The following is a 231,269-nucleotide window of genomic DNA, read 5'->3' as shown; positions in this document are numbered from 1 at the left end:
AGACATACAGACTTGATAACGAGACAGAGGTAACAACATGGACCGAAACAGGGAAGAACGAATGAGAACGACTTGCAGAGACAGACAAACTAGATAACAGAACCGACTTGACATGACACAAAGAACGAAACTATAGCAGAGACAGACTAGACAGGGGAACGAAACGGTGAAAGGAAACGAAACAACTGGATTTGAAACAACCAAGGTGAAATGTCCAACCAACAAGAGAGACACAAGGGAACTTAAATACAAGACACAGACGAGATACACCTGGACAGCTAACGAGGGGGCAGATTAACAAATGACACAGACGAGGAGGCGGGACAAAGGTGGGACTAGAACAACAACAGACATAGCCATGTGCTAAAAGAGCACATAGCCTGGGAAACAGACATGACGAGTGCGTGACAGTCAGTTATAAGGGTTTATTTTCTTTCTGGTCACATAAATTTAATCTGGACCATTTCCCAAGAACTCTCCTTTCAAATGTTTAAAAAGTAAAATCAGGCAAATCATGCTGTTTTCACATTAATATAATAATATTAGATTGATTGTTTATTCACACATAAAATAAGATAACATTTGGGCATGAAGCTCATTGCAGTAAGAACAGATTCAGAGTGTCTCATTATCTAAATAGTGTAACTGTACATAGAAGTAAATTACTGTAGTTGGTGTCTTTCAGTGTTTCAGTGTACTGTAACTGTACATAGGAGTAAATGGCTGAATCTGCTGTCTGCCAGTGTTTCAGTGCACTGTAACTGTACGTAGGAGTAAATGGCTGAATCTGGTGTCTGTCAGTGTTTCAGTGCACTGTAACTGTACGTAGGAGTAAATGGCTGAATCTGGTGTCTGTCAGTGTTTCAGTGCACTGTAACTGTACATAGGAGTAAATGGCTCTAGCTGGTGTCCATCGGTGTTTCAGTGCACTGTGTAGTGGAAATAGTATGCACACGTTGCGTTGGCATAAGCACTACATAGCGGAGTCAATGATAATTAATTATTATTTTACTAATAATTAATTATTTAATTCATTCTGCTAATCTCCAAGTTTGGGAGCCATTAAATAATATGTAGTGTCCTCATCTGTCTTAAATTTAGCTTAGACAAGAAGGCCATCTTCACATATTATACAGTATAATTAGGTAGAATTAACTATTATTAATGAATTATGCTCATTGACCCGCCGTGGGTTCTTGACTCTGAAATGGAATCTGAACTGGAAGTTATAATTCCATACAAGAAAGGTGTACACACAAACAAATAACCAAGGATAGGTTTTATCACATAACTGGTTTATTAATTGTAATATCAAATAATGAATATTGATTAGACATTCATATAATAAAATGGATTACAGCGATATATGAGGGAACAGGGAGATTAATATATGAGGGAATTTCTCTATGATAATTATTACCCTAAGTTCTAAGAAAGGCTATTGTTTATCCTAGCAAGCATTTCAGTACCAACCCAAGAGACATGAGACAATGTGACCTTATGTATCCATTAAACTATAGCTTTTCTTAATCTGTAGTTTCTATCTGGACCACACTTAAGGTCCAAGACTGTTTAAGAAAGCCATGAGTCTGGCGCCTGCAGAGTCATTTCAAAAACTCAGGTCATTTTACTCTTTAGCCTTGAAAAAGGCTAAAAGAGATAACGGCCCAAGGGTCTGGAGCCTTGAAGTGAAGAGTCGAACAGCAGAGAAAAGAGGAAGAAGCCTAAAAAGCACTTGTCATTTGGCGCTACAGGTTTTTAACCAGAGTTTAGAAAACCTGCCCTGAATACCTGATTCATCCTCAATGAGGGAGAATTGGAGCTTTTATTGCTCCTGATTGGCTGTTTCCTGTACCTTGGGAGTGGCATCACATAGAATTTATGACACTTGACAAGACAAAGACTTGACCATCCCTGGTGAGTGAATATCCCAGGATTCTGAATCATACTTTGCAATATAAAAGATTATATGTTAACACAAAGTAATATCATTAAGAAAAAGACAACCATGTTCTATATAGTTATTAACCAACTAAACACATAGTATGTGGCTACCTTGGTTCTACATAAATTTATATAAAACAAAAATGATTTTAAACACATGTAAATTAGTTCCACCTATTTTGATTGTCAAAACGGGATTAATTTCAAACAGTTGTGCACATATGTAGCTTCAAATTGTTTTAAACCAATGAGAATTAAGGTTTGTGATTGTTTTGTTTAACAATCTTTCAAAATGTGTGAGAGAACAGTTTTAATCAAGTTTGAGTCTGTGTCTCTCTCTGCATTTTGCAGAGATTCTCCTCTTGACCCTGGGACCTTGGGTCTTAAACGTCCTGGAGTGAGGTTTTACGAGCCTGCTCTGGATGCTAATCTCACATTCCGATCTTGGTTAGAGATGTCTCTGAAAACTAGCGAAAGCTTGGGTATTTAAAATCACATCTTCAGAAAGTCAAAATTTCTCATAAGAAATTAATATACATTCATCATATCCACTACATATCCCCCCTTTCAGATCATGTTTTCTTTCTAGAAGCATTGAGCTGATAATGCAGAGATGAATGTGAACAGCAAGGTCAGTGGAATCATTCATTCACTCAGGGTTGATAACTTTCTGGGATCATTTAATATGGGAATAACCTTTATTGGACTTGATCCAATATGCTGGTATGAGTGTTCTCCTTACTTTAAAAGTGTCTGTTAACTAGGAAGTATTGTTATCAAAGGAAATTTTCAAGGGTAGTTATTCATGCAAATACGTAAAAACAAATCTTTTCCTTAGTGATAATTTCTTGATAAGCAGGGTGTTCCTCTATAGTTAAGCTAACTACTAAGAACTCTGATTTAACATGACTAGTGGGCATAGGCCTGTTAGGCATTGAATGTGAGCGTTATCACCTTAGATTCCTGAAGATACAAAGAAAAATAAGTTTTCCAGAGGAATTTTTTTTTTTAAAACAGTACTGTGTGCTGACTGCGTCACCCCCCTTTTGAATCGTTCGTTGTGGCTTAATGAATCAGCTGTGCATGGCGACGGACAGCGATACACAAGTTAGAATGGAATACAATGCTTGAAGTAGAAATTAGAATTTTTATTTCTAGATTGATATACCACGGATCACTTTATCAGGCGGACACAACGTAAGTACAGATGAAAGTTTGTTTGTTTTTTTTGGTTTTTTTATATATTCGGTTGTGGAAGCTGACGATTAATACCATTAAAGGTCTTCTGAGTGTCTGCTGCTCTTTTATGACTTAACAAGGGGGTTGTTGTTCCCTACAAATCTCAGGGTGATTTGGTGAGGTTCCAACTGGTTGTGAGGAACCCATTTGAAATCAGCACTTTGCTGATCTTTATTCACATTCCTGAACAGAGGATGACTGGTGGGGGAAAGTTTTAGGACCCTGTGTGGGTCTGACTCATGTGGCAGGAGCTTATGAGCCTGTTTCTCACCTTTCATGAAGTTTTGGGTCAGTTTAATTGAGTTGTACTGTTGCAACTTGTCCCCCCTTTTCACCCTTTTCACTGAACACATTTTGGTCATAACCATTTTTGCATCCCCTTTTTGCTCTTTTCCAGTCTCTGCTGGTTGATTGCAAATGTGGTTCTGAGGAGTTTTGCAAGCTGTCCCTATCCTGTTGTGTGCTGTATGTATTGTGCTGGACTATATAATGTTTCAATTTGGTCCCTTTTTGTCCTGCACTTGGGAATTGAATGGAATCAAAATCACATGGGATGTTTTTGTGGTTACCCTGGTCTTTTAAATGATCTCTTTCTGGAGGCCATTTGGGATCCAAATGGGTGTTAGCAAAAGGGACTGTTATTGTGTGGACAGTCATTTGTTCATCATGAGCTGAGATTCTCTGGCTCATGGCATCCTTTGTCATTGTTGGAGTGTGAAAGGTGTTAGTAGTCTCTGTGGATGTGGTGTTTAGGTGACAGGACTGAGCTTCAAAGTGATGTGAGTGTGAGATGGGCAGGGGTTTGTGAACCTGGGCCCAGATCTTCAAACACTTGACGTCAATCAGTGCCTCAAGCCTGTTGAGCAGGTCCTTGCCAATAAGGAAGGGAATGTTTTCAATAGGAGACACATATACAGGGTGAACCAGACTTATGGGTCCTATTGTTATGAGCACTCTTGCTACAGACCTTATGCTGATACCAGTGTATGAATTAGGCACAATTTGGAGGGAACAGTTTTGTAACTGTAATCTCCGTGGGGCATGGTCTGCTGCAGCCCACACTTCATCAAAGAGTGTGGATGACATCAGTGTGATGTCTGATGCAGTGTCCAAGAGAGCTTCTTGTACAAGCTTCTTTTCCAGGACTGTGGTCAGGTTTAATCTACGAGCACCCCCCTTTTCTGTTAAATGGCCCAGGAACTGTGGTGCAGGTGGATCACCTTGAACAACCGTGACATTAAGAGGAGTCTGATTTTCACCCCCCTTATTAAATTGGTCAGACGTGCAAGTCTGAATTGCAGGGGTCCTTGGGACATGCCCAGTTTCATCTGAGGTGTCTGAGAAGAGGTCAGCTGTCTGATGCTCCTCTTTACACAGGTGCGAAAACACCTGTTCAGTGGTTACTGGAATTTCTGTGCTAATTCCAGATACTTCAGACTCTTTCACTCTTTCCTCAGAGCTTTCACACTGGTGCCAGTTCTCATCCCTGTTCTCGTTAGTCGAGTCAGGACAGGGGCTTTTGTCTAGGGTTTGGTCGTGTGTGTGAGAGTTTTGGGGCCATCCATGGTCCAACATATTTTCCTTGGGTGCTGGATGCTCATGCCTACTGGCGGGGAATTTATTCTGAGGGTGCCCTGACATTAACTGATTAACACAGGGGTTTGAGTGATGTTGAGTTTCACCTGACCAGTGAGTACTGGAGTGAGGAGAACTCCTATTGGATTGTAAAGGGTTATTATTCTCCTGATTTTCTGTAAGCCTGTGAGATGGCGCGGGTCTTGGATACCATGATTCAGCCCTAGGGGCTTTGTCAAGATCCATGGGGGAAGGCTGAATGTAACAGCTAAAATTTTGTGGCATTTCTGGCCATTGATTTAAAGTTTGTTGGTCTTTTAAAAAGCCTTTGAGTGCTAGGTCATGCAGCTGTTTGCTAGACAAGGTGCGTGGACATGCTGCAACCCCTAGATCCCCCATACTCAAATAGCGGCCTCCGGGCCTTTTTAGGCCCGTTGGGCATCTGTTTCTGGCCCGCGAGCTGTTTTGAAAAGTTTTTTTTTTTTTAATTATAATTTTTTTTCAATCGCGCACCGCGATCTCAAGACAAGGCTGGGGATTGCCTCCACGGCAACAATAAACAGATAGCAGTAAAGCCCTCGGAAACGAGACAGTCACTCTCTCGCTCAGCAGCAGCAAAACGTTTACCGACCGGAGCAATAATGAAATGCCCGAATGGACAGAAAGATTTGCGTTCTTTCTACCACCGTCCAGTACTCACCCTATGTGCTTAATATGTCAAGAAACTGTCACGGCAATAAAAATGTGCAATGTGAACATTAAGCTGAGAAATGTGAAATAGTTCTTGACACAGCGATGCATAGTTTGTTAAACAAAGCACAAGAAATGGGCTGCCTGAAGGCTATTTGCTTTGGATCTTGAACTAAGTTGTGCACATATGTAACTTCAAATTGTTTTAAACCAATGGGAATTAAGGTTTGTGATTGTTTTGTTTAACAATCTTTCAAAATGTGTGAGAGAACAGTTTTAATCAAGTTTGAGTCTGTGTGTCTTCATTTTGCAGAGATTCTCCTCTTGACCCTGGGACCTTGGGTCATAAACGTCCTGGAGTGAGGTTTTACGAGCCTGCTCTGGATGCTAATCTCACATTACGATCTTGGTTAGAGATGTCTCTGAAAACTAGCGAAAGCTTGGGTATTTAAAATCACATTTTTCACTTTAGAAAGTAAAAATTTCTTATTAGAAATTAATACACATTCATCATATCCACTACAACTGTAACTGTATGTAGGAGTAAATGGCTGTAGCTGGTGTCGTCAGTATTTCAGTGTACTGTAACTGTACATAAGAGTAAATGGCTGAATCTGGTGTCTGTCAGTGTTTGAGTGCACTGTAACTGTTATAAAGGCTGAGGATTCCGTATCGGTTTCTACTCAGACCGAATTAGTTGCTGGACCGCAGCGCGCAGAGAGAGAGAAAGAGCACGAGGCAAAGAGAGAGCACGAAGGCAAGAGAGAACGAGCACGTTGGAGGAAAAGAGCACGGCAGCGCTAACATCTGACTGAACTTTGTTATTATCAGTGATATGCGTGCCTGACATTATGTGAGTTAGTTGTTATGTTGTTATGTTGTAATCATTAACTTGTGAAAGGAATAATACGTTGTTAAGTCGAGTGAAGTAAGGTTCACCAGGAACAAGTTATGTTTAGCCTGCAGTATATTTTCATGTTAGACATGATTGTTCAAGAGTTCATGAAATGTATTTTGTTAGCATGGGATTTAGTTAATTAATTGTGTGTATTAATTAGGTAGTTATGAACAATCTCTTTTTTCTTTATTTGTTTCTGTAGACCATATCAGAATATCCTCAAAACTTAACACTGACTCTGGTGTCTTCCTGGGCTCTAATAGGCCATCCCAGTCTGATGTCTATCTATGATTAAGTGAAACCAGTTTTTGGAGTGGGATTGAGATAATCACATTGAAACCTTCACCACAGTAACTGTACGTAGGAGTAAATGGCTGTAGCTGGTGTCTGTCAGTGTTTCAGTGTACTGTAACCGTACGTAGGAGTAAATGGCTGAATCTGGTGTCTGTCAGTGTTTTAGTGCACTGTAACTGTATGTAGGAGTAAATGGCTGTAGCTGGTGTCGTCAGTATTTCAGTGTACTGTTACTGTACGTAAGAGTAAATGGCTGAATCTGGTGTCTGTCAGTGTTTCAGTGCACTGTAACCGTGCGTAGGAGTAAATGGCTGTAGCTGGTGTCTGTCAGTGTTTCAGTGCACTGTAACTGTATATAGGAGTAAATGGCTGTAGCTGGTGTCTTTCAGTGTTTCAGTGCACTGTAACCGTATATAGGAGTAAATGGCTGTAGCTGGTGTTGTCAGTATTTCAGTGTACTGTTACTGTACGTAAGAGTAAATGTCTGAATCTGGTGTCTGTCAGTGTTTCAGTGCACTGTAACCGTGCGTAGGAGTAAATGGCTGTAGCTGGTGTCTGTCAGTGTTTCAGTGCACTGTAACTGTACGTAGGAGTAAATGGCTGTAGCTGGTGTCTTTCAGTGTTTCTGTGCACTGTAACTGTACATAGGAGTAAATAGCTGTAGCTGGTGTCTGTCAGTGTTTCAGTGGGCTTTAATGCAGAAATGTGTAGTGTGATATGATAAATGTGTATTAATTTCTAATAAGAAATTTTACTTTCCTACTCAGACTTTCAGCTGGTTTTCAAAGACATCTCTTCTCATCATGCAAGCAGATGGAATGTGAGACATCCAGAGCAAGCTCGTAAACCACTCTCCAGGGACCTTTTTTATGACTAAAGGCCACACAGGATCAAGAGAGGACACACTCCCAAGGATCAGTTTATGCTTTGTGTAAAACTGCTTAATTAAGAACTTCTCAAACTATGGAATTAAATCTTAATTCCCATTGGTTTAAAACAGTTTGAAGTTACATATCTGTACCACTGTGTGAAATTAATTCCATTGAGACAAATCAAAACGGGTGGAATTAATTTACATATGTTTTAAATCACCTTTTTATATGAACTTATGTAGAACCAAGGTAGCCACATACTCTGTGTGTTATTTGGTTATGAATTATGTAAAACATGGTTTCTGTTAATGATATTACTCTGTGTTAACATCTAATCTTTTATATTGCAAAAGTATGATTCAAAACAGGAATTGTTTTTGTCTTGTAAAGGGTCATACATTTTATGTGATGTCACTACCAAGATACAGGAAACAGCCAATCAGGAGCAAGAAATGCTCCAATCCACAGCCCCTGAGGACTAATCAGGTATTCAAGGCGGGTTTTCTAAACTCTGGTTAAAAACCCAGTGATGCGAAATCTCTAGAGGGAGAGAGAGAAAGAAGAATCACTTAACTTCGCTTCACTTCACACTTCACACCCTCTTTTGGAAATGACTCAGGCTGGAGAGAGAAATGACTGTGTCAGTGACATGCTCCCAGTTATCTCCAGTCCATCTCCAAGCATACGTAAGGTCACATGGTTTCATTTCTTTCATAGCTCAGGAGTGGTGCTGAATGCTTGCTGGGATAAACAATAGCCCTTCTAGGATTTAGGTAATTAGGTAATTATCATAGAGAAATTCCCTGACATATTAATCTGCCTGTTCCATCATGTATCGCTGTAATCCATTTCATTATATGAATGTATAATCAATATTCATTATTTGATATTACAATTAATAAGCCAGTTGTGTGATAAAACCAATCCTTTGTCATTTGTGTGTGCACTTTTCTTGTATAGAATTATTACTTCTAGTTCAGATTCAATTTCGGAGCCAAGAAAGACATTCTGCTGAAGTTGAATATATCACTCTAAAACATGAAACTATATGCACTGACTTTAAACAAGAACTTACTGAATTTAGGGTCATAAATGGGATGAATAAGAGGTTTATGATAAATCTTGTTTATTTTTTTTACCATTTGACACTTTAATATATGATTGTATTGTTTAATGTTTATGTTGTTTTACTAATAATGATCTGATTATAAAATTGTGATGTAAATTCATTATTTGATGAAAGTTGTAGTCATTGATGATATTGCAATGTCTTAGACTTGACTTGTTTATTTTATTACTTTTTCAACATCATAATTGGGTACATACAGTTTTATAAATGTTAGAAAGTTTTAATGGTACATTGTTTTGTTGTATGTTTAAGACAAAAGCTAAATACAAAATATATATGAATGCTGATGTGGTGTTGTTGATGGTTAAATACATTTCACACAGACACACACAGACACACACACACACACACACACACACACAGACACACACAACACACAAACCTGTGGACACTTGATCCTCTAACACTGAACAGGACGTTTGTCTATTTCCTACAGTAGCAGCCTGTATTTATCCAGGAATGGTCTATGATTGATATTGGGACATTTCTGTGATGATTTGATGGTATGCCGCCACAGTGTTGTCAGTTACTGGTTTTGAACAATTAGTTCTGCATCAGAAACCAGAAAAGCATCCCACCTTTCGCAGCTCAACATTGGAGGGATTTATGCCTCTCTAGTCTACACTTGGCATTGGGCATAGTGACATTTGGCTTGCGCAGCTCTGTAGAGATTTTACAGAGATTAGAAAGATTATGAATGAGCCAATAGTAATATTCCAGAAATGAATGCAAATGAATTAAATGGAGCTCCACTGTGGGGTTGGCTTCACCATCCTATAAAAATTAGTTGAGGTGTTATCAAAAAAAAACCCATAAATACAAGACATTTCTATCATATCTAAAGACCATATACATGCAGTGGGTGGTGTGCGGTGATTCAGTGGGTGGTCTCTCTGCTGCGGCAGACTGTATTAAAAGGGAAAGGTGAGCGGACAATCCCCATAATACCATCCAGGTTTGTTGGTGGAGCTCCTGGAGGCCAGGAGAACTGTAATCTCTGAAGCAGAGACGTGAAGAAGATGAAGAGCTCTGTTTTTGCAAGAGTCTCGCCCAGACAAGACCTCGGACCTGCAGCACCACAAACACACACACACACACACACACACACACACACACACACACACACACACACACACAAACAAAAATGATACACTTCATTTATTGATGCTTTTCCACTGCATGGTCTCTACACTACTTGACTATATTCGCCTTTGGTACCTGATACCTGGCTCACTTTCAAACACCATCACTAAGAGGAACAGCAGGCTTTGGAAACCAAAATAATGGCAGTGGTTACATTAAGTACTATTTACTCATCACGTACTCACATAATGTTGTTTTGGGGATATAATACAGCTTAGCTGTGCATCAGTTCAGAGAGATCGGTAGTGCTTTTTAGTCCTTCTTTCACCGTCCAGCTCTCGTGGAAACCAATTTAAACAAATATATAAAAAAATATGTTCCCAAGACTAGGTTCAACATTATTTAATATTTCTGCCCATTAAACACAACAGTTGAAAAAATATTTCTAGCATCACTTTCAGAAGGCTGGTCAGAACTGGTAAAACACAATGTCTGTTAGCCATTATGTTTTTATTTATTTTGCTCTTCTAGCTAACCTCACTACTAGGGAAAAAAATCGATTTTATTGCTGTGTATCACAGACAGAAAAAAAAGTGGAACTTAGTCTCAGGACCATATTTTCACTTTCTCGGGGCCATGAGTGAGCAGCTAAAAGTACCAGGTTCTTGATATCACATTTTCCTAATGGAAAAGCAAAATAGTGCAAAAAAATAGTGCAAAATAAAAAAAAAATAGGGCAAAATGGTGTCGAGTAGTGTAGGTACCATGCAGTGGAAAAGTGGCATAAAGTACCCCCTAAAGCCTGAGTAGATTGATAAATCAATGTGATCAGTTATTGATCTCTGATCAGACTTACCCATAGAAAATGCCACAAAGGCGTCATTTTTGCAGAACTGTCCTTTCTCGTCCAGAAAGTTCTCTGGGTTGAACGTGTCTGGATACTTCCAGTGCTCTCGGTCAGTCATGATGGCCATAAAGTTGGCCATGACCTGAGTTCCCTACCATGGGAAAAAAAGGATACTGATGTAGAAACATTTTAACCTCAGAGTAGGGGTAAGGTCTGAAGGCATTCCATAATATTTCATTCCTGAATTCAGCCCAAATCAACTATTCATTCTTTCATATGTCTCTATTTTACATCAGTTCATTTCTTTTCATGTTTTATTCGTCCTTTTATCCAAGCATTTTCATCCATTCATACACTCCTTCCTTCAGCTTCCCATCTGCTCAACAGTTATTATTTCTATTCAATAATGTTGTCCTCTTTTTATACATGCATCCATTCAGCCTTTCAAATGCTAAACCACTCACTCCTCCACCCCTCTGTGGTTACCTTGGGCAGGTGGTATCCATGCAGCTCGGCTGGCTGTGTGGTTTCATGGACCATGCCCAAAGGGCCGAGATTAGCCCAGCGCTGGATCTCATGGATGGTGGCATGAGTGAAGGGCAGTCGTGTGCGGTCGTCCATGCAAGGAGAGCGGTCAAACCCCAACACACTCACTATCTCCTCATGACAACGCTCTGGAATGTGGTCCACCCATCATAATAAAATGTTAACATTAAAATTCTGCACCTTTCATATTGTTTCATATTATTTTTTGTCCTTTATTCTTTGCGTCCCTGAGATATTTCTCTATGCCCTCTTCCATACCTTGTATTTCAGGGTGGTTCATCATGTAAATGAGACCCCATCTGATTGTAGCGGCGGTCGTGTCCGTCCCAGCCAGGAACAGGTCAGCTGTGGACATGACCAGGTTCTGTTCATGAAATGTTGAGTCTTCATTTGGCTCTTGCTGCTCATAACAAGAGAGAAACAATGGCAAACAATGGTAAAGTAGTCCTCTTCACTGTACTTTTCAAAAATAAGGGACTTAACTATCACTGTGGAGGTCAGCACAAGTACATCTTAGATATCTTTACTTAAGGAACTTGTAGCACACTTTTTGGGAACAAAATGGACAATTTTCACCTTATTCCACTATGTTACTTTCGAACAGTTTGTTTCTTTTGGCTTTTCTGAATTTCTGGTATCAATGTGATATGTTTTGTGATTTATACAAAATAAAGTGCATAATAACAGCAGCATTAACAGTTTAAATCTGTCGTTTGTGTGTTATACTGTAAGTGATTAGTGATTCTGTAGCTTTGCATAGTCACCTTTTTAAGGTGGACCTGGCCAAAAAGGTCAAAATCGGTTCATTTCTTTTCATCTGTTTTATTTGTCCTTTTATCCAAGCATTTTCATCCATTCATACACTCCTTTGTTTAGCTTCCTCAGAAACTAGGTGGAAATAAACATTTAAATATGAAAACTAAGATTGAAAAGCAAGTGTCTGCCTACTAAAATGATATTTAAGGTGGAAGGGGAAAAACGTTAAGTGATTGACTTTACTGTAAAAGTTGTGTTGGTTTTGGTGCGGGAGGGAAATTTGCGCAGGGCTCGGAATGAACAGGGGTCAAAACAGAGGCTCTCTGTGATTTCAGGGGCCTTTTCATAAAATTGGTTCTGAAATCTCATATTATACCAGAGCAAACAAATCTTACAACAGCACATCCCACAGAAACTGTGATTTATAAAGACATTAAAAATTGCGTATGTTTAAGCAAGGTTTGACCCACAAAGACCAAGAAAACATTGTGGACAGAGCGTAAATTGAGATGGATGATGTCGTGTAGTAAAATACAGAATTGCATGTAAAAGCACAGTCCGTCCTCACACATAGGAGTTAAACTCTTCATGAAGGTAGATCTCCAGGAGTATTGGCTCAACGCTGCCAAATCTTGCTCACCCTTGTCATCTCCACCAGGTAAGCATCGATGAAGTCACGAAGATTTTCTGGGTCCAGAGTCTTCCTGTGCTCCTCCACAACTTCATGCAAGAACCCTATCATGGCATTACCGTTCTGCTTCACCTTCTGGTGAAACCCTGGAAAATGTTTAATGAAAGGAGCCAGGTTGACAATCTGCAGGAGAAAAAAAAAGTAAAGACTATGTTTGCAGCAACTACAGAAGTTGTTTCAGACTGGAACACATTTATCTTGCCATGGAATCTTTAAGGAGAGGTCTGAACAGCTTTTACAAAATGAGGCTCTCACCCTTCCCCTTTCACCACTTACTGCTTACTAGCAAATTACTGCAGTCACATTTTTTTTCACACAAATGGTGTCCTAATTAATCTTAGCTTAAAGATGTACATTTCTTTTGTTTCACTGTTTTATCCCTGGTTACTATACCTCTTTATTTGTATTTATTTATTTTTTTTAACATGTTCTTGCTTCTGGGCGGCACGGTGCCCCAGCAGGTAGTGTCGCAGTCACACAGCTCCAGGGGGCTGGAGGTTGTGGGTTCGATTCCCGCTCCGGGTGACTGTCTGTGAGGAGTTGGTGTGTTCTCCCCGTGTCCGCGTGGGTTTCCTCCGGGTGCTCCGGTTTCCTCCCACAGTCCAAAAACACACGTTGCAGGTGGATTGGCGGATTGGTGAGGAGTGTGGTGTGTTCTCCCTGTGTCTGTGTGGGTTTCCTCCGGGTGACTGTCTGTGAGGAGTGTGGTGTGTTCTGCCTGTGTCTGCGTGGGTTTCCTCCGGGTGCTCCGGTTTCCTCCCACAGTCCAAAAACACACGTTGGTAGGTGGATTGGCGATTCTAAAGTGTCCGTAGGTGTGAGTGTGTGAGTGAATGTGTGTGTGTCTGTGTTGCCCTGTGAAGGACTGGTGTCCCCTCCAGGGTGTATTCCCACCTTGCGCCCGATGATTCCAGGTAGGCTCTGGACCCCCCGCGACCCTAAATTGGATAAGCGGTTACAGATAATGGATGGATGGATGGATGGATGTTCTTGCTTCCTTTATCTTAGTTGATGGGTACAGGTGTGAAGTGCCGAACACTGGTGGGTGGTGCCAAACGCTGCCGGGCACGGATGGGTGGTGCAGAACACTGATGAGTATGGGTGGGTGGTGCAGAACACTGGTGGGTACGGTTTGGTGGTGCAGAACTTTCGTGGGTACTGGTGGGTGGTGCCGAACACTGGTGGGTACTGGTGGGTGGTGCAGAACACTGGTGGGTATGGGTGGGTGGTGCCGAACACTGGTGGGTATGGGTGGGTGGTGCCGAACACTCGTGGGTATGGGTGGGTAGTGCCAAACACTGGTGGGTATGGGTGGGTGGTGCAGAACAATGGTGGGTACAGGCGGGTGGTGCAGAACACTGGTGGGTGCAACTGGTGGGTGCAACCATTGCATAATGTATTTGCATGTTGTTTTTGGGACTGAACCAGTCTCTGGGCTCCAAATCTGTGGAGATTTACATTCCATGTTGCTCAGTGTAGGCTCTCACAGGAGTTTTCGCTTACTACCGATCCAAGGAGTATTTTAACCTCGTCCAAAAACACAGCATAATTTACGAGCTGCCATTGTGTATCCATTAAAAATAAATGTAATTCTACTGAAGCGTGGATATTTTAAGAGTTGCTAGTTTGTGCTGGGTTTCTGCATTTCATTGTGCAGACAGATCTCTCTGGGCTGTCAGTGTTAGGCATATTTTACAAGTAATATTTAGTCCCTACTCAGCTTGCTAGGAACCAAGAGTGAGTAGGAACTAAAAAAGCAACTGATTCCATGTACCAGGTACCAGATTTTCATTCATTCATTCATTCATTATCTGTAGCCGCTTATCCAATTCAGGGTTGCGGTGGGTCCAGAGCCTACCTGGAATCATTGGGCGCAAGGTGGGAATACACCCTAGAGGGGGCGCCAGTCCTTCACAGGGCTGGTACCAGATTTGGCTAATGCAAAAGAAACAGAACTAAGTAGACCTTATTTGAGTTTAGTAGAAACCATATGGTAGAAAGGTACCAGTAGAGAAAGCATTTGACCTCTGGCTGTGTAGCATGACAGCCCCTATCCCTCTGGTTCCGTCCTATTGGTAGCACAGGCATCTTTCATCTGATGTAAAGAGTCTGCTTCTCCTCTGGCATATTAAACTGTTCAGTGGTGTTGCATAAGTTGCATGACTTCGGAGGGAACTCTCCTCTCTGTATAGTTTCTTCCAAAGACCTTATACTGTATTTTTTTAAATTCCTCTAGTGTTTTGCAAACCATCTCATGCCTTTTAGCAAACAATTTTTCTGGACATTACCTGAGCTGGGAGTGATCCAGCGAGCCGAATGTTTTCATTTATCATTCGGAGAAGTTCAGCAAAGCGCTTATCGTCGTACTCAAAGCGGTCTCCGAAGATGATGGAACAGATGATGTTGGACATTGCATTCATTACAGGGTGGATGGGGTAAAAAGGTTTTCCTTTAAAAAAAAATCACAGGAGAATGGACATGATAAGGAAGGATATGACAAATTCCAGCATTCACTTCAGTTAAACCCAAGTGAAATGTAGTTCAACACAAAGTATAAAGAGAGTTGTTTAGAGGTGTATATGTACAAAACTGTGCAACAAATGGACCAAGCTCAGAACTGCAAAATTAGCTTTCAATGTTATTAAACAAAGAATAAGCTTCAGAAGGTCTTGTCTTAGAAAAATTACTTTCAAAAGAGAAGTGAACCAATAAAAGACCAAAGAAGAAGGCTCAATTTCTGAGTCCAGATATACACTAGATGATCACAGGATTAGGAACAACTACCTTGTATCTACACTGACTTTTCATTTGATCATATCCACTATACATACAGAAGCACTTAGTAGTTTTACAATACAATACTGTAATTGAATACTTTCATATCCTGATTTCACCCTGATGTTCAACTGACAGCACCCTCACAGGCCCACCACAGAGCAGGTATGATTTGGGTGGTGGATCCTTCTCAATTCCTCAGTGACAGTGATAGTGGTGTGTTGTCCTGCTGCACATAAATGAAACAATACTGATCTGATCTGCTCAGAAAATCAGGGATAATAAAATAAATTCATTTTCTGGTCAGCTACCTTCCTCTTTGAGCATCTCTCTGATGAGATAATGTGCCTCTTCAGCCACTCGTTCCTCCACGGTTTTCTTTCCCAGGCCAAAGTTACGTAGTGTGTGAAGGGCAAAACATCGCTGCTGTTTCCAGGCATTACCATATGTCACCATTATGATACCTGTGAGAGGAGAAGAAGAGTAGAGGGAGAAAAACTGTAGTTTCCCAGCTTTAGAGACAGTCTGGTACATTTTCTCCTGAACCATATAAATAGTCATCTTTTTCGCTAATTATAACCCCTAATTATAGAAATTATTTATTATATGATTATTATGTAGTACAATGAACATAATAAAATATATTAATTTAATCTTCAGAAATTTAGCCTGGTCATTCTGAAATATCTACATACATGTGAGAAACTCATTTGTAGGTATATTATATAAGTAATATTATTATAAGTAATATTGTTTGGTCATAATTGCAAAACTGTGATTCAGAGATGTAAAGATTTTGGACACTAATTCGCCAGGATAATTCCAGGATTCATTCTGCTGTCCCTTTGTATTGTCAAATGTCATAAATTATATGTGATGTCCACTTCAGCGAAGTTCTAGTCTGAAAAGACCTCTGAAAACGTCCAATTCAATTTTGAACCAGGGAGGGATTCTCTCAGGCGTTGGTCATCATGTCCGGTATTACCACTAGTATTCAAGCAATGCAGTGCTGAGAGGGAAGAGGACAGAGATGAGATAATAGTAGTTCAGCAGGACTCTCAGCTCAAAGAGAACAGAACAGAAGAGAAGAGAGAGCAGGAAAATGTGAAGTTAACAAAGAAATTTCCCACTGCGAACATGGACTTCCATTTTGGGAGTAAAATGAAGTAAAAGGGGAGAAATGATAGATTCACACCAAGGTGGATCCTCAATAAATTGTATAGCCATTGCCTCAAGGTAATAGAAATTCCGACAAAATATTTTTCAACAGTTATATAAACAAATGAGGAAGCTTTAGTTTAATCGACATCATGCCCTGAGGATGAAAGAGACCTCAGACCTCTAGCCCTGAAATGAGCTTCATGTACCAGTCTGTGACCTAGGACAGACGTGATCGCCCACTAAGACTGTGTCCCTAAGCAAAGCTCTGTGATGAAGACAAAAAATTGATTTAAAATTCAACTGGTGAAAATGAGCCTCTGTTTAAACCAAATGTGAGGTCCCAGCACTGAGGGTCGGAAATGCCAGCTTATTAGACATGTTTGCTCTGTTATCCTTCTTCTTTTCTATCATTTTCCCTATCTTGACTCAGCATTCAGTGCTCAACTTGTATGTTTTGCTCTAACTGACCTTTGGCTCTCACATAAAAGCAGATCAATTGGAAAGGCTCTGGTGGAGTGGCTGCTATCTGTGTAAGATGCAGTACAATATCAGAATAAGTCATTATATGCAGACTTTAAGGGTGATTATATTTCCAGACATAGGCAGATCACAGAAGACTAACTGAGTTGCTGAGTTGTTTCACAGTGTGTGGGTTGGTGGTAGCTCCATATCTCCAAATGAATGAGATAATGCAATAAAAATATGATTTCTTCATAATCTGCCCCCTTTAAATATTACTTAATTTTAAAAAGTTCTTATCTAGATGAAATTATATCAATATAAAATTAATTAAATAAATAAACACATTATTGCATGTATGTCAGAAGATATACAAAAGAGGTCAATGAGCGTTGAATTACTGACCATACCCTTCAGTGACCCAATCAAGTATTGGCACGTACGGCCTCCCAGCAAACACAGCCCCATTCTGAACGAACGCTTCCTTCATTGTCTGCAGTGTATTAATCACGATTACTGGGCTCCTGCCCAGGTAGATGCAGGTCATTTCACCGTATTTCAGCAACTGGAGAGGAAGCAAAATTACACAGATTTTTGAAATAAAAGTAAACACTAAAATAAGGTCTTGAATTTCTGATTGACCTTTAGGCTCCAAGGTGTGTATTTAGCAGATTACAAACATACATCAGGTAAAGTCTGTGTCAGGGTTTGCAAGGAATATGTTTACTGAGATGTTTTATATTTATAAATCAAAAAAACATCTAAGAATTAAACAAGAATAATATAAACCATAACTAGATAAAACATGAAACAAAGAAAGAAAACAAATCTCCAAGAAATGAAACACAGAACAAAGATGCATTTGAGATTAAAGGGGTTTCGAAACAAATAAATAAATGAATACAGGCTACAAACTATAACAGGGTGTTATGTTTATTTTTGGGGATTTTTATTCTGTAGATATTTGCCTGGGCCACACCAACACAACATCATCTCCAGGGAGAAAGTAAGGTCACTCTGAGATTGAGTGCATTTCTGGGATAAACTATAGCTCCCTTTAAGAATTGTGGGTAATTATCACAGAGACATTCCCTCATGTTATTAATCTTCCCTTCTTCTTCTCATGTATTCTGTAGTCCATTTTATATTTATATATATTTATTTATATGTATATTTAATATGATACTTAATACAGAGGTCAAGAGACAGATAAACGATGATCACAAACAAAGAGCCACATAAACAGTCCATCACAGGACAATCTTAAATACAAACCACTGAGACGAGGCACAGAGCTTTTAAAAACTGGACTAAAAAGGAACACCTGGGAGAGCACAAGGAGGAAAACAGGATCATACACCAGGAGGGGATTCCACAAAGCAGGATTTCTTTGTTTAGCTAGATAACTTAAACCCAAAGTCAAGCCCATCCAATAAGAAAAGAGCTGAGGGAGATTCTCATTAGACAGTCCTCAGGTTTAGGCATAAGTTATCTAGCTAACTGGGAAATCCTGCTTTGTGGAATTCCCCCTAGGCCCCTGGGATGTCACTTCCACAGGAAGTGAGCAGTGGAGCTATGAGGGGACCATTTGAGAGTAGTTCTCCTTTCACTCCCATCCTTTTCGGGTGGTTTTGAACCAATTATAAAGGGATTTTCAAGACGTTTCTGATTACGACACAGACTTGGTTCTCTTCTGTAGGGAATGGACTTTGTCATTGATCCATAAGCATCACAAACTCTTCACAAATTAGAATTTAACGTTCTTCATCAATGGTACAGATGATGTGATAAAGCTCTGCCCCAAAACACCATGTGGTAATGTGTGAAGAAGCTGAAAATTATAGTCTCTTAATTGTGGTGAAATGTGTATATTTAATTTACACACCTGCAAAACAGTTCTTTATGAAGCAATGATACTGGTTATATGACAGATGTCAGCTGCTGTTCATTTTATGAATTCTTGTAAGATGTCTTATTTCCCAAAAGAATTCAGTTACCACTACAACTGCAGGGGGCAACAGTCTTTCACAGGGCGACACACACTCACACCTATGGACCCTTTTGAGTAGCCAATCCACCTACAAACGTGTGTTTCTGCTCCACAAAGTCGCCCTATTTCATAATTATATCACATTAATTAATTAGCAAATGTTGCGTGTGCAAATGTCTATATACGTTCATAAGTTCTGAGGTAAAAAAAATGACCTAATGCTCCTTTAGAATTCATGGCAGGAAGTCTGGCTGCATTCCAAGAAGACATGAGAACAAATTTAGGGAGAATGTGCAAGTGTAAACATGTCTAGATAAGAGAGATCAGGACTGAACATCTGACAGACAATGATGTGGGCTTTCTGACCCTTTACAAGCAGAACACCCTTGACCCAATCTGTACATTTAGAGTTGTAAAATTACCAAGAAGATACAGGCAACAGTAGAGCTGACACTAGAGATGTCTAGTATCTCTGGCGTGGACCAGTTCTACAATGTCAGAACCACAGTGTCCTGTCTTGAGGTGTATCAATAAATACACAAATAAATTTAAGGTATATAACTAGCTCTTTAAATTGTACTCAAACAGAACTGACCGATCTGATGAAAGCCATTGGGTTGTTCACAAACTGAGGCATGTTGCCCAAGAAGGGTAGAGGTTTGGGTCCAAGGGGGTATTGACTTCTGGACAAATGCAGCCTGAAAATCTCCAGCACAATAAGAGAGAGAAGACCTCCAAGGAGGGCCAAGCCCACCGTCGTCCAGTCCAAATATTTCAGCACAGACTCCATTCTGAGAGAATTAAGAAAACAACACAAGCTCACAGGCTTTATACGCTGCACCCAGGAGGAAAGAGGAGGGACAACAGTATTGTTGACGTAAGGAGGTCTCTTTCATAGGAGGGGCGTTTCCAGGGACACTGGAACTTGGCCGGCCTCTTCAGTGTTTCTGTATGGGAAAAGTAGGTCATGTGACTTTCTCTTTAGTGGCACAGAGGTCACACACCATCTCTATCTCACTTACACTAAAGACAATTATATTTCATTTAGATTATGTGTAATGTCATGAAACTAAACATTCTACTATCACACCAAAGTATACAGGGGTCAATGTGTGTGTGAGTGTGTGTGTGTGTGTGTTACTAAAACATACTGCTATTACAACTTTTACTACTACTACAGTTACTAGCACTATAAAAACTAACAATGCTACTATTAATACTCATACAACTACTACAAAACTAATACCACAACTACAAAAATACCTCTACTATTATGTGTTGTACTACTACAATCAATGCTACAAAGAACTCTGCTATATATTAATAACTATATAACCTACTTAACTAACCTAACCTTCAATAGAACATTTTGTAGCAAATTCGCCTTTATACATACACACACCCACACACACACACACACACACACACGCACACACACACACACGCACACACACACACACACACAGGCACTGAAGCCAATTCAGTTTTCTCTCTGTGTTCATCTCTCTCTCTACACAGGAAGGAGGAGGGAGTGTGAGCCTGCCACCACTGAAGAAGAACATCCAAGAAGAAATAGGATCAAGATTAAAATCAAACTTAATAAAGCTGATACCGATCAGATTGGATTGGGACATCCCTAAATATGACTACGATCTTTGGGGATGTGAAGCAGACAGAAATTGTGAGAAAACCATTCAAATGTGTGTGACATCTGTTAGGAGGAATACATGCTCCAAGGTTGTCCAGGAGACAAGAAAAGGCAGTAAAGGCGCACATTTTTTCACACAGAACAGGTCAGTTATAAGGGTTTATTTTCTTTCCGGTTTTATAAATTTAATCTGGACCATTTGCCAAGAACTCTCCTTTCAAATGTTTAAAAAGTAAAATCAGGCAAATCATGCTGTTATAACATTAAAATAATAATATTAGATTGATTGTTTATTCACACATAAAATAAGATAAAATTTGGGCATGAAGCTCATTGCAGAAAGAACAGAGTCAGAGTGTCTCAGTATCTAAATAGTGTAACTGTACATAGGAGTAAATGGCTGAATCTGGTGTCTGTCAGTGTTTCAGTGCACTGTAACTGTACATAGGAGTAAATGGCTGTAGCTGGTGTCTGTAAGTGTTTCAGTGCACTGTAACTGTATGTAGGAGTAAATGGCTGAATCTGTTGTCGTCAGTATTTCAGTGCACTGTAACTGTACATAGGAGTAAATGGCTGTAGCTGGTGTCTGTAAGTGTTTCAGTGCACTGTAACTGTACGTAAGAGGAAATGGCTGAATCTGGTGTCTGTCAGTGTTTCAGTGCACTGTAAAAGTATGTAAGAGTAAATGGCTGAATCTGGTGTCTGTCAGTGTTTCAGTGCACTGTAACAGTACGTAAGAGTAAAAGGCTGAATCTGGTGTCTATCAGTGTTTCAGTGCACTGTAACTGTATGTAGGAGTAAATGGCTGAATCTGGTGTCTGTCAGTGTTTCAGTGCACTGTAACTGTATGTAGGAGTAGTTGGCTGTAGCTGGTGTCTGTCAGTGTTTCAGTGCACTGTAACTATGTAGGAGCAAATGGCGCTAGCTGGTGTCTGTCAGTGTTTTAGTGCACTGTAACTGTATGTAGGAGTAAATGGCTGTAGCTGGTGTCTGTCAGTGTTTCAGTGCACTGTAACTGTATGTATGAGTAAATGGCTGAATCTGGTGTCTGTCAGTGTTTCAGTGCACTGTAACTGTACGTAGGAGTAATTGGCTGTAGCTGGTGTCTGTCAGTGTTTCAGTGCACTGTAACTGTACATAGGAGTAAATGGCTGTAGCTGGTGTCTGTCAGTCTTTCTGTGTGCTGTAACTGTACATAGGAGTAAATGCCTGTAGCTGGTGTCTGTCAGTGTTTCAGTGGGCTTTAAAGCAGAAATGTGTAGTGTGATATGATGAATGTGTATTAATTTCAAAAGAAATTTGACTTTCTGAGACTTGACTTTCATACTCAGATTTTCAGCTGGTTTTCAGAGACATCTCTTCTCATCATGCAAGCAGATGGAATGTGAGAAATCCAGAGCAGGCTCGTAAACCACTCTCCAGGGACCTTTTTTATGACCCAAGGCCACATAGGATCAAGAGAGGAATCTTTTGGGAGACACTCCCAAGGATCAGTTTATGCTTTGTGTAAAACTGCTTAATTAAGAACTTCTCAAACTATAGAATTAAATCTTAATTTCCATTGGTTTAAAACAGTTTGAAGTTACATATCTGTACCACTGTGTGAAATTAATTCCATTGAGAAATCAAAATGCGTGGAATTAATTTACATATGTTTTAAATCACCTTTTTATATGAACTTATGTAGAACCAAGGTAGCCACATACTCTGTGTATTATTTGGTTAAGAATTATGTAAAACATAGTTTGTGTTATTGATATTACTTTGTGTTAACATCTAATCTTTTATATTGCAAAAGTATGATTCAAAATCTTGGGATGGTCTTCCAACAGGTCTTGTCAAGGGTCATAAATTTTATGTGATGTCACTACCAAGGTACAGGAAATCAGCCAATCAGGAGCAAGAGATGCTCCAATCCTCAACCCCTGAGGACCAATCAGGAATTCAAGGTGGGTTTTCTAAACTCTGGTTAAAAACCCAGTGACGTAAAATCTCTAGAGGGAGAGAGAAAGAAGAATCACTTCATTTCGCTTCACTTAACACTTCACACCCTCTTTTTACACTTTTGGAAATGACTCAGGCTGGAGAGAGAAATTACTTTTTTTGAACAACATCTCTCTCCTGCTTCCAGCAGACAATGCTTCTCAGATAGGGTAGTCTCCATCTCTCTGCAGGTGACCCTCAGGCATCAGACTCTCTGATGGCTCTCTTAAACAGTCTTGGACCCCTCAAGCATGGTCCAGATAGAACAGAAGTTCTATTTTATTTTTATCTCTAGTAGAAAACTATAGTTTAAGAAAAGTTATAGTTTAACTCCAGCAAAATTCAATGCCACACCTAGAGCATGAAGGAGACCTCCTTCACAGGGTCGCTGTGCCTCTGAAAAGGGGGAGAAAAGTAATGTCAGCAGCTGCAGTGCTACAAGGCTGGCAGCTGCAGTGCTCCAGGAAGCCACGCCAGAAAACACAGCACGTCAGCGACATGCTCCCAGTTATCTCCAGTCCATCTCCAGGCATACGTAAGGTCACATGGTTCCATTTCTTTCATGGCTCAGGAGTGGTGCTGAATGCTTGCTGGGATAAACAATAGCCCTTCTAGAATTTAGGGTAATTATCATAGAGAAATTCCCTCACATATTAATCTACCTGTTCCGTCATGTATCGCTGTAATCCATTTCATTATACGAATGTATAATCAATATTCATTATTTGATATTACAATTAATAAGCCGGTTGTGTGATAAAACCAATCCTTTGTTATTTGTGTGTGCACTTTTCTTGTATAGAATTATTACTTCTAGTTCAGACTCAATTTCGGAGCCAAGAACCTACAGTGGGTCAATGAGCATAATTCATTAATAATAATTAACTCTAGCTAATTCTGCTGTATAATATGTAAAGTCATCTAACATGATGACCTACTTGTCCAAGCTTATTATTTAGCATATTATTTAATGGCTCCCAAACATGGAGTGTAACAAAAGTAATTTATTAATTAATTATTAATCAAATAATGATTAATTATCATTGACTCCGCTATGTAGTGCTTATGCCGCCACAACATGTGCATAATAGTTTCCACTACAAATTAAATATGTCCTCTATAAGGTAAGTGTAAACTGCTGAAGGTAACAGCTCAGGGCTGGGTTCTCACGGTGAGAAAGACATTTTGCTGAAGTTGAATATATCACTCTTAAACATGGAACTATATGCACTGACTTTAAACAGGAACTTACTGAATTTAGGGTCAAAAATGGGATTAATAAGAAGTTTATGATAAATCTTGTTTAGTTTTCTTTACCATTTTGACACCTTAATATATTATTGTATTGTTTAATGTATATGTTTTTACTAAGAATGATCTGATTATAAAACTGTGATGTAAATTCATTATTTGATGAAAGTTGTAGTCATTGATCATATTGTGATGCCTTAGACTTGACTTGTTTATTTTATTACTTTTTTAACATCATAATTGTGGTGTTGTTGACAGTTAAATAAATTTCACACAGACACACACACACACAGACACACACACAAAGCTGTGGACACTTGATCCTCTAACACTGAACAGGACCTTTGTCTATTTCCTACAGTAGCGGCCTGTATTTATCCGGGAATGGTCTATGATCGACACTGGGACATTTCTGTGATGATTTGATTGTATTCTGCCACACAGTGTTGTCAGTTACTGATTTTGAACAATTAGTTCTGCATCAGAAACGAGAAAAGGGACCCACCTTTCACAGCTCAACATTGGAGGGATTTATGCCTCTCTAGTCTACACTTGGCATTGGGCATAGTGACATTTGGCTTGTGCAGCTCTGTAGGGATTTTATAGAGATTAGATAGATTATGAATAAGCCAATAGTAATATTCCAAAAATGAATGCAAATGAATTAAATGGAACTCCACTGTGGGGTTTGCTTTAACATCCTATAAAAATTAGTTGAGGTGTTAGCAAAAAAAAAACCCATAAATACAAGACATTTCTATCATATCTAAAGACTGTATACATGTTGTGGGTGGTGTGCGGTGATTCAGTGGGTGGTCTCTCTGCTGCGGCAGACTGTATTGAAAGGGAAAGGTGAGCGGACAATCCCCATAATACCATCCAGGTTTGTTGGTGGAGCTCCTGGAGGCCAGGAGAACTGTAATCTCTGAAGCAGAGACGTGAAGAAGATGAAGAGCTCTGTTTTTGCGAGAGTCTCACCCAGACATGACCTCAGACCTGCAGCACCACACACAATCACACACACACACAAACAAAATAGATACACTTCATCTATTTATGCTTTTCCAATGCATGGTCTCTACACTACTTGACTATATTCGCCTTTGGTACCTGATACCTGGCTCATTTTCAAACACCATCACTAAGAGGAACAGCAGGCTTTGGAAACCAAAATAATGGCATTGGTTACATTAAGTACTATTTACTCATCATGTACTCACATAATGTTGTTTTGGGGATATAATACAGTTTAGCTGTGCATCAGTTCAGAGAGATCAGTAGTGCTTTTCAGTCCTTCTTTCACTGTCCAGCTCTCGCGGAAACCAATTTAAACAAATATATAAAAAAATATGTTCCCAAGACTATGTTCAACATTATTTAATATTTCTGCCCATTAAACACAACACAAACAGTTGTTATGATTCACGGATGGCGGACTGACGGAGGCGGACGCAAACGCTAAAACACAGTGATTTTATTAATGAAGGAATATAACAAAACAAACACAAACGAACTTGAGGGCAAACACGACAAATGAATAAATGAAAGGGCTTGAAACAATAACAAGAAATGAGACAACGAAAACAAGGAACAACTGACTAGAAATGGGAACAACACGACTTGGAATAGGAATAACAGAAAACAAATCACCGATGAAAGGAAGTGACACAAGGGAAATTAAATACATGAACAAACGAGACACACCTGAAACAGATAACGAGGGTTAAGGACAAGGAGGCGGGACATGGGCGAAGACAAGGACAATAACAGACAGAGCCATGTGCAGAGAGAGCACATGGCGGGGAAAACAGGCATGACAGGATGAGGGCATGACAACAGTTGAAAAAATATTTCTAGCATCACTTTCAGAAGGCTGGTCAGAACTGGTAAAACACAATGTGTGTTAGCCATTACATTTTAATTTATTTTGCTTTTCTGGCTTACCTCACTACTAGGGAAAAAAATCGATTTTATTGCTGTGTATCACAGACAGAAAAAAATGTGGAACTTAGTCTCAGGACCATACTTTCACTCTCTCGGGGCCATGAGTGAGCAGGTAAAAGTACCATTTTCCTAATGGAAAAGCAGAATAATGCAACAAAAAAAAAATAGTGCAAAATAAAAAATAGGCCAAAATAGTGTCAAGTAGAGTAGTGTAGGTACCATGCAGTGGAAAAGGGGCATAAAGTACCAGCTAAAGCCTGAGTAGATTGATAAATCAATGTGATCAGTTATTGATCTCTGATCAGACTTACCCATAGAAAATGCCACAAAAGCGTCATTTTTGCAGAACTGTCCTTTCTCATCCAGAAAGTTCTCTGGGTTGAAACTGTCTGGATATTTCCAGTGCTCTCGGTCAGTCATGATGGCCATAAAGTTGGCCATGACCTGTGTTCCCTACCATGGGAAAAAAAGGACACTGATGTAGAAACATTTTAACCTCAGAGTAGGGGTAAGGACTGAAGGCATTCCATAAAATTTCATTCCTGAATTCAGCCCAAATCAACCATTCATTCTTTCATATGTCTCTATTTTACATCAGTTCATTTCTTTTCATCTGTTTTATTCATCCTTTTATCTAAGCATTTTCATCCATTCATACACTCCTTTGTTTAGCTTCCCATCTGCTCAACAGTTATTATTTCTATTCAATAATGTCATCCTCTTTTTATAAATGCATCTGTTCAGCCTTTCAACTCCATGGTTACCTTGGGCAGGTGGTATCCATGCAGCTCGGCTGGCTGTGTGGTTTCATGGACCATGCCCAAAGGGCCGAGATTAGCCCAGCGCTGGATCTCATGGATGGTGGCGTGAGTGAAGGGCAGCCGTGTGCGGTCGTCCATGCAGGGAGAACGGTCAAACCCCAACACACTCACTATCTCCTCATGACAACGCTCTGGAATGTGGTCCACCCATCATAATAAAATGTTAACATTAAAATTCTGCATCTTTCATATTGTTTCATATTATTTTTTGTCCTTTTTTTTGCGTCCCTGAGATATTTCTCTATGCCCTCTTCTGTACCTTGTATTTCAGGGTGGTTCATCATGTAAATGAGGCCCCATCTGATAGTAGCGGCTGTCGTGTCTGTCCCAGCCACGAACAGGTCAGTTGTGGACATGACCAGGTTCTGTTCATGAAATGTTGAGTCTTCATTTGGCTCTTGCTGCTCAAAACAAGATAGAAACAAGAAGTCCTCTTCACTGTACTTTTCAAAAATAAGGGACTTAACTATCACTGTGGAGGTCAGTACAAGTACATCTTCAGTATCTTTACTTAAGGAACTTGTAGCACACTTTTGGGGAACAAAATGGAGAATGTTTGCCTTATTCCACTATTTCCCTTTCCAAAAGTTTGTTTCTTTTGGTTTTTCTGAATTTCCAGTATCAATGTAACATACAGATGCATTTGTGAAGGCTAAAGGTGTAAAATCTGTTTTGTGATTTATACAAAATAAAGTGCAGAATAAAAGCAGCATTAACAGTTAAAAGTCTGTCGTTTGTGTATTATAATCAAAGTCATTAGTGATTCTGTAGCTTTGCATAGTCACATTTTTAATGTGGACCTGGCCAAAAAGGTCAATATTAGCCTCATAAACTAAAGCCATTAAGTACTTAAATATGAAAATTGATATGAGATCGAAAAGCAAATGTCTGCCTACTAAAATGATATTTAAAGTGGAAGGGGAAAACCGTTAAGGGATTGACTTTTGTAGTGGAGTACGGACCAAATATGAATATTGGACAATGAAGGAATAATGAAATGAAAGGTTTTAAATTAAACCTTTCTCACTCTGACCAGGACTTTCGTCTGGTCCCGAAGTCAACATTCCACAGGACTGTTTGAACAACGGGGTGCAAAGCCCCCACACACGCACACTCATAAGCTAAGAGCATCAAAGAACCCTTTAACGTAACATATGGCATCTGGATCCCCTAACCTCTTCAGGAACTCGAGATAACTTTTATGATGCTTTTAGGGAGACAGGAACTTCAAACAAAGAAGAGAGCTTTTACGGCCGCCTATGATAAAGTGGCGCCTCAATATCCCTTATCTTTCACGGGGATCAACAGATGTTCAAACCAAAGTGACCTCGAGTGAACTCCCGTGAATCACCAACCAAAAGCACGGATCAACAGCGACACCGAATGGACACTGGCGAAACTACGCCTCGCTCAGAGTCGCCGGAAAACAATAGCGAAAATAATCGAACTCTGAATTATTTGTATATAAACGAATGTATTAATGTCACTTTCTGTACCCTCAGATGAATGCCTACCTCCTAATGAAATGATGTATAGTGCCGATTGTTTCTATTACAAAGATCAGTTTGTCTCTGAATGAGAGAAAATGGATTAATGTTTTATTTTTCAGCGTATCATCACGAATTGGACGTGAACAATGTACTCAAGATGGGACCTTATGTAAATGTCTGATATTAATAGTCCAATGTACTCATTGTTATAGGTTGATAACAGGTATAAGAATTTTGATACGAGAAACTCATATTCCTTATGTATGAATCACAGATTCAAACCCCCTCCTCCTACTCTCTCTCTCTCTCTCCCTCACGAGAGTCACGTGAGTCTGGACTCGCGTCCAATCAGAAAGAGGACGCCTCCCATTAGGGCGTGACCGCGCCAGCCTTGAAAAGGCCAAACAGCAAGACAGACAATGAGTTCGAAGTTTGAAGAGTCGCGAGGACTCTACAAAAGTAACGGACCACTGAAAAAGAGAGGACGCCGAAGACAACAACCACGAGGAGATCCGAGAAACCTTAAACAACAAAAAAACGCTGTCTCTTCCACGCCGACAACGAAACAAAGGAACCCTCTCAGAGACTTCAGAAAAGCTTACGAGAGACGTCTCGAAATTAGCTAAGAGTATGAAGTTTAACTAATAAGTCGAGTAATTTGAATATCTTTCTTTTCTTTTAATCTTGTTTATGTTTATTACCTACCTAAGCTTAATCTCACGACTAATCGAAGCAGGGGAACTTATTCGTGGCCAGAATAAGGAAACACTGCCGAGGTACCATAGAGTCTTAGAATAAGTGAGTTTATTGAAGCGGTTTTTCAGTTCTGGAGCTGCAGCAACCAGCGAACTTTCGTCTAAACGTCCATATTTTGGACTCTCCCACTCCGGACCGAAGGCCGAAGAGAGGATCCTGCCGCCTGCGTCATCACACTCCGGGTACGCCCGAGACAACTCAATCAACAAGAAAGACCTCCACGCTAAACCAGCCTGGACGCTTCTGCGGTAAGAACCGCGAGACTAAGTGAGACGCCTCCATTCCCAGGATTCCAAAGAGCCTCTGCATCCAAACGAGTGGTGAAAAACCGACGAAAAGTAAGCTAAACTTATGCACTTCCAGAGCTGAACACCGAATTAAGTTCTTGATAAATTCTGTATTAATTAAACCTTAGTTAGTAACCTTAGTCACAAGTTAGAAGTGCCTAGCTCACCTTAAGGTCAAAATCAGTTCCCCCTGCCGGACACCGTGAGATTACAAGGTTGTGCTATGTTAACTAAATATCTTCTTTTTATTAATAAAACTCTCATTATTTGAAGTCACAGTGTTTGCAATTTATTCATTAGAATTTCTGAAAATCCTGAAGAACTCATTTAGCATGATTATTATTCATTCTCAAACTAATTATTAATGTTTTAATTGCTTAAACCAATTATAAATCTTAATTAATATCATTAAGTCAAATATCAGAGGTTGGAGGAGTTTGAATAAGGTCAAGGCTATAAAACAAATTATAAAATTATATGTATATGTATCGGGGTGTATGACCAACATCCACTACACTTTACTGTAAAGGTCGTGTTGGTTTTGGTGTGGGAGGGAAATTTTTGCAGGGCTCAGAATAGACAGGGGTCAAAACAGTGGCTCTCTGTGATTTCAGGGGCCTTTTCATAAAATTGGGCCTGAAATCTCATATCATACCAGAGCAAACAAATCTTACAACAGCACATCCCACAGAAACTGTGATTTATAAAGAAATTAAAAATTGCGTATGTTTAAGCAAGGTTTGACACACGAAGACCAAGAAAACATTGCGGACAGAGCACAAATTGAAATGGATGAATTTCATGTAAAAGAACAGTCCGTCCTCACACAGGAGTCAAACTCTTCATGAAGGTAGATCTCCAAGAGTATAGGCTCAACGCTGCCAAGTCTTGCTCACCTTTGTCATCTCCACCAGGTAAGCATCGATGAAGTCACGAAGATTTTCTGGGTCCAGAGTCTTCCTGTGCTCCTCCACAACTTCACGCAAGAACACTATCAAGGCATCACCATTCTGCTTCACCTTCTGGTGAAACCCTGGAAAGTGTTTAAGGAAAGGAGCCATGTTGAAGATCTGCAGGAAAAAAAAAAAAAGTAAAGACCATGTGTGCAGCAACTACAGAAGCTGTTTCAGACTGGAACACTTTAAGGAGAGGTGAGAACAGCTTTTACAAAATGAGGCTCTCACCCTTCCCCTTTCACCACTTACTGCTTACTAGCAGCTCACTGAAGTCACATTTTTTTTCACACAAATGGTGTCCTAGTTAATCTTAGCTTAAAGATGTACATTTCTTTGGTTTCACTGGTTTATCTGCATTTACTGTACCTCTTTATTTGTATTTATTATTTTTTTTTAATTTACTTTTTTAATGTGTTCTTGCTTCCTTTATCTTAGTTGATGGGTACAGGTGTGAAGTGCCGAACACTGCTGGGCACGGGTTGGTGGTGCCGAAGACTGCTGGGCACGGGTTGGTGGTACCGAACGCCGCTGGGCACAGGTGGGTGGTGCAGAACACTGGTGGGTATTGGTGGGTGGTGCAGAACACTCATGGGTATGGGTGGGTGGTGCAGAACACTAGTGGGTACTGGTGGGTGGTGCAGAACACTCGTGGGTATGGGTGGGTGGTGCCGAACACTCGTGATTACGGGTGGGTGGTGCAGAACACTCGTGAGTATGGGTGGGTGGTGCAGAACACTCGTGAGTATGGGTGGGTGGTGCAGAACACTCGTGGGTATGGGTGGGTGGTGCCGAACACTGGTGGGTACGGGTGGGTGGTGCCGAACACTGGTGGGTGGTGCAGAACACTGGTGGGTACGGGTGGGTTGTGCAGAACACTCATGGGTATGGGTGGGTGGTGCCTAGTTAATCTTAGCTTAAAGATGTACATTTCTTTTGTTTCACTGGTTTATCCGCATTTACTGTACCTCTTTATTTGTATTTATTTACTTTTTTTAATGTGTTCTTGCTTCCTTTATCTTAGTTGATGGGTACATGTGTGAAGTGCCGAACACTGCTGGGCACGGGTTGGTGGTGCCGAACACTGCTGGGCACGGGTTGGTGGTACCGAACGCCGCTGGGCACGGGTGGGTGGTGCTGAACACTAGTGGGTATGGGTGGGTGGTGCAGAACACTCGTGGGTACTGGTGGGTGGTGCCGAACACTGGTGGGTACGGGTGGGTGGTGCAGAACACTGGTGGGTATGGGTGGGTGGTGCAGAACTCCCGTGGGTACGGGTGGGTGGTGCAGAACTCCCGTGGGTACGGGTGGGTGGTGCAGAACACTCGTGTGTATGGGTGGGTGGTGCAGAACACTCGAGGGTATGGGTGGGTGGTGCCGAACACTCGTGGGTATGGGTGGGTGGTGCCGAACACTGGTGGGTACTGGTGGGTGGTGCAGAACACTGGTGAGTACGGGTGGGTGGTGCAGAACACTCGTGGGTATGGGTGGGTGGTGCCGAACACTGGTGAGTACAGGTGGTGCAGAACTCTCGTGGGTACGGGTGGGTCGCGCCGAACACTGGTGGGTACTGGTGGGTGGTGCAGAACACTCGTGGGTATGGGTGGTTGGTGCCGAACACTGGTGGGTACGGATGGGTGGTGCAGAACACTCGTGGGTTCGGGTGGGTGGTGCAGAACACTTGTGGTTATGGGTGGGTGGTGCCAAACACTGCTGGGTACGGGTGGGTGGTGCAGAACACTGGTGGGTACGGGTGGGTGGTGCAGAACACTCGTGGGTATGGGTGGGTGGTGCCGAACACTGGTGGGTACTGGTGGGTGGTGCAGAGCACTGATGGGTACAGGTGGTGCAGAACTCTCATGGGTATGGGTGGGTCACGCCGAACACTGGTGGGTGTTGCAGAACACTGGTGGGTATGGGTGGGTGGTGCCGAACACTGGTGGGTACGGATTGGTGGTGCAGAACACTCGTGGGTATGGGTGGGTGGTGCAGAACACTTGTGGGTATGGGTGGGTGGTGCCTAACACTGCTGGGTACGGGTGGGTGCTGATGAATACTGGTGGGTACTGGTGGGTGGTGCAGAACAGTGGTGGGTACGGGTGGATGGTACAGAAAACTGGTGGGTACTGGTGGATGGTGCCGAAAACTTGTGGGTACAGGTGGGTGGTGCCGAACACTGGTGGGTACGTTAACCATTGCATAATCTATTTGCGTGTTGTTTTTGGGACTGAACCAGTCTCTGGGCTCCAAATCTGTGGAGTTTTTCATTCCTTGTTGCTCGGTGTAGGCTCTCACAGGAGTTTTCTTTAACCACCGATCCAAGGAGTATTTTAACCTCATCCAAAAACACAGCATAATTTACGAGCTGCCATTGTGTATCCATTAAAAATAAATGTAATTCTACTGAAGCTTGGAGATTTTAAAAGTTGCAGACAGATCTCTCTGGGCTGTCAGTGTTAGGCATATTTAGTCCCTACTCAGCTTGCTAGGAACCAAGAGTGAGTAGGAACTACAAAAAGCAACGGATTCCATGTACCAGGTACCAGATTTGGCTAATGCAAAAGAAATAGAACCAAGTAGACCTTATTTGAGTTGAGTAGAAACCATACGGTAGAAAGGTACCAGCAGAGAAAGCATTTGGCCTCTGGCTGTGTAGCATGACAGCCCCTATACATCTGGTTCCTTCCTATTGGTAGCACAGGCATCTTTCAGCTGATGTAAAGAGTCTGCTTCTCCTCTGGCATATTAAACTGTTCAGTGGTGTTGCATAAGTAGCATGACTTCGGAGGGAACTCTCAATATAGTTTCTTCCAAAGACCTTATATTGGTTTTTTTTTATTCCTCTAGTGTTGTTTTGCAAAACCATGTCATGCCTTTTAGCAAACAATTTTTCTGGACGTTACCTGAGCTGGGATTGATCCAGCGAGTCGGATGTTTTCATTTAGCATTCGGAGAAGTTCAGCAAAGCGCTTGTCGTCGTACTCAAAGCGGTCTCCGAAGATGATGGAACAGATGATGTTGGACATTGCATTCATTATGGGGTGGATGGGGTAAAAAGGTTTTCCTTAAAAATAAAAAATCACAGGAGAGTGGACATGATGAGGAAGGATATGACAAAAGACCCTTCCAGCATTCACTTCAGTTAAACCCAAGTGGAATGTAGTTCAACACAAAGTATAAAGAGAGTTGTTTAGAGATGTATATGTACAAAACTGTGCAACAAATGGACCAAGCTCAAAACTGCAAAATTAGCTTTCAATGTTATTGAACAAAGAAGCTTCAGAAGGTCTTGTCTTAGAAAAAATTACTTTCAAAAGAGAAGTGAACCAATAAAAGACCAAAGAAGAAGGTGAATTTCATCAGGCTCAATTTCTGAGTCCAGATATACACTGAATAATCACAGGATTAGGAACAACTTTCTTGTACCTACACTGACTTTTCATTTGATAATATCCACTATACATACAGAAGCACTTAGTAGTTTTACAATACAATACTGTAATTGAATACTTTCATATCCTGATTTCACCCTGATGTTCAACTGACAGCACCCTCACAGGCCCACCACAGAGCAGGTATGATTTGGGTGGTGGATCCTTCTCAGTTCTGCAGTGACAGTGATAGTGGTGTGTTGTCCTGCTGCACATAAATGAAACAATACTGATCTGATCTGCTAAGAAAGTCATGGATAATAAAATAAATTGATCTTCTGGTCAGCTACCTTCCTCTTTGAGCATCTCTCTGATGAGATAATGTGCCTCTTCAGCCACTCGTTCCTCCACGGTTTTCTTTCCCAGGCCAAAGTTACGTAGTGTGTGAAGGGCAAAACGTCGCTGCTGTTTCCAGGCATTACCATATGTCACCATTATGATACCTGTGAGAGGAGAAGAAGAGTAGAGGGAGAAAAACTGTAGTTTCCCAGCCCTGGAGACTGTCTGGTAAATTTTCTCCTGAACCATATAAATATAAGCCGTGTTTTTAGCTAATTATAACCCCTAATTATAGAAATGATTTATTATATGAATATTATGTAGTACAATGAACGTGGTTTAATATTTCTCATAAAATATTTTAAGTTAATCTTCAGAAATTTAGCCTGGTCATTCTGAAATATCTACATACATGTGAGAAACTCATTTGTAGGTATATTATATAAGTAATATTATTATAAGTAATATTGTTTGGTCATAATTGCAAAAGCATGATTCATAAATGTAAAGATTTTGGACATTAATTCGCCAGGATTGCATATATGTCACAAGATATACAAAAGAGGTCAATGAGCGCTGAGTTACTGACCATACCCTTCAGTGACCCAATCAAATATTGGCATGTACGGCCTCCCAGCAAACACAGCCCCATTCTGAACGAATGCTTCCTTCACTATCTGCAGCGTATTAATCACGATTACTGGACTCCTGCCCAGGTAGATGCAGGTCATTTCACCGTATTTCAGCAACTGGAGAGGAAGCAAAATTACACAGATTTATGAAATAAAAGTAAACACGGTCTTGAATTTCTGATTGGCCTTTAGGCTCCAAGGTGTGTATTGAGCAGATTACAAACATACATCACGTAAAGTTTGTGTCAGGGTTTGCAAGGACTGTGTTTACTGATATGTTTTATATTTATAAACCAAAAGATCATCTAAGAATTAAACAAGACAGAGAAGACACAAACAATAGTCAGTGTAGAGAAACAAAGACTAAGAATAATATAAACCATAACTAGATAAAACATGAAACAAAGAAAGAAAACAAATCTCCAAGAAGTGAAACACAGAACAAAGACACATTAGAGATAAAAGGGGTTTCGAAACAAACAAATAAATTAATACAGGCTACAAACTATAACAGAGTGTTATGTTTATTTTTGGGGATTTTTATTCTGTAGATTCTGTAGATCATCTCCAGGGAGAAAGTAAGGTCACTCTGAGGTTGAGTGTGTTTCTGGGATAAACTATAGCTCTCTTTAAGAATTTTGGGTAATTATCACAAAGACATTCCCTCATGTTATTAATCTTCCCTTCTCCTTCTCATGTATTCTGTAGTCCATTTTATATTTCTGTATATTTATTTATATGTATATTTAATATGATACTTAAAACAGAGGTCAAGAGACAAATAAACAATGCTCACAAACAAAGCCACATAAGCAGACCATCACAGGACAATCTGAAAGTACAAACCACTGAGACAAGGCACAGAGCTTTTAAATACTAGACTAAAAAGGAACTCCTGGGAGAGCACACGGAGGAAAACAGGATCATACACCAGGAGGGTATTCCACAAAGCAGGATTTCTTTGTTTAGCTAGATAACTTAAACCCAAAGTCAAGCCCATCCAATAAGAAAAGAGCTGAAGGAGATTCTTATTAGACAGTCCTCAGCTTTAGGCTTAAGCTACCTAGCTAACTGGGAAATCCTGCTTTGTGGAATTCCCCCTAGGCCCCTGGGATGTCATCTCTCATCCTTATCGAGTTGTTTTGAACCAATTATAAAGGGATTTTCAAGACGTTTCTGATTACGACACAGACTTGGTACTCTTCTGTAGGAAATGGACATTGTCATTGATCCATAAGCATCACAAACTCTTCACAATTTATAATTTAACGTTCTTCATCAATGGTACAGATCATGTGATAAAGCTGTGCCCCAAAACACCATGCTGCATCTCTTAATTGTGGTGAGATGTTTATTTAATTTACACACCTGCAAAACAGTTCTTTATGAAGCAATGATACTGGTTATATGACAGATGTCAGCTGCTGTTCATTTTATGAATTCTTGTAGGATGTCTTATTTAACATAAGATATTGTTTTCAAAAGAATTCAGCTAAAACTACAACTTCAGGGGGCACCAGTCCTTCACAGGGCGACACACACTCACACCTATGCACCCTATTGAGTCCTTTTGGATCAGGGGAGGAAACCAGAGCACCCGGAGGAAACCCACGCGGACACAGGGAGAACACACCACACTCCTCACAGACAGTCACCCGGAGGAAACCCACGCAGACACAGGCAGACACCCGGAGTCAAACCCACAACCTCCAGGACTCTGGTGCTGTGACAGAGACACTACCTGCTGTTCCACAAAGTCGCCCTATTTCATAATTGTATCACCTTAATTAATTAGCAAATGTGGCATGTGTAAATGTCTATATATATATATATATATATATATATATATATATACGTTCATAAGTTCTAAGGTAAAAAAAATTACCTTATGATCCTTTAGAATTCATGGCAAGAAGCTAGAATTCAAGAAGCTAGAACTCATGACAAGAAGCAGAACACCCTTGACCCAAACAGTACATTTAGAGTTGTAAAATTACCAAGAAGATACAGGTGACAGTAGAGCTGACACTAGAGATGTCTAGTATCTCTGGCGTGGACCAGTTCTACAATGTCAGAACCACAGGGTCCTGTCTTGAGGTGTATCAATAAATAAATTTAAGCTATATAACTAGGTCTTCAAATTATACTCAAACAGAACTGACCGATCTGATGAAAGCCATTGGGTTGTTCACAAACTGAGGCATGTTGCCCAAGAAGGGTAGAGGTTTGGGTCCAAGAGGGTATTGGCTTCTGGACAAATGCAGCCTGAAAATCTCCATCACAATAAGAGAGAGAAGACCACCCAGGAGGGCCAAGCCCACCGTCGTCCAGTCCAAATATTTCAGCACAGACTCCATTCTGAGAGAGTTAAGAAAACAACACAAGCTCACAGGCTTTATACGCTGCACCCAGGAGGAATGAGGAGGAACAACAGTGTTGCTGACGTATGGGGGCTTCTTTCATAGGAGGGGCGTTTCCAGGGACACTGGAACTTGGCCAGCCTCTTCAGTGTTTCTGTATGGGAAAAGTAGGTCATGTGACTTTCTCTTTAGTGGCACAGAGGTCACACACCATCTATATCTCACTTACACTAAAGACAATTATATTTCATTTAGATTATGTGTGATGTCATGAAACTAAACATTCTACTATCACACCAAAGTGGACAGGGATCGATGTGTGTGTGTGTGTGTGTGTGTGTGTGTACTAAATCATACTACTACTACAACTTTTACTACTACTACAGTTACTAGTAATATAAAAACTAACAATGCTACTATTAATACTTATACAACTACTACAAATACTAACACCACAACTACAAAAATACCTCTACTATTATGTATTGTACTACTACAATCAATGCTACAAAGAACTCTGCTATACTATATTAACTATATAACCTACTTAACTAACCTAACCTAACCTTCAATAGAACATTCTGTAGCAAATTCGCCTTTGTACACACACACACAAACACTGAAGCCAATTCAGTTTTCTCTCTGTGTTCATCTCTCTCTCTACACAGGAAGGAGGAGGGAGTGTGAGCCTGCCACCACTGAAGAAGAACATCCAAGAAGAAATAGGATCAAGATTAAAATCAGACTTAATAAAGCTGATACCGATCAGATTGGATTGGGACATCCCTAAATATGACTACGATCTTTGGGGATGTGAAGCAGACAGAAATTGTGAGAAAACCATTCAAATGTGTGTGACATCTGTTAGGAGGAATACATGCTCCAAGGTTGTCCAGGAGACAAGAAAAGGCAGCAAAGGCGCACATTTTTTCACACAGAACAGGTCAGTTTATTTTCTTTCTGGTTTTATAAATTTAATCTGGACCATTTCCCAAGAACTCTCCTTTCAAATGTTTAAAAAGTAAAATCAGGCAAATCATGCTGTTTTAACATTAATATAATATTAGATTGATTGTTTATTCACACATACATAAAATAAGATAACACTTGGGCATTAAGTTTGTTACTCCCTCTGATATAATGATGACAGCACAGCTTTCCTTATTGTACTGATTAGGTTTATTCCTAAACGTAAGAACTGTAATATAAAATTGCACAAACAAATATACAATTATACACAAGTAACTCCAATATAAAGTAGTCCTTAGTTTTAGAATATGACATAATTTTAAACTTGTACAATGAAATGTTTCTTGCCTTGTAAACTATCACTGCTATTTATTCATTATGAATTAGCTCTTAGTGTCAATGTTGACTTTTAACTTCATTAAAACCACATGAATTTAATCCTTAGCTTTACACATAAACTTATAGCTAAATGCATACCAGCAACATTAGCAGCAATGCAATATTTCAACTTCACTTAAACACAAAATAACATTTAAACACAACACAAACCTCATTGGCTGCATTAAATAACAAAGGGAGTATATGGCTTGATCTAGAATGTTCCTTGACACGTGAAAACACTTATTTTAACCTTATTTAACACTTATTTTAACCTTGAAAATTACATAAGACAAACATTCTGCTACTGGTGTTATCCGTGCATATAATGTGTCCCCCCGGATACCCTTGCCGACATATAGTTCCGCCTCAGTTCTTAATGTCTTTAAGGGGAATTAACCAAAAAAATAAAAATAAATTATAAACTGTCCAGGTAGGCAGTTACAAAGTTAATTGCAGAAAGAACAGAGTCAGAGTGTCTCATTATCTAAATAGTGTAACTGTACATAGGAGTAAATGGCTGAATCTGGTGTCTGTCAGTGTTTCCGTGCACTGTAACTGTATGTAGGAGTAAATGGCTGTAGCTGGTGTCTGTCAGTGTTTCAGTGCACTGTAAATGTGTGTAGGAGTAACTGGCTGTAGCTGATGTCTGTCAGTGTTTCAGTGCACTGTAACTGTATGTAGGAGTAAATGCCTGTAGCTGGTGTCTGTCAGTGTTTCAGTGGGCTTTAAAGCAGAAATGTGTAGTGTGATATGATGAATGTGTATTAATTTCAAAAGAAATTTGACTTTCTGAGACTTGACTTACATACTCAGATTTTCAGCTGGTTTTCAGAGACACCGCTTCTCATCATGCAAGCAAATGGAATGTGAGAAATCCAGAGCAGGCTCGAAAACCACTCTCCAGGGACCTTTTTTATGACCCAAGGCCACATAGGATCAAGAGAGGAATCTTTTGGGAGACACTTCCAAGGATCAGTTTATGCTTTGTGTAAAACTGCTTAATTAAGAACTTCTCAAACTATAGAATTAAATCTTAATTTCCATTGGTTTAAAACAGTTTGAAGTTACATATGTGTACCACTGTGTGAAATTAATTCCATTGAGAAATCAAAATGCGTGGAATTAATTTACATATGTTTTAAATCACCTTTTTATATGAACTTATGTAGAACCAAGGTAGCCACATACTCTGTGTGTTATTTGGTTAAGAATTATGTAAAACATAGTTTGTGTTAATGATATTACTTTGTGTTAACATCTAATCTTTTATATTGCAAAAGTATGATTCAAAATCTTGGGATGGTCTTCCAACAGGTCTTGTCAAGGGTCATAAATTTTATGTGATGTCACTACCAAGGTACAGGAAATCAGCCAATCAGGAGCAAGAGATGCTCCAATCCTCAACCCCTGAGGACCAATCAGGAATTCAAGGTGGGTTTTCTAAACTCTGGTTAAAAACCCAGTGATGCAAAATCTCTAGAGGGAGAGAGAAAGAAGAATCACTTCATTTCGCTTCACTTCACACTTCACACCCTCTTTTTACGCTTTTGGAAATGACTCAGGCTGGAGAGAGAAATTACTTTTTTTGAACAACGTCTCTCTCCTGCTTCCAGCAGACAATGCTTCTCAGATAGGGTAGTCTCCATCTCTCTGCAGGTGACCCTCAGGCATCAGACTCTCTGATGGCTCTCTTAAACAGTCTTGGACCCCTCAAGCATGGTCCAGATAGAACAGAAGTTCTATTTTATTTTTATCTCTAGTAGAAAACTATAGTTTAAGAAAAGTTATAGTTTAACTCCAGCAAAATTCAATGCCACACCTGGAGCATGAAGGAGACCTCAGACCTCTGACCCTCAAAGTTATGACAAGAGCTTCAGGATCAGCGACAGACATGGCCACATGCAACCTCAGAATGACCTTCTGAGAAAAAGGCCCATGAGAGACCTGCATGGACATGTCTCTCACAAGGCAGCAGATCAGCGATGACGGAAAATTCCCACAGAGACCTTCAGAATGCCACCAGCTCCAACTAAGGGGACGCTGTGTCTCTGAAAAGGGGGAGAAAAGTAATGTCAGCGGCTACAGTGCTACAAGGCTGGCAGCTGCAGTGCTCCAGGAAGCAACGCCAGAAAACACAGCGCATCAGTGACATGCTCCCAGTTATCTCCAGTCCATCTCCAGGCATACGTAAGGTCACATGGTTTCATTTCTTTCATGGCTCAGGAGTGGTGCTGAATGCTTGCTGGGATAAACAATAGCCCTTCTAGAATTTAGGGTAATTATCATAGAGAAATTCCCTCACATATTAATCTACCTGTTCCATCATGTATCGCTGTAATCCATTTCATTATAAGAACGTATAATCAATATTCATTATTTGATATTATTATTAATAAACCAGTTGTGTGATAAAACCAATCCTTTGTTATTTGTGTGTGCACTTTTCTTGTATAGAATTATTACTTCTAGTTCAGACTCAATTTCAGAGCCAAGAACCTACAGTGGGTCAATGAGCATAATTCATTAATAATAATTAATTCTAGCTAATTCTGCTGTATAATATGTAAAGTCATCTAACATGATGACCTACTTGTCCAAGCTTATTATTTAGCATATTATTTAATGGCTCCCAAACATGGAGTTTAAGAAAATTAATTAAATAATTAATTATTAATCAAATAATAATTCATTATCATTCACTCCACTATGTAGTGCTTATGCCACCACAACATGTGCATAATAGTTTCCACTACAAATGAAATATGTCCTCTATAAGGTAAGTGTAAATTGCTGAAGGTAACAGCTCAGGGCTGGGTTCCCACGGTGAGAAAGACATTTTGCTGAAGTTGAATATATCACTCTTAAACATGGAACTATATGCACTGACTTTAAAAAGGAACACAGGAACTCACTGAATTTAGGGTCGAAAATAGGATTAATAAGAAGTTTATGATAAATCGTGTTTATTTTTTTTTTACCATTTGACACCTTAATATATGATTGTATTGTTCAATGTTTAGGTTGTTTTACTAATAATGATCTGATTTTAAAATTGTGATGTAAATTCATTATTTGATGAAACTTGTAGTCATTGATGATATTGCAATGTCTTAGACTTGACTTGTTTATTTTATTACTTTTTTAACATCATAATTGGGTACATACAGTTTTATAAATGTTAGAAAGTTTTAATGGTACATTGTCTTGTTTTATGTGTAAGACAAAAGCTAAATACAAAATATATATGAATGCTGATGTGGTGTTGTTGATGGTTAAATAAATTTCACACAGACACACAAACCTGTGGACACTTGATCCTCTAACACTGAACAGGACGTTTGTCTATTTCCTACAGTAGCAGCCTGTATTTATCCAGGAATGGTCTATGATCAATATTGGGACATTTCTGTGATGATTTGATGGTATTCCGCCACAGTGTTGTCAGTTACTGATTTTGAACAATTAGTTCTGCATCAGAAACCAGAAAAGGGACCCACCTTTCACAGCTAAACACTGGAGGGATTTATACCTCTCTAGTCTACACTTGGCATTGGGCATAGTGACATTTGGCTTGCGCAGCTCTGTAGAGATTTTACAGAGATTAGAAAGATTATGAATGAGCCAATAGGAATATTCCAAAAATGAATGCAAATGAATTAAATGGAACTCCACTGTGGGGTTGGCTTCACCATCCTATAAAAATTATTTGAGGTGTTAGCAAAAAAAAAAACCCATAAATACAAGACATTTCTATCATATCTAAAGACCATATACATGCAGTGGGTGGTGTGCTGTGATTCAGCGGGTGGTCTCTCTGCTACGGCAGACTGTATTGAAAGGGAAAGGTGAGCGGACAATCCCCATAATACCATCCAGGTTTGTTGGTGGAGCTCCTGGAGGCCAGGAGAACTGTAATCTCTGAAGCAGAGACGTGAAGAAGATGAAGAGCTCTGTTTTTGCAAGAGTCTCACCCAGACATGACCTCGGACCTGCAGCACCACACACAAACACACACACACACACACACACAAACAAAAATGATACACTTCATCTATTGATACTTTTCCACTCCATGGTTTCTACACTACTTGACTATATTTGCCTTTGGTACCTGATACCTGGCTCATTTTCAAACACCATCACTAAGAGGAACAGCAGGATTCGGAAGCCAAAAAAACGGCAGTGGTTATATTAAGTACTATTTACTCATCACGTACTCACATAATGTTGCTTTGGGGATATGATACAGCTTAGCTGTGCATCAGTTCAGAGAGATCAGCAGTGCTTTTCAGTCCTTCTTTCACCTCCCAGTTCTCGCGGAAACCAATTTAAACAAATATATAAAAAATATGTTCCTAAGACTAGGTCCACCATTATTTAATATTTCTGCCCATTAAACACAAACAGTTGAAAAAATATTTCTAGCATCACTTTCAGAAGGCTGGTCAGAACTGGTAAAACACAATGTCTGTTAGCCATTACATTTTTATTTATTTTGCTCTTCTGGCTCAGCTCACTACTAGGGAAAAAATTCGATTTTATTGCTGTGTATCACAGACAGAAAAAAATGTGGAACTTAGTCTCAGGACCATATTTTCACTCTCTCGGGGCCATGAGTGAGCAGGTAAAAGTACCATTTTCCTAATGGAAAAGCAGAATAATGCAACAAAAAAAAAATAGTGCAAAATAAAAAATAGGCCAAAATAGTGTCAAGTAGAGTAGTGTAGGTACCATGCAGTGGAAAAGGGGCATAAAGTACCAGCTAAAGCCTGAGTAGATTGATAAATCAATGTGATCAGTTATTGATCTCTGATTAGACTTACCCATAGAAAATGGCACAAAGGCGTCATTTTTACAGAACTGTCCTTTCTCGTCCAGAAAGTTCTCTGGGTTGAACGTGTCTGGATACTTCCAGTGCTCTCGGTCAGTCATGATGGCCGTAAAGTTGGCCATGACCTGTGTTCCCTACCATGGGCAAAAAGGATACTGATGTAGGAACATTTTAACCTCAGAGTAGGGGTAAGGACTGAAGGCGTTTCATAACATTTCATTCCTGAATTCAGCCCAAATCAACCACTCATTCTTTCATATGTCTCTATTTTACATCAGTTCATTTCTTTTCATGTGTTTTATTCATCCTTTTTTCCAAGTATTTTCATCCATTCACACACTCCTTTGTTTAGCTTCCCATCTACTCAGCAGTTATTATTTCTATTCAATAATGTCTTCCTCTTCTTATACATGCATCCATTCAGCCTTTCAACTGCTCAACCATTCACTCCTCCATCCATCCGTGGTTACCTTGGGCAGGTGGTATCCATGCAGCTCGGCTGGCTGTGTGGTCTCATGGACCACGCCCAAAGGGGTGAGATTAGCCCAGCGCTGGATCTCATGGATGGTGGCGTGAGTGAAGGGCAGTCGTGTGCGGTCATCCATGCAGGGAGAGCGGTCAAACCCCAACACACTCACTATCTCCTCATGACAACGCTCTGGAATGTGGTCCACCAATCATAATAAAATGTTAACATTAAAATTCTGCATCTTTCATATTGTTTCATATTATTTTTTGGCCTTTATTCTTTGCATCCCTGAGATACTTCTCTATGCCCTCTTCTGTACCTTGTATTTCAGGGTGGTTCATCATGTAAATGAGACCCCATCTGATAGTAGCGGCGGTCGTGTCCGTCCCAGCCACAAACAGGTCAGTTGTGGACATGACCAGGTTCTGTTCATGAAATGTTGAGTCTTCATTTGGCTCTTGCTGCTCAAAACAAGATAGAAACAATGATAAAGTAGTCCTCTTCACTGTACTCAAAAATAGTGGAATTAACTATCACTGTGGAGATCAGCACAAGTATATCTTGAGTATTTTTACTTAAGGAACTTGTAGCACACTTTTTGGGAACAAAATGGAGAATGTTTGCCTTATTCCACTATTTCCCTTTCCAAAAGTTTGTTTCTTTTTGGCTTTTCTGAATTTCCAGTATCAATGTAACGTACAGATGCATTTGTGAAGGCTAAAGGTGTCAAATCTGCTTTGTAATGTATACAAAATAAAGTGCAGAATAACAGCAGCATTAACAGTTTAAAGTCTGTTGTTTGTGTATTATAATCAAAGTGTTTAGTGATTCTGTAGTTCTGCATAGTCACCTTTTTAAGGTGGACCTGGCCAAAAAGGTCAATATTAGCCTCAGAAACTAAAGCCTTTAAAGTGAAAATAAACATTTAAATATGAAAACTGAGATTGAAAAGCAAATGTCTGCCTACTAAAATGATATTTAAGGTGGAAGGGGAAAACCGTTAAGTGATTGACTTTAGTGTAAAAGTTGTGTTGGTTTTGGTGCAGGAGGGAAATTTGCGCAGGGCTTGGAATGAACAGGGGTCAAAACAGAGGCTCTCTGTGATTTCAGGGGCCTTTTTATAAAATTGGGCCTGAAATCTCATATCATACCAGAGCAAACAAATCTTACGACAGCACATCCCACAGACACTGTGATTTATAAAGTAATTAAAAATTGTGTATGTTTAAGCAAGGTTTGGCCCACAAAGACCAAGAAAACATTGCGGACAGAGCATAAATTGAAATGGATGATGTTGTGTAGTAAAATAGAGAAGTGCACAGTCCGTCCTCACACATAGGAGTTAAACTCTTCATGAAGGTAGATCTCCAGGAGTATTGGCTCAGTGCTGCCAAGTCTTGCTCACCTTGGTCATCTCCACCAGGTAAGCATCAATGAAGTCACGAAGATTTTCTGGGTCCAGAGTCTTCCTGTGCTCCTCCACAATTTCATGAAAATATCCTATCAAGGTGTTGGCATTCTGCTTCACCTTCTGGTGAAACCCTGGAAAGTGTTTAAGAAAAGGAGCCAGGTTGACAATCTGCAGGAAAAAAAACAGTAGAGACCATGTGTGCAGCAACTACAGAAGCTGTTTCAGACTGGAACACAATTATCTTGCCATTGAAGTTCCGTGTTGTTTTTTGGGACTGAACCAATCTCTGGGCTGTGGGGTTTTTCATTCTTTGTTGCTTGGTGTAGGCTCTCACAGGAGTTTTTGTTAACCACTGATCCAAGGAGTATTTTAACCTCATCCAAACCACAGCATAATTTAGGAGCTGCCATTGTGCACCCATTAAAAATAAATGTAATTCTACTGAAACTTGGAGATTTTAAAAGTTGCTAGTTTGTGCTGGGTTACTGCATTTCATTGTGCAGACACATCTCTCTGGGCTGTCAGTGGTAGGTATATTTTACATGTAATATTTAGTCCCTACTCAGCTTGCTAGGAACCAAGAGTGAGTAGGAACTACAAAAAGCAACGGATTCCATGTACCAGGTACCAGATTTGGCTAATGCAAAAGAAATTGAACCAAGCAGACCTTATTTGAGTTGAGTAGAAACCATACGGTGGAAAGGTACCAGTAGAGAAAGTATTTGGCCTCTGGCTGTGTAGCATGCCTGCCCTTATATCTCTGCTTCCTTCCTATTGGTAGCACAGGCATCTTTCATCTGATGTGAAGAGTCTGCTTCCCCTCTGGCATATTAAACTGTTCAGTAGCATGACTTCGGAGGGAACTCTCAGTATAGTTTCTTCCAAAGACCTTATGTGGTTTTTTTTTTTAAATTCCTCTATTGTTGTTTTGCAAAACCATGTCATGCCTTTTAGCAAACAATTTTTCTGGACATTACCTGAGCTGGGAGTGATCCAGCGAGCCGGAAGTTTTCATTTAGCATTCGCAGAAATTCAGCAAAGCGCTTGTCGTCGTACTCAAAGCGGTCTCCGAAGATGATGGAACAGATGATGTTGGACATTGCATTCATTACGGGGTGGATGGGGTAAAAAGGTTTTCCTTTAAAAAAATCACAGGAGAATGGACATGAAGAGGAAGGATATGACAAAAGATCCTTCCAGCATTCACTTCAGTTAAACCCAAGTGAAATGTAGTTCAACACAAAGTATAAAGAGAGTTGTTTAGAGATGTATATGTACAAAACTGTGCAACAAATGGACCAAGCTCAAAACTGCAAAATTATTTCATTGTTATTAAACAAAGAATAAGCTTCAGAAGGTCTTTACTTTCAAAAGAGAAGCGAACCAACAAAAGACCAAAGATGAAGGTGTATTTTATCAGCGTTTGAGTCCAGATGTACGCTGAATGATCACAGGATTAGGAACAACTACCTTGTATCTACACTGACTTTTCATTTGATCATATCCACTATACATACAGAAGCACTTAGTAGTTTTACAACACTTTACAATACTGTAATTGAATACATTAATATCCTGATTTCACCCTGATGTTCAACTGACAGCACCCTCACAGGCCCACCACAGAGCAGGTATGATTTGGGTGGTGGATCCTTCTCAATTCCTCAGTGACAGTGATAGTGGTGTGTTGTCCTGCTGCACATAAATGAAACAATACTGATCTGATCTGCTCAGAAAATCAGGGATAATAAAATAAATTCATTTTCTGGTCAGCTACCTTCCTCTTTGAGCATCTCTCTGATGAGATAATGTGCCTCTTCAGCCACTCGTTCCTCCACGGTTTTCTTTCCCAGGCCAAAGTTACGTAGTGTGTGAAGGGCAAAACGTCGCTGCTGTTTCCAGGCATTACCATATGTCACCATTATGATACCTGTGAGAGGAGAAGAAGAGTAGAGGGAGAAAAACTGTAGTTTCCCAGCTTTAGAGACAGTCTGGTACATTTTCTCCTGAACCATATAAATAGTCATCTTTTTCGCTAATTATAACCCCTAATTATAGAAATTATTTATTATATGATTATTATGTAGTACAATGAACATAATAAAATATATTAATTTAATCTTCAGAAATTTAGCCTGGTCATTCTGAAATTTCTACAGGCATGTGAGAAACTCATTTGTAGGTATATTTTATAAGTAATATTATTATAAGTAATATTGTCTGGTCATAATTTCAAAAGCATGATTCAGAGATGTAAAGATTTTGGACATAAATTCACCAGGATAATTCGAGGATTCGTTCTACTGTCGCTTTGTATTGTCAAATGTCATAAATTATATGTGATGTCCACTTCAGGGAGGTTCTAGTCAGAAAAGACCTCTGAAAACATCCAATTCAATTTTGAACCAGGGAGGGATTCTCCAACACTCAGGTGTTGGTCATCATGTCCGTTATTACCGCTAGCACTCAAGCAATGCAGTGCTGAGAGGGAAGAGGACAGAGATGGGATAATAGTAGTTCAGCAGGACTCTCAGATCGAAGAGAACAGAACAGAAGAGAAGAGAGTACAGAGAAATGTGAAATTAAGAAGAGAAATTTCCCATTGCAAAACATGAACTTCAATTTTGGGAGTACAGCACTGCAGATATGAAGTGAAAGGAGAGAATTAATAGATTGTGAATCTTCAATAAAGTGTAGAGTCATTGCCTCAAGGCAATAGATATCAATGCAATAGAAAATCTAGATGAAATCATTTTTCAAAATTTATATTTTTATATAAGCTTTAGTTTAATCCAGCAGCACTCAACATCATGCGGATGAAAGAGACCTCAGACCTCTGAGCCCTGAAAGTTGTGGAATGAGCTTCATTCACCAGTCTCCGACCTAGGACAGACGTGGCCGTGATTCGCCAAAAGACACAGATTCTGCGATGGAGGACGCCTCTGGCTCTCTCAGAGTGATCGCCTACTAAGGCTGTGTCTTTAAGCAAAGCCCTGGGATGAAGAGAAAAATGGATGATCTCTGCTGTTTTGCACATGGCATTAAGAAGCTTGAGAAAGCCCTATGTGTATGTGACATCGTCTGCTCGCACCATCCGAACTCATCTCCAGGGATAAAGTCACATGGTTCATTTTAGAAATTAGGGTACTTATTTTACAGAAATACCCTTCTGTATTACTTTCCCTCCTCCCTCATGTATCACATGTATTCATTATATGAATGTATAATCAATATTCAATATCTGATATTACATTTAATAAACCAGGTCAGATTTAATTTCATATTCAACTGGTGAAAACGAGCCTCTGTTTAAACCAAATGTGAGGTCCCAGTACTGAGGGTCACGGAGCGGAAATGCTAGCTGATTAGACATTTTTGCTGTGTTATCCTTCTTCTTTTCTATCATTTTCCCTATCTTGACTCAGTACTCAGTGCTCAATTTGTTTGTTTTGCTCCAATTGACTTTTGGCTCTCACATAAAAGCAGATCAATTGGAAAGGCTCTGGTGGAGTGGCTGCTATCTGTGTAAGATGCAGTACAATATCAGAATGAGTCATTATATGCAGACTTTATGCGTCATTATATTTCCAGACTTAGGCAGATCACAGAAGACTAACTGAGTTGTCTTGTTTCACAGTGTGTGAGTTGGTGGGAGCTCCAGATCTCCAAATGAATGAGCTAATGCAATAAAAATATGATTTCTTCATAATCTGCCCCCTTTAAAATATTACTTCATTTTAAAAAGTTATTATCTAGATGAAATCATACCAATATAAAATTAATTAAATAAATAAACACATTATTGCATGTATGTCACAAGATATACAAAAGACGTCAATGAGCACTGAGTTACTGACCATACCCTTCAGTGACCCAATCAAGTATTGGCACGTACGGCCTCCCAGCAAACACAGCCCCATTCTGAACGAACGCTTCCTTCATTGTCTGCAGTGTGTTAATCACGATTACTGGGCTCCTGCCCAGGTAGATGCAGGTCATTTCACCGTATTTCAGCAACTGGAGAATAAGCAAAATTACACAGTTTTATGAAATAAAAGTAAACACTAAAATAAGGTCTTGAATTCCTGATTGACCTTTAGGCTCCAAGGTGTGTATTGAGCAGCTTACAAACATACATCAGGTAAAGTCTGTGTCAGGGTTTGCAAGGAATGTGTTTACTGATATGTTTTATATTTATAAACCAAAAGATCATCTAAGAATTAAACAAAACAGAGAAGACACAAACAATAGTCAGTGTAGAGAAACAAAGATTAAGGATAATATAAACAATAACTAGATAAAACATGAAACAAAGAAAGAAAACAAATCTCAGAGAAATGAAACACAGAACAAAGACACATTAGAGATTAAAGGGGTTTCTAAACAAACAAATAAATGAATACAGGCTACAAACTATAACAGGGTGTTATGCTTATTTTTGGGGATTTTTATTCTGTAGATAGTTGCCTGGGTCACACCAACACAACATCATCTCCAGGGAGAAAGTAAGGTCACTCTGAGATTGAGTGCACTTCTGGGATAAATTATAGCTCCCTTTAAGAATTTTGGGTGATTATCACAGAGACATTCCCTCATGTTATTAATCTTCCCTTCTCCTTCTCATGTATTCTGTAGTCCATTTTATACTTTTATATATTTATTTATATGTATATTTTAATATGATACTTAAAACAGAGGTCAAGAGACAAATAAACAATGCTCACAAACAAAGCCACATAAACAGACCATCACAGGACAATCTTAAATACAAACCACTGAGACGAGGCACAGAGCTTTTAAACACTGGACTAAAACGGAACACGTGGAGAGCACAAGGAGGAAAACAGGATCATACATCAGGAGGGTATTCCACAAAGCAGAATTTCTTTGTTTACCTAGATAACTTAAACCCAAAGTCAAGCCCATCCAATAAGAAAAGAGCTGAGGGAGATTCGTATTGGACAGTCCTCAGCTTTAGGCTTAAGTTATCTAGCTAACTGGGAAATCCTGCTTTGTGGAATCCCCCCTAGGCCCCTGGGATGTCATCTCTCATCCTTATCGGGTTGTTTTGAACCAATTATAAAGGGATTTCCAAGCCGTTTCCGATTATGACACAGACTAGGGAATGGACATTGTCATTGATCCATAAACTTCACAAACTCTTCACAAATTAGAATTTAACGTTCTTCATCAATGGTACAGATGATGTGATAAAGCTGTGCCCCAAAACACCATGCGGTAATGTGTTAAGAAGCTGAAAAGTATAGTCTCTTAATTGTGGTGAAATGTGTATATTTAATTTACACACCTGCAAAACAGTTCTTTATGAAGCAATGATACTGGTTATATGACCTATGACAGCTGCTGTTCATTTTATGAATTCTTGTAAGATGTCTTATTTCCCATAAGATGTTGTTTTCAAAAGAATTCAGCTAACACTACAACTGCAGGGGGCAACAGTCCTTCACAGGGCGACACACACTCAAACATATGGACCCTTTTGAGTCACCAATCCACCTACCAACGTGTGTTCTTGGACCAGAGGAGGAAATTGGAGCACCTGGAGGAAACCCACGTAGACACAGGGAGAACACACCACACTCCTCACAGACAGTCACCCAGAGCAGGACTCGAACCCACAACCTCCAGGTCCCTGGAGCTGTGTGACTACGACATCTACCTGCTGCACCACACAGCCACCCTATTTCATAATTATATCACATTAATTAATTAGCAAATGTGGCGTGTGCAAATGTCTATATATGTTCATATGTTCTGAGGTAAAAAAAAAATGACCTAATGCTCCTTTAGAATTCATGGCAGTAAGTTTGGCTGCATTCCAAGAAGGCACAAGAACAAATATAGGGAGAATGTGCAAGTGTAAACATGCCTAGATAAGAGAGCTCAGGACTGTACATCTGACAGACAATGCTGTGGACTTTCTGACCCTTTACAAGCAGAACACCCTTGACCCAATCTGTACATTTAGAGTTGTAAAATTACCAGGAAGATACAGGCGACACTAGAGCTGACACTAGAGATGTCTAGTATCTCTGGCGTGGACCAATTCTGCAATGTCAGAACCACAGGGTCCTGTACAGGTATAATTTTAAACAACCAATACCAGTTTAACCTCAGAGGGAATGAAGTTTAACACTTTAAACTCTTGTTGTGTATCAATAAATGCACAAAAAAATATCAAGGTATATAACTGTATGTCAAAAAAAATTACTTCAAATTATACTCAAACAGAACTGACTGATCTGATGAAAGCCATTGGGTTGTTTGCAAACTGAGGCATGTTGCCCAAGAAGGGTAGAGGTTTGGGTCCAAGGGGGTATTGGCTTCTGGACAAATGCAGCCTGAAAATCTCCAGCACAATAAGAGAGAGAAGACCACCCAGGAGAGCCAAGCCCACCGTCGTCCAGTCCAAATATTTCAGCACAGACTCCATTCTGAGAGAGTTAAGAAAACAACACAAGCTCACAGGCTTTATACGCTGCACCCAGGAGGAAGGAGGAGGGACAACAGTGTTGCTGACGTATGGAGGCTTCTTTCATAGGAGGGGCACTAGAATTTGGCCGGCCTCTTCAGTGTTTCTGTATGGGAAAAGTAGGTCATGTGACTTTCTCTTTAGTGGCACAGAGGTCACACACCATCTATATCTCACTTACACTAAAGACAATTATATTTCATTTAGATTATGTGTGATGTCATGAAACTAAACATTCTACTATCACACCAAAGTGGACAGGGGTCAATGTGTGTGTGTGTGTGTCTGTGTGTTTGTGTGGGTGTACTAAAACATACTACTACTACAACTTCTACTACTACTAGAGTTACTAGTAATATAAAAACTAACAATGCTACTATTAATACTCATACAACTACTACAAAACTAAAACCACAACTACAAAAATACCTCTACTATTATGTATTGTACTACTCAATCAATGCTACAAAGAACTCTGCTATATATTATTAACTATATAACCTACTTAACTAACCTAACCTTCAATATAGAACATTCTGTAGCAAATTCGCCTTTATACACACACACACACACACACACACGCACGCACAGACACTGAAGCCAATTCAGTTTTCTCTCTGTGTTCATCTCTCTCTCTACACAGGAAGGAGGAGGGAGTGTGAGCCTGCCACCACTGAAGAAGAACATCTAAGAAGAAATAGGATCAAGATTAAAATCAGAGTTAATAAAGTTGATACCGATCAGATTGGATTGGGACATCCCTAAATATGACTACGATCTTTGGGGATGTGAAGCAGACAGAAATATTGAGAACAACATTCAAATGAGTGTGACATCTGTTAGGAGGAATGCATTCTCCAAGGTTGTCCAGGAGACAAGAAAAAGCAGCAAAGGCGCACATTTTTTCATACAAAACAGGTCAGTTATAAGGGTTTATTTTCTTTCAGGTTTTATAAATTTAATCTGGACCATTTCCCAAGAACTCTCCTTTCAAATGTTTAAAAGTAAAATCAGGCAAATCATGCTGTTTTAACATTAATATAATAATATTAGCTTGATTGTTTATACATAAAATAAGATAACACTTGGGCATGAAGCTCATTGCAGAAAGAACAGAGTCAGAGTGTCTCAGTATCTAAATAGTGTAACTGTATGTAGGAGTAAATGACTGAATCTGGTTTCTGTCAATGTTTCAGTGTACTGTAACTGTACATAGGAGCACTAGCGGACCCAAGAGGGGTTGGTTTATATTTTAGATAAAGTGTCCTCACAGTTTCTTGCAATAAATTCTGTACCCTCTAGAGCAAGAAAACACAATAATGTGGTTTAAGAAATGTCGTTATATCATAATATTACTGCTTTTGTAACACTAGTTGGGTCCCTGTGTCGTTTGCTGGGTGCCCGTTTTACTTTTTGCTGCTGCCCTTCAAACACCCTAAGTCCACCACTGCGTAGGAGTAAATCTGGTGTCTGAATCTGGTGTCTGTCAGTGTTTCAGTGCACTGTAACTGTACGTTGGAGTAAATGGCTGTAGCTGGGGTCTGTCAGTGTTTCAATGCACTGTAACTGTATGTAGGACTAAATGGCTGTAGCTGGTGTTTTTCAGTATTTCAGTGGGCTTTAATGCAGAATTGAAAGATGTCCTCTATAAGGAAGAGATGTGTTAACTGCTGAAGGTAACAGCTCAGTGCTGGGTTCTCATGGTGAGAAAGACATTCTGCTGAAGTTCAGTATATCACTTTTAAACATGGAACTATATGCACTGACTTTAAATAGGAACACACAGGATTTAAGGACAAAAATGGGATAAATAGAAGTTTATGATTAATTTTATGTATTTTTTTTTACCATATGACACCTTAATATATTATTGTATTATTTAATGTATGTTTTTTTTACTAAGAATGATCTGATTATAAAATTGTTGTGATGTAAATTCATTATTTCATGAAAGTTGTAGTCATTGATCATACTGTGATGTCTTAGACTTGACTTGTTTAATTTATTTATTACATCATAATTGTGTACATACAGTTTTATAAATGTAATAATTAGTAATTTCTAATATATATGGTGTGTGTGGTCTGCTGTGACTCAGCGGGTGGTCTCTCTGCTGTGGCAGACTGTATTGAAAGGGAACGGTGAGCGGACCATCCCCATATTACCATCCAGGTTTGTTGGTGGAGCTCCTGGAGGCCAGGAGAACTGTAATCTCTGGAGCAGAGACGTGAAGAAGATGAAGAGCTCTGTCTTCGCGAAAGTCTCACCCAGACATGACCTCGGACCTGCAGCACCACACACACATTATAGTACTTTATTTGGATTTAACATATAAAATAAAACATCATAAAATCCAAATAACGGTTCAGAGTCATTACACAGTACATGATTAAATTCACAGTATGCATTTCTCATGGGTACAGATGACAGCGTCTTCTCCAGATAAAAAGCAATTTCACATGAATAGCCACTAGCAGTAAGTCTCCATCAGTGGCTGATACTTTAGGACTTTAGAGGTGTAACACAACTCCATATATCCATCGTCAGAGCATCCAATTTCCACAATCACCACACCCCTCCTTCCTTCATTAATCAGAACAATGTCAGGAGAATTCACGCTGTTAAGAAAAACAATCTGACACTCTTTCAATTTCTTCTAACGAGAATAGGGAGGTATCAGGCTACTCACTTGGAAGATTAAGAATTTAACAGTTCTATCCACTGAGGACTTCCATAGTTCTTCTCAGAGATATATAAACACACACACACACAAACAAATAAAGTACACACTTCATCTATTGGTGCTTTTCCACTGCATGGTTTCTACACTACTTGACTATATTCGCATTTGGTACCCGATACCTGGCTCATTTTCCACTAACAAACACCATCACTAAGAGGAACAGCAGGCTTTGGAAACCAAAATAATGGCAGTGGTTACATTAAGTACTATTTACTCATCATGCAGTGGAAATGTGACATAAAGTACCACCTAAAGACTAAGTAGACTGACAAATCAATGTGATCAGTTATTGATCTCTGATCAGACTTACCCAGAGAAAATGCCACAAAGGCGTCATTTTTGCAGAACTGTCCTTTCTCGTCCAGAAAGTTCTCTGGGTTGAACGTGTCTGGATACTTCCAGTGCTCTCGGTCAGTCATGATGGCCATAAAATTAACCATGGCCTGTGTACCCTACCATGGGGAAAAAGGATACTGATGTAGAAACATTTTAACCTCAGAGTAGGGGTAAGGACTGAAGGCATTCCATAACATTTCATTCCTGAATTTAGCTCAAATCAACTATTCATTCTTTCATATGTCTCTATTTTACATCAGTTCATTTCTCTTCATCTGTTTTATTCATCCTTTCATCCATCTTTTACGTTGGCATTTCCATCCATTCATACACTCCTTCCTTTAGCTTCTCATCTGCTCAACAGTTATAATTTCTATTCAATAATGTTGTCCTCTTTTCAAACATGCATCCATTCAGCCTTTCAACTGCTCAACCACTCACCCCTCCATCCCTCTGTGGTTACCTTGGGCAGGTGGTATCCATGCAGCTCGGCTGGCTCTGTGGTTTCATGGACCGCGCCCAAAGGGACGATATTAGCCCAGCGCTGGATCTCATGGATGGTGGCGTGAGTGAAGGGCAGCCGTGTGCGGTCGTCCATGCAGGGAGTGCGGTCAAACCCCAACACACTCACTATCTCCTCATGACAACGCTCTGGAATGTGGTCCACCAATGACCAAACACACAAACACATTCACAGTCTTGTACAGTCTGTGGGGACATTACTTAGATTTCCAGTCATTTAAATACACAGTACACTGTTAATTATTAATATGAAAGTACATAGTATCAGTAGCTATTTTCATAGTAAAATGAAATGTTAACATCTAAATTCTGCATCTTTCATATTGTTTCATATGACTATTTTTTCTTTATTCTTTGTGTCCCTGAGATATTTCTCTATGCCCTCTTCTGTACCTTGTATTTCAGGGTGGTTCATCATGTAAATGAGACCCCATCTGATAGTAGTGGCGGTCGTGTCCGTTCCAGCCACGAACAGGTCAGCTGTGGACTTGACCAGGTTTTGTTCATGAAATGTTGAGTCTTCATCTGGCTCTTGCTGCTCAAAACAAGATAGAACCAATGACAAACAATGGTAAAGAAGTCCTCTTCACTGTACTTTTCAAAAATAAGGGACTTAAGCAAGGCTTGACCAATGCATACCCAGAAAACTTTGTGGAAAGAGCACAAATTGAAATGGATGATGTCATGTAGTAAACTAGAGAATTGCATGTAAAAGCACAATCCATCCTCACACATATGAGTTAAACGCTTCATGAAGGTAGATCTCCAGTAGTATTGGCTTACCTTTGTCATCTCCACCAGGTAAGCATCGATGAAGTCACGAAGATTTTCTGGGTCCAGAGTCTTCCTGTGCTCCTCCACAACATCACGCAAGAACCCCATCAAGGCGTCACTGTTCCGCTTCATCTTCTGGTGATACCCTGGAAAGTGTTTAAGGAAAGGAGCCAGGTTGAAGATCTGCAAGAGAAAAAAACAAAAATGACCATGTGTGCAGCAACTACATAATTTCATAATTAGATAAGCACTCTGCCGCTGTGATAACGCTGATGTAGAGAGCCAGCAACACAGTGCCTTAAAAGAAAAATCCTGAAAAAAAGGGAGGAAACAAATAGGTGGCTGGATGTGGCCTAGCCCTGGGACTAGCACTTACACAATTATTAGTCATTTCCAATTAAATGCTTTTAGGTAAACTCCACTGATCACACAGTGCCACCAGCCCTCGGGATGATGGGGCAAGTACACACTTCTGAAAAAACATGTTGCCACATCAGACACACATCAGAGGTCAATGCAAACTGCCCAGGTCTAACACAGCACGCTTTATAGCATGATTTAATTATGATTACATTTTGATGTAAATGGGACATCTACAATTGTGGGGAAACACTGTTCTCTCTGTTTTGTTTATGTTCAGAAGCTCTGCGTGTTTTAAGGTGGAATGTTGTGTTTGAGGGAGAAAAAAAACATTTGTACGTGGCTGGAATGTAACTTGTCTGTAAGTTTTTATTCACTTTTTGAATTACACAAGAAACTCATTTGTAATTTGAGCATTTTAGTTTTAATGCATGTTCAGTAACGTTGTTAGCCATCTCCTGAATTTAGAAATAGACATTCCTATTTAAGTGAATATATGATAAGTAAGTCAATATTACCCACATATGAAGCAGGAATAAAGCAATATCCTCATCTCTGCTGTACATTTCAACATCTGCAATTGTCTAAAAAAAACTCCACGATGACAAAAACTCCAGAGCTGCCATTGTGATTCTAATATAAACAAATGTAATTCTACTAAAGCATAAAGACAAGTCTCTCTGGGCAGTTAGTGCTCTGCTTCCTTACTATTCGTGCTAGCTAGCCCAGGCATCTTTTATCGTGATATGACATGATGTGAAATATGTGAACAGTCTGCTTCTCCTGGCACATTAAGGTGTTCAGTGGGGTTGCATAAGTAGCATGACTTCAGAGGGAGCTCTCTAATTAATCTCTCACAGTGGCGGATGCACAGTGGCCTACATCATAAAATGTGTCCGTTTATTTATACATAAATTCTAGACTCCTTTCAAGAAAATAATCTGTGACCCTGTCGTACCAACAAGGCGTCTTATCCAGGGACTTGACTAGTGTCCTCTCAATGGCCAGCAGAGCTAGGCTGCTTAAACGGCCTTGGCCCATGTGAAGTGTGTCCGCCTGTGAGTGCTTTGTGATGGTGGAGGGGCTCAGCAGCACCCGCTGGACAGAAACTGCGATAGAAGTTAGAAAGAGTGCTAGAAGTCAGTCTCCAAACACAAGCAGCTACAAAAACCCCACCAGAAATAGAAGCTCGTTTTGTCGCTAGTCGTTTTTAACAAAGAAAATGCCGCTAAGAGGTTCAAGAAAGTCTGGTTTAACTCAGAACAGAATGAAAATGTACTGCTCCCACGGATCTTTACACCAAAGGATCGCTGATTCGCTCATTTCGCTGTCAATCAAAAAGGGATTCAGCCTCAGACAGATCATCCGATCATCATGCAGAAGCTGAGTGTCCGGGCCAGCCGAGGCCAGCCCACTGCCCCATAGACCCCCAGAGATGCTGAGTGTCCGATGGGCGGGACAAAGCCCAGCATTTATCCAATGACTCGTCTCGTTTCGCTGCACTTCGCTGCTTCGCTATTGAATTCTGTGGACGCTCAGCGTCCTCACTGTTTAAAGCACCGTAAAGCTGCGGGAATGATTGAGAGGAAAGCAGCGTCTTTACCAATGATAAGAAGCTGATTCTGAACAAAAGTTGAGTGCGTTGTAGTGCATATTTATTCAATGACATGTACACACAACAGTATATATTTGATCACTTATTTATTGACGTTTTAGGGGAAGCTGAGCTTCCCTTGCAGTCTTAGAGCAATCACCTTTGATCTCTCAGTATAGTTTCTTCTAAAGAACTTATATTGTTTTTTTTCCTCTAGTGTTGTTTTGCGAAACCATGTCATTGCTGGATGTTACCTGAGCTGAGATTGATCCAGCGAGCTGGATTTTTTCACTTAGAATTCGCAGAAATTCGGCAAAGCGCTTGTCGTCATACTTAAAGCGGTCTCCGAACATGATGGAACAGATGATGTTGGAGACTGCATTCATTATGGGGTGGATGGGGTAAAAAGGCTTTCCTTAAAAAAAAAAAAAAAAAAAAAAAAAAAAAATCACAGAATGGACATGATGAGGAAGGATATGACAAAAGGCCCTTCTAGCATTCACTTCAGTTAAACAGAAGTGAAATGTATACAAAAAGTATAAAGAGAGTTGTTTAGAGGAGTATAAACTAATGTGCAAACAATGGACTGAGCTCAAAACAGTATGAGATTCAGGTTTATTAGTCACTTTCAAAGGAGAAAGGATTTCATGAGGATCAACTTCTGAGTCCAGATATACACTGGATGATCACTGGATTAGGAACAACCACCTGGTATCTACACTCACTGTGCATTTTATCAGCTCCACTAACCATACTGAAGCACTTTGTACTTCTACAATTACAGACTGTAATCCACCTATTTCTCTGCATACTTTCATATCCCCATTTCACCCTGCTCTTCAATGGTCAGGACCTCCACAGAGAAGGTGTGATGTGGTGGTGGATCATTCTCAGTGCTGTAGTGATACTGACATGTTGGTGGTGTGTTAGTGTGTGCTGTGCTGGTGGATCAGACACAGCAGTGCCTCTGAGTTTTTACAAGCAATAGGAACAGCCCTGATATTCCTAACATAACAGCCCCTAACATTTCTATGTTATGCTTTGTTGAACTTCATAGTATTTAAAGGGTCATTAACACAAGCTGACACACACCAGGACCAGCCTTCTACTTTATCTATTTATTTATTTACCTTCCTCTTTGAGCATCTCTCTGATGAGATACTGTGCCTATTCAGCCACTCGTTCCTCCACGGTTTTCTTTCCCAGGCCAAAGTTACGTAGTGTGTGAAGGGCAAAACGTCGCTGCTGCTTCCAGACCTTACCATATGTCACCAATATGATACCTGTTAGAGGAAAAGAAGAGTAGGAACAGATAGATTGAGGAGATATGGGGCCATGTAATATTTAACAATTCTGGGGTCTTGAGTAAAATATTTTGGTCAAAACACCACAAGCCAGGCAGCAGTGTTCTCCCCTCTGTATAAACAGCCCTGTTCAGAACGGCCACCATCATCACCTGGTGAGAATGAGTCTCTGTTTAAACCAAATGTAAGGTCCCATCACTTTCACGGAGTTTCACGGAGCAGAAATGCTAGCTTATTAATCACTTTTGCTCTGTTTTCCCTTTTACCTTTTCTCTTTTTATATTTTTTACTGTTTTACTCTGTACTCATTTTTTTGGTGCTCCATTTAACCTTTGGCTCTAACATTAATGCGGATCCATTGAAGAGGCTCTGGTGAAGTGACTGCTATCTATGGTAGATGTAGTACTATATCAGAATGGGGAATTTCATCCTATATTTCCAGACTTAGGCAGATGACTATCCTGAGTTGCCAATCTACCTAACAACATGTGTTTTTGGAGCGTGGGAGGAAACTGGAGCACTTGTACCTTTTTAAATATTACCTCATTTTAAAAGGTAATAAAAAAAGCTCTTATCCACATGAAAACAAAGAAATAAAAATATTATTGCATGTATGTCATTGAAATACGTTGAGTTACTGACCATAACCTCCAGCGATCCAATCAAATATTGGCATGGATGGCCTCCCAGCAAATGCAGCCCCATTCCTAACAAATGCTTCCTTCATTGTCTGCAGCGCATTAATCACGATTATTGGGCTGCTGCCCAGGTAGACACAGGTTATTTCACCGTATTTCAGCATCTGGAGAGGAAGCAAATTTACATAGATTTATGAAATAAAAGTAAATACTAAAATAATATTTAATTATTAATCTTCCATTCTCCCTCTCATGTGTGAAACGAACGTATCACAGACAGTCACCCGGAGGAAACCCACGCAGACACAGGGAAAACACACCACACTCCTCACAGACAGTCACCCGGAGAAAACCCATGCAGACACAGGGTGAACACACCACACTCCTCACAGACAGTCACCCGGAGGAAACCCACACAGACACAGGGAGAACACACCACACTCCTCACAGACAGTCACCCAGAGGAAACCCACGCAGACACAGGGAGAACACACCACACTCCTCACAGACAGTCACCCAGAGCAGGACTAGAACCCAGAGCCTCCAGGTTCCTGGAGCTGTGTGACTGCGACACTACCTGCTGCACCACACAGCCGCTCTATTTTATAATTATATCACATTAATTAATTAGCAAATGTGGCATGTGTAAATGTCTATATACCTTCAAAAGTTCTGAGGTAAAAAAAAAAAAAGACCTAATGCCCCTTTCAAATTCATGGCAGGAAGTTTGGCTGCATTCCAAGAAGGCATGAGAACAAATGTAGGGAGAATGTGCAAGGGTAAACATGTCTAGATAAGAGAGATCAGGACTGAACATCTGACAGACAATGCTGTGGACTTTCTGACCATTTACAAGCAGAACACCCTTGACCCAATCTGTACATTTCGAGTTGTAAAATTACCAAGAAGATACAGGCGACAGTAGAGCTGACACTAGAGATGTTTAGTATCTCTGGCGTGGACCAGTTCTACAATGTCAGAACCACCTGGTCCTGTCCAGGTATAATTGTAAACAACCAATACAAGTTTAACTCTTTAACCTTGTGTTGTGTATCAAAAATACACAAAACAATCAAGGTATATAACTGTATGTCAGTAAAAACCTAACTATACTCAAACAGAACTGACCGATCTGATGAAAGCCATTGGGTTGTTTGCAAACTGAGGAATGTTGCCCAAGAAGGGTAGAGGTTTGGGTCCAAAGGGGTATTGGCTTCTGGACAAATTCAGCCTGAAAATCTCCAGCACAATAAAAGAGAGAAGACCACCCAGGAGGGCCAAGCCCACCATCGTCCAGTCCAAATATTTCAGCACAGACTCCATTCTGAGAGAGTTAAGAAAACAACACAAGCTCACAGGCTTTATACGCTGCACCCAGGAGGAAGGAGCAGGGACAACAGTGTTGCTGATGTATAGGGTCCTCTTTCATAGGAGGGGTGTTTCCAGGAACACAGGAAGTTGGCCAGCATGTTCAGGTATGTAACATGATTTTATGGGGAATGTAGGTCATGTGACTCCCCCCCCTCTTCCAGATGGGACATATGAAGTTGTCTTAATATTTTGTATTAAGTCTCAAATGTAGAACTCTGGTGGCTGTAAGTGAACCCAGACAAATGAAACTATAAACAGGAACAAAATGCAAATCTGTGTGATGCAACTTCTTGACAGACCTCTGCCTTGTGCTTTTGTTGCAACATATAGAATGGGTGTGTCTTTACACTTACATCATTAAATAATACAGAGACTAATATGTCACTAGTGTCTGTAAAATGGGTGAATTATAAGAAGAGTTTTTGCCCGAATTTGGCAAATGATTATTTATATGATTATTATAAGACATTCTGCTGAAGTTCAGTATATCACTTTTAAACATGGAACTATATGCACTGACTTTAAATAGGAACATACAGGATTTAGGGTCAAAAATGGGATAAATAGAAGTTTATGATTAATTTTGTGTATTTTTTTTTTTACCATATGACACCTTAATATATTATTGTATTATTTAATGTATGTTTTTTTTTTACTAAGAATGATCTGATTATGGGTGGCACGGTGGCGCAGCAGGTAGTGTCGCAGTCACACAGCTCCAGGGGCCTGGAGGTTGTGGGTTCGATTCCCGCTCCGGGTGACTGTCTGTGAGGAGTTGGTGTGTTCTCCCCGTGTCCGCGTGGGTTTCCTCCGGGTGCTCCGGTTTCCTCCCACAGTCCAAAAACACACGTTGCAGGTGGATTGGCGACTCGAAAGTATCCGTAGGTGTGAGTGTGTGAGTGAATGTGTGTGTGTCTGTGTTGCCCTGTGAAGGACTGGCGTCCCCTCCAGGGTGTATTCCCGCCTTGCGCCCAATGATTCCAGGTAGGCTCTGGACCCCCCGCGACCCTAAATTGGATAAGCGGTTACAACAAATGGATGGATGGATGATCTGATTATAAAATTGTTGTGATGTAAATTCATTATTTCATGAAAGTTGTAGTCATTGATCATACTGTGATGTCTTAGACTTGACTTGTTTAATTTATTTATTACATCATAATTGGGTACATACAGTTTTATAAATGTAATAATAGTCTGCTGTGACTCAGTGGGTGGTCTCTCTGCTGTGGCAGACTGTATTGAAAGGGAAAGGTGAGCGGACGATCCCCATAATACCATCCAGGTTTGTTGGTGGAGCTCCTGGAGGCCAGGAGAACTGTAATTTCTGTAGCAGAGACGTGAAGAAGATGAAAAGCTCTGTATTCGCGAGAGTCTCACCCAGACATGACCTCGGACCTGCAGAACCACACACACATTATAGTACTTTATTTGGATTTAACATATAAAATAAACATAATAAAATCAAAATAACAGTTCAGAGTCATTACACAGTACATGATTAAATTCACAGTATGCATTTCTCATGGGTACAGATGACAGCGTCTTCTCCAGATAAAAAGCAATTTTACATGAATAGCCACTCGCAGTAAGTCTCCATCAGTGGCTGATACTTTAGGACTTTAGAGGTGTAACAACTCAATATATCCATCGTCAGAGCATCCAATTTCCACAATCACCACACACCCTCTTCCTTCATTAATCAGAACAATGTCAGGAGAATTCGGACTGTTACGAAAAACAATCTGACACTCTTTCAATTTCTTCTAACTAGAATAGGGAGGTATCAGGCTCCTCACTTGGAAGATTTAGATCTAACAGTTCTTTCCACTGAGGACTTCCATAGTTCTTCTCACAGATATATAAACACACACACACACACAAACAAACAAATAAAGTACACACTTCATCTATTGGTGCTTTTCCACTGCATGGTTTCTACACTACTTGACTATTGTCACGGGGACGTAAAGAGTGGACTTACGGAGGCGGACTCACTCGCTACAACACAGAGATTTATTATAAAGATAACAAAATGAACTTGACGAGGGACACGAAATAACATTACTTAGAAACCTTGGAAAGAGCAGGAAACAACACTACAAGACTGGGGCATGAAACAGGCAGGAGACCGAACAAGGAACGAGAAACGAGAAATGAGAAACAAACACTAATATAACAACTGGGAAACAGAACGAAACGACACGACTTGAACAGAGCAAAACTACAAATGACAAACGACACAACACAAACACAAATGACCGATCACAGGAAGTGGGGGAAGAGGACTTAAATATACGCACTAACAAGAAACACCTGACACAGATAATGACAAAGAGGCGGAACAAAAGGTGGAGCTAGAGTGGAACGAGGGCGGAGATAGGAATAACAACAAACAGACAGAGCCACATGGAAGGAGAAAACAAACAAGAAAGTGCCAAGATGTGACAGACGCCCCCCCCCAAGACGCGCAACTCCCGGAGCGCGAAAAAGTAGACTCCCCAGGAGCTGGTGCGGGAGGGGCCAGAAGAAACAAAACAAACATGAAACCAAAAGATTCAGGACAAGACAGGAAATGGAACAGGGAACAAGGAACTAGACTTAAACGGACACTGGACAGAACTAGAAAGAAGAGACGGGGAACGAGAGAAGACAGGAGACAAGGCAGGAGCAAACACACGTGACTGGACTTTTGGCTGAACACTGAACGGGGACTGAGACAGAACAGGAACAAATACACGTGACTGGAACAGACTGGACAGGTGCTGATGCTGAGGGTCGATACTGGGAATAGTTAGGAAACTGGACATGGGACTGGACAGAGGGTCTAATTGGTGACTGGACAGAGGGTCTAACTGGTGACTGGACAGAGGGTCTAACTGGTGACTGGACAGAGGGTCTAACTGGGAACTGGACTGGGCTTGGCAGGGGTACAGGAACCATGACATTAACAGGGATAGACACAAACACGGTGACAGGGACCGGAACAGAAACAAAAACAGACACAGGCACAGGGACAAGAAGAGAAACAGGAACCAGGACAGGAACAGACACTGGAACAAAGACAACTGGGTGGTACCCAGGACTGGCATGTGTCTGTTGAGAAGTCTGATGAACCAGCCTGGGTACAGTTCTGGGAATCGACCCCGAAGTCCTTGGGGCCGTCCTATGGGTACGACCAAGAGCGGCCGTATCTACAGTCACAGGGGCAGACACGGCCGTAGCCACAGTCTCAGGGGCAGAAACGGCCGTAGCCACAGTCTCAGGGGCAGAAACGGCCGTAGCCACAGTCTCAGGGGCAGAAACGGCCGTAGCCGCAGTCTCTATTTCAAAAGCGGCCGAAGCCAAAGTCACGAGAGTAGAAACGGCCGAAGCCACCTTCACAGGGGCAGAAACGGCCGAAGCCACAGTCACGAAGACAGGATCGGCTGAGGGAGCCGCACTCACGGAGACAGGAGCGGCTGAGGGAGCCGCACTCACGGAGACAGGAGCGGCTGAGGGAGCCGCGCTCACGGAGACAGGAGCGGCTGAGGGAGCCGCGCTCACGGAGACAGGAGCGGCTGAGGGAGCCGCGCTCACTGAGACAGGAGCGGCTGAGGGAGCCGCGCTCACTGAGACAGGAGCGGCTGAGGGAGCCGCGCTCACTGAGACAGGAGCGGCTGAGGGAGCCGCGCTCACTGAGACAGGAGCGGCTGAGGGAGCCGCGCTCACTGAGACAGGAGCGGCTGAGGGAGCCGCGCTCACTGAGACAGGAGGCCCTGCGACGACGTCCACAGAGACAGGGGAACCTGCGACAACATCCACGGAGGCAGGGGAACCTGCGACGACGTCCACGGAGGCAGTGGAACCTGCGACGACGTCCACGGAGGCAGGGGGATCTGCGACGACGTCCACGGAGGCAGGGGAATCTGCGACGACGTCCACGGAGGCAGAGGAAGTTGCGACGACGTCCACGGAGGCAGAGGAAGCTGCGACGTCGTCCACGGAGGCAGGAGCGGCTGGAAGCGCCGCGCTCACGAAGACAGGAGAGGCGGGCGCCGCGCTCACGAAGACAGGAGAGGCGGGCGTCGCGCTCACGAAGACAGGAGAGGCGGGCGTCGCGCTCACGTAGACAGGCGCGGCTGGAGGCACCACGCTCACGAAGACTGGAGCGGCCGTAGGCGCCGCGCTCACAAAGACAGGAGCGGCCGTAGGCGCCGCGCTCACAGGAACAGGAGCGGCCGGAGACGCCGCTCTTACTGGAACAGGAGCGGCCGGAGGCACCGCTCTCACAGGAACAGGAGCGGCCGGAGGCGCCGCTCTCACGGGATCAGAAGCGGCCGGAGACGCCGCTCTCACGGGATCAGAAGCGGCCGGAGACGCCGCTCTCACGGGATCAGAAGCGGCCGGAGACGCCGCTCTCACGGGATCAGAAGCGGCCGGAGACGCCGCTCTCACGGGATCAGAAGTGGCCGGAGGCGCCGCTCTCACGAGGATAGGAGCTGAGACGTCCACCGAGGCAGGTGCTCGTGCTGCTCGCCGAGCACGAGTTGTGGATTTAGCGGGTTTAGGGGCACTGATGGGCGTACTCTCGTGGGACTTCTTTGACCATAGTTCCCCCGGAGATGCGCCCCTGTTAGCCTCATCTCCCATGTCCTGTGATTTGAGGCTAACAGCCCCTACCCATAACCCCCCCCCCCCCCCCCCCAAAATCTCCCCGGACCTGAGGGGGTTATCCTCGGAAGCAGGGGTACCAGCAGATCCGCGCTCCATAGCTGGGGTTCCTGCAGATACATCCTCGGGAGCAGTGGTTCCTGAAGAGACGTCCTCGGGAGCAGGTTGTGAGTATCTCTCGTCTATCATTTTTAAAAATGTCTCAACCGTGAGTTCAAGGGACTTTACTTTTATTAACTGTTCTGCCCACTGCAACGCCTCTCCTCTTAGTAGGGATTTTACAAAGAGGACCTGGACAATTTCAGGTGGAGCAGGAGAGGTCAAGAATTGAAAGTACAGTCGGCACTGTAATAAAAATCCCTTGCAGTTGAGTCCGTTCTCAAATTCGCTGGGTACTCCCATGACCGATTGCAAAACTGTTGGCTGATCATCAGTCCTTAAGGTTAACAAATCCTCCGCGGTCTTTAGAGTTTTACCCAGGGATAACGCTGTGTTGGCTGTGTCCTTGTATGGATCCGTCATTCTGTCACGGGGACGTAAAGAGTGGACTTACGGAGGCGGACTCACTCGCTACAACACAGAGATTTATTATAAAGATAACACAACAAAAGGAACTTGACGAGGGACACGAAATAACATTACTTAGAAACCTAGGAAAGAGCAGGAAACAACACTACAAGACTGGGGCATGAAACAGGCAGGAGACCGAATAAGGAATGAGAAACGAGAAATGAGAAACAAATACTAATATAACAACTGGGAAACAGAACGAAACGACACGACTTGACTTGAACAGAGCAAAACTACAAATGACAAACGACACAACACAAACACAAATGACCGATCACTGGAAGTGGGGGAAGAGGACTTAAATATACGCACTAACAAGAAACACCTGACACAGATAATGACAAAGAGGCGGAACAAAAGGTGGAGCTAGAGTGGAACGAGGGCGGAGATAGGAATAACAACAAACAGACAGAGCCACATGGAAGGAGAAAACAAACAAGAAAGTGCCAAGATGTGACAACTATATTCGCATTTGGTACCCAATACCTGGCTCATGTTCCACTAACAAACACCATCACTAAGAGGAACAGCAGGCTTTGGAAACCAAAATAACGGCAGTGGTTACATTAAGTACTATTTACTCATCATGCAGTGGAAAAGTGGCATAAAGTACCCCCTAAAGTCGAGTAGACTGATAAATTAATGTGATCAGTTATTGATCTCTGATCAGACTTACCCAGAGAAAATGCCACAAAGGCATCATTTTTGCAGAACTGTCCATTCTCGTCCAGAAAGTTCTCTGGGTTGAACGTGTCTGGATACTTCCAGTGCTCTCGGTCAGTCATGATGGCCGTAAAATTGACAGTGACCTGTGTTCCCTACCATGGGAAAAAAGGATACTGATGTAGAAACATTTTAACCTCAGAGTAGGGGTAAGGACTGAAGGCATTCCATAACATTTCATTCCTGAATTCATCCCAAATTAACCATTCATTCTTTCATGTCTCTATTTTACATCAGTTCATTTCTCTTCATCTGTTTTATTCATCCTTTCATCCATCTTTTACGTTGGCATTTCCATCCATTCATACACTCCTTCCTTTAGCTTCCCATCTGCTCAACAGTTATAATTTCTATTCAATAATGTTGTCCTCTTCTCAAACATGCATCCATTCAGTCTTTCAACTGCTCAACCACTCACCCCTCCATCCCTCCGTGGTTACCTTGGGCAGGTGGTATCCATGCAGCTCGGCTGGCTCTGTGGTTTCATGGACTGCACCCAAAGGGACGAGATTAGCCCAGCGCTGGATCTCATGGATGGTGGCATGAGTGAAGGGGAGCCATGTGCGGTCGTCCATGCAGGGAGAGCGGTCAAACCCCAACTCACTCACTATCTCCTCATGGCAACGCTCTGGAATGTGGTCCACCAATGACCAAACACACAAACACATTCACAGTCTTGTACAGTCTGTGGGGACATTACTTAGATTTCCAGTCATTTAAATACACAGTACACTGTTAATTATTAATATGAAAGTACATAGTATCAGTAGCTACTATCATAATAAAATGAAATGTTAACATCAAAATTCTGCATCTTTTATATTGTTTCATATGACTATTTTTTCTTTATTATTTGCGTCCCTGAGATATTTCTCCATGCCCTCTTCTGTACCTTGTATTTCAGGGTGGTTCATCATGTAAATGAGACCCCATCTTATAGTAGTGGCGGTCGTGTCCGTCCCAGCCCCGAACAGGTCAGAGGTGGACATGACCAGGTTTTGTTCATGAAATGTTGAGTCTTCATTTGACTCTTGCTGCTCAAAACAAGAGAGAAACAATGGCAAACAATGTACAAGGTTGTGTTCTGAGCCCGATTCTGTACTCTCTCTTCACCCATGACTGTGTACCTGCCTATGGTTCAAACACCATAGTCAAATTCGCAGATGACACCATGGTGATAGGCTTGATTACAGATAATAATGAAACAGCCTACCAGGATGAAGTTCAGCATCTGTCCTTGTGGTGCCACAACAATAACCTGGTACTAAACACGCTCAAAACAAAGGAGATCATCATGGACTTCAGACGGACTAGGAACCAAGCTCACGCCCCCATTTACATCAATGGAACTGCAGTGGATCAGGTGTCCAGTTTCAAGTTCCTTGGTCTCCACATTTCCAATGATCTCACCTGGTCCTTGAACTCCTCTGTCCTCATCAAAAAGGCACAGCAGCGCCTCTATTTTCTTTGGAGTCTGAAGAAAGTTCACTTGTCTCCCAGGATACTAGTGAACTTTTATCGCTGTACCATCGAGAGCATACTTACCAACTGCATCTCTGTATGGTATGGCAGTTGCTGTGCTGCAGACCGCAAAGCTCTCCAGCGGGTGGTAAAAACAGCGCAGGCACCGAATTACCTACCATCGAGGACATCTACCCACCCAAATCATGGACTTTTCAGCCTTTTACCATCTGGCAGACGTTACAGGAGCCTCCATTCCCGCACTAACAGGCTTCGTAACAGTTTTTTTCCTGAGGCTGTTATCCGGATGAACACTATTCAGGCACTTGAAACAAACATTGCACACTCACTACATTGCACCTTCTGTAAAGTTGTATTTAATCTATCCCTCAGTACTTAATGCATCACCTACACAATGTTACTTTGTTTACATTTTTTACCTTTCAATATGTATATATGGTTACTTAACTTCCATAATCACAATGTCATATCAAAACTGCACTTTAATCAGAATCCATAATCATAATGTCATTTCACAACTGCACTTTATGTAAATAATCACAACTGCACTTTATGTAAATAATGTTATATATTGCACTTCTGGTTAGATGCTAACTACATTTCATTGGCCCTGTACTTGTACTCTGCACAATGACAATAAAGTTGAATCTAATCTAATCTAAAAAAAACAATAAAAATGTATCACTGTAATTTTCAAAAATAAGGGACTTAACTATTCCACTTTGTCCCTTTCCAACAGTTTGTTTCTTTTGGCTTTTCTGAATTTCCGGTATCAATGTAATGTACAGACGCATTTGTGAGGGCTAAAGGTGTAAAATCGGTTTTTGTGATTTATACAAAACAAAGTGCAGAATAACAGCAGCATTAAAAGTTATAAGTCTGTCGTTTGTGTGCTATACTGTAAGTTATTAGTGATTCTGTCGCTCTGCATAGTCACCTTTTTTTAAGGTGGACCCGGCTAAAACTAAAGCATTTAAAGTGAAAACATTTAAATGCAAAAACTGAGAATTAAAAATAAATGCCTACTAAAATGATATTTAAGGTTGAAGGGGAAAACCAATAACTGATTGACTTCACTGTGAGGGTCGTGTTGTCTTTCGTGCGGGAGGGAAGTCAACGCGGGGCTCGAAGTCGACAATAGGGGTCAAAACACCAGCACCTCTCTGTGCTTCCAGGAGTCTTATTTTTCAAAATGAAATCTCATATCATAACAGAGCAAACAAATCTCACAGCACCACAACTGTGCTTTATAAAGAAACACTTTGCATAAAATGAATGCAAAAGCCTTTAAGCAAGGCTTGACCAATGCATACCCAGAAAACATTGCGGAAAGAGCACAAAGTGAAATGGATGATGTCCGGTAGTAAACTAGAGAATTGCATGTTAAAGCACAATCCATCCTCACACATATGAGTTATACTCTTCATGAAAGTGGATCTCCAGGAATATTGGCTCAACGCTGCCAAGTCTTGCTCACCTTTGTCATCTCCACCAGGTAAGCATCGATGAAGTCACGAAGATTTTCTGGGTCCAGAGTCTTCCTGTGCTCCTCCACAACTTCACGCAAGAACCCCATCAAGGCATCGCTGTTCTGCTTCATCTTCTGGTGATACCCTGGAAAGTGTTTAAGGAAAGGAGCCAGGTTGAAGATCTGCAGGAGAAAAACAAAAACAAAAAACAAACGCTGAGGTAGAGAGCCAGCAACACAGTGCCTTAAAAGGAAAATTCTGAAAAAAGGGAGGAAACAAATAGGTGGCTGGATGTCGCCTAGCCCTGGGACTAGCACTTACACAATTACTAGTCATTTCAAATTAAATGCTTTTAAGTAAACTCCACTGATCACACAGTGCCACCAGCCCTTTGGATGATGGGGCAAGTACACACTTCTGAAGAAACATGTTGCCACATCAGACACACATCAGAGGACAATGCAAACAGCCCAGATCTAACATAGCACGTTTTATAGCATGATTTAATTATGATTAAATTTTGATGTAAAGGGGACTCCTACAATTGTGGGGAAATGCTGTTCTCTCTGTTTTGTTTATGTTCAGAAGCTCTGCATGTTTTAAGGTGGAATGTTGTGCTTGAGGGAGAAAAAAACATTTGTACGTGGCTGGAATGTAACTTGTCTGTAAGTTTTTATTCACTTTTTGATTTACACAAGAAACTCATTTGTAATTTGAGCATTTTAGTTTTAATGCATGCTCATTAATGTAGTTAGCCTTCTCCTGAATTTTGAGACATTCCTCCTTAAGTGAATATATGAAAAGTCAATATTACCCACATATGTAGCAGGAATAAAGCAATATCCTCATCTCTGCTGTACATTTCAACATCTGTAAATGTCTAAAAAAAAACTCCAGAGCTGCCATTGTGATTCTAATATAAACAAATGTAATTCTACTGAAGCATATAGACAAGTCTCTCTGGGCAATTAGTGCTCTGTTTTCTTACTATTCATGCTAGCTAGCCCAGGCATCTTTTATCTGATGTGAAAGATGTGAACAGACTAACGGACTACTTAGATAACACACTTCGGTGAACTTTAGATAGTGTAGCACCACTTAAGCGTAAAAAGCTATGACAGAAAAAACTCGCTCCCTGGCATAATGAAGAAACACTCACCCTAAAATAAACCGTAAGGAAATTAGAGCGGAAATGGCCTTATCGAATATAGAAGGGCGCTCGTCAATGGACGTTCAGCACATCTGTCCTTACTGATTAAAAATAATAAAGACAATCCTAGAGCACTCTTTAATGTAATCTCTAAACTTACAAACAATCGGGCAGCTACTGATCCACAGATCCCAGCCATTCACATCAGCAATGCTTTTATGGACTTTTTTAACAACAAGATTGAAAATATTAGACAAACAATAAATACGATATTACTAAATCCAGCATGTCTGTCATCTGGTGTGGATGATATAGAACAAAACATAGAAGAAAGACTAGAGGACTTTGACCCATTACCACTGCTAGAATTGGAGAAAATCATCTACTTGTCAAATTGTACGACCTGCACCATGCAATACCAACAAAACTATTTAAAGAAGTATTACCAGTCATAATCAATCCCCTTTTAACAATAATAAATTCGTCCCTTAGACTGGGTCACATACCCAAAGCATTTAAACTAGCAGTTATTAAACCCCTGATCAAGAAACCAAATCTTGATCCTAGTGTACTATCCAATTACAGACCTATCTCTAACCTTCCCTTCATATCTAAGATATTAGAAAAAGTTGTGGCCCAACAACTTAGGTCATACTTGCATAAGAATAACATATATGAAAAATTTCAATCTGGTTTTAGGCCACACCATAGCACCGAAACAGCTTTAGTTAAGATAACAAACGACCTCCTTCTCACCTCTGATCAAGGCTGCATATCCATGCTAGTTCTACTCGACCTCAGCACAGCTTTCGATACAATTGATCATACTATTCTGCTAGAAAGATTAAAAAACATGGTTGGAATAACAGGAACGGCCCTATCATGGTTTAAGTCTTACCTCACAGATCGCTATCAGTTTGTAAACGTAAATAATATTTCTTCTACACATACATAAATGAGATTTGGAGTTCCCCAAGGCTCCATTTTAGGACCTTTACTATTCATATTATACATGCTGCCACTGGCCAGAGTTATTAGCAGGCATGGCATTGCCTTCCACAGTTACGCAGATGACACACAGTTATACATATCAGCCAAACCAGATGACAAACCAACACTAAAGAAAATGGAGGACTGTGTTAAAGAAGTGAAGCATTGGATGTCATACAATTTCTTCTGCTAAACAATGACAAAACCGAGGATCTCCTTCTAGGTCCAAAACCTGCTATAAATAAGGTATCAGACTTAATACATAATTTTGACTTCCCTGTTCTCCCGAGCTCATCAGCTAAAAATCTGGGTGTTATAATTGATTCAGATCTATCATTTGATCAGCATATAGGTAACATTACAAAAACAGCTTTCTTAAATCTTAAACCTCGCTAAGTTAAGAAACTCCTTATCCCTCCCAGATACCGAAAAATTAGTTCCTGCTTTTATTACATCAAGATTAGATTATTGCAAATGCACTTTTATCAGGATGCTCTAGCAGAAACTTGAGTAAACTCCAGTTAATTAAAAATGCTGCAGCCAGGGTCCTCACTAAAACTAGAAAATTTGATCATATCAAATATACCCAGTCTTATCTGCCCTTCACTGGTTTCCAGTTAAATTCCGTATTGATTACAAAATTCTTTTACTCATGTATAAATCCCTACACTGTCTCGCACCTGAATACTTGCAAGACCTCATCACGCACTATGAACCATCAAGATTACTCAGATCTCAGGGCGCCTGCCTCTTACTAGTACCCAGAATTCATAAGACACCAGCGGGGGGGAAAGCTTTCTCCTACAAAGCCCCTCAGCTCTGGAACAATCTTCCAGCTAGTGTTCGGGACGCAGACACAGTCACTATGTTTAAGTCTAGGCTCAAAACACACTTGTTCAGTTTAGCCTTTGGCAACTAACCTCTGTCTAGTTTAAGGTTGTAGTTTCAGGAACTCATGGACATGGGGAATCAGGGTAAACTCGGATGATGTGCTCACAATTTCTCTTGTTTGGAGCGGAAGGATGTCTTTGCCTGAGCTCCTTCTGGTTTCCCTCCTCCCAGTCTGTTACAGTCAGATCCGTCACTACACTAATGAAAATATTCACATGCGCTTATTCTCTGCTGCACTCAACTAAACTAACTGCTTCCCTTTACAGTTTTCTGAGAAAATGGTGGCCCACAGATGGAAGATTGTTTGCTGGATTCTCCTGCGGCCCAGACCAGACCAGACCAGTTGCTCAGCTTATTATTATTATGTAGCATAATGACACTTCATTGATGATATTTAAAATTTAATCTATAGTTTGATCAGAGGAGGATGGGTTCCTCTTTGCGAGTTTTGGTTCCTCCCAAGGTTTCTTCCTCCAGCCTCGAGGGAGTTTTTCCTTGCCACTGTCGCCTTCGGCTTGCTCGCATTGGGCTTTGATTTAAATGTTCTGTTCTGAAACTGTGAAGCTGCTTTGTGACAACATCAGTTGTAAAAGGCGCTATACAAATAAATTTGATTTGATGTGAACAGTCTGCTTCTCCTGGCACATTAAGGTGTTCAGTGGGGTTGCATAAGTAGCATGACTTCAGAGGGAGCTCTCTAATTAATCTCTCACAGTGGCGGATGCTGGTCTTTCAAGGAGGGGAAGCTCAATCTCGGCCTACATCATAAAATGTGTCGGTTTATTTATACGTAAATTCTAGCCTCCGTTCCTTTTCAAGAAAATGATCTGTGACCCTGTCGTACCAATAAGACATCTTTTCCAGGGACATGACTAGTGTCCTCTCAATGGCCAGCAGAGCTAGGCTGCTTAAACGGCCTTGGCCCATGTGAAGTGTGTCCGCCTGTGAGTGCTTTGTGACGGTGGAAGGGCTCAGCAGCACACGCTGGACAGAAACTGTGATAGAAGTCAGAAAGAGTGATAGAAGTCAGTCTCCAAACACAAGCAGCTACAAAAACCCCACCAGAAATAGAAGCTCAATTTGTTGCTAGTCATTTTTAACAAAGAAAATGCCGCTAAGAGGATTAAGAAAGTCTCCGGTTCAACTCAGAACAGAATGAAAATTTACTGCTCCCACGAATCTTTACACCAAAGGATCGCTGTATCGCTCATTTTGCTGTCAATCAAAAAGGGATTCAGCCTCAGACAGATCATCCAATCATCACGCAGAAGCTGAGCGTCTTTACCAGTGATAAGAAGCTGATTCTGAACAAAGGTTGAGAGCATTGTAGTACATATTTATTCAATGACATGTACACACAACAGTATATATTTGATCACTTATTTTTGACATTTTAGGGGAAGCTGAGCTTCCCTTGCAGTCTTAGAGCAATCGCCTCTGATCTCTCAGTATAGTTTCTTCTAAAGAACTTATATTGTTTTTTATCCTCTAGTGTTGTTTTGCGAAACCATGTCATTGCTGGACATTACCTGAGCTGAGATTGATCCAACGAGCTGGATGTTTTCATTTAGAATTCGCAGAAATTCGGCAAAGCGCTTGTCGTCGTACTCAAAGCGGTCTCCGAATATGATGGAACAGATGATGTTGGAGACTGCATTCATTATGGGGTGGATGGGGTAAAAAGGCTTTCCTTAAAAAATTAAAAATAAAAAAAAAATCACAGAATGGACATGATGAGGAAGGATATGACAAAAGGCCCTTCAAGCATTCACTTCAGTTAAACCCAAGTGAAATGTAGTTCAATACAAAGTATAAAGAGAGTTCTTTAGAGGTGTATAAACTAATGTGCAAAAAATGGACTAAACTCAACAGTATTAAACACAGTATGAGATTCAGGTTTTGTAGTTAAAAGGATTTCATGAGAATCAACTTCTGAGTCCAGATATACACTGGATGATCACTGGATTAGGAACAACCACCTGGTGCATTTTATCAGCTCCACTAACCATACTGAAGCACTTTGTACTTCTACAATTACAGACTGTAATCCACCTATTTCTCTGCATACTTTCATATCCCCATTTCACCCTGCTCTTCAATGGTCAGGACCTCCACAGAGAAGGTGTGATGTGGTGGTGGATCATTCTCAGTGCTGTAGTGATACTGACGTGGTGGTGGTGTGTTAGTGTGTGCTGTGCTGGTGGATCAGACACAGCAGTGCTGCTCGAGTTTTTACAAGCAATAGGAACAGCCCTGATATTCCTAACATTTCTATGTTATGCTTTGTTGAACTTGATAGTACTTAAAGGGTCATTAACACAAGCCGAAACACACCAGGACCAGCCTTCTACTTTATCTATTTATTTATTTACCTTCCTCTTTGAGCATCTCTCTGATGAGATACTGTGCCTCTTCAGCCACTCGTTCCTCAACGGTTTTCTTTCCCAGGCCAAAGTTACGTAGTGTGTGAAGGGCAAAACGTCGCTGCTGCTTCCAGACCTTACCATATGGCACCATTACGATACCTATGAGAGGAAAAGAAGAATAGAGACAGAAAGATTGAGGAGATATGGGGCCATGTAATATTTAACAATTCTGGGGTCTTGAGTAAAATATTTTGGTCAAAACACCACAAGCCAGGCACCAGTGTTCTCCCCTCTGTCTAAACAGCCCTGTTCAGAACGGCCACCATCATCACCTGGTGAGAATGAGTCTCTGTTTAAACCAAATGTAAGGTCCCATCACTGAATTTCACGGAGCAGAAATGCTAGCTTATTAATCACTTTTGCTCTGTTTTCCCTTTTACCTTTTCTCTTTTTATATTTTTTACTGTTTTACTCTGTACTCAGTTTTTTGGTGCTCCATTTAACCTTTGGCTCTAACATTAATGCGGATCCATTGAAGAGGCTCTGGTGAAGTGGCTGCTATCTATGGTAGATGTAGTACTATATCAGAATGGGGAATTTCATTCTATATTTCCAGACTTTTGGAGCGTGGGAGGGAACTGGAGCACCTGGAGAAAACCCACGCAGACACATGGAGAACACACCACACTCCTCACAGACTCCCCTTCTTCATAACTTGTACCTTTTAAATCATTACCTCATTTTAAAAGGTAATAAAAAAGCTCTTATCCACATGAAAACAAATAAATAAAAAGAAATAAAAATATCATTGCATGTATGTAATTGAAATACGTTGAGTTACTGACCATAACCCCCAGTGATCCAATCAAATATTGGCATGGATGGCCTCCCAGCAAATGCAGCCCCATTCCTAACAAACGCTTCCTTCATTGTCTGCAGTGTATTAATCACGATTTTTGGGCTCCTGCCCAGGTAGATGCAGGTTATCTCACCGTATTTCAGCAACTAGAGAGGAAGCAAAATTACATAGATTTATGAAATAAAAATAAATACTAAAATAATATTTAATTATTAATCTTCCATTCTCCCGCTCATGTGTGATACGAATGTATAATCAACATTTTATATTTCTATATATTTATTTATTTGTATGTTTAATATGATGATTAAAACAGAGGTCAAGAGACAATAATGAAGGTATTTCCAAGCTGTTTCCGATTATGACATGGCCCTGGTTCTCTTCTGCAGGGAATGGACTTTCTATCATTTGATCCACAAGCTTCACAAACACTTCTTAGTTTAGAATTTAACATTTTTCCACATCAATGCTACAAATAACTTGATAAAGCTGTGCCTCAAAAGACCATGCTGCAATGTTTGAAGAAGCTGAAAAGTATAGTGTCTTAATCGTGGTGAAGCGTGTATATTTATTTTACTCACCTGCAATTGAAGGTGAATTGGCTTCTGTAATAACTGTCCTGGTTTGTGAGTTAATGAGTGTGTATGTGTGAGTGAATGTGTGTGTGCCCAGATATGGATTGGCGCTCTGTCCTGGGTGAAATCCTAGTGCCCGATGCAGTCCTCCAGGTGGACGGTCGTTTCTGGTTGAGAGTACGCTGTGCGCGTTTGGCTGCCGCTTCTCACCAGTGTGTGTGGATTGAGCGTTCTGAGCAGTGTGAATTGTAAAGCGTCCTTGGGTATCTAGAAAGGCGCTATATAAGTGTAACGATAAATAAATAAATAAATAATATTTTGAAATGGAAAAGTTGTTGAATAATTATCCATTAATTCATTGTCTGTAACCGCTTATAATTTTCAGGGTCTACTCTGAATCACAGGCCGCAAGGCAGGAACACACTCTGGAGGGGGCGACAGTCCTTCACAGGGCGACATACAATCACACATTCACTCTCATGCTCACACCTATGAACCCTTTTGAGTCACCCATCTACCTCCCAACGTGTGTTTTTGGACCGTGGGAGGAAACTGGTGCTCCCAGAGGAAACTCACGGAGACACAGAGTTAACACACCACAGTCCTCACAGTCAGTCAACCGGAGGAAACCCACGCAGACACAGGGAGAACACACCACACTCCTCACAGACAGTCACCCAGAGCAGGACTCGAACCCACAACCTCCAGGTCCCTGGAGCTGTGTGACTGCGACATCTACCTGCTGCACCACACCGCCGCCCTATTTCATAATTATATCACATTAATTAATTAGCAAATGTGGCATGTGCAAATGTCTATATACGTTCTATATAAGTTCTGAGGTAAAAAAAATTACCTAATGCTCCTTTAGAATTCATGGCAGGAAGTCTGGCTGCATTCCAAGAAGGCATGAGAACAAATATAGGGAGAATGTGCAAGTGTAAACATGTCTAGATAAGAGAGATCAGGACTGAACATCTGACAGACAATGCTGTGGACTTTCTGACCCTTTACAAGCAGAACACCGCTGACCCAATCGGTACATTTAGAGTTGTAAAATTACCAAAAAGATACAGGCGACAGTAGAGCTGACACTAGATATGTCTAGTATCTCTGACGTGGACCAATTCTGCAATGTCAGAACCACAGTGTCCTGTACAGGTATAATTTTAAACAACCAATACCAGTTTAACCTCAGAGGGAATGAAGTTTAACTCTTTAAACTCTTGTTGTGTATCAATAAATGCACAAAAAATATCAAGGTATATAACTATGTCAAAAAAAATACTTCAAATTATACTCAAACAGAACTGACCGATGTGATGAAAGCCATTGGGTTGTTCACAAACTGAGGCATGTTGCCCAAGAAGGGTAGAGGTTTGGGTCCAAGGGGGTATTGGCTTCTGGACAAATGCAGCCTGAAAATCTCCAGCACAATAAGAGAGAGAAGACCTCCCAGGAGAGCCAAGCCCATCGTCGTCCAGTCCAAATATTTCAGCACAGACTCCATTCTGAGAGAGTTAAGAAAACAACACAAGCTCACAGGCTTTATACGCTGCACCCAGGAGGAAGGAGGAGGGACAACAGTGTTGCTGACGTATGGGGGCCTCTTTCATAGGAGGGGCACTGGAATTTGGCCGGCCTCTTCAGTGTTTCTGTATGGGAAAAGTAGGTTATGTGACTTTCTCTTTAGTGGCACAGAGGTCACACACAATCTATATCTCACTTACACTAAAGACAATTATATTTCATTTAGATTATGTGATGTAATGAAACTAAACATTCTACTATCACACCTAAGTGGACAGGGGTCAATGTGTGTGTGTGTATGTGTGTGTGTGTGTGTGTGTGTGTGTGTGTGTACTAAAACATACTACAACTTCTACTACTACTAGAGTTACTAGTAATATAAAAGCTAACAATGCTACTATTAATACTCATACAACTACTACAAAACTAAAACCACAACTACAAAAATACCTCTACTATTATGTATTGTACTACTCAATCAATGCTACAAAGAACTCTGCTATATATTATTAACTATATAACCTACTTAACTAACCTAACCTAACCTTCAATAGAACATTCTGTAGCAAATTCGCCTTTATACACACACACACACACACACACACACAGACACTGAAGCCAATTCACTTTTCTCTCAGTGTTCATCTCTCTCTCTACACAGGAAGGAGGAGGGAGTGTGAGCCTGCCACCACTGAAGAAGAATATCCAAGAAGAAATAGGATCAAGATTAAAATCAGACTTAATAAAGATGATACTGATCAGATTGGATTGGGACATCCCTAAATATGACTACGATCTTTGGGGATGTGAAGCAGACAGAAATTGTGAGAAAACCATTCAAATGTGTGTGACATCTGTTAGGAGGAATGCATTCTCCAAGGTTGTCCAGGAGACAAGAAAAAGCAGCAAAGGCGCACATTTTTTCATACAAAACAGGTCAGTTATAAGGGTTTATTTTCTTTCAGGTTTTATAAATTTAATCTGGACCATTTCCCAAGAACTCTCCTTTCAAATGTTTAAAAGTAAAATCAGGCAAATCATGCTGTTTTAACATTAATATAATAATATTAGCTTGATTGTTTATACATAAAATAAGATAACACTTGGGCATGAAGCTCATTGCAGAAAGAACAGAGTCAGAGTGTCTCAGTATCTAAATAGTGTAACTGTATGTAGGAGTAAATGACTGAATCTGGTTTCTGTCAATGTATTGTAACTGTACATAGGAGCACTAGCGGACCCAAGAGGGGTTGGTTTATATTTTAGATAAAGTGTCCTCACAGTTTCTTGCAATAAATTCTGTACCCTCTAGAGCAAGAAAACACAATGTGGTTTAAGAAATGTCCTTATATCATAATATCACTGCTTTTGTAGCTCTAGTTGGGTCCCTGTGTCGTTTGCTGGGTGCCTGTTTTACTTTTTGCTGCTGCCCTTCAAACACCAAGTCCACCACTGCGTTGGAGTAAATCTTGTGTCTGAATCTGGTGTCTGTCAGTGTTTCAGTGCACTGTAACTGTACGTTGGAGTAAATGGCTGTAGCTGGGGTCTGTCAGTGTTTCAATGCACTGTAACTGTATGTAGGAGTAAATGGCTGTAGCTGGTGTTTTTCAGTATTTCAGTGGGCTTTAATGCAGAAATGAAAGATGTCCTCTATAAGGAAGAGATGTGTTAACTGCTGAAGGTAACAGCTCAGTGCTGGTTTCTCATGGTGAGAAAGACATTCTGCTGAAGTTCAGTATATCACTCTTAAACATGGAACTATATGCACTGACTTTAAATAGGAACACACAGGATTTAAGGTCAAAAATGGGATAAATAGAAGTGTATGATTCATTTTGTGTATTTATTTTACCATATGACACCTTAATATATTATTGTATTATTTAATGTATGTTTTTTTTACTAAGAATGATCTGATTATAAAATTGTTGTGATGTAAATTCATTATTTCATGAAAGTTGTAGTCATTGATCATACTGTGATGTCTTAGACTTGACTTGTTTAATTTATTTATTACATCATAATTGGGTACATACAGTTTTATAAATGTAATAATTAGTCATTTCTAATATATATGGTGTGTGTGGTCTGCTGTGACTCAGCGGGTGGTCTCTCTGCTGTGGCAGACTGTATTGAAAGGGAACGGTGAGCGGACCATCCCCATATTACCATCCAGGTTTGTTGGTGGAGCTCCTGGAGGCCAGGAGAACTGTAATCTCTGGAGCAGAGACGTGAAGAAGATGAAGAGCTCTGTCTTCGCGAGAGTCTCACCCAGACATGACCTCGGACCTGCAGCACCACACACACATTATAGTACTTTATTTGGATTTAACATATAAAATAAAACATCATAAAATCCAAATAACGGTTCAGAGTCATTACACAGTACATGATTAAATTCACAGTATGCATTTCTCATGGGTACAGATGACAGCGTCTTCTCCAGATAAAAAGCAATTTTACATGAATAGCCACTAGCAGTAAGTCTCCATCAGTGGCTGATACTTTAGGACTTTAGAGGTGTAACACAACTCCATATATCCATTATCAGAGCATCCAATTTCCACAATCACCACACACCTCCTTCCTTCATTAATCAGAACAATGTCAGGAGAATTCGGGCTGTTACGAAAAACAATCTGACACTCTTTCAATTTCTTCTAACGAGAATAGGGATGTTTCAGGCTCCTCACTTGGAAGATTTAGATCTAACAGTTCTTTCCACTGAGGACTTCCATAGTTCTTCTCACAGATATATAAACACACACACACAAACCCACACACACACACACACACACACACACAAACAAACAAATAAAGTACACACTTCATCTATTGGTGCTTTTCCACTGCATGGTTTCTACACTACTTGACTATATTCGCATTTGGTACCCGATTACTGGCTCATTTTCCACTAACAAACACCATCACTAAGAGGAACAGCAGGCTTTGGAAACCAAAATAACAGCAGTGGCTACATTAAGTACTATTTACTCATCATGCAGTGGAAAAGTGGCATAAAGTTCCACCTAAAGACTAAGTAGACTGACAAATCAATGTGATCAGTTATTGATCTCTGATCAGACTTACCCAGCGAAAATGCCACAAAGGCGTCATTTTTGCAGAACTGTCCTTTCTCGTCCAGAAAGTTCTCTGGGTTGAACGTGTCTGGATACTTCCAGTGCTCTCGGTCAGTCATGATGGCCAGAAAATTGACCATGACCTGAGTTCCCTACCATGGGAAAAAGAGATACTGATGTAGAAACATTTTAACCTCAGAGTAGGGGTAAGGACTGAAGGCATTCCATAACATTTCATTCGTGAATTCAGCCCAAATCAACTATTCATTCTTTCATATGTCTCTATTTTACATCAGTTCATTTCTCTTCATCTGTTTTATTCATCCTTTCATCCATCTTTTACATTGGCATTTCCATCCATTCATACACTCCTTCCTTTAGCTTCCCATTTGCTCAACAGTTATTATTTCTATTAAATAATGTTGTCCTCTTTTCAAACATGTATCCATTCAGTCTTTCAACTGCTCAACCACTCACCACTCCATCCCTCCATGGTTACCTTGGGCAGGTGGTATCCATGCAGCTCGGCTGGCTCTGTGGTTTCATGGACAATGCCCAGAGGGACGATATTAGCCCAGCGCTGGATCTCATGGATGGTGGCGTGAGTGAAGGGCAGCCGTGTGCGGTCGTCCATGCAGGGAGAGCGGTCAAACCCCAACACACTCACTATCTCCTCATGACAACGCTCTGGAATGTGGTCCACCAATGACCAAACACACAAACACATTCACAGTCTTGTACAGTCTGTGGGGACATTACTTAGATTTCCAGTCATTTAAATACACAGTACACTGTTAATTATTAATATGAAAGTACATAGTATCAGTAGCTACTATCATAATAAAATGAAATGTTAACATTAAAATTCTGCATCTTCCATATTGTTTCATATGACTATTTGTTATTTATTCTTTGTGTCCCTGAGATATTTCTCTATGCCCTCTTCTGTACCTTGTATTTCAGGGAGGTTCATCATGTAAATGAGACCCCATCTTATAGTAGTGGCGGTCGTATCCGTTCCAGCCACGAACAGGTCAGCTGTGGACTTGACCAGGTTCTTTTCATGAAATGTTGAGTCTTCATCTGGCTCTTGCTGCTCAAAACAAGAGAAAAACAATGGCAAACAATGGTAAAGGAGTCCTCTTCACTGTACTTTTCAAAAATGAGTGACTTAAGCAAGGCTTGACCCATGCATACCCAGAAAACATTGCGGAAATAGCACAAATTGAAATGGATGATGTCATGTAGTAAAGTAGAGAATTGCATGTCAAAGCACAATCCATCCTCACACATATGAGTTATACTCTTCATGAAAGTGGATCTCCAGGAGAATTTGCTCAACGCTGCCAAGTCTTGCTCACCTTTGTCATCTCCACCAGGTAAGCATCGATGAAGTCACGAAGATTTTCTGGGTCCAGAGTCTTCCTGTGCTCCTCCACAACGTCACGCAAGAACCCCATCAAGGCGTCACTGTTCCGCTTCATCTTCTGGTGATACCCTGGAAAGTGTTTAAGGAAAGGAGCCAGGTTGAAGATCTGCAGGAGAAAAAAAAACAAAAAACAAACGCTGAGGTAAAGAGCCAGCAACACAGTGAAAATCCTGAAAAAAGGGAGGAAACAAATAGGTGGCTGGATGTGGCCTAGCCCTGGGACTAGCACTTACACAATTACTAGTCATTTCCAATTAAATGCTTTTAGGTAAACTCCACTGATCACACAGGGCCACCAGCCCTTGGGATGATGGTGCAAGTACACACTTCTGAAGAAACATGTTGCCAAATCAGAGGACAATGCAAACTGCCCAGATCTAACACAGCACGCTTTATAGCATGATTTAATTACGATTACATTTTGATGTAAAGGGGACACCTATGACTGTGGGGAATTTCTGTTTTGTTTATGTTCAGAAGATCTGCATGTTTTAAGGTGGAATGTTGTGTTTGAGGGAGAAAAAAAACATTTGTACATGGCTGGAATGTAACTTGTCTGGTAAGTTTTTATTCACTTTTTGAATTACTACAGAATCTCATTTGTAATTTGAGCATTTTAGTTTTAATGCATGTTCACTAATGTAGTTAGCCATCTTCTGAATTTAGAGACATTCCTCCTTAAGTGAATATATGAAAAGTAAGTCTATATTACCCACATATGAAGCAGGAATAAAGCAATATCCTCATCTCTGCTGTACATTTCAACATCTGTAATTGTCTAAAAAAAACTCCACGATGACAAAAACTCCAGAGCTGACATTGTGATTCTAATATAAACAAATATAATTCTACTGAAGCATAAAGACAAGTCTCTCTGGGCAGTTAGTGCTCTGTTTCCTTCCTATTCGTGCGGTGGAGTGGCTCAGCCGCACCCGCTGGACAGAAACTGCGATAGAAGTTAGAAAGAGTGCTAGAAGTCAGTCTCCAAACACAAGCAGCTACAAAAAACCCCACCAGAAATAGAAGCTCAATTTGTCGCTAGTCGTTTTTAACAAAGAAAATGCCGCTAAGAGGATTAAGAAAGTCTCCGGTTCAACTCAGAACAGAATGAAAATGTACTGCTCCCACGAATCTTTAGACCAAAGGATCGCTGATTCGCTCATTTTGCTGTCAATCAAAAAGGGATTCAGCCTCAGACAGATCATCCAATCATCATGCAGATGCTGAGCGTCCAGGCCAGCCGAGGCCAGCCCACTGCCCCATAGACCCCCAGAGATGCTGAGTGTCCGATGGGCGGGACAAAGCCCAGCATTTATCCAATGACTCGTCTCGTTTCGCTGCAATTTGCTGCGTCGCTATTGAACTCTGTGGACGCTCAGTGTCCACACTGTTTAAAGCACCGTGAAGCTGCGGGAATGATTGCGAGGAAAGCCGTGTCTTTACCAGTGATAAGAAGCTGATTCTGAACAAAAGTTGAGCGTGTTGTAGTGCATATTTATTCAATGACATGTAAACACAACAGTATATATTTGATCCCTTATTTTTTGACATTTTAGGGGAAGCTGAGCTTCCCTTGCAGTCTTAGAGCAATCGCCTCTGATCTCTCAGTATAGTTTCTTCCAAAGAACTTATATTGTTTTTTTTCCTCTAGTGTTGTTTTGCGAAACCATGTCATTGCTGGACGTTACCTGAGCTGAGATTGATCCAGCGAGCTGGATGTTTTCACTTAGAATTCGCAGAAATTCGGCAAAGCGCTTGTCGTCGTATTCAAAGCGGTCTCCGAATATAATGGAACAGATGATGTTGGAGACTGCATTCATTATGGGGTGGATGGGGTAAAAAGGCTTTCCTTAAAAAATAAAAAATAAAAATTAATCACAGAATGGACATGATGAGGAAGGATATGACAAAAGGCCCTTCCAGCATTCATTTCAGTTAAACCCAAGTGAAATGTATACACAAAGTATAAAGAGAGTTGTTTAGAGGAGTATAAACTAATGTGCAAAAATGGACTAAGCTCAAAACAGTATTAAACACAGTATGAGATTCAGGTTTTGTAGTTACTTTCAAAGGAGAAAGGATTTCATGAGAATCAACTTCTGAGTCCAGATATACACTGGATGATCACTGGATTAGGAACAACCACCTGGTGCATTTTATCAGCTCCACTAACCATACTGAAGCACTTTGTACTTCTACAATTACAGACTGTAATCCACCTATTTCTCTGCATACTTTCATATCCCCATTTCATCCTGCTCTTCAATGGTCAGGACCTCCACAGAGCAGGTGTTATGTGGTGGTGGATCATTCTCAGTGCTGCAGTGATACTGACATGGTGGTGGTGTTTTAGTGTGTGTTGTGCTGGTGGATCAGACACAGCAGGGATGCTGGAGTTTTTACAAGCAATAGGAACAACCCTGATATTCCTAACATTTCTATGTTATGCTTTGTTGAACTTCATAGTACTTAAAGGGTCATTAACACAAGCTGAAACACACCAGGACCAGCCTTCTACTTTATCTATTTATTTATTTACCTTCCTCTTTGAGCATCTCTCTGATGAGATACTGTGCCTCTTCAGCCACTCGTTCCTCCACGGTTTTCTTTCCCAGGCCAAAGTTACGTAGTGTGTGAAGGGCAAAACGTCGCTGCTGCTTCCAGGCATTACCATATATCACCAATATGATACCTGTGAGAGGAAAAGAAGAGTAGAGACAGATAGATTGAGGAGATATGGGGCCATATAATATTTAACAATTCTGGGGTCTTGAGCAGTGTTCTCCCCTCTGTCTAAACAGCCCTGTTCAGAACAGCCACCATCATCACCTGGTGAGAATGAGTCTCTGTTTAAACCAAATGTAAGGTCCCAGCACTGAGTTTCACGGAGCAGAAATGCTAGCTTATTAGTCACTTTTGCCCTGTTTTCCCTTTTACTTTTTCTCTTTTTATATTTTCCCCCGTTTTATTCTGTGCTCAGTTTTTTTGGTGCTCCATTTAACCTTTGGCTCTAACATTAATGCGGATCCATTGAAGAGCCTCTGGTGAAGTGGCTGCTATCTATGGTAGATGTAGTACTATATCAGAAAGGGGAATTTCATCCTATATTTCCAGACTTAGGCAGATAACAGAAAACATACTGTGATGCCTTGTTTCCCCTTGCCTGGGCTTGGTGGGAGCTCCAGATTCCCAAATTAATGACGTAATGCACTAAAAATGTGACTTTGTCAAAATTTAATTAATCCATTCATTGTCTGTAACCCTTATCCTGAGTCGCCAATCTACCTACCAACATGTGTTTTTGGAGCGTGGGAGGGAACTGGAGCACCCGGAGAAAACTCACACAGACACAGGGAGAACACACCACACTCCTCACAGACAGTCACCCGGAGGAAACCCATGCTGACACAGGGAGAACACAACACACTCCTCACAGACAGTCACCCGGAGGAAACCCACGCAGACACAGGGAGAATACACCACACTCCTCACAGACAGCCACCCGGAGGAAACCCACGCAGACACAGAGAGAACACACCACACTCCTCACAGACAGTCACCCGGAGGAAACCCACGCAGACACAGGGAGAATACACCACACTCCTCACAGACTCCCCTTCTTCATAACTTGTACCTTTTTCAATATTACCTCATTTTAAAAGGTAATATAAAACCTCTTATCCACATGAAAACAAATAAATAAAAATAAATAAAAACATCATTGCATGTATGTCATTGAAATACTTTGAGTTACTGACCATAACCCCCAGTGATCCAATCAAATATTGGCATGGATGGCCTCCCAGCAAATGCAGCCCCATTCCTAACAAACGCTTCCTTCATTGTCTGCAGCGTATTAATCATGATTATTGGGCTCCTGCCCACGTAGACACAGGTTATTTCACCGTATTTCAGCAACTGGAGAGGAAGCAAATTTACATAGATTTATGAAACAAAAGTAAATACTAAAATAATTATTAATCTTCCATTCTCCCGCTCGTGTGTTACGAATGTATAATCAACATTTTATATTTCTATATATTTATTTATATGTATATTTAAAAGGATGCTTAAAACAGAGGTCAAGAGGCAATAATAAACGTATTTCCAAGCTGTTTCCGATTATGACATGGCCCTGGTTCTCTTCTTCAGGGAATGGACTTTCTATCATTTGATCCAGAAGCTTCACAAACACTTCATAGTTTAGAATTGAACATTTATCCACATCAATGCTACAGATGACATGATAAAGCTGTCCCTCAAAACACCATGCTGCAATGTTTGAAGAAGCTGAAAAGTATAGTCTCTTAATCGTGGTGAAACGTGTATATTTATTTTACACACCTGCAAAACAGTTCTTTATGAAGCTAAGATATTGGTTATATGAAACATGTCAGCTGTTGTTCATTTTATCTCGTTTCCCATAAGATGCTCATTCATTCATTCATTCATTCATTATCTGTAACCCTTATCCAATTCAGGGTCGCGGTGGGTCTAGAGCCCACCTGGAATCACTGGGCGCAAGGCAGGAACACACCCTGGAGGGGGCGCCAGTCCTTCACAGGGCAACACAGACACACACACACATTCACACCTATGGACACTTTTGAGTCGCCAGTCCACCTGCAACGTGTGCTTTTGGACTGTGGGAGGAAACCGGAGCCCAAAAATAATAATTTTGCTAACACTACGACTGCAGCAAATTGTAATATTTTGAAATGGAAAAGTTGTTGAATAATTATCCATTAATTCATTGTCTGTAACCGCTTATAAATTTCAGGGTCTACTCTGAATCACTGGCCGCAAGGCAGGAACACACTCTGGAGGGGGCGAAAGTCCTTCACAGGGCGACACACATTCACATACTCACTCTCATGCTCACACCTATGGACCCTTTTGAGTCACCAATCCACCTACCAACGTGTGTTTTTGGACCGTGGGAAGAAACTGGCGCACCCGGCGGAAACCTACGGAGATACAGGGAGAACACGCCACAGTCCTCACAGACAGTCACCCTGAGGAAACCCACACAGACACAGGAAAACACACCACACTCCTCACAGACAGTCACCCGGAGGAAACCCATGCAGACACAGGGTGAACACACCACACTCCTCACAGACAGTCACCCGGAGGAAACCCACGCAGACACAGGGAGAACACACCACACTCCTCACAGACAGTCACCTGGAGGAAACCCACACAGACACAGAGAGAACACACCACACTCCTCACAGACAGTCACCAGGATGAAACCCACGCAGACACAGGGAGAACACGCCACAGTCCTCACAGACAGTCACCCGGAGGAAACCCACGCAGACACAGGGAAAACACACCACACTCCTCACAGACAGTCACCCGGAGGAAACCCATGCAGACACAGGGTGAACACACCACACTCCTCACAGCCAGTCACCCAGAGCGGGACTAGAATCCAGAACCTCCAGGTCCCTGGAGCTGTGTGACTGCGACACACTACCTGCTGCACCACACAGCCGCCATATTTTATAATTATATCACATTAATTCATTAGCAAATGTGGCATGTGTAAATGTCTATATACGTTCATAAGTTCTGAGGTAAAAAAAAATGACCTAATGCTCCTTTCGAATTCATGGCAGGAAGTCTGGCTGCATTCCAAGAAGTCATGAGAACAAATGTAGGGAGAATGTGCAAGTGTAAACATACCTAGATAAGAGAGATCAGGACTGAACATCTGACAGACAATGCTGTGGACTTTCTGACCCTTTACAAGCAGAACACCCATTACCCAATCTGTACATTTAGAGTTGTAAAATTACCAAGAAGATACAGGCAACAGTAGAGATGTCTAGTATCTCTGGCGTGGACCAGTTCTACAATGTCAGAACCACAGGGTCCTGTACAGGTATAATTGTAAACAACCAATACAAGTTTAACTCTTTAACCTTGTGTTGTGTATCAAAAATACACAAAAAAATCAAGGTATATAACTGTATGTCAAAAAAAACTTAATTATACTCAAACAGAACTGACCGATCTGATGAAAGCCATTGGGTTGTTTGCAAACTGAGGAATGTTGCCCAAGAAGGGTAGAGGTTTGGGTCCAAGGGGGTATTGGCTTCTGGACAAATTCAGCCTGAAAATCTCCAGCACAATAAGAGAGAGAAGGCCACACAGGAGGGCCAAGCCCACCGTCGTCCAGTCCAAATATTTCAGCACAGACTCCATTCTGAGAGAGTTAAGAAAACAACACAAGCTCACAGGCTTTATACGCTGCACCCAGGAGGAAGGAGGAGGGACAACAGTGTTTCTGATGTATGGGGTCCTCTTTCATAGGAGGGGTGTTTCCAGGAACACAGGAAGTTGGCCAGCCTGTTCAGGAATGTCACATGACTTTATGGGAAAAGTAGGCCATGTGACCCCCCCCCCCTTCCAGATGGGACATATGAAGTTGTCTTAATATTTTGCATTAAGTCTCAAGTGTAGAACTGTGGTGGCTGTAAGTGAACCCAGACAAATGAAACTATAAACAGGAACAAAATGCAAATCTGTGTGATGCAACTTCTTGACAGACCTCTGCCTTGTGCTTTTGTTGCAACATATAGAATGTGTGTGTCTTTACACTTACATCATTAAATAATACAGAGACTAATACCTCACTAGTGTCTGTAAAAAGGGTGAATTATGAGAAGAGTTTTTGTCCGAATTTGGTAAATGATTATTTAACATTAAAAAATGAATGCATTAAATTGCCATGTGTTAATATGCGCCATATCATTAATATTGAGAGAACTACTAAAATATACTTCTACTACAACTTTTACTACTACAGTTACTAGCAATATAAAAACTAACAATGCTACTATTAATACTTATACAACTACAAAAATACATCTACTACAATGTATTATACTACTACAATCAATACTACAAAGAAGTCTACTATACTATAGTAACTATAAAACCTACTCCAATTAACCTTCAAATAGAACATTCTGTAGGCAATTCGCCTTTATACACACACACACACACACTGAAGCCAATTCACTTTTCTCTCTGTGTTTATCTCTCTCTCTCTATACAGGAAGGAGGAGGGAGTGTGAGCCTGCCACCACTGAAGAAGAACATCTAAGAAGAAATAGGATCAAGTTTAAGATCAGACTTAATAAAGTTGATACCGATCAGATTGGATTGGGACATCCCTAAATATGACTACGATCTTTGGGGATGTGAAGCAGACAGAACTTGTAAGAAAACCATTCAAATGTGTGTGACATCTGTTAGGAGGAATGCATGCTCCAAGGTTGTCCAGGAGACAAGAAAAAGCAGCAAAGACGCACGTTTTTTCACAAAAAACAGATAATTTATAAGGGTTTTTCTTTCTTTCCGGTTTTATAAATTTAATCTGGACCATTTCTCAAGAACTCTCCTTTCAAATGTTTAAAAAGTAAAATCAGGCAAATCATGCTGCTTTAACATTAATATAATAATATTAGCTTGATTGTTTATTCACACATACATAAAATAAGATAACACTTGAGCATGAAGTTCATTGCAGAAAGAACAGAGTCAGAATGTCTCAGTATCTAAATAGTGTAACTGTATGTAGGAGTAAATGACTGAATCTGGTTTCTGTCAATATTTCAGTGTACTGTAACTGTACATAGGAGCACTAGCGGACCCAAGTGCGGTTGGTTTATATTTTAGATAATGTGTCCTCACAGTTTCTTGCAATAAATTTTGTACCCTCTAGAGCAAGAAAATACAATAATGTGGTTTAAGAAATGTCCTTACATCATAATATCATTACTTTTGTAGCACTAGTTGGGTCCCTGTGTCGTTCGCTGGGTGCCCGTTTTACTTTTTGCTGCTGCCTTTCGATCAGTGTAAGTCCACCACTGCGTTGGAGTAAATGGCAGTAGCTGGTGTCTGTCAGTGTTTCAATGCACTGTAACTGTACGTAGGAGTAAATGGCTGTAGCTGGTGTTTTTCAGTATTTCAGTGGGCTTTAATGCAGAAATGAAAGATGTCCTCTATAAGGAAGAGATGTGTTAACTGCCGAAGGTAACAGCTCAGTGCTGGTTTCTCATGGTGAGAAAGACATTCTGCTGAAGTTCAGTACATCACTTTTAAACATGGAACTATATGCACTGACTTTAAATAGGAACATACAGGATTTAGGGTCAAAAATGGGATAAATAGAAGTTTATGATTAATTTTGTGTATTTTTTTTTACCATATGACACCTAAATATATTATTGTATTATTTAATTTATTTTTTTTTTGTTTACTAAGAATGATCTGATTATAAAATTGTTGTGATGTAAATTCATTATTTCATGAAAGTTGTAGTCATTGATCATACTGTGATGTCTTAGACCTGACTTGTTTAATTTATTTATTACATCATAATTGGGTACATACAGTTTTATAAATGTAATAATTAGTAATTTCTAATATATATGGTATGGGTGGTCTGCTGTGACTCAGCGGGTGGTCTCTCTGCTGTGGCAGACTGTATTGAAAGGGAACGGTGAGCGGATAATCCCCATAATACCATCCAGGTTTGTTGGTGGAGCTCCTGGAGGCCAGGAGAACTGTAATCTCTGGAGCAGAGATGTGAAGAAGATGAAGAGCTCTGTCTTCGCGAGAGTCTCACCCAGACATGACCTCGGACCTGCAACACCACACACACACACACACACACATTATAGTACTTTATTTGGATTTAACATATAAAATAAAACACCATAAAATCCAAATAATGGTTCAGAGTCATTACACAGTACATGATTAAATTCACAGGATGTATTTCTCATGGGTACAGATGACAGCGTCTTCTCCAGATAAAAAACAATTTTACATGAATAGCCACTCGCAGTAAGTCTCCATCAGTGGCTGATACTTTAGGACTTTAGAGGTGTAACACAACTCTATATAGCCATCGTCGGAGCATCCAATTCACCAAACACCCTCTTCCTTCATTAATCACAACAATGTCAGGAGAATTCAGACTGTTACGAAAAACATTCTGACACTCTTTCAATTTCTTCTAACGAGAATAGGGAGGTATCAGGCTCCTCACTTGGAAGATTTATATCTAACAGTTCTTTCCACTGAGGACTTCCATAGTTCTTCTCACAGATATATAAACACACACACACACACACACACACACACACACACACACACACACACACACACACACACACACACACACACACACACAAACAAACAAATGAAGTACACACTTCATCTATTGGTGCTTTTCCACTGCATGGTTTCTACACTACTTGACTATATTCGCATTTGGTACCCGATACCTGGCTCATTTTCCACTAACAAACACCATCACTAAGAGGAACAGCAGGCTTTGGAAACCAAAATAACAGCAGTGGTTACATTAAGTACTATTTACTCATCATGCAGTGGAAAAGTGGCATAAAGTACCCCCTAAAGACTGAGTAGACTGATAAATCAATGTGATCAGTTATTGATCTCTGATCAGACTTACCCAGAGAAAATGCCACAAAGGCGTCATTGTTGCAGAACTGTCCTTTCTCGTCCAGAAAGTTCTCTGGGTTGAACGTGTCTGGATACTTCCAGTGCTCTCGGTCAGTCATGATGGCCAGAAAATTGACCATGACCTGTGTTCCCTACCAATGGGAAAAAGAGATACTGATGTAGAAACATTTTAACCTCAGAGTAGGGGTAAGGACTGAAGGCATTCCATATCATTTAATTCCTGAATTCAGCCCAAATCAACCATTCATTCTTTCATATGTCTCTATTTTACATCAGTTCATTTCTTTTCATCTGTTTTATTCATTCTTTCATCCATTTTTACATTGGCATTTCCATCCATTCATACACTCCTTCCTTTAGCTTCTCATCTGCTCAACAGTTATTATTTTTATTCCTCTTTTCAAACATGCATCCATTCAGCTTTTCAACTGCTCAACCACTCACCCCTCCATCCCTCCATGGTTACCTTGGGCAGGTGGTATCCATGCAGCTCGGCTGGCTCTGTGGTTTCATGGAGCGCGCCCAAAGGGATGAGATTAGCCCAGCGCTGGACCTCATGGATGGTGGCATGAGTGAAGGGCAGCCGTGTGCGGTCGTCCATGCAGGGAGAGCGGTCAAACCCCAACACACTCACTATCTCCTCATGACAACGCTCTGGAATGTGGTCCACCAATGACCAAACACACAAACACATTCACAGTCTTGTACAGTCTGTGGGGACATTACTTAGATTTCCAGTCATTTAAATACACAGTACACTGTTAATTATTAATATGAAAGTACATTGTATAAGTAGCTACTATCATAATAAAATGAAATGTTAACATTAAAATTCTGCATCTTTCATATTGTTTCATATGACTATTTGTTCTTTATTCTTTGCGGCACTGAGATATTTCTCCATGCCCTCTTCTGTACCTTGTATTTCAGGGTGGTTCATCATGTAAATGAGACCCCATCTGATAGTAGTGGCGGTCGTGTCGGTCCCAGCCCCGAAAAGGTCAGAGGTGGACATGACCAGGTTTTGTTCATGAAATGTTGAGTCTTCATCTGGCTCTTGCTGCTCAAAACAAGAGAGAAACAATGGCAAACAATGTACAATAACAATGTATCACTGTACTTTTCAAAAATAAGGGACTTAACTATTCCACTTTGTCCCTTTCCAACAGTTTGTTTCTTTTGGCTTTTCTGAATTTCCGGGATCAATGTAACGTACAGACGCATTTGTGAGGGCTAAAGGTGTAAAACCTGTTTTTGTGATTTATACAAAACAAAGTACAGAATAACAGCAGCATTAAAAGTTATAAGTCTGTCGTTTGTGTGCTATACTGTAAGTGATTAGTGATTCTGTCGCTCTGCATAGTCACCTTTTTAAGGTGGACCCGGCTAAAAAGGTCAATATTAGCCTCAAACTAAAGCATTTAAAGTGAAAACATTTAAATGCAAAAACTGAGAATTAAAAGTAAATGCCTACTAAAATGATATTTAAGGTTGAAAACCAATAACTGATTGATGTTACTGTGAGGGTCGTGTTGTTTTTGGTGCGGGAGGGAAGTCAAAGTGGGGTTCGACGTCGACAGTAGGGGTCAAAACACCAGCTCTCTGTGCTTCCAGGAGTCTTATTTTTCAAAATGAAATCTCATCTCATAACAGAGCAAACAAATCTCACAGCACCACAACTGTGCTTTATAAAGAAACACTTTGCATAAAATGAATGCGAAAGCCTTTAAGCAAGGCTTGACCCATGCATACCCAGAAAACATTGCGGAAAGAGCACAAATTGAAATGGATGATGTCATGTAGTAAACTAGAGAATTGCATGTCAAAGCACAATCCATCCTCACACATATGAGTTAAACTCTTCATGAAGGTAGATCTCCAGGAGTATTGGTTCAACGCTGCCAAGTCTTGCTCACCTTTGTCATCTCCACCAGGTAAGCATCGATGAAGTCACGAAGATTTTCTGGGTCCAGAGTCTTCCTGTGCTCCTCCACAACTTCATGCAAGAACCCCATCAAGGCATCGCTGTTCCGTTTCATCTTCTGGTGATACCCTGGAAAGTGTTTAAGGAAAGGAGCCAGGTTGAAGATCTGCAGGAGAAAAAAAACAAAAAACAAACGCTGAGGTAGAAAGCCAGCAACACAGTGCCTTAAAAGGAAAATCCTGAAAAAAGGGAGGAAACAAATAGGTGGCTGGATGTGGCCTAGCCCTGGGACTAGCACTTACACAATTACTAGTCATTTCCAATTAAATGCTTTTAGGTAAACTCCACTGATCACACAAGGGCCACCAGCCCTCTGGACAATGGGGGTAAGTACACACTTCTGAAGAAACATGTTGCCAAATCAGAGGACAATGCAAACTGCCCAGATCTAACACAGCACGCTTTATAGCATGATTTAATTATGATTAAATTTTGATGTAAAGGGGACACCTACAATTGTGGGGAAATGCTGTTCTCTCTGTTTTGTTTATGTTCAGAAGCTCTGCGTGTTTTAAGGTGGAATGCTGTGTTTGAGGGAGAAAAAATACATTTGTACATGGCTGGAATGTAACTTGTCTGTAAGTTGTTATTCACTTTTTGAATTAACACAGAAACTCATTTGTACTTCGAGCATTTTAGTTTTAATTTAGAGACATTCCTCCTTAAGTGAATATATGAAAAGTAAGTCAATATTACCCACATATGAAGCAGGAATAAAGCAATATCCTCATCTCTGCTGTACATTTCAACATCTGTAAATGTCTAAAAAAAACTCCACGATGACAAAAACTCCAGAGCTGCCATTGTGATTCTAATATAAACAAATCTAATTCTACTGAAGCATAAAGACAAATCTCTCTGGGCAGTTAGTGCTCTGTCTTCTTACTATTCGTGCTAGCTAGCCCAGGCATCTTTTATCGTGATATGAAAGATGTGAACAGACTAACGGACTACTTAGATAACACACTTCGATCAACTTTAGATAGTGTAGCACCACTTAAGCATAAAAAGCTACGACAGAAAAAACTCGCTCCCTGGCATAATGAAGAAACACTCACCCTAAAACAAACCGTGAGGAAATTAGAGCAGAAATGGTGATCGACTAAACTGGAAGTATTTCACTGTGCCTGGAAAGACAGCCTTATCGAATATAGAAGGGCACTCGTCAATGGACGTTCAGCACATCTGTCCTCACTGATTGAAAATAATAAAGACAATCCTAGAGCACTCTTTAATGTAATCTCTAAACTTACAAACAATCGGGCAGCTACTGATCCACAGATCCCAGCCGTTCACACCAGCAATGCTTTTATGGACTTTTTTAACAACAAGATTGAAAATATTAGACAAACAATAAATACGATATTACTAAATCCAGCCTGTCTGTCATCTGGTGTGGATGTTATAGAACAAAACATAGAAGAAAGACTAGAGGACTTTGACCCACTACCACAGCTAGAACTGGAGAAAATAATCTACTCGTCAAATTGTAGGACCTGCACACTTGATGCAATACCAACAAAACTATTTAAAGAAGTATTACCAGTCATAATCAATCCCATTTTAACAATAATAAATTCGTCCCTTAGACTGGGTCACATACCCAAAGCATTTAAACTAGCAATTATTAAACCCCTGATCAAGAAACCAAATCTTGATCCTAGTGTACTATCCAATTACAGACCTATCTCTAACCTTCCCTTCATATCTAAGATATTAGAAAAAGTTGTAGCCCAACAACTTAGGTCATACTTGCATAAGAATAACATATATGAAAAATTTCAATCTGGTTTTAGGCCACACCACAGCACCGAAATGGCTTTAGTTAAGACCTCCTTCTCGCCTCTGATCGAGGCTGTGTATCCATACTAGTTCTACTCGACCTCAGTGCAGCTTTCGATACAATTGATCATACTATTCTGCTAGAAAGATTAAAAAACATGGTTGGAATAACAGGAATGGCCCAATCATGGTTTAAGTCTTATCTCACAGATCGCTATCAGTTTGTAAAAGTAAATAATATTTCTTCTATTCATACAAAAATGAGATTTGGAGTTCCCCAAGGCTCCATTTTAGGACCTTTACTATTCATATTATACATGCTGCCACTGGGCAGAGTTATTAGCAGGCATTACCTTCCACAGTTACGCAGATGACACACAGTTATACATATCAGCCAAACCAGATGACAAACCAACACTAAAGAAAATGGAGGACTGTGTTAAAGAAGTGAAGCATTGGATGTCATAGAATTTCTTCTGCTAAACAGTGACAAAACCGAGGTTCTCCTTCTAGGTCCAAAACCTGCTATAAATAAGGTATCACACTTAATACATAATTTTGACTTCCCTGTTCTCCCTAGCTCCTCAGCTAAAAATCTGGGTGTTATAATTGATTCAGATCTATCATTTGATCAGCATATAGGTAACATTACAAAAACAGCTTTCCTACATCTTCGGAACCTCGCTAAGTTAAGAAATTCCTTATCCCTCCCAGATGCAGAAAAATTAGTTCCCGCTTTTATTACATCAAGATTAGATTATTGCAAATGCACTTTTATCAGGATGCTCCAGCAGAAACTTGAGTAAACTCCAGTTAATTAAAAATGCTGCAGCCAGGGTCCTCACTAAAACTAGAAAATTTGATCATAACAAATATACCCAATCTTATCGGCCCTTCACTGGCTTCCAGTTAAATTCTGTATTGATTACAAAATCCTTTTACTCACGTATAAATCCCTACACTGTCTCCCACCTGAATACTTGCAAGACCTCATCACTCACTATAAACCACCAAGATTACTCAGATCTCAGGGCGCCGGCCTCTTACTAGTACCCAGATTTCATAAGACTTCAGCGAGGGGGGGGAAGCTTTCTCCTACAAATCCCCTCAGGTCTGGAACAATCTCCCAGCTAGTGTTCGGGACGCAGACACAGTCACTATATTTAAGTCTAGGCTCAAAACACACTTGTTCAGTTTAGCCTTTGGCAACTAACCTCTGTCTAGTTTAAGGTTGTCGTTTCAGGAACTCATGACATGGGGAATCAGGGTAAAACCCGGATGATGTGCTCACAATTTCTCTTGTTTGGAGCAGAAGGATGTCTTTGCCTGAGCTCCTTCTGGTTTCCCTCCTCCCAGTCTGTTACAGTCAGATCCGTCACTACACTAATGAAAATATTCACATGCTCTTATTCTCTGCTGCACTCAACTAAACTAACTGCTTCCCTTTACAGTTTTCTGAGAAAATGGTGGCCCACAGATGGAAGATTGTTTGCTGGATTCTCCTGCGGCCCAGACCAGACCAGACCAGCTGCTCACCTTATTATTATTATGTAGCATAATGACACTTAATTGGTGATCATTTAAAATTTAATCTATAGTTTGATCAGAGGAGGATGGGTTCCTCTTTGCGAGTTTTGGTTCCTCCCAAGGTTTCTTCCTCCAGCCTCGAGGGAGTTTTTCCTTGCCACTGTCACCTTCGGCTTGCTCTCATTGGGCTTTGATTTAAATGTTCTGTTCTGAAACTGTGAAGCTGCTTTGTGACAACATCAGCTGTAAAAGGCGCTATACAAATGAATTTGATTTGATTTGTCTGCTTTTGGTCTTCTCCTGGCACATTAAGGTGTTCAGTGGGGTTGCATAAGTAGCATGACTTCAGAGGGAGCTTTCTAATTAATCTCTCACAGTGGCGGATGCTGGTCTTTCAAGGAGGGGAAGCTCAATTTCAGCCTACATCATAAAATGTGTCGGTTAATTTATACGTAAATTCTACCCTCCGTTCCTTTTCAAGAAATTGATCTGTGACCCTGTCGTACCAACAAGGCGTCTTTTCCAGGGACTTGACTAGTGTCCTCTCAATGGCCAGCAGAGCTAGGCTGCTTAAACGGCCTTGGCCCATGTGAAGTGTGTCCGCCTGTGAGTGCTTTGTGACGGTGGAGGGGCTCAGCAGAACTCGCTGGACAGAAACTGCGATAGAAGTCAGAAAGTGTGCTAGAAGTCAGTCTCCAAACACAAGCAGCTACAAAAACCCCATCAGAAATAGAAGCTCAATTTGTTGCTAGTCGTTTTTAACAAAGAAAATGCCGCTAAGAGGATTAAGAAAGTCTCCGGTTCAACTCAGAACAGAATGAAAATTTACTGCTCCCACGAATATTTACACCAAAGGATCGCTGTATCGCTCATTTTGCTGTCAATCAAAAAGGGATTCAGCCTCAGACAGATCATCCAATCATCACGCAGAAGCTGAGCGTCTTTACCAGTGATAAGAAGCTGATTCTGAACAAAGGTTGAGCGCGTTGTAGTGCATATTTATTCAATGACATGTACACACAACAGTATATATTTGATCACTTATTTTTGACATTTTAGGGGAAGCTGAGCTTCCCTTGCAGTCTTTGAGCAATCGCCTCTGATCTCTCAGTATAGTTTCTTCTAAAGAACTTATATTGTTTTTTTTCCTCTAGTGTTGTTTTGTAAAACCATGTCATTGCTGGACGTTACCTGAGCTGAGATTGATCCAGCGAGCTGGATGTTTTCACTTAGAATTCGCAGAAATTCGGCAAAGCGCTTGTCGTCGTACTCAAAGCGGTCTCCGAATATAATGGAACAGATGATGTTGGAGACTGCATTCATTATGGGGTGGATGGGGTAAAAAGGCTTTCCTTAAAAAAAAAAATAAAAAAAAAAAAATCACAGAATGGACATGATGAGGAAGGATATGACAAAAGACCCTTCCAGCATTCACTTCAGTTAAACCCAAGTGAAATGTAGTTCAGTACAAAGTATAAAGAGAGTTCTTTAAAGGTGTATAAACTAATGTGCAAAAATGGACTAAGCTCAAAACAGTAATAAACACAGTATGAGATTCAGGTTTTGTAGTTACTTTCAAAGGAGAAAGGATTTCATGAGAATCAACTTCTGAGTCCAGATATACACTGGATGATCACTGGATTAGGAACAACCACCTGGTATCTACACTCACTGTGCATTTTATCAGCTCCACTAACAATACTGAAGCACTTTGTACTTCTACAGTTACAGACTGTAATCCACCTATTTCTCTGCATACTTTCATATCCCCATTTCACCCTGCTCTTCAATGGTCAGGACCCCCACAGAGCAGGTGTGATGTGGTGGTGGATCATTCTCAGTGCTGCAGTGATACTGACGTGTTGGTGGTGTGTTAGTGTGTGTTGTGCTGGTGGATCAGACATTAAAGGGTCATTAACACAAGCTGAAACACACCAGGACCAGCCTTCTACTTTATCTATTTATTTATTTACCTTCTTCTTTGAGCATCTCTCTGATGAGATACTGTGCCTCTTCAGCCACTCGTTCCTCCACGGATTTCTTTCCCAGGCCAAAGTTACGTAGTGTGTGAAGGGCAAAACGTCGCTGCTGCTTCCAGACCTTACCATATGTCACCATTATGATACCTATGAGAGGAAAAGAAGAGTAGAGACAGATAGACTGAGGAGATATGGGGCCATATAATATTTAACAATTCTGGGGTCTTAAGTAAAATATTTTGGTCAAAACACCACAAGCCAGGCAGCAGTGTTCTCCCCTCTGTCTAAACAGCTCTGTTTAGAACGGCCACCATCATCACCTGGTGAGAAAGAGTCTCTGTTTAAACCAAATGTAAGGTCCCATCACGGAGATTCACGGAGCAGAAATGCTAGCTTATTAGTCACTTTTGCTCTGTTTTCCCTTTACTTTTTCTCTTTTTATATTTTCCCCTGTTTTACTCTGTACTCAGTTTTTTTGGTGCTCCATTTAACCTTTGGCTCTAACATTAATGCGGGTCCATTGAAGAGGCTCTGGTGAAGTGGCTGCTATCTATGGTAGATGTAGTACTATATCAGAAAGGGGAATTTCATCCTATATTTCCAGACTTAGGCAGATAACAGAAAACATACTGCGATGCCTTGTTTCCACTTGCCTGGGCTTGGTGGGAGCTCCAGATTCCCAAATTAATGAGGTAATGCACTAAAAATGTGACTTTGTCAAAATTTAATTAATCCATTCATTGTCTGTAACCCTTATCCTGAGTCGCCAATCTACCTACCAACATGTGTTTTTGGAGCGTGGGAGGAAACTGGAGCACCCAGAGAGAACTCACACAGACACAGGGAGAACACACCACACTCCTCACAGACAGTCACCCGGAGGAAACCCACGCAGACACAGGGAGAACACACCACACTCCTCACAGACAGTCACCCGGAGGAAACCCACGCAGACAAAGGGAGAACACACCACACTCCTCACAGACAATCACCCGGAGGAAACCCACACAGACACAGGAAGAACACACCACACTCGTCACAGACTCCCCTTCTTCATAACTTGTACCTTTTAAAATATTACCTCATTTTAAAAGGTAATAAAAAAGCTCTTATCCACATGAAAACAAATAAATAAAAATAAATAAAAACATCATTGCATGTATGTCATTGAAATACTTTGAGTTACTGACCATAACCCCCAGTGGTCCAATCAAATATTGGCATGGATGGCCTCCCAGCAAATGCAGCCCCATTCTTAACAAACGCTTCCTTCATTGTCTGCAGCGCATTAATCACGATTATTGGGCTCCTGCCCACGTAGACACAGGTTATCTCACCGTATTTCAGCAACTGGAGAGGAAGCAAATTTACATAGATTTATGAAACAAAAGTAAATACTAAAATAATTATTAATCTTCCATTCTCCCGCTCATGTGTGATACGAATGTATAATCAACATTTAATATTTCTATATATTTATTTATATGTATAATTAAAATTATGCTTAAAACAGAGGTCAAGAGGCAATAATAAACGTATTTCCAAGCTGTTTCTGATTATGACATGGCCCTGGTTCTCTTCTGCAGGGAATGGACTTTCTTTCATTTGATCCACAAGCTTCACAAACATTTCATAGTTTAGAATTTAACATTTTTCCACATCAATGATACAGATGACATGATAAAGCTGTCCCTCAAAACACCATGCTGCAATGTTTGAAGAAGCTGAAAAGTATAGTCTCTTAATCGTGGTGAAACGTGTATATTTATTTTACACACCTGCAAAACAGTTCTTTATGAAGCTATGATATTGGTTATATGAAAGATGTCAGCTGTTGTTCATTTTATCTCGTTTCCCATAAGATGTTGTTTTCAAAATAATTTTGCTAACACTACGACTGCAGCAAATTGTAATAGTTTGAAATGGAAAAGTTGTTGAATAATTATCCATTAATTCATTGTCTGTAACCGCTTATAATTTTCAGGGTCTACTCTGAATCACTGGCCGCAATGCAGGAACACACTCTGGAGGGGGCGACAGTCCTTCACAGGGCGGCACACATTCACATACTCACTCTCATGCTCACACCTATGGACCCTTTTGAGTCACCAATCCACCTACCAACATGAGTTTTTGGACCGTGGGAGGAAACCGGCGCACCCGGAGGAAACCCACGGAGACACAGGGAGAACACACCACAGTCCTCACAGTCAGTCACCCGGAGGAAACCCACGGAGACACAGGGAGAACACACCACAGTCCTCACAGTCAGTCACCCGGAGGAAACCCACGGAGACACAGGGAGAACACACCACACTCCTCACAGACAGTCACCCGGAGGAAACCCATGCAGACACAGGGAGAACACACCACACTCCTCACAGACAGTCACCCGGAGGAAACCCATGCAGACACAGGGAGAACACACCACACTCCTCACAGACAGTCACCCGGAGGAAACCCACGCAGACACAGGGAGAACACACCACACTCCTCACAATCAGTCACTTGGAGGAAACCCACACAGACACAGGGAGAACACACCACACTCCTCACAGACAGTCACCCGGAGGAAACCCACGCAGACACAGGGAGAACACACCACACTCCTCACAATCAGTCACTTGGAGGAAACCCACACAGACACAGGGAGAACACACCACACTCCTCACAGACAGTCACCTGGAGGAAACCCACGCAGACACAGGGAGAACACACCACACTCCTCACAGACAGTCACCCGGAGGAAACCCACGCAGACACAGGGAGAACACACCACACTCCTCACAATCAGTCACTTGGAGGAAACCCACACAGACACAGGGAGAACACACCACACTCCTCACAGTCAGTCACCCAGAGGAAACCCACGCAGACACAGGGAGAACACACCACACTCCTCACAGTCAGTCACCCGGAGGAAACCCACGCAGACACAGGGAGAACACACCACACTCCTCACAGACAGTCACCTGGAGGAAACCCATGCAGACACAGGGAGAACACATCACACTCCTCACAGACAGTCACCCGGAGGAAACCCACGCAGACACAGGGAGAACACAACACACTCCTCCCCAGTCACCCAGAGCAGGACTAGAACCCACAACTTCCAGGTCCCTGGAGCTGTGTGACTGCGATACTACCTGCTGCACCACACAGCCACCCTATTTTATAATTATATCACATTAATTCATTAGCAAATGTGGCATGAGCAAATGTCTATATACGTTCATAAGTTCTGAGGTAAAAAAAAAAGTGAAAAAAAAGAGTTCTCCATGCCTAGATGAGAGAGATCAGGACCCTTTACCCTTTACTTTCTGACCCTTTACAAGCAGAATACCCATTACCCAATCTGTACATTTAGAGTTGTAAAATTACCAAGAAGATACAGGCGACAGTAGAGCCGACACTAGACATGTCTAGTATCTCTGGCGTGGACCAGTTCTACAATGTCAGAACCACAGGGTCCTGTACAGGTATATTTTTAAACAACCAATACAAGTTAAACTCTTTAACCTCTTGTTGTGTATCAAAAAATACACAAAAAAATCAAGGTATATAACTGTCTGTCAATAAAAAACTTAATTATACTCAAACAGAACTGACCGATCTGATGGAAGCCATTGGGTTGTTCACAAACTGAGGCATGTTGCCCAAGAAGGGTAGAGGTTTGGGTCCAAGGGGGTATTGGCTTCTGGACAAATGCAGCCTGAAAATCTCCAGCACAATAAGAGAGAGAAGACCTCCCAGGAGGGCCAAGCCCACCGTCGTCCAGTCCAAATATTTCAGCACAGACTCCATTCTGAGAGAGTTAAGAAAACAACACAAGCTCACAGGCTTTATACGCTGCACCCAGGAGGAAGGAGGAGGGACAACAGTGTTGCTGATGTATGGGGGCCTCTTTCATAGGAGGGGTGTTTCCAGGAACACAGGAAGTTGGCCAGCCTGTTCAGGTATGTCACATGATTTTATGGGAAATGTAGGTCATGTGACCCCCCCCCCGCCCATTCAAGATGGGACATATGAAGTTGTCTTAATATTTTGTATTAAGTCTCAAGTGTAGAACTGTGGTGGCTGTAAGTGAACCCAGACAAATGACACTATAAACAGGAACAAAATGCAAATCTGTGTGATGCAACTTCTTGACAGACCTCTGCCTTGTGCCTTTGTTGCAACATATAGAATGGGTTTGTCTTTACACTTACATCATTAAATAATACAGAGACTAATATGTCACTAGTGTTTGTATAAAGGGTGAATTATAAGAAGAGTTTTTGCCCAAATTTGGTAAATGATTATTTAACATTCATTCATTCATTCATTATCTGTAACCCTTATCCAATTCAGGGTCGTGGTGGATCCAGAGCCTACCTGAAATCATTGGGCGCAAGGCGGGAATATTCCCTGGAGGGGGCGCCAGTCCTTCACAGGGCAACACAGACACACACACATTCACTCACACCTACGGACACTTTTGAGTTGCCAATCCACCTACCAACGCGTGCTTTTTGGACTGTGGGAGGAAACCGGAGCACCCGGAGGAAACCCACGCAGTCACAGGGAGAACACACCACACTCCTCACAGACAGTCACCCAGAGCGGGACTAGAACCCACAACTTCCAGGCCCCTAGTGCTGTGTGACTGTGACACTACCTGCTGCACCACCGTGCCGCCCCAACATTAAAAAAATGAATGCATTAAATTGCCATGTGTTAATATGCGCATTGCATTAATATTGAGAGCACTACTAAAATATACTGCTACTACAAATTTTACTACTACAGTTACTAGCAATATAAAAACTAATAATGCTACTATTAATACTTATACAACTACTACAAAACTAATACAACTACAAAAATACATCTACTACAGTGTATTATACTACAACAATCAATACTACAAAGAAGTCTACTATAATATAGTAACTATAAAACCTACTCCAATTAACCTTCAAATAGAATATTCTGTAGGCAGTTCGCCTTCATACACACACACACACACACACACACACACACACTGAAGCCAATTCACTTTTTCTCTCTGTGTTCATCTCTCTCTCTACACAGGTAGGAGGAGGGAGTGTGAGCCTGCCACCACTGAAGAAGAATATCGCAGAAGAAACAGGAACAAGTTTAAGATCAAACTTAATAAAGTTGATACCGATCAGATTGGATTGGGACATCCCTAAATATGACTATGATCTTTGGGGATGTGAAGCAGACAGAACTTGTAAGATAACCATTCAAATGAGTGTGACATCTGTTAGGAGGAATGCATGCTCCAAGGTTGTCCAGGAGACAAGAAAAAGCAGCAAAGGCGCACATTTTTTTCACACAAAACAGATAATTTATAAGGATTTTTCTTTCTTTCCGGTTTTATAAATTTAATCTGGACCATTTCCCAAGAACGCTCCTTTCAAATGTTTAAAAAGTACAATCAGGCAAATCATGCTGCTTTAACATTTATATAATAATATTAGCTTGATTGTTTATTCACACATACATAAAATAAGATAACACTTGAGCATGAAGTTCATTGCAGAAAGAACAGAGTCAGAGTGTCTCAGTATCTAAATAGTGTAACTGTATGTAGGAGTAAATGACTGAATCTGGTTTCTGTCAATGTTTCAGTGTACTGTAACTGTACATAGGAGCACTAGCGGACCAAAGAGAGGTTGGTTTATATTTTAGATAATGTGTCCTCACAGTTTCTTGCAATAAATTATGTACCCTCTAGAGCAAGAAAATACAATAATGTGGTTTAAGAAATGTCCTTACATCATAATATCATTACTTTTGTAGCACTAGTTGGGTCCCTGTGTCGTTCGCTGGGTGCCCGTTTTACTTTGTGCTGCTGCCTTTCAAACAGCGCAAATCCACCACTGCGTAGGAGTAAATCTGGTGTCTGAATCTGATGTCTGTCAGTGTTTCAGTGCACTGTAACTGTACGTAGGAGTAAATGGCTGTAGCTGGTGTTTTTCAGTATTTCAGTGGGCTTTAATGCAGAAATGAAAGATGTCCTCCATAAGGATATCTTAGGTAAGAATATCACAGGTATATGCTGCTGAAGGTATACCTTCAGGTATAGGTAAACTGCTGAAAGTAACAGCTCAGTGCTGAGTTCTGATGGTGAGAAAGACTATATGCACTGAATTTAAACAGGAACATACAGGATTTAGGGTCAAAAATGGGATAAATAGAAGTTTATGACTAATTTTTGTATTTTTTTTTACCATATGACACCTAAATATATTATTGTATTATTTAATGTATGTTTATTTTTTACTAAGAATGATCTGATTATAAAATTGTTGTGATGTAAATTCATTATTTCATGAAAGTTGTAGTCATTGATCATACTGTGATGTCTTAGACCTGACTTGTTTAATTCATTTATTACATCATAATTGGGTACATACAGTTTTATAAATGTAATAATTAGTAATTTCTACTATATATGTTATGGGTGGTCTGCTGTGACTCAGTGGGTGGTCTCTCTGCTGCGGCAGACTGTATTGAAAGGGAACGGTGAGCGGACAATCCCCATAATACCATCCAGATTTGTTGGTGGAGCTCCTGGAGGCCAGGAAAACTGTAATCTCTGGAGCAGAGACGTGAAGAAGATGAAGAGCTCTGTCTTCGCGAGAGTCTCACCCAGACATGACCTTGGACCTGCAGAACCACACACACATTATAGTACTTTATTTGGATTTAACATATAAAATAAAACATCATAAAATCCAAATAACGGTTCAGAGTCATTACACAGTACATGATTAAATTCACAGTATGCATTTCTCATGGGTACAGATGACAGCGTCTTCTCCAGATAAAAAGCAATTTCACATGAATAGCCACTCGCAGTAAGTCTCCATCAGTGGCTGATACTTTAGGACTTTAGAGGTGTAACACAACTCCATATATCCATTGTCAGAGCATCCAATTTCCACAATCACCACACACCTCCTTCCTTCATTAATCAGAACAATGTCAGGAGAATTCGGGCTGTTACGAAAAACAATCTGACACTCTTTCAATTTCTTCTAACGAGAATAGGGATGTTTCAGGCTCCTCACTTGGAAGATTTAGATCTAACAGTTCTTTCCACTGAGGACTTCCATAGTTCTTCTCACAGATATATAAACACACACACACACACACACACACAAACAAACAAATGAAGTACACATTTCATCTATTGGTGCTTTTCCACTGCATGGTTTCTACACTACTTGACTATATTCGCATTTGGTACCCGATACCTGGCTCATTTTCCACTAACAAACACCATCACTAAGAGGAACAGCAGGCTTTGGAAACCAAAATAATGGCAGTGGTTACTTTAAGTACTATTTACTCATCATGCAGTGGAAAAGTGACATAAAGTACCCCCTAAAGATTAAGTAGACTGACAAATCAATGTGATCAGTTATTGATCTCTGATTAGACTTACCCAGAGAAAATGCCACAAAGGCGTCATTTTTGCAGAACTGTCCTTTCTCGTCCAGAAAGTTCTCTGGGTTGAATGTGTCTGGATACTTCCAGTGCTCTCGGTCAGTCATGATGGCCGTAAAATTGACAGTGACCTGTGTTCCCTACCGTGGGGAAAAAGGATACTGATGTAGAAACATTTTAACCTCAGAGTAGGGGTAAGGACTGAAGGCATTCCATAACATTTCATTCCTGAATTCAGCCCAAATCAACCATTCATTCTTTTATATGTCTCTATTTTACATCAGTTCATTTCTTTTCATCTGTTTTATTCATCCTTTCATCCATCTTTTACATTGGCATTTCGATCCATTCATACACTCCTTCCTTTAGCTTCCCATCTGCTCAACAGTTATTATTTTTATTCAATAATGTTGTCCTCTTTTGAAACATGCATCCATTCAGTTATTCAACTGCTCAACCACTCACCCCTCCATCCCTCCATAGTTACCTTGGGCAAGTGGTATCCATGCAGCTCGGCTGGCTGTGTGGTTTCATGGACCGCGCCCAGAGGGACGAGATTAGCCCAGCGCTGGATCTCATGGATGGTGGCATGAGTGAAGGGCAGCCGTGTGCGGTCGTCCATGCAGGGAGAGCGGTCAAACCCCAACACACTCACTATCTCCTCATGACAATGCTCTGGAATGTGGTCCACCAATGACCAAACACACAAACACATTCACAGTCTTGTACAGTCTGTGGGGACATTACTTAGATTTCCAGTCATTTAAATACGCAGTACACTGTTAATTATTAATATGAAAGTACATAGTATCAGTAGCTACTATCATAATAAAATGCATGTTTTATATTGTTTCATATGACTATTTGTCCTTTATTCTTTGCGTCCCTGAGATATTTCTCCATGCCCTCTTCTGTACCTTGTATTTCAGGGTGGTTCATCATGTAAATGAGACCCCATCTGATAGTAGTGGCGGTCGTGTCGGTCCCAGCCCCGAACAGGTCAGAGGTGGACATGATCAGGTTTTGTTCATGAAATGTTGAGTCTTCATTTGGCTCTTGCTGCTCAAAACAAGAGAGAAACAATGGCAAACCATGGTAAAGAAGTCCTCTTCACTGTACTTTTCAAAAATAAGAGACTTAACTATTCCACTTTGTCCCTTTCCAACAGTTTGTTTCTTTTGGCTTTTCTGAATTTCCGGGATCAATGTAACATACAGACGCATTTGTGAGGGCTAAAGGTGTAAAATCTGTTTTTGTGATTTATACAAAATAAAGTACAGAATAACAGCAGCATTAAAAGTTATAAGTCTGTCGTTTGTGTGCTATACTGTAAGTGATTAGTGATTCTGTCGCTCTGCATAGTCACCTTTTTAAGGTGGACCCAGCTAAAAAGGTCAATATTAGCCTCAGACTAAATGTCACATCCTGGCACTTTCTTGTTTGTTTTCCCTTTCTATTTGGCTCTCTTCGCTGTTTTCCTGTCTCTGCACATGGCTTTGTTTATGTTCATTCTCCGCCTTTGTCCCGCCTATGTTCCGCCTTCTTTTCCCTCGTTATCCGTGTCAGGTGTGTCTAGTTAAGTTCGTTTATGTAAGCCCTCTTCCCTCACTTCCTGTTATCGGTCATTTTGTTTGTTTGTTGTTGTTAGGTTTTGTTTTCGTTGTCGTGTATTGTGTTTGTTTCTCTAGCTTGTTTCTCTAGATTGTTTCTCGCGCCTCGTTCGGTCTCCTGCCTGTATCACGCCCCAGTCTTGTAGTTTTGTTTCCTTCTCATTCCCATGTTTATTAGTCATGTTATTTCGTGTTTATCGTCAACTTCGTTTGTCGTGTTATTTACACATTAAACTGTCTGTGTTGTAGCGAGTGTGTCCGCCTTCCTTAAAATCTACTCCTCACGTCCCCCTGTGAGACAGAATGACCGATCCACACAAGGACGCAGCCAACACAGCACTATCCCTGGGTAAAACCATAAAGACCGCGGAGGATTTACTAAACTTAAGGACTGATGATCAGCCAACAGTTTTACAATCGGTCATGGGAGTACCCAGCGAATTCGAGAATGGACTTAACTGCAAGGGATTTTTATTACAGTGCCGACTGTACTTTCAATTCTTGACCTCTCCTCCTCCACCTGAAATTGTCCAGGTCCTTTTTGTAAAATCCCTACTAAGAGGAGAGGCGTTGCAGTGGGCAGAAAAGTTAATAAATGTGAAGGCACTTGAACTCACTGTTGAGACGTTTTTAAATCTGATTGAGGAGAGATACTCACAAACTCTGCTGGCGTCTCTGCTGGAACCCCTGCACACGAGGACGTCTCTGCAGGAACCCCAGCTCCAGAGAATTACCCCCTCAGGTCCGGGGAGATTTTTGGGGGGGGGTTATGGACAGGGGCTGTTAGCCTCATATCACAGGACATGGGAGATGAGGCTAACAGGGGCGCATCTCCGGGGGAACTACGGTCAAAGAAGTCCCTCAAGAGTGCGCCCAAACCCGCTAAATCCACAACTCGTGCTCGGCGAGCAGCACGAGCACTTGCCTCAGTAGACGTCTCAGCTCCTGCCCTCGAGAGAGCGGCGTCCCCGGCCGCTTCTGATCTCCTGAGAGCGGTGTCCCTGGCCGCTTCTGATCTCCTGAGCGCGGTGCCTACGGCCGCGCCTGTCTCCCTGAGCGCGGTGCCTCCGCGCCTGTCTCCTTGAGCGCAGTGCCTACGGCCGCGCCTGTCTTCCTCAGCGCGGCGCCTCCGGCCGCGCCTGTCTCCATGGACGACGTCGCAGATTCCTCTGCCTCCGTGGACGTCGTAGCAGCTTCTTCTGTTTCCATGGACGACGTCGCAGCTTCTTCTGTTTCCGTGGACGACGTCGCAGCTTCTTCTGTTTCCGTGGACGATGTCGCAGCTTCTTCTGTTTCCGTGGACGACTTTGCAGCTTCTTCTGTTTCTGTGGACGACGTCGCAGCTTCTTCTGTTTCCGTGAACGTCGTCGCACATCCTTCTGCCTCCGTGAACGCCGTCGCACATCCTTCTGCCTCCGTGGACATTGTCGTAGTTCCGCCTGCCTCCGTGGACGTCGTCGCAGTTCCGCCTGCCTCCGTGGACGTCGCTGCAGGTTCCCCTGTCTCCGTGGACGTCGCTGCAGGTTCCCCTGTCTCCGTGGACATCGCTGCAGGTTCCCCTGTCTCCGTGGACGTCGCTGCAGGTTCCCCTGTCTCCGTGGACGTCGCTGCAGGTTCCCCTGTCTCCGTGGACGTCGCCGCAGGTTCCCCTGTTTCCATGAGTGCGGCTCCCTTAGCCACTCCTACTCCTGTGACTTTGGCTACGGCCGTTTCTACTCCTGAGACTGTGGCTACGGCCGTTTCTGCCCCCGAGACTGTGGGTACGGCCGCTCCCGGTCATACCCGTAGGACGGTCCCAAGGACTTCGGGGCCGATCCCCAGAACTGTGCCCAGGCTGGTCCCTCAGACATTTCCACGGACATTTGCCAGCCCTGGGCACCCACCTGTTGTTTTTGTTCCAGTGTCTGTTCCTGTCTTGGTTCCTGTCTCTCTGCTTGTCCCTGTACCTGTGTCTGTTTTTGTTTCTGTTCCGGTCCCTGTCACCATGTTCGTCTCAGTCCCTGTGAAAGTCATGGTTCCTGTACCCCTACCAAGCCCAGTCCAGTTGCCTGTTATTCCTTTCCAGTACCCTGTTAAACCCTCTGTCCAGTCTCGTGTCCAGTTTCCTGTTAGTCCTCTCCGGTCACCAATTAGACCCTCTGTCCAATCACCTGTCTTGTCACGTGTATCTGCTCCTGTTCTGTCTCAGTCCCCGTTTAGTGTTCAATCAAAGGTCCAGTCACGTGTGTTTTCTCCTGCTTTGTCTCCTGTCTTCTCTCGTTTTCCGTCTCTTCTTTCCAGTTCTGTCCAGTATCCATTTAAGTCCAGTCCCGTGTCACCTGTTCCATTTCCTATCTTGTCTTGAATCTTTTGGTTTCCTGTTTTTGTTTCTTCTGGCCCCTCCTGCGCCAGCTCCTGGAGAGTCTAGTTTTTCGCGCTCCGGGTGTTGCGCATCTTGGGGGGGGCGTCTGTCACATCCTGGCACGTTCTTGTTTGTTTTCCCTTTCTATGTGGCTCTCTTCGCTGTTTTCCTGTCTCTGCACATGGCTTTGTTTATGTTCATTCTCCGCCTTTGTCCCGCCTATGTTCCGCCTTCTTTTCCCTCGTTATCCGTGTCAGGTGTGTCTAGTTAAGTTCGTTTATGTAAGCCCTCTTCCCTAACTTCCTGTTATCGGTCATTTTGTTTGTTTGTTGTTGTTAGGTTTTGTTTTCGTTGTCGTGTATTGTGTTTGTTTCTCTAGCTTGTTTCTCTAGATTGTTTCTCGCGCCTCGTTCGGTCTCCTGCCTGTATCACGCCCCAGTCTTGTAGTTTTGTTTCCTGCTCATTACCATGTTTATTAGTCATGTTATTTCGTGTTTATCGTCAACTTCGTTTGTCGTGTTATTTACACATTAAACTGTCTGTGTTGTAGCGAGTGTGTCCGCCTTCCTTAAAATCTACTCCTCACGTCCCCCTGCGTGACACTAAAGCTTTTAAAGTGAAAACATTTAAATACAAAAAATGAGAATGAAAAGTAAATGCCTACTAAAATGATATTTAAGGTTGAAGGGGAAAACCAATAACTGATTGACTTTACTGTGAGGGTCGTGTTGTTTTTGGTGCGGGAGGGAAGTCAACGTGGGGTTCGACGTCGACAGTAGGGGTCAAAACACCAGCTCTCTGCGCTTCCAGGAGTCTTATTTTTCAAAATGAAATCTCATATCATAACAGAGCAAACAAATCTCACAGCACCACAACTGTGCTTTATAAAGAAACACTTTTCTCTCATAAAATGAATGCAAAAGCCTTTAAGCAAGGCTTGACCCATGCATACCCAGAAAATATTGCGGAAAGAACACAAATTGAAATGTATGATGTCATGTAGTAAACTAGAGAATTGCATGTCAAAGCACAATCCATCCTCACACATATGAGTTAAACGCTTCATGAAGGTAGATCACCAGGAGTATTGGCTCAACGCTGCCAAGTCTTGCTCACCTTTGTCATCTCCACCTGGTAAGCATCGATGAAGTCACGAAGATTTTCTGGGTCCAGAGTCTTCCTGTGCTCCTCCACAATGTCACGCAAGAACCCCATAAAGGCGTCACTGTTCCGCTTCATCTTCTGGTGATACCCTGGAAAGTGTTTAAGGAAAGGAGCCAGGTTGAAGATCTGCAGGAGAAAAAAAAACAAATGACCATGTGTGCAGCAACTACATAATTTCATAATTAGATCAGCACTCTGCCGCTGCGATAACGCTGAGGTAGAGAGCCAGCAACACAGTGCCTTAAAAGAAAAGTCCTGAAAAAAGGGAGGAAACAAATAGGTGGCTGGATGTGGCCTAGCAGGACTGATCACACAGTACTTAAGTACACACTTCTGAAAAAACATGTTGCCATATCAGACCGTTGCACATCAGAGGAGAATGCAAACTGCCCAGGTCTAACACAGCACGCTTTATAGCATGATTTAATTATGATTACATTTTGATGTAAATGGGACATCTACAATTGTGGGGAAACACTGTTCTCTCTGTTTTGTTCATGTTCAGAAGCTCTGCGTGTTTTAAGGTGGAATGTTGTGTTTGAGGGAGAAAAAACAACTGTTTGTACATGGCTGAAATGTAAACTGTCTGTACGTTTTTATTCACTTTTTGAATTAACACAGAAACTCATTTGTACTTTGAGCATTTTAGTTTTAATGCATGTTCAGTAATGTAGTTCGCCATCTCCTGAATTTAGAGACATTCCTCCTTAAGTGAATATATGAAAAGTAAGTCAATATTACCCACATATGAAGCAGGAATAAAGCAATATCCTCATTTCTGCTGTACATTTCAACATCTGTAATTGTCTAAAAAAAACTCCATGATGACAAAAACTCCAGAGCTGCCATTGTGATTCTAATATAAACAAATGTAATTCTACTAAAGCATAAAGACAAGTCTCTCTGGGCACGTAGTTATCTGTTTCCTTACTATTCGTGCTAGCTAGCCCAGGCATCTTTTATCTGATGTGAAAGATGTGAACAGTCTGCTTCTCCTGGCACATTAAGGTGTTCAGTAGGGTTGCATAAGTAGCATGACTTCAGAGGGAGCTCTCTAATTAATCTCTCACAGTGGCGGATGCTGGTCTTTCAAGGAGGGGAAGCTCAATTTCGGCCTACATCATAAAATGTGTCGGTTTATTTATACATAAATTCTAGCCTCCGTTCCTTTTCAAGAAAATGATCTGTGACCCTGTCGTACCAACAAGGCGTCTTTTCCAGGGACTTGACTAGTGTCCTCTCAATGGCCAGCAGAGCTAGGCTGCTTAAACGGCCTTGGCCCATGTGAAGTGTGTCCGCCTGTGAGTGCTTTGTGACGATGGAGGGGCTCAGCAGCACCCGCTGGACAGAAACTGCGATAGAAGTCAGTCTCCAAACACAAGCAGCTACAAAAAACCCCACCAGAAATAGAAGCTCAATTTGTCGCTAGTCGTTTTTAACAAAGAAAATGCCGCTAAGAGGATTAAGAAAGTCTCCGGTTCAACTCAGAACAGAATGAAAATTTACTGCTCCCACGGATCTTTACACCAAAGGATCGATGATTCGCTCATTTCACTGTCAATCAAAAAGGGATTCAGCTTCAGACAGATCATCCAATCATCATGCAGAAGCTGAGCGTCCGGGCCAGCCGAGGCCAGCCCACTGCCCCATAGACCCCTAGAGACGCTGAGTGTCCGATGAGCGGGACAAAGCCCAGCATTTATCCAATCACTCGTCTCATTTCACTGCACTTCGCTGCTTCGCTATTGAACTCTGTGGACGCTCACACTGTTTAAAGCACCGTGAAGCTGCGGGAATGATTGAGAGGAAAGTCGCGTCTTTACCAGTGATAAGAAGCTGATTCTGAATAAAAGTTGAGCGCGTTGTAGTGCATATTTATTCAATGACATTTACACACAACAGTATATACTTGATCACTTATTTTTTGACATTTTAGGGGAAGATGAGCTTCCCTTGCAGTCTTTGAGCAATCGCCTCTGATCTCTCAGTAAAGTTTCTTCTAAAGAACTTATATTGTTTTTTATCCTCTAGTGTTGTTTTGTAAAACCATGTCATTGCTGGATGTTACCTGAGCTGAGATTGATCCAGCGAGCTGGATGTTTTCATTTATAATTCGCAGAAATTCGGCAAAGCACTTGTCGTTGTACTCAAAGCGTTCCCCGAACATGATGGAACAGATGATGTTGGAGACTGCATTCATTATGGGGTGGATGGGGTAAAAAGGCTTTCCTTAAAAAATAAAAAATAAATAAAAAAATCACAGAATGGACATGATGAGGAAGGATATGACAAAAGGCCCTTCCAGCATTCACTTCAGTCAAACCCAAGTGAAATGTAGTTCAACACAAAGTATAAAGAGAGTTCTTTAAAGGTGTATAAACTAATGTGCAAATAATGGACTAAGCTCAAAACAGTATTAAACACAGTATGAGATTTAGGTTTTGTAGTTACTTTCAAAGGAGAAAGGATTTCATGAGGATCAACTTCTAAGTCCAGATATACACGGGATGATCACTGGATTAGGAACAACCACCTGGTATCTACACTCACTGTGCATTTTATCAGCTCCACTAACCATACTGAAGCACTTTGTACTTCTACAATTACAGTCTGTAGTCCACCTATTTCTCTGCATACTTTCATATCCCTAGTTCACCCTGCTCTTCAATGGTCAGGACCCCCACAGAGCAGGTGTGATGTGGTGGTGGATCATTCTCAGTGCTGCAGTGATACATGACGTGGTGGTGGTGTGTTAGTGTGTGTTGTGCTGGTGGATCAGACACAGCAGTGCTGCCTGAGTTTTTACAAGCAATAGGAACAGCCCTGATATTCCTAACATTTCTATGTTATGCTTTGTTGAACTTCATAGTACTTAAAGGGTCATTAACACAAGCTGAAACACACCAGGACCAGCCTTCTACTTTATCTATTTATTTATTTACCTTCCTCTTTGAGCATCTCTCTGATGAGATACTGTGCCTCTTCAGCCACTCGTTCCTCCACGGTTTTCTTTCCCAGGCCAAAGTTACGTAGTGTGTGAAGGGCAAAACGTCGCTGCTGCTTCCAGGTTTTACCATATGGCACCATTATGATACCTGTGAGAGGAAAAGAAGAGTAGAGACAGATAGATTGAGGAGGTATGGGGACATGTAATATTTAACAATTCTGGGGTCTTGAGTAATATATTTTGGTCAAAACACCACAAGCCAGGCAGCAGTGTTCTCCCCTCTGTCTAAACAGCTCTGTTTAGAACGGCCACCATCATCACCTGGTGAGAAAGAGTCTCTGTTTAAACCAAATGTAAGGTCCCAGCACTGAGTTTCACGGAGCAGAAATGCTAGCTTATTAGTCACTTTTGCTCTGTTTTCCCTTTTACCTTTTCTCTTTTTATATTATCCCCAGTTTTACTTTGTACTCAGTTTTTTTGGTGCTCCATTTAACCTTTGGCTCTAACATTAATGAGGATCCATTGAAGAGCCTCTGGTGAAGTGGCTGCTATCTATGGTAGATGTAGTACTATATCAGAAAGGGGAATTTCATCCTATATTTCCAGACTTAGGCAGATAACAGAAAATATACTGTGATGCCTTGTTTCCACTTGCCTGGGCTTGGTGGGAGCTCCAGATTCCCAAATTAATGAGGCAATGCACTAAAAATGTGACTTTGTCAAAATTTAATTAATCCATTCATTGTCTGTAACCCTTATCCTGAGTCACCAATCTACCTACCAACATGTGTTTTTGGAGCATGGGAGGGAACTGGAGCACCCAGAGAGAACTCACACAGACACAGGGAAAACACACCACACTCCTCACAGACAGTCACCCGGAGGAAACTCACACAGACACAGGGAGAACACACCACACTCCTCACAGACAGTCACCCGGAAGAAACCCACGCAGACAAAGAGAGAACACACCACACTCCTCATAGACAGTCACCCAGAGGAAACCCATGCTGACACAGGGCGAACACACCACACTCCTCACAGACATTCACCCAGAGGAAACCCACGCAGACACAGAGAGAACACACCACACTTCTCATAGACAGTCACCCGGAGGAAACCCACGCAGACACAGGGAGAACACACCACACTCCTCACAGACAGTCACCCGGAGGAAACCCATGCAGACACAGGGAGAACACACCACACTCCTCACAGACTCCCCTTCTTCATAACTTGTACCTTTTAAATCATTACCTCATTTTAAAAGGTAATTTAAAACCTCTTATCCACATGAAAACAAATAAATAAAAATAAATAAAAACATCATTGCATGTATGTCATTGAAATACGTTGAGGTACTGACCATAACCCCCAGTGATCCAATCAGATATTGGCATGGATGGCCTCCCAGCAAATGCAGCCCCATTCCTAACGAACGCTTCCTTCATTGTTCGCAGCGTATTAATCACGATTATTGGGCTCCTGCCCACGTAGACACAGGTTATCTCACCGTATTTCAGCAACTGGAGAGGAAGCAAAATTACATAGATTTATGAAATAAAAGTAAATACTAAAATAATATTTAATTATTAATCTTCCATTCTCTTGCTCATGTGTGATACGAATGTATAATCAACATTTTATATTTCTATATATTTATTTATATGTATATTTAAAATGATGATTAAAACAGAGGTCAAGAGACAAAGTATTTCCAAGCTGTTTCTGATTATGACATGGCCCTGGTTGTCTTCTGCAGGGAATGGACTTTCTATCATTTGATCCACAAGCTTCACAAACACTTCATAGTTTAGAATTTAACGTTTTTCCACATCAATGCTACAGATAACGTGATAAAGCTGTGCCTCAAAACACCATGCTGCAATGTTTGAAGAAGCTGAAAAGTAAAGTGTCTTAATCGTGGTGAAACGTGTATATTTATTTTACACACCTGCAAAACAGTTCTTTATGAAGCTATGATATTAGTTATATGAAAGATGTCAGCTGCTGTTCATTTTATCTTATTTCCCATAAGATGTTGTTTTCAAAATAATTTGGCTAACACTACCACTGCAGCAAATTGTAATATTTTGAAATGGAAAAGTTGTTGAATAATTATCCATTAATTCATTGTGTGTAACCGCTTATAATTTTCAGGGTCTACTCTGAATCACTGGCCGCAATGCAGGAACACACTCTGGAGGGGGCGACAGTCCTTCACAGAGCGACACACATTCACTCTCATGCTCACACCTATGGACCCTTTTGGGTCACCAATCCACCTACCAACGTGTGTTTTTGGACCGTGGGAGGAAACTGGCGCTCCCAGAGGAAACCCACGGAGAAACAGGGATAACACACCACAGTCCTCACAGTCAGTCACCCGGAGGAAACCCACGCAGACACAGGGAGAACACACCACAGTCCTCACAGTCAGTCACCCGGAGGAAACCCACGCAGACACAGAGAGAACACACCACACTTCTCACAGACAGTCACCCGGAGGAAACCCACGCAGACACAGGGAGAACGCACCACACTCCTCACAGACAGTCACTCGGAGGAAACCCACGCAGACACAGGAAGAACACACCACACTCCTCACAGACAGTCACCAGGAGGAAACCCACGCAGACACAGGGAGAGCACACCACACTCCTCACAGACAGTCACCCAGAGGAAACCCATGCAGACACAGGGAGAACACACCACAATCCTCACAGACAGTCACTCGGAGGAAACCCACGCAGACACAGGGAGAAAACACCACACTCCTCACAGACAGTCACCCGGAGGAAACCCACGCAGACACAGGGAGAACACACCACACTCCTCACAGACAGTCACCCAGAGCAGGATGGAGCTCCAGGTCCCTGGAGCTGTGTGACTGCGACACTACCTGCTGCACCACACAGCCACCCTATTTTATAATTATATCACATTAATTCATTAGCCCCCTCTAGGGTGTATTCCCGCCTTGCGCCCAATGATTCCAGGTAGGCTCTGGACCCACCGCGACCCTGAATTGGATAAGCGGTTACAGATAATGAATGAATGAATGAATGAATGAATAATTCATTAGCAAATGTGGCATGTGCAAATGTCTATATACGTTCATAAGTTCTGAGGTAAAAAAAAAGACCTAATGCTCCTTTAGAATTCATGGCAGGAAGTCTGGCTGCATTCCAAGAAGGCATGAGAATGTAGGGAGAATGTGCAAGTGTAAACATGTCTAGATAAGAGAGATCAGGACTGAACATCTGACAGACAATGCTGTGGGCTTTCTGACCCTTTACAAGCAGAACACCCTTGACGCAATCTGTACATTTCGAGTTGTAAAATTACCAAGAAGATACAGGCGACAGTAGAGCGGACACTAGACATGTCTAGTATCTCTGGCGTGGACCAGTTCTACAATGTCAGAACCACAGGGTCCTGTACAGGTATATTTTTAAACAACCAATACAAGTTTAACTCTTTAACCTCTTGTTGTGTATCAAAAATACACAAAACAATCAAGGTATATAACTGTATGTCAATAAAAACCTAATTATGCTCAAACAAAACTGACCGATCTGATGGAAGCCATTGGGTTGTTCACAAACTGAGGAATGTTGCCCAAGAAGGGTAGAGGTTTGGGTCCAAGGGGGTATTGGCTTCTGGACAAATTCAGCCTGAAAATCTCCAGCACAATAAGAGAGAGAAGACCACCCAGGAGGGCCAAGCCCACCGTCCTCCAGTCCAAATATTTCAGCACAGACTCCATTCTGAGAGAGTTAAGAAAACAACACAAGCTCACAGGCTTTATACGCTGCACCCAGGAAGAAGGAGGAGGGACAACAGTGTTGCTGATGTATGGGGGCCTCTTTCATAGGAGGGGTGTTTCCAGGAACACAGGAAGTTGGCCAGCCTGTTCAGGTATGTAACATGATTTTATGGGGAATGTAGGTCATGTGACCCCCCCCCCCTTCCAGATGGGACATATGAAGTTGTCTTAATATTTTGTATTAAGTCTCAAGTGTAGAACCTTGGTGGCTGTAAGTGAACCCAGACAAATGAAACTATAAACAGGAACAAAATGCAAATCTGTGTGATGCAACTTCTTGACAGACCTCTGCTTGTGCCTTTGTTGCAACATATAGAATGTTGCACTTACATCATTAAATAACACAGAGACTAATATGTCACTAGTGTCTGTAAAAGGGTGAATTATGAGAAGAGTTTTTGTCCGAATTTGGTAAATGATTATTTAACATTAAAAAATGAATTCATTAAATTTCCATGTGTTAATATGCGCTATTGCATTAATATTGAGAGCACTACTAAAATATACTTCTACTACAACTTTTACTACTACAGTTACTAGCAATATAAAAACTAACAATGCTACTATTAATACTTATACAACTACAAAAATACATCTACTACAATGTATTATACTACTACAATCAATACTACAAAGAAGTCTACTATACTATAGTAACTATAAAACCTACTCCAATTAACCTTCAAATAGAACATTCTGTAGGCAATTCGCCTTTATACACACACACACACACACACACACACACACTGAAGCCAATTCACTTTTCTCTCTGTGTTCATCTCTCTCTCTACACAGGAAGGAGGAGGGAGTGAGAGCCTGCCACCACTGAAGAAGAATATCGCAGAAGAAACAGGATCAAGTTTAAGATCAGACTTAATAAAGCTGATACTGATCAGATTGGATTGGGACATCCCTAAATATGACTACGATCTTTGGGGATGTGAAGCAGACAGAACTTGTAAGAAAACCATTCAAATGTGTGTGACATCTGTTAGGAGGAATACATGCTCCAAGGTTGTCCAGGAGACAAGAAAAAGCAGCAAAGGCGCACATTTTTTCACAAAAAACAGAAAATTTGTAAGGGTTTTTCTTTCTTTCCGGTTTTATAAATTTAATCTGGACCATTTCCCAAGAACTCTCCTTTCAAATGTTTAAAAAGTAAAATCAGGCAAATCATGCTGTTTTAACATTAATATAATAATATTAGCTTGATTGTTTATTCATGCATGGAGTTAATTGCAGAAAGAACAGAGTCAGAGTGTCTCAGTATCTAAATAGTGTAACTGTATGTAGGAGTAAATGACTGAATCTGGTTTCTGTCAATGTTTCAGTGTACTGTAACTGTACATAGGAGCACTAGCAGACCCAAGAGGGGTTGGTTTATATTTTAGATAGTGTCCTCACAGTTTCTTGCAATAAATTTTGTACCCTCTAGAGCAAGAAAATACAATAATGTGGTTTAAGAAATGTCCTTATATCATAATATCATTGATTTTGTAGCACTAGTTGAGTCTCTGTGTCCGTTTTACTTTTTGCTGCTGCCTTTCGATCAGCGTAAGTCCACCACTGCGTAGGAGTAAATCTGGTGTCTGTCAGTGATTCAGTGCACTGTAACTGTACGTTGGAATAAATGGCAGTAGCTGGTGACTGTCAGTGTTTCAATGCACTGCAACTGTATGTAGGAGTAAATGGCTGTAGCTGGTGTTTTTCAGTATTTCAGTGGGCTTTAATGGAGAAATGAAAGATGTCCTCTATAAGGAAGAGATGTGTAAACTGCTGAAGGTAACAGCTCAGTGCTGGGTTCTCATGGTGAGAAAGACATTCTACTGAAGTTCAGTATATCACTCTTAAACATGGAACTATATGCACTGACTTTAAATAGGAACATACAGGATTTAAGGACAAAATGGGATAAATAGAAGTTTATGATTAATTTTGTGTATTTTTTTTTACCATATGACACCTTAATATATTATTGTAGTATTTAATGTATGTTTTTTTTTACTAAGAATGATCTGATTATAAAATTGTTGTGATGTAAATTCATTATTTCATGAAAGTTGTAGTCATTGATCATACTGTGATGTCTTAGACTTGACTTGTTTAATTTATTTATTACATCATAATTGGGTACATACAGTTTTATAAATGTAATAATTAGTAATTTCTAATATATATGGTATGGGTGGTGTGCTGTGATTCAGCGGGTGGTCTCTCTGCTGTGGCAGACTGTATTGAAAGGGAACGGTGAGCGGACCATCCCCATAATACCATCCAGGTTTGTTGGTGGAGCTCCTGGAGGCCAGGAGAACTGTAATCTCTGGAGCAGAGACGTGAAGAAGATGAAAAGCTCTGTCTTCGCGAGAGTCTCACCCAGACATGACCTTGGACCTGCAGAACCACACACACACACACATTACAGTACTTTATTTGGATTTAACATATAAAATAAAACATCATAAAATCCAAATAACGGTTCAGAGTCATTACACAGTACATGATTAAATTCACAGTATGCATTTCTCATGGGTACAGATGACAGCGTCTTCTCCAGATAAAAAACAATTTCACATGAATAGCCACTCGCAGTAAGTCTCCATCAGTGGCTGATACTTTAGGACTTTAGAGGTGTAACACAACTCCATATATCCATCGTCAGAGCATCCAATTTCCACAATCACCACACACCTCCTTCCTTCATTAATCAGAACAATGTCAGGAGAATTCGGGCTGTTACGAAAAACAATCTGACACTCTTTCAATTTCTTCTAACGAGAATAGGGAGGTTTCAGGCTCCTCACTTAGAAGATTTAGATCTAACAGTTCTTTCCACTGAGGACTTCCATAGTTCTTCTCACAGATATATAAACACACACACACACACACACACACACACACAAACAAACAAACAAATAAAGTACACACTTCATCTATTGGTGCTTTTCCACTGCATGGTTTCTACACTACTTGACTATATTCGCATTTGGTACCCGATACCTGGCTCATTTTCCACTAACAAACACCATCACTAAGAGGAACAGCAGGCTTTGGAAACCAAAATAACAGCAGTGGTTACATTAAGTACTATTTACTCATCATGCAGTGGAAAAGTGGCATAAAGTACCCCCTAAAGACTGAGTAGACTGACAAATCAATCACCTGATCAATCTGACAAACTGACAAATCAATCACCAATGACTAATCACCAGTTATTGATGTCTGATCAGACTTACCCAGCGAAAATGCCACGAAGGCATCATTGTTGCAGAACTGTCCTTTCTCGTCCAGAAAGTTCTCTGGGTTGAACGTGTCTGGATACTTCCAGTTCTCTCGGTCAGTCATGATGGCCGTAAAATTGACCGTGACCTTTGTTCCCTACCATGGGAAAAAAGGATACTGATGTAGAAACATTTTAACCTCAGAGTAGGGGTAAGGACTGAAGGCATTCCATAACATTTCATTCCTGAATTCAGCCCAAATCAACTATTCATTCTTTCATATGTCTCTATTTTACATCAGTTCATTTCTTTTCATCTGTTTTATTCATCCTTTCATCCATCTTTTACGTTGGCATTTCGATCCATTCATACACTCCTTCATTTAGCTTCCCATCTGCTCAACAGTCATTATTTCTATTAAATAATGTTGTCCTCTTTTGAAACATGCATCCATTCAGTTATTCAACTGCTCAACCACTCACCCCTCCATCCCGCCGTGGTTACCTTGGGCAGGTGGTATCCATGTAGCTTGGCTGGCTGTGTGGTTTCATGGACCGCGCCCAAAGGGACGAGATTAGCCCAGCGCTGGATCTCATGGATGGTGGCATGAGTGAAGGGCAGCCGTGTGCGGTCGTCCATGCAGGGAGAGCGGTCAAACCCCAACACACTCACTATCTCCTCATGACAACGCTCTGGAATGTGGTCCACCAATGGCCAAACACACAAACACATTCACAGTCTTGTACAGTCTGTGGGGACCTTACTTAGATTTCCAGTCATTTAAATACACAGTACACTGTTTATTATTAATACGAAAGTACATAGTATCAGTAGCTACTATCATAATAAATGTTAACATTAAAATTCTGCATCTTTCATATTATTTCATATGACTATTTGTTATTTATTCTTTACGTCCCTGAGATATTTCTCCATGCCCTCTTCTGTACCTTGTATTTCAGGGTGGTTCATCATGTAAATGAGACCCCATCTGATAGTAGTGGCGGTCGTGTCGGTCCCAGCCCCGAACAGGTCAGAGGTGGACATGACCAGGTTTTGTTCATGAAATGTTGAGTCTTCATTTGACTCTTGCTGCTCACAACAAGAGAGAAACAATGGCAAACAATGTACAATAACAATGTATCACTGTAATTTTCAAAAATAAGGGACTTAACTATTCCACTATGTCCCTTTCCAACACTTTGCTTCTTTTGGCTTTTCTGAATTTCCGGTATCAATGTAACATACAGACGCATTTGTGAGGGCTAAAGGTGTCAAATCTGTTTTTGTGATTTATACAAAATAAAGTGCAGAATAACAGCAGCATTAAAAGTTATAAATCTGTCATTTGTGTGCTATACTGTAAGTGATTAGTGATTCTGTCGCTCTGCATAGTCTCCTTTTTAAGGTGGACCCAGCTAAAAAGGTCAATATTAGCCTCAAACTAAAACCTTTTAAGTGAAAACATTTAAATACAAAAACCGAGAATGAAAAGTAAATGCCTACTAAAATGATATTTAAGGTTGAAGGGGAAAACCAATAACTGATTGATGTTACTGTGAGGGTCGCGGTGTTTTTGGTGCGGGAGGGAAGTCAACGTGGGGTTTGACGTCGACAGTAGGGGTCAAAACACCAGCTCTCTGCGCTTCCAGGAGTCTTATTTTTCAAAATGAAATCTCATATCATAACAGAGCAAAAAAATCTCACAGCACCACAACTGTGCTTTATAAGGAAACAATTTGCATAAAATGAATGCAAGAGCCTTTAAGCAAGGCTTGACCCATGCATACCCAGAAAACATTGCGGAAAGAGCACAAACTGAAATGGATGATGTCATGTAGTAAACTAGAGAATTGCATGAAAAGCACAATCCATCCTCACAAATATGAGTTATACTCTTCATGGAAGTAGATCTCCAGGAGTATTGGCTCAATGCTGCCAAGTCTTGCTCACCTTTGTCATCTCCACCAGGTAAGCATCGATGAAGTCACGAAGATTTTCTGGGTCCAGAGTCTTCCTGTGCTCCTCCACAATGTCACGCAAGAACCCCTTCAAGGCATCGCTATTCCGCTTCATCTTCTGGTGATACCCTGGAAAGTGTTTAAGGAAAGGAGCCAGGTTGAAGATCTGCAGGAGAAAAAAAACAAATGACCATGTGTGCAGCAACTACATAATTTCATAATTAGATCAGCACTCTGCCGCTGCGATAACGCTGAGATAGAGAGCCAGCAACACAGTGCCTTAAAAGGAAAATCCTGAAAAAAGGGAGGAAACAAATAGGTGGCTGGATGTGGCCTAGCCCTGGGACTACCACTTACACAATTACTAGTCATTTCCAGTTAAATGCTTTTAGGTAAACTCCACTGATCACACAGGGCCACCAGCCCTCGGGATGATGGGGCAAGTACACACTTCTGAAGAAACATGTTGCCAAATCAGAGGACAATGCAAACTGCCCAGATCTAACACAGCACACTTTATAGCATGATTTAATTATGATTACATTTTGATGTAAAGGGGACACCTACAATTGTGGGGAAATGCTGTTCTCTCTGTTTTGTTTATGTTCAGAAGCTCTGCGTGTTTTAAGGTGGAATGTTGTGTTTGAGGGAGAAAAAAAAAAACATTTGTACATGGCTGAAATGTAACTTGTCTGTAAGTTTTTATTCACTTTTTGAATTAACACAGAAACTCATTTGTACTTTGAGCATTTTAGTTTTAATTTAGAGACATTCCTCCTTAAGTGAATATATGAAAAGTAAGTCAATATTACCCACATATGAAGCAGGAATAAAGCAATATCCTCATCTCTGCTGTACATTTCAACATCTGTAAACATCTAAAAAAACTCCACGATGACAAAAACTCCAGAGCTGCCATTGTGATTCTAATATAAACAAATGTAATTCTACTGAAGCATATATACAAGTCTCTCTGGGCAGTTAGGGCTCTGTCTTCTTACTATTCGTGCTAGCTAGCCCAGGCTTCTTTTATCTGATGTGAAAGATGTGAACAGACTAATGGACTACTTAGATAACACACTTCGATCAACTTTAGATAGTGTAGCACCACTTAAGCATAAAAAGCTACGACAGAAAAAACTCGCTCCCTGGCATAATGAAGAAACACTCACCCTAAAACAAACCGTAAGGAAATTAGAGCGGAAATGGCGATCGACTAAACTGGAAGTATTTCACTGTGCCTGGAAAGACAGCCTTATCAAATATAGAAGGGCGCTCGTCAATGGACGTTCAGCACATCTGTCCTCACTGATTGAAAATAATAAAGACAATCCTAGAGCACTCTTTAATGTAATCTCTAAACTTACAAACAATCGGGCAGCTACTGATCCACAGATCCCAGCCGTTCACACCAGCAATGCTTTTATGGACTTTTTTAACAACAAGATTGAAAATATTAGACAAACAATAAATACGATATTACTAAATCCAGCCTGTCTGTCATCTGGTGTGGATGATATAGAACAAAACATAGAAAAAAGACTAGAGAACTTTGACACACTACCACAGCTAGAACTGGAGAAAATCATCTACTCGTCAAATTGTACGACCTGCACCATGCAATACCAACAAAACTATTTAAAGAAGTATTACCAGTCATAATCAATCCCCTTTTAACAATAATAAATTCGTCCCTTAGACTGGGTCACATACCCAAAGCATTTAAACTAGCAATTATTAAACCCCTGATCAAGAAACCAAATTTTGATCCTAGTGTACTATCCAATTACAGACCTATCTCTAACCTTCCCTTCATATCTAAGATATTAGATAAATTTGTGACCCAACAACTTAGGTCATACTTGCATAAGAATAACATATATGAAAAATTTCAATCTGGTTTTAGGCCACACCATAGCACCGAAATGGCTTTAGTTAAGGAAACAAACGACCTCCTTCTCGCCTCTGATCGAGGCTGCGTATCCATGCTAGTTCTACTCGACCTCAGTGCAGCTTTCGATACAATTGATCATACTATTCTGTTAGAAAGATTAAAAAACATCGTTGGAATAACAGGAATGGCCCAATCATGGTTTAAGTCTTATCTCACAGATCGCTATCAGTTTGTAAAAGTAAATAATGTTTCTTCTATTCATACAAAAATGAGATTTGGAGTTCCCCAAGGTTCCATTTTAGGACCTTTACTATTCATATTATACATGCTGCCACTGGGCAGAGTTATTAGCAGGCATGGCATTACCTTCCACAGTTACGCAGATGACACACAGTTATACATATCAGCCAAACCAGATGACAAATCAACACTAAAGAAAATGGAGGACTGTGTTAAAGAAGTGAAGCATTGGATGTCATACAATTTCTTCTGCTAAACAGTGACAAAACCGAGGTTCTCCTTCTAGGTCCAAAACCTGCTATAAATAAGGTATCACACTTAATACATAATTTTGACTTCCCTGTTCTCCCTAGCTCCTCAGCTAAAAATCTGGGTGTTATAATTGATTCAGATCTATCATTTGATCAGCATATAGGTAACATTACAAAAACAGCTTTCCTACATCTTCGGAACCTCGCTAAGTTAAGAAAATCCTTATCCCTCCCAGATGCGGAAAAATTAGTTCCCGCTTTTATTACATCAAGATTAGATTATTGCAAATGCACATTTATCAGGATGCTCCAGCAGAAACTTGAGTAAACTCCAGTTAATTAAAAATGCTGCAGCCAGGGTCCTCACTAAAACTAGAAAATTTGATCATATCAAATATACCCAGTCTTATCGGCCCTTCACTGGCTTCCAGTTAAATTCCGTATTGATTACAAAATTCTTTTACTCATGTATAAATCCCTACACTGTCTCCCACCTGAAAACTTGCAAGACCTCATCACGCACTATGAACCACCAAGATTACTCAGATCTCAGGGCGCCGGCCTCTTACTAGTACCAAGAATTCATAAGACTTCAGCGGGGGGGGAAAGCTTTCTCCTACAAAGCCCCTCAGCTCTGGAACAATCTTCCAGCTAGTGTTCGGGACACAGACACAGTCACTATGTTTAAGTCTAGGCTCAAAACACACTTGTTCAGTTTAGCCTTTGGCAACTAACCTCTGTCTACTTTAAGGTTGTCGTTTCAGGAACTCATGGACATGGGGAATCAGGGTAAACCCGGATGATGTGCTCACAATTTCTCTTGTTTGGAGCGGAAGGATGTCTTTGCCTGAGGTCCTTCTGGTTTCCCTCCTCCCAGTCTGTTACAGTCAGATCTGTCACTACACTAATGAAAATATTCACATGCTCTTTTTCTCTGCTGCACTCAACTAAACTAACTGCTTCCCTTTACAGTTTTCTGAGAAAATGGTGGCCCACAGATGGAAGATTGTTTGCTGGATTCTCCTGCGGCCCAGACCAGACCAGACCAGTTGCTCAGCTTATTATTATTATTATGTAGCATAATGACACTTCATTGGTGATCATTTAAAATTTAATCTATAGTTTGATCAGAGGAGGATGGGTTCCTCTTTGCGAGTTTTGGTTCCTCCCAAGGTTTCTTCCTCCAGCCTCGAGGGAGTTTTTCCTTGCCACTGTCACCTTCGGCTTGCTCTCATTGGGCTTTGATTTAAATGTTCTGTTCTGAAACTGTGAAGCTGCTTTGTGACAATATCAGCTGTAAAAGGCGCTATACAAATGAATTTGATTTGATTTGTCTGCTTTTGGTCTTCTCCTGGCACATTAAGGTGTTCAGTGGGGTTGCATAAGTAGCATGACTTCAGAGAGAGCTCTCTAATTAATCTCTCACAGTGGCGGATGCTGGTCTTTCAAGGAGGGGAAGCTCAATTTCGGCCTACATCATAAAATGTGTCGGTTTATTTATACATAAATTCTAGCCTCCGTTCCTTTTCAAGAAAATTATCTGTGACCCTGTCGTACCAACAAGACATCTTTTCCAGGGACTTGACTAGTGTCCTCTCAATGGCCAGCAGAGCTAGGCTGCTTAAACGGCCTTGGCCCATGTGAAGTGTGTCCGCCTGTGAGTGCTTTGTGACGGTGGAGGGGCTCAGCAGCACCCGCTGGACAGAAACTGCGATAGTAGTCAGAAAGTGTGCTAGAAGTCATTCTCCAAACACAAGCAGCAACAAAAACCCCACCAGAAATAGAAGCTCAATTTGTTACTAGTCGTTTTTAACAAAGAAAATGCTGCTAAGAGGATTAAGAAAGTCTCCGGTTCAACTCAGAACAGAATGAAAATTCACTGCTCCCACGAATCTTTACACCAAAGGATCGCTGTATCGCTCATTTTGCTGTCAATCAAAAAGGGATTCAGCCTCAGACAGATCATCCAATCATCACGCAGAAGCTGAGCGTCTTTACCAGTGATAAGAAGCTGATTCTGAACAAAGGTTAAGCGCGTTGTAGTGCATATTTATTCAATGACATGTACACACAACAGTATATATTTGATCACTTATTTTTGACATTTTAGGGGAAGCTGAGCTTCCCTTGCAGTCTTTGAGCAATCGCCTCTGATCTCTCAGTATAGTTTCTTCTAAAGAACTTATATTGTTTTTTATCCTCTAGTGTTGTTTTGCAAAACCATTTCATTGCTGGACGTTACCTGAGCTGAGATTGATCCAGCGAGCTGGATGTTTTCACTTAGAATTCGCAGAAATTCGGCAAAGCCCTTGTCGTCATACTCAAAGCGGTCTCCGAATATGATGGAACAGATGATGTTGGAGACTGCATTCATTATGGGGTGGATGGGGTAAAAAGGCTTTCCTTAAAAAATAAAAAATAAATAAAAAAAATCACAGAATGGACATGATGAGGAAGGATATGACAAAAGGCCCTTCCAGCATTCACTTCAGTTAAACCCAAGTGAAATGTAGTTCAATACAAAGTATAAAGAGAGTTCTTTAGAGGTGTATAAACTAATGTGCAAAAAATGGACTAAACTCAACAGTATTAAACACAGTATGAGATTCAGGTTTTGTAGTTAAAAGGATTTCATGAGAATCAACTTCTGAGTCCAGATATACACTGGATGATCACTGGATTAGGAACAACCACCTGGTGCATTTTATCAGCTCCACTAACCATACTGAAGCACTTTGTACTTCTACAATTACAGACTGTAATCCACCTATTTCTCTGCATACTTTCATATCCCCATTTCACCCTGCTCTTCAATGGTCAGGACCTCCACAGAGCAGGTGTGATGTGGTGGTGGATCATTCTCAGTGCTGCAGTGATACATGACGTGGTGGTGGTGTGTTAGTGTGTGCTGTGCTGGTGGATCAGACACAGCAGTGCTGCCCAAGTTTTTACAAGCAATAGGAACAGCCCTGATATTCCTAACATTTCTATGTTATGCTTTGTTGAACTTCATAATACTTAAAGGGTCATTAACACAAGCTGACACACACCAGGACCAGCCTTCTACTTTATCTATTTATTTATTTACCTTCCTCTTTGAGCATCTCTCTGATGAGATACTGTGCCTCTTCAGCCACTCGTTCCTCCACGGTTTTCTTTCCCAGGCCAAAGTTACGTAGTGTGTGAAGGGCAAAACGTCGCTGCTGCTTCCAGACTTTACCATATGGCACCATTAGGATACCTATGAGAGGAAAAGAAGAGTAAAGACAGATAGATTGAGGAGATATGGGGCCATGTAATATTTAACAATTCTGGGGTCTTGAGTAAAATATTTTGGTCAAAACACCAAAAGCAAGGCAGCAGTGTTCTCCCCTCTGTCTAAACAGCCCTGTTCAGAACGGCCACCATCATCACCTGGTGAGAATGAGTTTCTGTTTAAACCAAATGTAAGGTCCCAGCACTGAGTTTCACGGAGCAGAAATGCTAGCTTATTAGTCACTTTTGCTCTGTTTTCCCTTTTACCTTTTCTCTTTTTATATTTTCCCCTGTTTTACTCTGTACTCAGTTTTTTTGGTTCTCCATTTAACCTTTGGCTCTAACATTAATGCGGATCCATTGAAGAGGCTCTGGTGAAGTGGCTGCTATCTATGGTAGATGTAGTACTATATCAGAATGGGGAATTTCATTCTATATTTCCAGACTTAGGCAGATAACAGAAAACATACTGCGATGCCTTGTTTCCACTTGCCTGGGTTTGGTGGGAGCTCCAGATTCCCAAATTAATGAGGCAATGCACTAAAAATGTGACTTTTTCAAAATTTAATTAATCCATTCATTGTCTGTAACCCTTATCCTGAGTCGCCAATCTACCTACCAACATGTGTTTTTGGAGCGTGGGAGGAAACTGGAGCACCCAGAGAGAACTCACACAGACACAGGGAGAAAACACCACACTCCTCACAGACAATCACCCGGAGGAAACCCACGCAGACACATGGAGAATACACTACACTCCTCACAGACTCCCCTTCTTCATAACTTGTACCTTTTAAAATATTACCTCATTTTAAAAGGTAATAAAAAAGCTCTTATCCACATGAAAACAAATAAATAAAAATAAATAAAAACATCATTGCATGTATGTCATTGAAATACGTTGAGTTACTGACCATAACCCCCAGTGATCCAATCAGATAATGGCATGGATGGCCTCCCAGCAAATGCAGCCCCATTCCTAACAAATGCTTCCTTCATTGTCTGCAGCGCATTAATCACGATTATTGGGCTCCTGCCCAGGTAGACACAGGTTATCTCACCGTATTTCAGCAACTGGAGAGGAAGCAAAATTACATAAATTTATGAAATAAAAATAAATACTAAAATAATATTGAATTATTAATCTTCCATTCTCCCTCTCATGTGTGATATGAATGTATAATCAACATTTTATATTTCTATATATTTATTTATATGTATATTTAAAATGATGCTTAAAACAGAGGTCAAGAGACAATAATGAAGGTATTTTCAAGCTGTTTCCGATTATGACATGGCCCTGGTTCTCTTCTGCAGGGAATTGACTTTCTATCATTTGATCCACAAGCTTCACAAACACTTCATAGTTCAGAATTTAACATTTTTCCACATCAATGATACAGATAACTTGATAAAGCTGTGCCTCAAAACACCATGCTGCAATGTTTGAAGAAGCTGAAAAGTATAGTGTCTTAATCATGGTGAAACGTGTATATTTATTTTACACACCTGCAAAACAGTTCTTTATGAAGCTATGATATTGGTTATATGAAAGATGTCAGCTGCTGTTCATTTTATCTCATTTCCCATAAGATGTTGTTTTCAAAATAATTTTGCTAACACTACGACTGCAGCAAATCGTAATATTTTGAAATGGAAAAGTTGTTGAATAATTATCCATTAATTCATTGTGTGTAACCGCTTATAATTTTCAGGGTCTACTCTGAATCACTGGCCGCAAGGCAGGAACACACTCTGGAGGGGGCGACAGTCCTTCACAGAGCGACACACAATCACACATTCACGCCTATGGACCCCTTTTGAGTCACCAATCCACCTACCAACGTGTGTTTTTGGACCGTGGGAGGAAACCGGAGCACCCAGACACAGGGAGAACACACCACACTCCTCACAGACAGTCACCCGGAGGAAACCCACGCAGACACAGGGAGAACACACCACACTCATCACAGACAGTCACCCGGAGGAAACCCACGCAGACACAGGGAGAACACACCACACTCCTCACAGTCAGTCACCCGGAGGAAACCCACGCAGACACATGGAGAACACACCACACTCCTCAGTCAGTCAGTCACCCGGAGGAAACCCACGCAGACACAGGGAGAACACACCACACTCCTTACAGACAGTCACCTGGAGGAAACCCACGCAGACACAGGGAGAACACACCACACTCCTCACAGTCAGTCACCTGGAGGAAACCCACGCAGACACAGGGAGACCACACCACACTCCTCACAGTCAGTCACCTGGAGGAAACCCACGCAGACACAGGGAGAACACACCACACTCCTCACAGTCAGTCACCCGGAGGAAACCCATGCAGACACAGGGAGAACACACCACACTCCTCAAAGACAGTCACCCAGAGCGGGACTAGAACCCACAACTTCCAGGTCCCTGGAGCTGTGTGACTGCGACACTACCTTCTGCACCACACAGCCACCCTATTTTATAATTATATCACATTAATTCATTAGCAAATGTCTATATACGTTCATAAGTTCTGAGGTAAAAAAAAAATGACCTAATTCTCCTTTCGAATTCATGGCAGGAAGTCTGGCTGCATTCCAAGAAGGCATGAGAACAAATTTAGGGAGAATGTGCAAGTGTAAACATGCCTAGATAAGAGAGCTCAGGACTGAACATCTGACAGACAATGCTGTCGACTTTCTGACCCTTTACAAGCAGAACACCCTTGACCCAATCTGTACATTTAGAATTGTAAAATTACCAAGAAGATACAGGCAACAGTAGAGCTGACACTAGAGATGTCTAGTATCTCTGGCGTGGACCAGTTCTACAATGTCAGAACCACAGGGTCCTGTCCAGGTATAATTGTAAACAACCAATACAAGTTAAACTCTTTAACCTCTTGTTGTGTATCAAAAAATACACAAAAAAATCAAGTTATATAACTGTATGTCAATAAAAACTTAATTATACTCAAACAGAACTGACCGATCTGATGGAAGCCATTGGGTTGTTTGCAAAATGAGGAATGGTGCCCAAGAAGGGTAGAGGTTTGGGTCCAAGAGGGTATTGTCTTCTGGACAAATTCAGCCTGAAAATCTCCAGCACAATAAGAGAGAGAAGGCCACACAGGAGGGCCAAGCCCACCGTCGTCCAGTCCAAATATTTCAGCACAGACTCCATTCTGAGAGAGTTAAGAAAACAACACAAGCTCACAGGCTTTATACGCTGCACCCAGGAGGAAGGAGGAGGGACAACAGTGTTGCTGATGTATGGGGGCCTCTTTCATAGGAGGGGTGTTTCCAGGAACACAGGAAGTTGGCCAGCCTGGTCAGGTATGTCACATGACTTTATGGGAAATGCAGGTCATGTGACCCCCCCTTCAAGATGGGACATATGAAGTTTTCTTAATATTTTGTATTAAGTCTCAAGTGTAGAACTGTGGTGGCTGTAAGTGAACCCAGACAAATGAAACTATAAACAGGAACAAAATGCAAGTCTGTGTGATGCAACTTCTTGACAGACCTCTGCCTTGTGCTTTTGTTGCAACATATAGAATGGGTGTGTCTTTACACTTACATCATTAAATAATACAGAGACTAATACCTCACTAGTGTCTGTAAAAAGGGTGAATTATGAGAAGAGTTTTTGCCCGAATTTGGTAAATGATTATTTAACATTAAAAAATGAATGCATTAAATTGCCATGTGTTAATATGCGCCATTGCATTAATATTGAGAGAACTACTAAAATATACTACTACTACAACTTTTACTACTACAGTTACTAGTAATATAAAAACTAACAATGCTACTATTAATATTTATACAACTACTACAAAACTAATACCACAACTACAAAAATACATCTACTACAATGTATTATACTACTACAATCAATACTACAAAGAAGTCTACTATACTATAGTAACTATAAAACCTACTCCAATTAACCTTCAAATAGAACATTCTGTAGGCAATTCGCCTTTATACACACACACACTGAAGCCAATTCACTTTTCTCTCTGTGTTCATCTCTCTGTCTACACAGGGAGGAGGGAGTGTGAGCCTGCCACCACTGAAGAAGAATATCGCAGAAGAAACAGGATCAAGTTTAAGATCAGACATAATAAAGCTGATACCTATCAGATTGGATTCCTAAATATGACTACGATTTTGGGGATGTGAAGCAGACAGAACTTGTAAGAAAACCATTCAAATGAGTGTGATAGCTGTTAGGAGGAATGCATTCTCCAAGGTTGTCCAGGAGACAAGAAAAAACAGCAAAGGCGCACATTTTTTCACACAAAACAGATCATTTATAAGGGTTTTTCTTTTTTTTCAGTTTTATAAATTTAATCTGGACCATTTCCCAAGAACTCTCCTTTCAAATGTTTAAAAAGTAAAATCAGGCAAATCATGCTGCTTTAACATAACATTAGCTTGATTGTTTATTCACACATACATAAAATAAGATAACACTTGAGCATGAAGTTCATTGCAGAAAGAACAGAGGCAGAGTGTCTCAGTATCTGTCACAGTTTAAGGAAGATGAGGAGGTGGACGTACACGCAAGGACACCTGAGACTAATAATGAAGGGGCAGGATTACAATCAACACTGACGAAGACACTGACAAGGAGGAGGAAAGAAAGCGGGACCTAGGCGGAGACAAGGACAATAACAAACAGAGCCATGTGCTGAGAGAGCATATGGCGGGGAAAACAGACATGACAGGACGAGGGCGTGACAGTATCTAAATAGTGTAACTGTATGTAGGAGTAAATGACTGAATCTGGTTTCTGTCAATGTTTCAGTGTACTGTAACTGTACATAGGAGCACTAGCGGACCCAAGAGGGGTTGGTTTATATTTTAGATAATGTGTCCTCACAGTTTCTTGCAATAAATTCTGTACCCTCTAGAGCAAGAAAATACAATAATGTGGTTTAAGGAATGTCCTTACATCATAATATCATTGCTTTTGTAGCTCTAGTTGGGTCCCTGTGTCGTTCGCTGGGTGCCCGTTTTACTTTTTGCTGCTGCCTTTCAAACAGCGTAAGTCCACCACTGTGTAGGGGTAAATCTGGTGTCTGAATCTGATGTCTGTCAGTGTTTCAGTGCACTGTAACTGTAAGTAGGAGTAAATGGCTGTAGCTGGTGTTTTTCAGTATTTCAGTGGGCTTTAATGCAGAAATAAAAGATGTCCTCTAAGGAAGAGATGTGTAAACTGCTGAAGGTAACAGCTCAGTGCTGGTTTCTCATGGTGAAAGACATTTTGCTGAAGTTCAGTATATCACTTTTAAACATGGAACTATATGCACTGACTTTAAATAGGAACATACAGGATTTAGGGTCAAAAATGGGATAAATAGAAGTTTATGATTAAATTTTGTGTATTTTTTTTTATCATATGACACCTTAATATGTTATTGTAGTATTCAATGTATGTTTTTTTTTTACTAAGAATGATCTGCTTATAAAATTGTTGTGATGTAAATTCATTATTTCATGAAAGTTGTAGTCATTGATCATACTGTGATGTCTTAGACTTGACTTGTTTAATTTATTTATTACATCATAATTGGGTACATACAGTTTTATAAATGTAATAATTAGTAATTTCTAATATATATATGGTATGGGTGGTCTGCTGTGACTCAGTGGGTGGTCTCTCTGCTGCGGCAGACTGTATTGAAAGGGAACGGTGAGCGGACCATCCCCATAATACCATCCAGGTTTGTTGGTGGAGCTCCTGAAGGCCAGGAGAACTGTAATCTCTGGAGCAGAGACGTGAAGAATATGAAAAGCTCTGTCTTTGCGAGAGTCTCACCCAGACATGACCTCGGACCTGCAGAACCACACACACACACACACACACACACACACACACACACACACACACACATTACAGTACTTTATTAGGATTTAACATATAAAATAAAACATCATAAAATCCAAATAACGGTTCAGAGTCATTACACAGTACATGATTAAATTCACAGTATGCATTTCTCATGGGTACAGATGACAGCGTCTTCTCCAGATAAAAAGCAGTTTTACATGAATAGCCACTCGCAGTAAGTCTCCATCAGTGGCTGATACTTTAGGACTTTAGAGGTGTAACACAACTCCATATATCCATTGTCAGAGCATCCAATTTCCACAATCACCACACACCTCCTTCCTTCATTAATCAGAACAATGTCAGGAGAATTCGGGCTGTTACGAAAAACAATCTGACACTCTTTCAATTTCTTCTAATGAGAATAGGGAGGTATCAGGCTACTCACTTGGAAGATTTAGATCTAACAGTTCTTTCCACTGAGGACTTCCACAGTTCCACACACACACACACAAAGTATACACTTCATCTATTGGTGCTTTTCCACTGCATGGTTTCTACACTACTTGACTATTTTCACATTTGGTACTCGATACCTGGCTCATTTTCCACTAACAAACACCATCACTAAGAGGAACAGCAGGCTTTGGAAACCAAAATAACGGCATTGGTTACATTAAGTACTATTTACTCATCATGCAGTGGAAAAGTGGCATAAAGTACCCCCTAAAGCCTGAGTAGATTGATAAATCAATGTGATCAGTTATTGATCTCTGATCAGACTTACCCAGAGAAAATGGCACAAAGGCGTCATTTTTGCAGAACTGTCCTTTCTCGTCCAGAAAGTTCTCTGGGTTGAACGTGTCTGGATACTTCCAGTGCTCTCGGTCAGTCATGATAGCCATAAAATTGACCATGACCTGTGTTCCCTACCATGGGGAAAAAGGATACTGATGTAGAAACATTTTAACCTCAGAGTAGGGGTAAGGACTGAAGGCATTCCATAATATTTCATTCCTGAATTCAGCCCAAATCAACTATTCATTCTTTCATATGTCTCTATTTTACATCAGTTCATTTCTTTTCATCCGTTTTATTCATCCTTTCATCCATCTTTGACATTGGCATTTCCATCCATTCATACACTCCTTCCTTTAGCTTCCTATTTGCTCAACAGTCATTATTCCTATTCAATAATGCTGTCCTCTTTTCATACATGCATCCATTCAGACTGCTCAACCACTCACTCCTCCATCCCTCTGTGGTTACCTTGGGCAGGTGGTAGCTCGGCTGGCTTTTAGCCCAGTGCTGGATCTCATGGATGGTGGCGTGAGTGAAGGGCAGCTGTGTGTGGTTGTCCATGCAGGGAGTGCGGTCAAACCCCAACACACTCACTATCTCCTCATGACAATGCTCTGGAATGTGGTCCACCAATGACCAAACCCATTCACAGTCTTGTACAGTCTGTGGGGACATTACTTAGATTTCCAGTCATTTAAATACACAGTACACTTAATTATTAATATGAAAGTACATAGTATCAGTAGCTACTATCATAATAAAATGAAATGTTAACATTAAAATTCTGCATCTTTCATATTGTTTCATATGACTATTTGTTCTTTATTATTTGTGTCCCTGAGATATTTCTCTATGCCCTCTTCTGTACCTTGTATTTCAGGGTGGTTCATCATGTAAATGAGAACCCATCTGATTGTAGCGGCGGTCGTGTCCGTCTCAGCCCCGGACAGGTCAGAGGTGGATATGACCAGATTTTGTTCATGAAATGTTTAGTCTTCATTTGGCTCTTGCTGCTCAAAACAAGAGAGAAACAATGGCAAACAATGGTAAACAAGTCCTCTTCACTGTACTTTTCAAAAATAAGGGACTTAACTATCACTGTGGAGGTCAGCACAAGTACATCTTCAGTATCTTTACTTAAGGAACTTGTAGCACATTTTTGAGGAACATAATGGAAAATGTTCGCCTTATTCCACTATGTCCCCTTCCAACAGTTTGTTTATTTTGGCTTTTCTGAATTTCCGGTATCAGTGTAACGTACAGACGCATTTGTGAGGGCTAAAGGTGTAAAGTCTGTTTTGTGATTTATACAAAAAGTGCAAAATAACAGCAGCATTAACAGTTTAAATCAATCGTTTGTGTGTTATACTGTAAGTGCGGGAGGGAAATTAGCGCAGGTCTCAGAGTGGACAGGGGTCAAAACAGTGGCTCTCTGATTTCAGGGGCCTTTTCATAAAATTGGGTCTGAATACTCATATCATACCAGAGCAAATAAACCTCACGAGAGCACATCCCACAGAAACTGATTTATAAAGAAATGCTTTGCATAAAAATTGCGTGTATTTATGGAAGGTTTGAACCATGAAAACCAAGAAAAATTTGTGCTCTTTCCACAATGTGAAATTTGATGATGATGTCATGTAGTAAAATAGAGAATTGCATGTAAATGCAAAATCAAATCAAATTTATTTGTAAAGCTCTTTTTAGAACTGATGTCACAAAGTAGCTTCGGAAAAAGGTAAAGGGACGGAGTTAGTTTTAATATGTTTGGGTGAATGTAAAGCAGAGAATGTGAACATTTCCAGAGTGTGGCTAATAACTCCGGCAGATCTGACTATGACAGCTTTAACTAAAAGGAGAGAACCAGATCAGACGCAGGAGCATCCTGAAACACTGGCATCCCTCTGCTCCACCGTCGACAAACCTGAGTGATCACGTGACGCAGCAGACAACATCAGCGTCTCAGTTTACTATAATTCCCTGTGTCCATGGACCCCCTGGATCTGCCATCTTTATCTGTGGGGGAGCATTAACTACCAAAACCTAAACAAATGAGTTTCATTCCAGAGTTGGGGGGCTTTATAAGAAAAAGCTCTTCCCCCAGCTGAGGCCTTCTGAATTCTGGGAGCTATTAAAAATCCAGTACTCTGTGATCTGAGTAAACGTGGAGTCTCATAAATAGGAAATAGTATCTTGAAGGTATTCAAGAGCAAGCCCATGTAGAGCTTTATATGTTAATAACAGAGTTTTGTAATTAATGCGGAATTTAACAGGCAGCCAATGAAGTGATAAGAGAACAATCCATAGGAGTTAAACTCTTCATGAAGGAGGCTCTCCAGGAGTACTGGCCCAACGTTTCCAAGTCTTGCTCACCTTTGTCATCTCCACCAGGTAAGCATCGATGAAGTCATGAACATTTTCTGGGTCTAGAGTCTTCCTATGCTCTTCCACAACTTCACGCCAGAACCCTGTCAAGGTGTTGCCATTCCACTTTATCTTCTGGTGAAACCCTGGAACGTGTTTAAGGAAAGGAGCCAGGTTGAAGATCTGCAGGAGAAAAAAAAAAGTAAAGACCATGTGTGCAGCAACTACAGAAGCTGTTTCAGACTGGAACACATTTATCTTGGCATGGAATCTTTAAGGAGATGTGTGAATAGGTTTTACAAAATGAGGCTTTCCCCCTTCTCCCCTTACTGTTTGCTAGCAGACCATCGCAGTCAGTGTTTCTCACACAGAGACTGTCCTAGTTAATCTTAGCTTAAAGATGTTCGTTTCTTTTGTTTCATTCCCAATATTTGATCAGTTTTATCCCTCAGTTTGTAACGGCTCACCTAGGAGACGAATCGAAACCTGGTCGTGTTAAAAACAATGCAGCTTCCTAACTGAGCTACCACACATTTGTTATTAATTGGATCCAAGAGCGGACAAGACTGAGAGCAAACAAAACAAATCTCAGAATAGGAAATAGAATGGGTTAAAACTAATGCAAAATGGTTTTCCCAAAACAAAGTCTCTAAACCAGAGGGGAAGAAAGAAGGAAAGAGTACAAACACTGTAAACAGAAAGAAATATTTATTTATTACATATAAAACAGCTGTAGAAGCTTGAAAGGTCTCGAGAAGAGTAAAGAGAAGAGGGAGAACTCAGCCCTCTACCAAAATTACCAGCTGTTTCTTACTGCTCAGGTTGGGACAAAGATCCAACAACACGTCTCTGAGTTTCTATGCTTATAAAGACCTGCTTTCAGGTGCTGATCATCAAGCCTGATTGGCTTGAGAGATCATCTACTGCCTCCTCCTGGTGGCTGGATGTGGTCTAGCCCTGGAGCCAGCACTTACACAATTACTAGCCATTTCCAATTAAATGCTTTTAGGTAAACTCCACTGATCACACAGTGCCACCAGCCCTCGGGACGATGGGGCAAGTACACACTTCTGAAGAAACATTTTGCCATACATCAGACTTTTGCACATCAGAGGAGAATGCAAACTGCCCAGGTCTAACACAGCACGCTTTATAGCATGATTTAATTATGATTACATTTTGATTTAAAGGGGACACCTACGATTATGGGGAAACACTGTTCTCTCTGTTTTTTTATGTTCAGAAGCTATTTTTTTCCTCTAGTTGTGTCATTGCTGGACGTTACCTGAGCTGAGAATGATCCAGCGAGACGGATGTTTTCACTTAGCATTCAAAGAAGTTCAGCAAAGCACTTGTCGTCGTACTCAAAGCAGTCTCCGAAGATGATGGAACAGATGATGTTGGAGACTGCATTCATTATGGGGTGGATGGGGTAAAAAGGCTTTCCTTAAAAAAAATCACAGGAGGAATGGACATGATGAGGAAAGATATGACAAAAGACTCTTCCAGATGTAGTGGATATGATGAATATGTATTAATTTCTAATAAGAAATTTTGACTTTCTGAAGATGTGATTTTATATACCCAAGCTTTCGCTAGTTTTCAGAGACATCTCTAACCAAGATCGGAATGTGAGATTAGCATCCAGAGCAGGCTCGTAAAACCTCACTCCAGGACGTTTTACGACCCAAGGTCCCAGGGTCAAGAGGAGAACCTCTGCAAAATGCAGAGAGACACACAGACTCAAACTTGATTAAAACTGTTCTCTCACACATTTTGAAAGATTGTTAAACAAAACAATCACAAACCTTAATTCTCATTGGTTTAAAACAATTTGTTTAGTTGGTTAATAATTATATAGAACATGGTTGTCTTTTTCTTAATGATATTACTTTGTGTTAACATATAATCTTTTATATTGCAAAGTATGATTCAGAATCCTGGGATATTCACTCACCAGGGATGGTCAAGTCTTTGTCTTGTCAAGTGTCATAAATTCTATGTGATGCCACTCCCAAGGTACAGGAAACAGCCAATCAGGAGCAAGAAAATCTCCAATTCTCCCTCATTGAGGACGAAGCAGGTATTCGGGCGGGTTTTCTAAACTCTGGTTAAATACCTGTGGCGTCAAATGACAAGAGCTTTTTTTTGGCTTTTTGGGTTTTTTCCCCTTTTTCTCCGCTGTTCGACTCTTCACTTCAAGGCTCCAGACACTTGGGGTGTTATCTCTTCTAGCCTTTTTCAAGACTAAAGAGTAAAATGACCTGAGTTTTTAAAATGACTCTGCAGGCGCCAGACTCATGGCTTTCTTAAACAGTCTTGGACCTTTAAAGCGTGGTACAGATAGAAACTACAGATTAAGAAAAGCTATAGTTTAACCCTAGCGAAATTTCAACATCACACCCAGAGCATGAAGGCAACCTTAGACCTCTGACCCTCAAAACGACGACAACGCCAGGAAGAGGACAACAGCAAGCCCCCTCAGAATGAACTTCTGAGATGAGGCCCCAGGAGAGACCTGCATGGACATGTCTCTCTCTCACAAGGCGGCAGATCAGCGACGACGAAGTATCCCCACAGAGACCTACAGAACGCCACCAGCTCCGACGGCTGCGTCTGAAAGCCTCGGGAGAAAAGGAACGTCCACGGCTGCAACCTACAAGGCCTGCATCTGCAATTTTCCAGGAAGTCGTGCCGGAAGGCACCATCAGCGACATGGTCCCTGTCCATCTCCGGATACGTAAGGTCACATGGTCTCATGTCTCTCATGGCTCATGGGTTGGTACTGAAAGTTTGCTGGGATAAACAATAGCCTTTCTTAGAACTTAGGGTAGTAATTATCATAGAGAAATTCCCTCATATTTATCTCCCTGTTCCCTCATATCGCTGTAATCCATTTCATTATATGAATGTCTAATCAATATTCATGATTTGATATTACAATTAATAAACCAGTTGTGTGATAAAACCAATCCTTGGTTATTTGTTTGTGTGTGCACCTTTCTTGTATGGAATTATAACTTCTAGTTCAGATTCCATTTCAGAGTCAAGAACCCACAGCGGGTCAATGAGCATAATTCATTAATAATAGTTAATTCTAGCTAATTCTGCTGTATGTGAAGATGGCCTTGTCTGAGCTGAAATTAAGACACTGCATATTAGTTAATGGCTCCCAAACATGGAGATTAGCAAAATGAATTAAATAATTAATTAGTAAAAAAATAATAATTAATTATCATTGACTCCGCTATGTAGTGCTTATGCCACCACAACGTGTGCATACTATTTCCACTACACAGCATTCATTTATTCATTATCTGTAACCCTTATCCAGTTCAGAGTCGCGGTGGGTCCAGAGCCTACCTGGAATCATTGGGCGCAAGGCAGGAATACACCCTGGAGGGGGCACCAGTCCTTCACAGGGCATACACAGCATTCACTTCAGTTAAACCCAAGTGAAATGTAGTTCAACACAAAAGTATAAAGGTGGATTTCTTGAGGATCAACTTTCTCATTCTCAGTGCAGCAGTGACACTGACGTGGTGGTGGTGTGTTAGTGTGTGTTGTGCTGGTGCGAGTGGATCAGACACAGCAGTGCTGCTGGAGTTTTTACAAACAATAGGAATTCATAGTACTTAAGCAGTCATTAACACAAGCTGACACACACCAGGACCAGCCTTCTACTTTATCTATTTATTTTGTAATCCTCTGGTCAGCTACCTTCCTCTTTGAGCATCTCTCTGATGAGATACTGTGCCTCTTCAGCCACTCGTTCCTCCACGGTTTTCTTTCCCAGGCCAAAGTTACGTAGTGTGTGAAGGGCAAAACGTCGCTGCTGCTTCCAGGCATTACCATATGTCACCAATATGATACCTGTGAGAGGAAAAGAAGAGTAGAGACAGAAAGGAGAGGAGATATGGGGCCATATAATATTTAACAATTCTGGGGTCTTGAGTAAAATATTTTGGTCAAAACACCACAAGCCAGGCAGCAGTGTTCTCCTCTCTGTCTAAACAGCCCTGTTTAGAACGGCCACCATCATCACCTGGTGAGAATGAGTCTCTGTTTAAACCAAATGTAAGGTCCCATCACTGAGTTTCACGGAGCAGAAATGCTAGCTTAATCACTTTTGCTCTGTTTTCCCTTTTAACTTTTCCCTTTTTATATTTTCCCCTGTTTTATTCTGTACTCAGTTTTTTTGGTGCTCCATTTAACCTTTGGCTCTAACATTAATGCGGATCCATTGAAGAGGCTCTGGTGAAGTGGCTGCTATCTATGGTAGATGTAGAACTATATCAGAATGGGGAATTTCATCCTATATTTCCAGACTTAGGCAGATAACAGAAAACATACTGTGATGCCTTGTTTCCCCTTGCCTGGGTTTGGTGGGAGGTCCAGATTCCCAAATTAATAAGGTAATGCACTAAAAATGGAATTTCAGTGTGACAGCGACACTACCTGCTGTGCCACCGTGCCACCCCTTCTTCATAATTTGTACTTTTTAAAATATTACCTCATTTTAAAAAGTAATTAAAAAGCTCTTATCCACATGAAAACAAATAAATATAAAATACAACTAAACACAGCATTGCATGTACGCCACAAGTTAAACCAAACAAGTCAATGAGCATTGAGTTACTGACCATAACCCTCAGTGACCCAATCAGATATTGGCACATACGGCCTCCCAGCAAACACAGCTCCATTCTGAACGAACGCTTCCTTCATTATCTGCAGCGTATTAATCACGATTACTGGACTCCTGCCCAGGTAGATGCAGGTCATTTCACCGTATTTCAGCAACTGGAGAGGAAGCAAAATTACACAGATTTATGAAATAAAAGTAAACACGGTCTTGAATTTCTGATTGACCTTTAGGCTCCAAGGTGTGTATTGAGCAGATTACAAACATACATCAGGTAAAGTCTGTGTCAGGGTTTGCAAGGAATGTGTTTACTGAGATGTTTTATATTTATAAACCAAAAGATCATCTAAGAATTAAACAAAACAGAGAAGAGACAAACAATAGTCAGTGTAAAGAAACAAAGACTAAGAATAATATAAACAGGGCTGCACATAACATTTTTTGGTCTAGTTCTCAAAGGAGCACCTAAAGATTTTGCTTGGTGCTCACCTTTTACAATTCAGGAAATACTACAAGCATTCATCATCACTACCCTCCTGACTGCTCTCATCACCCTCTTCCTCCCTTTCAAACATGGTGAATTATGATGAGGGCTGACTTCTTTCTCCCTGATTTAGCCTACGATGAGCTGTGTGCATCCATAAATCAACAGCTGCCTTAGGGTCAAATGTCTCTGTTGTGATCCTAGACAAGAGGGTGTGCATCAGTGATAAGAGTCGCAAGTCTGATAGGCGGGATCTGTACTTATTTTATCATATGGAGATGTGAAAATGCCCTCTCACATGCCGCACTGCTCAAGGGCAGTGTAAGGGACAACAGAATTACTTTGTGAATGTTGGAGTAACTATCTGGATTGCTCATCTTCACTATGTTGACCAAGTCATACACAGAGGAGGCTGCCAAACGCTTCCCTGACTGCTTTAAATGCAGCCATTCTCTTAGAGTGGCATCTCTGTCAACAGACAAGCTGGCCTCATTTCTGGAGCATGTTACTCAGTGTTTTGTTACCAAAACTGTGGAGGTGCTGCATTTCTTGAGGCCAAGTTGAAGGATCAAATACTAAAAACTGATCGCATGATTTGAGTGATTCATATCTACTTTCAAACTCTTGAATTAAACCTCTCAATACATCAGTCTTGTCCCTGTCAGCATCAGCATTTGAAACAGCTTCTTTCCTGTACTCGCCTTCACTGTCAAGCAGTAGTGTCAGCTGTCCAATAGCTACCATGAGCTCATCTTTGCATTCACCAATAGTCAGCTTCTCTTGCTGGAACCTGAGAGATGTGAAGTGCAAAATCTTTCCAGTGTCAAGCATGTTGGCTAGAAAACACTGAAAACGCTCTGTGCCTCTGTTTTAGTTCACTGCCATCACTTGTAGCCACATGAATTTGAATGGCAGGTAATAGCCTCCATATTTTCAACAAAGTCTCTTGTCTCAGTATGGAACCATGCGATCAGCTGACTTAGCGCAGTTTTCGAGTGTGTGGGCAGTACACAGGATATGTACAAGTGAATCCCCGATCGCAACCATTTGACGCAATTTGGGAAGGACCCCGTTGTAAACTCCAACGTTCACCGCAGCTCCGTCTGTGCATATGGAAACCAGCTTCGTCTTCCACTCATCCCCTAAACCACAAGCATGGAAGAGCTGCATAAGTCCATTCACTATGTCCTGTGCTGTTCAGTTCACACCCAGATTAATTAATCCAAGGAAATCTGAGGTAATCTCTCCGTTGTTAGACACAGACACAATGTACACAATTTCCTGCTCCAGTTTTGTTATGTCTTCTGATCCATCAAAAAGCACACCCCAGAATTCGGCCGCTTTCAGTTTTTCATTCAGTTCTGAACTTATTGACTGTGCAATGCACTGAAGGATGCGGGCTCCCCCTTCTTGTGAATGATATGCGTTGCCGACGTTCACTCCAAGCCTTTTAAAAAGCACAATATCCTCCTCATATGAACGCATGGGACGTGCATGCTTTGCTTTGTGAAAGGCCAACAGAACAATATTACAAAGTGCTTAACGCTGTTCTTCATTGAGTTTATCCTGCCACCTGTCCAGGGGTGGACTGGATTTCTGATCAAGGCTGCACCTGTTATCTATAGTTTGCAGTATTTTCATGTGCTCTTTACTCTTCTCGTGCTTTTCAAAAGCTGGGTGGCTGAAATTTTTTGTTCCCATATAAAAAGGCACTGCTTTTATCTGCAAGACTGGGATTTTCATGGCATAATCAAATAAGCTAACTACTCTCTGGAGCCCGCCTATGTTATCGTGGTCCAAAAACGCCAAACATATGGTGCGAAAACACGCTTCACGTTGTAATTCACGTAGCGCATCGATAATTTTGACCACGCATGTGCACCTGCGCACCACTTATGTGCATCCCTGAATATAGACAATAACTAGATAAAACATGAAACAAAGAAAGAAAACAAATCTCCAAGAAATGAAACACAGAACAAAGACACAGAGATAAAAGGGGTTTCTAAACAAACAAATAAATGAATACAGGCTACAAACTTTAGCAGGGTGTTGCATTTATTTTTTGGGATTTTTATTCTGTAGATTTGCCAGGGAAAAACGTCTGGGAAATCTGCTCACACCAACACATCATCTCCAGGGAGAAGGTGAGGTCACTCAGAGGTTGAGTGTGTCTCTGGGATAAACTATAGCTCCCTTTAAGAATTTAGATTTATTATAAGGTTATTAATCTTCCCTTCTCGTGCATTCTGTAGTCCATTTTATTTATTCATTCATTTATTGTCTGTAAGCCCTTATCCAGTTCCAGGTGGTCCGGAGCCTACCCAGAATCACTGGCGGTAATGATTCCAGGTAGACTCTGGACCCACAGCGACCCTGAACTGGATAAGGGTTACAGATAATGAATGAATGAATGCACAGGTGCATATTTCTCCAGCAAAACTGGCGATCCTAGCTTCTAGAGATCCTAGCTTCATGGTGTTAAAAAATGTTTTGATGTTGGTGGTTCAACATGAGGTTTTAATGATTTTTGTCAGAACAGGAAACATGTAATTTGTCAGCTGCACGCTGGTTACTTGTTGCCTTGGTGTAAAAAAAGAGGGCATCTGAGGACTGAGGATCTATTCTTTTGAGGATTGAGGTAGAATTGGAATTTTTTTTTTTTTTAAACACTAGAGGGCATCTGAACTCCAAAACTGGGTCCAGCTGGTTCTACAGGTTAGAATCCATCTTTGGGACAGATCCCAGTGATGCCATAGACCAGAGCATAGCCCTTCAGAATCCAATAACATTGGATTCATGTGTGTATGAGAGAGAGTGTGTGAGAGAGAAAATGGGACAAGGATTGAGGTTGAATTGGCATTTTTTTTTTTTTTAAAACACTACAGGGCATCTGAACTCCAAAACTGGGTCCAGCTCGTTCTACAGGTTAGAATCCATCCTTGAGACAGATCCCAGTGTTGCCATAGAACAGAACATAACCCTTCAGAATCCAATAACATTGGATTTGTGTGTGTGTGTGTGTGGGAATGGGATGGAGATTGGGCTAGAATTTGCCCCGGCTGCATCTAAACTGGATATCTGTCGGGAACCGAAGGTCCTCCTACCATTGCTCCATTTACTAAGCCAAGTTTGAACCTCTCTGCAATCTGTCAGTTACTTTTTTTAAATTGTTGGTTGTTTTTGTGCGTGTTTCACTTAGATAGCTTCTGTTATTACTATATTTTACTCTAAAGCAGAAAGACATATTCCAGTCAAAGTAAACAGTTTGATTGACAGTCCTAGGCCATCAGTTGGTAGGAGAAGGGGCACATTTACACCCATACCATTTTCTGTTGATGGCTCAGTTAGTACAATTGATCCACCTGATCTTGAAGTGCCTGTGGCAGACAGTGAAGGTATACTTCCTGCATCTCACCAAACTGGTGTCTCTCAAACATCACATCCTGTCACTGCATCTACGCCAAATTGCACACATGATCCATCTAGTTTGGTTGATCAAATGAGCAGCATAGTACAACAGATTAGCCAACAGTTAGCAGTTAGCATCTTATCTCACATTTCGTCATCCAGCCCACTAGCTTCTCATGTAGCAAATACACAAGCTGACATTAGTCATAAGTCTCAGTCCATGAACAGTCAAGTTGATCTGTCACAGGTTCAGTTGGTCACACCAAGGAAAGTTAAAGAACCTCCAACCTTTAAAGGGGATGGCTCAGACAGTCTCTATAAATGAATGGGAGGACCTTATGAGAACTTTTATAAAAAGGACGAAGCTCAGATTTGAGGAGCAGGCTGAAGAGATCCTTGTGCATTTGTGAGGAAAAGCAAAAGATCGTGAGATTTAGGATTCGAAATAGTAATCTTGACATTCAGAACCACCCTGACAATTTATAGCCTTCTGAGGAAACACTTCAGCTGTACTAAGTATTCTTCTGTTCCCCTAGCTGACATTTACACAATATTGCCTAAGGACAAGGAAGGTCCCTATGATTATTGGTTAAGACTTAAAGCTGCTGATACTGCTGCAGAACGTCTAAATGAACAGGGTAGGTCACTAGACAATACTGCAATGGAAGTGACACGTATGTGTAATGTGGCAGCTCACCCAGGGGTGGATTGAAACAGGGCAAGCCACCAACAGAGCACTAGAGAAATAGGCCTCAAGTGCAGAGACACACAAACAACCCTAACTCTGGAAGTTAGGAACACCGAGACAAAATGAAACAGGAAAACTGATCAGCTCAGAATTGAGCAAAAGAAAACAAAGGCAAGAGAGCTTCCCAAAACAAAAGGGAGGGACAAGATGAGACAAAAGAAATTAAAGATAGAACACAACTTATTTCTAATTATTTAATTATACTAAAAAACAGTAAAGAAAAGATAATATTGAATCCCAGGAGAAACCAGAGAGAAAGCTCTGGTGGAAAAACAGAAGATAGAGTGACCCAGGAGAACACTCAAGAGCCTTTACCAAATTACCAGCCAGACTTGCACAGCACTCTGAAAAGAGGAACCCAAGACTGAGCACAGAGGTGTGTGTTGGCTTCCCTTAAGTAGGAGTAGCCCAGGTGGAACCAATTGCCCAAATTAAGAGTGTCTCTGTCTCCCTCTAGTGACTGGGGTGGCTTAGCAGGCAGCCTCACCCCAGCCCCAGGCAGACCTCTTACAGTATGTTCATTAGAAACTGCCCAGGCAAAGACCTGGCCCTTAAATTTAGATCCAAGCCAAGTGGTCAGTGAATGAGGTACAGGAAGTGTTGAGTGAGTTTCATGCTGAAACAAGCTTCACATCCTCTGCTCCTGTGTACACTGAGAAAAAAAAAGCAGTATCACTGTGAACAAAGCAGAGGTGTGTCCTAGCCCAGTTGCTACTTCCAGCAGTCAAGTGGTGCAGCTACCGTCTAGCTCTGACCATAGTAGTTTAGCTCATGTTGTGGAGATGCTGGAGAAAATATTGCTGCGTGATGCTGGAGCAGTACAGTCTGGCTTTCAGAGAGGAACTTCTAATAAGCTGCCCAGAATTGAAGGCTTTGACAGCACACCTTGCTCTATCTGCAATAATGTCGCTCATTCTACTCTTTCACACTGCCGTGAGAAGAAACTATGTTTTCAGTGCCATTCAGCTGGTCACATGCCACAACTGCACTGAGAGGACAAGTCTTTCCCCTCAGCACCAGGGAAACTAGCCAGTCTGCACTTTGGGGAGGGCAGCGCAGATGAGCATGGTGAGCCTCCCAACGAGAAAATAGGAGTTGATGACATTCACGATAGTGAATCCTTTTATGAATCTTACACTTCCCTATGTCTTTGTCCAAAACATACATTTTTCTTGGTTCTCAGAGAATCGCAACAGCTGACAGCTTGTTCTATGCCTCAGTAGATGTCCATGATGGTCTTACTTTCAGAGCAATGATAAACAGTGGATCAATGGCTTGCACCCAAAGTGAAGCTGCATAAGAAAGCATTTTGCTGCACTGTCCTGGCGTTATGAGGAAAGAGGTTGAAAACATTGTTATTGTTGGATGTGGTGGTAATCATATTACTCCTAAGGGCTTGTATGTCCTTAATGTCACGGTCTATGGGTGTAAGATGATCATTCCAGCACTAGTTGTGCCAGGCCAAACAGAGCAGATGATCTTGGGGAGTAATGCAATCACGCACCTGTTAGCATCGCTGAAAAGCAGTTATTGGAAGTTGATGTCCTTACCTTGCAGGGCTCAGCATGATGAGCTCCATCAATTCATGTCACTGTTGTCCAATACTGAGAGATGGAAAGGTGAATCTGTTCCTGAGAAAAAGTGGGCACAGGTTAAAGGGTTAAAAGAAAAGGTTACAGAGTACACAGGTTAAAAGATGTGTGATTCTTGAGCCAAGATTCTTGTATGGGGCAGGTTACCTGATTCGTCATCAATGTCATCAGGCAGCACAATACTTGTGGAGCCTACACAATCAAGAGCCAGGCCAAAGCACATACTTGTTGGAAGAATCATCCCTTCTTTGTGGGGTAATGGGTGGGTGCCAGTCAATCCCTCCAGTCATGCTGTTGTTTTGAAAAAGAATGCAAAGATTGCGGATGTTTCTCTCTGCGTTGTGGTGGAGGATCTGTCCACTCCTAATGAGGTCCGTTGTGCCATGCAATGCACTCAAATTGCACAATCACAGTCCAGGTCAAATGAAGACATGACACAGGTCTTAGAGACTCTAGGATTAATGGATCTAGACTTAAAATCTTGTGAGTTATCACTGGAATGGAAGGACAAGCTGTTCTGACTTATTGAGCAGTATGAGTCTGTGTTTTCCAGACACAAAATGGACTGTGGTGAAGCTAAAGGCTTTGTGCATCACATTTACTTAGTCAACAGTAAGCCTTTCCGGTTACCCTACCGGCGTATTCGTCCATATCATTATAAGGAACTGAGGACTGTTTTGAATGAAATGGAAGAAAAGGCCATTATACAGAAGTCATGCAGTGAATATGCATCACCGCTTGTGTTGGTGTGGAAGAAAAACGGTGATCTTAGGATTTGCACCAACTTTAGATGGCTCAATGCTAGAACCGTGAAGGATACATATCCATTACCTCACCAAGCTGATACTCTGGCAGCACTTGGTGGCAACGCATTCTTCTCCACCATGGACCTCACGTCAGATTTTTATAACATCCCTCTCCATGAGGAAGACAGGAAATACACTGCCTTTTCATCACTTTTTGGGCTTCATATATACACTCGTCTTCCTCAGGGGTTATGTAACAGTCCTGCCACGTTCATGCGTATGATAATGTCTATATTTGGTGACCAGAACTTTTCAAGCCTACTTTGCTACTTGGATGATCTTCTGGTATTTGCTCCTACTGAAGAGGTCGCCCTCCTGACGATGGAGATGGTGTTCTCCCGACTGGCAGACCACAGTCTTAACTTCTCACCTAAAAAATGCTCCTTCCTTCAGAGGTCTGTGAAGTTTCTTGGCCACATCATATGTGAGGAAGGTTTTGAAATTGATCCAGAGAAGGTCAAAGTCATCAGTGACATCCAGGCAACAGACCTCATGGAGGATGACAAAAAGTCACCATGTGCAAAGAAGATCAGGTCATTTTTAGATATGGTCATGTATTATCAGTATTTTCATTGAGGGGTGCTCTGCAAAGGCCAAAGCCCTATTTAAGCTCACTGCTGAGCCTGGCATACGAAAATTTGGGAAGAGAGGGCGCAGAACCCCCAAGAGAGCAGCACATACCAAACTGTCTCCATCTGACTGGTCCGCTGAATTCCAACAACTGTCATGAGGTTCAGAAATAGAGTGATGATTACGTTAGAACAGGGGTGTCAAACCAAATCCATGGAGGACCATGTGGGTGCAGGTGTTCTTTTCAACCACACAAAAGCCCCACACTACTGAAAGTCAAGATCTATTGATTAGTTCCAATGATTAAAAACAGGTGGTATGAGGTGTGGCTTCTGCGTGGTTGGAAAGAAAACCTGCACCCACACGGCCCTCCGTGGATCTGGTTTGACACCCCTGCATTAGAAGGATGGTCGATAACCCTACACTGCATGCTGCAGGGCATTCTGTGACATCAGAGAAGGTTGCTGTTTTGTTCACTGCACAGCATACAGGTGGGGTGAGTCAGATGTTGGGAATAGGCACCAACATTCCCCGGCTTCAAGAGGAAAATCCCAGCACTACCCTTCCGCAGAGCCGACTGTTTGCTCTGCAAGAACAGGATGGCACTATAGGCAGAATCATGTTTTATGTGCAGAGACATAAACGGCCCAAGAAACGTGAGTGAGCCGCTGAGCCTTGTAGTGTCATTAAAATTCTTAAGCACTGGAATAAACTCACTCTATGGAATGGTATGTTGTACAAAACAAGAAAAGACCATCGCACAACCACAAAGCGTTTCCTATTTGTAGTTCCTGACTCTTTGAAGAAGGAGGTCCTGCATGGCCTTCACAACGCTGCAGGCCACCAGGGCTAGTCTCGGATTTGTCCCTAGCCAGGCAGAATTTTTTTGGATTGGCATGGAGCGTGATATTGTTAACCATGTTAGGGCATGTGACCGATGCATTATGGGCAAGACACCTGAACCACACGCTTGTGCTCCACTCATAGTCATGGGGCGGCACGGTGGCACAGCAGGTAGTGTCGCAGTCACACAGCTCCAGGGACCTGGAGGTTGTGGGTTTGTTTCCCGCTTCGGGTGACTGTCTGTGAGGAGTTGGTGTGTTCTCCACGTGTCCGCGTGGGTTTCCTCCGGGTGCTCTGGTTTCCTCCCACAGTCCAAAAACACACGTTGGTAGGTAGATTGGCCACTCAAAGGTGTCCGTAGGTGTGAGTGTGTGTGTTGCCCTGTGAAGGACTGGCGCCCCCTCAAGGGTGTATTCCCGCCTTGCGCCCAATGACTCCAGGTAGGCTCTGGACCCACCGCGACCCTGAACTGGATAAGTGGTTACAGATAATGAATGAACAAATGGTCAGTCATTTTGAGTTTGTGACTCATTTAAAGAGGGACCTATTAGAGGCTGGCCAAATTGTGCGGAAGGACACTCTTAGAGAGCAGACACGTCATGCTAAGCTGTATGACAGGAAGGCGAAAGGATCTCCCTTGGCAGTTGGGGATAGAGTGCTTCTTGCCAACAGAGGTGAAAGGGGGAAATTGAAGATAGCAGACAGGTGGGAGTCAACCCTGTATGAAGTTGTGTCTGTGAGACCAAACATAAATGTCTACAGAGTCAGGGATTCTCTGACAGGCAAGGAGAAGGTCGTTCACAGAAATCTTGTGTTACCTGTGAATTTCTTACCTCTGGATGATGAGGTGGATGTGGCTTTAGTTCAGTTTAATGAAGAGGACTCCACTTGTGGATGTGATGCTGTTGTGCCTGATGAGGTAGTAGGATGTGATGAACGTACAACGTCCTGGCTCTTACAGTGTGATGTTGTTGGTGAATCACATGTAGATGTGAACACAGTGCCCCAAGGCTCATCTGGCCATCTTAATGAGGGGTCCGACATGATCTCTCCCCTTGAATGCTCAGATAGTGGTTCAAGGCAGTCGACCCTAGTTCATAGCAGTGACAGTTTCACAGTCAGCACCACTGATAGCTCACTTCAGCCATCACTTATTTCACTTGATCATATTCAGTCACATGTAGACAAACCAGACTCTGCTACTCAAGACTCTGCAATCTGCACACAGCCCATTGCTGCTCATACTAGGGTTGGTAGAGTCATTAGGCCCCCCACGGATCTTATTTGTGAGATGAATGGCCAAGTTTTGAGTAGCTAAGGACCTACTGTAGGTTCTCTGTTATCTTTTCAGGAATGCTGTGGTTAGTACCTGACAAATGTGGTCTAGTTATGAAGTGGAGAATGGGTCAGGGGCGCCCAAGGCTCACTGATATAAGGGGAAAAGCCTAGACGCAATCTAACAGAAGAGCTGCTGTAGCACCCACTGCTGAAAGAGTTAATAATGGATTGTAATTTGCCATGTGACCATGCTGACCCCTTCAGTCTCTTGGGCACCAGTGAGTCTTGAGTGCCCTTCACTCTGTGGCTCCACAAGTTCTGCTGGTTTGGAGGTGTTCTGGCTACAGCATTTTGGGAATATCACTCAAGTACCTACATTTGCTTTTAAATCAAATGACGAACAATGATGCAGTTATATATAACCATTGTTAACATTGTTATATAAAATGCATTTTATTTGCATCATAGTTCAGGCCAAATCATAGAACAACAGTATAAATGCAGCTGTCATTATATTAGTCACAGCCACCATTAAAGTCCCCTTATCAATTACAGATAGATGTTTGTGGGTATAATTTTTTCACCTGCTATTAATTCATTTGTTAATGCGCAGGGCCCCCCACAGGATTCACACGGGGAGGTATTAGCCTCAGTGCTGCAGTGACACAGTGACATCGTAATGATGAGGTAATAACATGATAATAACATGCTAAATAATATTACACTGCACTGATTTAATAACAAATGGGGAAAATTGCGCAAAAGTAAAGAATCAGAGACATTTGCCTGTTCAAGGGAAACTGAGCAGATATTTAAAAAATTAATATTATTCATCAGACATCAGACGTCCCACAATGAAGATGTAAATATAGCATTGTTTGACACAGTAAGTGATCATTTGTTGGAATGAGCAAAATAAAAAGGCACTCTGTACCCCAACTTCTTCATGATTCAACAGTTATGTCTTATTGTCTTTCTACTATGCCCCATTCATACAGACGTATACACTCAGTATTGGGGAGATGAACACTGCATCACTGAGAATGTCCAAAAGAAAAAGAATTCTAATGAAAGGTAAGGTGTAATATACAATATATTTCATTAATTACACTGAAAATAGATTTTATTACTGGACGTATTCCACTTAAACATAAAGGAATTATCTACATGTCTAGAACTGGAGAGAATTAGAGGAAAGGACTGCACACTTTTTGCAACTAATTAATGCACTAAAAACACCAAGACCTCTCTAAGGTAACTGATGAATTTATAATTTGGCTTTTAGTGCATGAAAAGGTCACAGATATGTGTAATAATTCTGTGTGTGTATATATATATATTTCATTGGTCATTAATTAAAAGTACTACGACCCTATTAACACAATCAACAAAATCACACCACACTCCATATCTCATGATTTCAATGCCCCACCCCCTTTTGACCCTTTTGGCTTCTCAACCAATCAGGAGTGTCTATTTGACCGGAATTCCCGCCTTCCCTACGTCCAATCATAAGCATGAATTTTACCAGGGAAATCCCGCCCTTCCCTCAACCAATCATAAACTTGTATTTTAATTTTAAGGGAATTCCCGCCCTTTCTCCTTAATCAATAAGAAGCATTCATTGATCACTCACGCACACACATACTTAAAAAAACTTATATATAGATAACAAACATTTGTCACGTAAACATACACACCTCCACAAACAGCCACATAACAGAAGATAACGAGATCAGTCCATACAATTACTTATACACGCACACACAAACACAAGCATATGTGTTGAATAGATACCATACCTGTTAAAAGAAAAAGCCTTGTATAATTTTGTTTTAAATCTTATATTTTAATTTACTATTAATTTTGTTTACGATCTGTGAATGTGATCAGGGGGAGGTTACATTTCAAGACTCTGCTTAAAACAGATATCACAAGCTGATCTAAAACAATAATATTAAATGATTTACCCAAATACTATCATTAAATTATATATAATTATCTGAGTCCATCTACAAATGATTAATAGTGTTTTAGTGATAAAAAATTGTTTTAAAAATATTCATTAGTTTATTATATCTTCTCCCTTGAAAAACGGGATAGTGTTTTTTGAAGAGGGTTCTTATCACCGAGGTGTGACACACACACATCATTCACACACACACACACACACACACACACACACACACACACACACCTCCACCATCTCTTGCTACACATACAAAAAATTGTTTCTGGTTTAAAAAACAATCATTTTCTTTCCCTTCAAAAAACGATTATGCACAAGCTAGTATAGGACCCCCACCCAGGTTTACAACCCAACACCCTTGTTACATACATTTGATTTTATGATAAATGACTCAGCAATTCATAAGAGTGGAGTCTTAACGCTAAAAAATGATCCATTTTACCAAAAACAACTGAGAGCGACGTTTGTTTGACATACAGCTCAGACTGGAACCAAAATCTACAGGTAATAACTGACATTCTGTTATTTTAAAAGCCTTGAAAAACTTACCTTGTTGTCTGCTCTTAAAGAACATTTGGTAGCAACTTTATTTTTAAGAGTGCAATACCTATCCAGAATCATTGGTCATATTTGATTAATTCTAACCATAATATTTTTAGTTTTAATAGAGAAGAAGACACACAATGGCTAATTTTCTGCATGCGCCAAGAAAGTTACCCGCATCATTTCTTAACCGAGCGTCTTCACAGATCTCTGAATCAGACAATGTTAAAACGTGGCAATTAAGAAATGGATTGTACTTTGGATTTAAGTTTGATCTAGAGAGAGACAGCGTATCATTTTTCAACAGCTCAACAGTGTTGCAGAGATGCCCCCAAAATTTTTATGCTTCATCTGAACGATTGGGACAATTTCAGTAACCATTGCTACGAGCTCAACACTAAAATTATGTATAATAATCTGTATTCTTTTCAATATTTCAAGATCCTCATCAAACCTTGGAATTCAACAAGAGCTGTGACATCGCACACTTTTGCTCTCCAATTCGTAAGGAATGTTAAAGGAACGTGTTTTGTCTGCTTGTCGATGTTATACAGTCACAAAAGAAATGCACCTGATACGGGATTTTCTTCACACCGTGATTCCTGTGTGAAAATAGAATGAAATGACTGGAAAAATATATATAAAGAAAGTTTTGAAAACATTGAACAAATGTTTAATGAATCTGAGAGGATTAAAGTTTGAATAGAATTAAACTCAGACTGGGTGACGTTTTTGAAAGTGACGTCAGTTACCCATTTGGGGTCGAGGGTACACTCCCAAAATTCTTGAGAGATAAAAACAAGCGACACTCTCTCTCTTTCTCTCTCTCTCTCTCTCCACAAGTCACTCTTGTCTCAGAAAGTGACAACAGAACGTCCGCTGAAAATGGCTCAGAAATTTGTCAACCTGTACTACGCTCAAAACTGTGGCAATGCCACTTCTTTTTCAAACTACGTGTGAGGATGGAACTTCAGAATCTTTCCACCCCACTGGTGAGGATGCTGCTTCAGAATCTTTCCAACCAGAGGCGATTGCTCTAAGACTGAAAGGGAAGCTCAGCTTCCCCTAAAAAGTCAAAAAATAAGTGATCAAATATATTCTGTTGTGTGTACATGTCATTGAATAAATATGCACTACAACGCGCTCAACTTTTGTTCAGAATCAGCTTCTTATCACTGGTAAAGACGCGGCTTTCCTCTCAATCATTCCCACAGCTTCACAGTGCTTTAAACAGTGAGGACGCTGAGCGTCCACAGAGTTCAATGGAGAAGCAGCAAAGTGCAGGGAAACGAGACGGGTGATTGGATAAATGCTGGGCTTTGTCTCGCCCATCGTTCGCTTTGCTAAAAACGACTAGCGACAAATTGAGCTTCTATTTCTGGTGGGGTTTTTGTAGCTGCTTGTGTTTGGAGACTGACTTCTATCACTCTTTCTGACTTCTATCGCAGTTTCTGTCCAGCGGGTGCTGCTGAGCCCCTCCACCGTCACAAAGCACTCACAGGCGGACACACTTCACATGGGTCAAGGCTGTTTAAGCCTAGCTCTGCTGGCCATTGAGAGGACACTAGTCAAGTCCCTGGAAAAGACGCCTTGTTGGTACGACAGGGTCACAGATCATTTTCTTGAAAAGGAACGGAGGGTAGAATTTACGTATAAATAAACCGACACATTTTATGATGTAGGCCGAAATTGAGCTTCCCCTCCTTGAAAGACCAGCATCCGCCAGTTTCCAACCCACGGGTGAGGATGAAGGGTATGTTAACCCATATATGCTCTCAATCATCCAGGCTTTTACTGCTGACCTCCTTGAGAAGGTGATTCAGACTGATATGATAGAAAACTGCAACGGCTGCATCGTTGACCATCCATCGCAACTCTTGCTTGTTTGATCCATAAGAATTTTACTTACATGTCAATGCTAAAAGGCTTCTCAAGAATCGCCCATGTCTTAAATTTGTCTTAGCGAAAGTCTTGCATTTGTGTGGTTACTTTAATATCCCAACTTTGGAAAAATTGTTGGGGTCGTTTGAAACGATTGTGTGCGATTTGCGAAAGAAGATGAACATCACAGCTGCTCTGAAAGAGATCAAGGACAAAGCCCCAACAATCTACCCTAAAAAAGTCAATATATTGACTACTGCGATATTTGTAGTGTAGTAAGGTACACCACAAATATATACATATAATTTTATAATTTGTTTTATAGCCTTGACCTTATTCAAACTCCTCCAATATCTGATATTTGACTTAATGAAATTAATTAGAATTTATAATTGGCTTAAGCAATTAAAACATTAATAATTAGTTTGAGAATGAATAATAATCATGCTAAATGAGTTCTTCAGGATTTTCAGAAATTCTAATGAACAAATGGCAAACACTGTGACTTCAAATAATGAGAGTTTTATTAATAAAAAGAAGATATTTAGTTAACATAGCACAACTTTGTAATCTCACGGTGTCCGGCAGGAGGAACTGATTTTGACCTTAAGGTGAGCTAGGCGCTTCTGGCTTGTGTCTAGTGTTGCTAACTAAGGTTAATAAATGGTAAATGATAAAGAGGGTTTATTTATACAAAATTTATCAAGAAGTTTAATTCGGTTTCAGCTCTGGAAGTGCATAAGTTTAGCTTACTTTTTCGTCGATTTTCACTACTCGTTGCGTACAAAGGCTCTCTGAGGTCCTGGGAGTTATGGCGTCTTGCTTGATTTCGCGGTCTCAGAAGTTTCCGGGCTGAGTCCGCATGGAGGCTTTTCTTCGTCGGTTGAGTCGCCTTGGCGTACTCGGAGCGTGATGACGCCGGTGACAGGATCCTCTGGCTCAATGTCGTGAGTAGGAGCGTCCAACTATATGGACGTTTAGACGAAAGTTCCGTTGGTTATTGCGAATCCAGAACTGAAACCGATTTAATAAACTTGCTTATTCTAAGACCTTTTGGTGTCTCGGCAGTGTTTCCTTACCCTGGCCACGAATAAGTTCACCTGCTTCGATCAGTCGTGAGATTAAACTTCGATGGGTAATAAACATAAACAAGATTAAAAGAAAAGAAAGATATTCAAATTACTCGACGTATTAGTAAAACTTCATATGATCAGCTAATTTCGAGACGTCTCTCGTAAGCTTTAAATGAAGTCCCTGAGTTTTTCTTTGTTTAGTCGTCGTCGTGTATAAGAAAGGGTTTGTTGTTCAGAGTTCTCGTCGGCGTCCTCTCTTTCCAGCTTTCTTTTGTAGTCCGTTACTTCTGTAGAGTCCTCGCAACTCTTCAGACCTTCGAACTGAATGTGAGCAGTCGAGCTGCTGTTTTCAAGGCTGGCGCGGTCACGCCCTAATGGGAGGCGTCCTCTTTCTGATTGGACGCGAGTCCAGGCTCACGTGACTCTCGCGAGGGAGAGAGAGAGAGAGTAGGAGGAGGGGGTTTGAATCTGTGATTCATACATAAGGAATATGAGTTTCTCGTATCAAAATTCTTATACCTGTTATCAACATATAACAATGAGTACATTGGACTATTAATATCAGACATTTACATAAGGTCCCATCTTGAGTACATTGTTCACGTCCAATTCGTGATGATACGCTGAAAAATAAAACATTAATCCATTTTCTCTCATTCAGAGACAAAACTGATCTTTGTAATAGAAACAATCGGCACTATACATCATTTCATTAGAAGGTAGGCATTCATCTGAGGGTACAGAAAGTGACATTAATACATTCGTTTATATACAAATAATTCAGAGTTCGATTATTTTCGCTATTGTCTTGCGGCGACTCCGAGCGAGGCGTAGTTTCGCCAGTGTCCATTTCGTGTCGCTGTTGATCCATGCTTCGGTTGGTGATTCACGGGAGTTCACTCGAGGTCACTTTTGGTTTGACCATCTGGGCTGTCTGTTTAGTTGTTTGAGATAAGGATTGAGACATTGAGGTGCCACTTTGTCCCAAGCGGGATTATAGCTCTCTTCTTTGTTTGAGGTTCTTGTCTCTTAAGAGTATCATAAAATAGGTTATCTCGAGTTCCTGAAGAGGTTAGGGGATCCAGATGCCCTGGAGAGTCTTTGATCTTTATGTGCGTGTGCGTGCGTGTGTGGCTTTGCAACCCCGCGGGCACAAACAGTCCTGTGGAATGTTGGATGTTGTCACAGACGAAAAGGTCCTATTCAGACTGGAAAAGTTTTAATTCAAACTTTTCATTTCTTCATTGTCCAGTATTCATATTTGGTCCATGCTCCACTACATATTATTGACTACTGGGATCATCAATTTCATCATCTCATGCATCGTTTCACCTCACCTATCCATGAAAACATCTGAATGTGCCGGTAACACCTCTGAAATTATTATTTTTTATTTTATTTTATTTTTTAATTATACATTTATTTTATGTATATATTTTAATTTTATTTTATTTTATTTGTAAACAAATGTTTGTTTATTTTTGAAAAGTAATTGTACATTTATTTTGTTTAATTATTTTATTTTTTGTTTTATTTTATTTTTTAAAAATATTTAACCAAAAGTGTGATTTAGAAAAGTAATTATTATATATATATATATATATATATATATATATATATATATATATATATATATATATATATATAGAGAGAGAGAGAGAGAGAGAGAGAGAGAGAGAGATATTTCATTATACTTTTATTTTATTTTTTAAAACTATGTTACAAAAGTGTGTGATTTTCAAAATATTAACTATATTTATATTTATTTTATTTTATATTTTTATTTTTTAGTTATACAATTATTTTTAAAAGCTATGAAACCAAAGTGTGATTTTGAAAAACAATAATAAATATCTTAAACAATGTGTGATTTTTGAAAAGTAATAAATTAAATTAATTCATACAGTGTGTTTTGAAAATAAAACGTTTGACTCTGTGTCTTGTTTAATTATTAAACTAAACTAAACTAATTAAAAGTATATTATTATTATTATTATTATTACAATAAAAAATAATTAAATGATTTTTTTCTTTTTTCTAACACAAATAAATTAGGTCCCAAGGTACCTGAATATAAATCAATAAAATATTGAGTTCACACATATTTGACTCATTATTACAAAAATGATGAAGCAGTTGAGGCATATCTATTACACACCATCAAATCCAGGGTCAGAGAGGTTGAAAGTTTGCAAAGAGCTATTGTTGAGAAAATTGGTAAAAGGGTAAACGATGGTGTTTTTGTGAAAAACATGGATGAGCAATGGCAAGCTGATTTAGTGGATATGACTAGTTTATCAGAGAATAATGAGAATATGAAATTTATGTTAACTTGTATAGATATTTTATCTAAATATGCTTGGGTACGTGTATTACGGAACAAATCAGGAGCTGAGGTGACAAAAGTTTGAGTCTATTCTGATGGAATCGAGAGTTCCTAAAAAACTGCAAACTGATGAAGAAAAATATTTTTTTAATAAAAACTTTTATTAAAAAAATGATTAATGAACAAGTTGTAGTGGATGTTGGTCATACACCCCGATACATATACATATAATTTTATAATTTGTTTTATAGCCTTGACCTTATTCAAACTCCTCCAACCTCTGATATTTGACTTAATGATATTAATTAAGATTTATAATTGGTTTAAGCAATTAAAATATTAATAATTAGTTTGAGAATGAATAATAATCATGCTAAATGAGTTCTTCAGGATTTTCAGAAATTCTAATGAATAAATTGCAAACACTGTGACTTCAAATAATGAGAGTTTTATTAATAAAAAGAAGATATTTAGTTAACATAGCACAACCTTGTAATCTCACGGTGTCCGGCAGGGGGAACTGATTTTGACCTTAAGGTGAGCTAGGCACTTCTAACTTGTGACTAAGGTTACTAACTAAGGTTTAATTAATACAGAATTTATCAAGAACTTAATTCGGTGTTCAGCTCTGGAAGTGCATAAGTTTAGCTTACTTTTCGTCGGTTTTTCACCACTCGTTTGGATGCAGAGGCTCTTTGGAATCCTGGGAATGGAGGCGTCTCACTTAGTCTCGCGGTTCTTACCGCAGAAGCGTCCAGGCTGGTTTAGCGTGGAGGTCTTTCTTGTTGATTGAGTTGTCTCGGGCGTACCCGGAGGGTGATGACGCAGGCGGCAGGATCCTCTCTTCGGCCTTCGGTCCGGAGTGGGAGAGTCCAAAATATGGACGTTTAGACGAAAGTTCGCTGGTTGCTGCAGCTCCAGAACTGAAAAACCGCTTCAATAAACTCACTTATTCTAAGACTCTATGGTACCTCGGCAGTGTTTCCTTATTCTGGCCACGAATAAGTTCCCCTGCTTCGATTAGTCGTGAGATTAATCTTAGGTAGGTAATAAACATAAACAAGATTAAAAGAAAAGAAAGATATTCAAATTATTCGACTTATTAGTTAAACTTCATACTCTTAGCTAATTTCGAGACGTCTCTCGTAAGCTTTTCTGAAGTCTCTGAGAGGGTTCCTTTGTTTCGTTGTCGGCGTGGAAGAGACAGCGTTTTTTTGTTGTTTAAGGTTTCTCGGATCTCCTCGTGGTCCTCTCTTTTTTCAGTGGTCCGTTACTTTGTAGAGTCCTCGCGACTCTTCAAACTTCGAACTCCTTGTCTGTCTTGCTGTTTGGCCTTTTCAAGGCTGGCGCGGTCACGCCCTAATGGGAGGCGTCCTCTTTCTGATTGGACGCGAGTCCAGACTCACGTGACTCTCGTGAGGGAGAGAGAGAGAGAGAGTAGGAGGAGGGGGTTTGAATCTGTGATTCATACATAAGGAATATGAGTTTCTCGTATCAAAATTCTTATACCTGTTATCAACCTATAACAATGAGTACATTGGACTATTAATATCAGACATTTACATAAGGTCCCATCTTGAGTACATTGTTCACGTCCAATTCGTGATGATACGCTGAAAAATAAAACATTAATCCATTTTCTCTCATTCAGAGACAAAACTGATCTTTGTAATAGAAACAATCGGCATTATACATCATTTCATTAGAAGGTAGGCATTCATCTGAGGGTACAGAAAGTGACATTCATACGTTCGTTTATACACAAATAACTCAGAGATCGACTATTTTCGCTATTGTCTTGCGGCGACTCCGAGCGAGGTGTAGTTCCGCCAGTGTCCATTTGGTGTCGTTGTTAATCCGTGTTTCAGCTGTTGGTTCACGGGAGTTCACTCGAGGTCACTTTGGTTTGAACATCTGTTGATCTCCGTGAAAGATAAGGATTAGACATTTAGGTGCCATTGTCATAAAAACGGGCCGTAAAAGCTCTCTTCTTTGTTTGAGGTTCCTGTCTCTTTAAGTTAGTTATCTCGACAGTTCCTGTTAGTTAAAAGAGAGAAGGGGGGTGTTGGGGCCATGTGTTACTTAAAAGGGTTCTTTTGATGTCTTTAGATTGGTTGTGTGTGTGTGGGGGCTGCTATGTTGCAGACGAAAAGTCTTCTGCAGACTGGAAAAGTTTTAATTCAAAACTTTTCATTTCTTGATTGTCCGATATTCATATTTGGCTCATACTCCACTACATTCCCCCCTTTCTTTTCAGTTTTATGGTTCTGCAGGGAGCATGGAGCTGAAAAGAAACTTTGCTGTGGAGGAAGGTGAGATCAGCAAGCATATTCAAACACATTTCCAGAGCTGATGTATTACTATTAGTGTATGGGTGCATATGGAATGTGTATGTTTGCAGGCTGAAGGGATCCTAATTATTTAGGGGCAGGTCTTGTTCAAACGCGACCTCGAGAGCTGATTCTTCGACATGGCCTTCGGCTTCATATCTAAAACTTGGGGGTTCACCTCTCTGGGCTCTCTTATGTCTAACGAATTTGACCATTTTATTAGACCAAGTTTCTAACCTGCTCTGGAGGGCTCGAGTGCGTTTGAAATAGAACCAAGCTATACCAAAGGTCAAAAGATATCCTAATCCTACCAGGGTAACTAGTAAGGTGTCCGGGGTGGACCATGCATAGGTGACAGGCTGAACTGGCCATAGGGGTTGAGACGACAGTTCTCTAAGAGTGTTATCTATGGGGGTCAGGTCAATGACTTGGGTTCCCTCATATTCTAGGCGAGTTAGTGTTTTAGTATCTAGCTCGATGGTGTGTTTGGAGAAGAACTCTGAGATTTCTACGTCGCTCTCATATTGGTCAGGGTTTAGGTGATACAGGGCCAGGTCTCCTACATGTAAGATTGCGTTTACGGGGACGTCTACCCAGAAGGTTTGGCTAGGAAGGAGTACCCTTTCTGAGGTGTCATGTTGATCATAGGTTAGTAGGGCCTCTCTAAAGGGGGTGTTAACCAACCAACGATTTCCAACAATTTCAGCTTGAGTACTGGTTACCAAACGTCGGGGCGTGACGACTACCGGGCATTGAGTATTACTCATCATAGGCTTAAGGCCACAGATCCCATTTGCGCTGTCACGAATGAAAGGTTTGCTAGGGCACAAGTAGTGAATGTCTTTAGTGAGTGTGCACATAAGCAAATTGGGTACCAGATATAGGTCAGGGTTATCGTCTTGGTATGCTACAAGAGATGTTGTTTTCACACGAACGTAGGCAGAATCTTGCCAGAAACCAACGTTGACAACATCTTTCAAACGGTATATGTTCTCAGGCGCCATTATGGGAAGGTTAATAATGAATGCTAATTCTCGGTCTTGAGGATTAACATGAATTGGGATGGCGCTACCTAAGGTATAGGCTAGGTGGGCCTGGAGATCAGTAACTACTTCTCGAGTTGCTGTGGATAAAATCTCCTGTACTAAGGATAGGGGCACCAAGTAGGGAGGGATTCTCCCCATGGCTAGGCTATCTACAGAGGAGCTGATTTCTTGTAGCATATCAGACAATAACATATTCACAAGCTGGATGTGGGCAAGGTCAAGTTGTACTACTGAAAGCATGGAGTTAACCGTCTGGAGCGTTTTGTTCAAAGCGACACTGTGAGCGTTGAGCACTACGACGGTGCCACGTAGGGTTTGCCCAATGGTTTGCAGGTGCTGCTGTTGTTTGTCTAATTGGGTTTTAATGTTCGGAATTTCCGCTTGCAATTCCCCTACTTGACGTTTAACAGTGGCTACATTGACGGCGGACGTTCCGAGACTCAGTAGTGATCCCACAGTTGCAGCTGCCATTAACAATCCGCCTATGAAGCGTTTAGGTCGTTTATTAAAACCATTTAGTTCTGATTGCGTTACGGTAAACTTTTGTAACTGGCGGAGCATGTGAGTTACGTCGGCTTCAGCATGGCTGATAGCTTCCTCAGTCCATCTAACTCCATTCCGGCCAGTCTGCAGCGTGGTTATCGGTAGGTTTTTGCTACACGCTTCGGCGGGATTCAACCGTATAAATACTCTCTGGGTATGGAGGCGGCAATTAGTGATTAGCAGTCCCGGCTGGTCTTTCAGTATTATTCCTGAGTCAGGACCTGGTTCAATCACTTCAGGGAGCACGGCGGTTCCTAGGGAGCCGACGATCAGGAGAATGAGCAGCGGGGCCATCCTACCGGAAGAGATGCTCATGGTTAGATTTAGGGTATTTATGGCGAGTCGTTTAGACAAATTATAAAATTTTTCACGGTACCCCCCTTTTGATAAAATTTTCCTAGGGTAAGCACTCTATAATAATTGACGATGAGGGACTAGGGTCTTGCACCCTGAGTGTCCTCAGTCTGGTTAGAAGCTCGTTGCCTGTTAAAGAGTGAGAGAAAAAGGGAAAAGGGATAGGAGAACTAAGGTGTGAGTAGAAGGTTATAGTTGTTTGTTAACTAACACCCTCCCTGCCTTTGGTTCTGCCGTTTATGATCTAACACAAGCGTTAGTATCCCCTACAAGTCCCATGGGGGTTGTGTGTGGTCGGATTTGGTTGCGGTGGACCCATTTGAATTCAGTACTGCCCCGAGCTTTGTTTATTTTGATCCTGTAAACAACGGGGGACAGTTTGTCTGTTATCTTGTAGGGACCGGACCATCGGGGTAGGAATTTGCGGGCCAAATTCCCCCCTGTTTTTCGCGACCTTCCAACAGGTTGGACAAAGATGTAGTACCATACCTTGTCCCCTATTTGGAGTTCATCGTGGGATGCTTTGTGATCGTAGTACGCTTTGCGACCTTCTGCACTTCTTTCCAGTTTCTGCTGGGCAAAGGCGAAAGTAGCTTTGAGGTGTTTCTGCAGGTCCTCCATATACTGATGAGTGGTGTAGGCTACGGCTATGCTAGCTTCACCTGGCTGATATAACAGATGTAGAGGCAGAGTCATTTGTCTCCCTGTCATCAACTCAAAGGGTGAGACCCCGACCGCGTCGTGTGGGGTCGCCCGTATGGCCATCAGTACGAGGGGGAGTTTGACATCCCAGTCTCGTTGGTTTGCTGCTACGTACTTTTTCAGTATGCTAACAACAGTTCGGTTGGCTCGCTCTACCTGACCTGAGCTTTGAGGATGGTAGCTAATGTGAAGGCTGGCTTTTACTCCTAAGAGTTGCCAGAGCTGCTGCATGACCTCAGCTGTGAAATGTGTCCCTCTGTCAGAGTCGACACGGCTGGGTAGGCCAAACCGTGAGAAGACATGGTTCATCAGTAAGTATGCAGTGGTTAGTGCTGTGTCATTCGGTGCGGGGAGGCATTCTACCCATTTAGTGAATGCACACGTGACTGTGAGGAAGTACTTGTTACCTCTTACTGTTCGAGTGAGTGGTCCAACCCAGTCTATCTGGAGGTTTGACCAAGGGAAGGATACTCCTTTCTTTTGCAAGGGGGCTCTATGAAGAGGATTCGAGGGTTGAAATTGGCAACATACCAGACAGCCTTTAATGTAGTCAGCCACATCTTTTACCATGTGGGGCCAATATGCCACCTGCTTGAGCGCATGGTGTGTTGCTTTGACCCCTTTGTGTCCCGCAGATGGGGAGTCATGGGCGTGCATCAGCATCACCCCCCTGTGGCACTGAGGAACCACGAACGTAGGTGAAGTGTGCGAGTCAGTGGCATGAACTAGCAAGCCTTTGACGACTTGGAGGGACGCTTTGGCGCCGTATAGGTCTTTAAGGCCTGGTATGGTGTCAAGATCTTGTGCTGCGATGGGATTAGTAGAAGGGTCAGAGACATGGCTAAGCATTTTAGAAATGGATGGGTCTCGAGCTTGGAGAGTAACTAAGTCAGCGTCCGAAAAAGCAGGGTTAATAGAGACAATGGTAGTTTTGGCATTGTCAGGCGACGCCTTTGTTATAGTTCGAGACCGTGTGACAGCTAGGACTTCGATGTCGGGTGGGTTTGGAAAAAGGGAGGGATCGAATGTCCACGATGTGCCTTCGCGGGCCCCTTGCTTGGCTAAGCTATCTGCTTGATCATTGAATTCTTTGTCATCTCCCGGGACTCGGGAGTGACCCTTCACTTTCTTCCAGTAGATCTGCAGGTCATGTGTGTCTACCAAGTGTTCGCATGCCGCGAAAAGCTCTTTGTGTTTAACTGGCTTTTTGTTTGACGTGGTGTAGTTGTTGGTTTTCCACAGTCTCAAGTGGCATGTGAAGCTTAGGCGCGCGTAGTTGGAGTCTGTGCAGATCACCAACGTTTTTATGCTTTTCTGGACTGCAGACTGGATTGTGATGAGAATTCCTGCTATTTCAGCATATTGGGAGGACTGAGCACCCAATTTGAAACTTAGGGGTTCGTGAGGCCATCCGTTTATTCCGATAATACCCACCCCTGCCATCAGGGTGTGTTCTCGGCGGAACGAACAACCATCTACATACGCAGTGACAAGGTCTTTGCATGTGTTAGGATCGAAATAGTGGTGGTTAGCCACGGTGGGTAAGAGGGTTTCTGGAGTTTGTGGCACTTGGGAAGGGATGTTTCCTTCGCATCGCCTGCAGGAAGCAAGGCCTGTGCCTAGGGGGCTCTTGTAGTTTTGTGCGTAACGCACCTCTAAGTCAAAGCTTTGGAGAGCCATTAGCCATGATGCTACTCGAGCGTTAGTTACTACACCCTCTCGAATTCGTTGGCTGTTTAGGAAAGTGACTGGTTGATGATGAGTTTCAACAATCACCTTCTGACCACCTAGGTAGTTGGAGAAATGTTTGACTGCCCACACTGTTGCTAGTAGTGCTTTTTCGCAGTCACTGTATTTGTTTTCGGCAGCCAGCATAGTTTTACTAGCATAGGCTATGACACGTTTGTCTCTGTCGTGTAATTGATACAGACCGGAGCTGAGACAGTGGTCCGAGAACCCTACTTCTAGGTAGAATTCTTTGCTACTGTCAGGATAGGCAAGGCATGGAGCCGTGCACAGTTTCGATTTTAGTGCCTGCATGGCGTGTTCTTGGGTTTCGCCCCAGGTGAACGGAGTGTCCTTTTTCAGGAGGTCATAAAGTGGACGAGCTAGGTCCGCGTAGTTCTCTATGAATTGTCGTGAGTAGTTGCATACTCCTAAGAAACTGCGGAGTTCCTTAAGATTGGTGGGTGCTGCGAGGTTTGTTACCCCTTGCACTCGACTCACTTGTGGTTCAACACCATCAGTGCTTACGAGCAGACCGACGTAATTCACTTTTGTTCTGCACCACTGACATTTGGAGAGTGATATTTTCGCACCTGCTGTTGTAAGCTGGTCAAGAACATGATCAATCTCGTCAATGTGTGCCTGTAGGGAGTGGTTACGCATGAGTATGTCGTCCACATATATGAGGGTGCCTCGCTCGCGGGCATCAGGGCATGCTTTGTTTAAGAAAATATTAAACTCCGCGGGTGAGTTGGCATATCCAAAAGGGCACCTAGTGAATGTGTACTGTCGGTTTGCGAAAGTGAAAGCGAGCTTGTGTTGGTCTTCTGCTTGCACCGGGATGGTCCAGAAGCCAGAGGCTACATCGATGGTGGAAAAGTATTTAGCGTTTCGGACCGAGGGAAGCTCTTGCTCCAATTGTGTCATCGGCCATCGAGACAAGGGAACCTGTTGATTTAGTTTCCGATAGTCGATGGTTAAGCGCCATTTACCATTTGGTTTTATGACGGGCCATAATGGTGCCGAGTACGTGCTGTTACAGGGTCGAATTATGCCCTTTTCCAGCAAGTCATCAATGATTTCTTGTACCGGTTCATAGGATGCCAACGGAATTTTGTATTGGCGGACAAACGTGGGTGGTGCTCCCGGACGAGTGGGAATACGTACTGAATGAATGTCAGTGAGACCACAGTCCGTTGAATCTTTGGAAAAAGATTTTTGATATTTAAGGAGCACTTCACAGAGTTTCTCACGTTCTTCTTTGCTTTGGAGGGCGTCGGCCTCCTTTAGAACTTGTTCGACTTGGATACGAAATTCGGAGTCAGATAGTTCTTTCGAAGTACGCGGATTTGAAGTGTTTTCTCCCGCTTCGGGAAGAAGAGATGGTTCCCGGGAGGATTCCGGGGATGAATCTATGGAAAGGACCGTGATCGTCATTTGATTGTCGTCAGCGAGATCTATCCTGCAAATGGCATCATTACTCATGTCCAGAGCTGAGAAGAGAGCAACAGCTCGTGTCGGATGAGTGTAGAACACCTTTGATTCTGCATGATCAAGAAGCAGGGATTCAGGCATTGGTCCTATGATCGGAATTCGCAACTCGAAGTCATGGAATTTCGTACTGACTAACCAACCCAGAGGAGATGAGTGAGGGATCGTCAAGGGTTGAGTGGTTTCGTTCCGTACGAATAGATAGGTGGATCTTGCTCGCGTCTCCACCAAAGGTGTGGCTTCGAGGGTGAGGCCTAGTTCGAAGAACTGAGGTGACGGTTGGAAAAGTGCATGCGCGTGGCTTAAGTGTTGGCCAGGTCGCATGACTAAGCGGATGGGTACATTTGCTGCGTTCGCAGGTACCACAAGTGAACCTTGGTTAGTGACCTGACATACCTCGGGAATAGTTTGTCCTGAGCCTAGGTTGCTGAGATCGGAGGACCAGGTTTCCGTTGAAACATCAGTCAAAGACCACAGTACACTATTGAGGGTGTCTACGTGGACGTCGAGGCGCACCAAGAAGTCACTACCAATGTAAAAGTCGTGCGGCAAGTTAGGGACGACTAAGAAATAATGGGTGATTACCCTTTTGTTCCACTGGACGGTTAAAGCGCAAATTCCATCAGTGGGTGACATTGCTTTTGATGTCAGGTTAAGAGGAAAGCGACAAGGACTGCTCACCAAAGGAATATTTGGTTGAGTGAGGCGCAGAGTGTTAAAGAGGGTTTGGCTTATGGCGGACTGGTCGGTCCATAGAGCCAGAACTGCATTGTCTACACGATAGTCCTGCATTGTGAGACCATTCACGATGGGAAGGCCTGGAGCGTCTGTTGTGGACGGCTGTGTGAAAGTGCACAGGAATGTGTTCCGTTGTTCTAACATGGCACTAGGGGGCCAGGGAGAGACTGCTGTCTCTGGTGTGGCTGCCATGGGCTCAGTTTCCTCTTCCTCGAAGTGAGGGATTTGACTTGGTGGATCTCCTATTGATTCAGGCTGGATTTCGAGGCGGCAACACTGAGCTTCCCGGTGGTGTGGGGTGCAGATGGGTAAAGGCTCACGCACTTGTGCCCAGATCTTTGACCTTTTGAAGTCAATCAGTGGTTCGAAGCGATTAAGGAGATCTTTGCCGATGAGGAAGGGAATTGTTTCGAGAGGAGACACATGGACTGGATGCACTAAGGTCATTGGTCCAATGGCTAAGTGTATTAGTGCCATAGACTGGATAGTGAGGCCTGCATGTGAATACGGCTGAATTTTAAGAGAACAGTTTTGGAGCTGTATCTCGCGATTTTCACGCCGCGCAATGGCTCGAACCTGGTGGAACAAGGCGGAAGACATGAGCGTGACATCTGATGCAGTGTCCAATAGGGCCTCATGTACTAGCCTTCTTTCCACAATGGTGGACAAGTAGAATTTGCGTGCAACCCCTTTTTCCGTTAGGTGTCCCATGAATTGTCGGACGGGTGTGTCGCCTTCAATGACTGAAGGGTCATTTGGCGTTAAACCTTCTTTACCGTCTAACTGAACAACTAAAACAGCACTGGAGGGTGGTTGCGAGTCACCCCCCTGTATCATCGGGTTTTCAGTGTTTGTTTGGGTCACGAGGAGATTGCACGGTGCGCTAGAAGACGGAGCTTCGCTTGTCACTTCTCCTACATAACTTTCTAACATTTCTGGGGTGTTAGAGGATGGCTTTGGGTTAGACCGCGAAGAGGTGATAGAAAGAACGTCAGGTTTTTTCTTTTTCTCTTTGCAAATCATTGCAAGCATTCGGCGGATGTCCTCTAACTCCTTAGAGCTGAGTTCCGTGCCTTTAAGCTTGTCTTTAGTGTGATTTTCTTTATTTTGATACCAGTATTTCTCTTTCTTTTCTCTATAGGAATCAGAAAGCTGGTTCGGAGCTGTTCGCTCATATCCCTTATGGGGATGTGATGGTTTTCCACGGCCCGCACCGCGGTTTTCTACAGGGTAATAGTCACGACCATACCCAGCCCTGTCCCGAGGGTTCCAGAAATCTTTGTCGTGATTTCTGTCTGGCCTGCGAGGAGGGTAGCGCTTGTATTGGTGTGAGGGCGGATGAGGTTTCGGGCCCTCATCGGTCCACGGAGTGGAGGAAGGGTTCAGGGCGGATCTTGGTGGATCGGCCTGGGTGGCACCTTCTAACTCTAAATGTGGGGAGCTGGAGTCGACATTGAAGACTTGGGGTGTTTCGGACCGCCTGTTGGGAATTTGTTGGGATTTTAGGAAACCTCTGAGTGCTAAATCACGCAGCTGCCTGCTAGACAGGGTGCGAGGGCAAGCTGAGACTCCCAACTGGTGACTGGTGTGGGGATGGAGGTTTTGGATAAATAGTGATTTGAAATTTAACTCTTCCTCCATTCCGGAGTCATTTCTAGGTCCGAAGTACGCCTGTCTGAGTCGATTATAATATTGCTGAGGGGATTCCTGGCGTTGCTGTTTTATGTTCAAAGCAGCGGCCAGTCCGGTCTGTGACAGGTGATTGGAGAATTCTTCCTCCAATGCTTGGCACAGCACATCATATCGCGCTTTTACATAGTCTGGCTGACGTTCAATGAAGTTACTGACGTCTCGGTTGGAGGTCAGTTTAATCACATATAGTCTGTCATCTATGGTGATCCCGGGGAACCTTTGGAGGTAGAAGTCAATATCTTTTAGGTAGGAAAAGATATCATTAGAACCGTCAGGTTTGGGATCAAAGCGGGTTATATTACGCGCGATTTTATCTAGGTCCTTGTATGAGGGACCATGAGAGGGTAAAGGTTGAGGGGACCAGACACTGGGTTGCAGTGCTCTGGGTCTAGCAGGGCGTTGTAAGGGACGACTGACAGGAGACACAGGGGAAGGGGAAATACCCGTTGATACCAGAGGAGGTGCTGCAGCAGCTCTAAAGGTTACGGTCCCTGAGTCTGGTTCCTGATCCTCACTATCTTCCTGCTGGCCTTGTCTTTCTGTAGCGGCACTAGGTGGCACATCGGGTGTGACCTGGGGCAGCGTGTTCCCTTCAGCTATTTCGCTTTGAAGTCGACTTAGCTCTGCCTCTACCTTTGCCTGCTGTCGCCTTGATACCTCAAGCTCACGTTCGCTGGCTCTGAGCTGTACTACAGCGAGGAGGGCTATCTGACCTAATGCCTCAGTTAGGGGCTTGCCCTTGAGGATGTCGGTTAAGTGGTTCTCTACCCACTTAGCCACCATGTGGTCACGATGCGCCTGTGAGGTTTTCTGCACAGTTTCTGCGAGTCCCGGCATCACATCACTGGTGATGCTGGTCAGAACAGAGAATGCCTCATCCCACAAACCTTCTATATATACTTCCGAGGAAAAAGTCCCTTCTGCCATGTTAGCTGTGTTTTAACCGCGAGGTGTAACTTACTTCTATTTAGTTAGGATTAATTCCGCTAATCCCTTTTCTTAACTAAATCTGAACTAAATTCACCTGTATCGAGTGCTCTAAGAGTAACTGCTAGTATGTATGGTGTTAGAGTTCACTTGTGAATCTCTAAGGGAAGTCTGTTAGTAGGAGAGGGTGGAGTGAAAGTTGCTATGCGCGAGTGAATAAAGGAAGAGAGGAAAAAATAAAAAAAAAATTATTTTTTTTTTTTTTTTTTTTTCAATAATTAAAATTATTAAAAATTTTGAATTAAAGAATTGTCGAAAAATTTTGGATTAAAGAATTTTAAATTAAGTGAAATTTTTTCTACATATAATTTCCAATTAAGGAATTATGATAGTAAAAGAATTTTCCGAATTAAAGAATTATTAAGAATAGCAAGATTAAAAGACTCTCTCTTTTAACTGCGTTTGTGATCTGGTATCAAGTTAAAGTGTCAATCTCTAATTACTGCACACTGTCTGCTGTAGTTGTATCAACTTATTATGCTTCCAAGCCTTTACTTGTAATTATTCAGATGTGCAGAGTTTAGAGACAGCCACTAGAGCTGTGATACCAGGTCTTATCAGTGTGAACTGGTCGACAATTTCAATTGCGATAGCAAGTTTTCTCCACCAGAGGGTACTGAAGGTAAGTCTGAATGGCAACAGCGAGCTTCAGTATTTAAGTTGAACTTAAATTGTAATACCAGACTAGGACACCAGAGGGCGACAAGCAAGTTACAATGCAATAGCAGCAATGGACACCAGTCGGCGCTGGTGAGAATCCCAATAGACACGGTACCAGCAGATACAATAACACAAATGGGAATTTCCACTGTAGCGGGAAGTTTCAACACTAGAGGGCGTTTATCAAATTAAAATATAAAATGGAATAAAGATTTTAAACGCTCAGATACTTTATCAAAAAAAAAAATAAAAATTAAAATTTTAAAAGGGGAACAGAGATTTTACACTAAGGTATTTTAAAAGATTTATCTGTAATGACAACTTTTAAACACCAGAGGGCTGCTAAACACTTATGTTGTCTCGGCGGACAACCTCCCAACCACTAGAGGGTGTACGGGAATCAAACGTCAAGGGTAGCACCACTTGACCACAAGGAGGAGCAAGGGAGGACACGCTTCAATAGACGCTAGTTATGAAGTATTTTTCCCTGCAATTACGCACTTATACCACAAGAGGGAATTTGTCTTCCTCTGTTTTGGGGGCGTTTTGAATTTCCCTCCTTAGTTTCAGCTCCGCCCTTAAAAGGGGTTCGTTCCTTTCTGAATACGCGTTCAGTTTAACAGGAACAGCTGACAAGAGCAGATAGCTCTTCACACAAGCCGTATTTTCGGCTGTCTAATAACCTCCCAATCGCCTAGCGCGCGATCTCGTTATTAACGCTGGTAGCGACCCAGTTTAAAACGAACGGGGGTATTCGGTTCGGTGGTCTCTCGCCGGGATTCGCGGCCAAGGGGTCGAACCGAAGGCAAAGTCTTAAAAGCGGAGTTTCGCGCTATTTAGACGTGCCCAAGGCCTCAATTTAATGCATGCAAAATGGCGCAGAGCCGCGCTCTTTCAAAAACAACCAAGCTTATTTTCTAACCGGTATATATCACAGAACAGTTTTTCAGCAGTAACAAACACAACACGAAATTACCCACATCAAGCTTTGAATCTCAATCGTTATTCATCAACACACACAGTGGAAAGTATTTCATAAACCCAAGCTGATATTCAGTGTTTTGCAGTTTGCTCATTAAAAAGCCTTTTTCCTGCCTCGCGTGGGCGCCAATAAAATATATATATTTTATATGTAGTGGATGTTGGTCATACACCCCGATACATATACATATAATTTTATAATTTGTTTTATAGCCTTGACCTTATTCAAACTCCTCCAACCTCTGATATTTGACTTAATGATATTAATTAAGATTTATAATTGGTTTAAGCAATTAAAATATTAATAATTAGTTTGAGAATGAATAATAATCATGCTAAATGAGTTCTTCAGGATTTTCAGAAATTCTAATGAATAAATTGCAAACACTGTGACTTCAAATAATGAGAGTTTTATTAATAAAAAGAAGATATTTAGTTAACATAGCACAACCTTGTAATCTCACGGTGTCCGGCAGGGGGAACTGATTTTGACCTTAAGGTGAGCTAGGCACTTCTAACTTGTGACTAAGGTTACTAACTAAGGTTTAATTAATACAGAATTTATCAAGAACTTAATTCGGTGTTCAGCTCTGGAAGTGCATAAGTTTAGCTTACTTTTCGTCGGTTTTTCACCACTCGTTTGGATGCAGAGGCTCTTTGGAATCCTGGGAATGGAGGCGTCTCACTTAGTCTCGCGGTTCTTACCGCAGAAGCGTCCAGGCTGGTTTAGCGTGGAGGTCTTTCTTGTTGATTGAGTTGTCTCGGGCGTACCCGGAGGGTGATGACGCAGGCGGCAGGATCCTCTCTTCGGCCTTCGGTCCGGAGTGGGAGAGTCCAAAATATGGACGTTTAGACGAAAGTTCGCTGGTTGCTGCAGCTCCAGAACTGAAAAACCGCTTCAATAAACTCACTTATTCTAAGACTCTATGGTACCTCGGCAGTGTTTCCTTATTCTGGCCACGAATAAGTTCCCCTGCTTCGATTAGTCATGAGATTAATCTTAGGTAGGTAATAAACATAAACAAGATTAAAAGAAAAGAAAGATATTCAAATTATTCGACTTATTAGTTAAACTTCATACTCTTAGCTAATTTCGAGACGTCTCTCGTAAGCTTTTCTGAAGTCTCTGAGAGGGTTCCTTTGTTTCGTTGTCGGCGTGGAAGAGACAGCGTTTTTTTGTTGTTTAAGGTTTCTCGGATCTCCTCGTGGTCCTCTCTTTTTTCAGTGGTCCGTTACTTTGTAGAGTCCTCGCGACTCTTCAAACTTCGAACTCCTTGTCTGTCTTGCTGTTTGGCCTTTTCAAGGCTGGCGCGGTCACGCCCTAATGGGAGGCGTCCTCTTTCTGATTGGACGCGAGTCCAGACTCACGTGACTCTCGTGAGGGAGAGAGAGAGAGAGAGTAGGAGGAGGGGGTTTGAATCTGTGATTCATACATAAGGAATATGAGTTTCTCGTATCAAAATTCTTATACCTGTTATCAACCTATAACAATGAGTACATTGGACTATTAATATCAGACATTTACATAAGGTCCCATCTTGAGTACATTGTTCACGTCCAATTCGTGATGATACGCTGAAAAATAAAACATTAATCCATTTTCTCTCATTCAGAGACAAAACTGATCTTTGTAATAGAAACAATCGGCATTATACATCATTTCATTAGAAGGTAGGCATTCATCTGAGGGTACAGAAAGTGACATTCATACGTTCGTTTATACACAAATAACTCAGAGATCGACTATTTTCGCTATTGTCTTGCGGCGACTCCGAGCGAGGTGTAGTTCCGCCAGTGTCCATTTGGTGTCGTTGTTAATCCGTGTTTCAGCTGTTGGTTCACGGGAGTTCACTCGAGGTCACTTTGGTTTGAACATCTGTTGATCTCCGTGAAAGATAAGGATTAGACATTTAGGTGCCATTGTCATAAAAACGGGCCGTAAAAGCTCTCTTCTTTGTTTGAGGTTCCTGTCTCTTTAAGTTAGTTATCTCGACAGTTCCTGTTAGTTAAAAGAGAGAAGGGGGGTGTTGGGGCCATGTGTTACTTAAAAGGGTTCTTTTGATGTCTTTAGATTGGTTGTGTGTGTGTGGGGGCTGCTATGTTGCAGACGAAAAGTCTTCTGCAGACTGGAAAAGTTTTAATTCAAAACTTTTCATTTCTTGATTGTCCGATATTCATATTTGGCTCATACTCCACTACAAAGTATAATATTGTACATTTTGCAACAGGCACAGGGCAGAAAGCTTTGGTCTGTGAACGTTTTAACAAGACGCTTAGAAATAAAATGTGGAAATATTTCACAGATGTTAATACGAGAAAATACATTGATGTGGTACAGGATATGGTCCTTGCTTACAATAATAATTACCACAGCTGTTGATGTTAATGAATCAACTTCATTCAAAGTTTTTAAAAACTTGTACTGGTTGATTCCTTCAAGAACCAAGAAACTACGTTTTAAGTTTAAGATCGGTGACATTGTAAAGATTTCACGTGTGAATAGACATTTTGAAAAAGGATATGAACAAAACTATACGAATGAAAATTTCACGGTTTCTGAACAGATACCTAGAGATCCTCCGGTTTACAAGCTGCAAGATATGGTTGGTGAAAACATTGATGGGGCATTTTATGAACAGGAGCTACAAAAAATTATAGTAGGAAAAATAAAACCTATAAAATTGAGAACATTTTAGATGAAAAAATACAAAATAGGAGAAAGATGTGTTTAGTGAAATGGGTGGGGTGGCCTGAAAAGTTTAACTCTTGGATCCTTGCAAAGCACATGTTTGCCATCAAAGTTTAAAAAGATTTGATAGGAACACATTGAAAATCATAATCATATAGTCATGGAAGAGACCGGGTTCTATGTGACTCTCATAAGCAACGCATCCAAAGACATCTATCCTGAAAACTTCATATTTCATATTACACGACCAAATTTGCCAAGCCTATTGAACTGACGCGTGACTGGGAGGTGGCTCTCACAGAAGCACAATATCCTCATTCATGGTACTCGTTGACAGCATGGGAAAGCATATTTTTTGTCGGATTCGATGACAGAATAAAAAAAGAATTTTATACCTGTCAGATGAGTCCAGGGTATTACAGCAACATAGTTGCTGTGGTTTAGGAAATGAATAGAGGGGCAAAAAAGTTAGCTCTTGAAATAAAATGCGAATATAATGTTAATACCAACAAAATACGTAAGGTAACTGATAAAAGTTATTCGCTTGGGGCTCACGGGATTCTATCAATTATATTAGGTATGGAACCAAAAAAAAAATCTTACACGTGATGAACCTGAGGCTCCCTATCCGGTAGACATCCGTGCAGGTTTTTACACCATGTATGTGTATACAGACATTATTCATTATCAAAGGGTAGGGGATAGTTTTGTACATGTAACCGGTGAGAACAATGAAATTGTCACAATAACTTATGACAAGCCACACTACGTACCTGTGAGTAAGATTTTTATAACGGATATAGTTATTGAACTGTGATTAAATCAGACCAAAATCTACATATTCCTTTTATCTATGGAAAATTCATTGCTAAACTTCACTTTAGACCTGCAAAACATTCATGGACAAAAACAGGATGGATCAGGAATTGCATCGATTGCACACAAGAATGTTAGAAGACCTCCTGGGAGGCGCATTGTAATTATGAATAAAAAGCAAAAGATTACAGAGAGTAAGGGCAGAATGAAAAAGAACAAATGAAGAGACAACAAGCGTGCTTCCTCCCGCTCCGCTTTCAACTTGAGCCCTGATGATGACTGCGGACAGCATCTATCTTTAATAAAGTCGGGTAATATGAGATTGGAACTCAGATTTCGAAACTCTCTTCCGAGGACTGTGAATCTAATTGTGTGTGCCAGTTTTGATTCAATTTTGGAAATCAACAGTGGTCGAAATGTTCTCATAGATTATCAATAATCATGGATACCGGAGAACTTACAGAGTTGGTGAAAAGTTGTCCTTCTCTAAAAAGTCTTTTACGGTGTTTTTGCTAGTGATGAGTTACCTGAGAACAGGTTGACAGTTTCCTGCGTTATTCATTATAAATACTCACCCGAGTCACATGCCTGGGGAACACTGGTTGGCTTTATGTCTCATCAATGAAACCACAGGATATTTTTTGATTAATACGGAAATCAACCAAAATCCCCCATTTTTCCTAAATCTATTGAGAGGAAACATTCCTTTAACGTCTCAACAATATCATGAGTTTAAAAGACAGAAATAATTAATTAAACTATTTGCTAATAAAAGAACATCTTTGGAGGCTAAAAGAAATCTTTTAACCAATCCGGAGGTTTTCTTCTGCCTTTATTAAGTGTCACAGTCCCCTTCATCAGCAGTTTAATAGCATCCAGCCAGAGATGACATGGAAAACGCTAATAAGATGTATTTGGTGCCTCAACACCAACTAGATAAACTTAAAAACATGACGAGTGGAAAAGAAACTGTTAGAAAAACAGTGGAAAATGATTTAGATGATGTGATGCATCATATATTGAACAGATCTGATTTTATTTCTTATGAGAGGGCTAAACTTTTTGCATCAGCCTTGCAAAGATTTTTAAACATTGTCAAACAGGGAGAAGAGGAAACGTCTCAATTAACCCTTTCCCTACCTTCTGAAAATAAGCCGTTGACGGATGCGACTGAAAATAAACCTTTGATGGAGGCGACTGAGGATCTACAAACAACCAAAGATAAAATTATTAAAGAGGTTTTAGGAAGTGTTCCAGCCAGAACCCGAAAAAATGCTTCTTACATCATGGAAAAAATATTAAAGTCTGATGATGTAGCTTCATGGAATGATGAAGGAGAATTTATTTTCAATGGTCAACCAGTCAAAGGATCACACATGTTGAATTTGATTAAAAATCTCACAGCTCCTCAAAAAGTATCTGATGACCGGAGACCGTTAGGCTGGGGTGAACTGTTACAAACTGTCACTAACTTAAACATTCCGTTTTCAACCATTCCTAATACAGGTATTAGACGTAAAATATCTGATGTTAAAAAATCAAAATCAATGTATTCCCCTCCTGCTTCCTCCTCCCCTAAAAGTTATGATTCCTCTAATCTTGAACCTGTTTTTAAATCTCCTGGATTTATCACTTCAAATTGGTTGAATTTTTAATTAACCATATTGTAATTTTATAAATGATGAATCTTTTTAATGATTAATCATGTAATGTTTTTCTTTATTTAAATAAAATGTCATTTCATTGATTTTACATGTATCATCATTATTATTTTTTATTTAAACACGATCTAAATTTTTTCACCAGAGTTAACACATTGAATACAATTCATAACATGTGTGTTATTTTTTCTAGGGTACATTTTTTAACAAAAGTTACAACCATATCATTGTTTCTTTTTAAATCATCAACATAATTTGATTTAAAGTATATCCTTTAGCTATATTACATAAAAAGTATACACAATGTTGTCCACAACAAACTGATTCGAACCTCTGAACTTGTTTTGAGTTATGTTTTATTTCCAGACAGTTCTTTTTAAAAAAATAAAAAATAGATTTAGGGCTAATTCGCAGATGGCTAATATGAATTATCTGTGGGAGCTTTACATAATATAACCTTCCATTCTCCAAGGGTAGCATGATATAGAGATTTCAAAACCTGAAAATTTCTATTTAGACGCACAGACATTTTTCAGTATTTAACAAATTTTTTCTTTGAAATATACACTGCAGTATTCTCCCACGAAAACAATCCTGACCTGAGACGAAGTTCTTCTGGCGTTGATGCTTTTAAATCTACAAATAAATACCCATAAGGTCTAGCAGTTGCTTCTTGGTAACATTCTAAAAAGTACTTGTTGTTTCCCGGATACATTTGACGTGCCAGTATGATTATCTGTAACTTATCTCTAGGATTTTTAAAAAGCACCATATAGTTGGTGTTTAAGTTGATGGTTCTGCTACTTTTTCCTTGAAAAAGCAAATTTTGAACCAAGCAGATTACGCTCAGGTTTCTGTGGTCTGTATATTTTGTAAAAGCCTTCTCTACCTCCTCGTTCTTGCTAGCTGTTTCCATTAGATCATCAATTACCAATAAATTTGTTTTGTGCGGTGGAAATAGTTCATCATCACACAAAGAGTTGGGTATTCCTTGAACAAAACATGTGTTTATTTTGTTCAGCAGTTCATCATAGAGAGGTTGCCAGCACGTATAACACCATACAATTTGATCCGGGATTTTTGACATGGAATCCATACAATTTTCCAACATTTTGATAAAAAAAAAAAGATTTTCCACTATTGCTTGGTCCACACACTATACAAGAAAAAGGAAGCTGAAGTCTAGAATCAAATCCCTTTGGATTAATAATTTTTAATGAATTTAGTTAGTTATTTAATATCCGTATGGTAATGTTGTTAAATCAGGTAAGAGAACACGTTTATCGTACACAACTCTGAATCTTTTCATCTGTGATTTGGTTTTTAAGTGAAAGCCTCTTTTATCTCTCAAAATTTGATTGTGGGTAGTCATAATTTCCGCGTCAGAATTAGGATTTTTCACATGTTCATTAACCAGTTCTGTCAAGGATTTCAAGTTCACAATTTCACCATTGGTGTAGTTTAAAGTAATACCCTTAACTTTCATCGTAGTTTTACATTTGAGGGTGCGGTAACCATAGGTTTTCATACCTCCACTGACAAATTCTACTATTTGATCACCTGTGTCCTGTGTCCTCTCAGTAATCACTTTGAGGAGGCATCCAGTCACCTTCTTTACTTTTGAAAATGGCGCTGTCAGTATCAGTGTATCAGCATCTCTGCTGTAGTCGATCTATCAGATTGTACAATTCAAGTCTAGCATATGCTGTGGTGAAAATACCGATAAATACATTAGCATTACCCGGTTTGAGACACCTATCGTCTGCGTAACGCCACTGCACCAATGCCACCTCGTGATTCAGAAAAGAGAAATTACTTACATTATACATTTCCAAGAATATGAATTGTAAAAACTCACTAGGGTCTTTGATCAGTGAAGTGTTTGTCAGATCTCTGACACATTTTTCCCCATAAAGAATTCAATGCCAGTTTAGCCACAGATCTCTGTGCAGGATTAACTTCAATGCATGACAGTTCTAGTTTGATCCCTTCATTCTCCTCATACTTTTGAATGTACTCTTTTTTTATTGGCCTCATCCACCACCCAGGAGGGATAACCTGAACTCTCCTGTTTTGTCTGCAGAAACCTGTCGATGTATTCTGTAAACAAATATTTCGAATGATTAGGGAAGTGCCATATTTCAATCACCTTCAACACTCTGTAGCCTTTCTCAATGGCTTTCATCACCTCAATGCTACACCAACTACCTGTCAGGGCCCTCTCCTCATCCGTGTGTTTACAATTTTGCATTTGTTCTTCAGCACACATTCGACACAAAGGAAACAAGAGTTTGCTTTTCACCCTATAAGGAAGAACAGGGGCCCACAAGTAAATCTGAAGGAAAACATTTATCACAACCATGATAAAAACATCCTAAAAACTCAAAAGCCTTTTGTTCACTGCCATTTTCATAATAACCATCTACAAAGTAGTTTCCGAACTTGACCTCACCTTCATTGAGGGCATGTCGGATGGGGATCTTGTCTCTGTCAGAGATGTACTCGAGCCATTGTATGGAAGGTGTTGAGAATGAATTCTGGCTGTCAATGTAATTATCTAAAGGCGGGATAGCTAAAATGTTTTCAGACAGAAAGTTGATTCTGAATATTTGCAAACAGACACTAGCTATGGTGATGCATTTGAACGGGTCAACCATTGTACTGCTCAGTATCGCATCCCTGAAAGCTATACCTTTTCTCAGAATGTGGACATTGTTCTTACAATATTAAGCCATTTGTTCCTGAAAGTGAAAGAGCTTTCCTGCACGTGTATTGTACCATTCAAAAAATTCTTCTTTTTCTTTGGCCATCATGGTGTCTACCCCGTAGAACTCAGGCTGAGGATAAGGCCCTACATAGTTCTGATTTTCCTGAGTATTCCAGAGATGTGAAAAATACCCTTTTTTGTCTGATGTGAATCCCATAGCTTTTGGAATAGCACTCAGTCTCATAGGGAGAAAAGAGAGACTATCAATGTATCTCTGTTTATACTGTACATCTTGAAAACACAAGGTTTTAACACCTTGGGCTATGATGTTAGGTGTGATACCTTCCTTTACCAAATGGTTCAATGAAAGATATGAATCATACCCTCTAGCATTGTGTGCTATGAATGTATAACCTTTGTACATTTCCCTGCAAAACCTCCTAAAGAATGCTGCTACGCATTTGTGACCTTTTGCTGTCCACTCCTTACCTCTGAAATCAATGCAACATATATAATTAGCTATCTGGTAACCTGTTTGTTGATTTGTCTCAAAATCATAAAAGACGTACTTTTCATCAGGAATTTCAAAGGTTATAGGTTGCATAAAACATTCATGCATGATTTCTGAATCAACTTTGGCTCCGCGGTTTTTACAACGACTGGCATGACACTGGTGTTTTTTGGATGCTTTACCCTGATCCTGCATCGTGTTACATTTAGGACAATAGAATCTAGTTTTACATAAAGTTCGATCATCGTGTGCAATATGTGCAAAGCTAACCATTTCATCTGTGGATAATCCTACATCAGGTTGCAATTGCATCACTATTTGTTCTACTTGGAAAATGTTTTTATCAGGATTCAATATTTGAGAAACGCATAAGGCAAAACAGAGGTTATCTTTGTTGTGATAAACATATAGATTTTTCAACTTTTTCTGAACAAAGTCTTTGCTGAAGACACCTGATAGCTTTTTTTCCCCTCCACCCTGAGGAGCATGCACAATCCGTATAACTAATTGTAAAGTTTCATCGGAAAGTATTTCAATTTTACTCTGAATGGCGTTTTCAAACAACATCAGAAAGGAATTCAGGTCGATAACCCCATCATTTATCTGAACATGCGACGAAACACTGAGTGAATCACCCTGAATTTTAACAAACACACCATCACTCGGACCACCCATTTCATCATTGGCAATATTGAGCATTTCATTTAAAATCTCAAGAACATAATTGTAAAATTCAGCAAAACTATCAACATTGCCTAGAGAGGAAAAGTTTATCCTTCTTCTAATTTCTGTGGTGCGGAATCTGTCTAAGCGATTTATATTGATATTTGGGTCAATAACACCCCCCATTTGTACATCGCCATTGTCAGGCGGAGGAGAATTGTCATTAAGATCATCCTCTCTTTCAACACTAGGGGATGGAGGAAAACTCTCATTCAGATCATCCTCTCTTTCAACACTAGGTGAATGTTTGTTACTCAGATCATAATCAGGACTGGTTAATGAATTCTGACTTAAGTTTATCAGATTATCATTTAATCTCAAAAGACTTTGGTTAAGTTCATAGAAAAAATCTGACAAAGTTTCAGGAATATTTTCTGAGGTATTAACAGGAGATGTTAAACAATCATAGTTTGGATTAGAAGGTTCTGACAATCTGTCATTTAGCTGTTTTACAGCATCTAAAAGAAAAGGATTCAGAGTTGTACACATATCGTGTTCATTGAGTGTGTTTTGTAATTTCGATAAGCTCTACTCCAGTTCAAAGAAAACATCATGCAAACTTTTAGCTGTATTTTCCACAGTATTGTTAGGAGATGTTAAACATTCAAACTTTGGGTTGTGATTATGAATTACTGACAAACTCTCATTAAGCTGATTTACAGCTTCTAATATAAAGGGATTTGTACACGTATCGTGTTCATTCAATGTAGTTTCTAATTTTGAAAAACTTTGCTTTAATTCACAGATTATATGAGTGCTATTTAAATCATGTGAAAAAGGACTGATGTTAGACTTCTTAGCTTCATTGTTTAAAACCTCATTGTTAGTTCATTTCTGTGCCATTTGACTAATACAATATTTAATATACAATACCACAATATATATATTATATACAATAACACAAAATGAATAAAAAAATCATTAAAATAAGTATTACATTCTTGAGTCAGCAATTGATGCCTCTTCACAGACACCAGCATGTGTAGAGAGTAGCATCATAATAGTGCCAGAATGTTTTTACTGAAATATAAAAATAAAAAAAATGTTTCAATTAGGACTAGGAAATACACATAAAATTATAAATTACATAATATATTTTTTACTTACAGGAAAGAGTTTCATCATAAGTGACTGTGTATCCAGTTCATAACTGTTTAGGACTCTTGACTAAAGAGATACAAAAATTTTCATGAATAACATTATAAAATACATATATATATATATATATATATATATATATATATATATATATATATTTTTTTTTTTTTTTTTTTTTTTTACTTACCCTAAGGACTTGGAGCATGTAAAATGTTAGCCATCGTGTCTGTTCTTCTTTGTTCTTAATCTAAATAAAAATAAATAAATGGAAAAAAAATAATAATATTCTTAAATTAATCTTATTTTCCGTGATAAATAACAGAATGTCAGTTATTATCTGTAGATTTTAGTTCCAGTCCGAGCTGTATGTCAAACAAACATTGCTCTCAGTTGTTTTTGGTAAAATGGATTTGATTTTCATTTATCATAAAATCAAATGTATGTAACAAGGGGGTTGGGTTGTAAACCTGGGTGGGGGTCCTATACTAGCTTGTGCACAATCGTTTTTTGAAGGGAAAGAAAATGATTGTTTTTAAACCAAAAACAATTTTTTAATCACTAAAACACTATTAATCATTTTGAATGTGGACTCATAATTATATATATAAAACAATTATATACTTGTATGTGTGTGTAGCAAGGGATGGTGGAGGTGTGTGTGTGTGTGTGTGTGTCACACCTCAGTGATAAGAACCCTCTTCATAAAACACTATCCCATTTTTCAAGGGAGAAGATATAATAAACTAATGAATATTATTAAAAAATTAAAAAATATTTTCCTGGTAAAATTCACGCGACGAAGGGAAAGCGTTCTGCTTTCCCTTCGTTGCGTGAATTTTACCAGGAAAATATTTTAAAAATTTTTAATAATATTCATTATTAAAAAAACGACAGTTCTTGACGTCATACATACGCGCCTGCGTCGCGTCTGCATGGTTGAGAGGACGAGATTTCCCTGACCAAAAAGCAGCAGGGTTCAAGTGAGTTTACGAACAAGTGGCACATTCTCTTTCTGTGATTCCTTAGTTTTGTTGAAGATCTATCTACCGTATTTTCCGCACTATAAGGCGCACCGGATTATAAGGCGCATACAATAGACGCTACAGTAGAGGCTGGGGGTTACGTTATGCATCAATTAGATGGAGCTGCGCTAAAGGGAATATCAACAAAACAGTCAGATAGCTCAGTTCAACTTTATTAATAGATTACAACTCTCTGTTCAACAACCCACTGTTCGAGTTTGTCCTCCAAATGTAGCCATCTCGCTTTTTCCCTCGGAAACTCTGTTTAGTCTTCTTTACTTGGCGTAGGTCATCTCGTTGCTTCCTCCACTTTCGCACCATTGATTCGTTAATGTTAAATTCTCTTGCTGCTGCTCTATTCCCGTGTTCTTCTGCGTGACTGATCGCCTTGAGTTTAAACTCTGCGTCATATGCGTGTCTCTTAATAGGAGCCATGTCGGGGTCCTTACATAAAAAACAAATGGAAATGAAATATATATACCGGTATATATCCAGCCTGCACCGCGCGCGGAAGAAAATGAAGTAGGCGGCTGCTTACCGTAGTTGCGGCTCAATATTGGTCCATATATAAGGCGCACCGGATTATAAGGCGCACTGTCGGCTTTTGAGATAATTTGAGTTTTTTAGGTGCGCCTTATAGTGCGGAAAATACGGTACATGTTATTTTGAGTTAAATTGCTAACGTTAAATATGACAAGCACATTTCGATGCCCTGAGTACTTCGTGTTTTTACCCAAGACTGCATGTCTATACAAAATTGCATTAGCTAAACAAGCACATTTTACTAACGAAGGGTTAAAAACAAACGCTAGTTAAACTTTGCAGAAGTTGTCATCCGCTTATCCAGTTTACGGTGTAAACCTGTTGGATCTGTGGTTCTTTTATCGTAACTGATCAGCGACCACTTGCAGTAATCCAGTGGGAAAAACCACCTAAAAAACATGGCATTCCTTCATAATTCACATGTTGTTCACTAATAACTTAGCTTCGTTTTAAATCATCCCATGCCTGCTATGTCAGGAAAAAAATATGAGTCATCTTAAACATAATATAATATGATATGACTTCACTGTGGTGATAACAAATATAGCCTTTTATAAACAACTCTTTTCCCGTTAAATTCTGTTCCTCTTAGATTGTACCAATGGAGTATGAAGAACAAGGGCAAGTGCTACAGGTAAAGTAGGCACTTTAGGTTAATGAAACTGACTCCATCATCTGTCATCACACTTCACAAACAAACTGTTTCACTTTTTTTCAGGGGCCATCCGCTGAGAAGAGTGTGGTATAATGATTGGCAGCATAACAATGAAGGGCAAGGACATTCCTCACTCTAGGAGAAATATCACTGATCACTCATATTATTTGCAGTATTCAGTGAAAATCATTGACTTTAGTTAAAATATTCTGTATAGTGAGCTCTTTTAGACAACATTCAGCACCAATTGCAGTATAAGAGCAATAAACTGCCAGATTGTGTAGTTCCACAGCCACACTTTAGTTTCCCACCAGCACTTTGCTGGCGATCCATCAGAACAAGCTGCGGTGACCAGGTAAAGAGTAAATTAAACTGGTTTTGTTGCTGTGTGTTTTCCTTTATATTATGTGCGTTTACACAGCATTTTATTTGCATGTGCCTTTCTCACTGTTAAAACACAGAAAGCAGCTATAGTACCACAAAAAAGCACCACATGGGGCCCCACTACCTCACGAAAATCTATGATGCACCATGTATAATAAAATAATTTTCATCCTTGTTTAAATTTAAAACTATATATAAACTGTCGTAGCACCAACTTTGGGAAAGCCTGTCCCAGGATCTGTGTTACAAGGGCAATGCATCATGTTTTCTCACTTGGAAGGGCATCTGAGAGGGCACTTCACAAGTTTTTTAATTACAAAGAGGATGTCTAATTTATCCCATTTTGAGGGCTGTCAGTCATTATACCATACTCCTTTCAGCTGATGTCCACCAATGGTCATTTGTACCATTCGGTCATTATTACATCATGTCTCATTGCTCAAAACCGTAAGTGGAAAAGTTGGTTTCTCGAGTCAATTTTTTAAAATAATGGAGCCATTAATGTGTTCCAGCCCCCACCCCAAAACTCACAGTTTTTGCACTGATATATGTTTACAACACTCTCAAATTAATAAAAAAAATACATGTAGCGTTACTAAAAATAAAAGAGAAATACAGTGGAAACAGTAATAAAAAAGAAATAAAAAAGATTTAAGAGGTTACACACCTTGAAGACCTGACGACTGGGTGGAGGAGGCACTGGCACTGGCTGTGTGACGGGAAGGGATAAGGTTTGGAATAACAACAGGATGTAGGCGGGTCAATGTAGTTCTGTCCTTTTTTTTTTGCATTTCTCCATCACAACCCTTCCTTTTTATGATTTAAAAACATCATGTATGAAAACTTTTAATAATATCATTGTAAGAAAATGCAAAAGATAACATTAACCATAGACTAGCTAGATATCATGCACTTAAAATGAGCACAATATGAGGAATAGTAAAATAAAAATGGCAAACCGACTGAGTGATTAAATGAGTGAATATTAAAGAAATATTGATGAAATTTATAAAATGATTAAATTATTTACTCATCCTCCTCAGTAGAATCACAGGAGGCATAAATCGGCTGAGTCATTTCAAGGGGCAACTCATCCAGAGGATTACATGTAAACTTCTTCACTAACCGTGAAGGTGACAGAACACTCAATAGTTTTAGTGATCAGACTTCTAACACAGGGAATGCAGCATCTGATTACTGCCAGTACTAATAATGAAACGAATACCATAATAGTTAATTTCAACACCAATGCTCCCCATTTGCCAAAATATGAATCAGACCATGCCATACAATCACCATTTAAGCAAGAAAATCCATGCAACTCAGCAGTGAAAGCTGCCAGTTCTTCCATTGCTTTAGTAAATGACCCGCTTGCTGCTGTTTGATTAGGAATGAATGTGCAGCAGTGGTCACCAAATATGTAACACGCTCCTACCTTTTTGGCCAAGATCATGTCAAGGGTGAGTCGGTTATGGTATGTCATTTGTGAAGCATAATGCAGTTGTTCTCTCAAAACCTTTAATGTGTCACAAGTCAAGTTGGCTTAGCGTTGTTGATTGTACCATATGAAATTGATGTTGTTTACTGTGACCCATACTAAAATAGATTCAAACCCAGCTGCCATAGGGTTCCATATTTTAAATTTACCAGGGACTCCCCTTGGAATGCTGATAGCATCCCGATAAATTAAATGGTCCCCCATGAAATCTCTTTTGTATCCGTGAATTACCTTTTTAAAGATCAGATGTGCATACACATTTTAAAGCATGGCTTTGTAATACGAGCCCTGTTGGAACACCTTTAGATTCTGATCAACAACCCACATGATCGAACAATGGGAAATGTCCCACTTCTATTGCACACAGACAAGAACGATTACCTATTATGCAGATTGTCTTTTGACAAATTTCACGTGAAACATTCATATGGTGCGTCAAAATGATCAATGTAGTCATCTGGGTTTTCAATCATCGCTGAAGGAGATAACATTATAAAAGATTTTAACCATTTTAGGACATTCACGTTGGATTACTGAGTAATTGAACGCTTTAGAGCACAGTCTCTAGGACAAATAAAACCTCCCTTCATTGATTGATGTAGGATGTCTTCATCCTCACATGCTTTACTTTTACTGTCATGCTATAGACACCATATCTTTAATGTTTCTGGATGCATGTATCTCACATATTTGGCACAAGTGGTAGCATTGTAAGGAAATGGTATGATAATAGGAACTTCCCAAGCACTCATACATAACATGATGAATTAATAGCTGTTGTAACAGCATGATGTAACAGCAGAGATTAATACCAGATCGTATGGCCTCTGTGTCAAGACGGCCTGAACCTTGAAATAGCCTTTACAAAGTTAGTGCCAGTAACATCAGCCAAGTGATTAACACTCAAAAATCTTTCATTTTTGCTGTACAGAATAATTTTTGCTTTGTAACATTGGAGCTTGCTTCCAGTGTGGCTTGTGGATTCAAGGCATACATCACTCCTATTCCGGAAAGTGAAGCAGGATGAGGACCCCGCCTTGCTTGTTGTTGTTTCAAATTCTTAGGCCAGTTAATCTCAGTCTCCACTCTTCCTATTATTGTTGAACTTCCTTTTCAACGTTTTGTTGAAGTTGTTAGTAATTTCTCAAAAAAGATCAACATATGGTTTTCCAACTATCCGCTATTGTCCAAATATGATCCAACCCCGATCTTGAATTTCAAAATTTCAAAAGGTGTTAAACCAACTCGGACTCTGGTTCACATGTGCATATGCCTGGTGTTACTGTAATCCCTCATACTGCGTTATGCTGGACGCAAATAAGGCACTTCTCAAAACATTTCTGAATGAAAATTGAAAATTGAAAATCACGTAGAGGGCAGACATGGTCCATCTAAGGCCTGTCATACTTCCTTTTGAAAACAGCCATTTTTACGTCAAGCAGTATGCATCTGAGGACTGAGAAGCAGCAACAGCTTTGGGCAAAATAATTGCTTTCAATAAAGACTGAATAAAGAGTTTAAATATAACAGACACAACAAACATGTAAATTCTGTTCTTCCCAGATTCCACAAATGAGCCACAATGACCAAAGTAATGAAGAAACGATGGAGTATGAGGAACATGGACAAGAGCAGCAGCAAGTAAATACATGATACTTATCTTCTGTCATCACTATTCACAAACACATCCTGACACTCAGCTTTAACTGATGGTTATGAATGACAGAATGTGGATGAAAAAAAAGAAATCTGAATTGTTTTCTGGTAGAGGAAAACGTAGGCATCAGAACTGAAGCAGATCTCTACACACAGGCAGACAGAACCTCTACAGGATGATCCAAGCTCAAGTACTAAAGGGCAGGGATATATAACTCCTGAAATATTGCGATACAGGTAGAATGTAAAGCAGGATGTGCTTTTATTTTGAAGGCTTCTGCTATAGATTTGATGACATTTGAATATTCGTCCTCTTTAATGAAAGGGTCCACTGTTCTTATTCAGAACATAACACAGTGATAGAAAGGGCAACAGTGACCTTTTTTGTTTTGAACTGAAAATATCACAGAACTGAAAATGTTATGTTTATGCATTTTTTTCACATGTGAACACAAGGTGATATACAGTGTGAAAATTATGTCACAAGCTCAGAAAATGTATGACCCTAATTTGATCCCATACATTTGTCTCTGTCATACAATAACAAAAGACTGCTTTAAACTATTAATCCAGAATTAACTTTCACCTTTTCCAAACCAGTTATTTTCATATTCAATTAATCCCTCCCTTCAGAATGCGTTTAAAACATATTTCAATATAAATTTGGATACAGTACTTTGCAGTTCATCTTTCACAGATTCGCTACTTCGTGGGTTTTTTCATGGGGGCTTAGGGCCGCTAAATCGCGGATATTGAGGGAAAAACTAGGAAAACCGTGAAAGATGAATAGCATCTTTCCACATCCGAGTGAAATTTACTGACGCTAAATCACAGCTTAGGAATGACTCTATTAAAGAAACTGGTAGGATATCACATGTAGTTCCATTATAGAATGACTGTTTAATGCAAAGGCTGGGTTGTTAACAGTAACAGGGAGGGGTTTAAAAGTCCAAATAACAAAAATCTCTTTCCTCTACTTCGCGGAAATTCGTTTTTCGCGGGTGGGTCTTGGAACGCATCCCCTGCGAGGGATCACTGTATCACAACTTTACTGGAGCTTCAAATTTATTTATTTTAGTACTTTCCCTGCACTTTGGAAAAAAAGAATTGTATGCTTTATTTCTTTCTGTGTCCTAATACTCAGTATTTTGCAAAATTAAAAATAAACAAACAAACAAACAAAAAAAATCCCCTCAAATAAGCAGGTATGCTCATGTATCCTGGAATTATGCAAAAGTCTTGATCATTATTAATATCTGCAACAACAGTAGTCTGTGAAGCAAGCTGCAGCTTCCTACTGAACAGCCTCAAATCTACACCGCAGGAGAAATGCTAGCACAGGCTTCCAGTACCCATAGTATACCTGAATATTCCAGTATACCTGAAACTACTCTACTTAATTCCACCTCTGATGCACAGCATACAGTTTTAAAAATGAAGAACTGGATGTATATGTTTGCTCAATCTGCTTGATCTCTGGAATAGGTGGACCCTGGAGTCCAGAAGCTGACCAATCTTTAAAGGATGATGGAGAATATGTCTCTGGATAGAGAAAATATGGACATCGTTGAGCAAGGAGAAAATAAGGTGTGAACTCTTTCACTGAGCACTAAAGTTAGTTCCATACACCATAAAATATAATGATGTATATTTATACACATCCGTCACTTTGCGATGGAACGGTGCCCCCTCCAGAGTGTGTTCCTACCTTTGCACCCAGTGATTCTGGGTAGGCTCTGGACCCACTGTGGCACTAAATTGGATAAGTGGCAGGCAATGAATGAATGAATGAATGAATATACAAATCCAGTATAAAAAATGTCCTACTTTTATAGAATGTGAGGCATTCACGTCAAGGAATGAATAATGAGACAAAGCTGGCACTATAGAGAAATGCCAAAGGATGGGCTTAAAAGGAGCCCAGGAGTTCAGTAGAGAAAGAGAATTCCTAGGTGAAGGTGAAATGTTTGTGACCCATTCTCTTGTGTTTTTCACAGATTCCATCTAAGGCAAGGAAAAGACCTTCCTGCCCTGACTCCGATGACAGTTGCAAACCTTCAAAATCTCCTCGTGTCCGTTAAGAGCAGCGCTATGTACTTCACCAACCCTCTCAACTTACTTTAATTAAATAAAATAAATTTAACTTATAAGTCGGCCTCGAGGTTAGAGAAGCAAACTCGAAGCCGGAAGGTCGCTGGTTCAGTTCTCAGTGCCCTTGATCTAGGTACCTAACCCCCAAACTGCTCCCTGGGTACTGAAGTGGGTGGCCTCCTGCCCCATTTGTGTGGATTAAATGCTCATACTGTCTATAAAGCTGCGAAAAATGGTACCAATAAAATTATTTCTTCTTCTACTTCTTCGTCATTATTTTCCTTAAGATTTGTCATTTTTACTTGCAGGTGCCACTAGAGGGCGCCAGAGACCAGACTGTGTGCTGCGCTCTCCTGGACCTCAAGAATGAATGAATGAATGAATGAATGAATGAATGAATGAATGAATGAATAAATAAATAAATAAATACTCACTGCTCTTAGACCCTTACATCCTACACTTATGAAGCTGGTGTTTTGATGAAAACTACTGTTATTAAAATTGAATTTGAGGCGGAAATTAACAGGAAAAGACCAGCAGTAAAAGAGCTGAGATACATTCCTCTTGGACAGCTACATTATATACTTTGTGAAACAGCCCCCTGCTCTGCAACATGCACCAGTTGTAGTTCATTAGAAGTAAACAACACTAGTGTGTTGTCAAAAAAATGGTCATGGTTCATCCAATAATTCCACTGAAGGGTATTGATTGGGAGTTCCAGCTTCTGTTCTTCTGGAAATGCTTGGAAGATTCCTGTGAGGATTTGATGGCATGGTGTGAATGTGGTACTTCACTGATATCACATGGTTCGTCAGAAACAGCCCAGTGCTGAGGACATTTTCAGTGTCTGCAATGAGTGCCCCATAAAGGGTGTCCATGGGAACGTTTTCTCAACTTAATTTTGCAGCAGGCTTTTCCTTTCATCCACTCCCTCAATTTTTTCCCAGTACAGTCAATGAGAGTCAAATTAAATAACTCAATACTAAAGTAGCTACATCTATTCTTGTAGATGTACAAGAATATGTCATGTCATCTGGACCAGAGAGGACAAGGATAATCCAAGTTGTTATCAACGCTCCGTTCAGAAGCCTGCATCACTGATGGTATGGGGTTGCATGAGTGCTTGTGGCATGGGCAGCTTGCATGTCTGGAAAGGCACCATTAATGCAGAGAACTATGTTCAGGTTCTAGAACAACATATGCTCCCATCTAGACGTCATCTCTTTCAGGGAAGACCCTGCATTTTTCAACAAGATAATGCCAGACCACATTCTGCAGCAATCACAACATCATGGCTCCGTAGGAGAAGGATCCGGGGACTGAAATGACCAGCCTGCAGTCCAGATCTTTCACCTGTAGAGAACATTTGGCGCATCATAAAGAGGAAGGTGCGACAAACAAGGCCCGAGACGATTGAACAGATAGAGGCCTGTATTAGACATGAATGGGAGAGCATTCCTATTTCTAAACTTGAGAAACTGGTCTCCTCTGTCCCCAGACGTCTGAGTGTTGTAAGAAGAAGGGGGGATGCCACACAGTGGTAAAAAATGGCCTTGTCCCAACTTTTTTGGGATTTGTTGACGCCATGAAATTTGAAACAACACATATTCCCCTTAAAATGATACATTCTCTTCTTGCTGGGATCTCTTTTTCATTGGTGCCATGGAGGATTTATTTCCTTTTCAACAGGTTCATTTTTAGCTGGAACATTCGTCACACAAAGAGCCAAGCGCGGAAAAAACCTGCGCGACTTCTGTAAAAGAGGCCCGTGATTGGACTGCAAATCCAGAATGTTTAGACAAACATGTGTCAGCCAATCACAGCACAGTAGGGCGCGACTAGCCTTTCGAAGAAGACAAGAAGACCTAAAAAAAATCCTCCAGAAATTATCTTGTTGAATGTCGTACGGCTAACACCAAGAGACCTGTCAACGGATGGCAAGTTGAGCATGCAGTTGTGCTACAGTTAGCAGGCAAGTTTCCTTCATTTTAAAAAATGACAAAGCTGAGTTTAAGCAACATGATATATATCAAAATGAGACAATTTTAACATTAAAATGGACTATTCTTTTACTATTAGCCCTCAGATATACAGTGTTTTATAGCTTGCATTGGTGTTACTTGCAGGTAAATTTGCCATTATAAATTATATCTTTCTAAATAAATGTAGAAAAATAGTCTTCATTAAAAGCTGCTGAGCGGAAACTGAGGATTCAGACACAACCTGTGAAATTTCAAGAAAGGTCAGCTATAGAGTGCACTAGGACACAGGAGACGGCTTCTTTATAGTCAGACAGTGCGTTACTGTTCATTATGTAATACTACTTTGGGGCACATTTTCTGTACACATAATACATTTTATAATCAGATCTTTTTAATATTGTTCCTCATTGATATATTAGGAATTTAAACTTGAGAATTACCTCAAAATGGGAACTAGTATCAAATTAGAATATTTGTGAATTGGTTAATCCAGAATCAAAGTACTTTACCCTACAGAAAAAGATTAATCAGTAATAAGTTTTCTTTGTTTTTTTTTTTTAAATAATTCACACTGTACAGTGATCCCTCGGGATCGCGGGATCCCCCATGGGAATTCGTTTTTCGCGAGTGGTCTTGGAACGCATCCCCTGTGAAAAACGAATTCCTGCAAAGTAGAGGAAAGATATTTTTTATGTTTTTAACGAGTATTTGGACTTTTAAACCCCTCTCTGTTACTGTTAACAAAACACCCTTTGCATTAAACAGTCGTTCTATAATGTTTTTCAGCTGGAGCTACATGTGATTTCCTCCCAGTTTCTTTAATAGAGTCATTCCTAAGCTGTGCTTTAGAGTCAGTAAGTTTCACTCGGATGTGGACATGAACAACACATGTACTGTACGTAAGAAACACTTGTAAATGATATATTTAGTCACCTACAGTCCCAGTCTATGAAATTGTAATGGTTTGAATTAAATATTTTGGCTATTCATCTTTCACAGTTTTCCTAGATGTTCCCTCAATATCCGCGATATAGCGACCGCAGTAAAGTTGGCTCAGTTCGATATTCGCCAGACATTCACCCACGAATATCCTGGTTATTTAAAAAAACAAAATGTACTCGCCAAATGACTGTTTCAGTGCAATTACTACATATTGTGAACTTATTCACACACACTGGCGTTCAATGTTTTTACTGCTGTAAGATGTGAAAATATCATTATGTGATTTACAGGTAAGTTCTTTCTGGCGGAGAAGCGCTTTAGCGACGCAACTTCTTTTCAAAATAAAAGTCTTGGGTATGAGGCATTTAAATATCAGCATTTAAATACGTAAACCCTGTAACACACTTTTGAAAGCTGATTGAACATCTGCTTCCCTATGTGTTGCATGTAAACCTTGTAACAAATTTGTGAAAACACATTCTATATCAGATTTCCTATATTTTCTGTTTCTGGACTAGGAAAGATGGGTTTCACAATTAAACGACATGACTCACAGACCCAATTTCAGTCCTGTGATGAAGTACACCCAAGGACCTATACATTTCATGCTCATTTGGACATGTGAACCTTGTAACAATTTTGTGAAAACAGATACTATGTCAGATTTCCTATATTTTCTGTTTCTGGACTAGGAAAGATGGGGATCACAATTAAGTCTTAGAACTGCACATTTTATTTATGTTGGTTGTAGATGCTCTAAAATATATATTTTTGAACATAAAATTTCTATATCTTTTATTTATCCTGAGTTTTTATTTTAATATATATTATAAATTGCTGTTCACTCCCAGTGTTTTTGATTATTTGTAGGATTCAAGCAAATTATTTTGTTGATTTTCATAGATCACACTAACCTTGGGTTTCCCAAACTGTACATTTATTTTTAAATCAAACATTTCAAATAACATTTTTTTCTCTTCATGAATAGGATAAAGATATAGAAATCAGTTAAAATGTCATATTAATTGAATTTTCTCCAAAACGACCTATTTCAGATAATCTGGATGAATTATACCACGTGTGGTCATGGAGGTCTTATCCCTGTTGTACACAGTGGGTCAGTATTTCACTTTGTTGTAATAGATCAACGTTTGTCAGTTTCTAAATAACAGTCAATTACATGTTTCTTTTTCTCTCTCTTTTATTGTTACTCTGCAGATACAGTGTAATGTGTGCAATTTCTGGTTCCACCACAAATGTCTGGCAATGACACCAGAAGAATGGGAGACATTCTCTCAAACTGGACAGGACCTGCACTGTCCACACTGCACTGATGTGTAACATGTCCCTGTGTGTGTTGATGTAAATAGTTAAATAACAGTTCCTGTAGTTCAGCAGGATAATGCATAATTTTATGTTCAAAAATATATATTTTAGAGCATCTACAACCAACCTAAATAAAATGTGCAGTTCTAAGACTTAACTGTGAAACCCATCTTTCCTAGGTCCAGAAACAGAAAATATAGGAAATCTGATATAGAATGTGTTTTCACAAATTTGTTACAAGGTTTACATGCAACACATAGGGAAGCAGATGTTCAATCAGCTTTCAAAAGTGTGTTACAGGGTTTACGTATTTAAATGCTGATATTTAAATGCCTCATACCCAAGACTTTTATTTTGAAAAGAAGTTGCGTCGCTAAAGCGCTTCTCCGCCAGAAAGAACTCACCTGTAAATCACATAATGATATTTTCACATCTTACAGCAGTAAAAACATTGAACGCCAGTGTGTGTGAATAAGTTCACAATATGTAGTAATTGCACTGAAATAGTCATTTGGCGAGTACATTTTTTAAATAACCAGGATATTCGTGGGTGAATGTCTGGCGAATATCGAACTGAGCCAACTTTACTGCGGTGATATAGCGGCCATAAGCCCCCTTGAAAAAACCTGCGAAGTAGCGAATCCGCAAAAGATGAACCGCGAAGTAGCGCGGGATTACTGTAGTTCATTTACTTAAATATGGCTGGAGCTCAAGTACTAACATATGTTTTAATTAATGGTAGGTTTAGGGTTCCTTGAGCAATTACAATATTCTCTGAAAATCTATTTTCATATCCAAACAAAACCTGTCATTATAACTGAAATATTCCTAAATTAATCAATATTGAATTGTGAATCGAATTGTGAATCAGAATTGAATCAATTCAGGAAATCAGTGGTGATACCCAGCTCTACATGTATAGCCACCTGCTTCCTGCTGCTCAAAATGTGTCTTCTGCTGGTAGGAGAATTCACTATTGAAAATATAGTGGCAGATATATGATATTTCAATTTTTTTTTTTTTTTTTTTTTTTGCATTATGATTGTTTTGGGCGGTTTTTTTTATACTATTGTTCTATATTATCACTGTTTTTTTGAAAATATTTTTCAGAGATTCCATCTTTGTTAGCAGACATGAAAAGGGTTCTCACCAATAATACTCCAACCAAAGGTCTCAAACCAAAGGTTTGTGAGGGTGAAAGTGAGCGTGAAGCTACATTTTGCAAACCTTCAGAAGTCAGAAGTAAGTATTTTTTGCACTTGTTAATTTTTAAATAGTAATTTAAAATATATAGGGTAGCAATCTCTTCCTGGTGGTAAATATATTTTTCTTTCCAATTTATAGGGTGAAACTGGGAAATGATGACACCACCACTGTCTCAGCTCATTGTTGGGAGACTGCAAAAACACAACCTACAGCCAGTGGGATGGCATGAGTGCTAATTATGGGACTCTTTAGTGTTGATGTACTCCTGAATTCTAACCTGACTGGAGGGATCAACAAGGTCAATCCCACTGCAGAGCGACGACAGCCTCTTCATGGGAAGAAACTGCAAGCTTTACTTGGTAAAATCTGAAATATTTTGATATTTAGATAATGTTTGTACAGAACATTCTGTCTTCTGTTTAGATCTTCAGGCTTTGAAATTTGGTGTTCTTTCTTTCTTTCGTTACGGCTCATTTATTTTTCTGGTTGTATTTCTTTGTACTGTTACTGGCACCGGGCTATTGATGATCGGGTGATGATGCTACTGTTGGGCCCTTGAGCAAGGCCTTTCTTAACCCTGACTGCTCCCCGGGCACTGCAGTGATGGATGCCCACCACTCTAGGGACACATGCTTGCTGCATGTGCATATAGATATGTTAAAGATGTTAACATGAATTAGCATTATAATATTCTTAATTTGGATTGACAGCCATACCATGAGATTGAGGCAGAGGACTGAGAATGTCTAATAATAGGACTATATGCAAAATAGGCCTCTATACAACAATAGGCTTTAATGCAAACATTTCCGTTCTTTAAAAACCATCTGATATCATTCATTCATTATCTATAACCGCTTATCCAATTCAGGGTTGTGGTTGGTCCAGGCCCGGAGGAAACCCACGCAGACACAGGGAGTACACACCACACTCCTCACAGACAGTCACCCGGAAGAAACCCACGCAGACACAGAGAGAACACACCACACTCCCCACAGACAGTCACCCGGAGAAAACCCACGCGGACACAGGGAGAACACACCACACTCCTCACAGACAGTCACCCAGAGGAAAACCACGCGGACACAGGGAGAACACACCACGCTCCTCACAGACAGTCACCTGAAGGAAACCCACGCAAACACAGGGAGAACACACCACACTCCTCACAGACAGTCACCCGGAGGAAACCCACGCGGACACAAGCAGAACACACCACACTTCTCACAGACAGTCACCCGGAGGAAACCCACGCGGACACAGGGAGAACACACCACATTCCTCACAGACAGTCACCCGGAGAAAACCCACGCGGACACAGGGAGAACACACCACACTCCTCACAGACAGTCACCCGGAGGAAACCCACACGGACACAGGGAGAACACACCACACTCCTCACCGACAGTCACCCAGAGGAAACCCACGCAGGCACAGGGAGAACACACCACACTCCTCACAGACAGTCACCCGGAGGAAACCCACACGGACACAGGGAGAACACACCACACTCCTCACCGACAGTCACCCAGAGGAAACCCACGCAGGCACAGGGAAAACACACCACACTCCTCACCGACAGTCACCCGGAGGAAACCCACGCGGACACAAGGAGAACACACCACACTCCTCACCGACAGTCACCCAGAGGAAACCCACGCGGGCACAGGGAGAACACACCACACTCCTCACCGACAGTCACCCGGAGGAAACCCACGCGGACACAAGGAGAACACACCACACTCCTCACAGATAGTCACCCGGAGGAAACCCACACGGACACAGGGAGAACACACCACACTCCTCACAGACAGTCACCCGGAGAAAACCCACGCAGACACAGGGAGAACACACCACACTCCTCACAGATAGTCACCCGGAGGAAACCCACACGGACACAGGGAGAACACACCACACTCCTCACAGACAGTCACCCGGAGAAAACCCACGCAGACACAGGGAGAACACACCACACTCCTCACAGATAGTCACCCGGAGGAAACCCACACGGACACAGGGAGAACACATCACATTCCTCACAGACAGTCACCCGGAGGAAACCCACGCGGACACAGGGAGAATACACCACACTCCTCACAGACAGTCACCCGGAGGAAACCCACACAGACACAGGGAGAACACACCACACTCCTCACAGACAGTCCCCCGGAGGAAACACACGCAGACACAGGGAGAACACACCACACTCCACACAGACAGTCACCCGGATGAAACCCACACAGACACAGGGAGAACACACCACACTCCTCACAGAAAGTCACCCAGAGCGGGACTTGAACCCACAACCTCCAGGACCCTGGAGCTGTGACAGAGACACTACCTGCTGCTCCACTGCGCCGCCCACCATCTGATATATTTAAATTAACACTAAACTCCTCCAGACCTGTCCCCCACTAAAACTACTTTATGAAACAAAAACACTATAACGGAGAGCCTGAGCTGTTGAGCAACTGAAATCCATATAACAAGGAGGAATCAGAAAACAGTTCACTTTCAGAATTACAACAACTTCTGAAACACATACATAGTGTTGTTAAAAAGGTGATGCAACACAGTGGTAAACTAATCCCAACTTTTTTGGAGTGCGTTGCTTGCATCAAATCAAAATGGGCAAATATTTTACAAAAAAATATAAAAGTTCCCATGGGCCTATGTCTACATTGTAGGATGTTCCAGTGTTGATCTGGGTGGAGTTGCTGAAGCTGAAGGTGTCAGTGATGGATGCCTCATACTCTCTGGACAGCTCAACGGAGAAGCATTTCTCACGCGCCTCACAGTTTATGCCGCATATGGAGTTGAATTTCATGGATATGTTGTTCTCTTCCTTGTTATCCCAGAGGATCTCAGCATTGATGAGGCACTTCCCTGCCTTCAGAGGGCGAATGTGAGATATTTTGTCATTCAACCAGCTGTGGAAAGAAACATTCAGGGTTTAAATGATTTGCACATTATTGCACTTGTGTGTGTGTGTATGTGTGTGTGTATATATATATATATATATTCTACATATACTATATCTTATTTGGAAATGGGGATGTGGGGATGTGAAGCATGCCTATAAATGGTACTGTGTTATCTCTGAAGCAGTGAAGGGGGTGTGAAATATGCATTGCTTTAGTGCAATGCTGAATGAGCTTTCACATGACACTAATGACACTGCCTTCCTTAACCTTGAGTTGCCTGATGGAAATTGTAGGTTTGCTGCAACTGGTTTGGGTTTTGGGATCGGTGGCATTTGCATATCCCTGTTACCCCTCCCCAGGAAAGGAGTGCTATATAAAGCAGAAGTTTGCAATTTTCACAGACTTATCGTCTCATCTCCATCTGCACTGACCTCAGGGAAGACACCATGAGCAAGATCATTGTTTATGAGCACAGTGACTTCAGGGGCATCAGTAAGGAGTTCACTTCTTCTGTCCCCAACTTAGTGGCAGAGAACTTCAACGACTGCATCTCCTCTTTGAAGGTGATCGGGAATCCGTGGGTGGCATATCAGCATGTCCACTACGGCGGGTCTCAGTACGTCTATGAAGAAGGAGAATATCCCATGGTGGGGTCCAATGATGATTTTTCTTCCTTAGAGCTAGTGACTGAGGACCTGACAAATCCTCAGATCACACTCTACGAGCATGACCAGTTCCGGGGCAAGACCCTGGTCCTCACCACTGAGACCAACCTGGCCTATGGCACATTCAACGATGTGGCGTCATCCCACAAGGTGCAGAGAGGAGCATGGGTCCTCTATCAGCACAGTAACAGAGGAGGTGCTCAGATGGTGGCCAGGGCTTCTCGAGATGTGGCTAACTACGGCTGGTTCAATGACAGAGTGTCTCACCTTCGTCCTCTGAAACTGGGGAAGGCAATCATTAAAACTGAGATCCTCTGGGACAAGAAGGAAGAGAAGACCAAATCTGTCACCATCGACTCCATATGCGGCTTGAACCATGGAGACCATGAACAAAGCTTCTCCACTGAGCTGTCCAGGGAGTATGAGGGATCTGTCACTGACAGCTTCAGCTTCAGCAACTCCACCCAGATCACCTGGGGAACATCCTTCAGCATAGACATAGGTGCAGTAAAGGCAGAGCGGAACTTCTCCCTGAGTAACACCTTCACTGTTGAGAAGGGAACCAGCAACACCAGGACCGAGCGAAAGAGCATCCGCATCAACCTGCCGACCAAAATCCCTCCCCACACCAAACTCACCGTCAACGTGCTGAGGAGGGAAGTGGACGTGAAGGTCCCAGTCAAGATGACCATCCAGAGTGGAACCCGCAGCTCGGTGGAGTTTGGGGAGTACAGGTGCCAAGCCGGCAACTCTATCACCGCTGAGTACAAGGAGGAAAGGCTTTAGAGCAGCAGCTGGTAAGACACAGAGCAGACTGCTTTATGACCCTTTCTTAACCATGTTAATGTCTGATGTGCTGTTCATACTCTTACCTTGCTTATTGTTGTTGTTGTTCATAGATCCTCAGGACCATGTGCTTCACAACGTCCAGCTCTGAAGACCCTCTCACTGATCCGCAGGCTTTGAGACTCCTGAATGTCTTTAAATTGTCCAAACATGACAAGAAATGTGTAATATTCTTGGTCTGTTGTGGATGGAAGAAAAAATCCAATAAAATAGAAACAAATTAAATAATTTGTCTCCAATGTCTCCAGTGGTTTATATAAGAACTCTATATCAGAGTCTCCAGTCCATTCTTAGCCAGTGATGACCCTTGTTCTTCAAAACAGCTGATTAAAAAGAAGACACTAAGAAAATTTTAACGCTAGTCACGAGAAAATTTACTCTAAACACGTTACACTGCACTTTTGCCTATTTGCTGAAATCGCTTCATTGCAGGTTTTCAGCAATAAGCCTCTGAAAATGTTACTGAATAAAGTGATTTCATGGTCAGATGGGACTATATGGGTAAAGAAAATAATAATAATAAAATAATTATATCAAAAGAGATTAATTACACTAAGTTTAATATTATATTAGTGTTTTATTATAGATGTGAACTGTAGAAATGTGAAAATACAGAAAGAAAATAAATATATAGAGGAATTTGGATATAAAAAAAAATAATTTGAAGGAGAAATGTGGAAATACAGCAATAAAAATGTCAATATGTGTAAAAACTTGTGATGGAGAAATGCTTAAGGAGGCGTTTAATCACGTATACTAATCATTACCCTCCTCGTGCTGAGCGATTACCAGTGATACAGAACGTTCTGATACAAAATATTCACTGCTTGGGAACTTGAGCTTGATGAGTAGAAATCATAGAGAGTGTCTTCACATAAATTCTTCAGACAGAATAAGGGATGTCTATTTCTGCATGTTCAACATATCCATGAGCATCCTGTTGGTCTAGGGGCAGTTTGACCTGCCCTGGCTTTGACACTTTGGCCCTGAGATCATAGGGGGAAGTGTGATACAGTAGATGAGAAAGTGCTTATGCTCTTGATTTACGAAAGAGGGAACTGGGACACTTTATGGGGATGTCTGAGACATGAGGGTAACAGAACATAATCATAGAAAGGAGCTGTGCTTGAGAACTGCCCTAAATACATCAAAGTAAATTTAATGTATAAAAAAAATACATGTGGAAATAAATGTACAGAAAAATAAGGGTTAATGTCAAATCAAAGTACTCTGGGTCCCAGATGTTTAAGAGAGAATTTTACAGAGTGGGTTTTCAAACTGAATGTAACAGGCTGAAATCCTAAAGTGAAAGTAAGAGAGTGAAAAAACATCCCCTTTTTTAAACAAAATGTTTTTAAGTTGATTCTGAGTTACTCAACACTTTTTAATTACAGTTCTCCACAGTGATGACATTATTAATTAGTGTGGGTAGAGAGTGGAGGGCTGTGAATAAAGAAAACGCTCCAAATCCAGTAAAATACAAACAAATGAAAATAATTGCTGGCTCTTGTCTGTATCAGAGACTCTGGTCCATTCTGAGCCAGAAATGACCCTTGGTCAACAAACTGTCATCAAACCAGCCTTTTTTGTTGAAATTGCTTCATTGCAGATTTTCAGAAACAAGCCTTAAAAATGTTACTGAATAAAGTGTTGTTTTTGGTCACTGTTGTGACCGATGGGATTAAATGAGTAAAGAAAATATTTGGACTAAAGAGAAGAAAAGAAAAAGATTTAAAAGCTTTTATCAAATAAGATGAATTGCACTGTTTAATATTACATTGGGACACAAGTGTTTGTTTAAGGACATGACATTTGAAGGTTGAAATGCAGAAAAAAAAATTAAAAGCAAAAATGTGGAATTACAGAATGTAAAATATGAGTTATTTGGAAATTCCTGCCCTGCATTTGACCCTTTGGCCCTGAGATCACACAGGGAAGTGTAGTGCAGTACACAGTGTGTGGTGAGTCCTTATGATCTTCATTTATGAAAGAGGGAAATGGGACACTTTATGGGGAAGTCTGGAACATGAGGTAACAAAACAAATGAAGTAAAAGGGATTAAGAACGGTGCGTGAGAACTGCCCTAAACACATCACTGTGAACGTGTGAATGAACTAGAGATTGGAGTGAATGCTTTGACTCTTTATTCCTTTGGGTTGTTGGATTTCTCACTGGTGGCACTTAGAGGAATGCTATAACAATTTGGGAACATGTCTTGGGATAAAGGAAAGAATTCCCATAACATACTGAAATCAAAAGATGCATAAGAGTGAAAATACAGAGAGGAATGAAGGCATGAATGTGTAAATACAGAAATGAATTTAATGTATACATAAATAAATGTCAAAATAGATAATCAGACCAAATAAAAGTTAATATCAGATCAAGTCAAGTTGTTTGTATTGTCCTTTAACAAAGGTGCTACATTTGATCACATTCTCCATATAATTAATACACACTGAATAATACACACACATTTATTTCACTAGACACAGTAATAATATGTGCATCTTAACCTCAGTCATAATTACATCATAGTACATTTAGTTAATTTAATATTGTTTAATTGAGATCTACTGTACAGGGTTTCTCAGTGTGTGTGCTGCACTGTAAGAACGAAAGAAGCCTTGAGTTGCTAGTTACTTATGTTGACATATGGAAACTAACAAAGAACCATGGCCTGTAATTATGAGAAATAAAAATGGGAAATTTGTCTGTGCTGGGAAAGACTTTGAAGAAGTGAAAACACGTATTCCCCCAACATGTTTGTGTCACTGAGTAAAATTATTGTTTCAGACTTTAAACTGAGCTTAGACTCAGCTGCCAAATATGTTTTTTAATTCTGAACGATGTGTACGTCTCAGGTTCACTACATAAATCACAACATAAATGTTGTTTTCTTTAGTTTTCTTATTAAACTGTACTGTTGTGCTACTTATACTTTTGGTATTTTGGCTGTTATGGTGCTGTCTACCTGTCTTGGTTTTGTCCATGGTGACATATATGATCCACTCCATTGAGAACCCATCATAGATCTGCACAAGGTACCGTGGCTTAGTTGGATAAACACCTGTCTAAAGCCTTTTGGGGCAGCCGTGGCATTAGTGAGACACCTAACCCCCAAACTGCTCCCTGTGTGCTAAGGAGGTTGCAGCCTGTTGCTCCGGTTGTGTTTGTGTGTTAGACTTGTCTTTATTGATCCCACACTGCCCGAGTGTATGTGGCTTCTGGAACTGATCACTAGTGTGTATTCACCACAACTGATGGGTTAAATGCAGAGAATCAGTTTCCGTAAAGGGATTAATAAAGATAATTATTCTGCTTTTTCTACCAGTCGCTCCAGTGGAGAGTGATGCAGAGGGGAGTGACAACCTTTTCTGAACTATCAATGAAAAATTGAGCTTTCTTGTTTTCCTAATTATGTGTTTGTGTTTAATGTACTATCACTCTGTAAAACCAGAAGAATTAGTGTTTTACACAAGAGATCAGTAATTTTCTCCTGATCATTTGGCTGTAAAAGGGTTAATGTGTGATTCTGCTTTAACTTTGTGTTTTGGATTTTATTCCCTGAATGATTTATTCTTTTAAAACCAAAAATTTAAGATTTATAAAATCTTCTCCCGTTTCTCTGGCCTTAGCTCACCTTGGTTATGACCTTGATCACACACAGATATCATATCTGTCATACACAGACAGACACATACAAACCTCCTTCATATCTTTTTAGCAGATAAGAGGACATATGATACGTTCACTATGATGTTTTCACTTATAATGTTATCTTCTTCATGCTATAAATTCTCTAATCTTTTACAACAAACACTTCTGAAACATTGTTTGGGAAACAAGAAGAGCTACAACTTGACATGAAGCGTGTAACCTTTACGGGTGTGATCATTTTTTCACTGTCATTGACCATCACCACAGTGGCAGCTCCAGCCATTGGACAAAGCAGAGGACACCCTCTAACACATGATCTAAAGTTCTGAACAGATGAGACAGGGCGATACTGGCTCCATAATCAGAACATCTGTTACTGTGCCCATTTGTTCGCATGCATAGAAATGATCTGATTGAACCTTGTTTGGAAGACCTAATGCTTGGCCAGAACAGAGGGCTAAAATAAGCATGCATCATATCAGTTCATTACACTATCAACACCAATGGATTGGAGCACTTTGTCTTTTTCCTCAGTTAAAGACCACTAAGGTGAAATGAGAATGTTGCTAATCGTCATTGAGAACCTGCACTTTCTTGCCAACCTGAAGAGAGAGCCTGAGGAGGGATATCTGGTTTGAGGGAGAGTGTAGGAAACTACTACCCAAGTACACATGTCCTTTTCTCATTTCAAAGACAATGAATAATGCCACAAACCAACTTGACATAACCCCAATAGCGTATTTCCATGTCTTTGTATGTTTCTCTTCTCAAACCTCTTGTCCAGGTATGAAAAAGGAATTTAAAGCTCAACCAAGATTAGAAAATCAAGTCTAGTCCTTATTCATTTGTTTAAAATGTTATTAATAACATCAAATATTCATGATACAAATGTCTAATTGAGAGAAAATTTGGAGGAAGGAACCATGAAACCTAAAATGCTGTGGCTCCAGTACTGAGTGGCTTTCTGCATTCTGAACTCCTGTTTGCCTGGATTCATGGCATTTCATACTCTAGCTCCTCCCTAACCAAGGACTACTATTTAAAGCAGGTGTTCCGCTGACTTTTCACAGACTTGTTGTATTATCTCCGTCAGTACTGACTGCAGAGACGGCACCATGAGCAAGATTATTGTTTATGAACATTGCAATTTCAATGGCATCAGCAGGGAGTTCACTTCTTCTGTCCCTGACTTCGTGGTGGAGAGTTTTGACAACTGCATCTCCTCTCTGAAGGTGATCGGGAATCCCTGGGTGGCATTTACAGATGTCAACTACGGCGGCACTCATTATGTCTATGAAGAAGGAGAATATCCCACCCTGGAACGCAATGATTCTTTTTCCTCACTAGACATAATAACAGAAGACCTGACAAATCCTCAGATCACACTCTATGAGCACCCCAACTATGAAGGCAAGAGCCTCGTCCTCACCAATGAGACCAACCTATGCTATGGCACATTCAATGATGTGGCCTCATCCCACAAGGTGCAGAGAGGAGCATGGGTCCTCTACGAGCATGTTAACAAAGGGGGTACTCAGATGGTGGCCAGGGCTTCTCAAGATGTGCCTAGGTACAGCTGGTTTGACAACAGAGTGTCTCACGCTCGCCCTCTGAAGCCGGGGAAGGCCACCATAAAAACCGAGCTCCTCTGGGGCCAGAAGAAAGAGCAGACCAGATCTGTCACCATCGACTCCATATGCTGCATAAACCATGGAGACCATGAACAAAGCTTCTCCACTGAGCTGTCCAGAGAGTATGAGGGATCCATCACTGACAGCTTCAGCTTCAGCAACTCCACCCAGATCACCTTTGGAATGTCCTTCAGCGTAGACATAGGCGCAGTAAAGGCAGAGCGGAACTTATCCCTGAGTAACACCTTCACTGTGGAGAAGGGAACCAGCAACACCAGGACCGAGCGAAATAGCATCCGCATCTCCCTGCCCACCACAATCCCTCCCCACACCAAACTCACTGTCAACATGCTGAGGAAGTGGACGTGAAGGTCCCAGTCAAGATTATCATCCAGAGAGGGTCCCACAGTGTGGAGGAGTTTGGGGAGTACAGTTGCGAGGCTGGAAACGCTATCACCACTGACTATGAGGAGGAGAAGATCTAGAGCAGCAGCTGGTAAGACAGCAGTTGTATGTTTTCTAAACATTTCTTTAAAAACCACCCTGACCGCCTAGTCAAATCATACATTGTGCATGTTCTACTGAAAACACCTTTCGGTACATTTCAGTGTACACTAGTTTACTTAAGAGTTTAATATGTTTGGGGAAAACATGAGAACACAATGTGGTCTACAGCACATGCTATAACCCGCTGTATGGGCTGTGGACAATCATCAGAACATGTCATTGGAATAGGGCATGCCCAAGACCAGGTGTTTTATGACAAGTGTTTACATGTGATAATGTCTAATGTGCTCTTCAAAACTCATATCTTGCATTCTCTTTTCAGTGGAACGTTCAGGATTTGAGGGCTTCAGGACATGGAGTGTTGAATACATTTATTTGAGGACATTTTCACAAGTCATTTTCAAAATGGACATTTTTACTTTCTCTCTGTGGGTACCTTACTGACCTTGAAGTACATCACTGTGGACCAGAAGTACACAAGGCTTACATTTTAAAGCAAAAGCTAATAATTCAAGGTTCTATTCCCATAAGAAATCTTAGTCTTATCGGAATGGAAAAACACATGAGAGAATTCTCAACTCAAAGAAAAAAAACACTTTTTCATCATTATTTTACATTAAGGGAAATATATATAAGTGTCTTTAAATCAGGTTTAAACCCGATAAGTTGTATGGAACTCTTCTGTACGTGCAGCACATTTATAACACTGTATCAAATACCTGGGGCTACTGACTATTCTGGGATCTTTCTCTTTGCCAAGAAATGTCTTTGAGAATAGACAGTGTGCATCCCACGAGGCTCAGTGACCTTGGGTTTGAGGAATGTTTTTAAGGAATAAATGACTTATTGGTTGGAAGCTGATGGAAGAATTTCTGGCACAGAATATAATACATTTTAATCAAAGAAATATTTAATAATGACAGTATAAAATGTTAAGTTTAGGAGGGGCAAGCAGGGTTGACTTGACCTGAGGGGAGGTGGTGGGTAATACATATTATGAATGTATATGAATGCTCATGTTGGAATGATGACTGATGTTGGAAAATAAAATAAAATGTAAATAAAATTAGGCTGCCTTTCTTCTGCATTTCCTGGTGTGAGAGTCTTATTTATTTAAAATTCTTGAGTTCAGAGGTGTTTGCAAGATATTACCAGGACCTCTGCACTTAGCTCAACAATACAGAGAGCCTGGGCCTTGAGCATATAATTTTCTGTAGCAGCGCTCTTATTTCCTTAATAAACAGTGGCAATATGGGTGTGAACTCATTTAAAACTTACATGTACTCTACAAGGTAGTGTACCACCTCAATCCAGGAACTGAACCCATACAGGCTGGACTGCAAACACTGGCATCACAGGAGACAAGCCATGTACCTTCATGTAGGACCAGAGCTCCAAACCATGCTTTTGTTGAAGTCCTCAGATGTGTCTGGGAAGGCCTCCAGCTCTAATTTAAGGAGATGACCCATGTAGTTGGAGTTGGCCATGTACACTAAACTGATATTAAAAATGTAAGGCATGAGATGACTTTGGTGAAGTTAACTTTCTCCAGGAATACATCTAGAGATGGCTCTCCAGCAAGCTACAGAACAACAGCAAAGACAGTCAGCAGCTATTGTCTCATTTAAAACAATGGATATGGCTTTAACATTGTAGTATTAACAAAGGTGAGATGGAGCTGGAATGGAGCCTGCCTTTTTGCAATACTTATGCAAAAAAAAATGCGGATTTTCTTGCACTCGGTCCTGGTGTTGCTGGTTCCCTTCTCCACAGTGAAGGATTTATTCAGGGAGAAGTTCCGCTCTGCCTTTACTATACATATTGCTATGCTGAAGGACATTCCCATGGTGATCTGGGAGCTGCTGAAGCTGAAGCTTTCAGTGATGGATCCCTCATACTCTCTGGACAGCTCAGTGGAGAAGCTTTGTTCATGGTCTCCATAGTTCAAGCCGAATATGGAGTTGATCATGACAGATCTGGTCTGCTCTTCCTTCTGGTCCCAGAGGATCTCAGTTTTGATGATGGCCTTCCCCGGCTTCAGAGGGTAAATATGAGACACTCTGTCACTGAACCAAACGTATTCAGACATGTCTCAAGAAGCCCTGGCCACCATCTGATAACCTCTTCTGTTACTGTACTGATAGAGGACCCATGCTCCTCTCTGCACCTTGTGGGAAGACGCCATGTCATTGAACGTGCCATAGAGTAGGTTGGTCTCAGTGGTGAGGACCAGACTTCTGCCTTCATAGTTGGGGTGCTCGTAGAGTGTGATCTGAGGATTTGTCAGGTCCTCTGTTATTATGTCTAGTGAGGAAAAACCATCACTGTACTCCAGGGTGGGATATTCTCCTTCTTCATAGACGTACTGAGACCCGCTGTAGTTGACATCTGTAAACGCCACCCAGGGATTCCCGATAACCTTCAGAGAGGAGATGCAGTTGTTGAAGTTCTCTGCCACTAAGTCGGGGACAGAAGAAGTGAACTCCCTGCTGATGCCATTGAAGTCAATACGCTCATAAACAATGATCTTACTCATGGTGTTGTCTCGGTAGTGAGTACTGATGGAGATGATACAGCAAGTCTGTGAAAAGTCAGCGGAAAACCTGCTTTAAATAACAGTCCTTGGAACTGTTAGTATGAAATGCCACGAATCCAGACGCTCTATCTTGTCATATGAGCGTAAGGTATTTACAAGCCACAGGAAATGTATTATCTTCAATTTCCCTCATACTCCCCATGGCTCAGAAGGGAATGGTTTCAAAAGCAGATTAGAATCAGAATGGCTCATATTTTGCCACGTTTCTGACTGAGGCAGCCTGCAAGAAACATCTGATAACATGATAACCTCATGAAGCAAAATGTTTAAACAAACAGGAGTTCAGAATGTGGAAAGCCACTGGAGCCACAGCATTTTAGGTTTCATGGTTCCTTCCTCCAAATTTTCTCTCAATTAGACATTTGTATCGTGAATATTTGATGTTATTAATAACATTTTAAACAAATGAATAAGGACTAGACTTGATTTTCTAATCTTGGTTGAGCTTTAAATTCCTTTTTCATACCTGGACAAGAGGTTTGAGAAGAGAAACATACAAAAACATGGAAATACGCTATTGGGGTTATGTCAAGTTGGTTTGTGGCATTATTCATTGTCTTTGAAATGAGAAAAGGACATGTGTACTTGGGTAGTAGTTTCCTACACTCTCCCTCAAACCAGATATCCATCCTCAGGCTCTCTCTTCAGGTTGGCAAGAAAGTGCAGGTTCTCAATGACGATTAGCAACATTCTCATTTCACCTTAGTGGTCTTTAGCTGAGGAAAATGACAAAGTGCTCCAATCCATTGGTGTTCAATGAACTGATATGATGCATGCTTATTTTAGCCCTCTGTTCTGCCCAAACATTAGTTCTTCCAAACAAGGTTCAATCAGATCATTTCTATGGGCACAGTAACAGATGTTCTGATTATGGAGCCAGTATCGCCCTGTCTCATCTGTTCAGAACTTTAGATCATGTGTCAGAGGGTGTCCTCTGCTTTGTCTAATGGCTGGAGCTGCCACTGTGGTGATGGTCACTGACAGTGAAAAAATGATCACACCCGTAAAGGTTACAGGCTTCACGCTAAATTGTAACTCTTCTTGTTTCCCAAACAATGTTTCAGAAGTGCACTGTTTGTCTGTTGTGCATCAGAGCAGGTTCTGTGTTTGTTGTAAAAGATCAGAGAATGTACAGTATGAAGAAGATAATATCATAAGTGAAAACATCATTGTGAACGTATCATATGTCCTCTTATCTGCTAAAAAGATATGAGGGAGGTGTGTATGTGTCTATCTGTGTATGACCCATCAGTGGTAGTGAACACACACCAGTGATCAATTCCAGAAGCCACATACACTTGGGCAGTGAACACCCAAACACAACCGAAGCAGCAGGCTGCAACCACCTTAGCACACAGAGTGTGCTGTGACAGGTTTGGGCTTTGGCATTGGCATTTGCATATCTCTGGAACTCCTCCCCATCCACGGGCTGCTATTTAAAGCAAGAGTTCTGTGCAATATCCACAGATTTCACATCTCACCTCTATCTGTACTGACTTCAAAGATGAGCAAGATCATTGTTTCTGAGCACTGCAACTTCAAGGGCAAAAGCAGGGAGTTCACGTCTTCTGTCCCCAACTTAGTACAGCAGGACGTCAACGACTGCATCTCCTCTCTGAAGGTTATCGGGAACCCGTGGGTGGTGCATCAACATGTCAACTACAGCGGAGCTCAGTACGTCTATGAAGAAGGAGAGTATCCCAGTGTTGAGTGTAATGATTGCTTTTCTTCCCTACAGCTGGTGACTGAGGACCTGAAAAATCCTCAGATCACACTCTATGAGCATGTCAACTACCAGGGCAAGAGCCTCATTCTCACCACCGAGACCAGCCTGGCCAGCAGTGGGTTCAACGATGTGGCGTCCTCCCACAAGGTACAGAGAGGAGTGTGGGTCCTCTATGAGCACAGTAACAGAGGGGGTGGTTACATGGTGGCCAGGGCTTCTCGAGGTATGCCTAACTATCCAGCATTCAATGATCGGGTGTCTCATGTTCGCCCTCTGAAGCCGGGGAAAGCTGCTGCAAAATCCAAGTAGGACAAAATGTAAAGCACCCACTGGTAAAATACAGAGCACATTCTCTTATAGCTGTATAGACATGTCACATTTTTTTGACAGTCAGCCACCCCAGCCAAATGATGCCTTGCAGGTCTTGTAGAGAGAAAACCTTTCTGTACATTTCAATATGCAGATCTCGATTATTAGAGTTTAATATAGTGGGTGAAAAATATGAGAACACAACTGGCACTTTCCCACTGCATGGAACCTACTACTTGACTCTGCACGGCTCTTTTGCTTTTCCACTGGTCAAATCTGGTCCTGGTCCCTGGAACCGGGTAAGTTTTCAGCCCCTGCTCGCTCCAGGTTCTAACCATGCCGAGTAGGTACTAAATGGTGAGGTGTAAACTCTGCAGAACGCTGATTGGCCAGAGCCATGTCAATCACCACAAAATGCAGAGCTCATTCAAATCCAGCACAAACTGCCACTTGTTAAATCTCACAAGTTACAGCAGTTTTCACATTTATTTTTATTGGACTTACAGCAGCAGCTCTTTACCTCAAGGTGTTTTGAAGAGGTTTATATGCTCCTTGGGCTGATGGCAGAAAAAAATTTCCAGTGAAAGCCGAACTTGCAATAAGTAAAACTGATTTATGAAAACAAAAGCAACACTTGAATACACACTGAATAAACAGTGCCTAACTTTACCTCCACCATTGTTGTGGTTTTCAAAGCCAGTGGTTCCTGTTAGAGATGGAGTTTTGTGACATCACTGACTCCATTTTGCCGTGAGAGACTTGCCAGTGGAAAAGCGACAAGCTGTAAGCGAACCGAGCCGAGCCGTGTCGAGTCGAGTTGTGTAGAGCAGGACCCATGAAGTGGAAAAGCACCAAAAGTGTGTGTGTGTGTGTGTGTCACCCTGTGAAGGACTGGCGCCCCCTCCAGGGTGTTTTCTGCCTTGCGCCCAGTGATTCTGGGTAGGGTCCTGACCCACCGTGACCCCGAACTGGATAAGGGTTACAGACAATGAATGAATGAATGAATGTGGAAATTCATTTTTTTCTGTAGGTAAAAGGGAAAAGAGAAATAAATAAATGTAAAATTGTTACATTAAAAAAAAATGTGAAAATACAAACGCAGAAATGTTGGAACAGAAAAAATAAACAACTGAATGTAACTTCGGAATTAAAGAGATTAATAAATGTGGATGTACAGAAAAAATAATTGTGGCACTGCAGAAAAGCAGAAATACGTGAAATGCAGACAATACAAAAATTACAGAAAATACATAAATAAACAAATGTAACTTTTTTATTCCTCCACTACAATGTTTGGATTAGTAAAGTTGTACTCGGTGGACATTAACTCTGTACAGTCACTACACGTTGTCCTCTGTCAGTAAATGTGTAATTGTTTGGACATACACATTGGGATCAGGAATAAGAAAAAACGAGTCAGAAAGAGCTCACGTGAGAGGTGAGGGGACAGTCTCCACCCTACTTCTCCATTGCCTTTAGCTAAAAACTGCTGGTCTCAGTAGAAGTGATGCTTTGTCTCTAATTGAAATAAATGCCTAAAAATGTGCTCTGCCAACAAACAAGGGCCTGCATCACATCATCACTGAAAGCACGGTTTAAAGATAAACCCTTTATTACACACACAGATGGACACAGTGTCTTCTCGGTTGTGCACGCTTGTTTCGGTCACACTTTATTACAGGCTTACACTGTGCAGACTGAGGCTCACAGAACCATAAGTGTTCTGTTAAAGCAGAGGAGAACTATCTAAACTCGCTGTGCTGCGATCCTCACCTTTCCCCAATACTGCAGTTCTGACCGGCACAGGAATGCAGAGATGGCACAGAGTATGGCTGCCATGTTGCAAGCTCCCTCTTTCTGCTCCCTGTACCTGGATTACCTGATCATATCGTGCAGACCAATGTGGCTACCGAGAGAGACCTCTGGGGTGTGTGTCGCTGCCGTATATATATTCCCCCAGAGGTGGACACGGACCTGGCACTCGGGGACATCTACGAGACGATAAACAAGCAGGAAACCGCACGCCCGGGGGCTGCGTTCATTGTTGCTGGCATCAAACCTGAGGAAAGTTGCTCCCACATATTTTCAGCATATCACATGCAGCACGAGAAGAACACACACACTGGACCCCTGCCACACCACCCTCTGAGAAGTGTACAAAGCCCTCCCAGACACAGCTCCAACATCATCATTAAATTTGCTGAAGATACGACGATCGTTGCCTTGATGTCCAACAACGATGAGGCAGCCTATAGAGACTCACTGGTGCCAGGACAAACACCTCTCTGTAAACATCGACACAGGGGCTTGGTGGTGAGCACGTTCACCTCCCAGCGCTGGGATCTTGGGTTCAAGTCCCATCTGGGTGGGGTTTCCATGTTCTACTCCGTCCAAAAACACACGTTGGTAGGTGGATTGGTGACTTAAAAGTGTCCGTAGGTGTGAGTGTGTGTTGCCCTGCTAAGAACTGGCACCCCCTGGTGCCCAGTGATTCAGGGTAGGCTCCGGACCCACCGCGGCCCTGAACTGGATAAGGGTTACAGACAATGAATGAATGAATGAATGAATGAATGTGGTACAGGAAAATGTAGGGCAAGGTTTAAGCATTCAGCCACATTAAATACTCTGGCTTCCAAACCTGTGGACAATTACACTTCACTATTTACTCACAACTTCACTCTTTATAGCAGTCTTATACCACACCTATATTTACTTTTTTTTTACTCTATTTATTGTTATTTCTGTTTGTCTTTTCTTGTGCACTCATTACAGAACTGAGACTCTACAATTTCCTTCTGGATCAATAAACTCTTATTTTATTTTATCTTATATGTCACATTTTTCCAAAATGTGCTAATAATGCCTTTGTACGTTATTCTCACGATTCAGAAAATCAAAACAAACACGGTGTCCTCTACAGGAACTGTGTAATTGTTAAGATATTTGGCTCCACCTTCTGGTGGCGTGCGGTCACTACATGGTCCTCATATAGTGCCTGCAGTGACACTTGCTGTACTCGTCAAGTTATAGTTATAAAAACACACAAACACGGCTGTAATACAGTTGTTAAATCAAACACTATGGTCCAAACAGAAGGTTTACTGAACTTCTACTTCTTCTCAGGGTGCACCAAGGAAATAAACTGCTCTTGCTACATATGCTGCGCGTGTGGCGCGGTGTTGTGGGGTATTACGGTATTACGGTATGAGGATGTGTGTGTGTGCGTGTGTGTGTGTGTGTGTGTGTGTGTGTGTGCGTGTGCGTGTGGCGCAGTAGTGGGGTGTATTACAGCAGGGGTATGTGTGCGTACTGTGTGTAAGTGTGTATGGCGCAGTAGTGCGGGGTATTACGGTAGAGGGATGTGCGTGTACTGTGTGTATGTTTGTATGGTGCAGTAGTGTGGAGTATTACGGTAGGGAGATGTGTGTGTCTACTGTGTGTAAGTGTGTATGGCGCAGTAGTGCGGGGTATTACGGTAGGGGGATGTGTGTGTACTGTGTGTATGTATGTGTGGCGCAGTAGTGCGGGGTATTACGGTAGGGGGATGTGTGTGTACTGTGTGTATGTATGTGTGGCGCAGTAGTGCGGGGTATTACGGTAGGGGGATGTGTGTGTACTGTGTGTATGTATGTGTGGCGCAGTAGTGTGGGGTATTACGGTAGGGCGATGTGCGTGTATTGCGTGTATTGTGTGTATGTATGTGTGTGTGTGTGTGTGTGTGTGTGTGGCGCAGTAGTGTGGGGTATTACGGTAGGGCGATGTGTGTGTGTACTGTGTGTAAGTGTGTGAGGCGCAGTAACGAGGGGTATTACGGTAGAGAGATGTTTGTGTACTGCGTGTATGTGTATGTGGCGCAGTAGTGTAGGGTATTACGGTTGGGGGATGTGTGTTTACTGTGTGTAAGTGTGTGTGTGTGTGTGAGGTGCAGTAGTGTAGGTGATTACGGTAGGGGGATGTGTGTTTACTGTGAGTATGTGTGAGTGACGCAGTAGTGTGGGGTATTACGGTAGGGCGATGTGTGTGTACTGTGTGTATGTGTATGGCGCAGTAGTGCGGGGTATTACGGTAGGGGGATGTGTGTGTACTGTGTGTATGTGTGAGTGTGTGTGTGGCGCAGTAGTGTGGGGTATTACGGTAGGGGGATGTGTGTTTACTGTGTGTATGTGTGAGTGGCGCAGTAGTGGGGGGTATTACGGTAGGGCGATGTGTGTGTACTGTGTGTATGTGTGAGTGTGTGTGTGGCGCAGTAGTGTGGGGTATTACGGTAGGGCGATGTGTGTGTACTGTGTGTATGTATGTGTGGCGCAGTAGTGTGGGGTATTACGGTAGGGCGATGTGTGTGTACTGTGTGTATGTGTGAGTGTGTGTGTGGCGCAGTAGTGTGGGGTATTACGGTAGGGCGATGTGTGTGTACTGTGTGTATGTATGTGTGGCGCAGTAGTGTGGGGTATTACGGTAGGGCGATGTGTGTGTACTGTGTGTATGTGTGAGTGTGTGTGTGGCGCAGTAGTGTGGGGTATTACGGTAGGGCGATGTGTGTGTACTGTGTGTATGTGTGAGTGTGTGTGTGGCGCAGTAGTGTGGGGTATTACGGTAGGGCGATGTGTGTGTACTGTGTGTATGTATGTGTGGCGCAGTAGTGTGGGGTATTACGGTAGGGCGATGTGCGTGTACTGTGTGTATGTATGTGTGGCGCAGTAGTGCGGGGTATTACGGTAGGGGGATGTGTGTGTACTGTGTGTATGTGTATGTGTGCGGAAGTGAGCCGAGGGGACGGAGGTGAGCGGAGTGATGGGGCTCACCGCGCGGATTCGGAGAGAGTGGTTTATCATCGGCATCGGGCTCGTCATCTGCGCCGCCAACATCGCTCCATGGGTCGGGGTTAAAGGAGGTGAGCGGCGGGGAAGCACTGGGGGGAAGAGAGAGAGGAGACACTAGACCCAAAGAGAAAGATAAGAGACAAGAAAAGGGAGGGAGCGAAGGAACAGGAGACAGGAAGATAGAAAGAGGGAAAAGAACAGAAGACAGTTGAGAGAAGAACAGAAGACAGTTGACAGTGAGAGAAGAGAAGAAGAAAGAGGGGGAAAGAGACACAGGAGACAAACAGATGGCTAAATAAACCAGTATAAGTTCAGAGAGGGAAGAAACTGCAGAAAGAGAGAGTGACAGGTGGATGAGAAGAGGAAAGAGTGAAGAGAGACAGATGAAAAGAAGGAGGCAGAAGAAGAAAAAGTCAGAGAAACAGAAGATAGAGAAAAGAGAGAGAGAGAGAGTACAGATGGAGTACAGATGTGAGTGAGATAAGAACAGCAGAAAGTTAGAAAAGAGATGGAGAAAGCTGGAGAAAAGAGAGTTTATCCACTTTATCACTCCATTTTATCTTTGACCCTGTATGTGTTTAATTTCAGCTGCTGAGCTCTGACCCTCAGACCCAGAGGAGCAGCCCTCCCTCCCTCTCCCCCTCTCCCCCTTTTCCTTCCCTCTCTCAGTCTGTAAACGGGCAGAGGTGTGTAGAGCGGGAAAATAATACGATGAGGAAAGTTTATCATCCACAAAAACAACCAGAATGCAAGTGTTAAACCACCCGCTCAAACTGGAGCGATTAAAGGTGCAGTCAATGATTTGTACCACGCAAAAACATAGCAAACGTTGTTCCTGTAAGTGATTAATTATGACTCGTTATGGTTTTTACATGGTTATCTATAAAGCTCAGTTCAAACAAGACGCGGAATCAAGCTGCTCTGTCGTCTCTGAATGAACCAGTTTATGCTCCATGGAGCGGGTCCCCTCATTAGGGCAAGTGCGTTTACAACACATTTACTACAGAATCACAGTGTCTGTGTAATGTTTCTGTCAAATGAATAACAGAAAAGAGGATTAGTGATAAATTATGAACAGATCAAAGGGAACAGAAGAGTAATAAACACATGTTTTAGTCACACGTTGCTCACAAGGTTTTAGTAAACGTATATATATTATGTATTATTTATGTAAATATAACTGTATATTTATTAAACCCAGAAACGCAGGGACAGTGGACAGTGCAGTGACCCGGAGGAAGAGTGGAACGGTGAACAGTGAGAGTGAAGGACCGTCAGAGTCGGTGCTGAATTTAGGTTCTGGAACCTCTCCGTCTATGGACTCTATTTACACCACAGCCCTGTGGCCCTGAGGGGGTAAATCCACAGTGCATGGGGGCGAGGCCTGGGGCAGTGGGAGGGGCTAACAGGGTTCAGAGTGCCTTTCTCTCTGATCCCCTTAGGTCCTGACTTAGTGACACGTCGCAGTCGGCCAGAGACGGATCTGAAACGAGGCGTCACTATCAGGCTCGGGTGGTTTGGCTTGTGTGGCAACTTCAGTGTGTTTGTATAGGTGTGTGTGAGTGTATTTGGCTCTTTGTGGGGACAGAAAGACTCCAGGTGTATGAAAGCGTTTGACACCGTGGGGACTTTTTGGCTGCTTCACAGAAGAAAAATAAAAAATATTTGCATTGAACTGCAGATTTTATTTGGGAAAATCAGAAGAAGCCAAATGATCTGTAGTTTTTGAGGTTAGGGTGTGTGTGTGTGTTTGTGTGTGTGTGTGGTTTTAAGGCTGGGTTACATGTGTATGTGCTTGTGCACGTTCTTTTTAAAGCTTTTATATGAAGTAGTAGGTCATGCCAGACTTCGTAAACCTAGGGTTGCCTTACCGTTTCCAAACACTGCTTTGGGGTGTTTGGGGGTTTTACAAGAGTACAGGGTCATTTTAATCACACCAGGGTAGCTCATGGAGAGGGCATAGTGAGTTTTAACCACACTGGGTTTGGCTCATAGAGACGTAATCACCCTGATCAGAATGAATGACTGAAATAAGTTACACCATTAACTCTAGAGCCATTTACATCTCATCCGAGGGACTGCCCTGTTTATTAGGTACAGTGTCCCACGCACTGCACCCAGGCATTGGGATCCACAAACACCACCTCCAAAAATTATAAATAAACACTTACAAAATAAAAGCATAAGGACAATTTTATTTAGCAACTAGTTACAATAAAAATAAAAATAAAGATTCTACCTGAGCCTGGAGTTCAGAGATCTATTAAAGTTACTGGGGAGGTGCAGCTTTAGAGTAGGGTCTAGAGGTGGGCGATATGATGATGCTGAATCGATATTGTGATATTGAGGGGTGTGTCGATTTCGTGCTGTGTATCGTGATATGGACTGACTATGCCTTGCAGTAAGTTCACACTCTCTTTGTGTTTCCGCTTGGAGCTTGGCCTTTCTGAGCTGATTGAATGCGATGAATGCTTTGTTGTGTTGTCGTGAGGGTATTGTGAGTAAAGCCCGGTCTGCGTTATTTTAAGCCGAGGTTACTGACGCTTACGGAACGACGTGGAACCCCGGATTGTCCTTGGGTTTATTCCGGCTGCACGGCTTTCTGTCTGAAATCAGCTTCAGTGCTCATTCGCTGCTAGTTCTGCACCCAGCTGCTTGTCTCTAGAGATGGCAACAGCTAAGTATTCACACAGCCTCACGTTCTCACCTGCTTTCCTTCAGGTCCTCTTCGGCCGGAGATCACCATCACCTACGTAGCTGTGTCGACCATCTTCTTTAACAGCGGCCTCTCCCTGAGGACTGAGGTACTGGAGATCTGTCTTTGTCTCTCTGTGTCTCTGTCTCTCCCTGTGTCTGCCTGTCTCTCTGTGTTATTGTCTCTCTTTGTTATTGTCTCTCTGTGTCTCTGTCTCTCTGTGTCTCTGTCTCTCTTTGTTATTGTCTCTCTGTCTCTCTGTATCTCTGTATCTCTGTCTCTCTGTATCTCTGTCTCTCTTTGTTATTGTCTCTCTGTGTCTCTGTCTCTCTTTGTTATTGTCTCTCTGTCTCTCTGTGTCTCTGTCTCTCTGTATCTCTGTCTCTCTTTGTTATTGTCTCTCTGTGTCTCTGTCTCTCTGTCTTTTTCTCAGTTTTTTCTTTTCTCTCTCTTTATCTCTGTCTGTCCCAGTGTATTTCAAACACGGTCTGTCTCTCTCTATCCATCTGTATCTGTCTCCATGTCTGACGCTGTCTGTGTGTGTGTCTCTCTCTCATTAAGATGCAATTTTTAAGGATATTTTTAACTAAATCTAACTCTCTCTCTCTCTCTCTCTCTCTCTCTCTCTCTCTCTCTCTCTCTCTCAGGAGTTGGCGAGTGCATTGATGCATGTAAAGTTACATTTGTTTGTTCAGACGTTTACTCTGGTGTTTTTCCCTGTGGCCATCTGGATTCTTCTTAAATTTCTGGCGTTGACAAGTATTAATGAATGGCTTCTTAAAGGGTAAACACACACACACACACACACACACACAGATAGAGTTATGAGTGCTTGAAGGACCACTGTCAAGGTCCAAGACACTAATGCAGTCATGACTTTTCAGTTAATTCTCTCTCTGTCTCTCTCTACCTGTGAACGACGATGAATAGAGCCTCTGTTTCCAGGTTGTTGCTATGGATTTCATGGGTTCTCTCTCAGGGACTAAATTATACAGCTCTATGAGGTTATTCATTTACCTCCAAACTGATGCATAACCCCCACTTAGAGCTGCTCTCTTTGCTCTAGGACTGAATGGTCGACTGTTGGGATCACGCTTTCTTACACTGCGTCCGTGGTCTTTACTGTGAGAGCATGATTGTTTTTCAGGTTTGCGGCATTACATATGTGTGTATATGTGTTTGTGTGTGTGTGTGTGTTTGTTTACAGGCTGCAGACAGTGGGCTGTATGCCCCCTCCTGTCTCCTCTGCAGTCATCCTCACAAAAGCTGTCGGTGGTAATGAGGTGAGATCCTCTCAGGGAGCAGATGCTTATCAAATCCTTTCAGTCTCAGATATGGTTGTGAGGGGGTAATCCCATTATTTACCAGCGTTTCCCTGTGATTTAACTTCTGTCTGAAGACACTCTGTCAATCACAAGGAGACTGTCCTGTAAAATATGTGACATGCACTTAAGATAACAAAGTAGATAGTTACGGTAGACAGAACTACGCTTGTATTAAATATTAAATATGCTTCTACTTCATAAATCTTATTGAGAGACTGTTGTGTGTGATTTGGTTGGAAACATTACAAAAGTCCTTTGGTAATATTGCATTACCCCATTCATCACATTCAAACAGTACTTTGTCTTTATAAGTAACATCTAAAGCTCCTTTCACATGTGAACTCCCTAGAAACTATAGAGAAACTCCAGAGTATTGGGTCCGGAGATGTCCCGGAGTAGTCCTTTCACAGGCGCATTCTCGCAACTGGAAATGTGCCATGTGCTTTAGGTGTGGGGTGGTGCATATGCAGAGTGTACAGGAGACACTCCGGGACATTAGCGGCTCTGTTTACACATGCATTCGGATTTTACCTGCACATTTACTGGTGCTCTCGGAGGATAAGTTTAGTGTATAGTCCGGGGACTAATGTTGCAGATGTTTGCTTTCACACATAAACTCCTCAGAGTAAACTTTTCTTTCTCCACATTCCCACAACAGTCGATTTGATTATATCAAAGTGTTTATTTCATATTTTCATTTTAACTAAACTATGTCTGTTTTGTGTTGTTGTTTTTATTCCAGGCTGCAGCCATCTTCAACTCTGCTTTTGGGAGTTTTCTGGTGAGTGTTAGTGCTGGAGGAGAGACTTGAGAGAAGGCCACATTTCACCTCCGTTATTTAAGTTCAGACCAAATCTGAAAGGTCTAGACCACCTGCTTCTCCACGTTACGTAACAATCGTTAGACTGACACCTAGTGAATAGATCAGAGACTCTGTACCCAAATCATTTTAAACACGGGTTTAATGTACTCATGAGTGGGACCCCCTCTGTGGAGCATAAGTAGGTCCATTAAGTCTAAAAAAAATCACATTCATAACTGTTGTTAGCTAGTATTTGACATGTTGCTGCTTTAAAAGACGTCCCCTGGGCTGGCACTGGTTGTCCGTATTAATGCCAGTCTTTTTTGTTCTTGCAGGGCATTGTGGTCACTCCTCTGCTGCTGCTGGTGTTTGTGAGTAAAGCTGTTCTCTCCATCGTGATTATTTATTGGTGTCTGTTAGTTTATATGCAGCTCTGACACTGACGTGTTTTCTCTCTCTCCGCTGTAGCTTGGCTCGTCCTCCTCTGTGCCTTTCTCCTCCATCTTCTCTCAGCTCTTCATGACCGTGGTCGTCCCTCTCTTAGTCGGACAGGTCATTTGCTTTATTTATGATGTAAAAAACTGAGAGATGGACTGTGATATCTGAATTTAATCTATATTTTAGCTGATATTTAAATATAGAATCAGTGATAAGATGCTTTTAGTGGGCGGATCTAGTCCCAGTTTCTACGTTTTATGGATGTATAATTATGAATATTCCAAAAAAATGAAGATATTAAGGTTGTTCCAAGTTTATCTTCAGTGACTGTAGGATTGTGTGTGTGTGTGTGTGTGTGTTTAGGTGTGTAGGAGGTTTCTTAAGGACTGGCTGGAGAGGAGAAAGCCCCCGTTCGGGACGGTGAGCAGTGTGGTTCTGCTTATGATCATCTACACCACCTTCTGTGATACTTTCTCCAACCCAAACATCGAGCTGGACCACCTCAGCCTCCTCCTCATTGTCTTCATCAGTGAGTGGCCTGTCTTTGGTTTAAAGAATTACATCCATTCACTTGAGAAGTTTGTCCAGAGCAGAGCAGTTATTCCCCACATTGCTTGGCCATTCGTCACTTTTTTATTGAATATTTATCCATTGTTAGTTAGTGTTGTCATTTTCACGCTAAGTTGCTAACCCTTTTGTCCTTGTATCTTGGTGAGCAGATGTCTCCAATCCTACTTTTTGGGTTTGGGTTACTAGCGTAGTCAAGATTCTTGATCAGCCTTTCGCTGATTGACATGCACCATTGTCTAAATATAGCCCTGATTAAGATTTCCACGTAATCTAAACAGACAGCACGCAGCCTTGTCGAGGGCACCTAACCATTCTGAGGTGCTTCTTTCCCCTAGTCCTGTTGCAACTGTTGCGCCCTTGATTGGGGCAACCGTGGCCTGATAGTTAGAGAAGTGGTATGGGACTGGAACATTGCTGGTTTGATATAGTACATATATATATATATATATGTGCAGTGTACCCAGTGTACCATCCTCTGGAGGCTCTGTTGTGATCTGCGGGTGCTTCAGTTCAGGTCTTGCCTCAGCAGGGTTATGTGGCAGTAAAATGATGACCTGCTGAGGACCTCGATGGACTGAATGACCAGGGTATACAGGATGACAGTGTCAAGCAGACTGCAGAAGAGGTCCTCTGGCGCTGGTCTTTGGAAGGCGCTGGAGAAGACTTTATGGAGTGCTCCGTTTCTCCCGTGGTCAGAAAACAGGCTCGGCCAATAATCAACTCAACTTTGGGCATGAATATATGTTGATGTTGCTTAAGGTAGTCATTAAAATGTCAGGGCGAATGGCCACCAGACTCAAAATATTATATATTTATGTTTATTTATTTATTTATTTATTGCCATAATGCCCACTCTTATAAACCAATCTCTCTCTCTTTCTCTTTTTCTCCACAGTCTTCTCCATTCAGCTCACGTTCATGTTTCTGACGTTCGTCTTGTCAACCAGGTAAACACACTCACGCATGGACATATTCGCTCTGATTTATCTCCAAGGTCTCACTCACTAATTGACTTGGTTTTATCTGTTTGTAGGACGCTGTCTGGTTTCTCAGCTGCTGATACTGTTGCAATATTGTTTTGTTCAACGCACAAATCCCTTACACTGGGTAAGCTGGTGTTTAAACCGGAGATTCTGTATTGGATACTGGAGCAAATTTTAGTTCTGTAACAAACCTGTCCTGAAATATCCTAGTCCCTCCCACTGTGTGATGTCATCTGTTAGGGATTTAAGAGTCAGTTGAGTGTAGTAGCTAGTGAACATTTTATTCAGTTGGATATTAGCTCATACTCAGGGTTTCTGTAGATGAATCCATATCAGGAAAGACAAGGTCTGCCTTGAGGAACTGGGTGGAAGGTAAAACCCATGTAGAAGATTGGCATTGACATGTATCATTGTTGATTTCTGTGATATGTATGTGTGTGTGTGTGTGTGTAGGTATCCCCATGCTGAAGATTGTATTCGAGGGCTATGAGCATCTCTCTCTGATATCCGTGCCTTTGCTCATATATCATCCAGCTCAGATCCTGCTGGGCAGCATTCTAGTGCCCACCATCAAAACATGGATGACCAGAACTACTCAGAAGGTACCAAACATGTAGAAAAATACTTCAATGCATATATATAAACCAATGAAACACACACACACTTGTAGCTCCTCCTTCACTGTGTCCAGACTGTGTTCACACAGCAAGGAAAAAGTGCCCAGAGTCTGATTTCAGATCAAGTCCCATTTCTCTGTTCCACTGTTCACACTGTCTCTGTAATGTGACTGTATCTGACCTTCAGTGTGAACAGACCAGGCTCCTAAACTGACCCTCCCTCCTCAGGCTCGCTGACCAGACTGCATCACCGCTCTGTCACTCTGTCTCGCCGCTCTGGCCTCTCTGTCCAGAGCAGTTTGGTTTTGAAATGAAGGGGGACTGGTGTTTACTGAGCAGCGCTGTTTCAGACAATGACCTGCTTTTGTTCTGAGAACTAATTTCTACACGAGAAATACACAATAAAATAAAGATTTAATGGAGGGTTAAAGCAGGAGCTTGTTCCTAAGGTCAGTGATTGTCCTCAGGCCGAGTACAGGGAATGATCCACATTCGAGCAGTTGAGCTGTTTAACGTAGATTTACACAGGTTGTTTTTTCATAAGCGAGTGAAAAGTCTTGGATTTGGACACAGATTTTATTCAGAAAACGTCATAGTCAGTGCATTTTTGATTGAGCCACTTTTCCCTGCTGTGTGTGAACACAATGTTAGAGATTTCGGCTCTGTTTGCGTTAGCCGTAATTGCCTGACCAGTGAAATTTGTGGGCGACATCTGACTTTGATGGAGATAGAAATTCAGCAAACTCTAGACCTTCTCATGTCTCTGTAGTTTTAGTTCATCAGTGCGTCACTGAGTTTATGGGCTGTGCACTATGTAACTTCTGTGATAGGGTAGGAAATGTTGACCCTGCAGTTGATTGTAGTGATGTGGAAATGTCTGTGTGCTGTGACCCAGCAGGCGCTGAAAACCACCAGCCTGCAGCCGGTCTGAACCCCCTCCGGAGCCAGGACCCAACTCGGGCCAACTGGACTGACCCGATCTCGGCCGTGGTTCTGCTGTTCCTTCAGAGGGACGAGGTGCGTGCTCCTGGTGGAAGGAGAAGGCGGGACAATGTGCCTTATCTCAGGCCAGTGGGAACTCTCTGGCAGCTGCTCCCCTCGCCTCTCTACAGGGAATTTATTACTCGTTTAGTACTTTAAAGTTTTTAAGAACAGAAATGTGAAGGTATATCTTTATTTTTATAAACAAAGAGCTTTATGTTTTCCACAACGAGGACTAGGACCAAGCCAGATTTTCTAAAACAGAGTTTGACTTCATCTGTAACTTTTATTTGACCTAATTTTTTAATTTATTTTAACCCATTCCTTGAAGTCTACATTGTGTTTCTGTTGGATCAAAGCGATCTGGGTCACTGCCGTTTACCCACGTGGCTTTATCTCACTACGTTTCCAGTGGGATTCATGCAGTTGTTTAGGTTTTTGTTTTCTGACCATAGCTGGACGTCAGGTTTGGAAGGTGTCCTGCTTTCCAGTGTACTGCCCTTTTACTTACAGACAATAAAGCCCCAGTGAGGCTCATCTGTAGCTCACTGAATAATGTAAAGTGTGTTCTTTAATCTTTATACATTTGCCTTTACTTGTGTTTTTGTCAATACAGTGGAACCTCTACCTATGAACTTGATCCGTTCCGTGACCTGGTTCGTAAGTAGAAAAGTTCGTTTCTCGAGTCAATTTTCCCAATTTAAAATAATGGAAAAGCAATTAATGCGTTCCAGCCCCCACCCCGAAAGTCACCCTTTTTGCACTGATCTATGTTTACAACACTCTCAAATTAGTAAAAAATACATGTAGCGTTACTAAAAATAAAAGAGAAATACAGTGGAAACAGTAATAAAAAAGAAATAATAAAGTTGTAAGTGGTTACACATCGCTACCTTGAAGACGTGACGACTGGCTGGAGGAGTAACACAGGCACTGGCTGTATGACGGGAGGTGGGGGGTGGAATAACGGAGAGTAGGCGGTGAATGTGGGGAGACGAAGCGTAGATACGGCTTAACTTCGCACGAATTTCGATGTCTGCTATTTACGCTAATGCTAAATTGCTAAAGCTACAATGTGCTAATCTTAAAAGCTCACTCAAGTCTGGGGGCGCTGGGAGACTCGCCTATTGGGGTCAGTGGCCATTTCCAGCCGCCGGCTCGGGTTCGTTTCTAGAGTCGTGGTTGGTTGGTGGAGGTAAAAAATATTCAAATGCTCGGTTCGTATCTTGGAAAGTTCGTTAGTAGAGGTTCCACTGTATAATATAATAATGTAACATTACAGCATATTTACATGTGTTTACAAACATCAGGACTACACAAACTCAAGACACTGACTCTGAAGGTTTATTCAATACTCTTTATTCTCCAGAATCTATCCGCATCATTTCTGCAGAGTAAAACTAGTCTTGGGTGTTGTTACAATCATCTACACAATTTCTAGAAATCAACAGTGCATTTTTAAGTTTTGACAGCTTTTGGATCTTTAAAATGTAGATTAAACTAAAATTCAGAAACAGAAAGCAATGTTCTCTGCTGCTGTTTCAAACGCATGCGTTTACACCTTATGAACAAGTAAACAATATGAGGAAATTAAACATTATTTAAACTAGTTTCTAGACTAAGCAAAGAAAGTAGACGTTTCAGTTAGGCCTGTTATTAATATATAATATCACAGTAATGTGTTCACCTTTTCACAAAGTCCAGATCTCAACATCACTGAATGCAGCTAGTTTTCCGGATTGGACTCGGAGCGCGTCTCTTCAAAATAAACCAGAAAACAGGAAGTCTTCATGAAAAGAGTAGAAGCTAAAGTGGCCAAGATCTCTGTCTTCTCTACAGTGAAACACGTCTGTGTTTGGTCCAAACCCCACAGCAGTGTTCTCCCCCTGTGTAAACAGCCCCTGTTCAGAACGCCCTGTTCCTTTTAAATGATAATGAGCCGCTCGCTGTTCACCCCGACCCCGAGCGCACAGCAGTGAGGAGCGAGGAGCAGAAGCTCTGGTTTTTAGCCGTTTTCACTCTGTTCTCTTTCTTCTCAGTTTTTACTCAGTGCTCTTATTTCTCCGCGCTCGTTGTGTCTGTTTTGCTGAGTTTAACCTCATCTTTGCGCTCTCACATAAACACGGGTCCAGCGCTGTGATTGGACAGACTCAGATGACTCACCTCATCAGAAGCGGAGCAGAATCAGAGCGGCTCGTTTAATCCCGTGTTTTCAGACTCATGTAGCACAAAGAAAACTGCCTGGGGGATCTTGTTACACAGTGTGTGGGTTGGTGGGCTCTACATGGACTCTACATGTGATCTTAATACTTTCCTCTAGGTCAAAGGGTGGAGGCTGTAAATATAGTAACATTGATGTTATATGTTGTTATCAAGGTCTTTGTGTCCCAGATGCAGAAACATATTGAAAAGATGGTCAATGTTGTCTACGACTAAGAGTCACAAAGTAAGTGTGTGTGTGTGTGTTTGTGTGTGTGTGGATCTAGCTCCCTGGTGCAGAGATAAGGTTATACTCGGCCTGCAGCAGTAAAAAGCTGTTCTCTCGGATCCTGCGAACTTGCACTAGATCTCCACACTCCTGCACGTGAATCACGCCTCTGTTGTCATGGCAACGCTCGCCCAGCGACACAGCTGTGTGTCTGCGGCAGTGTTTCCTTTGCAGGTATCTCAGGCCCACCGCCACTGCCATCCCCAGCCCCGCAGACAGACCCACCAGCACCAAGCCCAGCTCTGAAGTACTTGGCCTGGGCACAAGATCCGGCTTCATCCCCTTAGCATCTGGAGGTCTTGGTGGTTCTCTGGGTTTCTGAGGGGATATGGGTCGAGAGGAACCCTCCTCTTTTTGGGTCCCGGAGTCAGCGTCATTCCTGGGTGGGAGAGAGTCAGAAAGGGAGCGCTGGAGAGCTGGAGATGGGTCCAGATGGGGGGATGAAGGAGGAGTAGAGGTGTGCAGAGTGATGAGAGTGGGTGTGTATGTCATATCTGTCAAGGCTGGGTTTGGGATTAAGTTTGAATCTAAGATCGGGCGCATTAAGGTTACATTAGGGAGTGAAGTTGAGGAGGGGCTTGGGTTTGAGGTACGTGCAGAGGTCTGGGTTGGGATTGAGGTTAAGGAGGGGTGTGGGTTTGAGGTACGTGCAGAGGTCTGGGTTGGGATTGAGGTTAAGGAGGGGTGTGGGTTTGAGGTATGTGGTGAGGTTTGGGTTGGGATTGAGGTTGAGGAGGGGTGTGGGTTTGAGGTACGTGGTGAGGTTTGGGTTGAGATTGAGGTTGAGGAGGGGCGTGGGTTTGAGGTACGTGCTGAGGTTTGGGTTGGGGTTGAGGAGGGGCTTGGGTTTGAGGTACGTGGTGAGGTTTGGGTTGGGATTGAGGTTGAGGAGGGGCTTGGGTTTGAGGAACATGCTGAGGTTTGGGTTGGGATTGAGGTTGAGGAGGGGTGTGGGTTTGAGGTACGTGGTGAGGTTTGGGTTGGGATTGAGGTTGAGGAGGGGCGTGGGTTTGAGGTACGTGCTGAGGTTTGGGTTGGGGTTGAGGAGGGGCTTGGGTCTGAGGTACGTGGTGAGGTTAGGGTTAGGATTGAGGTTGAGGAGGGGCTTGGGTTTGAGGAACGTGCTGAGGTTTGGGTTGGGATTGAGGTTGAGGTTGGATTTGGGATTAATGTTGGTGTTGTGTTTGAGGTTATGTTCAAGGCTGAATTGAGGACTGAGGTTTGTCTTGGGGTCGAGGTTGAGACATAATTAAGGATGAGGGCTAGGCTTGGGGTATAATCTGGATTTAAGGTGAATGTTGGGACTGTGATTGTATCTAGCTTTAAAGTTAAATGTGGGGTTGGGGTTAACACTGAGTTTGGGACAAACACTGGGTTCCGGTGTGAGCTTGAGCTTGGGACTGAGACTAGTGTTGAATCTAAGGTCGGTACTGGGACAGAGACTGAAACTAAGACTGTGGTTGAATCTAAGGTCGGTACTGGGCCTGAGACTGAGACTGGGGTTGAATCTATGGTCGGTACTGGGCCTGAGACTGAGACTGGGGTTGAATCTATGGTCGGTACTGGACCTGAGACTGAGACTGGGGTTGAATCTATGGTCGGTACTGGGCCTGAGACTGGGGTTGAATCTAAGGTCGGTACTGGGCCTGAATCTAAGGTCGGTACTGGGACTGGGACTGAGACTAAGACTGGGGTTGAATCTAAGGTCGGCACTGGGCCTGAATCTAAGGTCGGTACTGGGACTGGGACTGAGACTGAGACTGGGGTTAAATCTAAGGTCGGTACTGGGCCTGAGACTGAGACTGGGGTTGAATCTACAGTCGGCACTGGGCCTGAGACTGAGACTAAGACTGCGATTGAATCTAAGGTCGGTACTGGGCCTGAGACTGAGACTGGGGTTGAATCTATGGTCGGTACTGGGCCTGAGACTGAGACTGGGGTTGAATCTATGGTCGGTACTGGGCCTGAGACTGGGGTTGAATCTAAGGTTGGTACTGGGACAGAGACTGAGACTAAGACTGGGGTTGAATCTAAGGTCGGCACTGGGCCTGAATCTAAGGTCGGTACTGGGACTGGGACTGAGACTGAGACTGGGGTTAAATCTAAGGTCGGTACTGGGCCTGAGACTGAGACTGGGGTTGAATCTACAGTCGGCACTGGGCCTGAGACTGAGACTAAGACTGCGATTGAATCTAAGGTCGGTACTGGGCCTGAGACTGAGACTGGGGTTGAATCTACAGTCGGCACTGGGCCTGAGACTGAGACTAAGACTGGGATTGAATCTAAGGTCGGTACTGGGCCTGAGACTGAGACTGGGGTTGAATCTAAGGTCGGTACTGGGCCTGAGACTGAGACTGGGGTTGAATCTAAGGTCGGTACTGGGCCTGAGACTGAGACTGGGGTTGAATCTAAGGTCGGTACTGGGCCTGAGACTGAGACTGGGGTTGAATCTAAGGTCGGTACTGGGCCTGAGACTGAGACTGGGGTTGAATCTAAGGTCGGTACTGGGACTGGGACTGAGACTGAGACTGGGGTTGAATCTAAGGTCGGTACTGGGACAGAGACTGGGACTGGGGTTGAATCTAAGGTCGGTACTGGGACTGGGACTGAGACTGAGACTGGGGTTGAATCTAAGGTCGGTACTGGGACAGAGACTGAGACTAAAACTGGGGTTGAGACTGATCCTGGGGACAGTCTTGCAGCGGAGGAGTGTGTGTTAGAGACGTGTGGAGGTGGATGTATGTAAAGCACACCGGTGTCTGGTGTGTGTTGTGTGGGAGACCAGTCTGGTGTAGGCCCCCCTCCAGTGTGTGTTGGTGTATGGGAAGGCGGTGCAGTGACCCCCTCGCGTGTGTGTGTTGTGAGAGGAGAGGGGTGTGTGTGAGGTACTGCCACACGTTGCGTGGGTGCTGTATGAGTGTAAGGGCTCACGGCAGGTGACCTGAGTGTGTGTGTGCTCGGTGGGCTCTTGTATCTGTGTGTGTGTTTTAGGGTGGGCGGGGCTATACTGGGCTTATCTGAAAGTGTGTGTTTATCGGTGTGTGGATGCGTGGTG

The 231,269-nt window shown here is 41.3% G+C and overlaps 12 protein-coding genes, 1 long non-coding RNA gene and 3 pseudogenes across 23 annotated transcripts; 4 read left to right on the top strand and 12 right to left on the bottom strand.

Annotated features, from left to right (window-relative positions):
* Positions 1 to 8,799: 8,799 nt before the first annotated feature.
* On the bottom strand, positions 8,800 to 19,779 carry LOC136697968 (cytochrome P450 2J4-like). Of its 2 annotated transcripts, none has more exons than XM_066673334.1 (9): positions 19,545 to 19,779; positions 17,365 to 17,524; positions 15,651 to 15,803; positions 14,853 to 15,013; positions 12,514 to 12,687; positions 11,376 to 11,517; positions 11,058 to 11,245; positions 10,581 to 10,722; positions 8,800 to 9,709 (listed from the first exon to the last, which is right to left on the bottom strand). In XM_066673334.1, the coding sequence occupies exons 1-9, from the start codon at positions 19,737 to 19,739 to the stop codon at positions 9,519 to 9,521; spliced, it is 1,506 nt and encodes a 501-aa protein (XP_066529431.1). In that variant the 5' UTR covers positions 19,740 to 19,779; the 3' UTR covers positions 8,800 to 9,518. The 2 variants fall into 2 exon arrangements, with proteins under 2 accessions (XP_066529431.1, XP_066529432.1); XM_066673335.1 differs by having other exon boundaries at positions 17,370 to 17,524; positions 19,545 to 19,678.
* A 4,857-nt stretch (positions 19,780 to 24,636) lies between these two features.
* LOC136697970 (cytochrome P450 2J5-like) lies at positions 24,637 to 38,286 on the bottom strand. Of its 2 annotated transcripts, XM_066673338.1 has the most exons (10): positions 38,276 to 38,286; positions 36,587 to 36,782; positions 34,382 to 34,541; positions 33,804 to 33,956; positions 32,986 to 33,146; positions 30,026 to 30,199; positions 26,856 to 26,997; positions 26,540 to 26,727; positions 26,087 to 26,228; positions 24,637 to 24,827 (listed from the first exon to the last, which is right to left on the bottom strand). In XM_066673338.1, the coding sequence occupies exons 2-10, from the start codon at positions 36,779 to 36,781 to the stop codon at positions 24,637 to 24,639; spliced, it is 1,506 nt and encodes a 501-aa protein (XP_066529435.1). In that variant the 5' UTR covers position 36,782; positions 38,276 to 38,286. The 2 variants fall into 2 exon arrangements, with proteins under 2 accessions (XP_066529435.1, XP_066529434.1); XM_066673337.1 differs by lacking the exon at positions 38,276 to 38,286 and having other exon boundaries at positions 36,587 to 36,781.
* Positions 38,287 to 41,293: 3,007 nt separating this feature from the next.
* On the bottom strand, positions 41,294 to 60,941 carry LOC136697977 (cytochrome P450 2J4-like). 4 transcript variants are annotated; one of them, XM_066673348.1, is made up of 9 exons: positions 60,738 to 60,941; positions 48,703 to 48,862; positions 46,623 to 46,775; positions 45,823 to 45,983; positions 44,840 to 45,013; positions 43,754 to 43,895; positions 43,436 to 43,623; positions 42,958 to 43,099; positions 41,294 to 42,123 (listed from the first exon to the last, which is right to left on the bottom strand). In XM_066673348.1, the coding sequence occupies exons 1-9, from the start codon at positions 60,930 to 60,932 to the stop codon at positions 41,933 to 41,935; spliced, it is 1,506 nt and encodes a 501-aa protein (XP_066529445.1). In that variant the 5' UTR covers positions 60,933 to 60,941; the 3' UTR covers positions 41,294 to 41,932. The 4 variants fall into 4 exon arrangements, with proteins under 4 accessions (XP_066529445.1, XP_066529443.1, XP_066529446.1 ...); XM_066673346.1 differs by having other exon boundaries at positions 48,708 to 48,862; positions 60,738 to 60,771; XM_066673349.1 differs by lacking the exon at positions 60,738 to 60,941 and adding an exon at positions 51,105 to 51,425.
* LOC136697983 (cytochrome P450 2J2-like) lies at positions 53,358 to 59,908 on the bottom strand. The gene is made up of 7 exons (XM_066673361.1): positions 59,614 to 59,908; positions 58,798 to 58,950; positions 55,723 to 55,896; positions 55,333 to 55,474; positions 54,881 to 55,068; positions 54,392 to 54,533; positions 53,358 to 53,623 (listed from the first exon to the last, which is right to left on the bottom strand). Exons 2-7 carry the CDS (start codon positions 58,930 to 58,932, stop codon positions 53,433 to 53,435), a joined length of 972 nt encoding a protein of 323 aa, XP_066529458.1. The 5' UTR covers positions 58,933 to 58,950; positions 59,614 to 59,908; the 3' UTR covers positions 53,358 to 53,432.
* Positions 60,942 to 62,115: 1,174 nt separating the features above from the next.
* LOC136697960 (cytochrome P450 2J2-like) lies at positions 62,116 to 78,347 on the bottom strand. 2 transcript variants are annotated; one of them, XM_066673326.1, is made up of 9 exons: positions 78,024 to 78,339; positions 76,120 to 76,279; positions 75,281 to 75,433; positions 74,438 to 74,598; positions 69,886 to 70,059; positions 67,819 to 67,960; positions 67,367 to 67,554; positions 66,880 to 67,021; positions 62,116 to 62,378 (listed from the first exon to the last, which is right to left on the bottom strand). In XM_066673326.1, exons 1-9 carry the CDS (start codon positions 78,216 to 78,218, stop codon positions 62,188 to 62,190), a joined length of 1,506 nt encoding a protein of 501 aa, XP_066529423.1. In that variant the 5' UTR covers positions 78,219 to 78,339; the 3' UTR covers positions 62,116 to 62,187. The 2 variants fall into 2 exon arrangements, 1 of the variants encoding a protein (XP_066529423.1); XR_010802776.1 differs by having other exon boundaries at positions 62,240 to 62,378; positions 67,345 to 67,554; positions 78,024 to 78,347.
* A 1,868-nt stretch (positions 78,348 to 80,215) lies between these two features.
* Positions 80,216 to 89,009, bottom strand: LOC136697964 (cytochrome P450 2J5-like). The gene is made up of 9 exons (XM_066673330.1): positions 88,766 to 89,009; positions 86,506 to 86,665; positions 85,287 to 85,439; positions 84,436 to 84,596; positions 82,680 to 82,853; positions 82,270 to 82,411; positions 81,818 to 82,005; positions 81,329 to 81,470; positions 80,216 to 80,527 (listed from the first exon to the last, which is right to left on the bottom strand). The coding sequence occupies exons 1-9, from the start codon at positions 88,958 to 88,960 to the stop codon at positions 80,337 to 80,339; spliced, it is 1,506 nt and encodes a 501-aa protein (XP_066529427.1). The 5' UTR covers positions 88,961 to 89,009; the 3' UTR covers positions 80,216 to 80,336.
* A 2,118-nt stretch (positions 89,010 to 91,127) lies between these two features.
* On the bottom strand, positions 91,128 to 103,399 carry LOC136697969 (cytochrome P450 2J5-like). The gene is made up of 9 exons (XM_066673336.1): positions 103,139 to 103,399; positions 100,720 to 100,879; positions 99,524 to 99,676; positions 98,742 to 98,902; positions 94,174 to 94,347; positions 93,176 to 93,317; positions 92,724 to 92,911; positions 92,247 to 92,388; positions 91,128 to 91,409 (listed from the first exon to the last, which is right to left on the bottom strand). The coding sequence occupies exons 1-9, from the start codon at positions 103,331 to 103,333 to the stop codon at positions 91,219 to 91,221; spliced, it is 1,506 nt and encodes a 501-aa protein (XP_066529433.1). The 5' UTR covers positions 103,334 to 103,399; the 3' UTR covers positions 91,128 to 91,218.
* A 2,501-nt stretch (positions 103,400 to 105,900) lies between these two features.
* On the bottom strand, positions 105,901 to 118,867 carry LOC136697967 (cytochrome P450 2J5-like). The gene is made up of 9 exons (XM_066673333.1): positions 118,627 to 118,867; positions 116,419 to 116,578; positions 115,048 to 115,200; positions 114,174 to 114,334; positions 112,058 to 112,231; positions 107,908 to 108,049; positions 107,478 to 107,665; positions 106,989 to 107,130; positions 105,901 to 106,207 (listed from the first exon to the last, which is right to left on the bottom strand). The coding sequence occupies exons 1-9, from the start codon at positions 118,819 to 118,821 to the stop codon at positions 106,017 to 106,019; spliced, it is 1,506 nt and encodes a 501-aa protein (XP_066529430.1). The 5' UTR covers positions 118,822 to 118,867; the 3' UTR covers positions 105,901 to 106,016.
* A 2,113-nt stretch (positions 118,868 to 120,980) lies between these two features.
* Positions 120,981 to 132,952, bottom strand: LOC136697966 (cytochrome P450 2J2-like). Its single transcript, XM_066673332.1, has 9 exons — positions 132,686 to 132,952; positions 130,615 to 130,774; positions 129,534 to 129,686; positions 128,688 to 128,848; positions 124,053 to 124,226; positions 123,050 to 123,191; positions 122,604 to 122,791; positions 122,115 to 122,256; positions 120,981 to 121,272 (listed from the first exon to the last, which is right to left on the bottom strand). The coding sequence occupies exons 1-9, from the start codon at positions 132,878 to 132,880 to the stop codon at positions 121,082 to 121,084; spliced, it is 1,506 nt and encodes a 501-aa protein (XP_066529429.1). The 5' UTR covers positions 132,881 to 132,952; the 3' UTR covers positions 120,981 to 121,081.
* Positions 132,953 to 135,298: 2,346 nt separating this feature from the next.
* Positions 135,299 to 149,653, bottom strand: LOC136697976 (cytochrome P450 2J2-like; annotated as a pseudogene).
* A 34,522-nt stretch (positions 149,654 to 184,175) lies between these two features.
* LOC136697989 (uncharacterized) lies at positions 184,176 to 187,791 on the bottom strand. Its single transcript, XR_010802778.1, has 4 exons — positions 187,598 to 187,791; positions 184,514 to 184,573; positions 184,336 to 184,395; positions 184,176 to 184,248 (listed from the first exon to the last, which is right to left on the bottom strand). It is a non-coding gene; the product is annotated as an uncharacterized lncRNA (long non-coding RNA).
* A 9,743-nt stretch (positions 187,792 to 197,534) lies between these two features.
* LOC136697981 (epidermal differentiation-specific protein-like) lies at positions 197,535 to 202,277 on the top strand. 2 transcript variants are annotated; one of them, XM_066673359.1, is made up of 5 exons: positions 197,535 to 197,667; positions 197,770 to 197,990; positions 200,319 to 200,536; positions 200,915 to 202,017; positions 202,120 to 202,277. In XM_066673359.1, the coding sequence occupies exon 4, from the start codon at positions 201,002 to 201,004 to the stop codon at positions 202,004 to 202,006; it is 1,005 nt and encodes a 334-aa protein (XP_066529456.1). In that variant the 5' UTR covers positions 197,535 to 197,667; positions 197,770 to 197,990; positions 200,319 to 200,536; positions 200,915 to 201,001; the 3' UTR covers positions 202,007 to 202,017; positions 202,120 to 202,277. The 2 variants fall into 2 exon arrangements, with proteins under 2 accessions (XP_066529456.1, XP_066529455.1); XM_066673358.1 differs by having other exon boundaries at positions 200,319 to 202,017.
* Positions 202,278 to 206,841: 4,564 nt separating this feature from the next.
* LOC136697982 (epidermal differentiation-specific protein-like) lies at positions 206,842 to 207,842 on the top strand (annotated as a pseudogene).
* Positions 207,843 to 209,240: 1,398 nt separating this feature from the next.
* Positions 209,241 to 210,400, bottom strand: LOC136696460 (epidermal differentiation-specific protein-like; annotated as a pseudogene).
* A 1,564-nt stretch (positions 210,401 to 211,964) lies between these two features.
* Positions 211,965 to 212,495, top strand: LOC136696459 (epidermal differentiation-specific protein-like). The gene has a single exon (XM_066670892.1). The coding sequence runs from the start codon at positions 211,965 to 211,967 to the stop codon at positions 212,493 to 212,495; it is 531 nt and encodes a 176-aa protein (XP_066526989.1).
* A 4,659-nt stretch (positions 212,496 to 217,154) lies between these two features.
* Positions 217,155 to 226,254, top strand: slc10a7 (solute carrier family 10 member 7). 4 transcript variants are annotated; one of them, XM_066673355.1, is made up of 15 exons: positions 217,229 to 217,386; positions 217,904 to 218,103; positions 218,204 to 218,295; positions 218,517 to 218,671; positions 220,037 to 220,119; positions 220,658 to 220,794; positions 221,218 to 221,293; positions 222,078 to 222,116; positions 222,473 to 222,508; positions 222,606 to 222,689; positions 222,939 to 223,104; positions 224,041 to 224,092; positions 224,179 to 224,252; positions 224,582 to 224,730; positions 225,641 to 226,254. In XM_066673355.1, the coding sequence occupies exons 6-15, from the start codon at positions 220,676 to 220,678 to the stop codon at positions 225,674 to 225,676; spliced, it is 831 nt and encodes a 276-aa protein (XP_066529452.1). In that variant the 5' UTR covers positions 217,229 to 217,386; positions 217,904 to 218,103; positions 218,204 to 218,295; positions 218,517 to 218,671; positions 220,037 to 220,119; positions 220,658 to 220,675; the 3' UTR covers positions 225,677 to 226,254. The 4 variants fall into 4 exon arrangements, with proteins under 4 accessions (XP_066529451.1, XP_066529450.1, XP_066529452.1 ...); XM_066673357.1 differs by lacking the exons at positions 218,204 to 218,295; positions 218,517 to 218,671; XM_066673354.1 differs by lacking the exons at positions 217,904 to 218,103; positions 218,204 to 218,295; positions 218,517 to 218,671 and having other exon boundaries at positions 217,155 to 217,386; positions 225,644 to 226,254.
* Positions 226,255 to 231,269: the final 5,015 nt, after the last annotated feature.

This window comes from Hoplias malabaricus, chromosome 5 (genome assembly GCF_029633855.1).
Source record: "Hoplias malabaricus isolate fHopMal1 chromosome 5, fHopMal1.hap1, whole genome shotgun sequence".
NCBI lineage: Eukaryota > Metazoa > Chordata > Actinopteri > Characiformes > Erythrinidae > Hoplias > Hoplias malabaricus.
The sequence above is the reverse complement of the archived record's forward strand: the minus strand, read 5'-3'. Positions and strand labels throughout refer to the sequence as shown.

What these genes read in the sequence shown, in the direction of transcription:
- LOC136697968 (XM_066673334.1), bottom strand. Translation starts at nt 19,739, where the DNA reads ATGGAGTCTGTGCTGAAATATTTGGACTGGACGACGGTGGGCTTGGCC. An exon ending in ACCTGGTGGAGATGACAAGG is followed by an intron (nt 11,518 to 12,513) that starts GTGAGCAAGATT and finishes TGTTATGAGCAG; the next exon opens with CAAGAGCCAAATGAAGACTC. An exon ending in GAACCACCCTGAAATACAAG is followed by an intron (nt 11,246 to 11,375) that starts GTATGGAAGAGG and finishes ACCACATTCCAG; the next exon opens with AGCGTTGTCATGAGGAGATA.
- LOC136697970 (XM_066673338.1), bottom strand. Translation starts at nt 36,781, where the DNA reads ATGGAGTCTGTGCTGAAATATTTGGACTGGACGACGGTGGGCTTGGCC. An exon ending in CAATGGCTTTCATCAGATCG is followed by an intron (nt 34,542 to 36,586) that starts GTCAGTTCTGTT and finishes CTTCCTCTCCAG; the next exon opens with TTGCTGAAATACGGTGAAAT. An exon ending in ACCTGGTGGAGATGACAAAG is followed by an intron (nt 26,998 to 30,025) that starts GTGAGCAAGACT and finishes TGTTTTGAGCAG; the next exon opens with CAAGAGCCAAATGAAGACTC.
- LOC136697983 (XM_066673361.1), bottom strand. Translation starts at nt 58,932, where the DNA reads ATGGTAAGGTCTGGAAGCAGCAGCGACGTTTTGCCCTTCACACACTAC. An exon ending in ACCTGGTGGAGATGACAAAG is followed by an intron (nt 55,475 to 55,722) that starts GTAAGCCAATAC and finishes TGTTTTGAGCAG; the next exon opens with CAAGAGCCAGATGAAGACTC. An exon ending in CTTTGTGGCATTTTCTCTGG is followed by an intron (nt 53,624 to 54,391) that starts GTAAGTCTGATC and finishes GTGGTGCTGCAG; the next exon opens with GTCCGAGGTCATGTCTGGGT.
- LOC136697977 (XM_066673348.1), bottom strand. Translation starts at nt 60,932, where the DNA reads ATGGAGTCTGTGCTGAAATATTTGGACTGGACGATGGTGGGCTTGGCC. An exon ending in CAATGGCTTTCATCAGATCG is followed by an intron (nt 48,863 to 60,737) that starts GTCAGTTCTGTT and finishes CTTATTCTCCAG; the next exon opens with TTGCTGAAATACGGTGAAAT. An exon ending in ACCTGGTGGAGATGACCAAG is followed by an intron (nt 43,896 to 44,839) that starts GTGAGCAAGACT and finishes TGTTTTGAGCAG; the next exon opens with CAAGAGCCAAATGAAGACTC.
- LOC136697960 (XM_066673326.1), bottom strand. Translation starts at nt 78,218, where the DNA reads ATGGAGTCTGTGCTGAAATATTTGGACTGGACGACGATGGGCTTGGCT. An exon ending in AGAGATGCTCAAAGAGGAAG is followed by an intron (nt 74,599 to 75,280) that starts GTAAATAAATAA and finishes TAATTTTTTAAG; the next exon opens with GAAAGCCTTTTTACCCCATC. An exon ending in TTGGATCAATCTCAGCTCAG is followed by an intron (nt 70,060 to 74,437) that starts GTAATGTCCAGC and finishes TTTCTCCTGCAG; the next exon opens with ATCTTCAACCTGGCTCCTTT.
- LOC136697964 (XM_066673330.1), bottom strand. Translation starts at nt 88,960, where the DNA reads ATGGAGTCTGTGCTGAAATATTTGGACTGGACGACGGTGGGCTTGGCC. An exon ending in TTGGATCACTGGGGGTTATG is followed by an intron (nt 85,440 to 86,505) that starts GTCAGTAACTCA and finishes TTCCTCTCACAG; the next exon opens with GTATCATATTGGTGATATAT. An exon ending in ATGGATACCACCTGCCCAAG is followed by an intron (nt 81,471 to 81,817) that starts GTAACCATGGAG and finishes TTCCCATGGTAG; the next exon opens with GGAACTCAGGTCATGGTCAA.
- LOC136697969 (XM_066673336.1), bottom strand. Translation starts at nt 103,333, where the DNA reads ATGGAGTCTGTGCTGAAATATTTGGACTGGACGACGGTGGGCTTGGCC. An exon ending in AGAGATGCTCAAAGAAGAAG is followed by an intron (nt 98,903 to 99,523) that starts GTAAATAAATAA and finishes TTTTTTTTTAAG; the next exon opens with GAAAGCCTTTTTACCCCATC. An exon ending in GAACCACCCTGAAATACAAG is followed by an intron (nt 92,912 to 93,175) that starts GTACAGAAGAGG and finishes ACCACATTCCAG; the next exon opens with AGCGTTGTCATGAGGAGATA.
- LOC136697967 (XM_066673333.1), bottom strand. Translation starts at nt 118,821, where the DNA reads ATGGAGTCTGTGCTGAAATATTTGGACTGGAGGACGGTGGGCTTGGCC. An exon ending in TTGGATCACTGGGGGTTATG is followed by an intron (nt 115,201 to 116,418) that starts GTCAGTACCTCA and finishes TTCCTCTCACAG; the next exon opens with GTATCATAATGGTGCCATAT. An exon ending in ACCAGGTGGAGATGACAAAG is followed by an intron (nt 108,050 to 112,057) that starts GTGAGCAAGACT and finishes TGTTTTGAGCAG; the next exon opens with CAAGAGCCAAATGAAGACTC.
- LOC136697966 (XM_066673332.1), bottom strand. Translation starts at nt 132,880, where the DNA reads ATGGAGTCTGTGCTGAAATATTTGGACTGGACGACGGTGGGCTTGGCC. An exon ending in CTGGATCAATCTCAGCTCAG is followed by an intron (nt 124,227 to 128,687) that starts GTAACGTCCAGC and finishes TTTCTCCTGCAG; the next exon opens with ATCTTCAACCTGGCTCCTTT. An exon ending in GAACCACCCTGAAATACAAG is followed by an intron (nt 122,792 to 123,049) that starts GTACAGAAGAGG and finishes ACCACATTCCAG; the next exon opens with AGCGTTGTCATGAGGAGATA.
- LOC136697981 (XM_066673359.1), top strand. Translation starts at nt 201,002, where the DNA reads ATGAGCAAGATCATTGTTTATGAGCACAGTGACTTCAGGGGCATCAGT.
- LOC136696459 (XM_066670892.1), top strand. Translation starts at nt 211,965, where the DNA reads ATGAGCAAGATCATTGTTTCTGAGCACTGCAACTTCAAGGGCAAAAGC.
- slc10a7 (XM_066673353.1), top strand. Translation starts at nt 217,287, where the DNA reads ATGGGGCTCACCGCGCGGATTCGGAGAGAGTGGTTTATCATCGGCATC. An exon ending in CTGCTTTTGGGAGTTTTCTG is followed by an intron (nt 222,117 to 222,472) that starts GTGAGTGTTAGT and finishes TTGTTCTTGCAG; the next exon opens with GGCATTGTGGTCACTCCTCT. An exon ending in CCTCCTCATTGTCTTCATCA is followed by an intron (nt 223,105 to 224,040) that starts GTGAGTGGCCTG and finishes TTTTCTCCACAG; the next exon opens with TCTTCTCCATTCAGCTCACG.